Below are 248455 nucleotides of genomic sequence, written 5' to 3' on the forward strand. Positions count from 1 at the left end.
CTTTCACCCAGTTGTCCTCTGAATCATTCAGATGTTCACTGGCAAACTTCAGACGGGCATGTATATGTGCTTTCTTGAGCAGGGGGACCTTTTCAGTCCTTCACGGCGTAGTGTGTTACCAATTGTTTTCTTGGTGACTATGGTTCCAGCTGCCTTGAGATCATTGACAAGATCCTCCCGTGTAGTTCTGGGCTGATTCCTCACCGTTCTCATGATCATTGCAACTCCATGAGGTGAGATCTTGCATGGAACCCCAGGCCGAGGGAGATTGACAGTTCTTTTGTGTTTCTTCCATTTGCGAATAATCGCACCAACTGTTGTTACCTTCTCACCAAGCTGCTTGGCGATGGTCTTGTAGCCCATTCCAGCCTTGTGTAGGTCCACAATCTTGTCCCTGACATCCTTGGGAGCTCTTTGGTCTTGGCTATGGTGGAGAGTTTGTAATCTGATAGATTGATTGCTTCTGTGGACAGGTGTCTTTTATACAGGTGTCGTGTCTTTGGGGTACCATTAAACTGAAGACATGTTTATCAAATAACTCCCTGTAATTATTATCACGCGATTAAACTGATTAATCGTTTAATTGTAATTAACTAGGAGATCGGGGCACCAAGGAAAATATTCAGATTACAAAGTTATAATTTTCCTAATATAACTTTCCTATATTATATTATATTATATTATAGTATAGGCCAATTATCTTCTGGTTTAAATGGTGTATTTTACCTCGCGTCCAGTCTCATTCCAAACGTCGTAAATTGTTGTATCTGCACGAATCCAGCCTTTACTAAAGTCATCCATACATCAATTGTCTTAAAGTCATTTATTTACTAAACTAAGTAATTCACAGAAAGCATACAAACAGTAATTATCGTCACAAAGAATTGGTAGAGTAATGTGCCCTATTGGACTAAACAGGCATGGCTGGTGTCTTGTTAAACAAAGGGTCATAAAGGGCACTTGAGAAGGCACACAGAGTTCATTAATATTAACAATTGATATGCTAAGCCTTTGCACATGAACGCTCACTCATTCGGGAACAATTGCAATCAATATAAATTTACGCTCAGTGTGTCGTCGGGATCCTTGTTGGAGAGTCGTTCTGTTGGAGAGTTCTCTCTCTCTCTCTCTCTCTCTCTCTCTCTCTCTCTCTCTCTCTCGCTCTCTCTCTCGGTTAGAATGGATCTTTCAAAGCGACATTCATTAATGTCGTTTTAGAATGGATGTTTCGTTGGTCTTCGCGTTCAATGATATAATTTACTTAGCTGCAGACTAATAATTAATATCAAAGACTTGTTCTTATTCTGTCGGTCTCGATAGTCTAAAAGTTTAACCATGTGGTATAGTTAACTTTCAGTAGAGGAATTGGGGGTCAAACCTTGGCTCTCTCTTCTGAGGTAAGCTGGTCTCGCTCTCTCTTCTGAGGTAAGCTGGTCTAAAGAAAGTAAATCAGGGTGGGGTTTTATACTTGAACATAGAACAGGCTTGTCACATGACGCCTGGTCCTGTCTGTGTCCCTGGGGGCGTGCCGATGACTGATTTAATCTTTGAACATAAATACATTCTATCACATTAACATCAGTACATAGCATCTCAATGTATTACAAATAGCTTTATCCTTATTAATACATTGTATACAACCATTTGGATGCAAGTCCCATAGCTGAGGCTATTATATAAACAGTTTTATGGTAATATGGCTATATTGTCTCTTCTGAGTATCACAAAATTGTACCAAGCGGACCAGTTCGTAGCTGGATTCTTCACCAATCTTTTATACCTTCTCCAGAACATAAATGTTGTTCGGTTCACCAATTCTGTGAGTTGGAATAATTTCCTGTGTCTCTCTATGGGCCATGTGGCAGGAGATTCTCCTCTTAGAATTTTACTACCCCTTCACACAGGGCCTGGGTGGGGGGAGGTAGGTTGGGGGATGGTGCAAGGGGGAGGGGGTCAACTGTCCTCCCTGTACTCAAAGAGGGCAACGTCATGACACAGGTAACAAACTGAGATTAGGAGCACTCCCTTTAAGAGTGTGCTCCTAATCTCAGCTCGTTACCTGTATAAAAGACACCTGGGAGGCAGAAATCTTTCTGATTGAGAGGGGGTCAAATACTTATTTCCCTCATTAAAATGCAAATCAATTTATAACATTTTTGTCATGCGTATTTCTGGATTTTTTTTGTTGTTATTCTGTCTCTCACTGTTCAAATAAACCTATCCTTAAAATTATAGTCTGATCATTTCTTTGTCAGTGGGCAAACATACAAAATCAGCAGGGGATCAAATACTTGTATTCTTCACTGTAGCTCTACAAAGTACTGACTTTGGGGGGGGGGGGGGGGTTGAATAGTTAAGCAAACTCAAGTTTTCTGTTTTTTTTTGTGTTATTTCTTGTTTGTTTCACAAGAAAACTTATTTTGCATCTTCAAAGTGGTAGGCATGTTGTGTAAATGTAATGATACAACCCCCCCAAAAATCAATTTTAATTCCAGGTTGTAAGGCAACAAAATAGGAAAAATGCCAAGGGGGGTGAATAGTCGCAAGCCACTGTATCCATTGTTTAGCTGGAATGGAATGTTCGTATCCTGTATATTTAACATATGAATTCAACACATAATAAATAACCTCATGCTATAGTACTTGGTTAGAGTTAGGGCTCATCCCAAATGGTACCCTATTCCTTATATAGTGCACTAATTTTAACCAGAGCCTAGATCTCATATTACGGTATTGATAAATGTTTTAATATATATATATTTTAAATATTAATGTCCCAAATGTATCATTTCTACAGTTCTTTAATAAAAATGTAATTATATGTCACATTTGACTGTGTAAAACCTTGCAGTACTACTCTTTTTCTCAGAGAGGGAGGTGGATACAATGTGATCTGAAATTATTGAGAGCCTTGATAAAGTAAATAATGAATGTGTAAAATAAATAATTATAAATTATATTATTTTATACTAACACAATTGCTCAGAGAAAGAGATTGTGTTTAATAAGTATACCTTTTTTTCTCAAAAAGGTGGGGGTCAAAATGATTGAAATCCCTAAAGATTCTTATAAATAAAGTACCGTAAATTCCGGACTATAAGCCACAACTTTTTTCCCACGCTTTGAACATCGCGGCTTAAACAATGACGCGGCTAATATATGGATTTTTCCCACTTCAATTTTTTTTCTTCCAAAAAAACATTCTGTGACGTGCTCAGTTTTTTGGCGGCATGAAGCTTTCATTAGACCAATGAAATTGCCGAACGGGTTAAGGTCAAATAACTTTTTTGTTTACTGTTTAGATTAAATCGAGCGCTCTCAAACTTCCCATCATTCTGATTATGGTAGTCATTTTGTCACCCTCATCATGGCAAAGACACGGAGAAATGCATATGATGCAGCTTTCAAGTTGAAGGCGATTGATCTGGCTGTTGGAAAAGGAAATAGAGCTCCTGCACGGGAGCTTGGTCTTAATGAGTCGATGACAAGACGTTGGAAACAGCAGCATGAGGAATTGACTCAGTGCAAAAGACAACTAAAGCTTACTGCTAATTTTTTGTTACAAGCCGTGTTTCGTTAAAGCCTATTTATTTTTGTTACAAGCCGTGTTTCGTTAAAGCCTATTTCTTTTTGTTACAAGCCGTGTTTTACATTTATGTTTTAGTCATTTAGCAGACGCTCTTATCCAGAGCGACTTACAGTAGTAAATACATACATTTCATTTCATGCCTTTTTTTTTTTTTGTACACAGCAAATCGGCCAGTGTTGCCTAGTGTTGATTTTTTTGTTGTTGTGTGTAACATTTCTAGTATTTGAAGGAGTTAAGGCTAACCCACGAACCCACAACCCTGGCATTGCACACACCATGCTCTACCAACTGAGCCACAGGGAAGGCTGTTTCGTTAAAGCCTGTGTAAAGTTCATTTGTTTCAATGTACCGGTAGGCACCTGCGGCTTATAGACATGTGCGGCTTATTTATGTTCAAAATATATATATTTTTTTAATTCAGTGGGTGCGGCTTATATTCAGGTGTGCTTAATAGTCCGGAAATTATGGGTAGTCAAAAGTTTAGTATTTGTTCCCATATTCCTAGCATGCAATGGCTACATCAGGCTTGTGACTACAAACTTGTTGGATGCATTTGCAGTTAGTTTTGGTTGTGTTTTAGATTATTTTGTGCCCAATAGAAATGAATAGTAAATAATGTATTGTGTCATTTCAAGTCACTTTTATTGTAAATAAGAATAGAATATGTTTCTCAACACTTACTATGATTACGGATAATCCTTAATGAATCGTGATTAATGATGATTGAGAAAGTTACAGAGAGTCAAAGATCATACCTCCAAGACATGCTAACCTCTCACCTTTACCAATAACAGGGGAGGTTAGCATGTCTCATTGCTCATCTTTATCAAGGGTGTCAATTATTTCGGGCCCCACTGTATATCTCATTTCGCAACCAAAATGTATTATTTGTCTCTCTGAAATAAAACCATCTAGTGATAAATTTCAAACAAACACATTTCTGTAATTTAACAACCCCATTTCATGATAAGATGAGGAAGAAACACACCACTCTTTCATAAGTTCTTGAAAAGAAAAAAGCTAATTTACAAACATTTCTGAAAATGGATATACAGTGTTTTGGAATTAAACTGTTCAGTTGAATAGTATGGTTCCAGGGGATGCTGTCTGGGAGAGCTGAGGTTAGAATGTAAATGAGCACATAAACCTCAAACATCTGGAACCCAAGACAGAGTCTTCAAGCCTTACCAGGCAAGGCTTAACAGCAACGTCTCAAACACTGCATCCTAAGTTTGTCAGGTTGCTATTCAATCAGAGAGCACTGTGGGATGTTTTGTAGCATTGAAGTCTAGTTTTTTAAATTTTGTTTGGGACTCACTGATGATTACTGAGAGGATTACTTAGAGTAAAACCTCTAAAACAATTGAGCTCACCTGCAGGCAAGCATAATGAAGTATACCCAGCTCTAGGCAGTTCGCTGCCACTGATCAACTGTGCAGTCATCCCGTGTGTTTAATACAGTGTTTATGAACAGATAAACCACTTAACTTACATTCAACATCACTTCTTATTGTCTGTTGTCTAGCTCAAGTCTAGACTAACCTAGAATTATATTTAGTGTTTGTGTTGAAGAAATATGGATGAACATGTACATAATGTATTTTATTAATATTCATATTTATGTACATATCAAGCAGAGACCCTGGGGGAATAGGAACGGTATAGAAAAAAGATAGGTTTTACTCTAAAGGACTTTTGTATGATAATACTAAACACCATAAGGATAACCCCTGTTTGACTCCATGACATGAAAAATTAGCTGCGTTTAAAACCTAGTACTAATTGAATGTATGTCTGAGATAAACTACCATGTTGGAAATGTTACTGTACCTTTTAAAAAGTTCATGTTTTCTACTTGCTCTGCCCTACTCAACAGCTTTAGAGGTCAATTTGGATTTGCAGTGGATTTGCATTTTTTATTGGCAATTAATCTTGTTTGCTAATGCAGCAAAATTATGTGGGATGGTAAGGGAAACAGTAGTAAACTGGAGTGAGAACCTGAAGGAAATCTTTTTTCATCTGCATTGTAAAATATATCAAGTGTATTCAGTTGATCATTAACTAAATGTAAATATTTAAAGAATATTGTCTGGCTATAACATCAGCTAACACTGCAACATTTTAGGTTAGTGGATAACACATTTTAGGCTGTTGGAAAACTCTCTATTTCAAAATTGTGTGTTTGCGTGCGGGCGTGAAGAAGAAGCAGATGAAGCAGATGAGACGAAGGGTGCAAATTCAACAGATTATATATTCCTCCCTTTAAATACGTGATACTGTCATCTTAAAGGCGGCCCATCAAACGGAATGCTTATTTAGAGCCCCGGGGATGAATAAGCCTCTGAGGGACATTCATCTATGGGGTTTTTCCACTGTGGACAGACCACACACTGGACCTAGTTCAGAGATACTGGGCTTGGGAGAACAACATACCGATATATGTCATTCAGTTCAATAGTGTGTATTGATAATCTTCAGTAGAAGCTTATCTTTTGTACAGAAAGCCATGTATCTCCACAGGGTGTTCCGGTCTTATTGGACTGAGTTTTCAACATTGGTTCAAATTCTTTTCACTTTCACTATGTGTCTGTCTGTATGAAGTATGTTTTGCTACATTTATAAATAATCAATAAAATGGTGATGACTGATGCTGAATCTGCATTTACTTTCAGTGGGTTTTACATGTTCTACTCAGTGTACTTAAGCCAGCCAACTAATGACGGCTTCAAAGATGTCCTTTAGTTTTGATGAAATATCAAACGGAAATGTTGGTGTTGCGAGTTAGTTGATGGCTTTAGTACACTGAGTGTTGTCTTGTGTTCAGTGACTGAGATTTGGACAGATACGGTACCTTCCTGCACAACTACAGGACTTCAGATTGAGATTTGGTGTAAATATGGGAGGTATGCAAAACTTGCTCCTGGTTATTTGGAAGACTTTATATATTAATATTTCATGCCTCCCAGCTGCCTCAGTAAACAGAAAAACATATCCAGTTAAATGAATGGTGGAAACTTTGTCCCAGCACGCACCATATTCCTATACCATAGACTGACTGTAAGTACAGACAGATTATTAATTAATGATGTGACAAATGCTGACATGTACAGAATGTAAACATAGAGCACTGTAGTTCATGTGCAGATCATACTAGAAAAGGAGATGTTATGTTTGACACATAAAAAATGCAACATCCCCACATCCCTCCCTCAAGGTTCAAATGTATATCAGGCTTCAAATCTGGAACCTCTATCTCTCTGATCTGTTTATTGCAGTTATGGATCAAATTATGCTGTTAAGAAATGTAAGAGATCAACTCTGTAGATCAGTAGTTCTTTACACACCCTGCCCACCCACGGCCAGTGCTCCCCTGCAAAAACCACTGCATGCAGTAATCCTAACACAGACTGATTGATCGTGGACAACCAAGGGTGTTTGATCAAAACTCTGGCTCTTGCTACCCTCCTCTCTGTGGCTTTGCTGTTCTGATCTATCAGAAAACCCCACCCATCGACAAGAGGTTCAATTAAGGTTATGTTTTATGAAGCCACTGGCTGAAGATGAGAGTGATTCTGTTTTCAGCTAGGGGTATTTTGGAAACCTTGGCTTCAGCCTCAGTGAACAACATCAAGTGTGTAACTTGGGATTTGGGCTTTGGGAGCAAGCTGACCTACTGAATAATGAGAGTTTTATTCTCTTTAAGCCTGAAAGTTTGAAGTAGAATGGCCAACTCCGTCCACAAAATGAAACCATTTTAATACCCTGATCGGTTTCACCTGTCTTTGTGCTTGTCTCCACCCATCTCCAGGTGTTGCCCATCTTCCCCATTATCCCCTGAGCATTCATACCTGTGTTCTCTGTTTGTCTGTTGCCAGTTCGTCTTGTCTTGTCAGGTCTTACCAGCATGCTTTCCCGTTTTCCTGTTTCTCAAGTGTTTCTTTCCTAGTTTTCCCGGTTCTGACCATTTCTGCCTGCCCTGACCCCGAGCCTGCCTGCCGTCCTGTACCTGTCTGACTCTGACCGGATAACTAACCTCTGCCTGCCCTGACCCCGAGCCTGCCTGCCGTCCTGTACCTGTCTGACTCTGACCGGATAACTAACCTCTGCCTGCCCTGACCCCGAGCCTGCCTGCCATCCTGTACCTGCCTGCCGTCCTGTACCTGCCTGACTCTGACCTGATTACAAACCTCTGCCTGTCCACAACCTGCCCTTTGCCCTGTGTTATAATAAATTATTGAGAACTGTACTATCTGCCTCCTATGTCTGCATCTGGGACATATCCTGAGTAGTGATAGTACGAACTGGCCATGACTGACCCAGCAGACTCAGACTAGCTCCACTATGCTGTCTCCCAGTAAGGAACCACCATTGGAAGACACGAGGAGTTACTGCATTGCCTTATGGAGGGACTCCATACCCTGGAAGAACGCCATGACTATGCGTTCGATACATTGCTGGAGCAATTCCACGGATTCCCTACAAGGCAGCACCCACACCGGTAATTCCCCGGACTCTCAGCAACCCCGCCACCAGTGTCCCGAGAACCCCGCTTACCTCCTCGGGAGCGCTACGCTGGAGATTCTGGAAACTGCCGGGCCATTTCTCTCCCAGTGCTCCCTCTGTCACATGAATTGACGCTGGAGAGGCGAAGCAGGTACGGGGAGTCAAACATTTAATAAAGAACGGACATGGAGTGAGACAGGAACAGCGTCAGCACAAGGGTAACAAAGACAAAAAACAATTAATGCATCAGCAGGGAACAGAGCAGGGGAACTGACAAATATAGAGGAGATAATAAACAGGTGATGAGTGAGTCCATGTGAGTCCAATATCGCTGATGCGCTTGACGAGGGAAGGCAGGTGTGCATAATGGATGGAATGAGTGCATGATGCAGGGCAGCCTGGCGCCCTCAAGCGCCAGGGGGGGAAGAGCGGGAGCAGACGTGACACCGTCATCTTCGAGCTGCAGCCTTTGTCGTTCCCCTCGGACCCCTCGAGGATAGCATACCTCATAATGCTGATGTCCGGGAGGGCACCGGCCTTGGCTATGGCGGTGAGGGAGCAACAGTCCGCCGTCTGCCTCAGTCTGGAGGGGTTTGTGGTGGAAGAACGGAAGGTGTTCAATTCTCCGTTGTCCGGGAGAGAGGCTGCTCATAAACTGCTCCAGCTACATCAAGACTCCCATAGTGTGGCAGACTACACTGTGGATTTCCACACGTTGGTGGCTGAGAGTGCCTGGAACCCAGAAGCGTTGTTCGACATGTTCCTTCATGGATTATCGAAGGTGATCAAAGATGAGCTTGCAGACCGGGAGCTGCCTATGGACCTCGACTCCCTCATAGCCTTGACCATCCGGATCGATGGGCGGCTACGAGAACGTAGGATGGAGAGGAAATCTGTTCCCGACGTCGCTCGCCCTCGATTCCCACCTTGCCTCTGAGGATTCCCGGAAAACCCCAAAGTAATTTCAAAGAGAATCCAATGTCACCCAAGTGCTCATGGGAATCACGAGGGTGGTCAACTCGCCACCTCCAGAGCACAAGCTACTGGGAAGGGCTTGATTGTCTCCGGATGAACGTTTACCCAGACTGAACACCAGAAGCTTGTCTTTTCCCGTTCAGCTCAAGAACACGTCCTCCACGTCCGAGACCAGCTTTTCGTTAAAGCGGAGAAGTATGAATTCCATTGCTCCACCATCTCCTTCCTAGGATAAGTCATCGCTGCAGGACATATACAGATAGATCCAGACAAGGTGAGAGCAGTTGTGGATTGGCCTCAACCCACATCCAGAGTGCAGCTGCAACGTTTCCTGGGGTTTGCTCATTTCCGGGGTTACAGCATCCTGGCTTCCCCCCCTCTGCACTCACCTCTCCCAAGATTCCCTTCACGTGGTGAATAATAAATTATTGAGAACTGTACTATCCGCCTCCAGTGTCTACCATCTGGGTCATATCCTTAGTCCTGATAACCATACCCTAAAACAAATAATTGCTAATTTCTACTCTTTTACATAACAAGTGGTATTTTACAATTACATGCCTTCAGAAAGTATTATTTTCTTGTGTTACATCCTGAATTCAAAATGGATTACAAATATTTTCTTTGTCACCCATTTACACACAATACCCCATAATTCCAAAGTGATTTTTTGGTGAAAATTCATTGAAAATGAAATACAGAAATATCTAACTTACATACAGTTGAAGTCGGAAGTTTACATACACTTAGGTTGGAGTCATTAAAACTTGTTTTTCAACCACTCCACAAATTTCTTGTTAACAAACTATAGTTTTGGCAAGTCGGTTAGGACATCTACTTTGTGCATGACACAGGTAATTTTTAAAACAATTGTTTACAGACAGATTAGTGGGTCACAAGTTTACATTCATTAAGTTGACTGTGCCTCTAAACAGCTTGTAAAATTCCAGAAAATGATGTCATGACTTTAGAAGCTTCTGATAGGCTAATTGACATCATTTGAGTCAAATGGCGGTGTACCTGTGGATGTATTTCAAGGCCTACCTTCAAACTCAGTGCCTCTTTGCTTGACATCATGGGAAAATCAAAAGAAATCAGCCAAGAACTCAGAAAATAAATTGTAGACCTCCACAAGTCTGGTTCATCCTTGGGAGCAATTTCCAAACACCTGAAGGTACCACCTTCATCTGTACAAACAATAGTACGCAAGTATAAACATCATGGGACCACGCAGCCGTCCTACCGCTCAGAAAGGAGACGCGTTCTGTCTCCTAGAGATGAACGTACTTTGGTGCGAAAAGTGCAAATCATCCCAGGACAACAGCAAAGGACCTTGTGAAGATGCTGGAGGAAACAGGTACAAAGGTATCTATATCCACAGTAAAACGAGTCCTATATCGACATAACCTGAAAGGCCGCTCAGCAAGGAGGAAGCCACTGCTCCAAAAACGGCATAAAAAAGACAGACTATGGTTTGCAACTGCACACGGGGACAAAGATCGTACTTTTTGGAGAAATATCCTCTGGTCTGATGAAACAAAAATAGAACTGTTTGGCCATAATGACCATTGTTATGTTTGGAGGAAACAGGGGGATGCTTGCAAGCCGAAGAACACCATCCCATTCTTGAAGCACAGGGGTGGCAGCATCATGTTGTGGGGGTGCTTTGCTGCAGGAGGGACTGGTGCACTTCACAAAATAGATGGCATCATGAGCAGGGAAAATTATGTGGATATATTGAAGCAACATCTCAAGACATCAGTCAGGAAGTTAAAGCTTGCTCGCAAATGGGTCTTCGAAATGAACAATGACCCCAAGTATACTTCCAAAGTTGTGGCAAAATGGCTTAAGGACAACAAACTCAAGGTATTGGAGTGGCCATCACAAAGCCCTGACCTCAATCCTATAGAAAACGTGTGGGCAGAACTGAAAAAGCGTGTGCGAGCAAGGAGGCCTACAAACCTGACTCAGTTACACCAGCTCTGTCAGGAGGAATGGGCCAAAATTCACCCAACTTAATGTGGGAAGCTTGTGGAAGGCTACCCGAAACGTTTGACCCAAGTTAAACAATTTAAAGGCAATGCTACCAAATACTAATTGGGTGTATGTAAACATCTGACCCACTGGGAATGTGATGAAAGAAATAAAAGCTGAAATAAATAATTGTCTTCCCTAATATTCTGACATTTCACATTCTTAAAATAAAGTGGTGATCCTAACTGACCTAAGACAGGGGATTTTTCCTAGGATTAAATGTCAGGAATTGTGAAAAACTGAGTTTAAATGTATTTGGCTAAGGTGTATGTAAACTTCTGACTTCAACTGTAAGTATTCACACCACTGAGTCAAAACTTTGTAAAAGCACCACTGCCGACAATTACAGCTGTGAGTTTTTGGGGTAAGTTTCTAAGAGCTTTGCACACCTGGAATGTAAAATATTTGCCAATAATTTGTTGACTTCTCCAAGTTCTGTCAAGTTTATGCTGATCATTGCTAGACAGCCATTTTCAAGTCTTGCCATATATTTTCAAGCGGATTTAAGTCAAACTGTAACTATGCCACTCAGGAACATTCAATGTCATCTTGGTAAGCAACTCCAGTGTAGTTTTGGTCTTGTGTTTTTTGTTCTTATCCTGCTGAAAGGTGAATTTGTCTCTCAGTGTCTGTTGGAAGGCAGACTGAACCAAGGTTCCTCTAGGATTTTGCCTGTGCTTATAGCTGCATTACATTTTTTTTATTCTGAAAAACTCCCTAGTCCTTGCCGATGTCAAGCATACCCATAACATGATGCAGCCACAACCATGCTTGAAAATGTGAAGAGCGATACTCAGTGATGTGTTGTGTTGGATGTGCCCCAAAAATAACGCTTTGTATTCTGGAGAAAAATAACATTTCTTTGCCACATTTTTTGCAGTTTTGTCTGAGTGGCGCAGCGGTCTGAGTCACTGCATCTTAGTGCTAGAGTCACTACAGACCGTGGTTCGATTCCAGGCTGTATCACAACCGGACGTGATTGGGAGTCCCATAGGGCGGCGGAACAATTGGCTCAGCGTCGTCCGGTTTTGGGTTTGGCCGGGGTAGGCCGTCATTTTAAATAAGAATTTGTTCTTAACTGACTTGCCTAGTTAAATAAAGTTAAAAAATACAAAAAATTAAAAAGTGCCTTGTTGTAAACAGGATGCATGTTTTGGAATATGTTTTATTCTTTACAGGCTTCCTTCTTTTCACTCTGTAATTTAGGTTAGTATTGTGGAGTAACTACAATATTGTTGATCCATCTTCAGTTTTCTCATATCACAACCATTCAACTCTGTAACTGTTTTAAAATCACAATTGGCCTCATGTTTCCTTCCTTTCCGGCAACTGAGTTTGGAAGGACTACTCTATATTTGTACTGACTGGGTGTATTCATTTGTTTTGGGGCTCCCGAGTGGTGCAGTGGTTCTACGGCACTGCATCTCAGTGCTAGAGGCGTCACTACAGACACCCTGGTTCGTATCCAGGCTGTATCACAACCAGCCATGATTGGAAGTCCCATAGGGCGGCGCACAATTGGCCCAGCATCATCCGGGTTTGGTCGGTGTAGGCCGTCTGTGTAAATAAGAATTTGTTCTTAACTGACTTGCCTAGCTACATAAAGGTAAACAAATATATATATAAAAACATTTGATACATCATCCAAAGTGTAATTTATAACTTCACCATGCTGAAATGGATATTCAGTGTCTGCTTTTTATTATTTTACATTTTTTACACATCTACCAATAGGTGCCCTTCTTTGCGAGGCATTGAAATACCTCCCTGGTCCTTGTGGTTGAATCTGTGCTTGAAATTCAGTACTCATTTGAGGGACCTGACAGATAATTGTATGTGTGGGTTACAGAGATGGGGTAGTCATTCAAAAATCATGCTAACCACTATTATTGAACAAGGAATGAGTCCATGCAACTTATTATGAGATTTGATAACCACATGTTTACTCATTAACTTATTTAGTCTTGCCATAACAAAGAGGATGGATACTTATTGACTCAAGACATTTCAACTTGTATTTGTTATTATTTTCAAACATTTCTACAAAGAAAATTCCACTTTGACATTATGGGGTATTGTGTGTAGATCAGTGACACAAAATCTCAATTTAATCAATTTTAAATTAAGGATGTAACACAACAAAATGTGGAAAAAGTAAAGGGGCGTGAATACTTTCTCTTACTGTATGTCACTTATGTTAAAATTGCATTTGAATCCATAGCAACTGATTAGACCCACCATGTCATTACAAATGTATAACGTTTATCTGGAGAAGTAGCAACCCTGTCTAAATTAGCTAGCTGTGGTGCCACCAATATTCATTTAATGTGGTGTACAGTATAGCTCTTATGTGGGTGCTGTGTCTGCCTGAAATATACCCATTCTATGAAAATGGCATTGAAATAACTGTTGTTAAAGATGTGTTTGTTTTTCAAATCAATTCAGACAGAGTAACACGGACCCACCCAAACAGGAGAGATGTATGTTCTCTCGACAAAGCTCATTTTTGCACACATTGTCAAGGATTTGCTATACTGTAACTGTAGTTTTCACACCATGTAAAGCAGGTCTATTGCATTCTCCAAGAGGTAATCCCCCATGATGGATTACTGCTGCTTGAAAATCCCTCTCAATGTTCACTTAATAAATTCAGGAAGACAATAGGTGATTTATCACTCAGGAAATCCTGATATTGCCCCTACCAGCTCCAAAGAAAACAAGCACACACTTGCTTATTAAAACTGTGCCCAAGGGGCTGACTGGAGTTTACTTTTAGCATTTCCCTCATTTCAGCAGTCTGTAAGTCTGAGAGCAACACAGAGAGAATTTTGATTAATTTTTCCTTTCCTCTCCCCTTTGTATACAAGGTCTCAAGTCATTGTCTGAAAGGAGAGGGGACAGGAAAGGAGAGATCATGCAGATGGAGATTGAGAAGGGGAATGGAGAATGCAAAGCAGAGAGAGGTTGGGGGGCAGAAAGAGAGAGAACAGAAGGTACACTACATGACCAAAAGTGTGTGGACACCTGCTCATCTAACATTAAGTCCCCCCCTTTGCTACTCTAACAGCCTCCACTCTTCTGGGAATGCTTTCCACTAGATGTTGGAACGTTGCTGTGGGGACTTGCTTCCATTCAACCACAATAGCATTAGTGAAGTTGGTCACTGATGTTGGGCGATTAGGCCTGGCTCGCAGTCGGCGTTCCAATTCATCCAAAAGGTGTTCAATGGGGTTGAAGTCAGGGCTCTGTCATGACTTGTCTTTAACATTAATCTGAAGACTGTTATTTATCTAATCAACTAGATTAATCATGTAACAAGTAGCTCATTAGGATCTGGGGCACCATGAGAGCGGTTCTTTAAAGAGTTACCATCTCCCGAATTAAACTCTAAAAGGTCTTTACCTATCACATCTATAAACAGTCAATTTATTAATCATAACCTCATATCATATCACCATTCTGAACAGTTGTAACCTTGCATTTGCAAAAACCTGAGCCTTACTTATGAATCAGTACTTCACATATTGGTTTAATTATTTATTTACTAGCTAATTAAATGGGAACACAGGATACATACACACTCTGCACCAGTTATTGACTGGAGACTTAATATGTTAAAAACAGTCCCTAGCGAAATGACAACAACATGGCTGCTTGTTACAAAAGAGATGGAGAGGGAGGGAGAAAGGGACGGAGACACTTAACATGGGTACATTCAGGAACTACTCTCACTTGCAGTAACCATATACTTTGCACACGAACCGCCGCCCGTTTTGAGTAAGAAATCATGAATGTATTTACGTGAAATGACTGGGTTCGCCGGGGATCTCTCTCGGTGGACAGGGCAACCTAGGAAAGGGCTTTGGGCCTTTTCGCAGCACGCTTGTAGGGCTCTGATTGTCCGAAATGGTTCCGACAATTCTTCTACTGTTGTCCTTCTCTGTAGTTGTCCGGTATCCGGTGACTTGTCGTGTAGCCCTGAATTGAACTACAGAGTTGACTTTCCTTCTATTCACTCTTGAAGATGCTTCTTTGAAGATAGGCTTGCCAGCCGTGTCGATGGTTCCCAGTGGAGTGATGAGAGTAGTGTAATACGATGGTTTGAGCAGAGTAACAGAATGGTCCTATTTAAATGAGCTTTCGAAAATACTTTAATTTGGACAGCTAATCAACCGTACCAGTGATTGTCCGGGAGGTGAGTTTATCATCTCTACCTCGTGTTGAGATTCAAAGTTCAAACCACTTTAAACGTGCAGCTGCAGCTTCACGTCTTTCTGGTCTGGTATGTTAATTTCTTAACCCATCATTTATACAGTTTGTTCGAAAGGGGCGGTTCCGTCAGGCTGACCCGCTCTCTGACCTCACTCGGGGGTGTGACTTGTCACTGTGCAAAGCTATGTAAAACAACTATCTCTTTTTGCTTCTCAAATCACATCCCTCTCTTAACCAAAACACTTGTATCATTTGTCATATTACATGCACAACACATGGTGGGTATACTTTTCAAGTTACAATATTTCCTTTGTAACATTTTTTATGACTTCACAAAATAACAAACAAAATGACATTAGTGTTCTATAGATTACCTCTAACCATTCCCAACGTTCTATGATAGAAATCTTTTTGCAGTATTTGCTTTTGAACGTGTTAGAGTTTTGTGGGGAAAAGTATATTGCAACAAAGAACATTCCTTTGGTGAATCTTGGAGAGGGAGACGTGAATCTCCTTTTCCTTTCATTTACAACAGGACGTGAGTTGTTAATCCACACTAGTTCTTTCCTCAACCCCTCTGCGGGTGAGAGGGGGTTTGATTGAAGTTATTCATTACAAACCTGATCTGACCTATTTGGATTCTCGTGGACAGTCATGACAGCTCTGTGCAGGCCAGTCAAGTTCTTCCACACTGATCTCAACAAACCATTTCTGTATGGACCTGGCTTTGTGCACGGGGGGCATTGTCAGGCTGAAACAGGAAAGGGCCTTCCCCAAACTGTTGCCACAAAGTTGGAAGCACAGAATCGTCTCGAATGTCATTGTATGCTGTAGCGTTAAGATTTCCCTTCACTGGAACTAAGAGGCCTAGCCCAACCCATGAAAAACAGCCCCAGACCATTAGTTCTCCTCCACCAAACTTTACACTTGGCACTATGCATTCGGGCAGGTAGCGTCCTCCCGGCATCTGCCAAACAAATTTTCGTCCGTCAGACTGCCAGATGGTGAAGCGTGATTCATCACTCCAGAGATTGCATTTCTACTGCTCCAGAGTCCAATGGCGGTGAGCTTCACCCCACTCTAGCTGACGCTTGACATTGCGCATGGTGATCTTAAGCTTGTGTGCGGCTGCTCACCCATTTCATGAAGCTCCCGACAAACTTTGCTTCCAGAGGCAGTTTGGAACTTGGTAGTGAGTGTTGCAACCAAGGACAGATGATTTTTATGCACTACGCACTTCAGCACTTGGCGGTCCCTTTCTGTGAGCTTGTGTGGCCTAACACTTCGTGGCTGAGCTGTTGTTGTTCCTAGATGTTTCCACTTCACAATAACAACACTTACACTTCCTATGACGGTGCCATGTTGAAAGTCACTGAGCTCTTCAGTAAAGCCATTCTACTGCCAATGTTTGTCTATGGAGATTGCATGGCTGTGTGCTTTATTTTATACACCTGTCAGCAACTGGTGTGGCTGAAATAGCCGAATCCACTAATTTGAAGGGGTGTCCACATACTTTTGTATATATTGTGTACGTGTCAAGAGGACAGATGGCTAAGTAATAAAAGAGAAGGAGAAGGAGATGGGCTGCTCAGTGTATGGACTGACCTTGAAAAGACAGGAAAAGCATTGCTGATACAAGCGGCATAGCCTTGGAGTATTGAGATGAAATGATTCCTATTGTGTGCTCAATAGGGATGTATTTGAGATGATTACTGGGCCATTGTACAGTACTGCGCACAATGATACATAACACACAAACACTATTCAATCTTTGTCCTCTCTCCCATATTAGAATACATCCTGATCCGACACTAAAACACAGGGTTGGATGGGCTGGTAAACAGTCTGGATGCTATGCTTTCACATGTCCCAGTCACCTGTGGTGAATTGATCCAATGAACAAGTCAAGAGATTTTTGTTTTTGTTCTGCCAGTAATTGTGTTGAATATAAATTTGATAGAAAGGGTATTGGTCGAGTGATTGTTTGACCTTTAACTAATTGTTTCAAATCAATCAATCTCTCAAACTCTCCAATAACAACACCAGAGATTTACAGTCTACAAGAGGCAGTCTACACATTTATCTTGTCTGTTTGTACCTGCAAAGGGCAATGTGCAGCATAAATCCTTGTTGTGTCAGCCACAGAAAACATAATGTAGTTGGTTATTGAGCGTTTTGACCCTGCCCATATCTTTCCCCCAACAAAACACTGACTGCCCTTACATTGAATTGAAGCAGAAGAGTTGTTTGTTACGTTCTCCTTCCCTCTGGTCCGCATGTAGGGTGCCACTCTATTCAAATCAATATTCTCTAACCCTATGGCCTCACTTCCTCCCTAGGGACTTCTTTCTCTGTTGGATTCAGACACACAAAAAACAGGGGTATGTAGGGGCTGGAAGTCCCGTTCATCCTATTTTCTGCTCACCCTCCCCCTGTTTCTGCATGTTATGATATTGTCTCTTCAAAATGTCATAAGACCATTGCATGGCATGGTGCACTTGAAACATGACATTTCACCATGAGATTGGTTCCCTGGAGGAGCCAGTGACTGGATGAGCAGTTTGACTTTTCTTGTTTTTCCCATCTTACGTTCTCTCCATATATCTATCTTTAATGGAAGTTGAAATATAAAAAACAACATGACAGTAAAAGAGCATTTGAGTCTTAGTAATTATTTAAGGATTCTGAATTGTTCTTGATATCTGAGTATAGATTAGCATGAGTCAATGTATGTAACTTATTCCACTGCATAATGTCCAGAGGGATTTGTAGCGGTGTTTTTCTGATCGTCATAAAACACCAATCACAAGAGCCCATGAGGGGTTACACTGCCTGCCCTATAGGATGCTATGTGTGTGGGTGCCCCTGCATGCGTGCTTGTCTTTGTGTGTGCGTGTGTGTGTAGCAAGTATAAAGCTGTGATTAATTTCTCTCTGTAATCATATTCTAATTTCCAACTGAGATGGGAATGGTCCCTGAAAGAGTCCCAGTGGAAATCATGCTAGGCAGCAGTGTGCTTGCAATTGCTCTGCACTCGGAGAAACAGTGATTAATAATCGATCGAACAGAGAGGTGTGTGTGGAGGAGGGTGCTGAGGAGGGATGATAGGAATGCACAGAGTCATATACACAATGTCTATGACATGGAAAAACCATTGCCTGTACACACTCATTTCGCTACACCCGCAATAACATCTGCTAAATATGTGTATACGACCAATACAATTTGATTTGATTAGATTTCTTCCTCTGTGGCAATGTTTTTCTCCAAATCTGTACCTGACGACTATTGTGTTACTGTTATTGTGTTTGTTTATTTGGCTCACTGTATTATGATCTCTACATAAACAAAAATTGGTCAGCTCTTTAGCAACGATTACAAAGTTGTTCATCTGAAAACTTTAATATTGACAATTCTACAGAGAAAATGTATTTTTATACTCTGTAAAGCGTATACACTCAGTGGGACACAGAATAACAGTTACAGAGCATTATACCATACTTATATCTAGTATACATTTTTAACATGGTCACATAAGTGATAATGCCTGAGAAGCTAATGTTTGGAGGATATATTGTCATCAGTGTTGTTAGGCCTGAGATGAAACCATGCTAATATATCCTCCAAACACCGCCTTCGAAGGCATTATCACTTTTATACAACGGGTTACCAACATATTCAAATAATGATTGAAACATTTTACATTTATTCATACTAATTCATCCTTCCACGAGATATACAACGTTGAATGCATGTACTTGGACAAATTTGGATGATAGATTTTTTATGTTTAACAGCCTGTCTTCAGGGACATTTGTTCTGCTTTAATAGGTTTAATATTTGTATAAAGAGAACTTCTCAAAAGATAAGGTACTTACAGAGAATGGCTTAGAAAAGGATTGTTCACAATATTACATAACGGTTCAAGTAGCACTTTGCAAGCTAAGAACTATCTTTAAGTGTTTATGCTGGAACTCAAAATGAGCAGTGGGTAGTGGAGAAATAGCTCCTGAAGTGGTAATCAAAAAAATGCACAACAGGCATTCAATTCTTGACATTATTTCTTGAAATTATGTTAAAATATACTACTGTTTTTTTAGTGTTCTGCCTTGGATCCCTACTATTGCTGAGAGAGGGAAATGACAGGAATGAACTAAAACATTCAAAGAGAATGGTTTCCATTCAATCTCAGTTCTGTGTCCTTGATCGTTATGGAAGTTTAAATCAGGGCAGAAGAGCAATCAGCCAAATAATGTTCCTCTGTTCTTCAGCCTGCTTTGCTAGGGAAGTCCCCAGTGCCATTGGACGGGACAGGAAATGAGATTGTCGAGCAGGAATAGAACCACAGAAACCACAATGAGTTTAGGGGATCTGACAAAAGTCAGTGTACCAAATCTACCAACTCTGACTCATTATGTTTGTAGTGCTGTCCATCTGCCACGAGACAGATAGATACACAGAGTAAGAATGATCATCATGAGAATAATTGAGCGAGAGAGAAACAGTCAGTAGATCTTTTAATAGAGCCGCTTCTCTCCATGTTGATAAATAATTCACAGCAGTCAGCAAATTCGGATTTAACAGATGATATTTACCTTTTTGGAGTTTGAAGAGGGAGGGTATAGACAGACTAAGACAGGGGAGAATGTGGTGGACATTACTATGCAGGAGAGAGAACATGAGTGTCAATAATTTTGAAGGGATTGAGCAAAGAATCTTTATCAGGGGGACAGAAGAGCACTCGATCAGAAATGTTTAACTGTTAACCTCCCATCTATTATTCAGGTCTCTGACCACGTCTGCACTGCAGGACCAGGCCTAAAATACAGCTGTCAACCTGAGGAACAGCAGGGTAAAAACAGGGTAAACTATTAGGCACACGTGTGGTCTGGTAAATCTCCTCTCTCTCTTCTCTCTTCAATTCAAAGGGCTTTATTGGCATGGGAAACATATGTTTACAGTGCCAAAGCAAGTGAAATATATAATAAACAAAAGTGAAATAAACAAAAAATCAACAATAAACATTACACTCACAAATGTTCCAAAGGAATAGAGACATTTCAAATGCCATATTATGGCTATGTGCAGTGTTGTAATGATGTGCAAATAGTTAAAGTACAAAAGGGAAAATAAATAAACATAAATATGGGTTGTATTTACAATGGTGTTTGTTCTTCACTGGTTGCCTTTTCTTGTGGCAACAGGTCACAATTCTTGCTGCTGTGATGGCACACTGTGGCATTTCACCCAATAGATATGCGAGTTTGAGCAGAGGGATGGTCACGTGATCTTCCACCGCCTGGGACACGTATGAGTGTCCCATCTTCATCAGTTTCTGCCTTTTAGTGTCGATCACACTAGCTGGCTGTCCCTCGTCCTGTTTCTACAGTGCTAGTGGATTCAGGTGCTGCGGGGTACTTTATTGACCAGACCCTTGCCGCTTCTCTGAACATCCCCTCATACCTGCTCTCCTCTCCGTTTTCTGGTGCAAGCCCTTGACAATCGGCCACTAGGATCCGGAACCATCACACACATCACCATACCACTCACCCTCACCGTGGAATCCAGACATCAGGAAAACATCCCCTTCTTCATCACCAGTTCATAAGATCATCCTCGGCCTCCCATGGCTCCAACGCATAACCCCACCATCTCATGGTCGAGGATGAGGATCACGGTCTTGGTCACCCGAATGCCCGGAGGACATGTTTTCCTGTTCCCTCTCATGTTGTAGCCCCTGTGGTCTGGGATGTAGATGTGGACATTTGCCAGGCTCTGAAGAGGGAACCCGCTCCCACTACCTGTCCTTCTAAGCGCATCTACATTCCCATGGCGATAAGGGAGTGCCTGTTGACCTGGGCACACTCAGCTGTTGTTGCTGGACATCCTGGGATCACCCGTACTATACAATCACTCTCCAAGAAGTATTGGTGGCCCACCTTGGCGCAGGATGTTACTTGCTACGTCAACTCTTGTTCTGTGTGTGCCCAAACTAAGTCTCCCCATACACGCTCCAGCAGGGAAACTCCTTTCCCTTCCCATGCCTCAGTGTCCCTGGTCTCATCTATCCATTGACTTTGTCACTGATCTCCCCTCTGATGGTTCACCACCATTTTGGTGGTTGAGGATAGATTTTCTAAATCCCTGTCATTTTATTCCTCTCTCTTGTCTCCCTACTGCTCTCCAGGTCGCTGAGGCACTATTCCAGCAGGTCTTTTGGCATTATGGCCTTCCGGAGAACATCGTCTCCGACCGTGGGCCCCAATTCACATCACGGGTATGGAGAGCCTTTATGGAAAAGCTTGGGGTCACGTCAGCCTCACTTCCGGGTATAGGCCTCAGTCCAACGGGCAGGTGGAGAGGATGAACCAGGAGCTGGAGAGGTTCCTGAGGAGTCACTGCTAGGACTGGCAGGGAAAGTGGGCCTGATTCCTTCCATGGGCAGAGTACGCCCAGAATTTGTTATGTCACTCCTCCACCGGGCTGACTCCCTTCCAGTGTGTTCTGGGTTTTCAGCCGGCTCTGGCTCTGTGGACCCCGGGCCAGACCGATGCTCCTGCAGTTTATGAGTGGTTCAGGCACGCAGAAGTGTGGAGCGGGGCTCAGGTCAGACTCCAGCGCATTGTCCACCATCAGAAGGAGCAGGCAGACCACCACCGCAGTGAGACTCCAGTGTTCTATCCTGGGGATCGCATCTGGCTCTCTAACGGGAATCTCTCACTCCGTTTGTGGGGCCGTTCAAGGTTCTCCGGTGGGTCAATGAGGTGACTTATAGGTTACAGCTTCCCAGTGATTACCGCATCTCACCTTCTTTTCATGGCTCCCTTCTCAGGCCGGCGGTTCCTGTTCCCCTGGCTGATGCTGTCCCCCATGACACCCCTCTGCCCTCCCTTGAAGTAGATGGAACTCCCGCCTATGCCGTCAGAGCCCTACTGGACTCCTGACGTCGTGGGTGGACCTGGTGGACTGGGAGGGGTATGGCCCAGAGGAGCGGTGTTGTGTTCCGGTGGACAACATTCTAGCTCCCAACATCATCTCTGATTTCCATCTTCACAGCCCGGACCGACCTACTCCTCGTCCTCGGGGCCGTCCCTCCTCGTCCTCGGGGGGGGGGGGGGGGGGTGTACTGTCACATCTACTCCCGCTCCTCACCTCCGGCGTTCACAGTCGCCGGTTTCCTAACCACCGGTCCTGGGAATAGTCCTTACGCGCACCTGGCATTCATCATTATGCACACCTGCACTTCATCAAGCACATCTGTTCTCCATTACTTCCCCTTTATCTGGCACTTCCTTAGGTTCCTTCCCCAGGCAGTATTGTTTCTGTTTGTTCATGTCTAGACGCTACTCCTACGTTAAATCATTCCATGTTCGTTGTTATATTAAACTTACCACCTGCTTCTCGACTCCCAGCGTCTACGTTACATGGGTAGGTTTCTCAATTTCTTTCTTAGGTTTTTGCATTCTTTAAACCATTTGTCAATGTTGTTAATTTTCTTAGGTTGTTTAGATTTGATAGGGAAGCTGAGAGGTCAAATATACTGTTAAGGTTTTCTACTGACAAGTTTAAACCTTCACTATTACAGTGAAATGTTTTGTCCAGCAAGTTGTCTAAAGGGGATTGAATTTGTTTCCTAATTGTTTTTTTTTGTGTAGTTTTCTACACTACTTTCCTTCCATCTATAACATTGCATAATATTATGCATTTCCTTTGGCTTTGATGCCTGATTATTGCTCCATTCAAGTAGTCTGTGATCTGATAGGGCTGTCAGTGGGCTGACTGAACGCTCCGAGAGACTAAAGTGATCTATGGTACTACTGCCAAGGCATGAGCTGTAGGTGTACCTACCGTAAGAGTCCCCTTGAAGCCTACCATTGACTGTGTACAGCGCTGCAGGAGTTGTGACCCGTTTTTGTTGGTTGTTTTGTCATAGTTGTGTCTAGGGCGGCATATTTGGGATGGAATGCTGTCACCTCCAGGAGTTTGTCCCCCTGTGTGCTGAGAGTGTCAGGTTCTTGTCCAGTTCTGGCATTTATGCCGCCTCAGACAAGTACATGTCCCTGGGCCTGGAAATGGTTGATCTCTCCCTCTAGGATGGAGAAGCGGTCATAAAAGTAAAAAGTACGGGATTATATTGGGGGGATATACAATGCATTCAGAAAGTATTCAGACCCCTTGACTTTTTCACATTTTGTTACGTTACAGCCTTTATCTATAATTGATTAAATCGTTTTTCCCCATCACCAAACTACACACAATACCCAATAATGACAAAGCAAAAACAGGTTTTTAGAAATTGTTGCAAAATTATTACAAATAACAAGTATTACGTTTCCATAAGAATTCAGACCCTTCACTCAGTACTTTGTTGAAGCACCTTTGGCAGCGATTACAGCCTCGAGTTTCCTTAGGTTGACGCTACAAGCTTGGTGCTCCTGTATTTGGGGAGTTTCTCTGCAGATCCTCTCAAGCTCTGTCAGGTTGGATGGGGAGCGTCACTGCACAGCTATTTTCAGGTCGTTCCAGAGATGTTCGATCAGGTTCAAGTCCGGGCTCTAGCTGGGCCACTCAAGAACATTCAGAGACTTGTTCTGAAGCCATTCCTGCGTTGTCTTGGCTCTGTGCTTAGGGTTGTTGTCCCGTTGGAAGGATTCCGTCTGGCCACCCTACCATAAAGGCCTGATTGGTGAAGTGCTGCAGAGATGGTTGTCCTTCTGGAAGGTTTTCCCATCTCCACAGAGGAACCCTGTCAGAGTGACCATCGGGTTCTTGGTCAGCTCCCTGAACAAGGCCATTCTCCCCAGATTGCTCAGTTTGGCCGGGCGTCCAGCTCTAGAAGGGTCTTGGTGGTTCCAAACTTCTTCCATTTAAGAATGATGGAGACCAATATGTTCTTGGACCTTCAATGCTGCAGACAATTTTGGTACCCTTCCCCAGATCTGTGCCTCAACACAATCCTGTCTCGGAGCTCTACGGACAATTCCTTCGACCTCATGGCTTGGTTTTTGCTCTGACATGCACTGTCAACTGTGGGGCCTTATATAGACAGGTGTGTGCCTTTCCAAAGGATGTCCAATCAATTGAATTTACCACAGGTGGACTCCAATCAAGTTGTAGAAACATCTCAAGGATGATCAATAAAAACAGGATGCACCTGAGCTCAATTTCAAGTCTCACAGCAAAGGGCCTGAATACTTATGTAAACAAGGTATTTCTGTTTTAATTTTTTTTATAGATTAGCAAAACATTTTTTTTCGCTTTGTCATTATGGGGTATTGTGTGTAGATTGATGAGGGAAAACGTGTATTTAATCACTTTTAGAATAAGGCTGTAATGTAACAAATCAAGGGGTTTGAATACTTTCTGAATGCACTGTGGGTAGCACACGAGGACATTTTTCTCTATAATGTCCTTATTAATTTCTAAACAGATGTAAAATGTTCCTTTTTTGAATAATTTAATAGAGTGGGTTAGGTCTGCTCTATATCAAATTAGCATACCCCTGAGTCTCTTCCCTGTTTCACACCTGGTAGTTTCGTGGATGGGACTACCAGCACTCTGTAAACTAGACGGCAACCCGTGGATCTGTCTCCTCCATACCATATTTTTTGTAGGTTGACAATGTCTGTATTTCCAATTTATTTGATGAAGTCTAGGTTCCTGCTCTTTAGGCCAAAGGCAGATGACCTCAGACCTTGTATATTCCAGGGTGAGATAGGAAAAGATTTGTGTTCCATAGTGTTGTTTTCGTGTGGTTTAGGCTCAGACCATTATAGTAGGTGTGAGCAGAGCATGTTGAGCACCTGATACAGACGTCTTAGGTCGCAGGATGGGACTTGGGTGGGTGTATTAGCGGGGGTTGGGCCTGTTGCTCTGCTCATTGCCTGTGTATATGTGCAGCTGTCATGTTGAGGTCCCCGCTGCAGGGGCGGGAGGCATGTCAGTGGCAATCGTTTACAACTAATCCAACACATTTCATAACATTCATTGACCCTAAAAAACACAGGCTTTTCATTGCCTTCCCCTGTTTGGTGGAATTGTTTATCTGAACATTCTAAATCAAAAGTCACCCATGTAGCCAGCTGAGCACAAGCTCAGCAAGAAGCGTGAAGTATGAAAAATGTGAATTTCCGCCCAAAAATGTAATAGGAATACAACAGATAAAGGGGTAGCTGCCAAAATCATAAGGAAAATGGTGAGAGATAGTGGTCTTATCCAGGAGTTCCCAAACATTTTAACTTGGGGCCCCCTTCCAGTCTTGGGGAACATCTTGTGCACCCCTGAGCATACCCACGTCTATTTCTATGGGCTCAAGCGCTGTTCATGACACAAATTGTTCACACCCATCTTGTTTTGCAGGTATAAGCTTATTTCCTGGACTTGTAAACATTTTACACAACTTTTCAAAAGTATGTTTCAAGCCACCCTGAGTTCCTTCAACAAACAAAAAAATGCGCCCCCCCCCCCCGCCCCTTGCGCCCCACAGTTTGGCAACCACTGGTCTAACCTATATCACATGCATATAGCGCCATCCTGTGGATCTGTATGGTAAAATTAAAAAGCAGAGTAACGTTTATTAGTTTACAATTGCCATTTATATGCCAAATCAAAATGTAGCTAACCAAACGGGTTTTATTGAGCAACATTCGGAGGTTTAGGCTTTAGGTCTTTACACCAGATCACATTTCAAGTAGCCTACATTTGATATAGATCTTGCAGCATCAAGAGAAAACAAAATTCTGAAATACATAGAATTACCCACTTCGACACTTAATTTATTAGCCTAATAATGAAAAAATATTATGACAGAGTTAGTTAGCAGGATAATAACTTCAGGTAGGTCTGCCCTACACTGTAATTCAAGAGCGATTTCAACGTTTCATGTATTTTCCACACTTTTGGCAGTTATTCTTGTAATCTTTTAGTTAAACTAAATATATGCGTTGGTACGGTACTTTTCTTTGTATCCAGGAAGTGACCTCACGACGTACTCGTGAGGATTTTCTGGGGTAGAAAGAAGCCGACGAGGAGGTTGTTCCAACAAAGAAGTTTGCAGGAAAAAAGGTGGTCCCACTCAAGAACACCGTTTTATGAAGCGAACGACCGAGCGCTTCTATCTGCTTTTTTTGCCATGGCGTTGTTACTTTACGCGCAAAATGAAGCCATCAACTTGTTGCAATTTACTTGAAACGTTATCAGAGCCATAAGGGAGCAGTGTGCCGTTTTATCATCTGGATTCAACTTTGAAAAATCCGAACCAAAAAAATTGAGACAACAGCTGAGAGTGGGGTGAGGAGGTTGGCTTTGGCAAGTTGTGGACTTCTGCCTTATTACTCCCGCTGTCGTATGTTGCTAGCTAACTTGCTAATTAGCTAACTTTGATATAAAGTGAGATTTTATGTTTTGATGCTTCAGAGTATATAATACGATTAAATGTACTCATACAATGTTTACATGTATTTTTTGTAACATTCGATCAATATAAATGTACTATAATGGCTTGGAACTTCACTATCTTTATCTGGCAAATTGTTTCAAATCCCAACCATAAACATTCAAACAACTTTTAGGCCTATACTTTTAGTTCATGCTATAGAGGAATGCTAGGCTACTATCGGCATTTAGGTTTGTTACAATCATCATGGCCGACAAAGTCATTTTGCTGGTTACATCCACCAAATGATACATTCTGCAGTTTATGACAACATTGTATAATTTTCTCATTTGTGGATACATTATATATTTGATACATGGCAGCTGTTGCCAACACCGCTATTTTCCTCGTTTACAAGGTCAGTATACGATGTATCCAGGCCTAAAGCGTAAATGGATATGGATCTGGGGGGGTAGTTGGTGGGATGGGTGAACCGTTATTTAGCGGTATGTCAACACATGCCGATTTTATTTTTTATAGGCAATCTTGGTAGGCCAGATTCTAGAACGTTTACCAGACAGCCCAGTGTTGATTCTACTAACATAAATCAGGATTTTATTTTGTGTAGTCAACGGTTGTCAGTTTAGGTAGAACGTGATACATTGCCACAGCAAATAGGCCTAAATGCTACTGGGCAATGTTTGTCAAATCAGTCAATGGATCTAATCTTTCAGGATGCAATTTTTTTTGCTGTTGAACTTGGTATTGGACAATCATTTATTTCAAATGTATAATTGTTTGCTCTGTATTCTTTCTTTCAGAATTGCCCCATTTCATCAGTCTACTTCAGTGTAGTGAAGTCTGTTTTCTGAGTGGTCTGCCACAGTGATTGGTTCAGTGGGCCACTGCAGCATTTCTTCAAGAACATTGGCTGCCTCCTGTGGCTTGATGCTTTTCAGTGCTTGGATGTTGTGTGGGCGATGAGGATGTCCTGCTGGTCCCAGTGGGACAGGATTGTGATGTGATGGGGTGCAGGACGAGTAAGGTCCTCCCTGAGCCACCTGGAGATGTCCAGCTCGACTTGGTCAAAAAGGTGGATCCCCTCCAGACCGACATCTACAAACATTTCATCCGAGGCGACGGCAGTGGGAGTAAAATGAGAGGGGAGAAAACAGGCTCTCCCCCGCCCCAGGCAGCTTTCTCAGCCGCCCAGGCACCCACAAACACAGGCCAACCAGAAGCCTCTGACCCACGCAGAAACAAGGTAGCCAAGTACAGAGCTAAGTTTGACCCACGGGTCACAGCCAAATATGACATTAAGGCGCTGATAGGCCGAGGTAGCTTCAGCCGGGTGGTGCGAGTGGAGCATAAGAGCACACGGCAGCCCTACGCCATCAAGATGATAGAGACGCGCTACAGAGAGGGACGTGAGGTATGTGAGTCAGAGCTGTGTGTCCTGCGGCGTGTACGCCACACCAACATTATCCAGCTGATGGAGGTGTTTGAGACAGCTGAGAGAGTGTACATGGTGATGGAGCTGGCTACAGGGGGAGAGCTTTTTGACCGTATCATTGCCCGTGGCTCTTTCACAGAGCGTGATGCTACACGTGTCCTACAGATGGTACTGGACGGGGTCAAGTATCTACATACACTTGGCATCACCCACCGTGACCTCAAGCCTGAGAACCTGCTCTACTATCACCCCGGTGCGGACTCTAAGATTATGGTCACTGACTTTGGGCTGGCCAGCACTCGTAAGAAGGGTGATGAGTGCTTGATGAAGACCACTTGTGGGACACCAGAGTACATTGCCCCAGAGATCCTGGTACGAAAGCCATACACCAATGCTGTGGACATGTGGGCTCTAGGGGTCATCTCCTACATTCTGCTGAGTGGAACCATGCCCTTTGAGGATGACAACCGCATGCGCCTCTACCGTCAGATCCTCAAGGGGAAGTACAGCTTTTCTGGGGAGGTAAGCACCTATAACGTTACACCCTCCTCATCCATTTATTTTCTGTTTCTTACTAATTTGTTGTCTTCTCTACTTCTTAATAATTCTACAATCCCCTATTGAGCAGTCCTCATTTGACGTGTTGATAACGTTATATGATATACTCATGGGGAAATTTTACTTGGACAATTTTACTTGGACAGTACATACACTGACACACACCACATATTATTGAGTGATGAAGAGGGTACCAATACCAGTCTATGTACTGGTACATACATGGCCGTTAGAAGGTATTCACACCCCTTGACTTTTTCCATATTTTGTTGTGTTACAGACTGAATTTAAAATGGATTAAATTGAGATTTTGTGTCACTGGCCTACACACAGTACCCCATAATGTCAAAGTGGAATTATGTTTTTAGAAATGTTTACAAATTCATTCAAAATACAAAGGTTTTCCAATGCCTCGGAAAGGTCACCTATTGGTAGATGGGTAAAAAAAAAAGCAGACATTGAATATCCTTTTGAGCATGATGAAGTTATTAATTACACTTCGGACGGTGTATCATTACACCCATTCACCCCAAAGATACAGGGGTCCTTCCTAACTCCGTTGCCTAAGAGAAAGGAAAGCGCTCAGGGATTTCATCATGAGGCCAATGGTGACTTTAAAACTGTTGCAGAGTTTATTAATGGCTGTGATGGGAGAAAATTGAGGATGGATCAACAACATTGTAGTTACTCCCCAATACATACTTAATTGACCGAGTGAAAAGAAGGAAGCCTGTACAAAATAAAACATATTCCAAAACATGCATCCTGTTTGCAATAAGGCACTAAAGTAAAACTGCAAAAAATGTGGCAAAGAACTTAACTTTGTCCTGAATACAAAGCGTTATGTTTGGGGCAAACACAACTAGAGGTCGACCGATTTAATCGGAATGGCCGATTTTAATTAGGGCCGATTTCAAGTTTTCATAACAATCGGTATTTTTGGCCTCCGATTTTTTGTAAATTATTAATTTTTTATATATATATATTATATATAAATATTTTTTTTTTAATTTTTTTTTTTTTTACATCTTTATTTAACTAGGCAAGTCAGATTAAGAACACATTCTTATTTTCAATGATGGCCTAGAAACGGGGGTTAACTGCCTTGTTCAGGGGGTATTCGGGGATTCATTTTTGCAACCTTCTGGTTACTAGTCCAACGGTCTTACCACCTGCCTTACATTGCACTCCACGAGGAGCCTGCATGGCAGGCTGACTACCTGTTACGCGAGGGCAGCAAGAAGCCAAGGTAAGTTGCTAGCTAGCATTAAACTTATCTTATAAAAAAAACTATCAATCTTAACATAATCACTAGTTAACTACACATGGTTGATATTACTAGTTTATCTAACGTGTCCTGCGTTGCATATAATCGATGCGGTGCCTGTTAATTTCTCATTGAATCACAGCCTACTTCGACAAATGGGTGATGATTTAACAAGCACATTTGCGAAAAAAGCACTGAAAAAAGCATTGTCGTTGCACCAATGTACCTAACCATAAACATCAATACCTTTCTTTAAAATCAATACACAAGTATATATTTTTAAACCTGCATATTGAGTTAACCTCTCTGGGCTAGGTGGGACGTTTGCGTCCCACCCTAGTCAACAGCCAGTGGAATCCCGTGGCGCGATATTCAAATACCTTAGAAATGCTATTACTTCAATTTCTCAAACATATGACTATTTTACACCATTTTAAAGACAAGACTCTCGTTAATCTAACCACACTGTCCGATTTCAAAAAGGCTTTACAACGAAAGCAAAACATTAGATTATGTCAGCAGAGTACCCAGCCAGAAATAATCAGACACCCATTTTTCAAGCTAGCATATAATGTCACATAAACCCAAACCACAGCTAAATGTAGCACTAACCTTTGATGATCTTCATCAGATGACAATCCTAGGACATTATGTTATACAATACATGCATGTTTTGTTCAATCAAGTTCATATTTACACTGCTCAAAAAAATAAAGGGAACACTTAAACAACACAATGTAACTCCAAGTCAATCACACTTCTGTGAAATCAAACTGTCCACTTAGGAAGCAACACTGATTGACAATACATTTCACATGCTGTTGTGCAAATGGAATAGACAACAGGTGGAAATTATAGGCAATTAGCAAGACACCCCCAATAAAGGAGTGGTTCTGCAGGTGGGGACCACAGACCACTTCTCAGTTCCTAAGCTTCCTGGCTGATGTTTTGGTCACTTTTGAATGCTGGTGGTGCTTTCACTCTAGTGGTAGCATGAGACGGAGTCTACAACCCACACAAGTGGCTCAGGTAGTGCAGCTCATCCAGGATGGCACATCAATGCGAGCTGTGGCAAGAAGGTTTGCTGTGTCTGTCAGCGTAGTGTCCAGAGCATGGAGGCGCTACCAGGAAACAGGCCAGTACATCAGGAGACGTGGAGGAGGCCGTAGGAGGGCAACAACCCAGCAGCAGGACCGCTACCTCCGCCTTTGTGCAAGGAGGAGCAGGAGGGGCACTGCCAGAGCCCTGCAAAATGACCTCCAGCAGGCCACAAATGTGCATGTGTCTGCTCAAACGGTCAGAAACAGACTCCATGAGGGTGGTATGAGGGCCCGACGTCCACAGGTGGGGGTTGTGCTTACAGCCCAACACCGTGCAGGACATTTGGCATTTGCCAGAGAACACCAAGATTGGCAAATTCGCCACTGGTGCCCTGTGCTCTTCACAGATGAAAGCAGGTTCACGCTGAGCACATGTGACAGACGTGACAGAGTCTGGAGACGCTGTGGAGAACCTTCTGCTGCCTGCAACATCCTCCAGCATGACTGGTTTGGCGGTGGGTCAGTCATGGTGTGGGGTGGCATTTCTTTGGGGGGCCGCACAGCCCTCCATGTGCTCGCCAGAGGTAGCCTGACTGCCATTAGGTACCGAGATGAAATCCTCAGATCCCTTGTGAGACCATATGCTGGTGCGGTTGGCCCTGGGTTCCTCCTAATGCAAGACAATGCTAGACCTCATGTGGCTGGAGTGTGTCAGCAGTTCCTGCAACAGGAAGGCATTGATGCTATGGACTGGCCCGCCCGTTCCCCAGACCTGAATCCAATTGAGCACATCTGGGACATCATGTCTCGCTCCATCCACCAACGCCACGTTGCACCACAGACTGTCCAGGAGTTGGCGGATGCTTTAGTCCAGGTCTGGGAGGAGATCCCTCAGGAGACCATCCGCCACCTCATCAGGAGCATGCCCAGGCGTTGTAGGGAGGTCATACAGGCACGTGGAGGCCACACACACTACTGAGCCTCATTTTGACTTGTTTTAAGGACATTACATCAAAGTTGGATCAGCCTGTAGTGTGGTTTTTCACTTTAATTTTGAGTGTGACTCCAAATCCAGATCTCCATGGGTTGATAAATTGGATTTCCATTGATTATTTTTGTGTGATTTTGTTGTCAGCACATTCAACTATGTAAAGAAAAAAGTATTTAATAAGATTATTTCATTCATTCAGATCTAGGATGTGTTATTTTAGTGTTCCCTTTATTTTTTTGAGCAATATATATCAAAAACCAGCTTTTTACATTAGCATGTGACTAGCATGTGACTAGCATTCCCACCGAACACTTCCGGTGAATTTACTAAATTACTCACGATAAACTTTCACAAAAAACATAACAATTATTTTAAGAATTATAGATACAGAACTCCTTTATGCAATCGCGGTGTCCGATTTTAAAATAGCTTTTCGGTGAAAGCACATTTTGCAATATTCTGAGTAGATAGCCCGGCCATCACAGGCTAGCTATTTTGACACCCACCAAGTTTGGTACTCACCAAACTCAGATTTACTATAAGAAAAATTGGATTACCTTTGCTGTTCTTCGTCAGAATGCACTCCCAGGACTTCTACTTCAATAACAAATATTGGTTTGGTTCCAAATAATCCATAGTTATATCCAAATAGCGGCGTTTTGTTCGTGCGTTCAAGACACTATCCGAAGGGTAAAGAAGGGTGACGCACCCGGCGCGTTTCGTGACAAAAAAATTCAAAATATTGCATTACCGTACTTCAAAGCATGTCAAACGCTTTTTAAAATCAATTTTTATGCGATTTTTCTCGTAAAAAAGCGATAATATTCCGACCGGGAGTCGTTGTTTTCGTTCAAAGACTGAAAATGTAAACATGGAGTCGTCTCGTGCACGTGTGCGCCAGTCTCATTGTTCTCAGATCGACCACTTACCAAATGCGCTACTGTTTTTCAGCCATGGCCTGCAAAGTCATCATTCAACGTTCTGGCGCCTTCTGAGAGCCTATGGGAGCGTTAGAAAATGTCACGTTACAGCAGAGATCCTTTGTTTAGGATAGAGATGTCAAAGAAGGCCAAGAAATGGTCAGAGAGGGCGCTTCCTGTTTGGAATCTTCTCAGGTTTTGGCCTGCCAAATGAGTTCTGTTATACTCACAGACACCATTCAAACAGTTTTAGAAACTTTAGGGTGTTTTCTATCCAAATCAAACAATTATATGCATATTCTAGTTACTGGGCAGGAGTAGTAACCAGATTAAATCGGGTACGTTTTTTATCCGGCCGTGCAAATACTGCCCCCTATCCCCAACAGGTTAATATTGCCTGCTAACATGAAATTGTGTCACTGCTCTTGCATTCATTGCCTGGCTCGTTGCGAACTAATTTGCCAGAATTTTACGTAATTATGACATAACATTGAAGGTTGTGCAATGTAACAGGAATATTTAGACTTAGGGATGCCACCCGTTAGATAAAATACGGACTCAATAATCAATTTGCCCTCAAATAAATAATGAAACATGTTCAATTTGGCTTAAATAATGCAAAAACAAAGTGTTGGAGAAGAAAGTAAAAGTGCAATATGTGCCGTGTAAAAAAACTAAGGTTTATATTCCTTGCTCAGAACATGGGAACATATGAAAGCTGGTGGTTCCTTTTAACATGAGTCTTCAGTATTCCCAGGTAAAAAAAATTTAGGTTGTAGTTATTATAGGAATTATAGGACTATTTCTCTCTCTACGATTTGTATTTCATATACCTTTGACTATTGGATGTTCTTATAGGCACTTTAGTATTGCCAGTGTAACAGTATAGCTTCCGTCCCTCTCCTCGCTCGAACCAGGAACACATCGACAACAGCCACCCTCGAAGCAGTGTTACCCATGCAGAGCAAGGGGAACAACTACTCCAAGTCTCAGAGCGAGTGACGTTTGAAACGCTATTAGCGCGCACCCGGCTAACTAGCTAGCCATTTCACATCGGTTACACCAGCCTAATCTCGGGAGTTGATAGGCTTGAAGTCATAAACAGCACAATGCTTGAAGCATTGCGAAGAGCTGCTGGCAAACGCACGAAAGTGCTGTTTGAATGAATACTTACGAGCCTGCTGGTGCCTACCATCGCTCAGTCAGACTGCTCTATCAAATCATAGACTTAATTATAACATAACACACAGAAATACGAGCCTTTGGTCATTAAAATGGTCAACTATCATTTCGAAAACAAAACGTTTATTCTTTCAGTGAAATACGGAACCATTCCGTATTTTATCTAATGGATGGCATCCCTAAGTCTAAATATTGCTGTTACATTGCACAACCTTCAATGTTATGTCATAATTAATTACGGCCTTTGTTAGGAATAAATGGACTTCACACAGTTCACAATGAGCCAGGCGGCCCAAACTGCTGCATATACCCTGACTGCTTTCACGGAACGCAAGAGAAGTGACATAATTTCCCTAGTTATAAGAAATTCATGTTAGCAGGCAATATTAACTAAATATGCAGGTTTAAAAATATATACTTGTGTATTGATTTTAAAGAAAGGCATTGATGTTTATGGTTGGGTACATTGGTGCAACGACAGTGCTTTTTTCGCAAATGCGCTTGTTAAATCATCACCCATTTGTCGAAGTAGGCTGTGATTCAATGAGAAATGAACAGGCACCGCATCGATTATATGCAACGCAGGACACGCTAGATAAACTAGTAATATCATCAACCATGTGTAGTTAACTAGTGATTATGTTAAGATTGATAGTTTTTTTATAAGATAAGTTTAATACTAGCTAGCAACTTACCTTGGCTTCTTGCTGCCCTCGCGTAACAGGTAGTCAGCCTGCCACGTAGGCTCCTCGTGGAGTGCAATGTAAGGCAGGTGGTTAGAGCATTGGACTAGTAACCGGAAGGTTGCAAAAACGAGGTAAAAGGTAAAAAGCTGTCGTTCTGCCCCTGAACAAGGCAGTTAACCCACCGTTCCTAGGCCGTCATTGAAAATAACAATGTGTTCTTAACTGATTTGCCTAGTTAAATAAAGGTGTAAATAAATAAATAAATAAATAAATAAATATAGATAGATAGATAGTCACGGCTCCTCCTCTGCAGTGCAGGGGTAGTTCCCCCTGCAGGCAGAGGAGGGTCGTTAGTGATTGCAGCTGGTGTGATTGGAGCCACCTGGGCTCAGGGTATTTAACCAACTGCTCCACTAACCTCTCTCGGGTCTGCCTGGTCTGGCTCCTCGCTGAGCTTCTGGCTCGCTGGGCTTGCTCTCTTTCTCCCTGCTCCTCCAGGTATGATCCGGTTTTGTTTGTTCCTTTGTAGCTGTATTTAGTTTCCACTCAGTCATGTTTACACATACATATTCACGCATCCATGCACCTTACATTATGACATTTCCACACCTCATTCCTTTTTTTCTTTGTTTATAGTTAATAGTTTTGTTTTATAATAAAGAACATTTTGAATTGGCCTATACCAGTTGTCGATGTCCTCTCATTTTTGCCACAGGCTATGAGCCGGCCTGTGACATTTATTTATTTATTTATTTTTAAATCAGCAAATCGGTGTCCAAAAATGCCGATTACTGATTTGTTATCGGCCCTAATTAATCGGCCACTCCGATTAATCGGTCGACCTCTAGTATTGACTCAGGGGTGTGAATACTTACAGTACAAGTAAAAAGTTTGGACACACCTACTCATTCAAGGGTTTTTCTTTATTTTTACTATTTTCTGCATTGTAGAATAATAGTGAAGACATCAAAATTATGAAATAACACATATGGAATCATGTAGTAACCAAAGAAAGTGTTAAACAAATCAAAATATATTTGAAATTCTTGAAAGTAGCCACCCTTTGCCTTGATTACGGCTTTGCACACTCTTGGCATTCTCTCAACCAGTTTCATGAGGAATGCTTTTCCAACAGTCTTGAAGGAGTTCCCACATATGCTGAGCACTTGGCTGCTTTTCCTTCACTGCAGTTCAACTCATCCCAAACCATCTCAATTGGGTTGAGGTCGGGTGATTGGAGGCCAGGTCATCTGATGCAGCACTCCATCCCTCTCTTTATTGGTCAAATAGCCCTTACACGCCATAACACCACCTCCGTGCTTCACGGTGGGAACCACACATGCGGAGATCATCCGTTCACCTACTCTGCGTCTCACAAAGACACGGCGGTTGGAACCAAAAATCTCAAATTTGAACTCATCAGACCAAAGGACAGATTTCCACCGGTCTAATGTCCATTTCTCGTGTTTCTTGGCCCAAGCAAGTCTCTTCTTCTTGGTGTTCTTTAGTTGTGGTTTCTTTGCAGAAATTCGATCATGAAGGCCTGACTCACACAGTCTCCTCTGAACAGTTCATGTTGAAATGTGTTTGGTACTTGAACTCTGTGAAGCATTTATTTGGGCTGCAATCTGAGGTGCAGTTAACTCTAATGAACTTATCCTCTGCAGCAGAGTTAACTCTGGGTCTTCCTTTCCTGTCACGGTCCTCATGAGAGCCAGTTTCATCATAGTCCTTGATGATTTTTGCGACTGCACTTGAAGAAACTTTCAAAGTTCTTGATTTTCCGCATCGAATGACCTTCATGTTTTAAAGTAATGATGGACTGTTGTTTGTCTTTGCTTATTTGAGCTGTTCTTGCCATAATATGGACTTAACCCTATTTGATAAAAGACCATCTTCTGTATACCACCCCTACCTTGTCACAACACAACTGATTGGCTCAAACGCATTAAGAAGGAAAGAAATTCCCCAAATTAACTTTTAACAAGGCACACCTTGAAATGCATTCCAGGTGACTATCTGATGAAGCTGGTTGAGAGAATGCCAAGAGTGTGCAAAGCTGTCATCAAGGCAAAGGGTGGCTACTTTGAAGAATCTCAAATATAACATTTATTTTCATTTAACACTTTTTTGGTTACTAAATGATTCCAAATATGTTATTTCAGAGTTTTGATGTCTTCATTATTCTACAATGTAGAAAATAGTACAAATAAAGAAAAACGCTGATAATGAGTAGGCTTGTCAACTTTTGACTAGTACTGTATGTAAATGAGATTTCTCTATTTAATTTTCAGTAGATTTACAAACATTTCTAAAAACATGTTTTTAATTTGCCATTATGAGTATTGTTTGTAGATGGGCAAGAATAAAATATATTTAAACCATTTTATATTCAGGCTGTAACGCAACAAAATTTGGAATAAGTCAAGGAGTATGAATACTTTCTCAAGGCACTGTAGATTTTAAAAGAAATATTTGAGTAGATTGTTTTGGAGTAGTGGACATAGTGGTAATTATCAGAAATGCCTTCAGCCTCATGCCGGTTTGGGGATGTATATGTGTCATGCATATTAAGCTCATGAGATTTCTGTGGGTCTAAAAATATGTATATTGGGTGTCTGCTGGGTGACTTGGAAATGCAGCAGTTTACAGTTCAGGAGGTGTAACATCTAGGGCTGTGGCGGTCATGACATTGTCTTAGCTGGTTATTGTCATGCAAAAGACTGCCGGTCTTCTGGTAATTAACAAACACGTTTAGCATCTCCAGGCCCCCACGCATACAAGCTGCTGATGTGAGCCTTTGGAACATCTACGCTTAAAAAAAAAGTAGAATTAATCAATTGAATATACACCATCACAATAAATCCATTTATTTTAGAATCCATTCAAATCCATTTAAAGAAACATTACAAAATGTATTTCAGAAGAACATTTTGCCTAATGTATGTTATTTGGCTATGTGCCATGCTGTAGGCTACTTCATTTTGCAGACAATATATGCTTTAAGTCCCACACCATTATAATAAGAAGTATATAACTTAGCTAAATAAAATGGAAGGGATATTTTTCCCAATTCCGGAACGAGTGCGCTTATTAGGGGACTATGTTGACCGTAAAAGTGATCATTTGAAACAGGTCCTATATGTTAAGTCTAAATCTGTTTGGCAACTTTAGTTGTGAATGGTACAAAACTTAATGTCTTTTAAATCAAAATACACTGCTCAAAAAAATGAAGGGAACACTAAAATAACACATCCTAGGTCTGAATGAATGAAATAATCTTATTAAATACTTTTTTCTTTACATAGTTGAATGTGCTGACAACAAAATCACACAAAAATAATCAATGGAAATCCAATTTATCAACCCATGGAGGTCTGGATTTGGAGTCACACTCAAAATTAAAGTGGAAAACCACACTACAGGCTGATCCAACTTTGATGTAATGTCCTTAAAACAAGTCAAAATGAGGCTCAGTAGTGTGTGTGGCCTCCACGTGCCTGTATGACCTCCCTACAACGCCTGGGCATGCTCCTGATGAGGTGGCGGATGGTCTCCTGAGGGATCTCCTCCCAGACCTGGACTAAAGCATCCGCCAACTCCTGGACAGTCTGTGGAGCGAGACATGATGTCCCAGATGTGCTCAATTGGATTCAGGTCTGGGGAACGGGCGGGCCAGTCCATAGCATCAATGCCTTCCTGTTGCAGGAACTGCTGACACACTCCAGCCACATGAGGTCTAGCATTGTCTTGCATTAGGAGGAACCCAGGGCCAACCGCACCAGCATATGGTCTCACAAGGGATCTGAGGATCTCATCTCGGTACCTAATGGCAGTCAGGCTACCTCTGGCGAGCACATGGAGGGCTGTGCGGCCCCCCAAAGAAATGCCACCCCACACCATGACTGACCCACCGCCAAACCGGTCATGCTGGAGGATGTTGCAGGCAGCAGAAGGTTCTCCACAGCGTCTCCAGACTCTGTCACATGTGCTCAGCGTGAACCTGCTTTCATCTGTGAAGAGCACAGGGCACCAGTGGCGAATTTGCCAATCTTGGTGTTCTCTGGCAAATGCCAAATGTCCTGCACGGTGTTGGGCTGTAAGCACAACCCCCACCTGTGGACGTCGGGCCCTCATACCACCCTCATGGAGTCTGTTTCTGACCGTTTGAGCAGACACATGCACATTTGTGGCCTGCTGGAGGTCATTTTGCAGGGCTCTGGCAGTGCTCCTCCTGCTCCTCCTTGCACAAAGGCGGAGGTAGCGGTCCTGCTGCTGGGTTGTTGCCCTCCTACGGCCTCCTCCACGTCTCCTGATGTACTGGCCTGTCTCCTGGTAGCACCTCCATGCTCTGGACACTACGCTGACAGACACAGCAAACCTTCTTGCCACAGCTCTCCTGGATGTGCCATCCTGGATGAGCTGCACTACCTGAGCCACTTGTGTGGGTTGTAGACTCCGTCTCATGCTACCACTAGAGTGAAAGCACCGGCAGCATTCAAAAGTGACCAAAACATCAGCCAGGAAGCATAGGAACTGAGAAGTGGTCTGTGGTCCCCACCTGCAGAACCACTCCTTTATTGGTGGTGTCTTGCTAATTGCCTATAATTTCCACCTGTTGTCTATTCCATTTGCACAACAGCATGTGAAATGTATTGTCAATCAGTGTTGCTTCCTAAGTGGACAGTTTGATTTCACAGAAGTGTGATTGACTTGGAGTTACATTGTGTTTAAGTGTTCCCTTTATTTTTTTGAGCAGTGTATATGGGCTGCATGATGTGGCTATTGATTTGAGAAAGTAAAAACATTTTTTTTTTTTTTTACTGGTCCTTGCTTCAGGCTGCACACGCTAATCTCATCAAGTGATTGATCATATTTTCACCCATCAGACTATTCTCAATTTAATCTGTTTTTACTAATATGCACAATTTGTTTCGATTTATAATGGTCCTTTATCAAATGGGCATGGGAAAAAAGATGTCTGTATGCACTCGAATGGAGGCCACTTACCCGCAGGTTGGTTTTTCACTGATGTGCCGGGGTAGGCTACTCGGATTATTTCACTCCACACATTAACCACTATTTGAGGAGCATGCAGCCTCTCACTACGTGAAAGGTGACGTTCTTCCCAAACTCTATACCATGAGCTCAACAACCCTGTTCCTGCAGCTACCCGATGCTTAATTTGGGAAACCAAGTGAAGTCTGTTCGGGCACATCAATAGTAACATGTTTTCACAACGAAACATTTAATTAACTGTTGACAGCCCCTCTCACTGCGTGCTCGAGAAAGGAATGAAGGAGAGAGGGGAGGAGATGGAAACGCACCGTGGTGAGAGATTCTGTAGCTAAAGGTAACGTCAGCCTATTAATTATGAAAATGTAAAAACAATCCTCATTACTAGGCTATTCAAAACCAAGTAAAAATTCACTAATTGGACACTAATTGTAATTATGTACCAAAGACATCGTAAATTCGTTTTTTTTTTTGTGTGTGGTTTTTCTGCAATGTATAATATGCGCTAGGCTATGTATTGTATAGGCACGATCATTATTTTAAATTCCGTTTTTTGGGGGGGGGCTTGGGCTCATATATAGACTTATGCATATGCTCAAATATGCATAAGCTCTAATATGCATACGCTCTAATATGCATATGGATGTTTTTGAATTAATCCTCACCTTAGAAAGTGTTCTGTTGGGCTTTGAAACATCCACAAAGACCATGTTTTCTACTGTTTCAACCGATTTTGTTGAACTTTCTTCAAATTGATCAGTCACAGTTAGGTAAGTTTCAGAACCACATACTGTTTTGATGATAAGTGTTTGATGTGATTTTTGATTGAATTTGCATTGATGTCATAGTGGTTAAAGGGACAATAGAGTCCTGAGTACCAGGCCATTAGCGTCCTGATGATTGTTAGTGAGTTGAGTACTACCAACGCATGTCCAGAGTGCATAAAAGGAGATTACCGTGACTCAACAGTCACATGGACTGCTTTTGTGACTTGTGTAGGAGTAATTTGGTCACTGCAACAGCCCTAGTAACATCTGACTGAGGTAGGAACAAGAGTACAGTAGGGCACTTGAGTGTACTTAGTGACTCCGCTGTAGTAAAGACAGATTCCTCACAGTTAGAAAGCTACCCAATCATGCCAAAAGAGTTGAACACCTGAATCCCAGCAGAGAATCAAAACAAAAGTTAGACTTCTTTTTAGTTTTAAATTTTTTTTTTTTATGTTAAATTCATTCTGGATGCATTGCAGACAGTTGCTTATGTGTTAGGTTTCATTTTAATAAAAAACATGTGTCTGTGTTTCTCATCTGGGCGTAATGCTCATGTCATCTCTGAACTTTCAACACGACCCCCCCCCCTACGTGACTTTGTGACGTAGCTTAAGGCTGGAGTTCCTGGAAGCAACCGCAGTATGCTTAATGTGTGCGAGCGTTGGGGCCTTTCTTATACTCTGAATCAGACAGGCTCAGCTTCTCAGTTGGGGTAACATACATGGGTGAGGCTATTCTTCCTTTATAAAGGCCTAATGTTTATGCTGTAGTCTAAGGGCAAATCACCACCTGTCCTTTATCATTGGACAGCACTTTGAAGGAGCGAAAGACATGCTTGGCCTTGTCTTTTTCCTTGGATCCTAGGGTTCAGAAATTGTACTCAATATCTCGTTGCCGTATGTTACACTACAAAAAAAGAATTGGCGTTTAAGTTCACATTGTGAAGTTACTACTGTGCTATTAACATGTAGCCTGTAGGTTTACAGAGCCTTACAGTACAGCAATATTAAACTGTAGCTGCTCTACTCTGCTGCCCTCTTATGTGTATTGTTCAATATAGCCATGCCCCAAAATTGAACTGGTATCAACCAGTGTGCTAGAGAAATTGACTCTCTGCTAATTAATTACTTTGATTCGACCACCCCCCCAGTGCATAGAAATGTGCAGTTTCTCAACATTTAAACCTCTTTCTTTCTCCCTGCTCAGCCATGGCCCAGTGTGTCCAACCTGGCAAAGGACTTCATCGACCGTGTGCTGACTGTTGACCCCAGTGAGAGGTTAACAGCAGGCCAGGCTCTGAAGCACCCCTGGATCATCAGCATGGCCGCATCATCTTCCATGAAGAACCTGCAGCGCTCTATCTCCCAAAACCTCCTGAAGAGGGCCTCATCACGCTGTCACAGCACCAAGTCTGCCCAGTCCACACGCTCCAGCCGCTCCACCAAGTCCAACAAGGCCCGTCGTGCTCGGGAGAAAGAGCTGCGTGAGCTCAACCGCCGCTACCAACAACAATACAATGGCTGAGTAATAGTTACGTGGGTTGCAATGTTGAAACTCATAATGTTGTGTGTCTCATTGAGACCACAAGCAGGGACTTACCAGCAGCTGCCTGGAACAGAAATTCAGCTCCTAGGCCATAGTGCCACTGAGGCAGCAAGAAAAACATCCTCATATTTCACCCTTTTTTCCTAGATTCCTATTCCCTAATGTTTCTTTCCTGTCCTTGTGTGTCTTACATTTATTTATTGTTGTCATGATTATATTGTTTCTGTAGAAATGGTCACTTGAAGCTGCCCATCTAAACGGATCTGTTGAACACAATTCTAGGAATTAAGTTTTAGGAAGGGGTGTTAAAATGCTGTTCCTGCACCCGTTCTTGATTATTTGCTGTGAATTCATGTTACAAGAACAGTGGGTCACTTGCTTTGGTGGAGATGCACTACATGACCATTAGTATGTGGACACCTGCTCGTCGAACATCTCATTCCAAAATCATGGGCATTAATATGGAGTTGGTCCCCCTTTCCTGCTATAACTGCTCTTCTGTGTAGGCTTTCCATTAGATCCACTTGATCCATTCAGCCACAAGGGCATTAGTGAGGTCAGGTACTGTCGGCGTTCCAATTAATCTGAAAGGTGTTCGATGGGGTTGAGGTCAGGACTTTGTGCAGGCCAGTCAAGTTCTTCCACGCCTTTCTTGACAAACCATTTCTGTATGGACCTCGCTTTGTGCACTGGGGCATTGTCATGCTGAAACAGGAAAGGGCCTTCCCCAAACTGTTGCCACAAAGTTGGAAGCACCGAATTGTCTGGAATGGCATTGTATGCTGTAGCGTTAAGATTTCCCTTCACTGGAACTAAGAGGCCTAGCCCAAACCATGAAAAACATCCCAGACCATTATTCCTCCTCCACCAAACTTTACAGTTGGCACTATGCATTGGGGCAGCTAGTGTTCTCCTGGCATCCACCAAACCCAGATTTGTCTGTTAGACTGCGAGATGGTGAAGCATGATTCATCACTCCAGAGAATGTGGTTCCATTGCTCCAGAGTCCAATTGCGGCGAGCTTTACACCACTCCAGCCAACGCTTGGCATTGCGCATGGTGATCTTAGGCTTGTGTGGCTGCTCGGCCATGGAAACCCATTTCATGAAGCTCCTGACTAACAGTTCTTGTGCTAACGTTGCTTCCAGAGGCAGTTTGGAACTCTAGTGAGTGTTGCAACTGAGGACAGACGATTTTTACGCGCTATGCGGTCCCGTCCTGTAAGCTTGTGTGGCCTACCACTTCGCAGCTGAGCCGTTGTTGCATCTAGAAGTTTTCACTTCACAATAGCAGCACTTACAGTTGACCGGGGCAGCTCTAGCAGAGCAGAAATTTGATGTACTGACTTGTTGGAAAGGTGGCATCTTATGACAGTGCCACATTGAAAGTAATTTAGCGCTTCAGTACGGGCCATTCTACTCCCAATGTTTGTGTATGGAGATGAAATGTCTGTGTGCTTGATTTTATACACCTGTCAGCAATGGGTGTGGCTGAAATGGCCGAAATACACTAATTTGAAGGGGTGTCCACATACTTTTGGTCATGTGGTGAATATATCCTGAGATACGGAAGAAAAAATGTATACTTTGTGCTAAAACACAAGTATGTCAGAAGCTAGGTTTCCATCCAATTGACTACAGATTTTCTTGTGAATATTCAAAAAAAGTGAATAAAAACAATATGCACATTTTCCAACAGAGATGTGTTTCCGGGAAATTGACTTGTTGCGGATGAAAGGCTTTGCTTGATGACGTAGTGTACATAAAAATAACTTTTGCGGTTAAATTCCCATATAAAAGAATATAAGTTAAATGGGTTTCCATCGCATTTTCAACTCCGATTGTTTTGTCACAAAAACATTTTGCGTTATATAGCGGATGTGCCCACTCTGGTACTGACCCTTATGCTCTAGCCAACAGCTCGCAGATACAGTGCAGGTATAGCCTACATGATGAGATTATTATGGCCATCATGTCACCAGAATAAGACCCTCAATATTTATTGTAAAGGAGCATCAAGCTCATCACCTTGCACTTTCACCACCCTGTGAAGTTCATCATAATTTATTTCATCTGTAGCCTAATAAACTGCATGCTTTCCCGAGTTGTAGTGGGAGGACCATACATGTCATCACGTGACTCCAAGTTTACTTCGATATGATGGTTATTCTATCACTATTTGCGCATAAGCATTTCCACCTACATTTCTCAGATAATTAATTTTACTGACACAAAAAGATCCCACCTTGTGTAGCATATATTGTTTTGTCAACATTTGGAAAGTTTACTGAAAAATGTGCTGTTTCCATCGGGCCCGTCGTAACTTTTATAAATTGAAAAAATAGCAGGTTGGATGGAAACCTGGTTAATGAAGGCCAAAAAAAAACATTTATTCATTTAATTTTGGTTTAGAAGTCTAGTATATCCAATATTATTGTATTCTGACCAGTTGCTTTCATGATTTGAAAATTAAGTATTTTTCTTGCCAGGATTCAGTTTTTATAACCTGTTAATGTAGGAGTTGTTTCTATTCTTTTTGTGATTCTTTTTTAACTGTGATCTTGAAAGACTATGGGAGGTTGACTGGAAACTCTAAATAAGGAAAGATGAGCCAGCGCTTTTGCATAGTTGTCATTGTGGGGACTGGGGACTTACTCGGATTGAGCCCTGTCCTGTCTCTGCACTTTCCTGGTCCTGCTACACAGTCTGAGATGGACAGCCCTGTTGTAATGAAGGATACACGTCAAGGGATGTGTAATTTAACAAACTGATGGAGAATCGATCCAATAGATTGCTAACTGATGGAGAACACTGGTTGATGGCTCAGTATTAATTTAGTTTGTTCTATCAAATGTCTTTCCAATTTGTTCTGAGTAATTTAGGCATGTCATGTTTTTATTGTATTTTTCTTCCATAATTGTCATTGAACAAACCGTATAGTTAGTAGATTGACAACATTTGTGATATTGTGGATGCTTTGCCAGTCAGAGCTCACAGACCGCTATTGGGAGAGACCAATTTAAATCTGCCACTTGTTCTCGATTGTCAAGTCTTTTAAAAATCAAGAATAATTGCCATAAAATATGCTTAAAAACAAATCTGGAGTGTTGTGATGACATATTTTACATTGTTCTTTCAAATAATTATCTTCAATACTTCAAAGTTTTATTTTTAGTGTACCTTGTTATAGCCTGTGAATGCACTTATTTTAATTATATTCAAGGGATGGATCAAGAACCTGATCACATTTAACTGATTGTTTCTGGTTTCTAGCACTTCATTTGGAGGGGTCATTCAAGAGTTTTGAAGGGCTTCAAAAAGCAATTATGTGTTAAAAAAAGAAATAATTATACCTCTTTTTGGTTTTATGTTGACAGGCTGTAGGTTTTATGTCTTCATTAAAACTGCTCTTGTTAGATACTTTTGTGTTTACCTTTTTGTACTCCCCAACCAGAACAACCATTGTAAGCAATTGGTATGATGTGGTCATATGTACTTTTAAGTAATATGCAGTGAGAATTGCTGTTATTTTGAGGTATTTTTTTTTTTTTTTAAGATACTGGAAATTCAACAGAGCCGTATCAGCTGACCTCAGTCTTTCTTTTGGTATTTCTATGTTACATTATGCTCTGTCTGTCCTACTGCTGTTTATTTGTTTTGCAAATCGTTGCACACAGTCAAGTGCAGTGGTGCCCCCACCCCCACACATAGTTCACTTGGTCACCTGTTGACATAATGGTAACTCAATTTTAATAGCATCACTTCGTCACATGAAGTGCCTATTAATGACATTTGTATTGTTGTCATTTATGTGCATGTTTCTGTAAGTAGACACTTTTTTTGTTCAACTCTGTGTGTCATGCAGCATGCAGTGCATTTGGAAAGTTTGCAGACCCGTTGACTTTTTATGTTACGGCCTTATTCTAAAATGGATTAAAAAAAATAAAAGATCCCTCATCACTCTACACACAATACCCCATAATGACAGTGAAATGTTTTTTTTAGAAATGTTTGCAAATGTATGAAAAGTAAAAAACAGATTACTTATGAAAATAAGGTTTCAGAACTTTTGCTTTGAGACTTGAAATTGAGCTCAGGTGCATCCTGTTTCCATTAATCATCCTTGATGTTTCTACAACTTGATTAGAATCCATCTGTGGTAAATTCAATTGATTAGACATGATTTGCAAAGGCACACACCTGTCTACATAAGGTCCCACAATTGACAGTGCATGTCAGAGCAAAAACCAAGCCCTGAGATCGAAGGAATTGTCCCTAGAGCTCCGAGACAGGATTGTGTTGAGGCACAGATCTGGGGAAGGGTACCAAAAAATGTCTGCAGCATTGAAGGTCCCCAAGAACACAGTGGCCTCCATCATTCTTAAATGGAAGAAATTTGGAACCACCAAGACTTCCTAGAGCTGGCCGCCCGGCCAAACTGAGCAATCAGGGGAGAAAGGCCTTGGTCAGGGAGGTGACCAAGAACCTGATGGTTACTCTGACAGAGCTCCAGAGTTCCTCTGTGGAGATGGGAGAACCTTCCAAAAGGACAAACCATATCTGCAGCACTCCACCAATCAGGCCTTTATGGTAGAGTGTCCAGACTGAAGCCACTCCTCAGTAAAAGGCACATGACAGCCTGCTTGGAGTTTGCCAAAAGGCACCTAAAGGACTCTCAGACCATGAGAAACAAGATTCTCTGGTCTGATGAAACCAAGATGGAACTCTTTCGCCTGAATGCCAAGCGTCAAGTCTGGAGTAAACCTGGCACCACCCCTACAGTGAAGCATGGTGGCAGCATCATGCTGTGGGGATGTTTTTCAGCGGCAGGGACTGGGAGACTAGTCAGGATCGAGGGAAAGATGAACATCGCAAAGGACAGAGAGAGCCTTGATGAAAACCTGCTCCAGAGTGCTCAGGACCTCATACTGGGGCTAAGGTTAACCTTCCAACAGGACAACGCAAGAGTGGCTTCGGGACAAGTCTCTGAATGTCCTTGAGTGGCCCAGCCAGAGCCCAGACTTGAACCCGATTGAACACCTTTGTAGAGACCTGAAAATATCTGTGCAGCAACGTTCCCCATCCAACCTCACAGGGCTTGAGAGGCTCTGCAGATAAGAATGGGAGAATCTCTTCAAATACAGGTGTGCCAAGCGTGTAGCGTCATACTCAAGGCTGTAATTGCTGCCAAAAGTGCTTCAACAAAATAACGGGTCTGAATAGTTATGTAAATGTAATATTTCTGTTTTGCTAACATTTAAAAAAAAAAAAACGGTTTTTTCTTTGTCATTATGGGGTATTGTGTGTAAATGAAGAAAAAACCCCCGATTTAATCAATTTTAGAATAAGGCTGTAATGTAACAAAATGTGAAAAAAGTCAAGGGGTCTGAATACTTTCCGAATGCACTGTACATCTGTAACATGCATTTCCACCCCACATAACTAATAATGCAATGGTTTCAGTCACTTGTTGATTCGTTTTTTGGAACACCACTGTCTGCACATTTGAGATTCTAAATTCCCTGTACATCATAAAAACACAATTGCTGGAACAGAAGAGAATTTAAAAAACATGTTGAAATTAAGCAAAGGTTTAAAAATAAAACACTTAATTGTAAAGTGTGCAATGTGTGCCAGGTCAATGAATAACTAACTAGTATTTGCAAGCGATTTTGCAGAATGTGAACATTTTCCTAAAGCGTTTCCTTTCACCTTTTCTATATGTACTATACATGTATAAATGTTGTTGACCGTTTTCTGAAGTAGCCAATTCAACACTGTCTTCTGAGTACAATTGTTTTTATGATTTTGAATATTCTTGTTCATTTGTGTGTTTAAATGAGTGATAACATGTTGATTATTCTACATTAACTAATGGTGAACTGGTTCAATGAGTCATGTTTTATACAAATGTGCCAAATAAACTCGAACCTGACTACCCTTTTTTTATAGTAATTTAAATCAGTTTTCAGCAATGATCAGTCTTCGTGATAGTTCCTTGCAACAATCTAAGCAAGTATCAGCCACATGTTCATACCAAAGTGAAGAAACGCACCCTTATTCACATATACATACATACAGCACTTCTTACCACACTTATAGTGCAGTGTTTGTTCATTTAGCAAAGCAGGACGACGGGAAGCTGGCGCCCCTAATGGGGTATTCGCACATTATTCGCATGTGGAAAGCAATGCCGAGACAAACGGAGGAGGAATGAGGGAGAAGAGGTCTAAGAGAGTGAGGGAAAAGGAACGTGAGCTTGAATCGGATAAAAATTGTGGAAAAAATGGAGATGGTTTGTCAAAGAAGAATGGTAGAAAGTGTAAGCAGAGGGATCTGAAGTCAGGAGGAGAAATGGAAGTGAATGACGGTAAAGTATCGGAGGTGGTAGGTGCGGTAAACTCATCGGAGATCGAGGTATGCACAGAGGATCAGGATGAAGAAGAGTCTGTGACAGGGTTGAAGTTTATGGAGAAAGTGGATTCTTGCCTTTTGGCTGATTCATTTGTGGTTTCACTGTGGGTGAAAAAGGAGGTGGGTCATATGGAATCGGTGAGGGTATCTAGAAGTGGTCTAGGGATCATTGTTTGTGTTTCTGTTGGGCAGAGGAAGAATGCGCTTAAAGTAAAACAAATGGGGTTAAGTAAGAAAAAGGCACCAATGAAATGCGTGATAACTGGGGTAACAGCATTTATAGCAATGGTTATTAATTGTACTGCAGGGATGGATCGGAAGTCTCAGGAAATTGAGTTTGTGGTGGCAGATGCAGAGATGTATTTGGGTGTGCAGGACTTGACAGCAGCAGAGGTACAGGATGTGTTGAGTGGTGATGTCCAATCCCTTTAGGGTGATGGCATGAGGTTGGAATAAATACATTTAATTAGTGGATTAGGGGGGTGTTCATTTATTTTATATAATTTTGAAATTAGTGAGTATAGTGTTAGATGGTAGGGTATTTATTTAGTACATTTTTCTATTTCAAGTAAAGTATAAGGGAGTTGCAACACATCGGATGCCAACCGCCGTTAAACCCCATAAAGAAGAAGTGCAATCTCCATCCCATCCAGCAGGCATGGCTAGATAGCTAATGTCGTAGCCTGGCGTAGAGGCGTCTCTGTTGCTGCTGAATGATGATGGTTAAGCTATCTGAACGTCAGTGTTCTGCGGCTGTGAAGTTATTGTTTTTGATTGAGACCAAGCCAGCTACCAATCTCACTAGCCAATACCATACAATATGATATTAAATTATTCAGGCTGGCAAATTAAAGGTGAGTATATCTTTCAACCAGGTAAAATGATAACGTTAGCTATGATAGCAGAATACTTGCAAGCTAGCTTATGTGTGTTAGCTAGCTAGCTGCGTTTCACGCGACGAGAGAAACATTGATATGTTGACACTGTCGGCTACTATGGGCTAGATAACTAGTTATCTAATAGCGGGCTAGCTAGCCAATGGAATGTATTTTATCGAAATGCTTCATTTGTTAGTTAGTTGACTGGCAACCGTGAGCTGTGCAGCTTCGCAAACAGCGTATTGTTGGGAACTTCAGTGCGTTTTAGCAAACGCAGCTGTGGTAGCGGTATGCTATGTAGATAATATAATCACAACAATAATATCTAATTTAGCAGACCCTTTTATTAAAAACGACTTAAGTCATACGTGCATACATTTTCTGGATGGTCCCGAGAATCAAGCCCACTACCCTGTCCCCTTACGAAAAATATTGCTGCTGGAGTGAAGTATAATTAGTGATGGGGAGTCGACTCAAATCGATTCCTTACCCGTCGAATCACGGTGTCGACTCCTAAGATTCAGTATTTTTTTGCAACGGAGGAAACTATTTTCTGTAGCCTACTTCAAGAACACAAAGTATTGCGTATTTCACAGCAAAGAAAGACCGGGCTAGGGGGGAGAGAGATGGGAAGGTCACAGCCAGGCATAGGTAGGCATATCGGCCACCAGGCAGACAGTCAGAACCGTGCATCGGTAATCAAAAATATGTAGTCTATCGCAATGCTGTATTTCGCAATTTCTGGTATTTTAATGACTCGCGCAAATTCAGTAAAGTAGGGGCTATTAATGAGTATGCTGAGTTATTCTACACACAAGACCGAATAAAACAATTCGTTGAGTTAATAAAGCTGCATACAAACATGATCTCTTTTTTGCTTTCTTGAGTAACTCCAAAATGCAGGTGTTTCAGCCTAGCCAGCCAGCGGAAAATAAGGAGCGTAAGGGTGGTCATGTACTCTAGTTGCGCCGTGATTGGCTCAGTGTTCTCACTCATGGGGACAGTGCAAAATCTATGGGGAGAGCTAGAAAATTCAAGCCCCTTGGGTGCTGCCAAATAGTTACATTAGAAGTGCCCATCCAAGAAGGCTCAAGGTAATTGGCCACAGGTAAAGTGACGTCATCACGTTATCTACAGTAGCTTTGATTGTCAACATCACGCTTTCAAAATATTAGCTAGCAAGCTAGCAGTCATTATCATGAATCAAGTCGACAATCTACTGAAAAATCCTTTACAATCCTTGTCATATGAAGATAAATAATTAAGAGGAATTATAGATAAAACGTATCGGTGCTCATCGGCCATTGGACATAAACATTACACAAGTTGGAAATTGCAAATTCAACAATGAGTAGTTTGGAAGGAATCAGTGGCTAACTGCAAGCATAGCAAAGCAATCACTAGCCTGCTATTCAGTGGAGTGGGTGTGGTCCCAAGTCTCAGTTTAAGGGTCTCTTTTCCAAGATTAAAAGGATAAATATTCAACATTGACCATGCTGTCAATCCAGCATGCTGCGCTCAAAACAACTGGAAACCACGAACTGGGAAATCTGATTTTAGTGAGTTCAAAACAACTGGGAACCCAGAAAAAAAAAGAGCTCCGACTGGGAAAATAAGTTTTGAATGGTCATCCAACTAGGAATTGCAAGTCAGGAACTCTGGCCTCTTTCTAGAGCTCCATCATCATGATTCGACCTTGTTTTTTTCAGAGTTCCCAGTTGTTTTGAAAGCACAATAAATCTAGAGAATGCCGACTTTGACCAAGTTTGATGACAAAATTTGCCCACGGAGGACCTCCACGCCACCTTCCTGTTCAAGTGAGCACATCACAACAAGGTGAGTCCAAAAATGCCTTGTATGCTGCTGCATAAATTATGTAATATGCCCGGGAGATATGTATACTGTCTGTAGATAAGAAAGTAATACTAAGTGTATGTTGTGTAGTAAGCTGTTAGTAGCCCATGTGCATCACCTTAATCATTTTGTCACATAACCTGTTTTAGAGAAATGTAATCATTGAATATTGTAAGAGCTTTCATTGTCTGCTTATATGCCCCTTTATTTTTTCCTACGGTTCTGAGTTGGTGTACAGGGAGAATACTGTAAGAACGGCCCATGTTCTGAATTCTGTCGCTGTACATTTCAAAAGTGCTGAACAAATAGTTATATTGACTCCGTCCTAGCTCGCTCATTAATGTCTTAATCTAAATTACGTTTCGCCTCTTATCCGCTCGTCAACAGCCAGCCAGGGTTTTGTTAAATAAGTTATAGGCAATACTTTTTATTTCACATTTAGGCTTAATAAAAATGATGCTTTGGCTATGTTCAACTTCAATTTACTGGCACTATGAAGAATAGCAGCCACACTCATTGTTAGACTAATATATACTTTTGGTGAATTTACAAGGCATTGCTAGATACAGATTACAAAAATAAAGCCTATGCGCACGGGTTCTGACTGTCTCTCTACCTGCCCCGATCCTCTCTCCCTCGCCTGCTCCTCTTTCTCTTCGCTGTGAAAAAACGCTAGTGTGTTTTGGTCTTTGGTCTGTTGTGTAGAATAGCTCAGCCTACTAATTGATAGCCCCTACTTTAGTGACATTGCAAGCCAAGAAATGGCAAAATACAGCATTGCGATAGCCTACGTCTTTTGATTACCGATGCACAGTTCTGTCTGCCGACATGCCTACCTACAGTATGCTTGGCTGTGCCCCTCCCATCGCAATTTAAATTTAAGGGGCTTTATTGGCATAGGAAACATATGTTTATGTTGCCAAAGCAAGTGAAATGGATAATAAACAATATAAATGAACAGTTAACATTACACTCACAAACGTTCCAAAGGAATAGACATTTCAAATGTTACTTTGTCTGTATACAGTGTTGTAACGATGTGCAAATAAAGTAATTTTGGTTCAGTCAGTGGTCAGGTATTCTGCCACTGTGTACTCTCTGTTTAGGGCCAAATAGCATTCTAGTTTGTGCATTTTTTTATTATTTTTTTGTAGCTCGCTCGCTTGCTCTTTGCTGTGAAAGACGCAAGAGTTTGTTTTCTTCAAGTAGTCTACGGAGAATAGTTTCCGCCGTTGCAAAAATACAAATTCTTAAGAGTCGGATTCGATTCCGCTATCTTGACATCCAGAAATGGGAGTCGACGGGCAAGGAATAGAGGAATCTATTATTTTGGAGTCGACTCCCCACCACTACTCACAGGACCTGTGCGTTTGCAGAAAAACAGTAGGTTTTTAGGGATGGGATAAACAATTTAGTCCAAAACTAACAAAACACCACAAAATATTGTCACAGTTCCCTGTGGCTCAGTTGGTAGAGCATGGTGTTTGCGACGCCAGCATGGTGTGTGCAACGCCAGGGTTGTGGGCTCGATTCCCACGGGGGACCAGTACAACAATTATTTTTTATTTTTTAAATAATAAAAAAATGCATGAAATGAAATGTATGCATTCACTACTGTAAGTCGCTCTGGATAAGAGCGTCTGCTAAATGACTAAAATGTAAATGTCATATATTCACAAACTCTACCAAATGTTTTCGGCTGGGAAGCATGCGGACGCCTCAACTCTCCACCTGATCAAAGAACATGAAATCACGCTTCTGATTAAAAGCCTACTGAGGCATGGAATGCAATAGTTCGAACATGTCGACCATGTCCTTTTGTGTATAACATTACATTTGTAGGCTACACCAGACAAAGGCATTCATCACCGATCAAGGAGGGCAAAGCAGCAGCTGAGTACTGAGCACCAGCTACGTAGGCAGCGGATTGGGCAGCAGCTACGGGAAAAAAATATCCTGCACATGCACAGAGATCTTTCTCTTTAGCCAGGCAAATTGAGTTTCCAGAAAATACGGAACCGCAGCCACTCCATTTATAGTTTTGTTTATATATTAGTTTTTATTTCTATTAGTTTCAGTTTAGTTTTCAGATCCATTTTACTTGTTTTTATTTAATGTTTTAGAAAAACATTTCTATTTCGTTTTTATATTATTTAGTTTCAGTTTTCGTGTTAGGAACAGAAAGTAGCCTATGTGTGGGAGGCTAGGAGACATTTGTGTTGTATATGTTTTGGGATGTAACTTCTAACAACTTGAAAACATGACTCTTGTCCCAGTTCATTTGCAAAATAAAGTTTTGACCCACATGGTTCTGATTCATCTTTATTTTTGAGGAAAATTGTTCCAAGAGGGGATGACGTACCCAGAGGTTTGATGTTGTTTTCTCATGTCAGCTCATGTTAACACGTGGCTCTAGTCTAATCTGACTTAATGGACCACACACACACCACACCGACTGTTGATCTGCCGTTTGTTCGGCACGGTGTGTTTTAGGGACCACTCACTGGTGGATGTCTGACTAATTACGTTTGGCACTCAGTTCAGATGTGCTAAGTACTCTCGGGACGACTAATGCTACCAGTGTGTCCAAGCCTTTACAGCCCTATTTTTAACCCAGCAGACTGTTCCCAGCCGGAGCCTGAACTAGTTTGGGTCTCAGAAAGCCCCATCTGGTGTGCACAATGGGAGGGAGCGAGCTGTCCATATATTCCAGGAAAAGACTGCCTTAGTGGTATAATGTCTTTGGAAGGGTCTATACCTCAGGATGCCGAAGGGAAATTAAACCCCACCTGTCCAGGGTCTGTGATTTAGAGGGTGGGGTTTTAAGGCTCCTGACCTATGCCAATGATGAGGGATTTTTTTTCCCCCTTAGGGCCAAGCCTTTGTGGCTGAGTTTTGGCATTTCCCCGGATTTCCTTGCAAGAGTGGAAGTCAATTACGTCAAAAGAGCGTTACCAATGCTTAGAGGTCCGTTTAACCACCCCATTCCGATTTTATGTCGCCTTGTAACTACTGAAATTACATTGTACAATAGTTTACCCTTCCAAAACTAGGCTACATAGAATCTAAGTATACTGAATAAAAATGCAACATGCAACAATTTCAAAGATTTTACTGAGTTAGTTCATATAAGGAGATCAGTCATTTGAAATAAATAAAGCCCTAGTCTATGGATTTCACATGACTGGGCAGGAGTGCAGCCATGGTTGGGCCTGGGAGGGCATAGGACCACCCACTGGGGAGCCAGGCCCAGCCAATCAGAATGAGTTTTTTTTCTCCACAAAAGGGCTTTATTACAGACAGAAATTCTCCCTCCCCTCAGACGATCCCGCAGGTGAAGACGCCGGATGTGGAGGTTCTGGGCTGGCGTGGTTGCACGTGGTCTGTGGTTGCGAGGCAGGTTGGGTGTACTGCTAAAATGATGTTGGAGGCAGCTTATGGTAGAGAAATTAACATTCAATTTTCTGGGAACAGCTCTGGTGGACGTTCTTGCAGTTAGCAGAACAATTGCACGCTCCCTCAACTTGAGACATCTGTGGCATTGTGTGACAATTGTACATTTTAGAGTGGCCTTTTATTGTTCCCAGCACAAGGTGTACCTGTGTAATGACAATGCTGTTTAATCAGCTTCTTGACATGCCACACCTGTCAGGTGGATGGATTATTTTGGCAAAGGAAAAATGCTCACCAACAGGGATGTTAACAAATTTGTGCCCAAAATTTGAGAGAAATAAGTGTTTTTGTGAGTATGGACAATTTCTGGGATCTTTTATGTCAGCTCATGAAACATGAGACCAACACTTTACATGTTGTGTTTTATATTTTTGTTCAGTATTGATTGATTTGATTGGGGAATGGAAAGCATGAAGTTGCTGAAGCATATGTGTGCATTAGATTTTATTATGTCCTGTTAATATGACAATGTGTCTTCCATTTCATTCCAGGTATTTGAGGAAAAGATCTGCAGGGGAACTCTCTAGACTACACAACCACCGTCCTCATCTGCCTCTGTGGATCTCCTCTGTGTGTGAAAATGGATCCCTGATAGTTGCCTGGCTGAAGGATCAACACACTGGACTTTAAAGATGGAGAGGAAACGCAGAAAGAAATGAAAGATGCTCAGGCCGTGTGCAAGAAGGGCACCGATGAGCGCTGGACATGAACTATGTTGTTGATGATTGCCATAGCCATATTTTTGTCTTGTCATATGTTAAAAAAATCTCCCCTGGCTGCTAGGAGACCTGCTCTGGGCTTGGAGGGATACAGACTATTTCTAGTGAACAGAAAAGGAAAGCTTGGACCATGACCCTGGTGCCTATATGTTTCTCCATACTAGTGATTCTGCTATGTGGCAGGTTCATTCTAGCGGGGATAGAGGAAGGGGATGAGGCTGCATCCTCCATCTACCCTTCCAACCCTGATGAGACCCATAGTTCCAACTGCTCAAGTCTCACTGTGAAACTGAAGTTTTCCACCAAAGTAGTCGAACATGGTAAGCTATGTTACTGTAGTTTACATACTAGAACACCAATGCCAGGCAGCTAATACTGAGGGCTGCCTCTTGGCTACTACTATGGAACTTCTGAAAAATCTTGAGTGACATACAAGGTCCTTAGTCCATACTCGCCATTCCCTAACAACACCTTGTCTTGTCATTATTTGGGTCAAAGCCAGATCATGTTTGTGAGATATATTCAGGCCACATTCTCTTTACGGTGATTGCCATTTACGACATGTAAGTCAAGTTTATCTTTCTGTTTTATGGTGTTTGTTCAATGAATTGTCACTCATTGACCACAGACTGATATCACAACGTGCACATGGCAGGACTATCACTGTCAAGCTTCTCTACTCTCTGGCTGGAGGTTCCCACATGGCTTGGCAGACTTTATCCCAGGGTTATTCAACTCATAGCCTCAACGTCTGGAGCCTGCTGGTTTTCTGTTCTATCTGATAATTTATTGCGTCCACTAAATCAGTTCCTGATTAGAGGGGAATAAAAAAAAAAAAAGCAGTGGAACTGGCTTCGAGATCCGGAGGTCATGTTTACACTTGACACTTACATGCGACTTCTTCAATCAGAATCGAAGATCGCATTGAAAAGACTGGTCTAGACGCACAAGTCGATTTGTGGTCGGATTGTGTACAGATCTTGCGGATTTCTCCTTAGTCCGGATGCAATCAGGCTACCGAAAGCTCGTACAGTGGGCGACGTCATCAGCACTACTCCCACAAGTCTCAAAGGTGTGTTTTGGGACCAAGCGGCACCTTTTAATTATAACTTGGAGGAAATATTTTCCTAGTGTGTGATGAACGTGTTTGCTGGACTCATAAATGCTAGTCGTCTAGCTAATATTTAGAAAAATATTGTTTGGCTGGAGTTATGCTAACCTGTTTGCAATCCCTTTAGCCTTGCTTGCTGGCTTGCTTGCTGGCTTGCTTGCTAGCTGGCTGGCTGGCTGGCTGGCTGGCTTGCTGGCTGGCTTGCTAGCCGGCTGGCTTGCTAGCCGGCTGGCTTGCTAGCCGGCTAGCATGCTAGCTGGCTAGCATGCTTGCTGGCTAGCTACAGTAGTTAGCTACAGTAGTTAGCTACTGCCATCAGTTGTTGTGGTATTGTCATATTTCACCTATTCCACCGTTTGTAGAATGCATGCTGCTATTTGAATATGGCGCCGGTAGACTCATTTAAATGTAGGTGTAGATGCATGACATGTTCGGAATTCCATGGTCAGAATACTAAAGCTGCATGAACTGTCAAGTCTAGACACGGCCAGAGTTGAGTTTGAGGGCTTTAGCTAAACTGTTGTTGGATCCTTCATTGTTCGGTGGAGTATTCATTGGCTGTTGTCCCAGAGCGTACATACCACACTCCTTCCACTTAAATGTGCAGTGCTTGAGTCAGGGTAGTCTGTCTGGGGTGCATGTCTGTGCAGCCCTGCTGGCTGAGCACCATGCCTGAATATAACATGGTATTTATATTCCGCAGGCCTATTTTTCAATGAATTCCTACTGACCCAATGAGAGCAGTGCATTGTGAAGCAGGGCGAGGGGTCATCATGACAGAGTGGTTGGGCTAAGTGGTCAAGATCATGTGACGGGCCTTGTGCAGAGTTAATAAAGAATTGGCTTGTAGTTTTGTCTCTGCCAACACATTCGTACTAAATTCATGAAAGTTAAGCTGCATTGGTACCACGCCCCAGGGGTCTGTGCAATTGTACAATGGCACAATGTAGCTAACTGAAAGTTATTCAGTATGATTTCATTCTAGATCTCCTTTTGTCATCCATTGCTGTTCTTATGGGCTTTTATTTCACTGTTTTGGTTATTTTCGTTTGCTCAATGGTTAGTGTTAATTCTCAAGAACTGTGTAGTCGTCTAGTTAGATGTTATTGAAGTTGTTTGTCAGTCAAACGTAATGGGGCTTTATATTTCCCTATTGCAATTAAGTGACAGCAGAGGAACTGCTAGTATAACGCTGCACTATTGTGTCCTTTAATCCAAGGGAAGTGCAGACTTGAAGGGTATCACTGTACCAGCCCAGAGATGTAACCGGGCAATTTTCTTTCTAGAAACGAGAATATTACAGTGACTGTAATGGCAAACCCTGAGGTTTATGGACAACTTAAACCAATGGAGTAATTCGTTTTACCTATATCTCTCTCCCCAAATGGCAATGCCACATATAAATCCGTTGACATTGGAATGTCCCACAGCCGAAGCACAACTACCCTGGAGATGTTTAATGATTACCCTGTTCTCTCTTTTTCCAGAGTACATTGTGGCATTTAATGGCTACTTTACAGCCAAGGCACGCAGTCACTTCATCAGTAGTGCTCTGCGGAGCGCCGAGGCCCTGGACTGGGGCATCGTGCTCCGGGAGAACCCAGCCAGTGACTTCCCCAGTGACTTTGAAGTGGTGCAGATCCGCCAGGCCTCTCACAGCAGCCTGCTCACCCTGGAGGACCACCCCTACATAAAGAGGGTCACGCCCCAGCGCAAGGTGTTCCGCACACTCAAGTATATGCCTGACTGTGAGTCTCCATCTCCACTCAGCCCTGCTTTTCTTGTTTTAACTGATCCATATACTTTACGCTTTGTCATATGGACTGTCCCCATATCCCACATGTGTGTCAAGTTGTATAGCTGCCCTCCGGTCCTGTTTTTCTGTGTTTGATCACCCCCCCAAGTCTTTCCCCCTGGTAAACTCACCATGTTATTGTCCCTCACTTGAAACCGTGTCATGAAACTGTTCGATCTCACATGTCCACTCACCAAACTGCTTCCATACACACAGCCTCCTTTCAGTCAGTTGGTGCTTATTTTATCTCTTCTACACAGTAGCTTTAGTTTGGTCAGTGTGCTTTTGTTTCAGTGCTCCAGGCAGTTTCAGTGCTCTGTTCTGTCACTGTGTTTGGACATGTTAGACGTTTAGCAGGGATCATATATCATGCAGCACCTACCTCCTAACCAACAGTGGGGCAGCTCCAGAGCACTGTTTGTGCCCGGGGATTGGTAGAAACTCCTCTCAGGATCTGGGTTGGAATGAGAGTGCTGTGTCTGGGCACATTGGAGCCTCCTCCACCCCAGAGCCCTAAATAGTCCTCCTCCCACCACCTAGTCTGCATCTGTAGTGCATCTCCTGGATCCACTCACCACCACAATGACCATGCTGCACTACAAACCAACACCAGTACCACTAACTGCCACCAATTTAAACATGATTTAATTGAAAGGGGACATTTAAAATGAACTTGATGGAAGGGGAGTGCACTTAAAATCACAGTGCTCTCCTTTCGTGATGTGAGTTGATGAACCTTTTCATCGTTTTCAGTGATGTTTTATTCCATTGACATTAATCAGACTAAAGTTATCTCCACATGTTGACCTCCTGGATCCATTTAGAGGTGGTAATAATTATGAGTAGGCAGTGGCGGTATCATCATCTGTTGGAGTGACTGTAGGAGAATAGAGTGTAATATAATTACACTTCATAGTGGAGACATCAGCAGCTCTGTCAGTGTCACTGAAGACTGTTAGTGCAATAGGGCCATTTCACATGATTCGATCAGTTGTGCTTGTTAGTCACCCACCACCATCTCCTATATCTTGTCTCTGAATATTGTAATGGTCTGGTCACGGAGTGCTGTTTCATTTGGAACCCAATCAAGTTCAACGAGCTCATGTATTCTTCATGATTAACTAAATTCAGTAGCTCGTTAACATGCAGATTATTTTAAATGAGAACAAAAGAGGTTACTTCACTGTATGCAGAATAGAGAGATTTCCTATCACATTGGGGAGCTATCAATTTCTCTCAATATTGTGCAAACACTACCAATGTATGACTGAATGTTTGTTTTTCACTCTTGGCCTTTTTCAGCAACGATTGTTCTTGACGTTTTCCTCTTGTCATCCCTGCCCATCAGCGCCGGACTCCGGGGCACCCTGCAACAACAACACCCGCTGGACCCAGAAGTGGCAGTCGTCCCGGCCGCTGCGCCGGACTAGCCTGTCTCTGGCCTTGGGCTTCTGGCACGCCACGGGCCGCCACTCCAGCCGGAGGCTACTGAGAGCCATCCCTCGACACGTGGCCCAGATACTGCAGGCTGATGTCCTCTGGCAGTTGGGACACACCGGTGAGGACAGACAGCAGGGGACACTGTCTGTCTGGTTAATAACAGGTTGTGTGTAAACAGTTGAATGAGTGTGTTTGTGGTTGTTTACATTAACGTGTCTTGTGTACATCTTGCAGTTGTAGTTTGTGTACATTTATTTGCTGTTTGATTCTAACTGTCCGTATTCTCTGTGTAGGTTCCGGAGTGAAGGTGGCTGTTTTTGACACAGGACTCATCGAAAAACATCCACATTTTAAAAACGTGAAGGAGAGAACCAATTGGACCAATGAAAATACACTTGATGATGGTAAGATCATGGGTACTAAGTTAACCCTCTCCTCTCCTTGTGTTTTAGGAATGTGATCTGTTTCTGTGCTGTGGCCATTGACACTAAGGTTGGTCTCGTCCTTCTCTCTCCAGGGCTGGGACATGGTACTTTTGTGGCAGGGGTCATTGCCAGCATGCGAGAGTGCCAGGGCTTTGCCCCTGACTCTGAGCTTCACATCTTCAGAGTGTTCACCAACAATCAGGTCTCCTACACCTCTTGGTTCCTGGATGCCTTTAACTATGCCATTTTGAAGAAGATTGATGTCTTAAACCTCAGCATCGGCGGTCCAGACTTCATGGACCACCCCTTTGTTGATAAGGTGAATAATAAAGAATCCCAAAAGCATTTAAACTGATTTACTTTTCTAAAAGTTTTTTTTACTGAAAATGTGTGTTTGTGTGTGCCAGGTTTGGGAGCTGACTGCTAACAGAGTGATCATGGTCTCTGCCATTGGGAACGATGGACCACTATATGGGTGTGTTCTGACACCGAGAGGAGGTGTGGTGGCCAAAAGGGCGTAGCGTTGATTATTACAAGATACAGATTCGTTTAAAGGAAAGCCAAGATGAAAATATATGTAAAATAATAATTACAACTCCATATGTATCCTAGCACCCTGAACAATCCAGCGGATCAGATGGATGTGATTGGGGTCCGTGGGATAGATTTTGAGGACAACATTGCCAGGTTCTCCTCACGGGGGATGACTACATGGGTACGTCCCACTAACAGCATAACCTCTCAAATGTTTATCTCAGTGTACTCTTACCTTTCACAGTAATAGTAAACTGAACTCTGTTCCCCAGCTTACCTGTTATCAGTTCCACACTAGACATCTAACCCTGTGATCTGCAGCCCCCGTCTCTGACACTCAGCCATAGAAAACACTGAGATGGAGGAATTGGATGTTTTCGGACCGTATGGCAGCATATGGCACTTCATAGCCTTTTTTTTGTGGGACATATGACAATGTTTGCATTCCTCATTTATATCTCAGTTTACTTACTTACGGCACTGCCTACTCCTGATCATTTGTTTTTCAAATAATATGAGCAAAAGGTATTTTGCTTTGTCTGGGACGCTAAACCAGACAAGATAAAGAGAATATGAATTGGGTGGGTTGAGATTATTAAATATAAAAGCACTAAACCTTAATCTAAAAGTTTCACTTATACAAAAGTTTTGCATGAATCCTAAACGGTTCTCAAGTAGATTACTAAGAAAAGCTTATCCATTGTTTAAAAATGGCCTTTATGCCTTTGTGCAGATTGCCATGTCTCATTAATTGAAAATTAAACCTTTTTCAAACAAGCATTGCAGAGCTGGTTTCAATTTCATCTCCCTGAAAAGATAGAACAAATATTACAACAAATGTATGGTTGAACTCAAATGTGCTGGTTGATAAGAGCTGTATTTATGGAAAATATGTTTTAAAAGCTATTTAAAAAAAAAAAATGATATTGTAAGTTGGGATGGTGGAGTTATGTCTTTTATGGAGTTATCTGCTCAAGATTACAACAAATTGATGACAGCATTACCTGGTAGGGACCTGGTCTGTCCAATATAAAGGATCAACTGGCGGAGGAATACAAATAGGAAAGTGTACCAATTTCATTTGAGGACCAGGATGTTGACAGCTGTGCCATACAGATTGCAAAATAGTTGGGAAGAGATTTTTGATGTACCTATTCCATTGTACAGGGTGTATGAGTTGATATATAAAACAATGTAAGATTCAAGACTTTGTGCTTTTCAGCTAAAATGATTGTACAGAATTCTTGCTACCAACAAAATGTTGAACATTTGGGGCATATCATCGCAGTTCTGCAGATTTTGTTGTGCGGATACAGAATCAATAGATTTGTTTTGGTCTTGCCCTCAGGTAGAATGTTTCTGGTCTCAGGTTCAGGAATGACTGAAAAAGCATTCATCTAAAATTGACCGTAGAAATAGCTTTGTTGGGAGACCTGGTCAGTCATTTACCAATATACTAATACTCTATTTAATTTTAGTCATTTTTTCTCCCCAATTTTGTGATATCCAAATTGGTAGGTAGTCTTGTCCCATTGCTGCAACTCCCGTACGGACTCGGGAGAGGTGAAGGACGAAAGCCAGGCGTCCTCCGAAACACGACCCTGCCGAGCTGCACTGCTTCTTGACACACTGCTCACTTAACCCAGAAGCCAGCCGCACCAATGTGTCGGAGGAAACACCGTACAACTGGTGACCGAGTTCAGCGTGCATGCGCCTGGCCCGCCAAAAGGAGTTGCTAGAGCGTGATGGGACAAGGACATCCCGGTCGGCCTAACCCAGATGACGCTGGACCACTTGTGCACCGCCTCATGGGTCTCCCGGTCACGGCCAGCTGTGACACAGTCTGGGATCGAACACGGGTCTGCAGTACCTTAGACTGCTGCGGTCTAAGTAAAAGTATTTTTCTTCAACTCTCAATTTGTGGATACTATTCGATAGATTCAAATTGTATGCTAAACATCACAGCATAGTTGAAAGATGTATGAAAATCTGAAGAGGGTGGCCAGCAGAGATCGGTGGGATGGGCTGAGGGAAGCTGAGGGTTGGGATGTGGAGTTGCTGGGCGGGGAATAGAATGACGGTCAAAGATAAGTAAGAAAAGAAATAGTGATACGTTTGTTTGAATGACACTAATCTAATGCCTGTATGCCTGAGGCTGATGCCGCGCAAGTGTTTGTACGCGTGTACACATGCATTCACACGTGCACAGGAATTATTTGTATTTTATTATGGTTTTTTTTTCGGGGGGCAAGGTTTTTGATCTTGTGGGAGATTTGTTGACGTGCCCTTAAGCAGGGCGTTGCTTCTGTGGGTCGCTCTGGATGGGAGTCTGTTAGATGACTGAATGTAATGGAAATGTTGAGCGGCTTCGCTGCAAGTGTCTTTTTTTTTTTCTCCCATGTTCCCTCTTCCCCCTATACTCACTATTTATTCAACATGATTCTCTCTGCCTGCTGTTTTAGGAGCTGCCCGGGGGGTATGGCAGAGTGAAGCCTGACATTGTGACCTATGGCTCTGGGGTGAGGGGCTCAGGGATGAAGGAGGGCTGCCGCTCTCTCTCAGGAACCAGCGTAGCATCACCTGTGGTGGCAGGCGCTGTGACCCTACTGGTGAGGTGAGTTCTTAAATTCACCTGTTAAGGTACAGATTGTATGTTCATGTGTGTGTGTGTGTGTATGAAAAAGTCTGTGGCTTGTTCCTTGCCTGGCTGTCTACACCTTTTTCCCCTGGCCCCTCCCTCCCGCATGCTCTTAGCACTCCCCCACTTTCTCCACAACACGCATACACAATATATTATTCATGGTCAAACTTTGCTTTGTGAGAGAGACGTTGTTGCTTTTTGTCTGTGAGCAGAATAACTTCAGAACATACTCTAACAAGGAGTGGCTGCTGCATTCCCTACCAGAGGCATTATTCGTTTCTGCTGAAACATGGCTAATGGTGAACATTCTTCTATAGTCTGCCAGCAGTTCACTCTCAATTTATTTGGTTCAATAATTACCATTACAACACATCTCAATGGGTCGTCATACATCTTGTGTCTGTAAACATTATGCTACAGTCTGATGTATAGGCCTAGTAGCATTAAAGCATTTGATAAGTTAGTCTACTTGTCCTGCAGTTTCTGAAGGAGGCAGTTTCTGAAGGAGACACCTTACTCAGCAGTATTTCTTTAAGAGACCATGAACACCTCATTCGCAGTGTTAGTGACAGACTAAGTGTTATCGGCTGAATTGCAACAATTGTTTTCAGGTTCAAGATGCAGTTAAAATTTAACAGAAAGACTGTGTCAGTGGTCTGATGATGCTGTTTTTTCCTGTGGACCGTTTGGGATAAATGAAATCGATAGATATCCTTCGCTTCAAAACAACAAGGACACAGACATTTAGCAGTATCAATCTACTTTCCATCCAGGGAAGGAGCTGACACACTTTCACTTTTATCTCAACTTATGGTTGTCTCTTAAGATCCAGACTGAGTTTAATTCTCACGTCTCTTACAAATGGGTTTATTGCACCTCCATCTCTCCTTCTGTCTGTTTCTAAAACCTCATCCCTCTCTTTCTCATAGCAAGCTGTTGAGTCCGATGGAAGCTCTGCTTTTTATTCCTCATCTTTATTGATCATTGAAACATAATGCAAAGTTAATGTAATAGTTGTTAATAACCCAGCTGTGTCCCTCCTACAGCACGGTGTTGAACAGGGAGCTGGTGAACCCAGCCAGTATGAAGCAGGCTCTGATCTCCTCAGCACGGAGGCTTCCTGGAGTCAACATGTTTGAACAGGGCCATGGAAAACTGGACCTCATCAGAGCCTACCAGATCCTCAACAGCTACAAACCCCAGGCCAGGTACTGCACACACACTGCACACTCATCATACACTTTGTTTTACATAGTATTCACTTTGTTATATGTTCACTCTTTTAACTTCTTGAAAGGTTCTAGCAATGTCCAGCGGTCCACTTTCATAACTCTGACCTGATCATGTTGATTTTGTTTGTCTTTAGTCTCAGTCCCAGCTACATCGACCTGACTGAGTGTCCCTACATGTGGCCTTACTGCTCCCAGCCCATCTACTACGGTGGCATGCCCACCATCGTCAACGTCACCATCCTCAATGGCATGGGTGTGACTGGCAGGATTTTGGACAAGGTTTATTTTGTATTGAAGGCTTTAGGTCGCATGTCAAAACATAAATAATATAAATTGATCTGACATGCTGTGTTATTTTTGTGTCATCCTCCCATTTGTTGACATTCTCCTTTCTTGTGCTCTCCAGCCCATCTGGCAGCCTTACCTACCACAGAATGGTGACCACATTGATGTGGCAGTCTCCTATTCGCCAGTCCTCTGGCCCTGGGCTGGATACCTGGCAGTCTCCATCTCTGTCGCCAAGAAATCTGCATCATGGGAGCGGATTGCCCAGGGTCATGTGATGGTGACCGTGTCTTCGCCTGTTGGGAATAATGTGAGTAATAACCAGGATATGTTTTGCATAGTTACCATATCTCACCATTCACTTTTTTATTTTTATGTTATTTCTGTAATCTCACACTGCCATCCTCTAATGTAGATTTATAACCAGAGAGCACAATATTTAGATCCTAACTGTTAGGGTTAGTTAGCAAGCTACCTACTAGCAAAGTAGCTTGCTGTATCCTGGGTCAATGGTTCAATGTTCTGACCCTCATTGTTGTCTAATTCCTCAGTCTGAGGTGGATGGGGAGATGACCTCTACGGTTAAATTGCCAGTCAAGGTGAAGATAGTGGCCACTCCTCCTCGTAGTAAGAGGGTTCTGTGGGACCAGTACCACAACCTGCGCTATCCGCCTGGCTACTTCCCTCGAGATAACCTGCGCATGAAGAATGACCCACTGGACTGGTGAGTTCTTTGGACAGCTATTTAGCTCTGTATCACTGTTTAGTTTTAAGAGAGAAGATTAGGCTGTTTGGGGTCATTGCAGTGCAATTCTTAAAACGTGCCTATAGAGGGTGCCATTTCAGAGCAAGCCAGACCTTTTTCCCCTTTACAATCATTGCTTTTTTTTGTGATTGGTGTCTTGATATTGGCTTTGTCTGAATAATTTGTAGGAATGGAGATCACATTCACACCAACTTCAGGGACATGTACCAGCACCTGAGGACTATGGGTTATTTTGTGGAGGTTCTGGGTGCACCCATCACCTGCTTTGATGCTAGTCAATATGGTGAGAATGTTTGAAATCTTTGTCAGTTGATTGTGATCTAACATATTTTAGAGCGGGATATGGGGGAGCAGCAAATGAATGAATGGCTTATCATGCTGTCATTGCTTACAGCAATAGTTCCAGTGCCTCCGCATGCATAGCAGAGCTTGTTTTTCTGTATCTGGTCTCGGGCTGACATTTCCTGTGTGTGTTTAGGGACATTGATGATGGTGGACAGTGAAGAGGAGTACTTTCCAGAGGAGATAACCAAGCTGCGGCGAGACATTGATAAGGGACTGTCTCTCATCGTCTTCAGTGACTGGTACAACATTTCTGTCATGAGGAAAGTCAAGTTCTACGATGAAAACACCAGGTAGGTATTATAACCCCACTTTGTATCTTCTCTGAATCTCTCTCCTAAAGACCTCATTAAAACATCAAAGGACAGACAGGGCGTCAAGCCTCAGCATAGCCTGTGTCAATAGGGGATGGCGGTAGCTTCGAGATTAGAAGAGTGGGACATCAACCAGAGGGTTGCCGGTTCGAATGCCAGTGCTGATGGGGTGTAAAATCAGGCACGAGAAAGCCGTCAATCTCAGGAGTCACCTAATGCCGAGGAACTAAACCAGGCGTCCATTTCCTTAATGCACACAGTTTTTGCTTAATAAAAATGTTAGACTACCACACTATTGTGATTTAGTAGGACCAGTATAAAGATAAGAAATCCATCGCAGATCTGACTTGCAAAGACTAGGCTGCCTTATCATATACCCCAGATTTCTCGCTTCAGAGCTATGTCTATGGTAACCTCATAAACAATTAATTTAGACGCAGCGTTTATTTGAAACAGGTGTTTATTTGCTGAAATGTATGCCGATGCCCAGCATATTAGCATAGACATGACGTCAGTCAAAACAAGACATGGTATCAATAACGAGACGAGCTGAAATGAGCCATCTACGATTCCCCCATGGCAGCTTCTTGTCATTGTTGCTAGCTATCTGACCATCTAGAATTATAGCAACACACTGCCCCATCGATACGTGCACATCGTTTTCGTGACGTCAGCTAACCCATCTGTTTTAGAATTGGCCTTTCATTTGTATCCCTTCTCATGGGTTGAATATGTTCTCCTCAGGCAATGGTGGATGCCAGACACAGGGGGCGCCAACGTGCCAGCTCTGAATGATCTGATCTCTGTATGGGGGATGGCCTTCAGTGATGGGCTCTATGAGGGAGACTTCACCATGGCAGACCACGACAGTAAGAACACACGCGCTCACACACCCTCATTCACTCGCTGTGTCACTCATTTGTGGATAAATCTAGAAAATGAATCAAGGTGAGATGGATTAATAAATGTTATATTATTTAGTGTAATGTTTAAACTCATCTGTCTCCTCAGTGTACTATGCATCAGGCTGCAGTATTGCAAAGTTTCCAGAAGATGGGATTGTGATTGCCATGACCCTAAAGGATCAAGGTATTGCAAACACCCACTTCCACCTGACAGCTGTTACCATGGAAATGTTGCTGTATATTCTTGTTTCTCTCCTTTCTCTTGTCTTTCTCACATATCCCCCCCCCTTTCTTTTTCTTCCTAAGGGCTGGAAGTCTTGAAGCAGGAGACTGCGATTGTGGAGGGTGTTCCCATACTGGGAATGTACCAAACACCGTCTGAAGGGGGAGGTCGGATAGCCCTTTACGGAGACTCAAACTGTATAGATGACAGTCACAGGCAGAAAGGTAGAGACCCCACCTGCATTTTCAGATATCTAAAACCATATCTGAGAAACTGTCAGTTATTGAAAATGTAAAGATTTAAACTTATCTGAAATGATCAGTTGGTGTGGTTTTGACCGTTGTCTCCCTCCCCCATAGATTGTTTCTGGCTACTGGATGCTCTCCTGCAGTACACCTCCTACAGCTTGACACCTCCCAGTCTCACCCACTCCAAAAGCAGGGTGGCTCCTCCCCCTGGCTCCGACCGCCCCCAGCCAGAGAGACTGGAGGGTAAGACAAAGCCTTCAAACATATCCAGCTCAGCACTTGTTTCAGCTTTACACACTTAGTAGCTATCCACCTCCTCCTCCAGGTAATCATCTATATCGGTATTCAAAGGTATTGGAGGCTCACCTGGGAGACCCAAAGCCACGCCCACTCCCTGCCTGCCCTCACCTGTCATGGTCCAAGCCACAGCCACTTAACGAAACGGCACCCAGGTGTGTGCCGATTCTCTAAGCCATGTAACAATGTCCCTACCCCTGAAGTGTTTTTCCTTTGTTCATTTCCATCCATTTTCTATCAAACATATGGGGAGATTATTTTGAATACACTCAACTGTTAATCTCCTCCATATTGATAAGTAAGTGTCGTAACGTGCATCCATGCCTTTGTTACACAGTAACCTATGGAAGCACCAGAAGCTGCTATCTATTGACATGGACAAAGTGGTGCTGCCCAACATCAGAAACTACAGACCTCAGGTCCGGCCTCTGTCTCCTGGGGAGAGTGGAGCCTGGGACATCCCTGGAGGTGAGAATACATACCGAGTAGCATTATCACCTGCTCAACAGCACATGTTTCAGAGGTACTGTGTTCTGAGTCCGTTTGTAAAACTGTCTGGGCACTGTCCATTTTGACAATGCTAATATGTGTTGCTTCCTGCCTCCAGAGTTACTAAGTGACCGCTGACACCCATGTCATCTCCCCAGGTATAATGCCAGGATGCTACAACCAGGAAGTGGGCCAGACCATCCCCATGTTTGCCTTCCTGGGAGCCATGGTTGTGCTGTCCTTCTTTGTGGTGCAGCTCACCAAATCCAAAAGCAAGCCCAAACGACGGAAACCCAGAGTCAAACGTCCAATTTACTTTCAACAGCAGCAGCAGCAGCAACAACTGGCACCAACAGGCAAGAACCCCACAGTGTGAGGCTGCCTTTCCAACCACCAGATTATTAAGCCAAAGTACACAAGGCCCTGAACTCTGGAAGACTATTGCTGAGATGTTGAGACCGTGTGTGCTTCTGCCTTTGAGTTGGGGCTGTTGGATGAAGATTCATAGGCAGTTTGTTTGACTTTGAAATATGCAGCCTACAAACCCAGTCAATGTTTTCCACAGGATCCTGCCTCCACTCTTCAAAGGAGCTTTTCTTTCCATTGACCAAATGGAGTTTGATTGAAATGTCTGTCCACTTTTTGTATTTGAATTTGCATCGTCCCCGATTGGCCTCATCTTCCCTGTGTTCTTTTAAAGTCAGATTAACTGGACAATTGATGTACTGATATCCTTATTTAGTACTTTTTGTTCAGGCGATTATGAGTTGCTTAATTGCTTGTCTTGTTTGTTTTAATATTCTGTATAATGAGCTCTGGTGAGGCATTCTCATATCCATCATGATTTAACTGTTAATGGAGTAGCATTGGCAAACTTTTCAAATTAATTATAAAGTGAAAGCCTTGGGTCCCTTGTTTATTTTTGTAATGTTTGTCATTCAGAAAATTAACAGTTGGGAAATCTGTGTTAAACTATGTTGAGGAAAGCTACGACGTGCAAGACCTTAATCTAAACTTATCCGAAGTTTAAGCTTTCAAAGGTGTTCTAATGTCAAAGATGACCCACGCCTCTGTCATCTATATACTGCCCCATCCCAAATGGCATGGGAATGATAGGCAGCATCTGAATTGATTAAATTATATTGTGTTTATCTTTCCCATTCATTTGACATTGAGCCATGTAGCTGGGTGCCTCGATGGATCTACACAACAGATGGGCATGGACCCATCTTCACAATAAACCACTTGAGGTCTGAAAGTGGTTTAAGTGTGCTATCAACATATGTGGCAACTGAAGATCAGTTTCAACAACAGCATCTGAAATGTAATCTTCAGCTAAAACAAGATGAATGGCCTTGTCATGATCTGTCAGCGTGAGTGAGTGGTATACAATCCCTCTTGGTAAAATAGCTGTCTTCCTATGTGGCTACATTCTTGATCAATGATCAAATATTTTACCTCAAAGTCATGGTCAAATAGTTTTCAAAGGACAACTCTTGCATTCATGTACTTTGGTGTTTGAAACTCTAGTGTCCCACACAGCGTCATTGTTATATATGAAAAGTGTGAATGCACCGGTTGGGATTTTCTACAGAGCTGCATTTTGATAAGTGGTTCACATATCAGAATAACTGTGTACAAATGATCTCTGTAGTGTAATCCCATACCAGAGATGCTAAAACTCCCCATCCCACTATAGCCTGCCTCAACTTCCATCAGAGCTGTCTTGAGGATCAGTCGCCTTGTCGCCCATTCAGTCGCGTCCTTGGTTGTGAAGTAGACTAATTCCATTAAAGGTGATGGGGGCTGGGCGGTCCTGCTAAATCCCCAGCTTGATCCACTTTTAATGGGGGAGAATAGCCTGTGAAAATGTCACTGGTCCCTCTCGGATGACAGCCCACAATGGATGCTAATTACCTGGAGAACATGGGAACTGACCCTGTGATCTGTGGTGAATGGATTTTTAAAATCTTGTGGCGTGAAATCACATGCCCTCTTTTCCCTTGGAAGGTTCCCAGCAGCCAGGAAAAGTAGCCAACGATTTCCCCTGCTGACATCTCCGAATATGACAGTCAGCAAATTCATACCTACAGGCTTCACCACCACAGACCTGAAGGGTATTCTACGATTGAAGCTAGATATACTCCGGGTTTTCTAAAGCTAGTCAGCTTCAGTTATCTTCACATTCTAGCTCCGGCTTCATCTGTTCTATGACGGTGGATATTGCTCGTACGACTGCCGCTAACTCTAGCAAGCTTGTAACTGTGCGTGTATGTCGAACGCCGAACTCTTCATTGAGACAATGCTGAAACATCAACCCAGGGGCACTGAGGCAGTGCCGCATTTTCATTATTGCCAAAATGAAAAATTATCTTGCAAATTCAGCAGGCTATGGTGTGAAAAAGGCTATTAGAAGTGCTGCAGTTAACCTTGCTTGAGTTAGTGGCAGCTGCACGATCAATATTCACCTTCGTAGTATGGGTGAAGATCACTAAAGCTTGCTAAATTTATAAAAGCTTGAGTAGATCTAGCTTCAATCGAAGTATACCCCTCTGGATGGCAGGGACCTCGGCCCTAGTGATGTATTGGGCCTTCCGCTCTCCGTACCAACCTCTGGAATCGCTTTGCGGTCATGAGCAGTGCAGTTGCCATAACAAGCGGTGATGCAGCCAGTCAAGATGCTCTCAATGGTGCAGCTGTAGAACTTTGAGGTTCTGAGGGCCCATCCCAAATCTTTTCAGCCTCCTGAGGGGGAAAAGACACTGTCGTGCACTCTTCAAGGATGTGTGGATCATGTTAATTAAGTCCTTATGATATATATACCCACTTATAAATGCCTCATGTGTTACGTCAATGTTTTTAAACAACGTAAATGTATACTGTATAGCCTCAAGACATGGTTAAAATTATACATTTGATATCATGGATGGTCAGTGCTTGCATCCATAGCTCTATGAATTTGAGTGGTTACATTTCTCTAGCCCCAAGGGTGCTTTGTTATTGTTTCAATTAAGGATTCTAGTTTAGTAATTAATATTGGGCACTAACAGTTTGTACATGTGGTAATTCATAAAGGCAAAGATTATGTATTATATTGACAAGATAGTCGAGTGACCGCTCTAACAATGGAAATACAGTACATGTCCTCAAAGATGGAAGGCGGGTGGGAGAGGGCAGATACAGGTGATTACTGGCTACAGTCATGCTAGCTGGTAGTGAAGCTGCCTTACCAGAGCTACCTGCTGCAGAAAGGTCAGATTTCTCCATTACTTTATGTAGCTAACTTACAGTAGCTAGCTCTTCTGCCGGGTGATGGTGTTTATTGACTGAGTAATAATGAACAGCAGGTAACTATTTACAGAAACTATCTAGCACTTTGCATAGCTAACTTAGCTATTTCTTACACATACAACAATATCCAATTAAGCTAGTCAGTGCTGATGTGTGTGTGCTGAGTGTTCCTGCAGGAGAAAACCACAGTATGGCATCTCAGCTGATCATCATGAACTTCATGTAGTTACATCAGCCAAAACAGTAAGTTAATATCAGCCTTTTTATTGTTATGGGTATACTTAACCAAAATCCTTTCCTGTTCACTGAAAGACAGATGTAGGCTATACTTCTCTGAATGTATACAGTTGTAGGATCTGTAATTTGATCACCCTGTTGTTGCTGGACATTTCCTCCACTTTAAAATGTAAGACTTGATTTCCCCTAACAAAAAATGTATCAAACTTTACAAAAAAATATAATTATAATCCACACAGTAAACAGTTCCTGCAGGAATTGGGGGAGGGGGTGTTGATGATCAATGATATGAAACCAGTTTAATATTATTTGTACACTGATTTTTTGTTTGTCCACCTGCCTCTTGAAGAAGATTGACCACAAGTTCTCAATGGGATTAAGGTCTGGGGAGTTTCCTGTCCATGGACCCAAAATATTGATGTTTTGTTCCCCGAGCCACTTGGAGCACCTTGCCATAAGGCAAAAGTGATAACTATCATGCTGGAAAAGGCATTGTTCGTCACCAAACTGTTGCTGAATGGTTGGGAGAAGTTGCTCTCGGAGGATGTGTTGGTACCATTCTTTATTCATGGCTGTGTTCTTAGGCAAAATTGTGAGTGAACCTACTCCCTTGGCTGAGAAGCAACCCCACACATGAATGGTCTTAGCATGCTTTACTGTTGGCATGACACAGGACTGATGGTAGCGCTCACCTTGTCTTCTCTGGACAAGCTTTTTTCCGGATGCCCCAAACAATCGGAAAGAGGATTCATCAGAGAAAATGACTTTACCCCAGTCCTCAGCAGGCCAATCCCTGTACCTTTTGCAGAATATCAGTCTGTCCCTGATGTTTTTCCTGGAGAGAAGTGGCTTCTTTGCTGCCCTTCTTGACACCAGGCCATCCTCCAAAAGTCTTCGCCTCACCCTGCGTGCAGATGCACTCATACCTGCCTGCTGTCATTTCTGAGCAAGCTCTGTACTGGTGGTGTCCCGATCCCGCAGCTGAATCAACTTTAGAAGACAGTCCTGGCGCTTGCTGGACTTTCTTGGGCACCCTGAAGCCTTCTTCACAACAATTGAACCGCTCTTCTTGAAGTTCTTGATGATCCGATAAATGGTTGATTTAGGTGCAATCTTACTGGCAGCAATATCTTTGCCTGTGAAGCCCTTTTTTGTGCATAGAAATGAAGACGGCACGTGTTGCCTTGCAGGTAACCATGGTTGACAGAGGAAGAACAATGATTCAAAGCACCACCCTCCTTTTGAAGCTTCCAGTCTGTTATTCGAACCCAATCAGCATGACAGAGTGATCTCCAGCCTGGTCCTCGTCAACACTCACACCTGTGTTAACAAGAGAATCACTGACATGATGTCAGCTGGTCCCTTTGTGGCAGGGCTGAAATGCAGTGGAAATATTTTGGGGGGATTCAGTTCATTTGCATGGCAAAGAGGGACTTTGCAATTAATTGCAATTCATCTGATCACTCTTTGTAACATTCTGGAGTATATGCAAATTGCCATCATACAAACTGAGGCAGCAGACTTTGAAAATTAATGTGTCATTCTCAACTTTTGGCCACGACTGTATATGAGATGTACATACATGAGACGTAAACATTATTAAAGTAGCATTATTTAAAGTGACTAGTGATCCATTTATTAAAGTGGCCAATGATTCAAATCTGTATGTAGGCAGCAGCCTCTCTGTCTGATGGCCATGAGATATAAGCTGTTTTTCAGTCTCTCGGTCCCAGCTTTGATGCACCTGTACTGACCTCACCTTCTAGATGGTAGAGGGGTGAACAGGCAGTGGCTCAGGTGGTGGTTGCCCTTGATTATCTTTTTGGCCTTCCTGTGACATTGGGTCCTGTAGGTGTCCTGGAGGGCAGGTAGTTTGCCCCCGGTGATGCGTTGTGCAGACCACACCCCCTTCTGGAGAGCCTTGCGGTTGAGGGCGGTGTAGTTGCCGTACCAGGCGGTGATCCAGCCCGACAGGATGCTCTCAATTGTGTATCTGTAAAAGTTTGTGCACTGTTGCGCCTTGTTCACCACACTGTCTGTGTGGGTGGACCATTTCAGTTGGTCCGTGATATGTAAGCAGAGGAACTTAACTTTCAACCTGCACTACTGTCCCTTCGATATGGATAGAGTGGTGCTCCCTCTGCTGTTTCCTGAAGTCCAAGATCCTCACCATTGTTTTGTTGACGTTGAGTGAGGTTGTTCTCCTGACACCACACTCCAAGTGCCCACACCTCCTCCCTGTAGGCTGTCTCGTCATTGTTGGTAATCATGCCCACCACTGTTGTGTCGTCTGCAAACTTGATGATTGAGTTGGAGGCGTGCATGGCCACGCAGTCATGGTTGAACAGGGAGTACAGGAGGGGGCTGAGCACGCACCCTTGTGGGGCCCCAGTGTTGAGGATCAGCGAAGTGGAGTTGTTTTCTACCTTCACCACCTGGGGGCGGCCAGTCAAAGTTCAAGACCCAATTGCACAGGGCGTGGTTGAGACCCAGGGCCTCAAGCTTAATGATTAGGTTGGAGGGTGCTATGGTGTTTAATGCTGAGCTGTAGTCAATGAACAGCATTCTTATATAGGTATTCCTCTTGTCCAGATGGGATAAGGCAGTGTGATGGCGATTGCATCATCTGTGGACCTGTTGGGGTGGTATGCAAACTGAATTAGGTCTAGGGTGGCAGGTAAGGTGATATGATCGTTGACTAGTCTCTCAAAGCTCTTCATGATGACAGAAGTGAGTGCTACGGGGCGATAGTTATCTTTGCCTTCTTGCGTACAGGAACAATGTTGGCCATCTTGAAGCTTGTGGGGATAGTAGACTAGGATAGGGAGTGGTTGAATAGGTCCATAAACACACCAACCAGCTGAGTGGACCCGGTGTGGTTGTCTGCTGCAATAGCCCATCCGTGACAAGGACCGATGAGTTGTGCGATCCACCACGCTCAAAGTTGCTCAGGTCACTCATTTTGCCCATTCTAACGTTCAGTTGCCTTGATGACAGTCTGCCTGCTTTATATAGCAAGCCACTTGACTCGCTATCTGAGGAAGCAAACCATTTTCGTGAACAGAATAAACTGTCCACTGAGTATCTCTCGATCAAACGCACACATACAGTTCAGTCACTCAGCCCTATCCAGTGGACATGATGCTCTCAAGGTCCTGTACTACCACCTCTTACAACACCCTGATGCTGTACCCTACTGTGCTGAGACAATATGACTCTAGAACAGTTTTACAATATTTTAAATGGAATGCTCAACAGTGATTATTATTATATATTATTATTATTATTATTATTATATAGTTACTGCCTGCTGTATTTTATGGATATCTGTCATACAAAACTTGACCTTGTGACCCATTCTATGTATCTGTGGTTTGTCATGTACGTTGAAGGGTGGGATATTTGCTATAAAATATCTCAGTAGCCATTGTGTAATCACCTTATTCAATGGTTTAACTCGGACTGGTGTGTTTGTAACTCTCCTCATTTTGTAATGCAGAAATTAGCCACCACAACAGTTATAATCGTAATGGCTTAGCAGATAATAAGAAAAGACGATCAGTATTTAACTGGCTAAAAGAGAAGGAATGTATTGTTTATATTGTTTATTGTTAAAAAGCATCAATCAATATGTGCACAGTAAGCACCTACACTTATATGGTACCCTTGCACTGTGACTAACATGATACATTTCTCCATTCAAGTACTTACAGTCACGTTACATCTGTGTTATTATAAACAGTAAATAAACTAAATGGATCTCCTTCATACTACCATCGTAGTTTCCTTTAAACAACATGAAAACATAATTCAAAGACCATGGCCCTATATAACTCATATTGTTTACAGGAAACTCATTCAACAATTTTAGATGAAGTTTTGTGGAAAAAGGACTGGGGGGCAAAATATATTTCTCCCATGGGCAAAGAAATTCAAAAGGGGTGATGGTTTTAATTAACAGTAATTTTGATCCAAATGTGCAAATTGTCCGAACAGATCATCAAGGTAGATGGATTATTTTAAATATGTTATTGGACAATAAACAGATATGGCATATTAACCTATACGGTCAAAATAATGATGATCCAAGCTTCTTTGAAAATATATATAAGAATTGATCAACTCTACAAGCAACATTAGACTCTATTATTATGGTGGGAGATTTTAATACAGTCTTAAATACCTCTATGGACCGTAAAGGAAATCACACTACAATCAATCACCCTCAGGCACTTAAGGAAATCAGGAATGTCATGGAAATATTGGAATTAGTGGATATATGGAGACTTAAATACCCTGACCTAGTGAGATATACATGGCGGAGGTTTAATATCCTGATGTAGTGAGATATACATGGAGGAGGTTTAATACCCTGACCTAGTGAGATATACATGGAGGAGGTTTAATACCCTGACATAGTGAGATATACATGGAGGAGGTTTAATACCCTGACCTAGTGAGATATACATGGAGGAGGTTTAACACCCTGACCTAGTGAGATATACATGGAGGATTAATATCCTGATCTAGTGAGATATACATGGAGGAGGTTTATTATCCTGATCTAGTGAGATATACATGGAGGAGGTTTATTATCCTGACCTAGTGAGATATACATGGAGGAGGTTTAATACCCTGACCTAGTGACATATACATGGAGGAGGTTTAATATCCTGACCTAGTGAGATATACATAGAGGAGGTTTAATATCCTGACCTAGTGAGATATACATGGCAGAGGCTTAACCAAGCTAGTTGTCTTGATTACTTTCTTATGTCATTCTCTCTGGCACCAAAAGTTTAAAAAGTGTTGATAGTGGACAGAATCTGGTCGGATCATCACATAATTGGCATATACATTACTCTTACAGAATTTCCATGTGGTTATTGGAAATCTAATCAAACCCTACTGTATGATAAATTGTTTAGAACTAAGACAGAATCATTTATAACTGACTTTTTCAGACATAAGATAGGTACAGCAGATCCCCTTATTGTATGGGACACTTTTAAATGTGCCTTTAGAGGCCATGCAATTCAGTACTCATCTATAAAACAAAAGCAATTTAGATCAAAAGAGTCCATATTAACAAAGGAAATTGAAGGACTAACAGTACAGTTAGATAGCAATAAAAACTGTACCATAGAGGCACAGAATAAGTTAGAGGAAAAACAAAAAGAAATGGAGGAACTTATTCAAGAAAGATCCAGTGTAATATTGTCACGTCCTGACCAGTGAAAGAGGTCATTTGCCATAGTAGTATGGTCAGGGCGTGGCAGGGGGGTTTGTTTTGTATGTATTTTGGGTTTTCTGTTTCTATGTAGGTTTGTTCTAGTTATCTATTTCTATGTGTTGGTTTTCATGTTCGGCCGGGTATGGTTTTCAATCAGAGGCAGGTGTCTTTCGTTGTCTCTGATTGGAAGCCATACTTTGGCAGCCTGTTTTTCCTTTGGGGTTGTGGGTAGTTGTTTTCCGTTCTAGTCTAAGTGTACTTGACGGGACTGTGTTGATCGTTTGTTTTTTTTCCAAGTGTCTTCATTAAAGTATTGAAAATGAGCACTATCCACGCTGCGTCTTGGTCTCCATTTCACGACCCCTATGACAAATATATTATAAAAATAAAGCAAACTGGATGGAATATGAGGAAAAATTCAGATGACCATCCTACCCATGCTAGATTACGAAGACTTAATTTATAGATTGGCAGGTAAGGGTGCTAGATGTTCTTTACCATTCGACCATCAGATTTGCCACCAATGCTCCTTATAGGATACATCACTGCACTCTATACTCCTCTGTAAACTGGTCATCTCTGTATACCCATCGCAAGACCCAGTGGTTGATGCCTATTTATAAAACCCTCTTAGGCCTCACTCCTCCACATACAACACCTTTCTGCTAGTCACATGCTGTTAAAGTTACCCAAAGCGCACATATTCCTGGGTCGCTTTTCATTTCAGTTCGCTGCAGCTAGCGACTGGAACGGGCTGCAAAAACAGTCAAACTGGACAGTTTTATCGCCATCTCTTCATTCAAAGACTCAATCATGGACACTCTTACTGACAGTTGTTACTGCTTTGTGTGATGTATTGTTGTCTCTACCTTCTTGACCTTTGTGCTGTTGTCTGTGCCCAATAATGTTTGTACCATGTTTTATGCTGCTACCATGTTGTGTTGCTACCATGTTGTTGTTATGTGGTGTTGCTACCATGTTGTGTTGTGTTGTGTTGCTACCATGTTGTTGTCATGTTGTGTTGCTACCATGTTGTTGTTATGTTGTGTTGCTACCATGTTGTTGTCATGTTGTGTTGCTGCCATGTTGTTGCCATGTTGTGATGCTACCATGTTGTTGCCATGTTGTGATGCTACCATGTTGTTGTCATGTTGTGTTGCTACCATGTTGTTGTCATGTTGTGCTGCTACCATGTTGTTGTTATGTTGTGTTGCTACCATGTTGTTGTCATGTTGTGTTGCTACCATGTTGTTGTCATGTTGGTGTTGCTACCATGTTGTTGTTATGTGGTGTTGCTGCCATGTTGTTGTTATGTGGTGTTGCTGCCATGCTATGTTGTCTTTATTTTTAAACCCAGCCCCCATCCCCGCAGGAGGCATTTTGCCTTTTGGTAGGTCGTCATTGTAAATAAGAATTTGTTCTTAACTGAGTTGCCTAGTTAAATAAAGGTAAAAAAAAAAAAATACAAAAAAGTGACAGTGAGGAGAGTGAAGTCAGTGCAGGCATGAGCAGCAGCAGTGTTGATCTACAGGTGAGTGAGTGATTGTGATGACTTTTCCTCTAAAGTGAAAATAAACAGTCATGTCCATGATACTACAGAAAGCAGTAGTTCAACATCTTAGATACTACAAGTGTAACATTTTCAGACTGTTGTGACCAGGGGGGTGGGGAGTGGGGCTTCACACACTCAAACAGTTGTAGAAGTTGCACTTGTCATCTCCCGTCTGGATTACTGCAACTCGCTGTTGGCTGGGCTCCCTGCCTGTGCCATTAAACCCCTACAACTCATCCAGAACGCCGCAGCCCGTCTGGTGTTCAACCTTCCCAAGTTCTCTCACGTCACCCCGCTCCTCCGCTCTCTCCACTGGCTTCCAGTTGAAGCTCGCATCCGCTACAAGACCATGGTGCTTGCCTACGGAGCTGTGAGGGGAACGGCACCTCCGTACCTTCAGGCTCTGATCAGGCCCTACACCCAAACAAGGGCACTGCGTTCATCCACCTCTGGCCTTCTGGCCCCCCTACCTCTGAGGAAGCACAGTTCCCGCTCAGCCCAGTCAAAACTGTTCGCTGCTCTGGCACCCCAATGGTGGAACAAGCTCCTTCACGACGCCAGGACAGCAGAGTCAATCACCACCTTCCGGAGACACCTGAAACCCCACCTCTTCAAGGAATACCTAGGATAGCATAAAGTAATCCTCCCCCCCCCCACCCCTTAAAAGATTTAGATGCACTATTGTAAAGTGGTTGTTCCACTGGATATCATAAGGTGAATGTACCAATTTGTAAGTCGCTCTGGATAAGAGCGTCGGCTAAATGACTTAAATGTAAAATGTAAATGATTATCCATCTCAATTCAATGGGGCTTTATTGGTACGGGAAACATATGATAATATTGCCAAAGCAAGTGGAATAAATAAACTCAAATGAACAGTTAACTCTCCCTCTATCTATTTCTCTGTCTTGACAATCCTCACAGTTCACTCACAGATGGTATGTAGGCTGGTTGATTACACCTGCAGGTCTGTTTGAGGGACAATTGGACAGAACATATCAGAATTCTTGGACTTCAGCGGAGACCCTCTTCTCCTTCCCCATCCTTCAAGGAAAGTCCCTTATATACACTTCCTGTTAGGCATGATGCTCTCAAGATGTGTTTCTCAATTTCTCGCATGTTGTGTGGTATTACCGAGAGAACACCCCTAGACACTTTCAAATTGGTTGTCCACATCAGACTAATTATTGTTTAAATATTGCATCCATCTCACAGAATTCAAATGATTCCTCTACTGCCCCTTGCTTTCTCTCTTCTCTCCAGGATACATTGGGGTAAGTTGTTTTGCTGTTGGCACCAATGCCATGTTGTCAGGTTGCCAAATCAACTACTTAATCCCCCTCATACTAAACTTTGCTCACTCTTGTTCTACTGCCCTTTGATTAAATCGGTTTATTTCAATGTTTAAATTTGCTTCATGTGTGGTTTTTACTGAAAGCTGACAGATGGCACTTGTAAGGGGGATGCGGGTGTGGGGGGAGAGAGTGGATAGATGGGTGTCGATGGGTTTGGTTGAAGAAACCTGTCCTTCTACCTCCCCTCCTTCTCTTGATAAGTAATACAATTGAATGTAATTGCTGCATTTTACCTGTGATCCAAAATCAAATAATTGTATAAGTTACAAGCTAAGACTAAATGAGATATAATTTGTATTTATTTTGATGGACCCCAGCTACTCTTCCTGGGGTCCAGGAAAAATAATGCAGTTTATACAATTTTAAAAACATTACAATTAGGGATGCACGATCTATCGGTGAACATATCGGAATCAGCCGATATTAGCTAAAAATGCCAACATCGGCCTGATGTCTAGGTTAACGCCGATGTGCAAAACCGATGTCAAAGCTGACGTGCATACCTACGTAACGTAGGTACATGACGTAATGACGCCACGTAAAATTTAGCCCACAATGTCTGCTGTATGGATCAAGCAGTCATTTGAAAGAGTAAGAACATTTCAGCGAGACAACGCAAAGGTGAAATCCATTAACGGCAAGATAATGGAATTCATTGTCCTTGACAATCAATCGTTCTATGTCGTGGTGATGTTGGCTTTCGCGACTGGTCGAGCACCAGGACACAATACCGAGTGCACTATTTTTCAGATGTTGCCCTACCGGAGTTACACAGTAATAGCGTCACTGCTATTAGCTTCACAACATACTATGGAATGCCATTTGGGTTTTTGCGTGTCAAAAAAGATACGTCAAACAACACAGTTCTATTATAGAATGTTGTGTGTTCTGAATTTGCACATGCAAGCCAAGCGCCACCACTACTATCAGTAGCACTGTAGCACAGTAGCACTGTCAAAGCTGCACAAAAAAAAAATATCAAACAAAATGCAAACACCTTGTAAGTAAGTATTAGCTAGGTAGCCACTTGTTGTTTGCCTATTGAAATTGAACTTCAGTTCATGAAAATAAATAGCTAGCCAGCTACTTAACCCTGTTGCCCAAAGCTAACTTAATCTGGCTAGTGAGGCTCGACCGAAACGGGTTATGTGTGTTGAAGCTAGCCACAATAAGGATTGGGCACAATAGTGAAATTTGCTGTTTGCCTTCAAAATAAAAGTACCTCTTTGAAAGTGATGCAGAATGTTACAATTGGTGGAATCATGTCATATTTAGACTAGATAATGTTAAACAAGGTTGGAATGTGAAGCAATGAAATGGGGAATCAGTCTACTCGGTGACACCCACAGAACACACTGTATAGTGTTTATGCAAATATTAGTGTTGTAGCTCTTATCGCGGGACTGTGAGAAATCACCTCCCCAGTCAGCCTATTATATGTATTGACATTCATATTGCACTGTACAGCTTTACCTAAGGATTGGGGATCAATGAAATGGGGTATCAGTCTACTCAATACCCAAGATATTTTTTCCCAACGTCCTCCTCAGAATTATCAGACTACAAAACATCTAAGCAGTATTGTTTTTCCGCAGGAATAGTGTTCAACACACATAGGTTGACAATAAATGTGGCCCAATTCACAGTTGTTTCAGAGTCCCGCAATAAGAGCTATGACGCTAATGTATTCTGGGTGTCACTGAGTAGACTGATACCCCATGTCATGGATCCACAGGTAAGGTTGTACAGTGAAATAAGTATGCCACAAATGCAATTCTAAACTATAATACATCCAGTGTGATTTCCGATTTTTGTCAAATTAACAAATTCTTGAGGTTAGCTTCACATAGATGGGTCCAACCATTAATAAGAACTGTCTTATTAATTAGGGTTATTTTAGATGATGACACCGAGCTATATAGTTAGCTAGCTAACTATATCTACTGAAACAGATGTCATTTTGCTATGTTTCTGGGGAAGAACATTGTTTGCATCCATGAGCTAGCTCGCTTTTTTTTATGACTAGCACTGTAGGTGAGGGGTCAGAGAATTAAGAGGCAAAGCTCCTGAGGCTACAGCCCACTAACAAATGACCAGCCAGGCCACCACACACACCTGCAGTAGACTCCTCTCCCCGCCTCCACCTACTTACACACATTCAAGGAAGATCTAAGTCTGTATTCACTTATGGGCCAATTCCTAATTAGGAAATGTATGCCTTTCCTACACACTTCTCAGAAGTTGGTATTCAGACTTACCTTTTGCGTGGCTCCTTTGCACGCACTGAATACATTTAATTAAACTGCTGAAAACCCTCCCACTTGCTGGCCAACAGATTTTCTCATGGAGTTTTCATTCAATAGGGGTTTCAGCACAGGAGTTTGAGGCACCTTAACTGGGAAGGATTGGCTCATAGTAATGGCTGGAACAGTCTATTTGGAATGGTAATCAAACTCATTAAACACATGGTTTCCATGTCTTTGATACCATTTCATTTACTCCATTCCAGCCATTGTTATGAGTTGTCCTCCCTTCAGCAGCTTCCCGGGGTTTTCAGCACATTTAAATTAAGCCATCCCTTTAAATACAGTGGACCTTTAATTAGAATTTTGTCAACAGCTTTGGCCGGGCAGCTTCATCTTGTTGCAGGTTGAGGGACTAACTTACTTCCACTAGCTACTACAAGCTAGCATGACTATTGCCAGTAACCAGGCAGGGCTAGCTAGTCAGCTGAAATTTGTTGAGTTTGTTCTATTGGCATGCTAACTTCATAATAAGTTCTGCATCTTAGTTAACATGAGTATTTTTATCTTCATGGCACACACAGGCTAAGCCTTTCTTTGTGCTGCCACACCCCTAAGACTCATGAATATTCTATGAGGGGGAGTGTACTTCCAGGTATGGACAAAATGAAAAACTAAAATCCCAAAATGTCATAAATGTTATTTGTTTTACGTTATTCCATGTCCAACTTTGAAACAATCAATGAGAGAAATTAGAGAACAAGTTGAGTTACAATTTTCGTATCTCAAATTCAGAAACTAAAAACTAGCCGTTTTCTGTTTTTCCAGTCTACTTTTTGACTAGGAAATCAAAATAAGAAAAGTACACGGACCTTCCCAACCCAATCCTTGCTCCAGCCTCCTTTCTAGTTCACCTTTATTTCTTGAGCAGATTCCTGTGAACACATCGCCTGGCACGAGTCGCAGAGGTTTTTCGGAGAGTTTGGAGCAAGTCTGACAAAGCATGGAAGAGTTGGCGAGAGAAAGCATCAGCTTGCTGGCCAAGCCCACACTCGATACAGATGGCCCAAGACTTGGATCTTTGGGAGCAATTTTCATCATGCTCAAATCTGCGCTTGGTGCGGGACTTCTCAACTTCCCATGGGCTTTCGAGAAAGCCGGTGGAATTCACTCGGCGGTTGCAGTGGAGATGGTAAGTGACTTTACTGACCCCAGTAACACAATGTACTTTATTTGATGCATTCTTGTTATTAAACGTCATTTTAACCACCTGATTTAATACGTAATTTAAACGATCAATATAGGCCTTCTCCAAACCTATTGATTTAGTCTTGCCATTTACTGTGTAGGAGAACCATCTAGAATTGTTTGGTGATTCGTTTTGGGAATCAAATCAAGTAAAATTGTATTCGTCACGTGCTTCGTGAACAAATGTTGTGGAAGAACAGTGAAATGCCAAGTCTACTTATTGGCTTTCTCAACAATGCAGAGAGAAATAAAATATCGAACAGTAAAACACGTGATAACAGATACACAAGAGTAATGATCAAGGGGTACCAGCAATGTTCCCTCGTTTTTTGGGGCATTGAGTAAACTTCAGGTTGTGAAAATTCTGTGCAACTTCCAGCACACATTTACTGTGAATATTGGGCTTATACCCCCATTAATTTACTGTTTTAAGTGTCCAAGTAGGCTACTGTGACTATTTGATCATATTGTAGGCCTTCCATAAAAAACGATGGAGAAAATGCATCACAACATTTTAACATGGAAATGGGTATTATCATTCAGCCTACAGTAGCAGCCAACATGTGGTGTTCAATGTAGGCCTTGTTAATGTTGCGACAGTTCTTTTCTGGTATCAGAACAAAATAGTCAGTACATATTAACTTATAATTTATCTGTACTTTAATTAATGCAAACACGTGTATGGTAAATATGTCGTTCGTATACGGTCTCTCAGTGACACCTCGCAGGGCAAACAGGAAAGAGAACGACTCCTCCTTCGTTCTCTCTTTTATTCTCTGACAGAATTAGTTCCTGCTCAATGCTGGCCTGTCAGAGCGAGGAGGAGCGTGGTTTAAACTTGCTCCTCCTATCGTCGGCGTGCAGGCTGGTCCCAGCCTCGTGACGCACTTCCTGTTGGCGGTTGTAGTTCTTGTCTTCAACATTTAATTTACCCGTAGTTTATATACTTAATATTGTAGCATAGCTTCCCCGGTATATTATAAATGTTATGCATACAAATAGCCAGTTCAACCCTAACAGCCTACATTCCACAATACTTTTGTTTGATGCAAGAAACCACTTTACAAAATACAATTTATTATTATTCCATACCATTATTACAGAGAATTATGTTACCCTCTGCCTATTGGCTACTCGGTCCCGTGTGGCTCAGTTGGTAGAGCATGGTGTTTGCAACGCCAGGGTTGTGGGTTCGATTCCCACGGGGGACCAGTATGAAAAAAAAATGTATCAAATGTATGCATTCACTACTGTAAGTTGCTCTGGATGAGAGCTTCTGCTAAATGACTAAAATGTAAATGTACTTAGCTTATTCAAGCCTGTTTTAAAATACAACACTGTGCCTTTCAAGACATAAAAAAAAAGCTCTTTACCTGACTGCATTTTAAAGATGGCTAGAAATGTACAGGTTTTGCGCTCTTGTAGGAAGCAATCACTCCCTCATTGCTGACTACACATTAGCTATAACTGGGCTAATGACTCACTAGCAAAGAATATGAACAAATTTGCACACGTGGCTACATGAAGCTCTCGCTTTGATCTCAAAACAGGTGCATAATAATCGCAACCGCTCATGCTGTAAAATAGTCCAGTTCAAAGTGAATTTTACATATCCATATATGGCAATGGTCTATTTGCGTATAGGCCTACTGCAGCTCTGATTGGTTATGGCGCACCGGTCTGTGTAGAGTATGGGCCTGCGTCATGCCTGTCAATGCAAAAGAATCCTATTCCGATGCGTTCTACCTACAACAAAATCTCTTGCATAGTTTTGCATACTAAGTCTTGCATAGTTAGTTTTGTTTCAGTATGTTACATTGAAAGTGGCTAATATTGAATTGATTTGATCACAATTGCCACAGTAAAGGAAAACGTTGATAGTGTTAACTAACAGGGAAAACTCTAGAAGGTTGATTGAGGTTCAATCTTGTGATTCTCTGCACGGGCTGCGCTCCCAGACACATGCGTAGCTTAGAGGGAACATTGGGGACCAGAACCTAGTCGATGTGCAGGGGTACGAGGTAATTGAGGTAGATATGTACATATAACTAGGAATAAATTGACAAATAGTGTAGATGGTAAACAGTAGCAGCAGCGTATGTGATGAGTCAAAAAAGTTTGTGCAAAAAGGGTCAATGCAGATAGTCTGGGTAGCTATTTGCTTAACTATTTCACTAACTATTTAGCAGTCTTTTGGCTTGGGGGTAGAAGCTGTTCAGGGTCCTGTTGGTTCCAGACTTTGTGCATTGGTACCACTTGCCGTGCGGAAGCTGAGAGAATAGTCTATGACTTGGGTGGCTGGAGTCTTTGACAATTTTTAGGACTTTTCTCTGACACCACCTGGTATAGAGGTCCTGGATGGCAGGGAGCTCGGCCCCAGTGATGTACTGGGCCTTACGCACTACCCTTTGTAGCGTCTTGCGGTCGGATGCCAAGCGGTTGTCATACCAAGCGGTGATGCAGCCAGTCAAGATGCTCTCAATGATGCAGCTGCAGAAATGTTTGAAAATCTGAGGGCCCATCCAGCCAAATCTTTTCAGCCTCCTGAGGGGGAAGAGGCATTGTTGTGTCATCTTCACAGCTGTGTTGGTGTGTTTGGACCATAATATATCCTTAGTGATGTGGACACCGAGGAACTTGAAGGTCTCAACCCGCTCCACTACAGCCTCGTCAATGTGAATTAGGGGCGTGCTCGGCCCTTCGTTTCCTGTAGTCCACAATCAGCTACTTTGTCTTGCTGACGTTGAGGGAGAGGTTGTTGTCCTGGCACCACACTGCCAGTTCCCTGCCCTCCTCCCTATAGGCTGTCTCATCGTTGTCGGTGATCAGGCCTACCACCGTAGTGTCGCCGAGGAGGGGCTAACATGCCAAGAGCCGGATAGCTTGCGTAATTGATACATTTTGGGTAGCCTACATATTCTTAATCAAATAATAGCATCAATGTTGACAATTTCAATTTTTTTCCTTTTGTATATAATCAATATAAAGCACCGCAGTCAAGCACATCATTCTCAGCAGTTGTACACTCTGGTTATCCCTTCCCCTCATCCATGTTATCCTTTATTAGCCTGGCTGACATGAATCACGAAGACTTCGAGTTTGGTGTCAGCCAGACCAATCCGTTATAGACCTACTCTCTTATTATTTGCTCAATCACATCTCTCTTCTCCCACTCAGCAACCTCTTGATTGTTTCTTCATCTCTCCTCCGCCCCAGGTGTCCCTGGTGTTCCTCATCAGTGGCCTGGTAATTCTGGGCTACTCCTCCTCCATCAGTGGTCAGAACACATACCAGGCCGTGGTGAAGGATGTGTGTGGGCCTGCCATCGGGCAGCTCTGTGAGGTCGTCTTCGTCTTCAACCTCTTCATGATCTCTGTGGCCTTCCTGGTCATAGTGTCGGACCAGCTGGAGAAACGTGAGTATCTTCATGCTTCTCCCCGACTGCATGACTCCTGCATGACTCCCTAACTATCTCTTACTGGATTATGTTACCGTTTCATAATAAAATCATTCCTTCCTGAACTATTTCTTCTGGAGTCTTTGAAATCATCAGATTTTCCTGTTCCCACTTCTCATTATGTATTGATGATAATTGGAAATAGGTTAATGATATAGATTTTCAACTTCATATACAGTATCTGATACATGTTTCTTTATGTAATTTTTGTGTTGCAGTATGCATCTCCCTTTATGAGTTGATCACTGGATTGCCCGAGACAGACATGCCATACCACTGGTACACACACCCACATTTCGCCCTCATCCTCCTGTGTGTCTTTCTCATCCTCCCTCTCTCCATCCCTAAAGAGATCAGTATTCAGAAGTACATCAGGTGAGTGAGTCATTTATGGGCAGTGTACTACAGCATTGCAAAGATTTAAACCCAGGCTACTTGGTGCAGAACATTGCAACATTTGTGTGGCTGTTACTGCCATATTCAATCTCATGTTATTCTCAACCCTTTCCCTCTTTTTGAAGTGTTTTAGGTACTCTGGCGGCTACATACCTAACAGTGGCCATCATTGTGAAATATCACACACTAGAGGACAGTGAGGTGCACATACCCCCCTTGTACACAAGTGGGTGAGTGCTTGTAATCCCAATTCATATTAGTTTGACCTTTGAGCAATTTCTGTCCTTGTTACATAGTCTGAGTGACGTGAACAATATCGATATGATTTTAGGATAGGTCTAAGTGATGGCCTTCAGCATATGCCTATGTGATGGCCTTCAGCATATGCCTATGTGATGGCCTTCAGCATATGCCTATGTGATGGCCTTCAGCATAGGCCTACGCTGAATGCCATCATATAGGCCTATGCTGAATGCCATCATATAGGCCTATGCTGAATGCCATCATATAGGCCTATGCTAATGGCCACCAAATAGGCCTATGCTAAAGACCACCACATAGGCCTATCATAAAATCATATCGATATAGTTGGAAAATGCTGTCAAGTTAAATGTAACCTGTAAAGAAGTCTGTGAGATCAGGATGTAAGATGCCCTATAATATTAGGAGATTTTAGTCCTTGTTAAAGGTATTTTCATTTTGAGCTACATTTTGACTGTCTGGGAGTGGAGTCCGAGCCCTCAGCCCACACATTGTAATGTGTCGGTGTGATTGACAGAAACTGTAAAAGACTGAAATTGCCTCAGGTCAGATTAGGTCTTGTTGAAAAGGCCCTTTTAAGAGTCACTCTGAAGTTTTCTTGTCGTCTCTCTGTAGAATAAGCTCTTGGGCTTCGATGTTCAGCGTTATCCCGACCATCTGCTTTGGCTTTCAGGTGAGTACGGCTTCAAACATGTTTGTTTTTCAAAGTGGTCACTTGTGAGGTTAGATTCATTTTCTTTATGAAGCCAATGGTTAAAAGTCTGGCATTTACCCCAAATTCTGGTCAATTGAGGAGCTGTCTATTGAGGAGTGGTCAGTCATCACAGTCCAACAGAGCCTCAGGCTATCTGGCAGAGGAGAGCTGTTTCTCTGTTCAATATTTTAACTTGTGTAAGATTGGAGGAAAATTGGAAAATATTACTCATTTTCAGAGATATTGTTTGTAATCTGCTGAGTAACCAAGGAAACACAGGGGGATTGTCAGAAACGTAATAAAAGGGAAGTGGGGAGAGGCGCAGACAAAGCCCAGCTCCCTGAGCCCCTGCACCCCCGGGCTGATTGATTACTGAGCTGGTGAAAAAAAGAGGAAGGATGGGAATCCTGAAGGAAGGTGGATGGAGGAATGTTGAGTAAAATTTGATCGAGAAAACCTGGAAGAACCTTGCTAGTGTAATGTATATAGTTGAATTGTCAGCTTGTGACAAAGGATCTGATGTTCTATGATTGGGAGCATTAAGAGCTGTGGAGCCCCATGCTATACATAGTCTCAATGTAAGGGCCAGAGCTAACTGGCCACCAGAACGATTCAAAGAATTACACTAAGTGTTGGGACTCAAGCCTGTCACAGGTCTATGTAGTCATGTTTCTTTGAGCTTTGCATTCTGAGCCTGCCATGTTCTGTATCATTCTGTGCTCCAGTGTCACGAGGCCTGCATAGCCATCTACAGCAGCATGGAGAACAAAAGCCTGTCCCATTGGGTGTTCATCTCTGTGGTGTCCATGTTCTTCTGCCTGGTCATTTACTCCCTAACCGGTGAGACTCATCCCTTCAATACTCCGGCTCATAGCACCGAGTGATTGTAGTGAACACAGGGACTATACTATTGTAGACTCTTCGAAAAAAAAAGGTTCCAAAGGAGTTCTTCGGCTGTCCCCACAGGAGAACCCTTTTAAGTTTCAGGTAGAACCCTTTTAGGTTTCCTCTGTGGAAAGGGTTCTACATGGAACCATAAAGGGTTCTATCTGAAACCTAAAAGGGTTCTTCAAAGGGTTCTCCTATGGGGACAGCTGAAGAACCTTTTAGGTCAAGTTGGTGTTTGAATGTGTTTCCCCTCCCTTTCTGGTTCAGGTGTTTACGGATACCTGACATTTGGCAAGGATGTTGCAGCTGATATTCTGATGTCATACACAGGGGACGATGTCCTCATGATCATTGCAAGACTGCTCTTTGGGATCTCTATCATTACCATCTTCCCCATCATCCTCCTGCTAGGAAGGTAACATGATGGCTGGAGAGCATTTAATAATGGGCATTACATAGAAATAGCATTCATTGGCCATTTAAATCAGAACATTTTTAAGTCGAAATAAAGAACTTGTTAGTAAATTTGTCTGTTTGACCCAGTGAGTCTCATTGCAGTGTCTCTAACGTTCTGCACTCAGGTCCGTGATTCAGGACCCACTGCTGAGTTTCCGTCGGCGCTTCCACGTTGTGACCGAGTCGTATGAGAACTGTAGCCGTGTGGGGCTGACTGTAGCCTGGATCACCATCACCCTGCTCATTGCCATGTTCATCCCAGACATCAGCAAGGTTATCAGTATCATTGGGGGAATCAGCGCATTTTTCATTTTCATCTTCCCAGGTGGGAAAATTATCCCCCTTTCACACCTTCACTCTCTCCCACACAGTTGTATGTGAATCGAACTAGCAGAGATAATGTATGTTTGCTTTATCTGCTTGTGTGCAGGGCTATGTCTAGTATTTGCCATGCAGTCAGAGCAAGTATCTTTCAAAACACGGTGAGTTTGAACCAATCATGGTCACTCACTCAAACCATTCATCCATCCAAATCCTTCTTTTCATTGACACCATGTTTCTCCTTTATTTTCTCCCTCCCCCTCCCCCATTCCCTCTCAGAGTGGTCCTAACAACATGGGGGATGATCACTCTGATCTGTGGGGCCTTCATCTTTGGACAGAGCACCACCATCGCCATCATACAGCTCCTCAATAAGATCTAACCCTAACTGGTACATGTCTTCATTGTGTGAGATTTGTTGACTGGGTAGGAATAGGGGACTTTTCTATTCTTATTCTTCTTACTTTTGTATTATTTCATTTGCACAATGTGTTCTGCTCACTGTCTGATACACTGAAGGAAATCGGAATGGAAGTTTACATAATAGGTTAAAAAAAGTATTTACAGCCATAATGAAAGGATGGCCATAGAGTGAACATTTCATATGGGGGTGGGGGAGAAAGTGAGTTATTTTCACTTTTTGTAAATGTGTGTGTGTTGTGTTTGCTGTGATATTTTGAATGAACATAAACAGTGTATTCTCACGTAGGTTGCTGTCTCAAGTTACGATTCTTCCTTTTGTGTACAGTATGTCGATGTTTTTCATTGTATTGACATGTTTATCAGAAGTAAAATGTTTTATAGGAAATATGCACTGGCATTTGTTTTTCATTAGTCGTCATACTACATGTTGTGTGCATGCTTTCCCAGAAATGTAAAGCAATGAAGCAACAGATTCATGGTGTATTTCCATTTTATTGAGTTTTATCATTCTACATTATCTAGAATTTCTACAGTTTTAAGACTAAATATAGTACTTGCATCCCTGCAATAAGTCTACACTCAGAGAGAAAGCCATTTTACTGAAACATACATAAGTATAAGAATTAGTATTTCTTTAAACACTGCCATAAAAGTGAATGTTCATTCTCTATGCCATTTTCTATTCATATATATATATTTGTTTTGTCTGTCCTTTTTTATAGGAATACTATAAAAGAAAAATAAGAAATCCACAAAACCCAGTGAAAGTAGCATGGCTAAATACTAAAGCAAATAAGTTACTGGACATTCATTTTAACATGCACTCAAGAGATGGGGAGAAAAAATTTGGTTGCACAGTTTAGGGAACAGCCAGGAATGTTACAGAAATAGAATTGGCATTTTCTGACTGGCTCTGACCTGTTAATACAGAACCCAACGGAAGCTACGGATAGAAAACCATTCCAGTAGAATTTCCCCACATAAGTCTATGTCAACAAGGGAGCCATGCTCTTGCTCTGTAATACTGATGCTGAGGCTAATATGAAGCCCAAGGTGTGCTATTTATTAATATCACGGGTGTATTAACATGGAGAAGTCCAGGGTTCTCTCAAAGAAAAGTGCAATATGGCTTAGCACCAGAGATGGGACTGGACATGTGTTCATTTCAGTGGTCCTAGTTATGATCAAAGCCAAGTAAACAAAGTTTACATTTTTACAGTGAACAAGGACGGTCTTTGTTATTACTTACATTTAATTATCTGAGATGATAATCTTATCCTGGGGAGTGAGGGTTTGATATCCCCCAATTGGTTAAGGACAAGCTTGCCACCACCATGTGCTTACAGGACAAACTAAGAAATTCAATGGAGAAGTGGGTGAAAGATTCCACCCTCTAAATGTAGATCAAGATGAGTGATTCATACATTATTGTTTATAGATAAAACACTTTTATTGAGATCATTTGTAATACACTCATACTTTAAATATATGTAATTGCTATATTTCATTAATTTACATTGTGCTTTTCGACTGGGTCTGTTGGATCATGTTGATTTCAGGTTGTTGGAGTTGGACAAACTGGTCATGCGCCTAGATGTGCACAAGAGGTTCTTCAACTGGGTTGGTGGGTGAACATTCTGATATATTTTCTGTTACTACCATTTGCTTGATGGGCATGTGAAACATCTCCTTTTTGCTCTATTGCAATGAACATTGTGATTGTAATATGTGGCTGTGCGTTAGATGTTTAAAATCAAATTACTCTGTGTTTATGGGAGGGCCGTGGCTGCGGATCCGACTTATCCCAGATCTTTATTCCCTCGACGAAAGGTTCTAAAGATTCTGTGCATGTGTGTATTCTCTACTTTATGCACAGTCTCTGTAGGCTATGCTACAGTTAACACCATCTGCTCTAAAATTTGCTCACTGTATGTCATTCATAACAACACTATAACTCAAGATCACAAAAATGAGTGCGTGAACTAGAGGTAAAGAAACACGCCCAGAAGCTTCGGAACTAAAGGTCCTGAGAGAGAAAAAAGATCCTGTGAAAAGTCGGATCTGCAGCCACTACGTTATTGGAAATCCTACAACCTCAACCATATGCTGATGTTTAAGGCTTGAGATTAGTTGTTCAAAAGGGAAACTGTCTGCAGCAAACCATAAGTTTTGCTGCTTTTGTTGTAACCGCTTCTTCTGAAGAATTTTGCACTGTACCACTAAAGACGTCAATACAAATATAATTATAATAGAACATGTTTTCATATAATTTTACTAGACTTTAACAGCTAATATATCCATTGCTGATTCATACAAGTACTCTTAACACAAAAAAAACCTTCACAGCTTGATAGAGATGAATGTTGAGGGCTCTATTACTCTGTCATTAGCAGCAGCAGCAGGTTCATGTCTTTTAGTCAAAATTGATGACATGCACTAGAGCCTCAAAAGCAGGTTAACTGTTCACCTCATTTCTACAATGACTTGAGGGTGAACGATACAATGAACAAATGCATTGGATGGCGGTAATCTCGCTTTAATGCACTGTTTAATATTCACTGCAATTGATGCCTTCCATTTTGTCTCAATATCAAACAGACACTGTGTAAACATGTACTTACAAAAGAGAGAAAGAGGGATTGTGGGGGTGAGAGTGAGGTAAAGGGTGTATGTGGGAGCTAAGGATGGGGGTGTTGTGGACTTAGGCGATGCGTCCCCATCCCCATCAGTCTCTGCTCAGGCTGCACCAGGCGGCTGCAGGGAGAGAGAGCGAGGGGGAGTTCAGTTAGACAAGCAGCTCAGGAATAGATAAATCATTTACAACACTTTCACATTCAGGTCTAGTGTTTCTCTGCTCAATGTGATAATACAATGATGATACACTGCATAATATAATTCAAATTGAATGTCATACATTTTCAGGTTTGCCTGAGGTAAGTCTATGACATACATTTATACCAATAACAATAAGTAAATATAATAAATATCAGGGTATGTGTTTTCCCTGACTGCTCTACTTCAAACAGTTCTCTCCCCCAGTAGGTTCCATCGCCATCAGGGCTCCCCATCCCAGATACACGGCACTATGCCAGCATTACACAGGGGATTGTGCTCTATGCCAGCTCTCTCTCAGGAGACTAACCTGGCACAGCAACAGTGGACACAGCCTCAGGCTGGCACAGAGTGTCAACTTTAACATGTTGAAAGGCCTTGAAGGATGCAGCCTGGAGGTGCCTGAGGACAGAGGTGAAGGGCATGAGATCACATATAAATACAGACTCGCACACCCATGCATGCAGACGCACACACGCTCACTCCTTCAGTTCTCCTACGCCCCACAGATGATATTGTGATTGTGAACAGTAAAATATGAATCGAGAACTTGAAAGATAGAGACTCGTTACAGCCTCAGCACATCCCCCAAAACATCAATAAGTCATTATAGTATGTCAGCCTTATTCAGTGACTATAGCTTTAGATAGGTTCCTGCCGTGATAGAGCTCTGTACCTCTGGAGTCTGCTTAACCAAGTCTGGTTCCAGATGTTAGCTTTGTATGAACATTAAAAAAAAACACTAAGCAATGACAGCTCTTCTGTAATCATCTACCCAATTGTGTAAAGAAATACACATATCTCATATGAGACCTGTGCTTACAAAATAGTAGACACCAACATATCAAATTATTGTGCATTATTGATTCCATATTTGCTGGAAATTGTACCTATGGGGATTATAAGAAGACCAAGGGGTGAAGGGGGTGTGGGGGAGGGAGGGATCCGTAGGTGAGAAGTCAAATGAGGCACAATTCTAGAACTTACTTTTTCCACTCCTCCTCTCCATCCCAGAACTCATACACCACGAAGGAGAGCCCATCTGGCAGCCTCACTGCAGTCACACTGAAGAAGAAAGGAATACAAAAAGAGAGAGAGAGTAAGACACTGGCAAGTCAATAATGGCCAGTGGACATTGGAGAACTATAAAATATTTGAATAAAAACAGTGAATTGCCAATAAGCTTACTCAGACAGATGTCAGAGAGTGATGTGTGGCAGTTAAGCACAGAAACACTTTCACACCACATAAACCATAATAATAGAAGCCCATAGTCACTTGACTTCAGCTCCATTCACTCCCATGCGTAATCCTCCACTGGAGGGCAGTAGTGGTTCAGATGGCTGACCTGTGTCTCAGGGGTTTAGTGCAGTAGAAGAGTTCTACTGTATGAGCTGGGTTTTATGTTTCCTTCCATCACAGTGGAGCTCGCAACCGGAGAGACTCATGACACATCTTATTGACCTGCTGAATGCTTCCATTACAGCTGACAGCTCTCTGTCTGAGGTTACATCTAGATCAGACCACCACTGCGTTGTTTCATTTGACGGGCCGCTGCTGTGCGAGGCTCCACAATCACATTCTTCAAACCGAAAATAAACATGTCCAAGTCAATGTGTGTCCATCTAAAAGAAAGATGTGCACAAGGGGAGGGTGTTTGAGTGTGTGTCTGTGCATCCACACGTGTGCTTCCTTCCCATAAAAAGGAGGATGTATTCTTATGGCATAATTTGCAGGATGTGTTAGTACCATGTAGAAGCACTTAAAGGAACCAATAGTAGAGACATGAGGGAGGAACATAAAGTTTCAGACTTAAATAGTGGTAATGTGAGAAAGAAAGAGAGAAAGAAAACAGTCTATTCACAGTACAGAGTCAGAGCCCAATTCCTCAGTGATCAATTATTCACCATCCCTATGTCTATTATGATGAGACTACAAAATGTTGATGACAGCATCCAGCCTATTTTCTGGACTTGGCTCCAGGGAGTCGCTCTGAAACCGACTGTAGAGGAACTTGTCCTTTTGAACTGAATCTTAAACACCCTCGGCATGAGAATCTGCTGCTACATTGATAGGAAAGAAGATACATTAGTGCTACAGGCAGCAGCAGTAATAGTGGATATACATGTCATCTTCTCTACAAATCAGCTCTTTCCTTGCTATGACAGCAGTGCTCTAAAGCATGTTTGAAGGTTGTGCAGTAGGCTGCCGCACATTACCTCAGCTCAGAGCAAGAAGATCTGAGAGGCTCTGTCCACCTAAATCCAGGTTTCTCTAATCTGCTCAGCCCTATTTTCCATTTCATCATCCCTTGTCACATGGAGATTCCTCCTGGTTGATGATGGTTGTGGAGAGGCAGAGGACAACAGTGTGTTAAACAGGTTTATCCGGTCTGATTGCCTCTTCAGTCGCCAGCACATCCTTTCTCTGCCAGATGCTCCCTCAACCATCCATAACCTGTACACACCAGTACTCAGAGGCGCTCTGTCTCTCCCTATCTGTAATGTTGACTTATTCGTCCATTATTTTCTAATATCTATTCATGCTCTCTCTGAGTTTCCTCCCCAAGCCTTCCTGCCATTATACTTGAGATGAGATTAGTACCTTGCGGAGCAAAGGTACTAATAAGCATTACAGACAAAATAGTGACAAAATAAGCATTACAGATGTAGGATCTTAATTTGATCACCCTGTTGCAGGAGTACTTTACTTTTAAAACTTGTAGTGTATTTGAGTTTTAAAAAGGCTTCTGAAGTTTGTAATTTCCACTTTGAAATTACAGACTTTATTTTCCCTTTCGAAAAATGAATCAACCCCTACAAAAATGTATTATAATCCACATAATAATTCACATTTCTTGTTGCTTCAGGATTATTTTCCTGCTGTATCAAATTAAGATCCTCCATCTGTATGAAGGCATGGCCCATCATGCCAGAGACAAATGTGAGGATTTGTAAAGGCATGACACAATCACAACAGGGTTAACAAAGAAATGTGTCAGGGCATCTGTCTCACAATATTAAGTTGTATATTGTAGATAACATTGGCAATCAGTGCTGTTTATGATGAGGGAGGACCATTTGTTTTTCATGAGCATGACCTTATTTCTATTACAGCATATTGGATGACTGTCATTCATATTCCATTCACCCAGTTCAATGTAACATCGATAGGTTTAGGCTACGTCATGATACTACAATAGTCCCTGTACCCATCATGAGGTTGCTACAACCTAGCCTAAGAATGAAGTTTACAACGTAGGGTCGAGAGAAAAATGTGATGACAGTGACACATGGACAGACAGTGACACATTCAGTACCGCCTTGCACACTCTTGCCTGCATCTAACTTATCTAGGGTGTAATCATTCGTCAGTTGCAAACAAGAGTTTCTATTGGACAAATTCACCTTTTCCCTTTGTTTGTGGACTTCAATGAACAACACATCATCTGTTTGTGACCAGGCGAATAAAATGTTTCTAGCCAAACCATGTCATAACCGCTACACACAGCCTACATATTATCTAAAGTAACGTCCTAGTCAACATAGCTAATAGAACTAATGTGTTAGTAAACCCGCTACAATCATGCAATAACGTTACAGTGTATAGTCAGTAAGCAGTTACACCGGCAATAAATTAAAACATCCAAAAGCTTACCTTGACTTGGAAGAGTTCCAGTGTTGTGTTGGATAGTCACAGCCATCTAGCTAACATAGCATCCCTCTGTTTGAGCCGGGTGTTTGAGTAACTAAACTTGCCAGCTGCATTTGCTAGCTAAGTAAGTGAAACTGAAAGTGAAAAAAAAATGACAAAATCTCTCCCTCTTGCTTCTCCTTCATTTTTGAATAAACTAATTTATTCAACTATTGTCTTTGAGTCAACTACTCACCACATTGTATGCACAGCAGTGCTAGCTAGCTGTGCTTTCAGTACTAGATTCATTCTCTGATCCTTTGATTGGGTGGACAACATGTCAGTTCATGCTGCAAGAGCTCTGAAAGGTTGGAGGACGTCTTCCGGAAGTTGTCATAATTACTGTGTAAGTCTATGGAAGGGGGTGAGAACCAAGAGCCTCCTAGGTTTTGTATTGAAGTCAATGTACCAAGAAGAGGAAGGAAACTTGCTGTCCTCCGGCTACACCATGGTGCTACCCGACAGAGTGCTGTTGAGGCTACTGAAGACCTTCATTGCAAAACAGTGTGTTTTAATCAATTATTTGGTGCCGTGAATATATTTAGTATAGTTTAATCTAAAAAGGATAACTTTTTCAATGTTTTACTTTTTTTTAAATGAAATTCACTGAGGAGGTTGGTCCTCCCCTTCCTCCTCTGAAGAGCCTCCACTGGTAGATAACCAGTTAGGTTGTGAATACATCAGCCAGGTAGAAAAACACACACAGTGGACAAATGGTCACGAAAGGTATTGTGTGAGATGGACAATAAAAGATACACAGATAAAGTTAAATAGGTGGACTCACTGGAAGCAGTCTCTTTCAGCAGAGACATTCTTCAGGTACTGCTTCAGGGCCTCACAGAATTCTCCCAGCTGCTTCTGGGATACCGTCATCTCTTGGCGAATCAGGTACAGGGACTGGACAGAAAGAAATACAGAAGTAAAAAAAAAAAAGTGAGGGGTTGAGAAAAAGAGTGAGATAAAAGCAGAAAAATAGGTAATGAAATCCATTTGATCATGTAATGGGGGCTCCTGGTTTAGCATGTGAGTGGAGAAGAAGCTTGTGGACGAGGCTTGTACGCATTAGTTAAATTTTCCACATTTTTACTTTGCATTCCACTTTCTTACATATCAGATTTGATTGATAATTTCGTAAGTTACCTTTTTGATTCAAATGTCACACAATCTGAGGAGCAGAAGACCTGTAACTAACATTTCAACCGTGATGGCAAACGTGAATGGTAATGGCGCCAACTCCAGTCCAAACGTTACGGATTCTCATGTGGTCACACTCCACACAGATCGTCAGAACCTCCGTACGGTTCTGGTCTCGGATATTACAGCTACCATTGCCACCCAGCTCAAAACTGCCATTGATGCTGCTCTGGCCACCCTTCTCCGCCGTCCTGGATGGTGTCCGCGCCACTGCAGATGAACGACTTGGCGGCTTTGAACATGACCTGTGTGACTACAGTGACCGCATAGTAGCCCTTGAGAAAACGGTCACCCGTCTGAGCTCCGAAAACCAAAAGCTGATTGACAAGACCGATGACCTGGAATCCCTTTCTCGCCATTGCAATCTTTGGGTTGTTGGTATACCAGAGAAACTTGAAGGAGGGGACTCAGTTAAGTTCATGTCAGACTTCTTCGCGGAGGTGCTGGGTCCTGCCAGAGTTCCATCACCCCCGAAGCTGGACAGAGCCCATTGGCCCCTCCCCAGCGGGCGGAGACGACAAGCTACAGTTCGACTCCCACGAGGATGCCCAGCGTTGGTTCGACAGTCACTTCTGAGCCGTTTCTTGGATCTATGTCCTACTCTTTTCCAGTTAGCTTGCATAACCTAGCCTACCCTCCAAGTCGAAGGTATGTTTTGATTTTTATGGCAGGGACTTTTTCCCCCTGTTGCCATTCCTTTTCTACTCGCAGAAACACTATTGAACTCTGATAAAAATGACTAATACTGTCTTGTGTGGTTGTTATTTAAGCTACACGTTTGGGAGGTCCTTTTTATTTGTCTAGATGGCTAGCGTAGCAATGCATGGCTACAATTCCAGGCTTTTGCAGAGCTTTCCTAGATTTTTGATCTAGATACTTACTGAAGGACTTTTCACCACATTATTACACCGCATTGATCATTCGTACATGTACAGACATTCTGCCCCTTTTCTTTTTTTGTAACAGGGTAACATACTGCGGGACACTTATTTGGCCCTCCTTAAGACACATTGCACATGTTGCACTGATTGAAGACTCCCTCAGTCAGGACAGTTTCGTTTTACTGTTATGGGGTTTTCTGACTTTGTTTTGGTCATCTGTTGACCTACTTTACCATTTTGTGAATGCCTTTTCAAATGTATTTCACTACTCATGCTATGGAGCCTCTCCGCGTTAGGAAAGGAAGGGTTTCTGTTTATATGTACCGAAGCTGCGCAAACGTCAACCTGCTGTCTCCATTCGCTGGGGAAGGAGACTTTGGATTTGGGTGGGAGGGGGAGTGACCTTCTTTGGTCCTATTTAAAGAAATTGTTTTAAATATGAGCTTTTTTCATCAGTTTTCTCTGTTATTTTTGCAAATACTTGGTTTGTTTTCACACCTTTTTCCTTTCAATATTGTAGATGGTTAACAATGCTAATAATAGAACTATAGGTAGACCTAATCCGAGAACGTTTTCATCCTGGAATACTAAGAACAATCCTGTCAATCCTGTCAAGAGTCTTCTCCCATTTGAAAAAGCTAAAAGGTATTTTTTTACAAGAGACCCATTTATGCATTAAAGATCATTCAAGGCTACAAAACTCCAGGTTCAGTCAGGTTTTCCACTCAGACTTTAACTCCAAAGCCAGAGGTGTTGCAATTTTGGTTAGTAAAATAATAAATTTCTCTACTACTAATGTTATTTCAGACAGTAATGGGAGATCATAACTGGCACCATTTGGCACACACCTGTAGTATTGGTCAATATATATGCTCCCAGTTTTGATGATGTTGAATTTGCCAATGGGTTGCTGGGGAAAATCTCTTCTCTGACCACCCATCTTTTGATATTTGGCGGGGATCTGAATTGTGTTATTAGACTGGCTTTAGAGCGTGCAAACCCCAGAACTATGTCTCCTTCTGCCATGTCAAAGTCCTTCTCAGAGTTTATGGTTCAGAATGGGTGTACAGATCCCTGGAGATTTCAAAATCCCCAGGCAAGAGATTATTCTTTCTTTTCACATGTACACCATTCTTTTTGTCATATTGACTATTTCTTTATTGATCATAAGTTACTTCCAAATGTCACCCCTTCTGAATATTTATCCATTGTAATTTCTGACCATAGACCTTTAGCCCTCGACATAGTCCTCTCAGGACAAACTTCGATTCTCTTCTCAGGTCTGGTGCAGACTTCTGTAACGTTATCTCCACTTCCATTGATCATTTTCTCTTTTCCAATCAGACAAGCTCAACCTCTCATTCTCTCTTATGGGAATCACTTAAGGCCTATCTTAGAGGAGAAATAATTTCTTATTCTTCTCATTTAAACAAAACTTGGAAAGTTAAACTAGAACAACTCATTAAAGTCATCCTTGACTTAGACCATCAATATGATCTGACGCCATCCCAAGAGCTATATAAGCAACGCTTGAACCTACAATCTGAATTCAATCTCTTGTTCACTACAGATGCAGAACGGTTACTATTGCATTCACGTGGTATCTACTATGAACATGGCGACAGGGCAAGCCGTCTGCTCGCTACTACCCGTCTGATTCACCAAATGAATGATTCCTCTCATAACTTGATTTCTGACCTTACGGGGATAAATGACACCTTCAAATATTTCTACTCCTCCCTGTATACGTCTGAGTATACTCTGAATTTCCATCAGATACTGCCAATATGACTACATTTTTGGGTGAACTGGAGACTCCCACAGTTGAGGCTGAAACTGCAGATGACCTTGATTCTCCTCTCAGCCTTGAAGAAGTTATTTAGTCTATCAAGTCAATGCAGAGCAGCAAAACTTCAGGAACTGATGGGTTTCCAACCGAGTTCTTTAAGAAATTCCATACCAAGTTAGCCCCTTTACTTTTATCTATGTATAACGAGTCACTTGAACGTGGCTCACTGCCACCTACCCTAACACAGGCTTCAATAGCGCTTCTCCTTAAGAAGGGGAAAGACCCCACTTCCTGTTCTTCATTTAGGCTCATAAGCCTCCTTAATGTGGATGTAAAGGTGCTTGAGAAGGTGAAAGCGAGGCGTCTGGAAGTAGTCTTACCAGGACTCATATCACAGGAACAAACCAGTTTATAAAGGACAGATATTCATTTTTTTATATTCGGACGCTGTTTAACATAATTTATTCTAAACAATTTTTCAACTCCCCTGAGGTGGCAAACTCCCTAGACGCAGAGAAGGCATTCGACAGAATTTAATTATAGTACCTATTTGCTTTCTTAAAAAAATTGTATTTGGGGACAAAATTAGCTCATGGATCCATCTCTTGTCTGTACCAATGACACCTGTTCTGATTATTTTTCCCTGGAACATGGGACATGCCAAGGCTGCCCATCTTCCTCTTAGTTATTTGCTGTCGCCATTGAGCCCCTTTCAGTAGCTTTACGGGCATCCACCTCTTTCCAATATGTAACACAGGAAGGAGTTGAACATAGGTTAACATTATATGCAGATGATTTGTTTCTCTATGTAAATAACCCTGTAACCTGTTTACCTTCTATCCTTTCTATTCTGGAGAACTTTGTCTCTTTCTCCGGTTACAAGCTGAATCTCCAGAAAAGTGAGTGCTTTCAAATCAATCCAGCAGCGCTACAGCTCCAGCAGAAAGACTTGCTTTTCAGCTTAGCCACTCTGGTTTCAAGTACCTTAGAGTGAACGTAACTCATTCATTACATGCTCTTTTTTCTGCAAACCTTGCCCCCTTCCTTACGCAAATGAAATCTGATTTTCAGAGATGGGGTAGCTTACCACTATCACTTATAGGAAGGATGCTGTAAAAAGGAACCATTTACCCAAATTCCCAAATTCCTACACTGCTCCAAAAAATTAAGGGAACACTAAAATAACACATCCTAGATCTGAATGAATGAAATAATCTTATTAAATACTTTTTTCTTTACATAGTTGAATGTGCTGACAACAAAATCACACAAAAATAATCAATGGAAATCCAATTTATCAACCCATGGAGGTCTGGATTTGGAGTCACACTCAAAATTAAAGTGGAAAACAGGCTGATCCAACTTTGATGTAATGTCCTTAAAACAAGTCAAAATGAGGCTCAGTAGTGTGTGTGGCCTCCACGTGCCTGTATGACCTCCCTACAACGCCTGGGCACGCTCCTGTGTGTGGCCTCCACGTGCCTGTATGACCTCCCTACAACGCCTGGGCATGCGGATGGTCTCCTGAGGGATCTCCTCCCAGAACTGGACTAAAGCATCTGCCAACTCCTGGACAGTCTGTGGTGCAATGTGGCGTTGGTGGATGGAGCGAGACATGATGTCCCAGATGTGCTCAATTGGATTCAGGTCTGGGGAACGGGCGGGCCAGTCCATAGCATCAATGCCTTCCTGTTGCAGGAACTGCTGACACACTCCAGCCACATGAGGTCTAGCATTGTCTTGCATTAGGAGGAACCCAGGGCCAACCGCACCAGCATATGGTCTCACAAGGGGTCTGAGGATCTCATCTCGGTACCTAATGGCACATGGAGGGCTGTGCGGCCCCCCAAAGAAATGCCACCCCACACCATGACTGACCCACCGCCAAACCGGTCATGCTGGAGGATGTTGCAGGCAGCAGAACGTTCTCCACGGCGTCTCCAGACTCTGTCACGTCTGTCACATGTGCTCAGTGTGAACCTGCTTTCATCTGTGAAAAGCACAGGGCGCCAGTGGCGAATTTGCCAATCTTGGTGTTCTCTGGCAAATGCCAAACGTTCTGCACGGTGTTGGGCTGTAAGCACAACCCCCACCTGTGGACGTCGGGCCCTCATACCACCCTCATGGAGTCTGTTTCTGACCGTTTGAGCAGACACATGCACATTTGTGGCCTGCTGGAGGTCATTTTGCAGGGCTCTGGCAGTGCTCCTCCTGCTCCTCCTTGCACAAAGGCGGAGGTAGCGGTCCTGCTGCTGGGTTGATGCCCTCCTACGGCCTCCTCCACGTCTCCTGATGTACTGGCCTGTCTCCTGGTAGCGCCTCCATGCTCTGGACACTACGCTGACAGACACAGCAAACCTTCTTGCCACAGCTCGCATTGATGTGCCATCCTGGATGAGCTGCACTACCTGAGCCACTTGTGTGGGTTGTAGGCTCCGTCTCATGCTACCACTAGAGTGAAAGCACCGCCAGCATTCAAAAGTGACCAAAACATCAGCCAGGAAGCATAGGAACTGAGAAGTGGTCTGTGGTCACCACCTGCAGAACCACTCCTTTATTGGGGGTGTCTTGCTAATTGCCTATAATTTCCACCTGTTGTCTATTCCATTTGCACAACAGCATGTGAAATGTATTGTCAATCAGTGTTGCTTCCTAAGTGGATAGTTTGATTTCACAGAAGTGTGATTGACTTGGAGTTACATTGTGTTGTTTAAGTGTTCCCTTTATTTTTTTGAGCAGTGTATTTCAATCGATTCCATTGTTTTTATCAAAGTTTTTTTTAAAGTTTACCACATTTAGTTACCACATTTATCTGGGGAGGAAAGGTACCCAGAGTCAGGAGATCTTTGCTTCAGAGATGCAAGTTTAGTGGAGGGCTTGCACTACCCAACTTTTTATACTATTACTGGGTAGCCAACTTTCAGAAATGGCTATTCTGGTTACATGCTCCAGATACCCCATGGTGCCACCTAGAGGCACATTCTTGTATTTCTGCTTCTCTTCATGCTTTTCTCTGCTCTTCTCTCCCAGCATGCTCTTCTCTCCCAGCATCCCCTTCTCGCTATACTGGCAATACTGCAGTACTTTCCACAATTAAGATTTGGTACCAGTTTCGACGGCATTTTAAATTCTCCTCTGCGTCTACCATGGATCCTATTGATAAGAATCACTTATTCCCCGCTTCCCTAATAGATAATACCTTTACTTGTCCAGTGAGAGAAAGCATTAAGTCCTTCCAAGACTCATCGTAAATAGATTTTTCTAGTTTTCCCAACCTGGTCTCTAAATACTCTTTGCCTCCATCTCACTTTTTCCGTTACCTTCAAATTAGGCATTGTGTCTCCTCCCAATTTTCTGGCTTCCTTGCTCCAACCCCTTGCCAACCCTGGGATGAAATATTGACTCTATTACCTCGACAGAAAGCAGTAATTTCTCAGATCTATCTGTGTATTATGTCATTGGACAAACACTCCACCAACAAAACTAAAACTGCTTGGGAATGGGAAATGGGTGTTGGAATTACACAGGAGTGGTGGGATGAGACGATTGATAGAGTACGCTCCACTACATCTTGTGCTAATCTTGGTCTCAAACAATTTAAGGTTTTACATAGAGTGCATTTTTCAAAATCCAGATCGTCTGAAATATATCCAAATGTAAATGATGAGTGTGATAGATGTCATGTCTCACCATGACATCTATCACAGGGAATCGAGGTGGGTGGACTGAGGTAGCGTGGATAGGTAGGGAAGGGACTTGGGTGGTTGGGGGTGGATGTGTTGTGTGGAGGGAGGAAGAGAGGGTTGCTGGAATATGGTAAAATCTTTGGTGTACATTTTGTAAAACTTGAATAAAAAAATATATATAAAAAAAAATACAATGTGATGGGAATGCTCTATGTGTCACGTCCTGGCCAGTATAAGGGTTAATTGTCATTTTTGTTTGGTCAGGACGTGGCAGAGGGTATTTGTTTTATGTGGTTCAGGGTGGTGTGTTAGTTAGGAGGGCGTTTGATTTATTATTTCCGGGTTTTGAGTTATGGTCTATGTTGATGTATTTCTATGTGTAGTCTGGTTGATCTATTTCTATGTTGAGTTAATTGGGGTGGACTTCCAATTGAAGGCAGCTGTGTGGTGTTGCCTTTGATTGGAAGTCCTATATTAGTTGGGTGTGTTTGTCTGTGTATTTGTGGGAGATTGTTCTGTGTTTAGCCTTGTGCCTTGCCAGACTGTCTGTTAATCGTTCATTCTCTTGTTTGTTATTTTTGTATGTTCATTCTGAGTTAATAAATGTCAAGATGAGCTTACACACACCTGCTGCGTTTTGGTCCTCCATTACCAACGACACTATGTGTCACGCCCTGACCATAGAGAGCCTTTTTATTCTCTATTTTGGTTAGGTCGGGGTGTGACTGGGGGGGGGGGGGTGTTTCTATCTAGACGTTCTGTTTCTATGTTGGCCTGGTATGGTTCCCAATCAGAGGCAGCTGTTTACCGTTGTCTCTGATTGGGGATCATATTTAGGCAGCCATTTCCCCACTATGTTTTGTGGGATCTTGTTTGTGTATTGTGGCCTTGAGCACTGCATAGCGTCACGTTCGTTTTTGTTCTGTATTGTTTTTTGCAGGTTCACGTAATAAAGCTGATGAACCCAAACCATGCTGCATTTTGGTCCAATTCTTACAACAACAGCTGTGACACTATGGCAGGGATCATCAACTAGACTCAGCCGTGGCGACGATTTTTTCTTGAACGGGGGGCCGGAACATAATTACTAGTAATTTGTAGACTGCAATTTGACAGCAAGAAGCCCAAACATATTGTCACGTCCTGACCAGTATAATGGTTATTTGTTATTGTAGTTTAGTCAGGACATGGCAGAGGGTATTTTGTTTATGTGGTTCGGGGTGGTGTTTTATGTAGTAGGGTGTTTGATTTATTATTTCCGGGTTTTGGGGGTTATGTTCTAGGTTTGTATTTCTGTGTGGTCTGTAGTCTTTTGTATTTCTTTGTCTAGTTTATTGGGGTTGGACTCTCAATTGGAGGCAGGTGTTTTCTAGTTGCCTCTGATTGAGAGTCCTATAAATAGGAGTGTGTTTTGTTTGTCACTGGTGGGTAGTTGTTTGAGAGCACTGCTTTTGTTGAGCCTGCTTCTCTGTTCCTGTCGTTAGTTTGTTTTTTGTTTTTACGTGGTGTTCGCATTTTTTATAATAAATATGTTGAGCACGCAACCCACTGCGTTTTGGTCCCATTCTCTCTTCCACGACAAGACCAAGCAGCGGAAGAAGGAGAGGAGGAACCCTGAGAAAATGGACTTTGATATGGACGATCGTGAAAAGTGGATGTGGGAGGAGATTATGGCCGGAGAAGGTCCATGGAGGAAGTGGAGTGAAGACAGGGAACGCTACAGGGGAACACGACTGGCGTTTAAGCCCGAGAGGCAGCCCCAATAATGTTTTTTTGGGGGGCACATGGGTAGTTTGGCTGGGCGAGGATTGAGCCCCAGGCCAAATCCCCGTACCTTTTCTGGGCAACCAGTGACTGGACAGGTCCCGTGCTTCGGGGTAATGGGTACTGTGGCGAGGCCAAGTATTTTTAGGCCGGTACACGCAATACCAGCGCCCCGCATTTGCCAGGGGGAAGTGGGCATCCAGCCAGTAAGAGTGACGCCAGTTCTGCGCTCGAGACCGCCAGTACGCCTCTACGGTCCAGTGAGTCAGCCCTGTCCGACTCGTCCTGTTCCCGCTCCCCGCACTAGCCTTGAGGTGCGTGTTCCCAGGCTGATACCTCCAGTACCAGCACCACGCATCAGGCTTCCAGTGTGTCAGCCCAGTCCGACTCGTCCTGTTCCCGCTCCCCGCACTAGCCCTGAGGTGCGTGTTCCCAGGCTGATACCTCCAGTACCAGCACCACGCATCAGGCTTCCAGTGCGTCAACCCAGTCCAACTCGGCCTGTTCCCACTCCCCGCACTAGCCCTGAGGTGCGTGTCCCCAGACTGGCACATCCAGTACCAGTACCACGCATCAGGCTTCCAGTGCGTCAGCCCAGCCTCGAGAGTTTGGCAATAGTGTGCAGTCCAGAGTATCTGGCACCAGTGTGCAGTCCAGAGTATCCGGCACCAGTGTGCAGTCCAGAGTATCCGGCACCAGTGTGCAGTCCAGAGTATCCGGCACCAGTGTGCAGTACAGAGTATCCGGCAACAGTGTCTAGTCCGGAACCGAGGGAGACTGCCTGCGACCCGGAACCAAGGGAGACTGCCTGCGACCCGGGACCGAGGGAGTCTGCCTGCGACCCAGAACCAGGTGAGTCTGCCTATGACCCGGAACCAAGGGAGTCTATCAGCAACCCGGAACTGAGTAAGTCTGTGGACGATCCGGAACTAAATATGAGTAACTGTATCAAATGAGTCTGCCTACAGTGTGGAACGGAAGAGGTCTGCCTACGATCCGGAACGAGGGGAGTCTGCCTACGGCCCGAAACTGATCAAGTCTGTCTGCATTCTGGAGGACAGTAGGCCGGAGCCAGAACCACCTCCTGTATAGGTGGGTTGGGGACGGGGGGTGTAGCACAAGTGACGGCAGCCACCCTCCCTTCCCTCCCTTTAGTTTAGGGGGATATTTTGTTGTTTTTTAAAAATGTTTTATTTATGAGGTGCATCCGGGGTCTGCACCTTTAGGGGGGGTACTGTCACGTCCTGACCAGTATAAGGGTTATTTGTTATTGTAGTTTGGTCAGGACGTGGCAGAGGGTATTTTGTTTGTGGTTCGGGGTGGTGTTTTATGTAGTAGGGTGTTTGATTTATTATTTCCGGGTTTTGGGGGTTATGTTCTAGGTTTGTATTTCTATGTGGTCTCTAGTCTTTTGTATTTCTTTGTCTAGTTTATTGGGGTTGGATTCTCAATTGGAGGCAGGTGTTTTCTAGTTGCCTCTGATTGAGAGTCCTATATATGGGTATGTGTTTGGTTAAGTGTTTGTGGAAGATTGTTTCTTGTTTTGCCTGTGTGAGCCTGACAAGACTGTTTTGTTGTTCGTGCGTTTTTCGGTTTGTTATTTTGGTGTTCTTTATTTTTAAATAAATACAAGATGAGCATCCACATTCCTGCTGCGTTTTGGTCCTCTATTCCCAACGACAACCGTTACACATATAATATTTGACTAAAACATAGTAATTTCAAACCTTGCTTACATTTATATATTCACATCTCCCTATTATGTGTGGGAATACTTGGGAACAGATTTCCAAAATGTAAATCATTTGGAGCTCATTCTCTGGTGTTTTTACAGTATTTCCCATCTAACAATGAAAATACATTTTAAAAACAATATATTATTATTTTTTCACTCTGAAAACTTGGGGGGCCAAATAAAACCCCCCAGTGGGCCAAATTCCTTCCACGAGCCACCAGTTGGGGAACCCTGCTCTACGGAGTGCTTGCAGTGTCCTGTATAGCCATGGTATAGACCCTTTTTCAGTACGTGACACATTGACGTCACGCACAGATGCGTGCGACTCTTGGCGGCAGTAAGAAAGCCATCGCCATCTGTGAAAACCACTTTTTTGGGTTTTCATATGCATAAAAGGATATTTTGATTCTTGCTTGAACAGTCGCTAAGATAACATTTGGTTGTGATCTTTGCAAAATAATTATTTTGGATGCAGCAGTTGTTAGTTAGAACCAAGCCTTAACCCTAAATCCTAATTTTGCATAACCCTAATCCTAATCTTGGCATAACCCTAACTCTAGCTTCATGTCCACTTCCCTGTTCAACCCTAACCCTCAATCACAACCCTAACCTTAACTTCATGTCCACATCCTGGTTCAACACTAACCCTAGCCTCAACCACAACCCTAAGTCCTGCGCCAACTCCTGTCATTAAATCATGTTCTTTCTGTTTGAAAAATGTATAATTTATATAATATACTGTATGTATTTATGTCACTGATTCGGTGATTGCTATACAATACATGAATTTAAATGATGCCTAACATTATTCTGATATGTGACATAGAGACTGTGACAACACAATCAAACTGCTTAAATCTACAGTTGGTTGTTTTTCTTCATTATTTAGCTAGCAGCTGAGTCCAACATGTGGTGCTTCAGCAGGTGGGAAAGATAAAAACTAATTGAAGCCATTAGAAACTCCTGTCTGACAGGACCATTCCAAACCACAGTTATCATCCCCTCTGGGCCAAGGCAATAAATGGGCAAAAAACGGATAAACTCAAAACTCAATCAGAAACAGTAAATTACCCATCTTACCTCAAACCAGAGCAATATTATTACATTTCCTCTTCCATTCCACTTGGAGAATAAATCAACTATTACCAAGACACATGCAGCATTTACCAGGCTGCCTAAAATAAGGGCTAGGCCCATCATGCTAAATTAAAGTTGATTCAATTTTGTGCCTTTCATTTGTCATCTAGGCTGGTTTTAACAAGACGGCGTGTGGCACAGACAAAAACTCAAACAAAACTAGAAATCCTTGTAACTGTGTATCTCAGCATGAGTTTCCATAAAATAGTAATTGTCTGTGGGGAGATCTATAAAGTGTCATTACTGGATGTGAAAATGGGGACATTTCACAAATGGTTATTGACTCTATAAGCTAGTTTGATAGGAAATATTTTGACCACCACTGCAATAAAGATACAAGAGGCCTTATCAATGGCAGTATTAAAATCCATCCATTCATCCCCCTTCTCTCTCTTTATTACCTACATTATTGTGTCTGTCTGTCTGTCTGTGGGTTTGTGTGTGATTGTACAAGGGTTTGTGTGTGCGTATGGCTCAGGGCAATATCTATATGTAGGCATATGTGTGCACACGAACACATGCAGGCATACATGGAATAATGAAGGCAGTAAGGAATTGAATATATCATGAGATAATAGTGCATGGCTGTGTATATGAGGGTGTGTGTGAAAGAGAATTTGAATGTATGTACGGGAATGTTGGGGTATGGAAGAAGTTGGGGGAGAACTCAGAGGGGAATCACAGAATTGCACCGTTAACATGGAAACTGGAGAATACCCCCCCCCCCTTTATTTAACTAGGCAAGTCAGTTAAGAACAAATTCTTATTTACAATGACGGCCTACCCCGGCCAAACCCGGATGACGCTGGGCCAATTGTGCGCCGCCCTATGGGACTCCCAATCATGGCCGGATGTGATACAGCCTGGATTCAAATCAGGGACTGTAGTGACGCCTCTTGCACTGAGATGCTGTGCCTTAGACCGCTGCGCCACTCGGGATTCAGCCGTTGGCCGATTTTCCTTCTTTTCACTCTGTCAATTAGGTTAGTATTGTGGAGTAACAACAACGTTATTAATCCATCCTCAGTTTTCTCCTATCACAGCTATTAAACTCTGTAACTGTTTTTTCTAAAGTCACCATTGGCCTCATGGTAAAATCCCAGAGCGGTTTCTATCCTCTCCGGCAACTGAGTTAGGAAGGACACCTGTATCTTTGTATTGGAAAGGGGTGAATTGATAAACCATCCAAAGTATAATCAATAACTTAACTTTTTTTTTACCCATCTACCAATAGCTGCCCTTGTTTGCGAGGCGTTGGAAAACCTCCCTGGTCTTTGTGGTTGAATCTGTGTTTGAAATTCACTGCTCGACTGAGGAGTACAGAGGCAGTCATTCAGAAATCATGTAAAACACTATTATTGCAGTTTGACATTATGGGGTATTGTGTGTAGGTCAGTGACAAAAAAACAAAACAAAATGTAATCCATTTTAAATTCAGGCTGTAACTCAACAAAATGTTGGAAAAGTCAAGTGGTGTGAATACTTTCTAAATGCACTGTATGTCTATATCATGCATGGGAATAAATGGGAACAGATTTCCAAAGTTAAAATCACTTGGAGCTGATTTCCTGGTGTTTTTACAATATGTTATGTCCATTAATGAAATAAAAATAAATATAAAAAGAAAAACATATTGGAGAGCCAAATAAAACCATCCGTGGGCCAAATTCGGCCCATAAGCTGCCAGTTGGGGATCCCTGTCCTAGAGAGACAATTCTCTTTCTGCAGTGGTGCATCCCTTCGCACCATAACACCCTCCAAATGAGCAATGCTGCATATCTTTCTCCAATGATTCTCTCTCCTTGTGCCTTTCTCCCCATCCCTCATGGCACAGTGGTTGTTTCGACAAGGGCCAGTGATTTCAGGTCTGCCAATATAAAATAAAGCTGTGTGTGGTCTAGGAGACTATTAACAACTGTGAAGATGCATTTGAAACCCTTAAAGAAACTGCTGACACAATAGATACACTGTGGTGTGATGTACAAGAGCAATGATGCGTTCACACACTGACTCTCTCCCGATGGAGACAGTGCATGTTTGAGCACTGGTCACTCCCACAAGGCTACAGTGAGCAAAAACTACTGCTCAGTCCCTCTAACGCTCCGCTTCGTCACCACATAGCTGTTGAGTTTCACATTATGGAACAAACAATTGGAGAGTATATGTACTACCCAGGCTGCACCAAGGGAGAAAAAGGTCAGTCAGAAGTACCACTGTGGTCAGTGCTATACACAGTATCCGCTGTACTGGCTGAAGTTAGGTCAGATAACAGGTCTGCAGCACTGCTCTGTCCCAGGTACAGTATATCATTCTGAACTGGATAATGGAAGGAGAAATACAGTGTGGTCTTTCAGGTAAGGCAGACTGGCCTTTTGTTTTCCTCACAGTCAAACCAGATAAATCAGTGTCAATAATGGGGTTGCTGCATACCGAGTGCTTCTTGAGGGCATGCATCACACCCCCATTTTATGTAAATAAAAGTAAATAACAAATATTTTCCAACATTGCCACCCCCTCTAGGCAAACATGTACAAAACATTGCAATTTCTAAGCAGGCAATCAATATGTAAAATGGAAATGCTTGACTATTGAAAATCACAATACAGCAAGAAAACAGAAGCCTGAGCATCATTAGCTGTGGCACAATACATTGGAATCATGTCATTAAATAGAGACTAAGGGATATCAAAGAGCTAATAATCAGACCCTACTCACATCTACACTACCGTTCAAAAGTTTGGGGTCACTTATAAATGTCCTTGTTCTTTAAAGAAAAGCATTTGTTTTTGTCCACTAAAATGACATCAAATTGATCAGAAGGCCAGCATCCCGGAGTTGCCTTTTCACTGTTGATGTTGAGACTGGTGTTTTGCGGGTACTATTTAATGAAGCTGCCAGCTGCCACTAGACCCTCTAATGTACTTGTCCTCTTGTTCAGTTGTGCACCGGGGCCTCCCACTCCTCTTTCTATTCTGGTTAGAGACAGTTTGTGCTGTTCTGTGAAGGGGGTAGTACACAGCGCTGTGCCAGATCTTCAGTTTCTTGGCAATTTCTCACATGGAATAGCATTAATTTCTCAGAACAAGAATAGACTGACGAGTTTCAGAAGAAAGTTCTTTGTTTCTGGCCATTTTGAGCCTGTAATCGAGCCCACAAATTCTGATGCTCCAGATACTCAACTAGTCTAAAGAAGGCCAGTTTTATTGCTTCTTTAATCATAACAACAGTTTTCAGCTGTGCTAACATAATTGCAAAAGGGTTTTCTAATGATCAATTAGCCTTTTAAAATGATAAACCTGGATTAGCTAACACAACATGCCATTTGAACATAGGAGTGATGGCTGCTGATAATGGGCCTCTGTACGCCTATGTAGATATTCCATTAAAAGTCAGCCGTTTCCAGCTACAACAGTCATTTACAACATTAACAATGTCTACACTGTATTTCTGACCAATTTGATGTTATTTTAATGGACCAAAAATGTGCTTTTCTTTCAAAAACAAGGAAATGTCTAAGTGACCCCAAACTTTTGAACAGTAGTGTATGTGTGACCTGGGTGCTGGAGAGGACGGTGAAATTACTGGAACGAGTCAGGCATTTACATTAAGGAACACTGCATAATACACATACAGCAATGGTACCGCATTAATATCAAAATGCCATACAAAATGCTTTCTAAGAGCAATTGCAAGCAAGGATACTCAGTAAGCTATTTCAAGGCATTTCAAATGTGGATGGTGAACTCTGGCACCTCTACTGTGCGTGCTGTTGTAGAAAACATGACTTTAGATTCAATCTTTCTATTCTTGATTGTATGCTGAGTGAATCACTTGCAGTAGTGCTCACAGCACTAAGAAAACCCTGCTGAGAGTATGGTGGGTCAAAAGGTTCAATCTTCTCTCCCACTTTAAGAATACCCGTCGGGCCTACTAATGTGCCCCCATTGAGCGTTGGGCACACAAGCGCACATGCAGCTCCACACCAATCAGACTGGCCCAGCTGACAGGTGAAGCCTGCTCTAATCCTATTTGTGAGAGCAAATGATAGCTCTAGACGCTGACAATGATTCATGGGAGAAAAGGAATGATTCAATTTGCTTGGATCCCTCAAGCATCAATAAGGCAGAAGTCAATCAGAGGCAGGTTCCGGGCGGCTTGGTTCAGATTCAGAGCAGGTGCTGCCAGTGGACTGCTGCAGTAGGACCCTAGGAGTGAGCAGGGGAACTGCACTGATGCTCAGATAAAGACACCAGTCCCTATATTATTCCTCAGATCCATCAGACCTCTGATTGTCCCTGTGTGAACTGCCATCTCTCCGTCTTACTCATAGTGACAGTTCTACAGGCCACTGCATCCACATCTCATACAGGCATGCTGACGGAGGGATATATATTTCAAGAACCAGATGGAGAAACTTTTGTCTCTTCAGTAAAAAATAATAATGAAAGGGTCATAAGAGCATAATACCATTTTGGCATTTGGAGAGTATGCTTGTTGCAGACTACACAAACTGTATAGCGACATATGAGTATTTTGTTTTTTTGTTAAGCATGTTTCGGATTGAAAGATAAATAACTTAGCTATACTGTAGGAAACTGTTCAAACTGTTTAACAATTGTTAATATGGAAGCATGAGGCCATAACAACAATATGAACAGAATGTATGCTTGCCCAGAGGTTTCAGGGTCAAATAACCACCCATGGGAGGCACTTAAAATACTTAATTTGAACTCAAGCACTGAGTCTGACCACTTTGATAAGAAAAGATAAATAACATGCACTCATGCTTTTCATGCAGGGAGATAAGTCATCTTCTTGGCTGCTTTCTGCTTGAAAGGAGGTGGATATGAGATGCCAATGATTCTCTGTGCAAGCTGGGAGCTTCAGAATGGAGCTCCCAGCTTGGGGGTCGTGAGGGGTAGTGAGGGGTAGCTAGGGGTGGAGCAGCAAACCCCCCGCAGTGCCACAGCCAAACTGTGCCCCCCTACTAGGCTCTCAGGCATAAATATGCTACTTACTGCGCTGGCTGTGCCATCAGTGTCTGTTAGCCTCTGATGCAGGTCAAACCAAACTGTCTGCAACAAGAACCAAAACACAAGAACCACAAGTGGATTAGTGTTAAGCCTAAACTGCACTGGAACAGTGGAACAGAGGCACCCTACTCTGCACTGCACACACCCAGGTGGGCAGGTTTTTTTCCACCTCATATTTCTTATTTGCAATTGTACAGAAATAATGCATGTTTCTTTTAATCCGACTCAAGACTTGCCTTGATACTGTTCTGATGACAATTGATCACTAAGCTGAATGAATATCAGTGTTTGGGGAAGCTACTCTGAAAATGTAGTTTACCAAGCTACCAATGACTTCACACTGAAATAAGTTAAGCTACACTACAGCTACCCTTAATAAAAATACACTTTACTTAACTAAACTTACTTTGAAAAAGTTGTTAACTACATCCAAACTACTTAGTGAAAAATGATCATATTATCTAAAATGTCATAGACTACAAATTGCAAGAACAGTTCACTCTGGAGTCAGATGTTAACAGAATGTGTAATTTAGCCTATAAAACACAAAAAGTTAGAATTAGGCAGGTCTAATGCCGAAAAATAAAGGAAACTCTTGCTTACTTCATCTGTATTTAATTTTTTCTAAAAAAGTAGTGTGTAGTTCCAGTAGTTAGCTATTAGTTGAGAAGTTAATAAAAACTGCAGTAACTAAGGTGGTCATGAATTATACTTTTATTGCTGCTTTATTACCTCTTTATTACAGTTAACAATGGAGTTCCCTTCAAACTGTCAAACTATCCCCCTATTTGTTTCTAGAACAGATTTTTTATGTAATTTGTTAATCTTTTATTTCATCTTTATTTAACCAGGTAGGCTAGTTGAGAACAAGTTCTCATTTACAACTGCGACCTGGCCAAGATAAAGCAAAGCAGTGTGACACAGACAACAACAGAGTTACACATGGAGTAAACAATAAACAAGCCAATAACACAATAAACAAGTCAATGACACAGTAGAAAAAAAGAAAGTCTATATACAGTGTGTGCAAAAGGCATGAGGTAGGCAATAAATGAAGGAAATGTTTGCTTTCTATTTGAGCAGAAATCTGTCTTGGATACTGTGACACGCTATATCGCTTAGCTAGCTAATATACTCACAGATCTGTTGAGGAAAATGTTACACTGCAGAGAGGGTAGCTATCATATAGTATAATGTGGAACGGCCTTATAAACCATTTAATATAGAATCACAGAGATCTTAATCAGAGATGAGCATCTCCGACTGCAGGAAAATGTCAAGCCCAGAAAAACCCATCACTGTATTACAGAGCTATATTTCCAATCACATAATAAAGGAAAATAACACCCCAAAACAATATTTTGGTATTTGTTTCATTAGTCCATTGATAACATAGTCCCAAAAATGTGTTGAATGTCAGCAATCAAGTTTTCAAAATGTATAACTTTCAAAATACGGAAAGACAGCATCCTACCGGCTGTATTTCTGTACTTAGAAAGTTATATATCTTGAAAACTTGATGACATAGAAAACATTTTGGGACTATATCAACAACGGACTAATGAAACCAAAACCAAAATATCGTTTTTGGGTTCAGTTGCACACACTGAATGCCCTGATTTCTATAGTTATGTCTGATCTAGTCATTGTATGTCATCTGCAGGATGATTTTAACCAGAGGTGACCTCAAGCCCATTCCAGATGTGTGTAGGATCCTTGTCATCAGAGCTCTTGTTGTCTGTAGAATGCTGTGGAATTCTGTAGAGTGCTCGCCTGCTGGTGCAGGAAGCATCATTTCCTTTCCCCGTTGTGTCATTATAAGTGCCTCAATCACCGTGGCAACTGGAGCACCAGCATGCGTTCTTTCTCCAGCAGCCCTCAAATTGCTACAGATGAAGGATCTTAATTTGATCACTATTTTGTTGCTGAGAATTTAAAGCAGAATTTAAAGCAGTGATAGGAGAAAGTGGCCTGGATCAACTGAGTAAAGTTACAATGGCATTAGCAATGCAGGCATTCTGTGGCCTATTCATCTGAAATCTAGTTTACAGGAGGCCACATAAGACAGAACCAATACATTACATGAGACAAACTGTGATGAGTAAGTTATGGACTGCAACTATTGAAAACTCATGTAAAATTCACATTCTGTGGTGTTTCTGAAGCTACTCTCATCTATCCGATGGGAGTGGAGTGAAACACTGTATTGTAAAGCAGTTTCCTTCTGACAAATGTCTTACTGAGTGTACATTGGTGCATAATGATGAACAGACTTAACGCAGATGTGTCTGAATGTGGGTTGAGACCCTGGATTATCTTTCATACAGCACCAGATACTGTACAGATGTAGTGTCACGTCCTGGCCAGTATATAAAGTTAATTGTTTTGTAGTTTGGTCAGGGCGTGGCAGAGGGTATTTGTTTTATGTGGTTCGGGGTGGTGTGTTTGTTAAAAGGGTGTTTGGTTTAGTATTTCCGGGTTTTGGTTTATGTCTAGGTAGTTCTATGTGGAGTCTAGTGAGTGTATGTCTATGTTTGGTTAATTGAGGTTGGGACTCTCAGTTGAAGGCAGGTGTTGTCTATCTGCCTTTGATTGAGAGTCCCATATATTAGGGTGTGTTTGTGTTTGTGATTTGTGGGTGATTGTTCTGTGTTGAGCCTATGCTAGCCAGACTGTTTGTAGTTGTTCGTTCGTTCTTTTGTTTTGTGATTTTTGTACGTTCATTTTTTGAAGTAAATAAATTCTCAAGATGAGCATACACGTACCTGCTGCGTATTGGTCCACATTTTCCGATGACGATTTCGTTATATCATCAGAGGACGAAGACAACCGTGACATGTAGGATCTTAATTTGAGCCAGTCTGCTAAATTACAGCAGAAAAATAATCCTGCAGCAACAGGAAGTGTGAATTATGATGTGGATTATAATTAAGGCTGCAATATGTAATGACCCGACCAAATTCACATAGACATGTGAGTTATAGATCTTTCATTCTCGTTGAAAGCTAGTCTTAGAAGCGGCAGATCTGTTCTTTGTGCGCTATTTCTATGCTTCTCGATATTAAGTTTCTTCTTTGTATCTTTTACTTCCGGTTTTATACACCAGTTTCAAAAAGGTGAAAATACTATATTTTTGGTTATTGAAAATACACTACAAGTTTGTATTTTCCTGCTGTGCAGGAAAATTCTCAGCAACAAAATAGTGATCAAATTAGGATCCTTCATCTGTAGCAATATCACCTCTGGTTAAAATCATCCCGCTAAAAATATACAATGACTAGATCAGACTGTCACAACATCCACAGAAGGGGGCGCCTCTCCTCGGTCGAGCGGCGCTCGGCGGTCGTCGTCGCCGGCCTACTAGCTGCCACCGATCTGTGTTTCAGTGTCTATTAGTTATGTCTGGTTTTTGTTTGCACCTGTTTTGTGTTTTGTCATTAGTGGGGGGGTTATTTAGTCTGTCTGTGTTTAGCTAGGATTTTGTGCGGGATTGTTCGTTGTTACGTGTGGTGTTACTTTTATTATCTAGGCATTAGGGTTGCCGGGCTGCGCCCCGTCTGCCTTTTGAACGGAGCTTCTTTTTGTCCATTTTTCGGACTGTTATGCTCCCAGCGTGGTGAAGGTTACCCGTAGATTTATTAAATTAAAATTGTTCCAACGGACCTCAGTCTCCTGCGTTTGACTCACTCCTTAAACTGTTCATTCCGCTCGTGACACAGACATAACTATAGCAATCAGGGCATTCAGTGTGTGCAAATAAGTCACAATGTATGGGACTAACAAATTTAAAGCATATGCCTGGTTTGAAGGAGAAATCCAGAAAAGTACATTCATGACTACAATCACAGACGGAGATAGCATGGACATAGCTGAGGGGACTACTACTTTGATCTCGTGAGACAGAAGACAACTCAATTTGTGCAATGCATGTTAGTCATACCGGCATCCAGTAAACAAGATTCTCACTCTATTCGAAACACTTTTGTGATACATTTTTTCCACATCCATAAATGTGTACAGCCCCTCTCCCATAACATGGATAATAAGCACTTGTGGCAAACAGCGCAGCCCGCTGCGAATACATATTTTCTGTGAGGGAACGTTTGTCTGATTCCACCAAATCCATCCCGCCAGACGTGCAGTACAGTTGACTAGCCCTGTGACACAGAAGGTCTCCCTAGGAAGACCTAAAAATCCTCCTTTTAGGAATCTTCACTGGGATCTGACAGTACCTTCCTTGTTCTCTCAGGGGCGCTTCATCGAGCGTGGAATAAAACTGTTCAGCTATTCTTAGCTGCTGCAATAAGAACTTGCCTGCCTGCCAGATACAACAGAATTAACTGGAGACTCCATTAGTCTACCATGCTCACTGCATACAAGACATGGGCAACGGAGAGAGACAAAGAGCGGAGCGAGTGAGAGAGGAGAGAGAATGAAAGAGAGAGAGACACACAGATAAAGCCTGAGGGAATGAGTGAGGGAAGACAGCGTGGAGAAGGGGAGAGGGCATGAGGGAGAAGAAGAGTGCAAGGGAGAGAGGGAGGGATGAGTGAAAGAAATAGCAAGAATTGCAATAGTTTGGATGTCAGGGCTCTATAATTGCTTTCTTTGTCTCTTTCTTTTGCTCTCCCTCACTCTCTTCTCTCATCCCTTCCCTTTCCACCATCTTCCTATTGCGGATTGCGTTCTAAAAGGTCGTCACTAATTCCCACAGCCACAAAGTCATAAACTCCACTTATTTATACAATTAATCTTCTTAAAATCAGATTTTTTTAAACCTTAACCACACTGCAAACATTAAGCCTAAATCTAACCTTAAATTAAGAATTTTCATGAATTTTTACAATATAGACAATTTGGACTTTATGGCCCTTGACCTTTTTTTAAAAACCTTTTTTTTACATCTTATTCAGTCAAGTTAACTACCTCATTAGCTAGCCAGCTAGCAACCTGATAACTTTACCAGTAGTATATCCGAACATTTGGGGACACAGTAAGAATGGAAAAGGGATAGCTTCTTCAGGAGATCAATGGTCATAGCAATGAATAAATGAATGACTGATCACTTGCATGTTGTAGTCACAAACTTGACACTCTTAAAAAGGCAGTGTACAATGTTTAATGTAATGCATCTCAAATTTGTGCTTTTACATAATGTAGAAACCTAATTTTCCACAAATGTCTTTTTAATTTCAATGATAAGTATTTTTATGAAGATTTTTAAATTTTTTATAATAAACAAATGTATTTACAGAGTTACAAATGAGTTTCGAGGGCACAACATGTGCTTCAGAAGTAGCTAGAATTCATATAGGCCTGGGCTGTTCAATGTCAGTGCTGGTGGGTAATAGATGGTGCCGACAGACATAACAGCTCTGTTTCTAGCTCCTAAGCAACTTTGCAGTATTTCATTTTTTGTGTGTGTTATTTCTTACATTATTAGCCCAGAACGTTTTTTTTTTGTGTTATTACATACAGCCGGAAATAACATTTGGATATCAGAGTGGTGGTAACTCACCAGCATTACGACCATGAATAAGTTTTCCCGAATTGGATTCTTTGTTCGCACCCCCCAGAGCAATTTAACTTATTCCAGAGTCTGCTCCAAGACGCCGCCGGCGGAGAAGAGGTATTCGGAGTGGACTTCTAATCCGACTCAGGAGGCGGGCACACCATCCACCGCTTCCGAGTATATTACTCGCTAATGTTCAGTCCCTGGACAATAAAGTAGACAAGCTCAGGGCGAGGGTCTACATCCAGACAGACATCAGGGACTAACATACTCTGTTTCACAGAATCATGGCTCTCTCCAGATATACTGTCACCTGTCCAGACAGCCAGCTGGGTTCTCAGTACATCGTGCAGACAAGAATAAAGAACTCCCGGGGAAGAAGAAGGGCGGTGGTGTATGTTTCATGATTAACAACTCATGGTGTGATTCTGATAACGTACAGAAACTCAAGTCCTTTTGTTCACCCGACCTAGAATACCTTACAATCAAATGCCGACCGTATTACCTCCAAAGAGAATTCTCATTGGTTTTGTCACAGCTGTGTATATTCCCCCTCAAGCCGATACCATGACGGCCCTCAAGGAACTACACTGGAGATTATGCAAACCACATATCCTAAGGCCACATTTATTGTAGCTGAGAATTAAAGGATATGCACAAATTTGAGGAAAACGCTACCGAAGTTCTATCAACACATTGACTGTAGTACTAACGCTGGAAGAAACTCGACCAGTGCTATTCTCTCTTCCGGGATGCCTACAAGGCCCTCCACCGCCCTCCCTTTGGAAAATCAGATCATGACTCCATTTTTCAATCTTTCTCTATCCCAGTCTGCTGTCCCCACTTGGTTCAATATGTCCACCATTGTTCCTGTACCCAAGAAAGCAAAGGTAACTGAATGAAACTGGATCCTGGACTTCCTGACGGGCCGCCCCCAGGTGGTGAAGGTAGGAAACAACACCTCCACTTCACTGATTCTCAACACAGGGGCCCCACAAGGGTGCGTGCTCAGCCCCCTCTTGTACTCCCTGTTCACCCATGACTGGCCACACACGCATCCAACTCAATCATCAAGTTTGCAGATGACACAATCATAGTAGGCCTGATTACCAACAATGAAGAAAAGAAGGCCCTGGCAGAGAGGTGCCAGGAAAATAACCTCTTCCTCAACATCAACAAAACGAAGGAGCTGATCGTGGACTTCAGGAGACAGCATAGGGAGCACGCCCCCATCCACATTGACGGGACCACAGTGGAGAAAGTGAAAAGCTTCAAGTTCCTCAGCGTACACATCACTGACGATCTGAAATTGTCCCCATACACAGACAGTGTGGTATAGAAGGTGCAACAACCTCAGGAGGCTGAAGAAATTTGGCTTGGCTACTATGACCTTCACAAACTTTTACAGATGCACAATTGAGCACATCCTGTCGGCCTGGTACGGCAACTGCACCACCTGCAACCGCAGGGCTCTCCAGAGGGTGGTGTGTTCTGCTAAAGGCATCACCGGGGGTACACTGCCTGCCCTCCAGGACACCTACGGCCTCCGATGTCACAGGAAGGCCAAAAAGATCATCAAGGACATCAACCACCCGAGCCACGGCCTGTTCACCCCGCTATCATCCAGAAGGCGAGGTCAGTACAGGTGCATTAAAGCTGGGACCGAGAGAATGAAAAACAGATTTTATTTCAAGGCCATCAGACTGTTAAATAGCCATCACTAGCTGTCTACCACCCGGTTACTCAATCCTGCACCTTAGAGGCTGCTGCCCTATATACATAGACATGGAATCACTGGTCACTTTAATAATGGAACACTAGTCACTTTAACAATGTTTACAAACTGCTTTACTCATTTCATTGGTACATACTGTATTCTATTCTACTGTATTTATGTCAATGACACTCCGACATTGCTTGTCCTAATATTTACAGTTGAAGTCAGAACACCTTAGCCAAATACATTTCAATTCAGTTTTTCACAATTCCTGAGATTTAATCTCAGTAAAAATTCCCTGTTTTAGGTCAGTTAGGATCACCACTTTATTTTAAGAATGTGAAATGTCAGAATAATAGTAGAGAGAATGATTTATTTCAGCCTTTATGTCTTTCATCACATTCCCAGTGGGTCAGAAGTTTACATACACTCAATTAGTATTTGGTAGCATTGCCTTTAAATTGTTTAACTTGGGTCAAACGTTTTGGGTAGCCTTCCTCAAGCTTCCCACAATAAGTTGGGTGAATTGTGGCCCATTCCTCCTGACAGAGCTGATGTAACTGAGTCAGGTTTGTAGGCCTCCTTGCTCGCACACGCTTTTTCAGTTCTGCACACAAATGTTCTATAGGATTGAGGTCAAGGCTTTGTGATGGCCACTCCAATACCTTGACTTTGTTGTCTTTAAGCCATTTTGCCACAACTTTGGAAGTATGCTTGGGGTCATTGTCCATTTGGAAGACCCATTTGCGAGCAAGCTTTAACTTCTTGACTGATGTCTTGAGATGTTGCTTCAATATATCTACATAATTGTCCTACCTCATGATGCCATCTATTTTGTGAAGTGCACCAGTCCCTTCTGCAGCAAAGCACCCCAACAACATGAAGCTACCACCCCCGTGCTTCACAGTTGGGATGGTGTTCTTCAGCTTGCAAGCCTCACCCTTTTTCCTCCAAACATAACAATGGTCATTATTGTCAAACAGTTCTATTTTTGTTTCATCAGACCAGAGGATTTTTCTCCAAAAACTACAATCTTTGTCCTCATGTGCAGTTGCAAACCATAGTCTGGCTTTTTTATGGCTGTTTTGGAGCAGTGGAATCTTCCTTGCTGAGAGGCCTTTCAGGTGATGTCGATATATCTGTGGATATAGATACTTTTGTACCCGTTTCCTCCAGCATCTCTTTTGCTGTTCTTCTGGGATTGATTTGCACTTTTCGCACCAAAGTACATTCATCTCTAGGAGACAGAACGCGTCTCCTTCCTGAGCGGTATGACGGCTGTGTGGTCCCATGGTGTTTATACTTGTGTACTATTATTTGTACAGATGAATGTGGTACCTTCAGGCGTTTGGAAATTGCTCCCAAGGATGAACCAGACTTGTGGAGGTCTACAATTGTTTTTCTGAGTTCTTGGCTGATTTCTTTTGATTTTCACATGATGTCAAGCATAGAGGCACTGAGTTTTAAGGTAGGCCTTGAAATACATCCACAGGTACACCTCCACTTCACTCAAATGATGGAAATAAGCCTATCAGAAGCTTCTAAAGCCATGACATAATTTTCTGGAATTTTCCAACCTGTTTAAAGGCACAGTTAACTTACTGTATGTAAACTTCTGACCCACTGGAATTGCGATACAGTGAATTATAAGTGAAATAATCTGTCTGTAAACAATTGTTGGAAAAATTACTTGTGTCATGCACAAAGTAGATGTCCTCACCGACTTGCCAAAACTATAGTTTGTTAACAAGAAATTTGTGGAGTGGTTGACAAACGAGTTTTAATGACTCCAACCTAAGTGCATGTAAACTTCCGACTTATTTTGCTTTTATATTTGTGTGTATTGTTGAGAATAGTTACATATTTCTGCACTGTTGGGGCTTGGAACACAAGCATTTCGCTACACCCGCAATAACATCTGCTACAGGGTTGGGTAGGTTACTTTCTAAATGTAATCCGTCACAGTTACCTGTCCAAAATTGTAATCAGTAATGTAACTTTTGGATTATCCAAACTCAGTAATGTAATATGATTACATTCAGTTACTTTTAGATTACATTCCCCTCAAGAGAAGACAACAATGTATATTACCAATTGAACAACATCTATTGCAGGATAAATCAATGTTAAAGTTTACATAGCTTGCCATATATGGATGTTACATTTTACTTTATGGTTTGGTTATGTAGGCTTCTTTCAACCCATCACTTTCTACTACATATAGAGTACCAGTCAAAAGTTTGGACACACCTACTTATTCAAGGTTTTTCTTTATTTTTACTATTTTCTACATTGTAGAATAATTTCTATGAAATAACATATGGAATCATGTAGTAACCAAAAAAGTGTTAAACAAATCAAAATATATTTTAGATTTAAGATTCTTCAAAGTAGCCACCCTTTGCCTTGATGACAGCTTTGCACACGCTTGGTATTCTCTCAACCAGCTTCACCTGGAATGCTTTCCCAACAGTCTTGAAGTAGTTCCGACATATGCTGAGCACTTGTTGGATGCTTTTCCTTCTCTCTGTGGTGCAACTAATCCCAAACCATCAAATAGCTCTTACACAGCCTGGAGGAGTGTTGGGTCATTGTCCTGTTGAAAAACAAATGATAGTCCCACTAAGCGCAAACCAGATGGGATGGTGTATCGCTGCAGAATGCTGTGGTAGTCATGCTGGTTAAGTGTGCCTTGAATTCTAAATAAATCACAGACAGTGTCACCAGCAAAGCACCCCCACACCATCACACCTACTCCTCCATGCTTCACGGTGGGAACCACACATGCAGAGATCATCCATTAAACTACTCTGCATCTCACAAAGACACGGCGGTTGAAACCAAAAATCTCAAATTTGGACTCATCAGATCAAAGGACAGATTTCCACCGGTCTAATGTCCATTGCTCGTGTTTCTTGGCCCAAGCAAGTCTCTTCTTATTGGTGTCCTTTAGTAGTGGTTTCTTTGCAACAATTCGACCATGAAGGCCTGATTCAAGTAGTCACCCCTGAACAGTTGATGTTGAGATGTGTCTGTTACTTGAACTCTGTGAAGCATTTATTTCTGGCTGCAATTTCTGAGGCTGGTAATTCGAAATGAACTTATCCTCTGCTGCAGAGGTAACTCTGAGTCTTCCTTTCCTGTGGCAATCCTCATGAGAGCCAGTTTCATCATAGCTCTTGATGGTTTTTGCGACTGCACTTGAAGAAACTTTCAAAGTTCTTGAAATTTTTCGGATTGACTGACCTTCATGTCTTAAAGAAATGATTAGACTGTCGTTTCTCTTTGCTTATTTGAGCTGTTATTGCCATAATATGGACTTGATCTTTTACCAAATAGGGCTATCTTCTGTATACCACCGCTACCTTGTCACAACACAACTGATTGGCTCAAACTCATTAAGAAGGAAAGAAATTCCACAAATGAACTTTTAACAAGGGACAACTGTTAATTGAAATGCATTCCATGAAGCTGGTTGAGAGAATGCCAAGAGTGTGCAAATCTGTCATGAAGGCAAAGGGTGGCCACTTTGAAGAATTGTGTTGTGTTGTGACAATCACAAATATAAAATATATTTTGATTTGTTTAACACTTTTCTGGTTAAAAATGATTCCATATGTGTTATTTCATAGTTTTGATGCATTCACTATTATTCTACAATGTAATTGGAATGAGTAGGTGTGTCCAAACTTTTGACTGGTACTGTAATAATACGATTAAATTATATATTTACATTAAAAACCAAAGTCTATTAGAATTCCAGTCCTTCCAATAAATGTTATACCCCTTGAGCTTCAATAATATTGTTTTACCTGAGCATAACCCCAAATCTAAGGACTTATTAGCCAGAACAACTCTGTTGTTTATGATTTTGTTGTCTTGGAGGACTGATTGGGCTCATTGATTCGAGATGAAAAATAAATGCTTTGAGTGCTACTGAAAAGTGCTATTTCCATGTGAAAATGAACGTCATATTCTGCATTTGCTATTGGCCTCCTGTTCACCTTTTTGTTGATGACACTTTGATATCTTGGTAATATACAGCTGTTTAAAGGGCACATCCACAGATGAAACAATAACAAAATGGACGCCCCGCATCTGTTTTAGTAAAACGCTGAGAGATGGGCCTGGAGAAATGTAACCACGCTCAGATTGATAGACAGAGCTATGGATGCAAGGACGGACCATCCGTGATATCAAAATGATTGTTTTAACTATGCCATAAGCTATAAATGTACAATGTTTACAAACATTGGGGGAAAACAAGCTTATTTTTTGGTTCTCATGGAGTGTAACAGTTGAACTTAGCTCATGAGGCATTTCTAAGTTATATTCTTCAAGGATGTTGATAATATATATATACCCATTATATATCCATATATCCATTGATTCTTGAAGAATATATATATATAATTTATAAGTCCAAAAATGGATGTAGCAACTACAGATTGCCCCTTTAAGTCTGTCAAAACTGTGCGAGTTTGAGTATGTGTCTATAGGCCACATGCTCAAACTCGCACACTTTTGACAGCCTTAAAAAAGAAAATATTCATTATGAATTAGATTGAGCAATAAAAGCCCCACTTTTATTCCATAGGCTGGGATCTGCACTATGTAGCTTTTGCAAGAGCGCATTTTCACTGGCAGTCCACTGGTTTCAAAAACAATGATTGATAGTCAGCTTAAACTTCTTGAATTCAACCATTATTGGGTTCAAATACACATTTAGATTTGTGAACAGCCATCCACAACAACCACAATCCGTAAAGGCGTAAATAGCTAAATGAGAGAGCAGCAGTGTGATTCACATCAATGAGCTATGGAGATATCCATAATAAGTGATATCCGTATCGCCGTAGACTACACCACTGCTGTCATCCTTACCTCCAAGTGTTTATTCAAATTGGATAATCTTTGGATGCCGACAGCAGTTGCACCATTGGAAGACATAGTTTGGACTGTAGCCTATAAAAGCCTATTCCTGTTCTTTTCCCGCGATCCATCAAACACATTTGGTGTGTCATCATAGTGGTCTCTGACTTCTGGTCAGACTCGCTCCGGTGGAACAAACTTAAATTTGTGCCTTTTTCAATGCTGATTTGAATGTCATTGAGAAACAGAGAAGTGTCAAAGATTTTTTTTCACAAACATCCTTTCTGAATTTAAAAGTAATCCTCAAAGTAATCATCTAGTTTTTCAAAAGTATCTGTAATCTGATAAATTTGGAGAGGAAAGTGTCTAGAAACAGAAAGTTATTAGAGCAGATGTTTACACTATAAACAGTCTGTGTCCTAATTTCAGGTTATATAATTACCATCATTCTTACCCCAGCACTCACTGGCACCCTTTCTGCTTTTTCAAAACCTACCGTGCTATCTGACTACAGCCATAGATACCTCAGTCTGAGATTCAGAATATCAACAAGCGTCATTTTGACACCAAAACTTCCAGATCAGTAACATTCCATCCAGAATGCAATGTAGATTATGTTCCTGTGTGGCACAGTTGGTTAGCTCTATGACTAGACTCAAGGTTGTTGTTGTGATAGCTCTGTGACTAGACTCAAGGTTGTTGTTGTGATAGCTCTGTGACTAGGCTCAGGGTTGTTGTTGTGATAGCTCTGTGACTAGACTCAGGGTTGTTGTTGTGATAGCTCTGTGACTAGACTCAGGGTTGTTGTTGTGATAGCTCTATGACTAGGCTCAGGGTTGTTGTGATAGCTCTGTGACTAGGCTCAGGGTTGCTGTGATAGCTCTGTGACTAGGCTCAGGGTTGTTGTTGTGATAGCTCTGTGACTAGGCTCAGGGTTGTTGTTGTGATAGCTCTATGACTAGGCTCAGGGTTGTTGTGATAGCTCTGTGACTAGGCTCAGGATTGTTGTTGTGATAGCTCTGTGACTAGACTAAGGGTTGTTGCTGTGATAGCTCTGTGACTAGGCTCAGGGTTGTTGTGATAGCTCTGTGACTAGGCTCAGGATTGTTGTTGTGATAGCTCTATGACTAGGCTCAGGGTTGCTGTTGTGATAGCTCTGTGACTAGACTCAGGGTTGTTGTTGTGATAGCTCTGTGACTAGACTCAAGGTTGTTGTTGTGATAGCTCTGTGACTAGACTAAGGGTTGTTGCTGTGATAGCTCTGTGACTAGGCTCAGGGTTGTTGTGATAGCTCTGTGACTAGGCTCAGGATTGTTGTTGTGATAGCTCTATGACTAGGCTCAGGGTTGTTGTTGTGATAGCTCTGTGACTAGGCTCAGGGTTGTTGTGATAGCTCTGTGACTAGGCTCAGGATTGTTGTTGTGATAGCTCTGTGACTAGACTAAGGGTTGTTGTTGTGATAGCTCTATGACTAGGCTCAGGATTGTTGTTGTGATAGCTCTGTGACTAGGCTCAGGGTTGTTGTGATAGCTCTGTGACTAGGCTCAGGGTCGTGTCTGATTACAATATTTTTTTTGCTGGTAATGTAATGGATTACAGTTTTTTTAATCCCTTACATAATACGTTACTCTCCAACCCTGATCTCCTAAATATGTGTATGTGACCAATAAAATTGGATTTGATTTAATTTGACTTGAGGGCCGAAGAACTGGGACCTGGGAAACCAGGTGAGTGCAAAAACAACAGGTAGAATCAAAAAACAGAAGTGTTCAGTAAGGACCAAAATTTAACATGTACAATACATTTTTTCTGGCACTCCAAAATGTGATGTTGTGCTCCTAGCTTTTTAAAGTAGGGAGCACTGGGCCTCCCGAGTGGCGCAGCGTTCTAAGGCGTCACTACAGACCCGGGTTCCATCCCGGGCTGTGTCGCAGCTGGGTGCGACTGGGAGACCCATGAGGCAGCGCACAATTGTCCATCCATCGTCCGGGTTAGGGAAGGGTTTGGCCGACAAGGATGTCCTTGTCCCATCGCGCTCTAGCGACTCCTTGTGGCGGGCAGGGCACATGCACGCTGACACGGTCGCCAGCTGTACAATGTTTCCTCCGACACATTGGTGTGGCTGGCTTCCAGGTTAAGCGAGCAGTGTGTCATGTAGGGAGCACCAGTGCTAGAGATGCCTGGGAGGTGCAGCACAGATTGGATGTGTGGTTGGAGATGCGCTAACGAGCCACCATGGGATGTGCTAGAGATTGGTTCTATCAGGGACGGCCCGCCCATTAGGCATGATTAGGCAGCCTCTTAGGGCAGCAGATTGACGAGGGTGGCATTTAACAAGCTAAATTGACTAAGACGCACCTCCAACAACACATATCACCTCACATAATTCTGCCCAAAACAATGAAAACATTATTCACCCAGTGGCATATGGGCTATTAAGGTGAGTGGTGATGCTGCCCCATGATAAGCAGTGTCCACTTTGCCAAAGGCAGGGGCACGAAACATTTATCTTGTCCATGCCCAGTGCACCTCTCCATGGTACTGTTGGAGAGACGCAGAGCTGTGGCACTCCACCAACGCTCCGTCAAAGTCATCTAACATAAATCATGTAGCAGCCTATACAGTAGAAATACTATATAGCCTCTGTGGCCTTTTCTGTAGCCTGCAGGACGACCAAATTTATGATAATGTCATGAAACACTTTTTACATCATGAGTGTTTCTGATTAAATAGCCTAAATGGCGTCCTATCAAATAAAAATGTGCTTCAGTGTGAATATGAATGACCATGTTAACAAACACACCATATACTATAAACAGGACAGGTCAAAGTAAAATGGACAATAGCCAATGGAATGAAATCAGGCTACTCACGACTGCTGTCCAGGAGTTTCAGTCAAATCAAATCAAAGTTTATTTGTCACGTGCGCCGAATACTACAGACCTTACGGTGAAATGCTTACTTACAGGCTCTAACCAATAGTGCAAAAAAGGTATTAGGTGAACAATAGGTAGGTAAAGAAATAAAACAACAGTAAAAAGACAGGCTATATACAGTAGCGAGGCTATAAAAGTAGCGAGGCTACATACAGACACCAGGTTAGTCAGGCTGATTGAGGTAGCATGTACATGTAGATATGGTTAAAGTGACTATGCATATATGATGAACAGAGAGTAGCAGTAGCGTAAAAGAGGGGTTGGCGGGTGGTGGGTGGCGGGACACAATGCACATAGCCCGGTTAGCCAATGTGCGGGAGCACTGGTTGGTCGGCCCAATTGAGGTAGTATGTACATGAATGTATAGTTAAAGTGACTATGCATATATGATAAACAGAGAGTAGCAGCAGCGTAAAAAGAGGGGTTGGGGGGGGCACACAATGCAAATAGTCCGGGTAGCCATTTGATTACCTGTTCAGGAGTCTTAAAAACTGTTGAGAAGCCTTATTGTCCTAGACTTGGCACTCCGGTACCGCTTGCCATGCGGTAGTAGAGAGAACAGTCTATGACTGGGGTGGGCTAAATTGTCATGATAATCAGTGATTTCAAGTTTGTAGTCATCAATTTCTGAGCTGATCATGCCGAAATAGAAAATACAAACTGCATTTTCCAAGATAACACAACATGCAACAATTTCAAAGATTTTACTGAGGTACAGTTCATATAAGGAAATCAGTCAATTGAAATACATTCATTAGGCCTTAATCTATGGATTAAAAACAAAGGTAGGGGCATGGATCAGAAAACCAGCCGGTATCTGGTGTGACCACCATTTGCCTCATGCAGCGAGACACATCTTCTTCACATAGAGTTGATCAGGCTGTTGATTGTGGCCTGTGGAATGTTGTCCCACTCTTCTTCGATGGCTATGCAAAATTGCTGGATATTGGTGGGAACTGGAACACGCTGTTGTACATGTCGATGCAGAGCATCCCAAACATGCTCAATGGGTGACATGTCTGTTGAGTGTGCAGGCCATAGAAGATCTGGGACATTTTCAGCTTCCAGGAATTGTGTACAGATCCTTGCGACATGGGGCCGTGCATTACCATGCTGAAACATGAGGTGATGGCGGCAGATGAATGGCACGACAATGGGCCTCAGGATCTTGTCACAGTATCTCTGTGCATTCAAATTTCCATTGATAAAATGCAATTGTGTTAGCTGTCAGTAACTTATGCCTGCCCATACCATAACCCCACCACCACCATGGGGCACTCTGTTCACAACGTTGACATCAGCAAACCGCTCACCCACACGACGCCATACACGCTGTCTGCCATCTGCCCGGTACAGTTAAAACCGGGATTCATCGTGACAGTGGCCATTGAAGGTGAGCATTTACTCACTGAAGTCGGTTACGATGCCAAACTGCAGTCAGGTCAAGACCCTTGTGCGGATGATGAGCACACAGATGAGCTTCCCTGAGATGGTTTCTGACAGTTTGTGCAGAAATTCTTTGGTTGTGAAAACCCACAGTTTCATCAGCAGTCTGTGTGGCTGGTCTCAGACGATCCCGCAGGTGAAGAAGCAGGGTTGTGGAGGTCCTGGGCTGGCGTGGTTACACATGGTCTGTGGTTGTGAGGCCTGTTGGACGTACTGTCAAATTTTCTCAAACGATGTACGGTAGAGAAATGAACATTAAATTCTCTGGCAACAGCACTGGTGGACATTCCTGCAGTCAGTATTCCAATTGTACGCTCCCGCAAAACTTGCAATATTGGTGGCATTGTGTTGTGTGACAAAACTGCACATTTTAGAGTGGCCTGCTGTTGTTCCCAGCACAAGGTGGACCTGTGTAATGACCATGCTGTTTAATCAGCTTCTTGATAACCCACACCTGTCAGGTGGATGGATTATCTTGGCAAAGGAGAAATGCTCACTAACAGGGATGTAAACACAATTGTGCACACAATTTGATAGAAATAAGCTTTTTATGTGAATGGAACATTTCTGGGATATTTTATTTCAGCTCATGAAACATAGGACCAACACTTTATATGTTGCATTTGTATTTTTGTTTAGTGTAATTTTTGTATTTTATTACAATACTTTTTTTTGAGCAGGGTGGGTGTTCTTACCTTGTTCTCAAGGCGTCCAATCAGCTCAGCTAGTCGGTTGATCTGTGCCTCCAGCGTCTCTTTCCTCACCTCCACCACCCCTGATAGAACAGAGCCAACACACTCCCAGCATTCAACACCTGAAGCCAACACACTCTCAGCATCCAACACATTTTATGGTACAGATCTTTCCCCCAGAGTCTATGAATATTTGAGGCAATTAAAGAGTTACAACCAGGTCTGATAAATAGGGAATAAATGTGTTAATCAGGAAAAATCATGACTATTCAAGGTTTGACATTGAAATATATACCTAGTGCCTCAGCAGAGAAGAGGCTTTTATTGCTTTTCAGCTCTGTGTAGAAAGCAATAACACATTCTATCCTAACGTACTTGGCCCTTCTGATTAGCTTTGCCTTTGTGAGTCACCCTGGATAATAGTGTGTGCAGTAAAGGCCCAGCCAGGACCACAATGACAATAGAATGAAACACACTGAGAGGCCCTGTGATAAGAGGCCTCAGTGAGGCAGAAATGAATAGGAAGGCCAATAATATTAATCCTTCCATTCTTCTCCTCTCTATGTGATGCAACATAACCAATTAGTGGTGGAAAAGGGCTTTCTGCTCTTTAAAATCATCACCTCTCAAGGTGCCAAGCCAATTAGAGGATGACACTTCCCCCTGTGTTGATGAGCTTACCACAGAAGCACAGAGCCTAGAGGGGCTGTGGCATTTTGGAACCTACCATCCATAACCATAGAGACGTTTGAAGCATGCACATAGCAGGCACATTTGGTCAGTTGGGGCTGAATGGCTGTCCATACTGTTTGAGTATGCTCTCTGTCATACACAGGAGAGCAGTCATTATTCCTGACTGGCCATGCTAACAACAGACAGCCATCTCCATGTGCAGCTGGCTTAGCATACTGTCACACATATGGCAGTCGCAGATGTTCGCAGGAACATTTTCGCAGGAACGTTTTCATTCCACACACTGGTGCCTGCGTTTTAATTCCACACACAAGCACAAGTACACCCTTGTCAAAATGCATGGAGGAGTGTGGCTTGCCTCAGGTAACATTGAACAATGAACAATGGCTCATTTAAAAACAACATTTCTCCCATAGTGTCATATAGTCCTGCAAGGAGGCAGTTCCACAAATCTGATCAGCATGAATGTTAACATTTAGCACTTTCACTGGCAAGGTATTCCCTGTTCAGTGAAGAGAGAGCACAGACAGATTCTGCCATGGTTAAAAAAGAGGGATATTGCAAAATAGCAGGAACAACTGTCGGAAAAAAATATATATATTTATAAATATATTTGATAAAAGTGTGGGGGATAGTCAGGAAAGAACGAGTGAGTCTAAGAGTGAGAGACAGAGAGAGGGGGAGGGGGCACAGGGAAGTATAGATCAATATCTTCCTGATAAAATAAATGACAGGCCAGACCAAGCTGGCCCCAGTCAAGGCCCTATTTCCAGCCGCTGACAGCTGTAATACTGGCTTTTATTGCCCAAACTGTCAGGTTTATGAGTGTCTGTGGGAAATGTTTAACTGGTGTCAGGCTTTAGTAATGGACTCAAAATTGCCCCTTTCTATAGACAGTTTCTATGGTTTCCATGTCATTCTAATGTAATTCAATAAAGCCTGTTAATAAATGAGAGCAGTTTGGACTGGAATTAATTTGTGAGGCCATAGCCAGAAGCTCTAACTCTGCTTTTCAGTGGAGCCACTCTCTAATTGAAATTCAGGAATGGATTCAGGGGAAAAGGGATTATTTATCCCCATTGAAAAGTTAGTTTTCAAGCACTTGGTCTACTCCCAAACCATTGTACACCACAGTACATAATGCTTATCTACTGCATGCATGATGCATGCTGATTGTGCACTCTTTGTTTATTCTGTAATTGCTTTGAATGCTGTACGTTATGCAAGCTGCTTTAAATTGATACATTCCAGAATTATCTTTGAGACAGAAGCATGAAATAGCTGAAATGTCGTTGTGGTTCTGAATGAATTAAGAAATCTACAAATGAGGGTGTCTGGCATATGCACACTGGTTTCGGTAGACTGATATTGCTACTCAAACCCATAGGCCTACATGTGCTGTTTTACAGCGGCTCACTGCAGAACCAACTCCAACTGAAGTGATGGCTGCATGCAGAGTATAATGTATTTGACTTTTTGATCTGCATATCTGTGTCATTGTTACAGCCGCTCCTTCCTCCCTCCCTCCCTCATCCTCATCCTCTCTGTGGGAGAGCTGGAGCCACTAGTCACATCTCCATGTTCCTGTAGATGATTGATTGAGAATGTAGAAAATGGGAAATAAAACACTCTGCCTGAAGAGAACAGTGCTTTTGACTTCCATTCTGCTTGATTCATTCTACCAGGCTTGTCTCCAAGCTAATCACTAAGGTATGTCAGACTTCATTCAGATTATTGTTTATTACATTGCATTTGGTTCAGGTGACACACGTCTACATTCTGCTTAAACGTGATGTGTTTTAAGGGGAGAGAGAGGGTGTTTGGTGTTCTTAGGGGAGAGAGAGGGAGACAGAAGGTAAAGTACATCACTTAAATGAATCAGCGGATTGTAGAAGGGGCTGGATAATTGACTCCAATCCATCTTCAGTGAGAGACTCCATACTGTAGGCCTATGCCAGTGTACAGTATGCTGTGTGTGACACAGGCATAGAGGCCTCACCTGTAGCAGTGTTGATGTTCCTTGGGGAAGCATCCTTGGCAGCACTGACTCTGTTGTTAGGAGGGTTGTCAGGCACTGGGTTCTCATAACATTTCTCTGGAACCTGTTGACTGACCTTAGTAGGGTACCTATACAAAGGGAGTGAAAGACAGACAGACAAAGGGAGATACCTAGTCAGTTGTACAACTGAATGCATCTTCCACATTTAACCCAACCCCTCTGAATCAGAGAGGTGTGGGGGCTGCCATAATCAACATCCATGTCTTCGGCACCTGGGGAACAGTGGGTTAACTGCCTTGCTCAGGGGCAGAACAACAAATGTTTACCTTGTCAGCTCGGGGATTTAATCCAGCAACCTTTAGATTACTGGCCCAATGCTCTAACCACTAGGCTACCGGCTGCCCCAGAAAGGGATGAGAGATGAGAGAGAGAGAGGATGAGGGTGGATCACAGTAGCCAGAGAAGGCACATTACTAGGAACCTGAGTGATTTTCATTTGGGGGACTTCCAGGCTAAATTTCACACATATGTGATGGACAAGTGATGGACATGACACAGCAGTGGTGTCCTCCTCACTCCACAACTCACCCTGACTGACTACAGTGCTGCTCGTCAATAGCGCCCACAGCACTCTCCACCGAGTTGAGCAGAGAATGGATCTGATTGGCTGATTCCTTTAACAGGAAGCGAGTAACAAATTGCTCCACGTTGGTCCCTCGTTCGTACACCTGGCGAGAGGAGAGATAGAGAGAGGCGTAGGGGGGAGGAGATAGAGGATGAGAGAAGCCTTAGCACCCTTCTGCCCATCTGAACACATCAGATAAGTCCCTCTCTGCATGTCTTTCACTGCCTGTGAAAGCTTCCTTCCTGCAGTGCTTTTAGAACAACATTTTTCCCCCCAAGGTTGAAGACAGGCACTTTCTCTAAGCTTAATAAGAGAACAAATGAAATATAGGCAGTAGTCAGCTAGGATGCAGCCTTGGCCATACTCATCTATAGTCAGTTTAATTTCACTGGTTGAAATAGACAATATTCTTCCTGCTTTGCCATTGTGGGGAAATGGTTTGTGCTGTCAAACATGCTTTATGTTCTTTTGGATAAACTTAATTGTCAGCTCTTGTAAACAGACACACAATAAGATTTCTGAGATAATTACATTTACATTTTAGTCATTTAGCAGACGCTCTTATCCAGAGCGACTTACAGTAGTGAATGCATACATATCATTTCATACATTTTTTTTTTTTTCTCCGTACTGGCCCCCCGTGGGAATCAAACCCACAACCCTGGTGTTGCAAACACCATGCTCTACCAACTGAGCCACAGGGAACACTTTGTTACATCAGCCTTATAATTAATTATCACAGAAAAATGTAAACAGGCCAAGAAAGTAGAAAGTGAATATCGAATTCCATTATCTCAGCCAATGTCGGCTGTAGGTTCAGAAACAGTTTGCATACTGGTCTGATAAGAACAAATGAGATAATGTGCTGAATCTAAGACTTTGTATTGGCATTTCTGGTGATTGCATACCAAATAATAAACATTAATCTAAGTCTCATCATTGCTTGATAATATGAAATATAGCCTACTGTGTGACTTTAGAGAATCTATGAAGAGGCTGTCTGATACTTTAGAAGAGTTATAACTTTGTTCTCAAATTGCACACTATGGACATTGCTGAACTGGTATAGTAAAGATGCAGACAGAATGGAATGGAATGGAATCTGGGGTTGGTGCCATGGCCATGTTTCATCAGCATTAGATTTTTTTTCTCGAGGTTGTAGAGTTCAGGTTATAGTGTGACAGCAGGAAGGAGGAGGTTTAAGAGTCTCTTGACACTGGCTCTGACACTGGCTCTGGCTCTTGTCTCTGACTCTGGCTCTGGCTCTGACCCTGTCTCTGGCTCTGACCCTGTCTCTGCAGAGAGGAGATGATGGATTATGTAAAGGACTATACTGCAGTCTGCACCAAAGTAATACTGAGATAATTAATGTAGTAGACCATACAGCAATCAAGCATGGCAGTATTTTCATTTAAAAACATCAAAACAGTGATACAATGTTGTTTACAAGTACAGGGTGTAATTTAGAGACAGTAACAGCAAGAGATAATGGTTTATGCAATGGATTGAAAATATATTGCATGCACAGTTTTGTAGACACTGGTCATTGTGCTGGAGATAATGAAAATGAGTTTGAAAAGTGTTGTAATTGCCCTTTAAGATTGTTTGCACAAACAGAGACTATTTGATTGATCTTAGTATACAAATTTGCTTCAGATAATTTGATATTACGTCAGTCATGTTTTGTGAGCATATGACACACAAGTAGAGCAACATATGATACATGAAGCCTGTGGTTGGCCTTGTGTACTGCACTAATGGTCCGCCCGCTGAACGGTCCTAAAGGGGAGACCGACAGAGAGGTCTATTAGTAGTGTGATAGTAACACAGGCAGGGTGAATACTACAGTGTTGGCTCACAGGTCCATATTTTATTACGCTGAGGTCGCCAGGATAGGGTCTGTGCGCAGAGTGCAGCCCGTTAAAAGGTTGTGGGTTCAAAGCCCTGCATCATTGACAAGTTACAGGATTCCCAGCTCCAGATGAGGGGTTGAGGAAAATTACATGAATTTGGAAAACTGATTATCAAATGGCTGGCCCAGAGAAATAGCCACAACCTCGAAATGCATGTGAATAGAGCTCATTTCCCAAAATCTGTAATTCAATTCAGAGCCATCCATATTAAATGGCGGCTGAATAAGGTGTATCTTGTCTCAGATGTACCTGTAATATGAGTGACAATTCAGAGGTGGGAAAATCAGAAAAGGTGTTTTGTTAACTAATGGGCTTGTTAAATATCAAATATTAGTGTCCTGATGTCACGGCTGTCGTAAGAACGGGACCAAGGCGCAGTGTACGTAGCGTTCCACATCTTTATTATAAAGTGAAACTTCAGCACAAACAAAACAATAAAGAACAAACGAAACGTGACGTTATGTAGTGCTCACAGGCAACTACACATAAACAAAAACCCACAAAACACAGTGGGGAAATGGCTGCCTAAATATGATCCCAAATCAGAGACAACGATAAACAGCTGCCTCTGATTGGGAACCATACCAGGCCAACATAGAAATAGGACAACCTAGATTACCCACCCTGCCATATGAGTTCTGTTATACTCACAGACACCATTCAAACAGTTTTAGAAACTTTAGGCTGTTTTCTATCCATATATAATAAGTATATGCATGCCCTAGCTTCTGAGTTTGATTAGTAGGCCGTTGAAAATGGGAACGATTTTTTTTCAAAATGCGCTGTGGCGCCCCCTATCCTAGGGTATCCTCAAGAGGTTAATTGGGGAGGATGGGCTTGTGGTAATGGCTGGAGTGGAATAAGTGGAATCTTATCAAAAACATCAGACACATGGTTTCCATGTGTTTAACGCCATTCCATTTACTCCGTTTCAGCCATTATTATGAGCCGTCCTCCCCTCAGCAGCCTCCACTGGTCATTACATAGGGAGAGAGAAAGCATTAATAGATAACATTAAGCCTGGCTGCTGTGGGCTGATTACAGAAGACGAGCGATAGAGGTCTAATTGCTGCTCTGTGTGTGTGAGCTGAAGGGCCTGATGATAAAGAGGACTATGATCTCTTCATTAACAGGGTCTACCTCCAGGGACAGACACACACAGGAAGGGTCTCAAGAGAGAGGCATTGTGTGATAAAGGCTTTCAGCAGTCAGTCAGTCCGACAGTCAGTCAGAAAATGAGACATAATGAGGGTTGAATGCAGTGTGAGACAGAGAGATACCTGAATTGAGTTGAGTGATATCTGCCACTTGTATCCCTTTCAGAGTAGGCTCCGATAAGATTATGCAAAATCTAGACATACAGTAACCTCCTGGAAGCTCATATTTTTATGACTTCTAAGATGACGGTGCCTGATGATTCCTTATTGATAATGTGTGAGCCTTGGCTTCCTCAAATGCTTTATTCAAAGGCCCTGCTAAAGCAATTATACACAAGAGGGCGTGCTAAACTACTTTTTTAGCACGGATGTGCTGCAGTCATAGGTACGAGGCGGAGCCGACTACAGACTATTGCTTTTCGACAAGGGGTTACCAATTAAATAAAAAACATTCTTTTGATAAATGTATTCATAGGCAACTATTTCATCCCTTAACAAAAATATAGGCCTAGTCCCGACATCTATGGTTGCTTGCCAAGCCGGCTGGCCATTCATTCAATCGGTCAGGTTGCCATGCTGGCTGGCAACGCTCTTATCTTTTGCATGCCAGCTAGCCTACTAAGGCTAACAATCACTTCATTCATCTTGGGGCGGCAGGCAGCCTAGTGGTTAGAGCATTGGGCCAGTAACTGGAAGGTTGCTAGATTGAATCCCTGAGCTGACAAGGTAAAGATCTGTCATTCTGCCCCTGAACAAGGCAGTTAACCCACTGTTCCTAGGCTGTCAATGTAAATAATAATTTGTTCTTAACTGACTTACCTAATAAAGGTAAAAAAATAAAAATAACTGTTGCTGGTAAGACAGCAATCTAGCTGCATTTCATTTCGTTTGACCTGCTTTTTTATTCACATTTCTTTCTATTAGTATATCCATAAAAATGATGCTGATTCATGACTTCGACTGGTTGAGAAAATACGTCTGCCTCGTCCTGACACGTTAATCTTCAATAGGACAGTGGAGATCAAATTTCAATATTGAAACAATGTTGCAAACGTCGAGAGACAGACAGCAATATTTGTACAAACCCTGTTGTTGCATACCATATGTTAGACTAGAAGCAAGGATAAATAATGTCTCTATGCTTTTTTGCAATGGAGATGAAGTTAATGGATTGGCTGGCTGGGCTGATGGGACAGTGGATCCGCTGGCATTTCTCAGATGGATCTGAAAACAAGATGCCCAACATAGGCTTACCAATGCTAAACAGGTTTATTAGTATGGCTTAGAACGCTCTCAACCAATCACAAGGCAGTTAACCCACTGTTCCTAGGCCATCATTGTAAATAAGAATTTGTTCTTAACTAACTTGCCTAGTTAAAAAGGTTAAATAAAAGTTAAAAAAAAATAAAATGCTTGTTTAGACCAACCCGTTGTAACGGCCGTCGAAAGGAGTAGAGCAAGGCGCAGCGTGGTGAGTGCTGATCATTAACTTTTAATAGAACACTTTCAACAAAACAAGAAAACAAACGACAGCTAAACAGTTATGTCAGGAACATGAACTAAACAGAAAGTAACCACCCACAAAACCCAAAGGCTCCCAATCAGAGACAACGATATACAGCTGTCCCTGATTGAGAACCATACCCGGCCAAAACAAAGAAATACAAAACATAGAAAAAAAAACATAGAATGCCCACCCTAGTCACACCCTGGCCTAACCAAAATAGAGAACAAAAACCTCTCTATGGCCAGGGCGTGACAGCCGTTTTGAATTAAATATAATTTATGCATATCCAAATGGTGTTGCTAAGAAACATATTGACTGCTGTTGCTAGGATACTATAAATTGGTTCAAGTCAGCCAACAACCACTTTAGAATGTGTAGCTTTGAATGTTTATATTTTAATATAGATAAAAACATGAGTTATCTTGGCATATTTGTTTTCAAACAGATCACACCTTTGTTGGCAGGATTGCATTCCAGCTGGACAACAGAGACAGTGACACCGAGGAACGCTTTACTGTAGAATAGGCCCTGCGAAAGACTGAACATTCTAAGCAAAATCAATAATTCCACTTGAGCCTACTATAATGCCCATTTCCTGTCTATAAGGATAATGTTACACTGTCAATTCCATAAAAACCACAGTTCACATAGTTCACAAATATCAAATAATATTTCATGACAACCTGACATCTGTTGTGTATGTACTTAGTCATTGTAATACATCACTATCATACCCTGGAATTGACAGAGGTATGGGATATAGGAAGTTAGACAAACATGAAGTTTGACTTGTTACACAAGTTTGACTTGTATTACCTCAACTGTATTATAAGAGACAGTTCACAGTGTTACACTGTCACTAGCACATTAGAGTGGCTGAAGAAAGGTTTGGGATTTTTAAACTCATCCCCTGCATGATGGAGTCTGAACAGTGACAGACAGGTAAAGGCAATGTGCTGCCTGCATCAGTAGAACTCCTTTGGTCCTGCTCCTGACCCAGTTAGACAGAGCGTCAGAGAAAATGAAAGAAAAGATTGAATCTCATTCGCATTAGTGAGGCTTGAAAGCAGTCAGAACATGAGGCAGTTTTTCAGTCATGGATACAGCCATTCAGCGGCTGCTATGTTGCAGAGACTTTACAAGACTGGGATTAGATCTACTGCTGGAGAAAATTAATGGAGGAGACGAGGACCCTCCTCTCAAAGGAGCCAATGATTGAGCTGTATCTCTTCCATTGTGTGTGTGTGTGTGTGTGTGTGTGTGTGTGTGTGTGTGTAAGGTAAGTCAGGGGAATCCATACACTGTGAAATGAAGTCTCTGCTTTTCTTTGTCCTCTGTGCACATTCCATGGCTGTGTGAGTTTCTTGAGCCTCAGTGAGTTCAGAATGCTGAGAGGAACCTTACAGAAGCTTGTATCATCCCCTTCTAATCTACAGTAGAAGGGGATGATACTGCTCTGCAGCAGTTCTACCAGAAAGGACATTTCTTACAATGTCATTTCTCACCCCTTCAGCGAAGATAAAAACCTGTTAAGGTCCACCTTCATGTTCCATGGTTAGCGGATTAAATTATTTAAAATGGTTCTACAAATAAACTGAAAGGCTATTATCTGATTAATCTGCCAGAAATTATATAAATATTTTAAGCAATGTAGATATTGGTATTCCAAGATTGTCTCTCTAGGAGAGAGTCATATAGATTGAATGCAAAGTGTATTTTCCAAATGAAGTCTTCAATAAGAAAAGGTTCAACCTTTGACTGTCAATATGGGAAAATGACATACTGTAAAGGTGTGGATTAAAGTAGGAAGACCATCAATTCACCAGAGAGGTATTTCAATGATGTACAACCCAGGCCTAGAAAAACCCTTTAGGTACACCAGAGGCTCTCTTGACAATATCTCCACATCCATACCATGAGACTGGAGAGGTTGTGACGTGATAAGGTTGGACCCAGGTGCAGAGAAGAGACCAGATGAGGAATCAGTGGTTAAGGATAAAGAACCCAAACTAACACTCGAACTAAGGTAGTCCAGTGGACGAGTTCGGCAGTGTGTTGTGAGCATACTCCGCCCAGACGAGGAACTTGCTCCAGTTGCTGGCCTGGGTGGAGACGAAACAGCGGGGGAACATCTTCAACTCCTGGTTGGCCTGCTCCGTTTGCCCATTCTGCTGTGGGTGGAATCCCGAGGAGAGACTCACCGAGGCCCCCAACAGGGAGCTGAAGGCTTTCCAATACCGTGCGACGAAATGGGGCCCACAATCCAAGACAAAGTCCTGGGGAAGTCCGTGTAGTTGAAAGACATGGGTAATCATGAGATTAGCAGTCTCCTTCGCTGAGGGCAACTTGGGGAAGGTAATGAAATGGGCTGCCTTGGAGAACCGATCAACGACCACCAGGATACCACCAGGATAGTGGTAAGCCCTTGGAATGGTGGTAACACTGTGATAAAGTATACGGACAGGTGGGACCAGAGTCGGCTGGGGATGGGCGGGAGTACAAACGGCCCCGGGGAGGTGTAGAGCCTGGTAGGAGTTCTATGGCACAGTCGTATGGCCAATGGGGGGGGGGGTGGCTTGCCTCTTACTGAAGGCCTCCCGGAGGTCGAAGTATTCGGCAGGGAGAGCGGAGAAGTCTTGGTCTTCAATGGATGCAGGAGGACACGGCGAGGCTCTTGGTGGGGGTCTTAGACAGTTAGTCTGGCAGTCCTTACCCCAGTCTAGTAGGTGTCCCATAGAACAGGAGAATAGTGGGTTATGTAGTGCTAGCCAGAGGTACTCTAGGATAAGGGGGTTCTCGGGAGCAGTGATCAAAACAAAAAGTAAGAGTCTGAGTGGTTCACCCCAACCTGCAGTAGAATGGGTTTGGTCTGATATTCCACCTGACCAGAGCCAATGGGTCATCCATCAAGGGCTTGAATCTGCAGAGGGATGGGACACTTCACGCAGGGGATTTGTAATTCTCTGGTCAATGAAATTGTCTGCGGCCCGGAGTCCACGAAGGCTTGAATCTGGTGCTGACGGTTGTCCCAGTGGAAGGTTGCGGGGTAGTGACTGATGGTGACAGGGTAGCTGGGAGGTAACTGCACAGCCTGTCAGGGTCTCCCCTTGTTCTGGCAAGCCTTGGCATTTCCCGTCAGCTCTGGGCATGTAGCACGGAGATGGCCGAGACCTCCGCAGTAGAGGCAGCAGCCTTCGTGCATGAGCCTGTCATGCACCTGTCGGCTCAGACGTGTACGTCCCAGCTGCATGGGCTCCTCAGTGCTGTGTTCGGGGGGCTTGGGGTGCTCAGGAAACCGGGATACTGGGGTGGTGTCAAAAAGGCGCTGTCTCACGCGTTCTCAGAGGAGGTTGTCGATCCTGATTTCCTGCGTTATCAGGGACTCAAGGTCCTCTCCCAGTTCCCAAGGGGCCAGTTCATCATTGATGGAGTTAGACAAACCTTGGTGGAAAGCAGTGACCAGGGCCTCTGTATTCCACCCATTCTTAGCGGCGAGGCTGCGGAACTCAATGGCGAAGTCAGCCACAGGTCTGGCCCCTTGGAGGATGTTGAACAGTCGGCTGGCTGCTTCTCGTCCGCTGACTGGTTGGTCAAAGACTCATGACAGCTCGACAATGAAGGCTAATATGGAGCTGCAGGATAGTGGCTGCTGTTCTCACACCGCCGTTGCCCACGCCAGGGCCTTGTGCGAGAATAGAGAGGTGATGTAGCTCAATCATGGCTCGATCGGTGTGGAATGAGGTGGACTGTAGTTCAAACACCAGAGAACCCTGAGTGAGAAACCCCTTGCATCCTCCCGGGTGGCCGTCATACCGCTCAGGGGTTGGGATCTTGGGTTCCCGGTGCAGGTTCCCTGGAGGAACTACGGGGACGCCTGTAGCACTGGGCGAAAAGAGACTTGGACATTGGCTCCTCCTGGTTTGAGGTTGGACTGTGGTTCAACCCTACCTACACGTACAAATGACCAAATTATCAAATTACATTCTTGATCTGGGTGATCTCTGCTGGGTCCATGTTTGGGCAGAAGCTTGCTGTGACATGGTAAGGTTGGACCCAGGTGCAGAGAAGAGACCAGACGAGGAATCAGTGGTTAACTTCTTTGGGATAGGGGGCGGTATTTTGACGTCCGGATGAAAAGCGTGCCCAAAGTAAACTGCCTGCTACTCAGGCCCAGAAGCTTGGATATGCATATAATTGTTGATTTGGATAGAAAACACTCTAAAGTTTCGAAGACTGTTAAAATAATGTCTGTGAGTATAACAGAACTGAAATGGCAGGCGAAATCCCAAGGACAAACCATCAAAAAATAAAAACATTCAGCATACCACTGATTTCAATGCCTGGCACTTTTATAATAGGGGGCGAAATCGTCTCCGATTGCAGTTCCTAGGGGTTCCACTAGATGTCAACAGTCTTTAGAAAGAGTTTCAGGCTGGTTTTTGGAAAAATGAGGGAGAAGTTGTAGTTTTTCTAAGTGGCTCCCATTTTGGCTGTAGTGTTTCCAAGCGCATGGCCGAGAGAGCGCGTTCTTTTTGTTTATCTCCGGTAAAGACAATAACGATTCTCCGTCTTAAATTGTATTGTTTATTTGCCTATTAGGGTACCTAATGTTTGATTATAAATGTTGATTGACTTGTTTGGATAAGTTTATTGGTAACGTTTGGATTGTTGACTGAAGCGCGTCAACTAAACTGAGTTTTTATGGATATAAACAAGGACTTTATCGAACAAAAGGACCATTTGTAATGTAACTGGGGCCTTTTGGAGTGCCAACAGAAGAAGATCTTCAAAGGTAAGGCATATATTAGATCGCTATTTCTGACTTTCATGTCGCAACTCCCTTGTTGAAAATGATTTGTTATGCATTTGTGTGCTGGACGCTGTCCTCAGATAATCGCATGGTTTGCTTTTGCCGTAAAGCCTTTTTGAAATCTGACACCTTGGCTGGATTAACAACAAGTTAAGCTTTATTTTGATGTATTGCACTTGTAATTTCATTTGGCACTCTGCCATTTCACCGGATGTTGGCCAGTTGGGACGCTACCGTCCCACGTATACATAAGAAGTTTAAGGATGAACATAATAGTTTACTTAGAAACGGTAGCTACACAGTACACTTGAAAAAAGTATTGAAAACTCACTCAGGAAACAAGCGCACGCGCACACAGTAAACAATTCAAGCTTCTGCAAAGGACAACAGAAAACACACCTCTTTTAACAGGGAAATCAAAATGACTAAATTGGACAGACCTAAGTGTCCTTAATGTCTCTAGGACGGTCTCTGCCACCCTCTGGTGACAGGTGGAAGCCTGACAGAGGTAACTGGATTCTGATGAATACACACAATCAGTACAGAACTGCTCAAGCATGACTTAAATACATCAATATCCACCTGTCAGTCAAGCCACAGTAAAAACAGTGAAAGCAGTAGTAGTAAAAGTAGTACTAAAAACAGAAGAGAGACAGGAAATGGGAGTTCTGCAGTTATCTCTGTGTGAAGTTGGCAGTGATAGTTTAGCAGAAATGTCTAAACGGGATCCTTGGGATGTCCCACCTCTGACGTCACCCCATTAAAGTTGACATTTAAAATGGTTAAGGTAAGGGTTAATGTTAGGGTTATGTAAGAGTTATGGTTAGGGTAAGGGTAGGGGTTAATGTTAGAGTTAGAGTTTAGGGTAGAGACGTTCCAAGGATACAGGATAGCGCTAGCAATAGTTTAGCAGGTGCAGAGTGATCTCCAGCAGGGTGTACCTTGTGCTGTTGAGATGACCGTATTACCGCCAAACCGGCAGTCACGAGTCATGAAGGCAGTCAAATTACAAATGACCGTTTAGTGTCTCTCTAATCACTCTGACATCAATTCAAATGTATTCGAAAATCTAATCAAACACTTCATGGCAGCCCATGAGCTCATGTTGCGCAACATTTACATAGGCTATGCAATTGTGGGGGAAAATAGAGTGATGGCCGCTAATAAAAAGAGGAGGATCCCATGAGCTTTTTATAGGCTAGGCCTACTATATTTATTTCTCAACTTTCTTAATATTAACCACATTGCTTATATTTACAACAGGAGTATAACCTACCTGGCTGGCATGAAAATAAACCATAGGGAAAGTGTCCTCCTTTCGCTATTTAAGTGCATAGATCACATGTATTTTTTCCCACAGCCCCTGTTTCAATACAGGTGCAGGATAATGGTCAATTTTAAATCATAACAAATGTCACACATATATTATTTAGTAAATGTAAAGACAAGATTAAATTAAGAATAGTCTGATGGGTGACAATGTCAGCCTATCACTTATTTGACTTATTAGACTCCTGAACAGGTAATCAAATGGCTACCCGGATTGTTTGCATTGTGTGCCCCCCCAACCCCTCTTTTTAAGCTGCTGCTACTCTCTGTTTATCATATATGCATAGTCACTTTAACTATACATTCATGTACATACTACCTCAATTGGGCCGACCAACCAGTGCTCCCGCACATTGGCTAACCGGGCTATGTGCATTGTGTCCCACTCAACCCCTCTTTTACGCTACTGCCTTTCTCTGTTCATCATATATGCATAGTCACTTTAACCATATCTACATGTACATACTACCTCAATCAGCCTGACTAACCTGGTGTCTGTATGTAGCCTCGCTACTGTATATAGCCTGTCTTTTTACTGTTGTTTTATTTCTTTACCTATCTATTGTTCACCTAATACCTTTTTTTTTTGCACTATTGGTTAGAGCCTGTAAGTAAGCATTTCACTGTAAGGTACCTGTTGTATTCAGCGCACTGACAAATAAACTTTGATTTGATTTTATATATTATCACTTGTGAATGATGTCCAGCATAAGAAACAATGCCTTTTTTTGCGACTTGTTAGAATCATAGTCGCACACCTCATGTAGCCTAGCCCATAGGCCTATATATTTTAATAGGTTTTGGCCAAATAACTTCCTAAAATTAAGCACATTAATCCGCTTTACAAGGGATGTAGTCTAACTGGCATATATAAACAGTGTGTGAGTTTCAAGTTCAGGAATAATAATTTTCACCATAAAAATGCACCTTTATAATAAAAGCATTACATGCGGTCACTTTTGATAATGGTGTTTTCCACTAATGGAACATTCGAGCTTATAGCCTACTACCATGTGCGCATTGCTGCGCTTATAATGTGAAGAAATAGTCTAAGAGTTTATCAACATTTTAAGCTAAAGGTTCTGATCTGTTGCGTCAACCACATTGCATAAAAAAGTTATTTTGATGCTAGTGGTTGTATTAATTTGGGATCTATCGCATCCCACAACTGTCCCAGACTGGAAAATGTATTTCTCGCAAAGAATAGGTCGACTTTTGTACTATGGGGGATAGTGGATTGACATAGGCTAGTGCTTTTAGTGTTCTTTAGGCCTACTCATCTTGTTGGCTGACGAAAAGTAAATGTGGACAGTTCATCCAATATCTTCAATATGCACCTCGAAATTGGATAAGGACGCGTCCCTGATCTGTCTGTCCTAACTTGTAGCCTGTGAGAAAGACTCAATCACATGACTTAGAGCCGTGTGTGAGTGAGACACACTTCTGACTGCGCAGCACACTCAGGGAGAAGGGCACAACACAGCACTCCGGGCCGCAAAAGGCATGGATTTTTTAGGGTGCATTGCGGCCACAACGGGGATGCCGCCGTGAAATTCAAGGCATTATCAAGTGCTTGTCAAATTGTGAATGAGAGACTGACGAAGTGTGTACAGCCTGCGCAAAAAACAAAGCAGACCTCATACCTTTCAAGCGACTGTTTTCAAATCATCATTAGAGTCTCATCATGCAGCCTTACAATGTATTACAATTCTAAACATATAGCACAACGTTTGTCGAACAGCTAAAGTTACATTAATAACTCTAAATTAAGCATATGTGTACCTATTTTTTTTGTTAACTGCTTAACACAGAATAGTGCGCACTCCCTCAAATCGATTGGAGAAAATGTTTATATTTTATTCAGCTTTGTTCAATTGTATTCTTCATACTATAAAATAATATAAAATAATGCCACGGAATTATAAGCCAATCTTGTCTGCTAAATGAACTAGCGTAGCCCACAGTCATTTGGCACAGCTACATCAGGGCCTAACATCAGGACAACTCAGAGTATTCTTTTCTTCTGAAATAGACTACATTTTCTTCATATCATGCTTCTTTAGACCTGTCTAAAATAAATAATGGATTTATTGTGAAGGTGTAGGCTATATGTCATGGATTTATTTGACTTTTTAAAGTGGCTTGTAGGCTGTGTGTGGAAGCCAGGAGATGCTAAATGTGTTTATGTTAATTAACGGTCAATTACCGTGAGAATGACAGTTATTTGTTTGACAATCACCGGCTGACGAAATTTCGAGACCGCCACAGCCCTAGGTGTACTTCTCTCCCAGTGGACACCTCTCTCCACACCATCAGGTCAGCAGGAAGGTAACGACATACAATGCCCCCAAATACCACCAAATGAGTCCCATCTAGTGCCTAATTATAATTGCTGCTCACCGCCATTTTCCAGGCAATTGTAATCAGGAAGGGTGATTGGAGAAGGCCTGGCATTCTGAAATGATGATAAGGCTTTTGTTTGGACGGTGGAGAAGGCTGTACAATAAATACTTTTCAACGAGGGCTTTTTTCTATCGTCTTTGATTAAGACATGATGCAGCGCGGCTGTGTCTCGGGTTCCCTGTGCCTACTGTACTCCCTGCTACAGAGGAAGGTTACTGAGGAGTCATACTGTCCCCGCTCAGTGATTTAGTTTAATGATGCAGAAGAACTGCATTCAGTAAAACCACTGAACTGACAACCTGCCTCTTCAAAAGGGAGTAACGAGAAATATTATATTATTGCATGAAAGGAGTTCTCCACTGCAGTGCGGTAAGAAAAGAAAAGAAAGAAAGTCAATAGCCAAACTCCCCCGAAAGTCTGTTTCAATTCACATGGCGCTTATATTCCAGACAGGGATCACTTCTGGGATATAACTGCCACATTTCAGACAACTAACTACGAGTCTGCAGCACGGCAAACACGCTCCTGGAGCATCACTGAAGACAAAATGGGTGGAGAGAGAGAGGGAGGCTGTGGAGTCTGTCTCGCTGACTGGTGCCTTGAGCCACACAGAAAACCCCCAGAGAGGTTTACTGTAGAGCAGGAGGCTCCCAGGCTTAACGAAAGAGCACATTCCCTCTATTAGCCAGGGATGGGCCGGCCCACATAGTGCTGCTGCTCCACCATATATATCCTCCTCCTCCACACCCCAGACCCTGCTGCCGCCCAAACCATATCTCTCTCCCACACTCTCCCATGCTACCTACATCTCTCTGCTTCACATTCCCAACCTCCCTACACCCCTCACCCCCACTCTCCCAACCTCCCTATACCCCAGACCTCCACTCTCCCAACCCCCCTCTCTTCTAGCCTCCCTATGCCCCTAAATCACACTCTCCCATCCTCCCTACACACCTCTACCCCTCTCTGCCATCCTTCCCACACCCTCTACCTCTCTCTCCCATCCTTCCTACACCCCTCTACCCTATTGTCCCGTCCTCCACACCCCTCTACCCTATTGTCCCATCCACGTTGATACTTCAAAACAAGCTACTACAGCACTCTCTTAATGGATAAGGGAGACTCAAACTCAAAATAAACGTGAGAACAACGAGTTATGAAGAGACAGAGAGAGAATCCTTGAAAGCCTGACCTATTTCAAACTGATAAGATGTCATTTTAAACAGTGCTTGACTTGGGCAGGAGTTTACCGGAGCTGAGTACCAGCACCTCAAATGTTCTACTGTTTGAGTTCCTGTTCCTCTTAAAGAATATTAGCTCTAAAGTATAGTGGCACTCCTGCACCCAAATGTAAACAGTACCGCACCCAAAATGAGCACCGGCACCTATTTCAGTCCAAGTCAAGCACTGATTATAAACACACAAAGTGACAGCATGTCATATTCTCTCACTTCCCTCCACACTGGTGAAGAAAAGAGTTGAGACAAGAGCAAAGATTCTTCTAATCTCAACATTCAATTCACTGGTACTATTCATCAGGCACTAACAATTCAGTCATCATTATGTTGGGCTGTAATTGGACTGAATGAAAGTTAAAGATATTATCGGGGGGGAAATCTGATCATAAGTCAGTTTGTAAAGCAGTAGGATTGGCTGGCTGGTCTAGTACCTGATGGGCATTGCTGATACTGCATTGATGCATATGTATGGAAATTAGAATCAAGTAGATTCAAACTAAAAATGATAGCTTCTAGGGTGTCATGTGTTAGCAGCACCACAGCCCAACCACAACACAACCACAACAAAACCACAACAGAAGGTGAAGCGTAAGATGAAAACAAACCAAATCAACCTTCCAGATAGAGGGGGCAGTCTCTCTAGAGGTCCCTGACCTCAATGAATTATAGATTACAGGATTCAATCTTTTTTAGTTTCTATTCCCAAAAGTAAATGGGGTCTCTCTCTTGTGTAGGGGGATATGATAGAAACTGCTGCTGCAGTGAGCAAGAGAGAGAAGGAGATAGAATAACTGTGGTGCCCCTAACCAAATACATTACATCCCATTGATTTATGGCTAGGCTGGAGAGGGAATTCAAACAGAATTCTTTATTAAGGTTGCTGGTGTGATTCTGTGTTGTCGTGTATGGTTTTATTTTTACATTAACACTGGATACACTATATCAATAAGGTCAAAAAAACATATGCAGGACTGAAGAAAGCTAAGTTATAAAACCTGACCTCTGCATCCAACTTTAAAGCGAACTCTACTTGAAATCGGCACATAACTAATGAATGCTGTGCAGCTGTTGCTAAATTTGGTGTGACCCACTGTAGTAAGGTTTGTAAATAAAACATACTATACAATGAACTTGATAAATGATAAATAAATCAACCTTTGTCTTTGATTTCCTGTGTCCTATCTCCCCATGCTCTGTGATCAGACAGAACAAGATGGATGACTACATGCATCTTTAGGAAAGGTAGAATGTTCTCCATTTGGCTTTCATCAATTTTGTCATGGAAGTTTGGAGAAGGAGAAATTATATAAAGAAGGCAAATTGAGACACATACATCTGAGACACATACAGTGTGTCTGATCCATATCCATGTTCAGCCACGTTTCCAAGAAACATAGAATATTACAATTCTGGTCCCATTGATAGGATAGTCTCGAGCGATTGTACAATCGAGTGATTGTACGTACTCCAATAGAATGGAGTGCAGAGGCGGCTTATTTGCTTGCCAACGTAGTCTCATCAGGATACCAGCACGTTTGCCTCTCTTGCGCCGTCACTTCCTCTTTCGATTCCCAGGGATTAGGGCCTGGTCCGGAGTAAGCAGAACGTCCAGAGCTGCCGACTCATTGAAGTAGAAATTGTAATCCAAATCTAGGTTAGTGATAGATGTTCTGATGTCCAGAAGCTGTTTTCAGTCATAGGAAATGATGGCGGAGACGTTATGTACAAAAAAGTTAAGACCAGCGTAAAACAAAAATGCAAAATAGCAGAAATGGTCAGGAGCCTGTAAAACGGCTGCTATCCACTGCAGCGCCATCTGACCAGCATGAAATTCATATTGACTGTTGCCACTGACTACTACAGTATAGAAGCTATGTTTGGTTCGAATAAACCTGACATCATATCTAAAGGTGCTTTAGACTGCCATCGTATCATCACACCTTAAACAAATCTGTTTCTACAGACCTTATGGATAGATTCCATTCAATTTTGGATCAAAATATGGTCCATCTATACCCAGATTCAGAACTTAACCAATTAGCAACCATTGAATTGTAATATACATTCAGCATCTGATATGACTTTGAGCTCTTGGCATGGAGAATTACATGAAACCATATCTAGTATTCCTGGATCATCAGTGAACAACACATGAATGATTCTGCAAGGAGAACGTTGAGGGTCTGAGAGTGCCATCAAACATGCACTATAATGTACAGTACATCTCGCTGGTTTTTCAATACATTGCCTAGACCGGACAGCAGCAGCAGTAAGGCGAGGGATGGAGGGGTCTGGTGTGCAATCACTAATGTTAAGGAAGGCTCAAATTTTTGCTTTCGTGAGTTAGAATACCTCATGATAAGCTGCAGACCACACTATAGTATTTACCAAGAGAGTTTGCAAAGGCTGATATGGCGGACTGAAGATGGCGGTGCAGAATGCCTCGTGAATGCCTCATAAATGCCTATTGAAAAAGTTTAGAAATATATGTCCCTAAAAAAGACCAAATAATAGTACTTTTACGCTGATCTGCTCACTCGTGGGCAACAACATCCAAACTGGAAAATAACTCACACTAACTTGTAAGGCTAGAGAATTTTATAGACAAACACTACCAATGCAGTCAAAATAAAAACATGGCGGAGACTCTTCTACTGACACGAATTACCTTCTTTCACCACCCTGTACGATAAGCGTGGAAAAGAAATTGCTAAAATCTATAAATGATAAATTAGGCGACCTTGAGTTAGTCCGTAAAGATATACAAGAGACGAAGGCGAGCCTTGAAATGAATGATGAGAAAGCTGCGACACTGGAAAAAGAAACTAAAAAGCTGAAGGGTACAGTCAATGTCATCGAAGCTGACGTTAATGAACTTAAAAGAGAGAACAAGTTGTTAAGAGAATCCCTATATATATAGATATACAGACTAGATCAATGCGCAAAAATCGTAGAAAGACGCAAAGTACTGTATCCACTTTTCAAAAACAATAGACTAAAAGGGAGATGTGTAGCTCTTGTAGTTGATAAGCTATACATTGATAACCAACTGTTCCAAGACACCAAGACTACTCCATGGCTATTCTAGACAAAATCCAACACTATTAATGATAGGGATTGTAATAAAAACTTCTTTTTTTTAAAAAGGATCTATTATTGAAGTTAGGAAATGTTATACAATTATTTTGTATTCAATTTTTTATGTATAGTATTTATAAATAGATAAAAGATAGGACAATTCATGAAATAATAAATCCCCAATTACAAAGAACTAGAACACAAAAGTACCCAAAGCTCGAAATTAGGCATGAATCAACAAGCTACAAATAAAAACACGACATAAAATGCACAGTATGTGGGTATGTATGGGTGTATATGTGAGGGGAGTGCGGGTGTGTAGGAAGATGGAGTGCCTGTGTGTTTTGTGTGATTGAGATAAGTGAGTGAGTAAGGAAAATGGTTACAAATGTCGGACACCATGTGTGTTTGCGAGTAGGACTTGTGACAGAGTGTGAGTCTTTACTTTTGTGCAGATATGGGATTTACATTTTAAAATATAGCTTGTTCATTTTTTTTCCTATCATGATGGAACGGTGCCAACCCTATATCCTAGACACCCACCTGAGCGACCCACCCACTAAGGAGGAGTCCTTGTTTTATAGGTCTTCTGCAAGTAGCCTACGCAGCCATGACAGAAAGGTGAACGTGGTGTAGGTCGATCTATGGGTGGAAGGGGAGAGAAGGGCAGAGGTGTTAGTTTGGGAGTGGTGGCGTGAGCGAGTGTATGAATCTTTGAAGTTTTTGTCTAGAAAGTCCAAGCTGCTTGATAAGGACTCCATGAAAGTGCTAGCTACTGCCCTCATTCAATGCCATTTTGACTATGCTAGTACTTCCTGGTTTGGGGGCTTATCTAAACTTAGGGGAAGCTCCAGATAGCCCAGAATAAGTTGATCAGGGTAGTATTGAAGGTGAGTCCACGTACTCACATAGGCAGGAGCTGCTTTCAGGAACTAAACTGGCTGCCTGTTGAGGCTAGGGTGTCCCAGATTAGACTAGGTTTAGTTTACAGGAGTATTTATGGTCCTGTGCCCAGATATCTAAGTGATTACTTTCCTCGTGTTAGGGATGCACACAATCACAGCACCAGATCAGGTGTTGCTGATGTGTGCTTATACAGGTTCAGGAGTAATGCTGGGAAAGGTACTTTCTTGTATACTGGAGCCTCAGAATGGAATGAGTTGCCTCTGCCTATAAAAACAACGTCCTCTCTGGACAGCTTTAAAAATAAAGTAAAAATATGTTTGATGTCCTCTGTGCCCATATGAATAACCCCTATGATGTATCTGGAATGATGTTCTTCTTTTATGTTTTTGTTTTATGATTTCACTGCCATATTGTGTTCGATCTTGTCTAGCCATCTTGTCTCAAGAGGACCACAACGGAAATAAGTCTCAGACTTTATTGTGTGTTATCCTCGATGATTTTATTCATGTTCATGTATGGCTTTTAAGTTTTATGTGTGCTTGTTTTTTTTAAATGGTCGAATTAATAAACGAAACTAAATCCCACGTCTGTTGACAAAAATGTAGAATTCCTACTGCCAGCCCTATTCACATTAATGGATATATATAGGCTTAAGTATCCTGACCTAGTGAGATATAAATGGCGGAGGCTCAATCAAGCTAGTCATATTTACTACTTACGTATGTAATTGGGGGGAGGGGGGAGGGTTGTAGGTCGATCTATGGGTGGAAGGGTAGAGAGGGGCAGAGGTGTTTGTTTGGAAGGGATAGGGTGAGTGAGTGCATGCATCCCAAATCTGTTGACAAAAATGTAGAATTCCTTCTGCCAGCCCTTGTTATATGTAACAATCTTTCGTAGAAGTGCTTACATTAGTAAGCATATTATTTGTCAATTGTGGGAATAAATTAAGATATGCAAATGTTTCAATATATATCATTCACATTTTAGTCATTTAGCAGACGCTCTTATCCAGAGCGACTTACAGTAGTGAATGCATACATGTCATACATCTTTTTTTTCTCTTCTCCATACTGGTCCCCCATGGGAATTGAACCCACGACCCTGGTGTTGCAAACACCATGCTCTATCAACTGAGCCACACGGGACCTATCACTTAAAGGCCCTAGGAACCACGTGTACAGAGATGGTCAGCCAGTCACTGAGACGACTACCCAACCTGGGATGGGGGGAGGTTTTAGCGGGTGGAATATTGGAGGGCAATTAGAGGTTTACTAAGTCACAGCTACAGTATGCTTAACAGTGCAAATATCATGGTACAGCTATATAGACACTCAATTATCATGGTACAGCTATATAGACACTCAATTATCATGGTACAGCTATATAGACACTCAATTATCATGGTACAGCTATATAGACACTCAATTATCATGGTACAGCAATATAGACACTCAATTATCATGGTACAGCTATATAGACACTCAATTATCATGGTACAGCTATATAGACACTCAATTATCATGGTACAGCTATATAGACACTCAATTATCATGGTACTTTTTAATGGTAAGTTTACAAATATATATTATGGTAAGTATAATCGAAACATGTATCTCATTGTGGTAAATGGTGAAATAAGTATAGCTAGTTATAATTGTAATGGCTTAGCAGATAATAAGACAAGACAAATCAGTCTTTACCTGGCTAAAAGAGAAGGAATATAATATCTATTGTTTACAGGAAAGACAAAGTTGCATGGAAAAATGACTGGGGAGGGGCAAAATATATTTCTCCCATGGGCAAAGAAACTCTAAAGGGGTAATGATATTAATTAACAATCATTTTAATCCAAATGTGCAAACTGTTCAAACAGATATACAAGGAAAGTGGGCCCTTTTAAAAATGCTATTGGACCATAAACATATTTGGCTCATTAATCTATATTGTCCAAATAATGATGATCCACTCTTCTTTGAAAATATATATATAATAATTTATCGATCTTACAGGCAATACATGACTAAATTATTATGGTGGTAGATTAAAATACGGTTTTAAATACCTCAAAGGACCGTAAAGGAAATCAGACTACGAACGATCACCCTCATGTACTTAAGGAAAATATGAATATTATGGATATATTCAAATTAGTGGATATACGGAGGCTTAAATATCCTGACCTAGTGATATATACATGGCAGAAGCTCAATCAAGCTAGTTGTCTTGACTACATTCTTATGTAATTTTCGCTGCACCAAAAGTTAAAAGAGTGTTGATAGGGGACAGAATGTGGTCGGATCGTCCAATAATTGGTAAACACATTACACTTACAGAATTTCAGCGAGGGCGAGGATATTGGACATTTTATCAAAGCCTACTGGATGACAACTTGTTTTTAACCAAGACAGAAGAATTTATAACTGACCTACATAACATAGGTACAGCAGATCCTCTTATTGTATGGGACACATTTAAAATGTGCCTTTAGAGGCCATGCAATTCAATATTCATCTTTTAAACAAAAACAATTTAGGTCAAAATAGTTAGAGAAATAGGGACCTCCCGAGTGGCACAGCAGTCTAAAGCACTGCAGTGCTAGGGGCGTCACTACATACCCTGGTTCAATCCCAGGCTGTATCACCCCTGGCTGTGATTGGGAATCCCTTAGAGCAGTGCACAGTTGTCCTGTTGTGGTGGGCTGGGAGCCTGCAGGCTGACCCCGGTCGTCAGTTGAATGGTGTTTCTTCCAACACATTGGTGCTTCCGGGTTAAGCGGGCAGGTATTAAGAAGCGTGGTTTGGCGGGTCATGTTTTGGAGGACGTATGACTCGAGCCAGATGCAATATGGGGGAAAATGCACCAAATTATTTTTTTATCATCTTCACCATAGAAATGCTACCAAAAATAATTTACAGAAACTTGTTACAAATGATGGAGTCATCCATGAAAGAAGAAGCAAAGTACTGTAAGCATATGTTTTCATTTCAGTCTACTCCATCTCCACCAATTGAAGTTAATTGTCAGGATTTTTGGGAAAAATTGACAGCTATACAGAAAGACTCATGTGAAGGAACTTCTAGATGACATTAAAGCCTATGTGAAACTAGATCTGGTAATCATAGCTGACGGTGAAAAGCCTTTGATAAAGAACGACTGGAATTTATATATAAATGCCTGGACTATTTTATCTTTGGAGAATCTCTTATACAATGGGTTAGTTATGTTTAGTAACCGCATGTGTAAAATAGTAAATAATGTCTACTTCTCAGAAAGTATTAAATTGTCAAGAGGAGTAAAACAAGATTGTCCACTATCGGCATATCTATTTATAATGGCCATCAAAATGTTAGCCATTAAAATCAGATCCAACAATAATATCAAGGAGCTAGAAATCCAGGGCTTAAATATAAAAGAGTCGTTGTGCGCTGATGATTCATACCAATCAAAAGTTTGGACACACCTACTCATTCAAGGGTTTTTCTTTATTTTTACTATTTTCTACATTGTAGAATAATAGTGAAGACATCAAAACTATGAAATAACGCATATCACCCGACCTCAACCCAATTGAGATGGTTTGGGATCAGTTGGACTGCAGAGTGAAGGAAAAACAGCCAACAAGTGCTCAACATATGTGGGAACTCCTTCAAGACTGTTGGAAAAGCGTTCCAGGTGAAGCTGGTTGTGAGAATGCCAAGAGTGTATATTTTGATTTGTTTAACACTTTTTTTGGTTACTACATGATTTCATATGTGTTATTTCATAGTTTTGATGTCTTCACTATTATTCTACAAAGTAGAAAATAGTTTTAAAAAAAACAACAACCCTAGAATGTGTAGGCGTGTCCACACCCTTGACTGGTACTGTATATTTACAAAAACAAATACATATGCTAGAATCTATCTGCAATATTAATGTTGAGTTTTCATCTATATTTTTCGTAGCTGTCTATTTACCACCACAAACCGATGCTGGCTATAAGAGCGCATTCAATGAGCTGTGTAGGGCCATAAGCAAACAAGAAAATGCACATCCATTGGTGGCGCTTCTCGTGAACAGTGATTTTAATGCAGGGAAATGTAATTCCGTTTTACTTCATTTTTACCAGCATGTCACCCGTGCAACTAGAGGTGAAAAAACTCTTGATCACCTTTACTCCACACAAAGAAATGCATACAAGGCTCTCCTTCGCCCTCCCTTTGGCAAATCTGACCTCAAAAAGGAAGTACCAGTGATGCACTCAATACAGAAGTGGTCAATGAAGCGAATGCTATGCTACAGAACTGTTTCGCTAGCACAGATTGGAATATGTTCCGGGATTCATTCGATAACATTGAGGAGTTCACCACATCAGTCACCGGCTTCATTATTAAGTTCATCAACGATGTCGTCTTTTACAGTGACCGTACGTACATATCCCAACCAGAAGCCATGGATTACAAACAACATCCGCACTGAGCGAAAGTCTTGAGCTGCCACTTTCAAGCGGGACACTAACCCGGACACATAAGAAATCCCGCTACGACCTCTGACGAGCTATCAAACAGACAAAGCGTGAATACAGGACTAATATCGGATCCTACTACGCCGGCTCTGATGCTCATCGGATGTAGCAGGGCCTCCAAACTATCACAGACTACAAAGGGAAACCCATCCACAAGCTGCCCAGTGACGCAAGCCTGCCAGACGAGCTAAATGCCTTCTAAGCTCAGGTCTGTGGGATTGAACACCTTCCTATACAACTGGATCCTGAACTTCCTGACAGGCTGCCACCAGGTGGTGAGGGTAGGGAGCAACACATCTGCCAGGCTGACCCTCAACACGGGGGCACCTTAGGGGAGTGTGCTTGGTCCATTCCTGTACTCCCTATTCACCCACAACTGCATTGCCGCTCATGACTCCAACACCATCATTAAGTTTGCTGATGACACGACGGTGGTAGACCTGATCACCGACGACGATGAGTCAGCCTATAGGGAGGAGGTCAGTGACCTGTCAGTGTGGTGGCAGGACAACAACCTCTTCCTTCCTTAGCATCAGCAAGACAAAGGAGCTGACATCCCCATCAATACAATGTGAAAGCATGGAGTGGTGACCTGAACATGTCCTAGTTGGGAGTGAGATACATTACTCATGCATGCATTATTTGTCTCTCTGAGGTACATCTCATACCCTCTAACGAGACCAAAAACCTCCATTGAGTGGAGAAGAGAAAGGAGACTGTGGGGTAGGGAAAAGGGACATAGTGTGCCATGTGTTATCACAATGGAAGCAACAATGACCGCATACTATTGGCGGTAACACCTATCACAATAGTAAAGGGAACAACAAAAACAGATGTTATTGTGACAGTTGGTTGCATGACACACCCATCAAATTTCTTTACTGAAAAAATTATTTACACATTCTCATCAAATTATCAACACTGACTGTTGAAATATGTCCCTGAAACAGAACAAACAGAGGCACAGTAGGGATCAATCCCTTGGCTTTCCCCTCCAACACCTCTGGTTTACAGCAAAGCAGGTGAGGGCTTCTTGATAAGTGCCTCCTCTGTTACCGTGGTAACCCAGTAACCCTAGTCACCAGGTTTGATTAGGCGAGAGGTATAGATATTAAGTGCCACTAGAGTTCACACCGGGCCATGGTTAATATAACTTCACTGCTACACAGACAAAGATGCTGTGACTTCAGCAGTAAACAGAAAATAAGCAAGGAGCCATTGAGAATCTCATTTTCAGGAAACCTTATTCATGACCTCATCTAAGAAAAAGTAGTTGGATGAAACCTTGGTCCTGTACAAAACAACAGAAGCACTTAAGTGGACTTTGGGTTTGGACTGTGTGTCAGCATTGAAAACACGTTGAAGATACTCTGTCCCTCTGTCCCAACTGAAGAAAGGATGGAACATGATCCAACCGATACAGCATCAGCAACAGTGCCTTCAGAAAGGACTCACAGCCCTTTTTCACATTTTATTGTGTTACAACCTGAATTTAAAATGTATTATATTGAGATTTGTTTGTCACTGGCCTACACACTATATCCTATAATGTCAAAGTGGAATTATGTTTTCAACACTACAATAAGTATTCAACCTCTTTGTTATGGCAATCCTAAATAAGTCCAGGAATTTAAATGTTTAAATTTTACATTTTAGTCATTTAGCAGACGCTCTTATCCAGAGCGACTTGCATACATTTCATACATTTTTTTTCTTCGTACTTGTCCCCCGTGGGAATCAAAACCACAACCCTGGCGTTGCAAACACATTGCCAACACCATGCTCTACCAACTGAGCCACACCCTCTACCAACTGAGTCACATAATAGGTTGCATGGACTCACTATGTGTGTAATAATACCTCATTTCTGTATCCCACACCTTACAAATGGTCTCCCAGTTGACAGTGGCGGTTCTAGACCATTTCAACTGGGGGGACCAAGCTTGGGCCGGTTGTACTGTTAGATGGGCCAGTTACATTAGACGTTATTGTTGTCATATTGTTTTCTTCACTGCATTGCAGGCATTAGCAGGCAAAAGACCATGTTCCGCGTTCCCACTGTCTAATAACGGATGTAAAAAAATAACGATAGCAAAAATTAGTTATGTAAAAATGATTTCATACTCCACATTTAGGTGGGACACAAGGGGGTTCAAAATTGTTGTCACAGGGGCACTGCCCTTAACCAACAGCGCAGTTCAAGAAGAGTTAAGAAAATATTTACCAAGTAGACTAAAATAAAAAGTAATAATAAAAAGTAACACAATAAGAATAACAATAATCAGGCTATATACAGGAGGCACCGGTACAGAGTCAGTGTGTGGGGGTACAGGTTATTTGAGGTAATTTGTACATGTACAGTGAGGGGAAAAAGTATTTGATCCCCTGCTGATTTTGTACGTTTGCCCACTGACAAAGAAATGATCAGTCTATAATTTTAATGGTAGGTTTATTTGAACAGTGAGAGACAGAATAACAACAAAAAAATCCAGAAAAACGCGTGTCAAAAATGTTATAAATTGATTTGCATTTTAATGAGGGAAATAAGTATTTGACCCCCTCTCAATCAGAAAGATTTCTGGCTCCCAGGTGTCTTTTATACAGGTAAGGAGCTGAGATTAGGAGCACACTCTTAAAGGGAGTGCTCCTAATCTCAGTTTGTTACCTGTATAAAAGACACCTGTCCACAGAAGCAATCATCAATCAGATTCCAAACTCTCCACCATGGCCAAGACCAAAGAGCTCTCCAAGGATGTCAGGGACAAGATTGTAGACCTACACAAGGCTGGAATGGGCTACAAGACCATCGCCAAGCAGATTGGTGAGAAGGTGACAACAGTTGGTGCGATTATTCGCAAATGGAAGAAACACAAAAGAACTGTCAATCTCCCTCGGCCTGGGGACTGAAGGACTGAAATCCTTCACGGGGATCAATTACTTTTTTCCCTCACTGTATGTGGGGGGAAGTGACTATACATAGATAATAAACAAAGAGTAGCAGCAGTGTACAAAAGGGAGGGGGTCAATGTAAATTGTCCGGTGGCGATTTTATTAATTGTTCAGCAGTCTTATGGCCTGGGGGTAGAAGCTGTTGAGGAGCCTTTTTGGTCCTAGACTTGGCGCTCTGGTACCGCTTGCCGTGTGGTAGCAGAGAAAACAGTCTATAACTTGGGTGACTGGAGTCTCTGACAATTTTATGGGCTTTCCTGTGACACTGCCTAGTATATAGGTCCTGGATGGCAGGAAGCTTGGCCCCAGTGATGTACTGGGCCATTCGCACTACCTTCTGTAGCGCTTTACGGTCAGATGCCGAGCAGTTGCCATACCAGGCGGTGATGCAACCGGTCAGGATGCTCTCGATGGTGCAGCTGTAGAACCGTTTGAGGATCTGGGGACCCATGCCAAATCTTTTCAGTCTCCGGAGGGGGAAAAGGTTTTGTTGTGCCCTCTTCACGACTGTCTTGGTATGTTTGGACCATGATAGTTCATTGGTGATGTGCATTGTCCTGTTGGAATGTGAACCCTCACCCCAGTCTGAGGTCCTGAGCTCTCTGGAGCAGGTTTTCATCAAGGATCGCTTTGTACTGTGCTCCGTTCATCTTTGCCTCGATCCTGACTAGTCTCCCAGTCCCTGCGGCTGAAAAACATCCCCACAGCATGATGCTGTAACCACCATGCTTCACCGTAGGGATGGTGGCAGGTTTCCTCCAGACGTGACACTTGGCATTCAGGTCAATCTTGGTTTCATCTGACCAGAGAATCTTGTTTCTCATGGTCTGAGAGTCCTGTAGGTTCCTTTTGGAAAACTGTCATGTGTATTTTACTGAGGAGTGGCTTCTGCCTGGCCACTCTACCAAAAAGGCTTGATTGGTGGAGTGCTGCAGAGATGGTTGTCCTTCTGGAAGGTTCTTCCATCTCCACAGAGGAACTCTGGAGCTCTGTTAGAGTGACCACCAGGTTCTTGGTCACCTTCCTGACCAAGGCCCCTCTCCCACAATTGCTCAGTTTGGCCAGACAGCAAGCACTAGGAAGAGTCTTGGTGGTTTCGGTTTCAAACTTCCATTTAAGAATGATGGAGGCCACTGTGTTCTTGGGGACCTTCAATGCTGCAGAAATGTTTTGGTACCTTTCTCCAGATCTGTGCCTTGACACAATTCTGTCTCGGAGCTCTATGGACAATTCCTTCGACCTCATGGCTTGGTTTTTGCTCTGACATGCACTGTCATCTGTGGGACCTTATATAGACTGGTGTGTGCCTTTTCAAATCATGTCCAATCAATTGTATTTTCCACAGGTGGACTCCAATCAATTTGTAGGTGTTAAGGCTTGGTAATTGTGGAGGAGGAATGAGGCGCAGGAAGCAGCGAACACAGGGTAGTGGTGTTTTTAATATACACTCACAAAAAACAAATGTTCCCACACACAGGGGAGAAAATACATGCGGCGTACAACAACGTCGACATGAACACAAGCCGTCACACAAGAAACAATCATTAATCCCGCACGAACAGGAGCGGGCCAGCTAAACTAAATAGCCCCTCTAATGGCTAATTGACCACAGGTGTCACAAAATAAAAAAAGGGAAAAGCAAAAGGGAATCGGTGGCAGCTAATAGGCCGGTGACGACGACCGCCGAGCGCCACCCGAGCAGGAGGGGGCGCCACCGTCGGTGGGAATCGTGACAGTACCCCCCTCCTGACGCGCGGCTCCCGCAGCGCGCCGACACCGGCCTCGAGGTCGACCCGGAGGGCGAGGGGCAGGGCGATCCGGACGGAGGTGGTGGAACTCCCTCAACATAGATGGGTCCAGGACGTCCGCCGCCGGCACCCAGCACCTCTCCTCCAGGCCGTACCCCTCCCAGTCCACGAGGTACTGTAGGCCCCTCGCCCGGCGTCGCGAGTCCAGAATGGCCCGTACGCTGTACGCCGGGGACCCCCGATGTCCAGAGGGGGCGGAGGGACCTCCGGCACCTCATCTTCGTGAAGGGGACCAGCTACCACCGGCCTGAGGAGAGACACATGAAACGAGGGGTTAATACGGTAATAGGAAGGGAGTTGCAACCGATAACACACCTCGTTTATCCTCCTCAGGACTTTGAAGGGCCCCACACACTGCGGCCCCAGCTTCCGGCAGGGCACGCGGAGGGGCAGGTTCCGGGTCGAGAGCCAGACCCTGTCTCCCGGTGCGAACATGGGCGCCTCACTGCGGTGGCGGTCAGCACTCCTCTTCTGCCGCGCACTGGCCTCCTTTAGTGAGTCCTGGACGGCTCTCCAGGTCTCCTTGGAGTGCTGGACCCAGTCCTCCACCGCAGGAGCCTCGGTCTGACTCCGGTGCCATGGTGCCAGGACCGGCTGGTAACCTAACACACACTGAAAGGGTGATATGTTAGTAGAGGAGTGGCGAAGTGAGTTCTGGGCTAACTCAGCCCAGGGAATATACCTCGCCCACTCCCCTGGCCGGTCCTGGCAATACGACCTCAGGAACCTGCCCACCTCCTGGTTCACCCTCTCCGCCTGCCCATTGCTCTCGGGGTGATAACCGGAGGTCAAACTGACCGAGACCCCCAGCCGCTCCATAAACGCTCTCCAGACCCTGGATGTGAACTGGGAACCTCGATCAGAGACAATGTCCTCCGGCACCCCGTAGTGCCGGAAGACGTGGGTAAATAGGGCCTCCGCAGTCTGCAGGGCCGTAGGGAGACCGGGCAATGGGAGGAGACGGCAGGACTTAGAGAACCGATCCACAACCACCAGAATCGCCGTGTTCCCCTGAGAGGGGGGAAGATCTGTCAGGAAGTCAATGGACAGGTGCGACCATGGTCGTTGTGGAACGGGGAGGGGCTGTAACTTCCCTCTTGGTAGATGCCTAGGAGCCTTACTCTGGGCACACACCGAACAGGAAGAGACATAGGACCTCACGTCCTTAGCTAAGGTGGGCCACCAGTACTTCCCCCTTAGACTCCCCACTGTCCTCGCCTCACCAGGATGACCCGCAGTAGGTAGCGTGTGCGCCCACCGAATCAAACGATCACGAACACCGAGCGGCACATACATGCACCCCACGGGCACCTGCGCAGGCGCAGGTTCCAACACCAATGCCCGCTCGATGTCCGCGTCCACCTCCCATACCACAGGTGCCACCAGCCTAGACGCTGGAATGATGGGAGTTGGATCGATGGGCCGGTCCTCCGTGTCATAGAGACGGGACAGCGCGTCGGCCTTAGTATTTAGGGAACCCGGTCTATAGGAGATGGTAAACCTAAACCCGGGCGAAGAACATGGCCCACCTCGCCTGACGTGGATTCAGTCTCCTCGCTGCCCGGATGTACTCCAGGTTTCGGTGGTCGGTCCAGATGAGAAAGGGGTGTTTAGCCCCCTCAAGCCAGTGCCGCCACACCCTCAAAGCTTTAACCACTGCTAGCAACTCCCTGTCCCCCACATCGTAGTTACGCTCCGCCGAACTGAGCTTCTTCGAAAAGAAAGCGCAGGGGCGGAGTTTCAATGGCGCACCCGAGCGCTGTGATAGCACGGCACCCACCCCAGCCTCGGATGCGTCCACCTCCACTACGAACGCTAAAGACGGGTCCGGGTGCGCCAACACGGGTGCGTCGGTGAACAGCGTCTTCAATTCCTTGAAGGCTCCGTCCGCCTCCGTCGACCATCGCAAACGCACCGGCCCCCCCTTCAGCAGTGAGGTAATGGGAGCCGCTACCTGGCCAAAACCCCGGATAAACCTCCGGTAGTAATTGGCAAAGCCTAAAAACCGCTGCACCTCCTTCACCGTGGTTGGAGTCGGCCAATTACGCACGGCCTTAACGCGGTCACACTCTATCACCACCCCCGTGGTGGAAATGCGATAACCCAGAAAGGAGACGGCTCGTTTGGAAAACTCACACTTCTCAGCCTTAACGTATAGGTCATGCTTCAGCAGTCTACCAAGCACCTTGCGCACCAGGGACACATGCGCGGAGCGGGTGGCGGAATATATCAGAATGTCATCGATATATACAATCACGCCCTGCCCGTGCAGGTCCCTGAGAATCTCGTCAACAAAGGATTGAAAGACGGCTGGAGCATTTTTCAACCCATACGGCATGACCAGGTACTCATAATGGCCCGATGTGGTACTAAAGGCGGTTTTCCACTCATCTCCCTTCTTGATACGCACCAGGTTATACGCGCTCCTGAGATCCAGTTTTGTGAAGAACTGCGCTCCGTGAAATGATTCCACCGCCGTAGCGATGAGAGGTAGTGGGTAACTAAACCCCACCGTAATAGCGTTTAGACCTCGGTAATCAATGCACGGACGCAGACCTCCCTCCTTTTTCTTCACAAAAAAGAAACTCGAGGAAGCGGGTGAGATGGAGGGCCGAATGTACCCCTGTCCCAGAGATTCCATGACATATGTCTCCATAGCCGCCGTCTCCTCCTGTGACAAGGGGTACACGTGACTCCTGGGAAGCGCAGCGTTAACCTGGAGATCTATCGCACAATCCCCCTGTCGATGAGGTGGTAATTTAGTCGCCCTCTTTTTACAAAAAGCGATCGCCAAATCGGCGTATTCGGGGGGAATGCGCACGGTGGACACCTGGTCTGGACTCTCCACCGACGTGGCACCTATGGAAACTCCTAGACACCTACCTGAACACTCCTCTGTCGACCCCTGGAGAACCCCCTGTTTCCACGAAATACGGGGATTGTGACCAGCCAGCCAGGGGACCCCCAGCACCACCGGAAACGCAGGCGAGTCAATAAGGAAAAAACGAATGCGTTCCTTATGATTCCCCAGCGTTACCATGTCCAGTGGCACCGTAGACTCCCTGACTAGCCCTGACCCTAATGGTCGGCTATCTAGGGAGTGCACGGGGAAAGGAGAATCTATCGGCACCCGCAGAATGCCCAGCTTAATGGCAAGTCCACGGTCCATAAAATTCCCAGCTGCGCCTGAATCGACTAGCGCCCTATGCTGGGAAGAGGGAAAAAATTTAGTAAACAAAACAGGTAAAAACACATGACCAACAGGGGGTTCTGGGTGAATCTGGTGCTGACTCACCTGAGGTAACCGAGAAGTGTTCTGCCTACCATCTCGACTCCGAGACTGGCTCCTCCGGCACCGGTCGGCCGTGTGTCCTCTCCGACCACAGCTGGTGCAGGAGGAGCCACCTCCTCCGGTGCCCCTTGGCACGGCCCCCCCTACCTCCATAGGGGTAGGGGCGGGGGTGCACGAGGGTGGAACGGGCAGGACCCTCTCCGAACGCCCGCGGGCAGCCAGCAAGTTGACCAGTCGTATGGACATATCTATCAGTTCGTCCAGGGACAGAGCTGTGTCCCGACAGGCCAGCTCCCTGCGGACGTCCGCCCGGAGACTGCAGCGGTAGTGGTCTATGAGGGCCCTGTTGTTCCACCCCGCCCCAGCAGCCAAGGTCCTGAAGTCCAGCGCGAATTCCTGGGCACTCCTCGTCTCCTGCCTGAGGTGGAACAGCCGTTCACCCGCCGCTCTTCCTTCCGGAGGGTGGTCGAACACGGCCCGAAAGCGGCGGGTGAACTCCGGGTAGTGGTCCCTCGCCGAGTCTGGACCGTTCCAGACCGCATTAGCCCACTCCAGAGCTCTGCCCGTCAGGCAGGAAACGAGGGCACTCACGCTCTCCTCCCCCGTGGGAGCAGGTCTGACGGTGGCCAGGTACAGCTCAAGCTGGAGCAAAAACCCCTGGCACCCAGCCGCCTCCCCATCGTACTCCCTCGGGAGAGCCAGACGAAGCGCGCCAGAGCCAGACGTCATGGGAGGCGAAGATGGCTGTATCGGGGGAGGTGGAGGTGGAGAGAGGATACCACTTCTCTCCCATCTGTCCATCCTCTCCATCATCTGGTCCATTGCCGATCCGATGCGATGGAGGACTGTCGTGTGGTGGAGTACGCGTTCCTCAATCGAGGGCAGAGGACTGGCCGCTGCTCCCGCTGATTCCATGCCTTCTATCGGGGTGCGGGATTCTGTTAAGGCTTGGTAATTGTGGAGGAGGAATGAGGCGCAGGAAGCAGCGAACACAGGGTAGTGGTGTTTTTAATATACACTCACAAAAAACAAATGTTCCCACACACAGGGGAGAAAATACATGCGGCGTACAACAACGTCGACATGAACACAAGCCGTCACACAAGAAACAATCATTAATCCCGCACGAACAGGAGCGGGCCAGCTAAACTAAATAGCCCCTCTAATGGCTAATTGACCACAGGTGTCACAAAATAAAAAAAGGGAAAAGCAAAAGGGAATCGGTGGCAGCTAATAGGCCGGTGACGACGACCGCCGAGCGCCACCCGAGCAGGAGGGGGCGCCACCGTCGGTGGGAATCGTGACAGTAGGAACACCTCAAGGATGATCAATGGAAACAGGATGCACCTGAGCTCAATTTCACGTCTCATAGCAAAGGGAATACTTATGTAAATAAAGTATTTCTTTCTTTTGCTTATACATTTGCAAAAATGTCTAAAAACCTGTTTTCCCTTTGTCATTACAGGGTATTGTGTGTAGATTGATGAGGATTTTCTTTAATCCATTTTAGAATAAGGCTGTAACGTAACAAAATGTGGACAAAGTGAAGGAGTCTGAATACTTACTGTATACACTATATAGTTCCTTACTACATTTTCTTTGTAAAAAGAAAATATATATATTGTTTTGCTAACTCTTGGGCGCAGCAGGGATGAGGAGGTGTGGAGAGGAGAACAGAGAGAAAATGAAAGTGGTGCACACGAAAAAGAAAGAAAGGACAGAAAATCAAAAAAAGGAAAACAACAGGCCAGCGTAAGAAATGTCACATTGGAAAAGTTGCAAACTTGGAAGGTCACTTAGCAAAATAAATAACTTGTCCTGAGTGGATTCAGAAAAAATGTGTGTGTGTGTGTGTGTGCTGAGTCCAGGCTTGAATAAATAAGAGGATAATGAGAGTAGGTCATTAAACAGTGTGCGCAGGACGAAAAGCAGATGAGATGTGTTTAATGAATTCTCATGTTTTCTCTTACTCCTATCCTCCCCCCATGGGAGTGTCCATTAATCATTTCCACCTGCTAAAGAGCCAATTAAAAACGTTCTGGAAACATTTCAGATTTCCTTATTAGCATAACTGATTTTAAAGTACAGTAGTTGGAATATTCAACACACATGTCCTGTACACTTGTGTATTTATTTGGGTACATATTTATGTTTGTTTGGTTATTTTGATATAGTCTAACTGACTGTTATGTGGAAAGTCCTTTTCCCCCAAAGGACTTACTGGATCTATAGCTCACATCTCTTTCCATTAGCATCAAATCCAGTCCCTGCCATCCAGATAATCACAGTGAGTCCTGGTGGTCCAGTGCTGGGTCAGTATGTCAGCTGAAGGGTGAGAAATGACTGTTAGGGAGTCAGCTGCCAATCTTCTCTTAATGACAGCCCCTGACTGACACACAGCCTGCTCTTAGGGGGATACAGACAGACCCAGAACAAAATCACCGCATTGGTAGTTTGGCTGTACAGGTATGAGTGCAATCATTGTGACCAGCCTGTCATCAGAAACAATTCAGCCCAGCAGGTAGAATCCCATAGCGTGACAGTTTCACACAATGCTAATGACATGTTCGCAGGCAACTATGGAAGATCAAGAAGCAAGCAGGGACACAGGTATACCAGCTAGATTTAGGTATGGCACAAACTGCTTCACTGACATTTCCTTCTGTCTCTGTGGAGTGGATTACACCAACAACAATAAAGATTTGTATGCAATACCCAAGATATTCAGGAGTTTTACAAATGAATGCAGCTCTTAACCACCTGAGTAATCCTGCAGCTTAACAAAGACAAGGCTGTAGCGCTAGCACTACCAGAGGAAGGCAGAGATGTAAATCACTCACATAGACACCCAAATTATTGTTAATTACCAAAGCTTTGCGTGAAAGTTCAGGATGCATTATTTCAAGCTCCTTTTTATTAATTACTTAATGACTTTTGAGAATTGGTCTGCATATTTAATTTCCATCCTAAAAAGGGGTTACAACTGTCCCTCTAGTTGACACAGACTTATTAGTGGTGTGTCCCCTGAGACATGAAAGATAGACTCACAGTCTATCTCAAAAACAGAGAAGTTATCAGTAGCTTCTTCTGTAAACCAGTCAGGTCCTCAAGCAAACATCACATGGAGATTTATTAATTACTTAATGACTTTTGAGAATTGGTCTGCATATTTAATTTTCATCCTAAAAAGGGGTTACAACTGTCCCTCTAGTTGACACAGACTTTCACAGGATGAATATTTCATGAAGTGAATGGAAATATCCCATTTACATCACATGGAGTTGAGCCTGGGTTGTTAGATTATCCAAAATGAAATAGACATCAATCTCCTGGGCTTTATTTTCCAGCTACGCGAAAGAGAACCCCTGAGACACTCACCAGGGGAAACGCCATAATGGACATGATTGCAATCAAACTCAAGGGATGCGCAACTCAATACTGTGTCAAAGTTCAAAGGTGGAAAGCAGAACAGCAGGCAGGAGGATTGTGCTGCACACCATAAGGCAGGAATTTGAAGCATGAAAGCAGCATTCTTTAATGCTCCCTCTTTGCCTGGGAGAATTTCACAATCCGTACAGAGGGAAACTACATTTTACAGTTTAGTCATTTAGCAAATGCTTTTATCCAGAGCGATGTACAATTAGTGCATTCATCTTAATAAACAATACATCACAATCGTATCAAGTACATTTTCCTCAACAAAGATTTTTCAGCGATAGTAGGAAAATAACTCTCACAGGGGGCGCCGTGAGAGTTATTTAAGATACTCTTCAAGAGGTTTCAGACATACTGAGACCTTCCACCTGTAAAAGGTTTCAACAGCCGCCCTGTAAACACACTTCACGTTAAAGGAGACGTTTAATGTTTAAGTTTAAACATCAGAGCATAGCAGCAGAGTCGGTGCTGCAAGAGAAGAGAGAAGAACAGGAACAAATGCTGTGAGAGAAGGAGAAATAACAAAAGAAGAGAACGAGAAGAGATTTGTGATGGAGAAAAGAGTGGAGGAGGACATGACAGTGATGGAAAAAAATTGCTTTTCTAAATCATTGAAGGTGTTCTTGTTTGTAGTCATTCAGCTGTGTTTAAACAGAAATGGTTTTCATCCGAAGTGCCATCTCTCTCCTCCCCAAGGTCCTGAGGAAGCCATTGCAGCACAGCCAACCATGTGAACACAGCAGCACCAGTAGCTGCAGCACCGCCTAGCGCAGCACCGTAAAAAGGACCATCAATATTTAAAGAGTGAACTCCTAGACAGTGTACGCCTAGATAGTTTACAACAGCCATTCAGCCAACTCTTTAAGGACTCTAACCTGCAGTACTTATATATAGCTCGGTTCCGTCAAGTACCAGGACTGTAAACTGCACGGCATGCCGATATCCAGCCTGGAGAAAGAGAGCAATGGTGAGGGCTGAGATAGACTGATACATAAAACAGCAGTTGTTCAACACAGTCGTTCAACGCATTTCCGCTTTGTCTCCGTACTGTTGTACTGTTTCTTGCCACTTGGCTAGCTGCCAAACTTTTTCGCTTTTTACTCTTAATAACTATATAATCAAACTACGGATTTAATAAGTTTACTAAGGTCTTAGTTTTGTCCTCCAACAACTTTTTAAATTAAATTTACTCACCCCGTACGCTTTATCTGGACATAGATCTGCAGGAGCTCTGCAGGAGTGAAGATAGCAGAGTTGCAAGCTCAGCTTCAGACGCAATCGTTAGGCATGGGAAATTTAAGTGTAGGAAAGGAAGATAGAGCGTCTGTGCCACCAGTAAATACAGGGAGTATTGTTAATCCTCCTGTACAGCCCCTGCAGCTGGACAATTTTCTAATGGCTTCTGGAAAGAAATGCATTTGGCATGCTTAACCGGTATCGCTCATTCAGCCGATAGAAACTTTCAACTGGTTTCCCCCACTAAGCAACGAGCCTAAGTCAGAGCCCGAGCCTTCTCAGGTCTCTCCTCCACCCGTTATGGGATCTGAGCCGCCGGAGCCTCCCACCATTAGCTCTGACAAATTGAAAAACCCTAGTCATTGGCGACTCCATTACCCGCAGTATTAGACTTAAAAAGAATCATCCAACAATCATTGTTTACCAGGGGGCAGGGCTACCGATGTAAAGGCTAATCTTTAGATGGTGTAGGCTGAGACTAAAAGTGGCGAATGTAGATGGTATAGGGATATTGTTATCCACGTCAGCACCAGCGATGTTAGGATGAAACAGTCAGAGGTCACCAAGCACAACATAACTTCAGTGTGTAACCTAGCTAGAAAGATGTGTTGGCATCGAGGAATTGTCTCTGGCCCCCTCCCAGTTAGGGGGAGTGATGAGCTCTACAGCAGACTCGAACAACTCAATCGCTGGCTGAAAACTGTTCTCTGCCCCTCCCAAAAGATAGAATTTGTAGATGACTGGCCCTCTTTCTGGGACTCCCCAACAAACAGGACCAAGTGTTGCCTACTGAGGAGTGAAGGACTCCATCCAAGCTGGAGGGGTGCTGTCATCTTATCATCAACATAGACTGGGCTCTAACTCCTCTAGTTCCACAATGAGATAGAGTGCAGGCCAGGTAGCAGGCTGTTAAGCAGCCTGCCAGCTTAGTGGAGTCTGCCACTAGCACAGTCAGTATAGTCAGCTCAGCTTTCCCATTTAGACTGTGTCTGTGCCTCGATGTAGGTCAGGCAAAACTAAACATGGCGGCGTTCACCTTAGCAATCTCACTGGAATAAAGACCTCCTCCATTCCTCTCATTATTGAAAGAGATTATGATTATATCTCAAAATAGGACTACTTAATGTTAGATCCCTCACTTCCAAGGCAGTCATAGTCAATGAACTAATCACTGATCATAACCTTGATGTGATTGGCCTGCCTGAAACATGGCTCAAGCCTGATGAATTTACTGTGTTAAATGAGGCCTCTCCTCCTGGTTACAATAAAGACCATATCCCCTGCGCATCCCGCAAAGACGGAGGTTTTGCTAACATTTATGACAGCAAATTAAAAAAACAGTCTTGTCTTTTGAGCTTCTAGTCATGAAATCTATGCAGTTTACTTGATCACTTTTTATAGCTACTGTTTACAGGCTTCCTGGGCCGTATAACAGTGTTCCTCACTGAGTTCCCTGAATTCCTATCGAACCACGGTAGATAGTCATAGCATATAATATTCCATTTTTTGGTGACTTCAATTTTCACATGGAAAAGTCCACAGATCAACTCCAAAAGGTTTTCGGAATCATCATCGACTCAGGGGGTTTTGTCCAACATGTCTCCTGACCTACAGTACCAGTCAAAAGTTTGGACACACCTACTCATTTCAGGGGTTTTCTTTATTTTTACTATTTTCTACATTGTAGAATAATAGTGAAGGCATCAAAACTATGAAATAACACATATGGAATCATGTAGTAACCAAAAAATTGTTAAACAAATCAAAATATACACTGCTCAAAAAAATTAAGGGAACACTTAAACAACACATCCTAGATCTGAATGAAAGAAATAATCTTATTAAATACTTTTTTCTTTACATAGTTGAATGTGCTGACAACAAAATCACACAAAAATAATCAATGGAAATCCAATTTATCAACCCATGGAGGTCTGGATTTGGAGTCACACAAAATTAAAGTGGAAAACCACACTACAGGCTGATCCAACTTTGATGTAATGTCCTTAAAACAAGTCAAAATGACGCTCAGTAGTGTGTGTGGCCTTCACGTGCCTGTATGACCTCTCTACAACGCCTGGGCATGCTCCTGATGAGGTGGCGGATGGTCTCCTGAGGGATCTCCTCCCAGACCTGGACTAAAGCATTCGTCAACTCCTGGACAGTCTGTGGTGCAACGCGGCGTTGGTGGATGGAGCGAGACATGATGTCCCAGATGTGCTCAATTGGATTCAGGTCTGGGGAACGGGCGGGCCAGTCCATAGCATCAATGCCTTCCTCTTGCAGGAACTGCTGACACACTCCAGCCACATGAGGTCTAGCATTGTCTTGCATTAGGAGGAACCCAGGGCCAACCGCACCAGCATATGGTCTCACAAGGGGTCTGAGGATCTCATCTCGGTACCTAATGGCAGTCTTTAACATTGTGTTGTTAAAGTGTTCCCTTTATTTTTTTGAGCAGTATATTTTATATTTGAGATTCTTCAAAGTAGCAACCCTTTGCCTTGATGACAGCTTTGCACACTCTTGGCATTCTCTGAACCAGCTTCATTAGGTAGTCACATGGAATGCATTTCAATGAATGTGCCTTGTTAAAAGTTAATTTGTGGAATTGTTTTCCTTTTTTTCGAGCCAATCAGTTATGTTATGACAAGGTAGGGGTGGTATACAGAAGATAGCCCTGTTTGGTAAAAGTCCAAGTCCATATTATGGCAAGAACAGCTCAAATAAGCAAAGAGAAATGACAGTCCATCATTACTTTAAGACCTGAAGGTCAGTCAATCCGGACTTTGAAGTTTCTTCAAGTGCAGTGGCAAAAAACATCAAGAGCTATGATGAAACTGGCTCCCATGATGACCACCACAGGAAAGGAAGACCCAGAGTTACCTCTGCTGCAGAGGATGAGCTCATTAGAGTTATCAGCCTCAGAAATTGCAGCCCAAATAAATGCTTCACAGAGTTCAAGTAACAGACACATCACAACATCAACTGTTCAGAGGAGACTGTATGAATCAGGTCTTCATGGTCGAATTGCTGCAAAGAAACCACTACTAAAGGACACTGATAAGATGAAGAGACTTGCTTGGGCCAAGAAACACGAGCAATGGACATTAGACAGGTGGAAATCTTTCCTTTGGTCTGATGAGTCCAAATGTGCAATTTTTGTTTCCAACGTCCGTGTCTTTGTGAGACGCAGAGTAGGTGAACGGATGACCTCTACATATATGGTTCCCACCGTAAAGCATGGAGGAGGAGGTGTGATGGTGTGGAGGTGCTTTGCTGGTGACACTGTCTGTGATTTATTCAGAATTCAAGGCACACTTTACCAGCATGGCTACCACAGCATTCTGCAGTGATACGCCATCACATCTGGTTTGCGCTTAACGGGACATATAATTTGTTTTTCAACAGGACAATGAACCAACATACTTCCAGGCTGTGTAAGGGCTATTTGACCAATAAGGAGAGTGATGGAGTGCTGCATCAGATGACCTGGCCTCCACAATCACCTGACCTCAACTCAGTTGAGATGGTTTGGGATGAGTTGGACCACAGAGTGAAGGAAAAGCAGCCAACAAGTGCTCAGAATGTGTGGGAACTCCTTCAAGACTGTTGGAAAAGCATTCTAGGTGAAGCTGGTTGAGAGAATACCAAGAGTGTGCAAAGCTGTCATCAAGGCAAGGGTGGCTACTTTGAGGAATCTCAAATATAACATATATTTTGATTTGTTTAACACTTTTTTTGGTTACTATATGATTCCATATGTGTTATATCATAGTTTTGATGTCTTCACTATTATTCTACAATGTAGAAAATAATAAAGCCTTGAAGCAAGCTTCCAGAATGATGGAATGGAAATGGCGCTCCACCAAACTGGAAGTTTTCCGACTAGCTTGGAAAGACAGTACTGAATTTCGAAGAGCCCTCACTGCTGCACGATCAACCTACTTTTTCAACCAAATTGAGAATAAAAACAATACAAAATGTATTTTTGATACTGTCGCAAAGCTAACTATAAAGCAGCATTCTCAAGAGAAGATGGCCTTCACTTCAGCAGTGATGAATTCATGAACTTCTTTGACGAAAAGAGTCTGCACAGAACTGCCAGGACCTAAAATCAATGGAGACACTCAAGTTTTGCAATCCTGTATCTCTCGACACATTCACAAAAATAGTCATGGCCTTTAAACCTTCCAGCTGCCTACTGAACCCTATTCCAACTAAACTACTGAAATAGTTCAACTCCTATGTTGAACATAATAAACTGCTTCCTATCCTCCAGATGTGTACCAAACTCACTAAAAGTGGCAGCAATAAAGCCTCTCCTGAAAAAGCCAAACCTTGATCCCCCCCAAAAAAATTATCGGCCTATTTCGAATCTGCCATTCTTCTTCTAAAAAAAAAAAGCAACTCACTGCCTTCCTGAAGATAAATAATGAATACAAAACACTCCAATCTGGTTTTAGACAACATCATAGTACTGAGACTGCACTCGTGAAGGTGGTAAATTACCTTTTAATGGCGTCAGACCAAGGCTCTGTATCTGTCCTCTTGTTCCTAGACCAGGGGTACTCAACTACTATTTAAGAAGGTCCAGAGACACAAATTTCCTAGGTGGCAAAGGTCCGGATGGATATCATCCTTTATTGCTGCAGTGGTACAGCGTAGTAACAAACATAGTCGTCCACGACTTAGGAAACATGTTGTTATATAAAATGTACATTAAATACATTAAATGAGACTATGAATTAAATACAACTTCTTTCGAATGTAAACGTACAACATTGCATCAACATTGCTGAAGAACAAAAGTGGTTGCATAATTGTCTATGCAAAATGTGCACTGTGAACCATTGTACATTGGCCTTGAATTAATATATATATATTTAAATAAAATACAGTGCATGTTTTCTGGAGAACAAAGGAGAGTTTAACAAAAATAATCATCTGAATGGGCAGAATGTTGTTGTGGGCCATGCAATATTCATGTATAAGTCACTCTGGGCCTTACCTTGCATTAATGAGAGAAATTACACTTTCTGTCTCCTGCCAATGCTTTGAACTTTGGCACAAATGGTGTGAGAGCAACTCTGAGACAATGGTGCAGGTGTTCATTGGTGTGCCTGGTACAGTATTTGTTTTTAGTTCATTGTGGAGAAGGCTGATTCACAGCTGTATGTGGAGCCAACCATAGTCAGGATGTATAATGCTAGTTTCTTGAGAACAGTGACATCAGCTGCAGGCACCATCTTTCCCAGAAAGTATCAGGGTCACAATATCCAGCCTGCTCATTCAAAGCCACATTTTCTTGCAGCTCAATCAACTCCATTTGTTGTGATGCAACATCTATCTATCTGAAGATCTGTTTTGCTTCTTCTGACAACTTTGTCACATTTGTGACCAAGAATGGGGTTCTGGATGAGCAGCAGCAGTTATCTTCCAACAGTGAAGTCATCAAAGCAAGCCTTGAAGTTATCCTTCAGCTTCTGGGTGAAATCAACATGGTTGGGAACATCTTTGTCTCCCTGCATTTGCACCAAAAGATTGGGGAAGAGGACAAATTCTCCCTGGAGATCATTCTAGAAAAGCGCCAATTTCTTCTGAAAAGCCCGGTCTGCTGTTATCATGTCACACACTGTGTTGTCCCGTCCCTGCAGCTTAACATTCAGTTGATTAAGGTGCCATGTAATGTCTGTCAAAAATGAAACTTCTCCTCTTCTGAAAACTCAGAAAATTGAGTTGCCTTGTCACTATTTTGCTCTCATAAGAAAGCTTTGATTTCCTCCTGAATGGCCCCAAAATTTTCCAGAATCCTGCCTTTGCTCAGTCATCTGACATTGTTGTGCCGTAGTAAGTAATCAAAACTGGCATTGGCCTCTGTCAGAATGCCTTGTAGCAGGCGGTGTTGTAGGGATGATGTCGCTCTCAAAAAGTTGAGAAGTTTCATCATCGTTGTCATGACCTCAGAATACTATTTTCACAGACTGACACACAGGACAAATTGATGGATGATGCAGTGAGATGTCAGGTCAGGGTGGTCCTCTTTTATATGTGCAACCAGTCTCCTCCCTCTTCCTATCATGGCTGGAGCTTCATCTGTGGTGACTTCAGATCTATCTCCCTTTTGTCAGCATCCCTTTGATGGCCTCATGCATATCCTGTCCTCGCGTGTGTGCTTCTAGATTTGTTAAGCCCAACAGCTCCTCACAGAATTCCTTGTTTCGTTATAAAATCTGACAAACACCAGAAGCTGGGCATTATCAGTTTTATCTGTTGATTTATCCACAGCTAATGAAATACATGTTGCATTCTGAATAGCCTCAACATGTCACACCCTGATCTGTTTCACTTGACATGATTGTCTCCACCCCTTCCAGATGTCGCTTATTATCCCTGCTGTATATATCCCTGTGTTTCCTGTCTCTCTGTGCCAGTTCGTCTTGTATACTTTTCAAGTCAACCAGCGGTTTTCCTGTACTCCTGCTTCATTCTCTTTTGCTAGTCCTCCCGTTTTTTTGACCCTTGCCTATTTTCTGGACTCCGTACCCACCTGCCTGACCATTCTGCCTGCCCTGACCTCGAGCCTGCCTGCCACTCTGTACCTCCTGGACTTTGAACTGGTTTTGACCTTTTGCCTGTCCACAACCATTCTCTTGCCTACCCCTTTTGGATTGTTTAATAAATACTCAAACCATCTAACTCCCATGTCTGCATCTGGGTCTCGCCTTGTGCCCTTATACATCAAGTTGTGAAGTTAAATCTTCAGCTAATATTTCAGTTCTCCTCATTGCTGTGGAATCTGACAGTGGGATCTGTTTGATATTTTCCCTGAGCTCATCTTTTTTTAACCCTCAAGCAAGGTGTCAGCAACTTCACACATGCATTCTTCTAACATCTCAGCGTCTGAATTGTTTTGGGGTGTTTTCCCAAAACCCAAGCTATCCTCAGTGAACACTCCATTGCACGTTGTTAGGCTGTCAGAGAATTGACAAGGACCTTGGTAGACTTCTCATATTGGGATTTGAGTTGGTTAATCTTGTTTGTTCTCACCTCTGTGTTCAGGGGATACATCTGATCGAATTTACTGTGCCTGGTGTTATAATGACGCTTAACATTGCCTGCTTTCACGAGAGCTACAGACTCATTGCATATCAGGCACATTTGTTTTATGCTAGTTGCGGGGAGAATTAACAAATACAATCAACGGATCAGAGAATGAATCTAGTACTGAAAGTATAAGCTACAGTTAGCTAGCACTGCAGTGCATTAAATGTGGTGAGTAGTTGACTCAAAGTGAGAGAAAGACAATAGTTGAACAGTTTTGAACAAATACATTTATTCCAAAGTGAAGGAGAAGCAAGAGAGTGATAGAGAGAGCTAGCTATATTTCATTGTGTATATATATATAAATATATATAAATATAACATTTTTGTCCAATTGGTAGTTACAGACCTGTCCCATTGCTGCAACTCCCGTACGGACTCGGGAGAGAAAGGCAAAGAGCTGTGCTTCTTGACACAACACCCACTTAACCCGGAAGCCAGCCGCACCAATGTGTCGGAGGAAACACCATACACCTGGCGACCGTGTCAGCGTGCATTGCGCCCAGCCTGCCACAGGAGTCGCTAATGCACAATGGGACAGGAACATCCCTGCCAGCCAAACCCTCCCCTAACCCGGACGACGCTGGGCCAATTGTGCCCCGCGCCGTGGGTCTCTCGGTCGCGGCCGGCTGCAACAGAGCCTGGACTTAAACCAGGTTCTTTAGTGGCACAGCTAGCACGATGCAGTGCCTTAGACCACTGTGCTACTCGGGAGGCCCTATTTTTTTTACTTTCACTTACTTAGCTAATATCTAATGCAGCTAGCTAGTGTAGCCTACTCATACACCTGGCTCAAACAGAGAGGAAGGGGAAGGGGAGTTACCTGACTATGACTATCCAACACTGGAACTCTTCCAAGTCAAGGTAAACTTTTGGTTTGATTAATTTATTGCCACCAGGACCTGCTAAACTGCTTGCTGCTGAATGTACACTGTACTGCCTGATTGTTGCGGGTTTACTAACACGTTAGTTCTAGTAGCTATGTTGACTCTGACGTGACAGTGATGTAGGCTGTGTTTAGTGGTTAGCAGTCATGATATGTTTTCTTCACCTGGCCACAGACAGCTGATGTGTTGTGCACTGAAGTCTACAAGCGAAGGGAAAATGTGAGAGAAAGGAAGAGTGTAGATAGATGCGAGAAGGAATTATATGAATGTGTCACCACTGTCTGTCATCTTTATTACTCAAAATTCTCTGTCCACATATGTTGTAAACTTTCATTCATAGGCTAAGTTGTAGCAACCTCATGATGGATATAGGGAAAATGTGAGTATCATGTAGTAGCCTAAACCTATCGACGTTACATTCAGTTGGGTGAATGGAATATGAATGACAGTCATCCAATAGGCTGTAATATAAAATATGGCCATATTCCCCCCAAAATATATTGATCCTGTCACATCTTAAACGACACCCGAACGCCACTGGTTTCTACGATAACATGGATTCTTAACAACATGATGCAACTTTGTTGCAAACAAGTCTTCGGTTACCTGGGCTGCCATAGAAATCTATTTCTATGGCAACACATGCAGTCAGGAGCGGGGGAGAGGAGAACATGTGTGTCTTACATTTAATAAAAAAAATGTTTTTTTGCCGTTGCTATTCCAACGGTTATAACTGTGACCGCGGTCATTTGGCTGAGTAATAACCGTCATTCAAAATTCCATGACCAACACAGCCCTGAAAACACATGCAAATGATTAATACATACAGTAGTATAGACAGGACAAACTGGCAGACGGACATGCACACACACATCTAATAGCACCTATTAGTGTAGTGTACCGGGTTGAGACTCACCTTCTTGGTGAAGTCCATGGCTCTGAGGATGGACAGGTTGAGAGTCTCCAGGGAGGCCAGTACACCCTCATAGTCACCCATGTGTTTGGCAAAGTAGTCTGGAAGGACAGGGAAGAGGACAGTGGTAAGAGGGGCAAACACACACAGGCATGCACAAACACACACACACACACACACACACACACACACACACACACACACACACACACACACACACACACACACACACACACACACACACACACACAGGCACTTCATGTGATCTATGGGATAACGGACTAGCTACGTGATTAATCAATGCAGATATTCTACTGGGATGGTTGGGATGAAAAACTACTCATGGCATATTAACAATCTGGTTATACGTTCACATATCCAATACATCCAAAGACACAAACAAACGTCATGTAAAGCTCACAGATACACACACACAGATGAATCTGTTAAAACTTACCACAGAGTTCCTTAGTGTCAACATTACTAACACACCACAGGTTAGAGCAGCATAGGGAGAGAGAGAGCAGGAAGAGGCAGTGGGAGAATGGGGTAAGAAACAGAGGAAAGGCTGGCATGCGACACAACATGGATCTACAGTATAAACCCTCTATATCTATACTTATCCATCAGGGGGGACCAGCAGGTTACAAGACCCGAACTTGAATCAGAAGCATATCTGTGCCCATGAATTCAGCTTCAGGTCACTAAATCGTTATTAATTTTGAATCTTATTCTTTGGCATGAAACTGCTACATATCACTGATTACAAATTACAATCTGCCGGAACCAGATTGATGAGGAGCAGGAATAAGGAGAACAGTTCATCTTTGCTTGCTGTGGTCCAGTCAGCTGATAAATTAGATTGCCATTAAATAGCAAAAGCTTACATTGTAATTTAACATTCTAAACAGGCCAATCAATTACCCCCCAACAGTAACTGGTTATACTGTTGAGTAATGGGGGTGACAGGTAGCCTAGTGGTTAGAGAGTTGGGCCAGTAACCGAAAAGTTGCTAGATTGAATCCCCAAGCTGACAAGGTAAACATTTGTCGTTCTGCCCCTGAACAAGGCAGTTAACCCACTGTTCCTAGGCCATCATTGTAAATAAAATTTTGTTCTTAACTGACTTGCCTAGTTAAATAAATAAAACAAGTAATGGTGAAGGAAACTTTCTGATAATATCTAAAGATGTGTTTGATAAAAAATATAAAGTCCTGATTAAAGAGAAATTTAGGGGAACCATAAAGTTATTTAAATTGATATTCTAATGAGAGAAAGCATTTAGTGTCGGAAAATAACAAGGTTGATGTCATGGATAGCCACGGGTAAAAGGCAGAAAGAGTGGCAGGAGATAAGAGGAGAGACCACAGGTAACACAGGAACTGGACGACTGGCCTTAGTCTCTGCAATTCTTTCATCATTCTCCATCTCTTTTCCTGATGCTTCATCTTTCTCTTCATCATTCTCCTTTTCTCTTTTTTTAATCTAAAGGTGTCATCAACAAAGGCCTGTCAGCTGAAGGTTACACCAGTTCCACATCAAAAGACCTTCAAAAAGTGGATGTGATATTTATGAGTATAGATAAATTGTATACTTTTGCAAACACACACACACACACACACACACACACACACACACACACACACACACACACACACACACACACACACACACACACACACACACACACACACACACACACACACACACACACACACACACACAAACACACACACGCACATACACACGGCAGTTTTTTATTGTAGCTCAGACTTGTGAAATTTCCTCCTCAATGTAACACACTTTATTTGAACAGTCCAGATGATGAATTACATATTACAGATCTAGTTCACTAGATCAAAATACACACAGGCAGAGTTGGCCTACTGTATAGTGCGGGTTAGCGTTTCAGTCATTAATCTTGTTCTGGAGGCAGCTCTGCAGAGTGGTCACTAGATGGCACAGCCACAAAGTCATCAAATCTGATTTTAAACCTAACCCTAACCTTAAACCTAACCTTAACCACACTGCTAACCCTAATGCCTAACCCTAAACTTAAATTAAGACCAAAAAGCACATTTTAGTTTTCATGAATTCTTACAATATTGCCAATTTTGTCTTTGCAGCTGGCTCATCTAAGGGGAAATCGCTCAGTTCTGCCTCCAAGACAAGACTCATGACAATAAACATCAACTTGCCTGTATAGCACTTCACAGCACAAACACACATTCCTATAGGATACGCCCATTTACTCACATATGCAGACACGCACACAAGTCTTTTGCAGCCCTATATGTTAGTGAACAGGCTACTAGCATGAATAGAGGGGAATAGAGGTTCTGGGATAGCCCAGCAATGGATAAAAGTAGACTAGAGAACTAGAGGATAGTTTCATATAGCTTCAATGATATCTCCACACTGAGGTCCAGACCCATTGTGCCCATCAGTAGCTCTGCTCTGCTGTTGCAGTGAGATGTGATGCTCTGTCTCACCTGGTGTTATCAGAGTCAATTGTGTGAAACAGCTTCTCCAGTTCTTCTTCGTTCAGCGTCCCGTCGGAGAAGAACGCCTGGAACTCGTCCAGAGATAGCTTCCCATCATCTGCAGGCAGAAGAGGAGCAGATGAGAGGAAAGGAGGAGACATCCATCAGGTTAACAGCTGCCCTTAGCCACGCTACCATTAGCCATGCAACTACACACACCGTGATCACTGTCATTACACCCTGGGCTCATTGTGACAATCATATACACACAGTGATCAATAAACATCCTCTTTAGCGTTATATCATTATCGCCATTATCATCACGAACAATGTCAAAACCAGCATAATGATCGTCATAACAATAATCATCATCATCATCTTCATCATCCGCATCACGATCTATAAAAATCTCCCTGCAATCTTCGGGCTCAATGCTGAACCATTATTGATTATGATAAAGAATGTATACAATGCTTTGGGCATTTGCGAGCTGTAAGATCAATGAAGTGAAAACCACTTGCAGAGCTTTTGATATAGGCCTTATCTCAGAATGATTCTAGAGTGAAGTACAGTTGAAGTCGGAACTTTACATACACTTAGGTTGGAGTCATTAAAACTTTCACTTTTTTCAACCACTCCACAAATGTTTTGTTAACAAACTATAGTTTTGGCAAGTCGGTTCGGACATCTGCTTTGTGCTTGACACAAGTAATTTATCCAACAATTGTTTAGAGACAGATTATTTCACTTATAATTCACTGTATCACAAGTCCAGTGGGTCAGAAGTTTACATACACTAAGTTGACTGTGCTTTTAAAGAGCTTGGAAAATTCCAGAAAATTATGTCATGGCTTCAGAAGCTTCTGATAGGCTAATTTACATCATTTGAGTCAATTGGAGGTGTACCTGTGGATGTATTTCAAGGCCTACCTTCAAACTCAGTGCCTCTTTGCTTGATATCATGGGTAAATCAAAAGAAATCAGCCAAGACCTCAGAAATTTTTTTGTAGACCTCCACAAGTCTGGTTCATTCTTGAGAGAAATTTCCAAACGCCTGAAGGTACCACATTCATCTGTACAAACAATAGTACACAAGTACAAACGCCATGGGATCACACAGCCGTCATACCGCTCAGGAAGGAGATGTGTTCTGTCTCCTAGAGATGAACGTACTTTGGTGCGGAAAGTGCAAATCAATCCCAGAACAACAGCAATGGACCTTGTGAAGATGTTGGAGGAAATAGCTACAAAGTATCTATATCCACAGTAAAACGAGTCCCATATCGACATAACCTGAAAGGCCGCTCAGCAAGGAAGAAGCCACTGCTCCATAAAAAAGCCAGACTACGGTTTGCAACTGCACATGGTGACAAAGATTGTACTTTTTGGAGAAATGTCCTCTGGTCTGATGAAACAAAAATAGAACTGTTTGGCCATAATGACCATCGTTATGTTTGGAGAGGGGGAGGCTTGCAAGCCGAAGAACACCATCCCAACTGTGAAGCACGGGGGTGGCAGCATCATGTTGTGGGGGTGCTTTGCTGCAGGAGGACCTGGTGCACTTCACAAAATAGATGGCATCATAAGGAGGGAAAATGATGTGGCTATATTGAAGCAACATCTCAAGACATCAGTCAGGAAGTTAAAGTTTGGTCGCAAATGGGTCTTCCAAATGGACAATGACTCCAAGCATACTTCCAAAGTTGTGGCAAAATGGCTTAAGGACAACCAAGTCAAGGTATTGGAGTGGCCATCACAAAGCCCTGACCTCAATCCTATAGAAAATGTGTGGACAGAACTGAAAAAGCGTGTGCGAGCAAGGAGGCCTACAAACCTGACTCAGTTACACCAGCTCTGTCAGGAGGAATGGGCCAAAATTCACCCAACTTATTGTGGGAAGCTTGTGGAAGGTTACCCAAAATGTTTGACCCAAGTTAAACAATTTAAAGGCAATGCTACCAAATACTAATTGAGTGTATTTAAACTTCTGACCCACAGGGAATGTGATGAAAGAAATAAAAGCTGAAATAAATCATTCTCTCTGATATTATTCTGACATTTTACATTCTTAAAATAAAGTGGTGATCCTAACTGACCTACGACAGGGAATTATTACGAGGATTAAATGTCAGGAATTGTGAAAAACTGAGTTGATATGTATTTGGCTAAGGTGTATGTAAACTTCCGACTTCAACTGTACATGGCTGCTACAGGCAGCTGGAGGTGGGAGAGAGTCTGCTGCAGACTCCAACTGAAACAGGGCTAGAAACAGACCTAAGCCCGGTACCAAACTTAGTCCCCAGCCCCACCCTTAGCCCCAGACTCCAAGCCCAGTCCCAGCCAGGAGGACTCCAGCCAGCTTTTAAGGACTACAGGAGCCTGTGGAGCCGTGCTGTGCCCTGGCTCACCATGTGAATAGGAAGGAAATGAAATATTCATACCACTATGTTTGCCCTTGAAGCTGTTCAGCTGGACTTTTGGCTATTGGACAAAGTGTGGGCTCTAAACTCCAGTGTATGAAAATGACTGCAGCGCAAGCCTAAAAATAATGAGTGGTTTTAGTTATTGCCACCAACCAGAACTATTGAGACTTCTTTAGGATTAGTGGACTGTCCAATTTACAGTAGATATTACGGTGAAAGAATACCATGCTACTGTTTGAGGAGAGTGCACAGTTTTGAACATGAAAAGTTATTAATAAACAAATTAGGCACATTTGGGCAGTCTTGATACAACATTTTGAACAGAAATACAAATAAATACTAAAACTTTGCACATACACTGCTGCTGTCTACTGGCAAAAATCTAAATTGCACCTAGGCTGGAATAATACATTATGGTCTTTCTCTTGCATTTCAAAGATGGTACAAAATAAATATACAAAAAAAGGTTTGTAAAAAGGTTTTCTTTGCATTATATTTTACCAGATCTAATGTATTATATTCTACTACATTCATTTCACATTTACACAAACTTCAAAAGTGTTTCCTTTTAAATGGTACCAAGAGTATGCATATCCTTGCTTCAGGGCCTGAGCTACAGGCAGTTAGATTTGGGTATGTCATTTTAGGCGAAAATCCTTAAGAGGTTAAAGAGAACATCTTTTGAATCCAGTCCTTTGAATTGAAATGACAACTGGCTGCAGAAGCACATCCCCCTCCATCCTTCTCTCTCTATTTCAGTCCTCCTCTTTATCCTATTGATATCCCTCCCCTGTTTATTCTCTTCTCTCTACCTTTATCATTGCTCTTTCTATCACCCCTCCTTTCTCTCTTCTCTCCATTGTCACTGTCATTTGTCTCTTGTTTGCTTTTGAGAGACACGCATAGGCACATAAAAGCTGAGTGAACTGCTGGAATAGAGGAGGAAGGATAGAGAGCAGAGCCATCTCTCTACTGAACACAGGCTCATCTCCAAACTAAAAGGGTTCTTTGGCAGTCCCCATAGGAGAACCCTTTGAAGAACCTTTTCTGGTTCCAGGTAGAACACTTTTGGGTTCCATGTAAAACCCTTTCCACAGAGGGATGGAACCTGAAAGGGTTTACCTGAAACCAAAAAGGGTTCTACCAGGAACCAAAAAGGGTTCTCCTACGGGGACAGCTGAAGAACCCTTTGGATCCCTTTTTTTCTAAGAGGGTACCCCTCCTCTGTGTCCCCTTGTCTTACTCCATTTTCTGCGAGGGGTAGAGCCTCAGAACAACACAACTGTACCACTAGTTAATTAAACACTGACCCACTTTACCACATTACTCGCCACTAAGGAATACCATTGCATGAAAAAGCATGCCAGCCCAACCCAGCCATCCTCTACTCTAAATTAGAGTTTGCTGAAGCTCAGTGGGTACTGTGGGATAAGGGCTGGATAGGTTCTGATGTGGGCAGATCACAGGTTCCAGCACTGCCTCCATTCACCAACAGGGAAGAGAACGTTCTCTGTGTTCAAGGTTAATGGGTGGACTATCACTCATATCTTAGAATCAGGATCTGATAATAACAGACTGTAAATGCCAAGCTGCATGAAAAGCTCTGCTCAGATGGCCACGATTTTCAGATTACATTAAGAGCCCAGATAAGAGGGAACATTCAAAGTAATGAAAAGACCTCAAAGCCAGTGGTGTTATTTTATGATAACAATTTATAAGTGTGTGTATGTGGGGAGGGATCTGAAGTGAGGACATATAGGGGTACATCAGACAGATGGGAACAGTTCTGCTGATATGTCTGAGTGGGCAGACGGGAATGGGGACGACGCTATGCAGAATTTGCTGCTACGGACAAAAGGGATGCAATTAGCACTTTTAACTTCCAGCAGGGCTCTCACATCCTGCTCGCTTCTAAGAAGAAGAAGAGACATACACTATGTATTTCATGTCTATCCTTAATCATTGTTTTTTTGGGGCGCAGGGCTGCCTGGTTGTTATGGCAACCAGAAAAAGTGAGCTGACCCTCCTTGGGATGTCTCAATCTCACTCTGTGCACATCTCTCTCCTCTCTCCTCACCACTCGGGCTCCTGGGTGGCGCAGTGGTCTAAGGCACTGCATCTCAGTGCTAGAGGCATCACTGCAGACACCCTGGTTCGATTCCAGGCTGGATCACAACCGCCCGTTATTGGGAGTTCCACAGGCCGGCGCACAATTGGCCCAGCGTTGTCTGGATTTGGCCCTAGGCTGTCATTGTAAATAAGAATTTGTTCTTAACAAACTTGCCAGGTTAAATAAAAATTCCTCTATTCCCCATCCTCCTCATTTCAAATGACCTGATCCAGGTAAAGGGTATAGAGATATACTCATTCATTTCCAGTGACCCATCTTTTCTCTTTTTTATCTCCTGGATTAATAAAGGACCTTTTTACAGTTATTATCTCCTGTCTGATGTGGTCCATGTCAGGGATCCATCCATTCAGAACAGGAGAATAGCCCCCTACAAAGCAAGACTAGCACACACAGAGGAATATCTTCCCATGATGGATTGAGGGAAGATTCATTAGAGAACAAGTTGTGGTTGTGAGTGTCTGAAAGTGATAATGTGTCTGTGTGTGTGTGTGTGTGTGTTTGAGTGAGAAAGAGAGCGAGAGAGCGAGAGAGAAAGAGAGAGAGAGTGTGTGAGTGTCTGAAAATGATAACACACACCAGTGGAGGCTGCTGAGGGGAGGACAGCTCATAATAATGGCTGTAACGGAGCGAATGAAATAGCATCAAACACATGGAAACCACCAACCTCCTGTGACACACACACACACAGGATCGGCCCCACACACACAGGATCGGCCCCACACACACAGGATCGGCCCCCACACACACAGGATCGGCCCCACACACACAGGATCGGCCCCCACACACACAGGATCGGCCCCACACACACAGGATCGGCCCCCCACACACAGGATCGGCCACACATACGCAGGATCGGCCCCACACACACAAGATCGGCCCCACACACACAGGATCGGCCCCACACACACACAGGATCTGCTCCACACACACAGGATCGGCCCAACGCACACAGGATCGGCCCCACACACACATAATCGGCCCCACGCACACAGGATCGGCCCCACACACACAGGATCGGCCCCCCACACACAGGATCGGCCCCCCACACACAGGATCGGCCCACACACACAGGATCGGCCCCACACACACAGGATCGGCTACACACACAGGATCGGCCCCACACACACAGGATCGGCCACACACACAGGATCGGCCCCACACACACAGGATCGGCCCCACACACACAGGATCGGCCCCACACACAGCCAGGGCCTGTTCCAGAGACAGAGGCCTGTTTTGGCTGATAAATGAGGAACACAAGTGGCTCACACAAGGCTGTCAGCTATCCTTATCTCCCTCCATCCATCAGCACAGCCAGACCTGCCCTATCTGCCAGGATAAAGGAACACACCCAACTCCTCACACACCAGCTGCATACCAACAGATGTTACCACATAAATGAACAGACTTTAGCGTAGGTGTAAAGCATACAGCAACATACTGTATCATTAGTGATTACATTAAGTGCAGAGCTTGGTAGAGACAGAGATTGAGTAATCTATAAATCCCGTGTCTCCTCAATGAGTGGCTGTCATCTGTCATGATGAGAGTGGGGTTCAACCCTCATTAACGAAGTTCTACCCTCATTAAACATTATGATCCTCAGCCTCACTGACAGGATCAATTAATGAACAATAGCCCAACGTGATTAAGATTTAATCGACTCCTACTACTCATCCCTCAGAACATGGCCACAGAGACAGAGGCCTGGTGAGGCTTGATGTTCAGGACTGGAGAACACATAGAGATGTTTAGTTGTATCTATATTGGGGAACAGCCGTGACTTAAAATGATCATGAGCCCAGGCAATAGCAGCTCAGCACAGACTGTGAACACAGCACTACCAACCAATCTGCTCAAAATACACTCACTAAGAAGTCAAACTATTTTTATCGCAACATACAGTTGAAGTCGGAAGTTTACATACACTTAGGTTGGAGTCATTAAAACTAGTTTTTCAACCACTCCACAATATCTTGTTAACAAACTATAGTTTTGGCAAGTCGGTTAGGACATCTACTTTGTGCATGACACAAGTAATTTTTCCAACAATTGTTTACAGACAGATTAATTCACTTATAATTCACTGTATCACAAGTCCAGTGGGTCAGAAGTTTACATACACTAAGTTGACTGTGCCTTTAAACAGCTTGGAAAATTCCAGAAAATTATGTCATGGCTTCAGAAGCTTCTGATAGGCTAATTGACATAATTTGAGTCAATTGGAGGTGTACCTGTGGATGTATTTCAAGGCCTACCTTCAAACTCAGTGCCTCTTTGCTTGACATCATGGGAAAATCAAAAGAAATCAGCCAAGACCTTGGAAAAATAATTGTAGACCTCTACGAGTCTGGTTCATCCTTGGGAGCAATTTCGAAACGCCTGAAGGTACCATGTTCATCTGTACAAACAATAGTACGCAAGTATAAACACCATGGGACCACACAGCCATCATACCGCTCAGGAAGGAGACGCGTTCTGTCTCCTAGAGATGAATGTACTTTGGTGCGAAAAGTGCAAATCAATCCCAGAACAACAGCAAAGGACCTTGTGAAGATGCTGGAGGAAACAGGTACACAAGTATCTATATCCACAGTAAAACGAGTCCTATATCAACAAAACCTGAAAGGCCGCTCAGCAAGGAAGAAGCCACTGCTCCAAAACCACCATAAAAAAGGCCAGACTACAGTTTGCAACTGCACAATGGGACAAAGATCGTACTTTTTGGAGAAATGTCCTCTGGTCTAATGAAACAAAAATAGAACTGTTTGTCCATAATGACCATCGTTATGTTTGGAGGAAAAAGGGGGAGGCTTGCAAGCTGAAGAACACCATCCCAACTGTGAAGCATGGGGGTGGCAGCATCATGTTGTGGGGGTGCTTTGCTGCAGGAGGGACTGGTGCACTTCACAAAATAGATGGCATCATGAGAAGAAAGATTATGTGGATATATTGAAGCAACATCTCAAGACATCAGTCAGGAAGTTAAAGATTGGTCGCAAATGGGTCTTCCAAATGGACAATGACCCCAAGCATACTTCCACAGTTGTGGCAAAATGGCTTAAGGACAACAAAGTCAAGGTATTGGAGTGGCCATCACAAAGCCCTGACCTCAATCCTATAGTGGGCAGAACTGAAAAAGCATGTGCGAGCAAGGAGGCCTACAAACCTGACTCAGTTACACCAGCTCTATCAGGAGGAATGGGCCAAAATTCACCCAACTTATTGTGGGAAGCTTGTGGAAGGTTACCCGAAACGTTTGACCCAAGTTAAACAATTTAAATGCAATGCTACCAAATACTAATTGTGTGTATGTAAACTTCTGACCCACTGGGAATGTGATGAACGAAATAAAAGCTGAAATAAATCATTCTCTCTGCTATTATTCTGACATTTCACATTCTTAAAATAAAGTGGTGATCTTAACTGACCTAAGACAGGGAATTTTTACTAGGATTAAATGTCAGGAATTGTGAAAAACTGAGTTTAAATGTATTTGGCTAAGGTGTATGTAAACTTCCGACTTCAACTGTACAAAATCAGTTACCCCTAATCATTACAAAGGACTGTGCACAAAGTACTTGAGGGTTATTTAGCATAGTCAGAACCTAATACTGTAATCTAGTACATTAAGGCTTTTTATGGAGATATGATGGGTGAAGAAGATCCAATAAATGATCACCTTTTCCTCTTTGGCTAAGAGTTGATTCAAATGGTACAACGACAGACTGTCATGTAATCCTCATCCATCAAGTAGATTAACAAGAGTCAGTGCTCAGTACAGTGTGTGTGTGTGTGTGTGTGTGTGTGTGTGTGTGTGTGTGTGTGTGTGTGTGTGTGTGTGTGTGTGTGTGTGTGTGTGTGTGTGTGCACATGCATACGTGTGTGTGTATCTGTGTGCACATGCAAATATCCATAATGATATGCTGTTTAGGTAATTATGCTTTATAGTCAAAAATAGCAATGTGTCATGTTGATGAAGATTTATTCAGTGAGAAGGCCTCTGATGGTAACTAACACCATGGTCAAAGGGGATTTCATCACTAATGGGGTTTCATTGTCATTATGGTCAGTTGTAGTGTTTCATGGTCAATACTGCAGCTTTATGTTGAATAATGATGTTTTCTGCTTAATAATAGACAATAGAATAAGGGGCACAGAGGAGGTCGTATGGTTGTAGTTTTGCTGCCTTATAGTCCTTTGGCCATTAATCACCTTAATTCACAACCAGAAGTGTTTTTTCCAACGTAGGTCAAGTCTCTAAATGGCCTTTAAAATTGGTGTTATCCGGGTATCTAATAATGTACTAGAAATGTCACTTGGAACATTACATACCAAAGAGGGGTAAAAGAGAGGAAAATAAGAGAGAAAAAAGGAGGAGGGGGGTGTAAATGGAGAGAAAATGAAAGTCAGCTCAGAAGTACACTCTACAATAGACAATAATAACATCCCACATTCTACTCCCACTCACTCTTAAAGGACCACTAATCTAATAAGACTCTTTTATTTCCTCAGAGGATTAAACATTTTCAATATAAAAACATGTTCATGCTGTGTGGATTTAAAGGTGAAAAAGGTAGTGAAAGCATTTGAATACAACTGACTGGACATCCACTTTGAAACCAACAGACATGAAGGGATAACCATGGAAGGAACGATTCAATTAAATCCGGCTAGTGTTCAATGGCAGGTCTTCACCTTCCATTAGGGAAGGGCAAAGGAAAGGCTGGTTACATGGCTCATTTTCTGAATCAATGTACGATGTGCCACTCAATTACTCAATCAGTCAAACCTCTTTGGATATATGAAGCACATGCGATAAGATGAGGCCATGATCTGACCTGAGATTAGATTTCCATTTCATTAAAGCACTCAGCCATCTTGTTCTGTCGGATCTCTCCCAGAAAATGTTTGCAACTCTACACTGTTTGCAATTCTACACTGTTTGTTTTTTACAGGGGGAATTCAAATTCATGATCAGAAAGAAAAAAAAATTATTAGGTTTTGCCACAATACATTTTTATTGAAAATCTGTTTTAATCACTAGATTACTAATCTACCCCCTTCCCTGTAAATCCCACCCTCAATAATTCCTTCAGGTTTGAAACCCTCCCAAACCTGTGGCTCACAAACACCCCGCCCCATTCCCTAAAAATCCCACTGATATTGATTGAATGACAGATCTGAAACACTACCAACTCTGTGACTCTCACAAATATCCTGCTCCTCCCCTGACAATCCCACCCACAGTAATTGATAGACACGCCAAACCGTTAAGAATGTGGCCAGGACACCGCATGATAAATAAATGAAATGTAAAATGAGAGGAATAATATTGTTTTACCCAATAAGGATTTGAATTAGAATTTTGTAGTTGGTTGGTTAAGAAAAAATATTGTTAAATTGCATTTAGTTTTCATTTTCTTTTTGTCTAATAAAAAAAATAATAATACGCTAACAATAATGTTAGAACAATTACAAATGTGAACTTTAATTTATCTTTTAACCATTTTCTTTCTCAATATGGCAGTGTTATCTGGTAAGTCACTGAACAAGAACTGTCAACTTGAAAATGCAAACTAGAGTTTTGTATTTAAATTTGGTCATAGATTATGTTTACATTATATTGCAAACACATTATTAATTTATAATTATCATCATCAAATTTGCATCGAAGCCTAATCAGACATTCCCATGCTAATCTTGGTTATTGCAGGCGAAGTGAAATGATACAATGAATTTGCTCATGCTGTACGGCGCTCAAATTATACGTAACTGCATCCTGAGTGCACCGATACAAATGTAACAACAGCACAACAAAATAGATTGACAGAAATTGACCAGTACTTTCTAACTGCACTGAACCAAAACATTGGCATGAGGGATCAAAGCAAAATTATTGAATATTCTTAAGGCAGACATGTCTAAAACAAATCTTATGGACATACAGTTGAAGTTGGAAGTTTACATACACTAAGGTTGGAGTCATTAAAACTCGTTTTCAAACACTCCACAAATTTCTTGTTAACAAACTATAGTTTTGGCAAGTCGGTGAGGACATCTACTTTATGCATGACACAAGTAATTCTTACAAAAATTGTTTACAGACAGATTATTTAAGTTATAATTCACTGTATCACAATTCAGTGGGTCAGAAGTTTGCATACAGTAAGTTGACTGTGCCTTTAAACAGCTTGGAAAATTCCAGAAAATTATGTCATGGCTTTAGAAGCTTCTGATAGGCTAATTGACATAATTTGAGTCAATTGGAGGTGTACCTGTGGATGTATTTCAAGGCCTACCTTCAAACTCAGTGCCTCTTTGCTTGACATCATGAGAAAATCAAAAGAAATCAGCCAAGACCTCAGAATAAAAATTGTAGACCTCCACAAGTCTGGTTCATCCTTGGGAGCAATTTACAAATGCCTGAAGGTACCACGTTCATCTGTACAAACAATAGTACGCAAGTACAAACACCATGGGACCACACAGCCGTCATACCGCTCAGGAAGGAGACGCGTTCTGTCTCCTAGAGATGAACGTACTTTGGTGCGAAAAGTGCAAATCAATCCCAGAACAACAGCAAAGGACCTTGTGAAGATGCTGGAGGAAACAGGTACACAAGTATCTATATCCACAGTAAAACGAGTCCCATATCACCATAACCTGAAAGGCTTCTCAGCAAGGAAGAAGCCACTGCTCCCAAACCGCCATAAAAAAGCCAGACTACGGTTTGCAACTGCACATTGGGACAAAGATCGTACTTTTTGGAGAAATGTCCTCTGGTCTGATGAAACAAAAATAGAACTGTTTGGCCATAATGACCATCATTATGTTTGGAGGAAAAAGGGGGAGGCTTGCAAGCTGAAGAACACCATACCAACTGTGAAGCATGGGGGTGGCAACATCATGTTGTGGGGGTGCTTTGCAGCAGGAGGGACTGGTGCACTTCACAAAATAGATGGCATCATGAGAAGAAAGATTATGTGGATATATTGAAGCAACATCTCAAGACATCAGTCAGGAAGTTAAAGATTGGTCGCAAATGGGTCTTCCAAATGGACAATGACCCCAAGCATACTTCCACAGTTGTGGCAAAATGGCTTAAGGACAACCAAGACCAAGGTGTTGGAGTGGCCATCACAAAGCCCTGACCTCAATCCTATAGAAAATTTGTGGGCAGAACTGAAAAAGCATGTGCGAGCAAGGAGGCCTACAAACCTGACTCAGTTACACCAGCTCTGTCAGGAGGAATGGGCCAAAATTCACCCAATTTATTGTGGGAAGCTAGTGGAAGGTTACCTGAAACGTTTGACCCAAGTTAAACAATTTAAAGGCAATGCTACCAAATACTAATTGAGTGTATGTAAACTTCTGATCCACTGGGAATGTGATGAACGAAATAAAAGCTGAAATAAATCATTCTCTATACTATTATTCATACATTTCACATTCTTAAAATTAAGTGGTGATCCTAACTGACCTAAGACAGGGATTGGTTACTGGGATTAAATGTCAGGAATTGTGAAAAACTGAGTTTAAATGTATTTGGCTAAGGTGTACATAAACTTCCAACTTCAACTGTATCTATTTTAATACAGACCTATCTCAAAACATCACTAATCATTGAAAATTACAAATTACCCAATGGATCATGATCATTTTCTGGTAAAAAAGTTTTGAAAGTGAGGGTGCAGCTGCTCTGTTTGCTCCATTGCTCAGGCACTAATGCACACACACACACACACACACACACACACACACACACACACACACACACACACACACACACACACACACACACACACACACACACACACACACACACACACACACACACACATAGAATTATGTGATATCACACAGAGTTCTGAGACTCAAACACACACACACACACACAAACACACACACACACACACAAACACACACAATTCTGTGATTTCACACAGAGTTCTGAGACTCAAACACACACACACACACACACACACACACACACACACACACACACACACACACACACACACACACACACACACACACACACACACACACACACACACACACACACACACACACAGACACACATGCACACAGACAAACACACAGAAAGGCAGCCTGGTTAATTACCAGGCATCTAAATGTCATTTGGACAGGGACCCTACTGAGCCCTGGCTCAGAGAAGCACATTGCATCCAGCCATGTCATGTGATTGACACCTTCATGACCGCAGCTCATTAGTGAGAGCACAGAAAGGGCAGGCATTAACAGAAAGACAAAGATAGATTACCCTCAGGATAGATTCCCTACTATACGCCAACTCTTGTAGTAAGAGACAAAGATAGACTCACTCACATAAAATACACACACACACAAGGTGAGATGTTTTGGGATGAACTGGACCGCAGAGTGAAGGAAAAGCAGCCAACAAGTGCTCAGCATGTGTGGGAACTCCTTCAAGACTGTTGGAAAAGCATTTCTCATGAAGCTGGTTGAGCGAATGCCAAGAGTGTGCAAAGCTGTCATCAAGGCAAAGGGTGTTACTTTGAAGAATCTCAAATATAAAATATATTTAAATTTGTTTATACATTCTTTGGTTACTACATGATTTCATATGTGTTTTTCATAGTTTTGATGTCTTCACTATTATTCTACAATGTGAAAATAGTAAAAATAAAGAAAAACCCTGGAATTACTAGGTGTGTCGACATTTTTGACTGGTACTACACTATTGTTCAAAAGTTTGGGGTCATGAAAAATGTCCTTGTTTTAGAAATGTGCTTAGAAATGTGCTTACAAATGTCCTTGTTTTTGAAAGAAAAGCAAATTTTTTGACCATTAAAATAACATCAAATTGATCCGAAATACAGTGTAGAGATTGCTAATGTTGTAAATGACTGTTGTAGCTTGAAACGGCTGATTTTTAATAGAATATCTACATAGGCATACAGAGGCCCATTATCAGCAACCATCACTCCTGTGTTCCACTGGCTAATAGCTAATATATTAGCTAATAATAGCTAATCCAAGTTTATCATTTTAAAAGGCTAATTGATCATTAGAAAACCCTTTTGCAATGATGTTAGCACAGCTGAAAACTGCTGTGCTAATTAAAGAAGCAATAAAACTGGCCTTCTTTAGACTAGTTGAGTATCTGGAGCATCAGCATTTGTGGGTTCGATTACAGGCTCAAAATGGCCAGAAAGAACTTTCTTCCGAAACTAATCAGTCTATTCTTGTTCTGAGAAATAAAGGGTATTTCATGTGAGAAATTGCAAAGAAACTGAAGATCTGGTACAACGCTGTGAACTACTCCCCTCACAGAACAGTGCAAACTGTGTCTAACCAGAACAGAAAGAGGAGTGGGAGGCCCCGGTGCACAACTGAGGAAGAGGACAAGTACATTAACAACGGCTCAACCGTGAAGTGGTAGGCCACACAAGCTCACAGAACGGGACCGCTGAGTGTTGAAGCGTGTAGCACGTAGAAATAATCTGTCCTCAGTTCACTACTGAGTTCCAAACTGCCCCTGGGAGCAACTTCAGCAAAATAACTGTTCGTCGGGAGCTTCATGAAATTGGTTTCCATGGCCGAGCAGCCGAATACAAGCCTAAGATCACCATGCGCAATGCCAAGCGTCGTCTGGAGTGGTTTAAAGCTCGCCGTTCTCTGGAGTCATGAATCACGCTTCACCATCTGGCAGTTGACAAATCTGGGTTTGGTGGATGCCAGGAGAACGCTACATGCCCAATGGATTGAGCCAACTGTAAAGTTTGGTGGAGGAGGTATAATGGTCTGAGGCTGTTTTTCATGGTTCGGGCTAGGCCCCTTAGTTCCAGTGAAGGGAAATCTTAATGCTATAGCATACAATGACATTCTAGACGATTCTGTGCTTCCAACTTTGTGACAAGTTTGGGGAAGGCCCATTCCTGTTTCAGCATGACAATGCCCCAGTGCACAAAGCTAGGTCCATACAGAAATGGTTTGTCGAGATTGGTGTGGGAGAACTTGACTGGCCTGAACAGAGCTCTGACCTCAACCCCATCGAACACCTGTGGGATGAATTGGAACACTGACTGCGAGCCAGGCCTAATTGCCCAACATCTGTGCCCGACCTCACTAATGCTTTTGTGGCTGAATGGAAGCAAGTCCCCGTAGCAATGTTACAACATCTAGTGGAAAGCCTTCCCAGAAGAGTGGAGGCTGTTGTAGCAGCAAAGGGGGGACCAACTCCATATTAATGGCCATGATTTTGGAATGAGATGTTCGACGGGTAGGTGTCCACATACTGCTGTACATATCTTTCTTACTATATCTGTTGGTGTATATACAGTGCCTTCAGAAAGTATTCACACCCTTTGACTTTTTCATAATTTTGTTGCATTACAGCCTGAATTTAAAATGGATTACATTTTTTTATGTTGGTTACTGGCCTACACACAATACCCCATAATGTAAAAGTGGATTTTCTTTATGTATTACAAATTATTAACAAATAAAAATGTCTTGAGTCAATAACTATTCAACCCCTTTGTTATGGCAAGCCTAAACAAGTTCAGGAGTAAAAATGAGCTTAACAAGCCACATAATAAGTTGCATGGACTCACTCTGTGTGCAATAATAGTGTTTAACATGAATTTTTTTAACGACTACCTCAATACACCCAGTCACTACAAATATACAGGTGCCCTTCCTAACTCAGTTGCCAAAGAGGAAGGAAACTGCTCAGGAATTTCACCATGAGGCCAATGGTAACTTAAAAACAGTTACGGAGTTGAATGGTTTTGATAGGCGAAAACTGGGGATGGATCAACAACACTAAAGTAATACTGCAAAAAATGTGACAAAGCAATTAACTTTTTTTTTCCTGAATACAAAGTGTTATGTTTAGGGCAAATCCAATACAATACATTACTAAGTACCCCACTCCATTCTTTCAAGCATAGTGGTGGCTGCATCATGTTATGGGTATGCTAGAAATCGTTAAGGCCTGGGAGTTTTTCAGAATAAAAAAAGGAGCGGAATGGAGCTACGCACAGGCAAAATCCTACAGGAAGACCTGGTTGTCCACTTTCCACCAGACACTGGAAGATGAATTCACCTTTCAGCAGGACAATAACCTAAAACCCAATGCCAAATCTACACTGGAGTTCCTTACCAAGAAGACAGTGAATGTTCATGAGTGGCGAGTTACAGTTTTGACTTAAATCTACTGGAAAATCTATGGCAAGACCTAAAAATGGTTGTCTATAAATGATTAACAACCAATTTCACAGAGCTTGAAGAATGTTGAAAAGAGTAATGTGGAAACCTCTTTGAGACTTACCCAGAAAGACTCACAGCTTTAATCGCTGCCAAAGGTGCTTCTACAAAGTATTGACTCAGGGGTGTGAATACTTATGTAAATGAGATACAGTATTTCTGTATTTAATGTTCAATCAAAAATAAAATAGCAAAACATTCTAAAAACATGTTTTCACTTTGTCATTATGGGGTATTGTGTGTATACTTTCTGAAGGCACTGTACGCATAGATTGCATTTGGATTACTCATACAGTGTTATTTGGGTTTTTAAATGGATTCTTTCTGATATTCTTTATTATTTATTATTTGTTTACTTGTTCGACATTTTACCTCACTAGGAGCTAGTAACACAAGCATTTCGCTGTACCGCTATAACATCTACTAAACTGTGTACTCTATGCCGCCAATAAACGTTTACTTGATTTGATACCTCGCCAAGAATAAACAGAGATAATATCGTCACCCTGGCCACTTACCAGAACTGTCAATCATATTACTTCTAAAACAATCCTCCTTAATGTCATCCTCCTATGTTAACCCTTTGTGTCACCAACCCCGGTGCTCTAAAATGAATGTGAAGAATAGAGAGAAAGAGCTGATGATGATGACATTGTAGTGTAATACAGAAAATCCCCATCAATTGGATGAGTCACTATTATGTAGGTGGATGGAAATTATCCAAACATTATTTGAATATAATAATAATAAACTACATTAGTCAATCTGACTACATTATCATGTGAATGCTATAGGCCCAGAATGGTATCCAGAGGGAATATAGCCAAGGTTGCAAGCCTTGCGTCACCACTCGGAATACTATAAAATGCACGTGTCTAGGTTTACCGTTATGCAATTATTAAGAGGCTGAGGAACAAGGAGCTAATATTTTGCAATCGATGTCTAGCATTCAATTATTCAGTTAACCTCAGAGATGCACAGTTAGATACCAAGCATATATGCTATGTGCTTTTGGAAAGTATTCAGACCACTTGACATTTTCAAAATGTTCTTAAAATACATCCTTATTCTAAAATGGATTAAATAGAATAAAATCCTCTGCAATCTACACACAATACTCCATAATGACAAAGCAAAAATATCACACCCTGATCTGGTTCACCTGTCCTTGTGACTGTTTCCACCCCCTCCAGGTATCGCTTATTATCCCCGGTGTATACAGTTGAAGTAGGAAGTTTACATACACTTAGGTTGGAGTCATTAAAACTTGTTTTTCAACCACTCCACAAATTTCTTGTTAACAACCTATAGTTTTGGCAAGTCGGTTAGGACATCTACTTTGTGCATGACACAAGTTGTTTTTCCAAAAATTGTTTACAGACAGATCATTTCACTTATAATTCACTGTATCACAATTCCAGTGGGTCAGAGGTTTACATACACTAAGTTGACTCTGCCTTTAAACAGCTTGGAAAATTCCAGAAAATTATGTCATGGCTTTAGAAGCTTCTGATAGGCTAATTGACATAATTTGAGTCAATTGGAGGTGTACCTGTGGATGTATTTCAAGGCCTACCTTAAAACTCAGTGCCTCTATGCTTGACATCATGGGATAATCAAAAGAAGCCAAGAACTCAGAAAAAAAATTGTAGACCTCCACAAGTCTGGTTCATCCTTGGGAGCAATTTCCAAATACCTGAAGGTACCACGTTCATCTGTATAAACAATAGTACGCAAGTATAAACACCATGGGACCACGCAGCCGTCATACCGCTCAGTAAGGAGACGCGTTCTGTCTCCTAGAGATGAACGTACTTTGGTGCGAAAAGTGCAAGTAAATCCCAGAACAACAGCAAAGGACCTTGTGAAGATGCTGGAGGAAATGGGTACAAAAGTATCTATATCCACAGTGAAACGAGTCCTGTATAACTTGAAAGGCCGTTCAGCAAGGAAGAAGCAACTGCTCCAAAACTGCCATAAAAAAGGCCAGACTACGGTTTGCAACTGCACATGGGGACAAAGATCGTACTTTTTGGAGAAATGTCCTCTGATCTGATGAAACAAAAATAGAACTGTTTGGCCATAATGACCATCGTCATGTTTGGAGGAAAAAGGGGGAGGCTTGCAAGCTGAAGAACACCATCCCAACCTTGAAGCACGGGGGTGGCAGCATCATGTTGTGGGGGTGCTTTGCTGCAGGAGGGACTGGTGCACTTCACAAAATAGATGGCATTAATGAGAGAGGAAAATTATGTGGATATATAGAAGCAACATCTCAAGACATCAGTCAGGAAGTTAAAGATTGGTCGCAAATGGGTCTTCCAAATGGACAATGACCCCAAGCATACTTCCAACGTTGTTGCAAAATGGCTTAAGGACAACCACGTCAAGGTATTGGAGTGGCCATCACAAAGCCCAGACCTCAATCCTATGGAAAATTTGTGGGCAGAACTGAAAAAGAGGCCTACAAACCTGACTCAGTTACACCAGCTCTGTCAGGAGGAATGGGCCAAAATTCACCCAACTTATTGTGGGAAGCTTGTGAAAGGCTATCCGAAACGCTTGACCCAAGTTAAACAATGTAAAGGCAATGCTACCAAATACTAATTGAGTGTATGTAAACTTCTGACCCACTGGGAATGTGATGAACGAAATAAAAGCTGAAATAAATCATTCTCTCTGCTATTATTCTGACATTTCACATTCTTAAAATAAAGTGGTGATCCTAACTGACCTAAAACATGGAATTTTTACTAGGATTAAATGTCAGAAATTGTGAAAAACTGAGTTTAAATGTAGTTGGCTAAGGTGTATGTAAACTTCCGACTTCAACTGTATGTCCCTGTGTTTCCTGTCTCTCTGTGCCAGTTCGTCTTGTTTGCCAAGTCAACCAGCGTTTTTCCTTGCTCCTATTTTTCCCAGTCTCTGTTTGTTTCTAGTCCTCCTGGTTTCGACCCTTGCTTGTCCTGACTCCGAACCCGCCTGCCTGACCACTCTGCCTGTTCTGACTACAAGCCCGCCTATCCCCTTGTACTGTTTTTGGACTCAGATCTGGTTTCTGACCCTGCCTGCCCTGACCTCTGGTTTCTGACCCCTGCCTGCCCTGACCTCGAGACTGCCTATCGTCTTGTACTGTTGTACTGTTTGGACCCTGACCTGATATATGAACTCTAGCCCGCCTATCCCCTTGTACTGTTTTTGGACTCAGATCTGGTTTCTGACCCCTGCCTGCCCTGACCTCGAGACTGCTTATCGTCTTGTACTGTTTGGACTCTGACCTGGTTTATGAACTCTTGCCTGTCCCCGACCTACCTTTGCCTACTCCCTTTGTTATAATAAATGTCGAAGCTCTACCATCTGCCTCCTGTGTCTGCATTTGGGTCTCGCCTTGTGCCCTTATAGAAAAAGGTTTTTAGAAATATTTGCACATTTATAAAAAAAAATTATAATAATTGAAATACCTTATTTGCATACTGTAAGTATTCAAACCCTTTGCTATGAGACTCGAAATTGAGCTCAGGTGCATCCTATTTCCATTGATCAACCTTGACATGTTTCTACAACTTGATTGGAGTCCACCAGTGGTAAATTTAATTGATTGGACATGATTTGGAAAGGCACACAGTTGACAGTGCATGTCAGAGCAAAAACCAAGCCATGAGGTCAAAGGAATTGTCCGTAGAGCTCCGAGACAGGATTGAGTCGAGGCACAGATCTGGGGAAGGGTACCAAATAATGTCTGCAGCATTGAAGGTCCCCAAGAACACAGTGGACTCCATCACCTTTCCAAATGAAATCATGGATGAAGTTTGGAACCACCAAGACTCTTCCTAGAGCTTGCCGCCCGGCCAAACTGAGCAATCGGGGGAGAAGGGCCTGGGTCGGGGAGGTGACCTAGAACCCGATGGTCACTCTGACAGAGTTCTAGAGTTCTAGAGTTCCTCTATGGAGATGGGAGAACCTTCCAGAAGGACAACCATCTCTGGAGCTCTCCACCAATCAGGCCTTTATGGTAGTGGCCAGACGGAAGCCACTCCTCAGTAAAAGGCACATGACAGCCCACTTGGAGTTTGACAAAGGGCACCTAAAGACTCACAGACCGTGAGAAACAAGATTCTCTTGTCTGATGAAAGCAAGATTGAACTCTTTGATCTGAATGCTAAGCGTCACGCCTGGTGGAAACTTGGCACCATCCCTACAGTGAAGCATGGTGGTGGCAGCATCATGCTGTGGGGATGTTTTTCAGCGGCAGGGATTGGGAAACTAGTCAGGATCGAGGGAAAGATGAACGGAGCAAAGTACTGGGAGATCGTTGACGAAAACCTGCTCCAGAGCATTCAGGACCTCAGACTGGGGCGAAGGTTCACCTTCCAACAGGACAACAACCCTAAGCACACAGCTGAGACAACACAGGAGTGGCTTTGGGACAAGTCTCTGAATGTGCTTGAGTGGCCCAGCTAGAGCCCGGACTTGAACCCGATCGAACATCTCCGGAGAGACCTGAAAATAGCTGTGCAGCAACGCTCCCCATCCAACTTGACAGAGCTTGAGAGGATCTGCAGAGAAGAATGGGAGAAACTCCCCAAATACAGGTGTGCCAAGCTTGTAGTGTCATACCTGAGAAGACTCGATGCTGTAATCGCTGCCAAAGGTGCTTCAAAGTACTGAGTAAAGGGTACTTATGTAAATGTTATATTTAAGTTATATTTTTTATAAATTAGCAAAAATGTCTAAAAACCTGTTTTTGCTTTGTCATTATAGGTTGTTGTTAAGATTGATGAGGGGGAAAACTATTTAATACATTTTGGAATAAGGCTGTAATGTAACAAAATGTGGAAAAAGTCAAGGGGTCTGAATACTTTGTGAATAACATTTCCCAATAAACATTTCACCAAATAATAATTCAAGGAATATTACTCAGAAATGTGAGGAATATGGTTCGTGCTTGTGTGTTGGATTCTAGCTTGAAGTAATCCGATTTATTGCAGTTTCTCAATAAGAATACAATTACCAAATGGTACATACCAGAAATCTTCACAATAAAAATAATACAAAATATCCTAAGTCTTAACAGCAAAGAAAATTCACGTCTATGACATACAAACGTACATCAGGAGATCGGTTTACCAATGACTGCATGATTGACGTTTAAACGCAAACTCCCAGAATCTCCTATCGTCTAACTAACATAACTTTGCATGGCCCAAAAACACTAAAACAAAGGCATGAAAACAACACACATTCCCTAATCTAATCAAATCAAAAAATCTAATCAAATCACCACACCTTAACACTGTATGATAAGAGCACACCCCTGTGTTGCTCCTCTTTGAACTGTGCGCCGTCCGACAAACAGAATAACAGTTTCTCTGTAACAATACATCCATAGCACTTAGAGTACAATGAAACATATCAAAATTCATAGCTCTTCATGAACTCTTGTAACAATCCAAACATGACAATTAAATCAACCTAGTAACATTAATTTAGTTGATTCAAGTTTCATCAGTCATCACCTCTCCTGGCTTCAGTGACCCTAGGACTTCTGTGAGAACGCACTCTTCATCGAGATAACCACAGATAAGGTGTGTTTGATCCCTGTGGTAGCCCACAAATGGTCGGCCATCCAAACAATGTCATAAATCGTGATTGAGTTATCACGCTGTGCTCCCACTCCAGCCAGTTGCTAGTCACAACTATCACCTTCTCTCATTCTTCCACTACAACATTAACAAGAGGCTGATTCTAATCTCCACTTTCAGTCTAACTCAGCCACCATGTCGCCTGTCTCTGCCATCCTGCTACCTGACACAACCTTGGTCGATTTGGGTAGTGTAATCTATGCCAGGACACACAGTGCAGTGCTGTGATCCTGTCGTATTGAGTTGTTTGTTTGTTCTGGTTAGTAAGAAGGTCAGAGAGGCTGTCTGTCTGTTTATAAAAGGCTTTGAGCAGAAAGGTAAAAATGATTCATTCCCACACCTCACAGGATACTGGGTGGACAACTGGGATATATCACCTAATTTGAGTATGATGGTAAAATCATTCACAAGATAATAATACCACAGGCAAGCACTTCTTTTGTTGGTATGCATTGTTCTAATTAATAGACAGTGTGCATTCCCTGTATGTGTGTACTGCACAGGTATCTACAGTATGAATCTGAGACTGTGAATGCTGCATGAACCGGTGTTCAGCTCCTCAGTCCCCCTTCAGCAACAACCAAATGGTTTTAACAAAAGTTTTGCTAAATCTCCTTATTTCATAAGTTCTCCCCTGCTGGCAGTCCTCACTCTACTCTAGTTACATAAGCACAGAATTAAATGGATAATTGTGATCCTTGCTGTGGGCCATCGCTGGAGAGGAGTTTGGAGAGTGTGGTATCTGCCCACAGCCTCCCCCAGGCTTACACGGCTCCACTACTGCCACTGTTCCAATGACAGTACTGCCAGTAGGTTGGCATATGATAGTGGTGCCAGACAGGCAACGTAAATATATCCTGCCTGCACCTCTCACTGCAGGAGTCAGAGGAAGAAATTCTGAGATTCCTGGTGAGACACAGGCCTTCTACTGTGATAGGAAAATAACCTTTATAGCAGCTTGAGGACATCTTGAGTAAAACAAGCTTATATTTTGGGTTCTGATGGGGTACGACAGATGAACTAAGCTCATAAGGCATGTATAAGTTATATATTTCAAGATGGGTACCTATCATTCATTTATAGGTCAATTATTGCCCCTTTAATTTGATCGCTCTGTTGTCACAGACGATTTTCCTGTGCGGCAGGAAATGCAAATTGTAGTATATTCAAGGTTTAAAAAGGCTTATAAAGTATGTAATAACCACTTTAAAATGTCAGACTTGATTTATCCTAACAAAAAAATGTATCAACACCTACAAAAATGTCCAAAAATGTCCATGTCCATTATCCATATAATAATTCACATTTCCTGTTACTGCAGTATTATTTTCCTGCTGAGAAAAACTGGTCAAATTAAAATATTCCACCTGCATGTATGACAGGGCAGTTTGTATTGAAGTCATACAGCAGCTCACCATGGTATTCCAGGTGATACACTCTACCCCAGTCTCTAGTGTCTCCATAGTGTCTGTGTTAGTGTCATAGTGTTTCCAGCTGACACTATAGATCGCCTGACTAGACAGGTGTCAGTAACTTTTAGTGAATGCAGGAGACAACACAGCTGGAAAGAAGTGATACCTTTAAAGGCCCAGTGCAGTCCAAATAATTTGTTTCATATTGTGTTTTGTATCATATTTTGTAACAGCTGATGAAACTAACACTGTAAAAATTTGATCAGTGTTATTTCCTGATAGTTGCTGGTTGAAAATACAATATACACCAGACCTTCAGCTTGCTTGGTGACATCACCAGGTGGTAAATTAGTTAATAGACCAATAACAAAGAGAGTTCCAAACCTCACTGCCAATAACAGCTAGTTTTCAGTGTTCCCCTCCCCACTCAGACCACTCCCAGACAGTCATAGCAAAAATATTTTAAGATTTGAATGGCAAACTATACTTAGTGGTACTTACTTGTTACCCAGTAATGATTTGATATTGATATAAAAATGTCTGCATTGGGCCTTTAACATTAACATAATGTAACACTGCAATCAGAATAAGGCTTCAATTGTATTATAAGCATAGAGAGCTTACAAACATATGAAGACTAGCCAATGTTGAGTCATATTTGTGGATTGTTTTGTCTACATGCAGCATGAGTGCTCAGAGCATGGATGTTACAGCTCACAGGGGGGTGGATGGCAAAGCTTTTGTCAAGTATTTACTATCCTTAAATGTGAAGACTGTAATTTTATCAAATCAATTCTCTATGTGTAATTATTATTACGTGATTAAGCTAATCATGTAAACTTTAATTAACTAGGGGCACCACAGGAAAAATGTTTATTAGACAGTATTAGACTTAAAACGAATCATCCAGTGATCATACACTGCTTACCAGGGGGCAGGGCTACCGTCATTAAGGCTAATCTGAAGATGGTGCTGGCTAAAGCTAAAACTGGCAAGTGTAGAGAGTATAGAGATATTGTTATCCACGTTGGCACCAACGATGTTAGGATGAAACAGTCAGAGGTCACCAAGCGCAACATAGCTTCAGCGTGTAAATCAGCTAGAAAGATGTGTCGGCATCGAGTAATTGTCTCTGGCCCCCTCCCAGTTAGGGGGAGTGATGAGCTCTACAGCAGAGTCTCACAACTCAATCGTTGGTTGAAAATTGTTTTCTGCCCCTCCCAAAGATAGAATTTGTAGATAATTGGCCCTCTTTCTGGGACTCACCCACAAACAGGACCAAGCCTGGCCTGTTGAGGAGTGATGGACTCCATCCTAGCTGGAGGGGTGCTCTCATCTTATCTACGAACATAGACAGGGCTCTAACTCACCTAGCTCCACAATGAAATAGGGTGCAGGCCAGGCAGCAGGCTGTTAGCCAGCCTGCCAGCTTAGTGGAGTCTGCCACTAGCACAGTCAGTGTAGTCAGCTCAGCTATCCCCATTGAGACCGTGTCTGTACCTCGACCTAGGTTGGGCAAAACTAAACATGGCGGTGTTCGCCTTAGCAATCTCACTAGAATAAAGAACTCCATTCCTGCCATTATTGAAAGAGATCGTGATACCTCACATCTCAAAATAGGGCTACTTAATGTTAGATCCCTCACTTCAAAGGCAGTTATAGTCAATGAACTAATCACTGATCATAATCTTGATGTGATTGGCCTGACTGAAACATGGCTTAAGCCTGATGAATTTACTGTGTTTAATGAGGCCTCACCTCCTGGTTACACTAGTGACCATATCCCCCGCGTATCCCGCAAAGGCGTATGTGTTGCTAACATTTACGATAGCAAATTTCAATAAAAAAATTGAAAAACAACGTTTTCTTCTTTTGAGCTTCTAGTCATGAAATCTATGCAGCCTACTCAATCACTTTTTATAGCTACTGTTTAAAGGCCTCCTGGGCCATATACAGCGTTCCTCACTGAGTTCCCTGAATTCCCATCGGACCTTGTAGTCTTAGCAGATAATATTCAAATTTTTGGTGACTAATATTCACATGGAAAAGTCCATAGACCCACTCCAAAAGGCCTTCGGAGCCATCATCGACTCAGTGGGTTTTGTCCAACATGTCTCCGGACCTACTCACTGCCACAGTCATACTCTGGACCTAGATTTGTCCCATGGAATAAATGTTGTGGATCTTAATGTTTTTCCTCATAATCCTGGACTATCGGACCATTTATTACGTTTACAATCGCAACAAATAATCTGCTCAGACCCCAACCAAGGACCATCAAAAGTCGTGCTGTAAATTCTCAGACAACCCAAAGATTCCTTGATGCCCTTCCAGACTCCCTCTGCCTACCCAAGGACGTCAGAGGACAAAAATCAGTTAACCACCTAACTGAGGAACTCAATTTAACCTTGTGCAATACCCTAGATGCAGTTGCACCCCTAAAAACTAAAAACATTTGTCAAAAGAAACTAGCTCCCTGGTATACAGAAAATACCCGAGCTCTGAAGCAAGCTTCCAGAAAATTGGAACGGAAATGGCGCCACACCAAACTGGAAGTCTTCCGACTAGCTTGGAAAGACAGTACCATGCAGTATCGAAGAGCCCTCACTCGATCATCCTATTTTTCCAACTTAATTGGGGAAAATAAGAACAATCCGAAATGTATTTTTGATACTGTCGCAAAGCTAACTAAAAAGCAACATTTCCCAAGAGAGGATGGCTTTCACTTCAGCAGTAATAAATTCAGGAACTTTGTGGAAAAGATCATGATCATTAGAAAGCAAATTACGGACTCCTCTTTAAATCTGCGTATTCCTCCAAAGCTCAGTTGTCCTGAGTCTGCACAACTCTGCCAGAACCTAGGATCAAGGGAGACACCCAAGTGTTTTAGTACTATATCTCTTGACACAATTATGAAAATAATCATGGCCTCTAAACCTTCAAGCTGCATACTGGACCCTATTCCAACTAAACTACTGAAAGAGCTGCTTCCTGTGCTTGGCCCTCCTATGTTGAACATAATAAATGGCTCTCTATCCACTGGATGTGTACCAAACTCACAAAAAGTGGCAATAATAAAGCCTCTCTTGAAAAAGCCAAACCTGACCCAGAAAATATAAAAAAACTATCGGCCTATATCGAATCTTCCATTCCTCTCAAAAAAAATTGAAAAAGCTGTTGCGCAGCAACTCACTTCCTTCCTGAAGACAAACAATGTACGAAATGCTTCAGTCTGGTTTTAGACCCCATCATAGCACTGAGACTGCACTTGTGAAGGTGGTAAATGACCTTTTAATGGCATCAGACCGAGGCTCTGCATTTGTCCTCGTGCTCCTAGACCTTAGTGCTGCTATTGATACCATCAATCACCACATTCTTTTGGAGAGATTGGAAACCCAAATCGGTCTACACGGACAAGTTCTGGCCTGGTTTAGATCTTATCTGTCGGAAAGATATCAGTTTGTCTCTGTGAATGGTTTGTCCTCTGACAAATCAACTGTACATTTCGGTGTTCCTCAAGGTTCCGTTTTAGGACCACTATTGTTTTCACTATATATTTAACCTCTTGGGGATGTCATTCGAAAACATAATGTTACCTTTCACTGCTATGCGGATGACACATAGCTGTACATTTCAATGAAACATGGTGAAGCCCCAAAATTGCCCTCGCTAGAAGCCTGTGTTTCAGACTTATGGAAGTGGATGGCTGCAAACGTTCTACTTTTAAACTAGGACAAAACAGAGATGCTTGTTCTAGGTCCCAAGAAACAAAGAGATCTTCTGTTGAATCTGACAATTAATCTTAATGGTTGTACAGTCGTCTCAAATAAAACTGTGAAGGACCTCGGCGTTGCTCTGGACCCTGATCTCTCTTTTGACGAACATATCAAGACTGTTTCAAGGACAGCTTTTTTCCATCTACGTAACATTGCAGAAATCAGAAACTTTCTGTCCAAAAATGTATCCATGCTTTTGTTACTTCTAGGTTAGACTACTGCAATGCTCTACCTTCCGGCTACCTGGATAAAGCACTAAATAAACTTCAGTTAGTGCTAAATACGGCTGCTAGAATCCTGACTAGAACCAAAAAATGTGATCATATTACACTGGCTTCCTGTTAAGGCAAGGGCTGATTTCAAGGTTTTACTGCTAACCAACAAAGCGTTACATGGGCTTGCTCCTACCTATCTTTCCAAATTTGGTCCTGCCGTCCATACCTACACGTACGCTACGGTCACAAGATGCAGGCCTCCTAATTGTCCCTAGAATTTCTAAGCAAACAGCTGGAGGCAGGGCTTTCTCCTATAGAGCTCAATTTTTATGGAATGGTCTGCCTACCCATGTGAGAGATGCAGACTCGGTCTCAACCTTTAAGTCTTTATTGAAGACTCGTTTCTTCAGTAGGTCCTATGATTGAGTGTAGTCTGGAACAGAGGTGTGAAGGTGAACGGAAAGGCACTGGAGCAACGAACCGCCCTTGCTGTCTCTGCCTGGCCGGCTCCCCTCTCTCCACTGGGATTCTCTGCCTCTAACCCTATTACAGGGGCTGAGTCACTGGCTTACTGGTGCTCTTCCATGCCGTCCCTAGGAGGGGTGCGTCACTTGAGTGGGTTGAGTCACTGACGTGGTCTTCCTGTCTGGGTTGGCGCCCCCCCTTGGGTTGTGCCGTGGCGGAGATCTTTGTGGGCTATACTCGGCCTTGTCTCAGGATGTTAAGTTGGTGGTTGAAGATATCCCTCTAGTGGTGTGGGGGCTGTGCTTTGGCAAAGTGGGTGGGGTTATATCCTGCCTGTTTGGCCCTGTCCGGGGGTATCATCGGAGGGGGCCACAGTGTCTCCTGACCCCTCCTGTCTCAACCACCAGTATTTATGCTGCAGTAGTTTATGTGTCGGGGGGCTAGGGTAAGTCTGTTATATCTGGAGTATTTCTCCTGTCTTATCCGGTGTCCTGTGTGAATTTAAGTATGCTCTCTCTAATTCTCTCTTTCTTTCTTTCTTTCTTTCTTTCTTTCTTTCTTTCTTTCTTTCTTTCTTTCTCTCTCTCTCTCTCTCTCGGAGGACCTGAGCCCTAGGACCATGCCTCAGGACTACCTGGCATGATGACTCCTTGTTGTCCCCAGTCCACCTGGCCGTGCTGCTGCTCCAGTTTCAACTGTTCTGCCTGCGGCTATGGAACCCTGACCTGTTCACTGTGATTACTATTATTTGACCATGCTGGTCATTTATGAACATTTGAACATCTTGGCCATGTTCTGTTATAATCTCCACCCGGCACAGCCAGAAGAGGACTGGCCACCCCTCATAGCCTGGTTCCTTTCTAGGTTTCTTCCTAGGTTTTGGCCTTTCTAGGGGGTTTTTCCTAGCTACCGTGCTTCTACACCTGCATTGCTTGCTGTTTGGGGTTTTAGGCTGGGTTTCTGTACAGCACTTTGATATATCAGCTGATGTAAGAAGGGCTATATAAATACATTTGATTTGATTTTGATTTGATTTATAGAGTCTCTATTTCCCGAATCGACTCTTCAGATATTTTCATATCTTATCAATTACAGTCTTCCATTAATGATTATTAATTGCTACCTTCTATCAGTCTGATCTGAACGTTGTAAAATTGTTGGTTATCTGCACGAACCCTAGCATAAATTATGAATCAGCAATATACAAATTGCCTTAATTATTTATTTACTAACTAACAAAATAATCACAGAAATACATAACAAACAAACAGACGATATTGGTTAGTAACAAAGATAGAAAAGTCCCTAGTGGGCTAAGCCGATATTACAGCTTGGTAGACAAAAGGAAAGGGGTGGGACTGAGAAAGAGCAGGAAAGACAAATGGATTCATTACACACAGTCTATAATTATATTAATTGAAATGTTAATCCTAATCATTCAAGAATAATTGCAATGTATATATATATATTTATGCCTGTATGTCTTCTCTGTTGGAATCCTTGATCATACTGTAGGGTTCATCAGAGTCTCTGGTTAACTTTCATTGAAGTCACAAAGTACACTGCTCAAAAAAATAAAGGGAACACTAAAATAACACATACAAGATCTGAATGAATGAAATAATCTTATTAAATACTTTTATCTTTACATAGTTGAATGTGCTGACAACAAAATCACACAAAAATAATTAATGGAAATCCAATTTATCAACCCATGGAGGTCTGGATTTGGAGTCCCACTCAAAATTAAAGTGGAAAACCACACTACAGGCTGATCCAACTTTGATGTAATGTCCTTAAAACAAGTCAAAATGAGGCTCAGTAGTGTGTGTGGCCTCCACGTGCCTGTATGACCTCCCTACAACGCCTGGGCATGCTCCTGATGAGGTGGCGGATGGTCTCCTGAGGGATCTCCTCCCAGACCTGGACTAAAGCACCCGCCAACTCCTAGACAGTCTGTGGTGCAACATGGCGTTGGTGGATGGAGCGAGACATGATGTCCCAGATGTGCTCAATTGGTTTCAGGTCTGGGGAACGGGCGGGCCAGTCCATAGCATCAATGCTTCCTCTTGCAGGAACTGCTGACACACTCCAGCCACATGAGGTCTAGCATTGTCTTGCATTAGGAGGAACCCAGGGCCAACCGCACCAGCATATGGTCTCACAAGGGGTCTGAGAATCTCATCTCGGTACCTAATGGCAGTCAGGCTACCTCTGGCGAGCACATGGAGGGCTGTGCGGCCCCCCAAAGAAATGCCACCCCACACCATGACTGACCCACCGCCAAACCGGTCATGCTGGAGGATGTTGCAGGCAGCAGAATGTTCTCCACGGCGTCTCCAGACTCTGTCACATCTGTCACGTGCTCAGTGTGAACCTTCTTTCATCTGTGAAGAGCACAGGGCGCCAGTGGCGAATTTGCCAATCTTGGTGTTCTCTGGCAAATGCCAAACGTCCTGCATGGTGTTGGGCTGTAAGCACAACCCCCACCTGTGGACATCGGGCCCTCATACAACCCTCATGGAGTCTGTTTCTGACCGTTTGAGCAGACACATGCACATTTGTGGCCTGCTGGAGGTCATTTTGCAGGGCTCTGGCAGTGCTCCTCCTTGCACAAAGGCGGAGGTAGCGGTCCTGCTGCTGTGTTGTTGCCCTCCTACTGCCTCCTCCATGTCTCCTGATGTACTGGCCTGACTCCTGGTAGCGCCTCCATGCTCTGGACACTACGCTGACAGACACAGCAAACCTTCTTGCCACAGCTTGCATTGATGTGCCATCCTGGATGAGCTGCACTACCTGAGCCACTTGTGTGGGTTGTAGACTCCGTCTCATGCTACCACTAGAGTGAAAGCAACACCAGCATTCAAAAGTGACCAAAACATCAGCCAGGAAGCATAGGAACTGAGAAGTGGTCTGTGGTTAACACCTGCAGAACCACTCCTTTATTGGGGGTGTCTTGCTAATTGCCTATAATTTCCACCTGTTGTCTATTCCATTTGCACAACAGCATGTGAAATTTATTGTCAATCAGTGTTGCTTCCTAAGTGGACAGTTTGATTTCACAGAAGTGTGATTGACTTGGAGTTACAATGTGTTGTTTAAGTGTTCCCTTTATTTTTTTGAGCAGTATATTTTGTGGTTGTAGGTGGTTAGAATGGTTACTTCAGAGTACTATTCAGAAATGTTCTCATATAATAGGTACTTTGGTGGTTGTCTGTATTCTCATCCTAGGTTTACATAATTTCTAGCCCGACTAGTAATTTGTGTCTAAGATTTGCTCTTATTCTGTAAGGATCGATAGTCTCAGAGTTGAACCATTTCCAGCCGTGTAGCCAGTGCTCCACCTGGTATAGTCTTGTCCTTTGGTAGAGTTGTAGTTCAAACCACTTCACACACCAGCGTCACCCGGCATGTTTTGGTCTCAGAAATTCAACCATTTTCAACCTTATCTTACCACGGGGTTTGCGTGGTCTGGTGTGAATTTCATCAGGAGTGGGTTTTATACGTTTCAGTAGAAAAGGGCGGTTCCATGACGTGGACGTAATGTCTATGCTCATGTGTACGTGGTCACTGAGTAGTTCATCTTTATATGAAAAACCCATACTCTCATTTAGAAGGTTAACATCACTTTACATCTTTTCACAAATAGTTTCATGTTTAATCACATACTTTTCCCAATATTTAGATGTAAACCTGACAGCTGGGAAATGTACACTTTAAGAGATATCGTTATGTGTGTTTCCTGTCACACTCAACATCACTGTCCCTTATGTGTACACAGATCATTCCCACATTCTCAAAAGTGGAAAGAATGTTTAATTCTCCTATGTTGGGGATTTAGGAGTTTGGCCAAGTGAAGTCCTTTTGTCTCTCTTTGTGCTCTCTCCCTCTCTTTCTGCATGACCAGGGGGAGAGAGTCTCTGCCAGGAATTTATGACCTAAGATAACAAAACCTGGGTTTAGAAGAGAGAGTGAAGGGGAGGGGGGCTTTATCACAGTGCTAAGCTTTTCAGCCCCTTAAAGGTTCAGGTAAAGAAAAAATCTTCAAGGGGCATCTTAACTTTGAGCCTTTGATCTAAAATCCACAAGATCAAGACACTTACTGAAAAAAATCATACTCTCTTATAGTCTGTCTCCTAACTCCAATCAATGCCTACAGTGGCGTAAAACAGTTTCATGCGGCCCGCTTGCAAGGTTCGAGCATAGCCCCGACCTCAACCTCACCTCCAAAATGAGGGGTGGGGTGGGGGGGAGGGGGGTTGCCATGGTGTAGAGAGGAAAATGTACAGTAATCTCATGCTATTTTACACATTTTGCTATAAGGCTGAGTAAAAATGTTGCTGTTTTAGATCTCGGAGATTCTTGAAAGACAGAACAATCTAAAAAAAAAATCTGGAAAAATTGGTCTTAGCAAAAAATGTTATATACATTTTGATAGATCAAAGCAGAGGTGTGGACTCGAGTCACATGACTTGGACTCGAGTCACAAATATGATGACTTGCAACTCGACTTTGACTTTAACACCAATGACTCGTGACTTGACTTGGACTTGAGCCTTATGACTCAACCTGACGTGATACCGTCCCCAAGCCCAAATATTAAAAATGATACTATTAAAAAAGTGTGCAGCATCAACTCTTCATTTAACAGATTACAGTTTGAATCAGACAGCAGCCAATCAAATTGTGTCAGCTGAGAAAAAGTTGTGCGTGGCAGTGCAGAGGAACGTCGGAGGGTGAATTCAGATGTAGCCCTTGGAAAGATGATACCCAAAATTATTATTTACGGATATAAAGACGACGCTTTATCAACAAAAAATGGATTGCAACTTGCAAAACATGCGGGAAGAAAATTACAGACGGAGGCGCAACAATTTCCAACTTTGTTCGACATTTGAAGCTACACAAAGAACGGTAAGTCGTGGCTAATATAGCCGACAGCTATATATTTTATTACTTTACTAGTGTAGCATGTTGGCTAATGTAATGTTAAATCAATGAGCCTTCACACAGTCAGTCAGTGCGGGAACGTGATCATTGCACCCAAGATTGAGCTACAACTGGCTAGGCAGTTGGTAGCCTAAATCCTGCCTGATGTTACTGCTGTTCCTAAAACCACACAGAGAGAGAGTGTGTGTGTGTGTTAAGGTTGGGCGATTGTGTACAAGCCTACATTGCCGATTGCGCCCCATAGCGATCCTCGATAGTCGATCCCTATGGGGGGGGGGGGGGGTCTTTCTCGTGGCTACCCATGTATTTCCATGGAAATATAACGTTTATTTGGAAAGTAATAAATATACTGCTCAAAAAAATAAAGGGAACACTTAAAAAACACAATATAACTCCAAGTCAATCACACTTCTGTGAAATCAAACTGTCCACTTAGGAAGCAACACTGATTGACAATACATTTCACATGCTGCTGTACAAATGGAATAGACAACAAGTGGAAATTATAGGCAATTAGCAAGACACCCCCAATAAAGGAGTGGTTCGGCAGGTGGTGACCACAGAACACTTCTCAGTTCCTATGCTTCCTGGCTGATGTTTTGGTCACTTTTGAATGCTGAGACGGAGTCTACAACCCACACAAGTGGCTCAGGTAGTGCAGCTCATCCTGGATGGCACATCAATGCGAGCTGTGGCAAGAAGGTCTGTCAGCGTAGTGTCCAGAGCATGGAGGCGCTACCAGGAGACAGGCCAGTACATCAGGAGACGTGGAGGAGGCCGTAGGAGGGCAACAACCCAGCAGCAGGAACGCTAACTCCGCCTTTGTGCAAGGAGGAGCAGGAGGAGCACTGCCAGAGCCCTGCAAAATGACCTCCAGCAGGCCACAAATGTGCATGTGTCTGCTCAAACGGTCAGAAACAGACTCCATGAGGGTGGTATGAGGGCCCGACGTCCACAGGTGGGGGTTGTGCTTACAGCCCAACACCGTGCAGGAGGTTTGGCATTTGCCAGAGAACACCAAGATTGGCAAATTCGCCACTGGCGCCCTGTGCTCTTCAAGGATGAAAGCAGGTTCACACTGAGCACGTGACAGACGTGACAGAGTCTGGAGACGCTGTGGAGAACGTTCTGCTGCCTGCAACATCCTCCAGCATGACCGCATGGCGGTGGGTCAGTCATGGTGTGGGGTGGCATTTCTTTGGGGGGCCGCAGAGCCCTCCATGTGCTCGCCAGAGGTAGCCTGACTGCCATTAGGTACCGAGATGAGATCCTCAGACCCCTTGTGAGACCATATGCTGGTGCGGTTGGCCCTGGGTTCCTCCTAATGCAAGACAATGCTAGACCTCATGTGGCTGGAGTGTGTCAGCAGTTCCTGCAAGAGGAAGGCATTGATGCTATGGACTGGCCCGCCCGTTCCCCAGACCTGAATCCAATTGAGCACATCTGGGACATCATGTCTCGCTCCATCCACCAACGCCACGTTGCACCACAGACTGTCCAGGAGTTGGCGGATGCTTTAGTCCAGGTCTGGGAGGAGATCCCTCAGGAGACCATCCGCCACCTCATCTGGAGCATGCCCAGGCATTGTAGGGAGGTCATACAGGCACGTGGAGGCCACACACACTACTGAGCCTCATTTTGACTTGTTTTAAGGACATTACATCAAAGTTGGATCAGCCTGTAGTGTGGTTTTCCACTTTCATTTTGAGTGTGACCCCAAATCCAGACCTCCATGGGTTGATAAATTGGATTTCCATTGATTATTTTTGTGTGATTTTGTTGTCAGCACATTCAACTATGTAAAGAAAAAATAATTTAATACGATTATTTCATTCATTCAGATCTAGGATATGTTATTTTAGCGTTCCCTTTATTTTTTTGAGCAGTGTATATAGATATTTTTAAAAGCATCCATGATTTGCGTAAATGTAATATACTAACTATTACTCTTGTTAAAAATAGGAAATGGTATTACATTTGGTGAAGAGCACATTATGCTCAAAGTTTAGGACTTGAGACTTGACTTGATACTTGACGGTCTTGACTTGAGACTTGACTTGGTACTTGACTTGGTTCTTGAGTGCTAAGACTTGATACTTACTTGTGACTTGTAAAACAATGACTTGGTCCCACCTCTGGATCAAAGTATAAGCTATCACACCATTTAAAGCAATGTATTTTTTCTTCATAAAATGCAACTAACTGGACGCAATAAAAGGCATTTCATTTTTACAGTAATTGTCCAACAAGTGTTTAAAGGTCTTTATTGTTTAATTCTAACATTAGGTTATTCAAATATCCAAACGCCTTTTTGATTTGTTTTATAGCACTATTAAATGCTCCAGGGCTAATTTATTTAGCATTTTGGCATGTTTTTCAAATTTCTGAACATTTATAAAGCAAACATTATCACTTAGGTCTAGCACAGAAAATATTTTTTCTGAATATTGATTCTTTTGAAAATCCCCAATAAAGACAACCGTTCTATCAGATCTGTCAGCACTCTGATGGAGTTGACATGAGACACAAATCTGACGGAGATTATGTTTTACGGTGTTGACAACATTTTCTTTTCTTCATTCAAGTGGTATACACAGTAGCAATTTGGTTTTTTCTCAGTTGCCTTATGACTCTAAAACGTAATTCAATGTAACATATTTCAATCAAAATTCATATTCTATCGTAATCTATAAAGCAGATGGAGTTTATAGTTTATGGTGATTCCAATATTGTCTGTTTGAATCTATCAAAAGTGGAGAACTTTAAAGACCATGAGTGGTCTTGTTGCACTTCACGTAATGAGGACATGAATAAAGGGTCCTGATGGTATAGCTGACCCTGCTCATTCCTGATTAATTTAGCATTTTAGACAAATCTGACAGAGTTGACCAATCTCTGGAAACATCTTTTAAGAATCACAGTTTTCAGATAAATTGTCACACCCTAATCTGCTTCACCTGTCTTTGTGTTTGTCTCCAACTCACTCCAGGTGTCGCCCATATTCCCCATTATCCCCTGTGTATTTATACCTGTGTTCTCTGTTTGTCTGTTGCCAGTTCGTCTTGTCTCGTCAAGCCTACCAGGGTTTTTCCCGTACTCCTGTTTTTCTCTAGTCCCTATATTCTAGTTTTCAGGTTTTAACCATTCTGCCCGCCCTGACCCTGAGCCTGCCTGCCGTTCTGTACCTTTCGGACTCTGCTATGGATTACGGACCTCTGTCTGTCCTTGATCTGTCGTTTACCTGCCCCCTGTTTTTGTAATAAACTTTTGTTACTTCGAACTGTCTGCATCTGGGTCTTCTCCTGAGCCGTGATATAAATATTCTTTAAAGTCACATAGTGCTATTGCAATAAACTACATACAGTGCCTTCAGAAAGTATTCACACCCCTTGACTTTCTCCACATTTTGTGGTGTTACAAAGTTGGATTAAAATGGATTTAATTGTTATTTTTTGCGAAAGATCTACACAAAATACTCTGTAATGTCAAAGTGGAAGAAAAATTCAAACATTTGGAAAATAATAATTGAAAATAAAACACTAATATATCTTATACATGTTAGAATCACTTTTGGCAGCAATTACAGATGTGAGTCTTTCTGGGTAAGTATCTAAGAGCATTCTTAGATACATCAGTAGATGATGCCTGGCTATTCTTTAAAAGTGCCTTCCTCACCATCTTAAATAAGTATTCCCCACTCAAAAAATGTAAAACTAGGAATAGATATAGTCCTTGGTTCACTCCAGACCTGTCTGCCCTTGACCAGCACAAAAACATCCTGTGGCGTTCTGCATTAGCATCGAATAGCCCCCGTGATATGCAACTTTTCAGGGAAGTTAGGAACAAATATACACAGGCAGTTATGAAAGCTATGGCTAGCTTTTTCAAACAGAAATTTGCATCCTGTAGTACTAACTGAAAAAAGTTCTGGGACACTGTAAAGTCCATGGAGAATAAGAGCACCTCCTCCCAGCGGTCCACTGCTCTGAGGCTAGGAAACACTGTTACCACTGATAAATCCACTATAATTGAGAATTTCAATAAGCATTTCTCTACGTCTGGCCATGCTTTCCACCTGGCTACCCCTACCCCGGTCTACTGTCCGGCACCCTCCACAGCAACCCGCCAAAGCCCCCACCATTTCTCCTTCACCCAAATCCAGATAGCTGATGTTTTGAAAGAGCTGCAAAATCTGGACCCATACAAATCAGCCGGGCTAGACAATCTGGACCCTCTCTTTTTAAAATTATCTGCCGAAATTATTGCAACCCCTATTACTAGCCTGTTCAATCTCTCTTTCGTATAGTCTGAGATTCCCAAAGATTGGACAGCTGCCGCGGTCATCCCCCTCTTCAAAGGGGGTGACACTCTAGACCCAAACTGCTACAGACCTATATCTATCCTACCCTGTCTTTCTAAGGTCTTCAAAGGCAAGTTAAAACCTCTCTAGGCTAGGCGGGACGAATTCGTCCCACCTACGTAACAGCCACTGCTATCCTGTGGCGCGATTTTCAAAACCTTAAAAATCCTATTACTTCAATTTCTCAAACATATGACTATTTTACAGCCATTTAAAGATAAGACTCTCGTTAATCTAACCACACTGTCCGATTTCAAAAAGGCTTTACAACGAAAGCAAAACATTAGATTATGTCAGCAGAGTACCAAGCCAGAAATAATCAGACACCCATTTTTCAAGCCAGCATATAATGTCACCAAAACCCAGAAGACAGCTAAATGCAGCACTCACCTTTGATGATCTTCATCAGATGACAACCCTAGGACATTATGTTATACAATACATGCATGTTTTGTTCAATCAAGTTCATATTTATATCAAAAACCAGCTTTTTACATTAGCATGTGACGTTCAGAACTAGCATACCCCCGCAAACTTCCGGGGAATTCGCTAACATTTTACTAAATTACTCACGATAAACGTTCACAAAAAGCATAACAATTATTTTAAGAATTATAGATACAGACCTCCTCTATGCACTCGATATGTCCGATTTTAAAATAGCTTTTTGGTGAAAGCACATTTTGCAATATTCTAAGTACATAGCCCAGGCATCACGGGCTCGCTATTTAGACACCCGGCAAGTTTAGCACTCACCATAATCATATTTACTATTATAAAAATTTCATTACCTTTTGTTGTCTTCGTCAGAATACACACCCAGGACTGCTACTTCAATAACAAATGTTGGTTTGGTCCAAAATAATCCATCGTTATATCCGAATAGCGGCGTTTTGTTCGTGCGTTCCAGACACTATCAGAAATAGTAAAGAAGTGTCACGCGCATGGCGCAATTCGTGACAATAAAATTCTAAGTATTCCATTACCGTACTTCGAAGCATGTCAACCGCTGTTTAAAATCAATTTTTACGACATTTTTCTCGTAGAAAAGCGATAATATTCCGACAGGGAATCTCCTTTTCGGCAAACAGAGGAAAAAATCCCAAAGGCGGGGGCGGTCGGGGTCACGCGCATAAGCTAGTGTCTCTTGATCGGCCACTTGAGAAAGGCGATAATGTGTTTCAGCCTGGGGCTGGAATGACGACATTCTGTTTTTTCCCGGGCTCTGAGCGCCTATGGACGACGTGGGAAGTGTCACGTTAGAGCAGAGATCCTTAGTAAATGATAGAGATGGAAAAGAAGTTCAACAAATGGTCAGACAGGCCACTTCCTGTAAAGGAATCTCTCAGGTTTTGACCTGCCATTTGAGTTCTGTTATACTCACAGACACCATTCAAACAGTTTTAGAAAATTTAGGGTGTTTTCTATCCATATGTAATAAGTATATGCATATTCTAGTTACTGAGTAGGAGTGGTAACCAGATTAAATCGGGTATGTTTTTTATCCAGCCGTGTCAATGCTGCCCCCTAGCCCTAACAGGTTAACAAACAGATTACGGACCATTTTGCAATCTGGTTTCAGAGCTGGTCATGGGTGCACCTCACCCATGCTCAAGGTCCTAAACGTCATCATAACCGCCATGGATATGCCGTATTCATCGACCTGGCCAAGGCTTTCGACTCTGTCAATCACCACATTCTTATTGGCAGACTCGACAGCCTTGGTTTCTCAAATGATTGCCTCGCCTGGTTTACCAACTACTTCTCTGATAGAGTTCAGTGTGTCAAATCGGAGGGCCTGTTGTCCGGACCTCTGGCAGTCTCTATGGGTGTGCCACAGGGTTCAATTCTCGGGCCGACTCTCTTCTCTGTATACATCAATGATGTTGCTCTTGCTGCTGGTGATTCTCTGATCCACCTCTATGCAGACGACACCATTCTGTATACTTCTGGCCCCTCTTTGGACACTGTGTTAACTGACCTCCAGACAAGCTTCAATGCCATACAACTCTCCTTCCGTGGCCTCCAACTGCTCTTAAACGCAAGTAAAACTAAATGCATGCTATTCAATCGATCACTGCCCGCACCTGCTCGCCCGTCCAGCATCACTACTCTGGACGGCTCTGACTTAGAATACGTGGACAACTATAAATACCTGGGTGTCTGGTTAGACTGTAAACTGTCCTTCCAGACTCACATTAAGCATCTCCAATCCAAAATTAAATCAAGAATCAGCTTCCTATTTCACAACAAAGCATCCTTCACCCATGCTGCCAAACATACCCTCGTAAAACTGACCATCCTACCGATCCTCGACTTCGGTGATGTCATCTATAAAATAGCCTCCAACACTCTACTCAACAAACTGGATGCAGTCTATCACAGTGCCATCCGTTTTGTCACCAAAGCCCCATACACTACCCACCATTGCAACCTGTACGCTCTCGTTGGTTGGCCCTCGCTTCATACTCATCACCAAACCCACTGGCTACAGGTTATCTACAAGTCTCTGCTAGTTAAAAGCCCCGCCTTATCTCAGCTCACTGGTCACCATAGCAGCACCCACTCGTAGCACGCTCTCCAGCAGGTATATCACACTGGTCACCCCCAAAGCCAATTCCTCCTTTGGTCGCCTCTCCTTCCAGTTCTCTGCTGCCAATGACTGGAACGAACTGCGAAAATCTCTTAAGCTGGAGACTCATATCTCCCTCACTAGCTTTAAGTACCAGCTGTCAGAGCAGCTCATAGATCACTGCACCTGTACATAGCCCATCTGTAACCAGCCCATCTACCTACCTACCTACCTCATCCCCCATACTGTATTTATTTATTTATCTTGCTCCTTTGCACCCCAGTATCTCTACTTGCACATTCATCTTCTGCACATCTACCATTCCAGAGTTTAATTGCTATATTGTAATTACTTCGCCACCATGGCCTATTTATTGCCTTAACTTACCTCATTTGCACTCACTGTATATAGACTTTTTGTTTTCTTTTGTTGTACTGTATGATTGACTGTATGTTTTGTTTATTCCATGTGTAACTCTGTGTTGTTGTATGTGTCGAATTGCTATGCTTTATCTTGGCCAGGTTGCAGTTGCAAATGAGAATTTGTTCTCAACTAGCCTACCTGGTTAAATAAAGGTGAAATAAAATAATAAAAATAAATTCTTATTTGTTGATCAATGCTAGACAGCAATTTTCAAGTCCTGACATAGATTTTCTAGCTGATTTAAGTCAACACTGTAACTAGGCCACTCAGGAACATTCAATTTCATCTTGGTAAGCAACTTCAGTGTATATTTGGTCTTGTATTCAGGACAAAAAGTTAATTTCTTTGCTACATTTTTTGCAGTATTACTTTAGTGACTTGTTGCAAACAGGACGCATGTTTTAAGGAATTTTTATTATTTCTTCTTTTCACTCTGTCATTTATGTTAGTATTTTGGAGTAACTACAATGTTATTGATCCATTCTCAGTTATATCTATCACAGCCATTAAGCTCACAAAGAAATCCCTAAGCAGTTTCCTTCTGCTCTGGCAACTGAGTTAGATAGGGCACTTGTCTATTTGTAGTGACTGGGTATATTGCTACGCCATCCAACGTGTAATTAATAACTTCATGATGTTCAAAGGGATATTCAATGTCTTGTTCCTTTTTATACCCATCTACCAATAGGTGCCCTTCTTTGTGAACTATTAGAAAACCTCCCTGGTCTTTGTGGTTGAATCTGTGCTTGATATTCACTGCTTGACTCAGGGACCTTACAGATAATTATTAATGTATGTGTGGGGTACAGAGATGGGGTAGTCATTAAAAAATCATGTTAATCACTGTTATTGCACACAGAGTAAGTCCATGAAACTTATTATGTGACTTGTTAAGGACATTTTTACTCCTGAACTTGTTTAGGCTTGTCATAACAAAAGGGTTGAATACTTATTGACTCAAGACATTTCAGCTTTTCATTTTAAATGAATTTGTAAACATTTCTAAAAACATAATTCCAAATTGACATTATGGGGTATTGTGTGTAGATCAGTGACACACAATTACAATTTAATCAATTTTAAATTCAGGCTGTAACACAACAAAATGTGGAAAAAGTCAAGGGGTGTGAATATTTCTGAAGGCACTGTATAAGAATTATTATTACCCAATGATATATTCTACATTCTGAAAACGTGGTAGGCACTGGCATAGCACCGTATTTTCCGTGGTATTTCACGAAGGTTGTTTATTGTAACATTTGCTCATTTTGTTGGGACTGTTTCGCGCCTTGCACTTTATCCTTTGGCTGGAGGTTTTGACGCAGTGTCGTCTGTCTGTTTGGTTGCCTCTACCCAAATAAAGTGTGTGCCTGTTCACAGCTCTCTGCTCTCCTGCACCTGACTTTTCTACCAGAAGCACTCACTGTGACAAGTGCACTATTGTCATAGTGATCAAATCTCTGACAGCTGAACTGTGCGGTGGACAATTATTGTTTTAGGAAAGTAAAAACCGATAAACAATACACTCTGAAAATTATCTAGCTATCTAGAACCTAAAATGGTTTTTCGGCTGTCCCCATGTGAGAACCCTTTGAATAACCATTTTTGGTTCCAAGGAATACCCTTTACATAGAGGGTTCTACAAGAGTGTAGGCTATAATGTTTTGCATTTGCTACACACCGCTCATCACCAGGCCAATACCATCCCTACGGTGAAGCATGGCGGTGGCAACATCATGCTGCGGGAATGTTTTTCAGTGGCAGGGACTGGGAGACTAGTCAAGATCGAGGGAAAGATGAATGGAGCAAAGTACAGAAAGATCCTTGATGAAAACCTGCTCCAGTGCGCTCAGGACTTGTGACTGGGGCGAAAGTTCACCTTCCAACAGAACAATGACCCTAAGCACACAGCTAAGACAACTCAGGAGTGGCTTTGGAACAAGTCTCTGAATGTCCTTGAGTGGCCCAGCCAGAGCCCGGACTTGAACCTGATTGAACATCTTTGGAAAGACCTGAAAAAAATGTCTACCTGACAGAGCTTGAGAGTATCTGCAGAGAAGAATAGGAGAACCTCCCCAAATACAGGCGTGCCAAGCTTGTAGCGTCATACCCAAGGAGACTCATGGCTGTAATCACTGCCAAAGGTGCAAAGGAGTAAAGGGTCTAAATACTTATGTAAATGTGATAATTTTTTTTGCATTGTCATAATGAGGCAAATGTAACCAAATGTGGAAAAAGTGAAGGGGTCTGAATACTTTCTGAAGGCGCTGTATGTGTTACATCTGCTATCCAACGCATCAACAGATTACACATTTTATCTTAAAATGTATACTACCGTTCAAAAGTTTGGGGTCACTTAGACATTTCCTTGTTTTTGAAAGAAAAGCACATTTTTTGTCCATTAAAATAACATCAAATTGATCAGAAATACAGTGTAAACATTGTTAATGTTGTAAATGACTATTGTAGCTGGAAATGGCAGATTTTTTTTATGGAATACCTGGAATACAAGCGTATATAGGCGTACCTACAGAGGCCCATTATCAGCAACCATCACTCCTGTGTTCCAATGGCACGTTGTGTTAGCTAATTCAAGCTAATTGAAGTTTATCATTTTAAAAGGTTAATTGATCAATAGAAAACCATTTTGCAATTATGTTAGCACAGCTTAAAACTATTGTTCTGATTAAAGAAGCAATAAAACTGGTCTTCTTTAGACTAGTTGAGAACCTGGAGCATCAGAATTGATGCCATCTGTCAAGCATGGTGGAGGCAATGTGATGGTCTGGGGGTGCTTTGGTGGTGGTAAAGTGTAAGATTTGTACAGGGTAAAAGGGATCTTGAAGAAGGAAGGCTATGACTCCATTTGACGCCATGCCATACCCTGTGGACGGCGCTTAATTGGAGACAATTTCCTTCTACAACAGGACAATGACCCAAAGCACTAAACTATGCAAGAACTATTTAGGGAAGAAGCAGTCAGCTGGTATTCTGTCTATAATGTAGTTGCCAGCACAGTCACCGGATCTCAACCCTATTGAGCTGTTGTGGGAGCAGCTTGACTGTATGGTACATAAGAAGTGCCCATCAAGCTAATCCAACTTGTGGAAGGTGCTTCAGGAAGCATGGGGAGAAATCTCTTCAGATTACCTCAACAAATTGACAACTACAATTCCAAAGGTCTGCAAGGTCTGCAATTTCTGCAAATGGAGGATTCTTTGACGAAAGCAAAGTTTGAAGGACACAATTATTATTTCTATTAAAAATCATTATTTATAACCTTGTCAACGGCTTGACTATATTTCCTATTCATTTTGCAACTAATTTCATGTATGTTTTCATGGAAAACAAGGACATTTCTAAGTGACCCCAAACTTTTGAACGGTAGTGTACATTTTAAGATAAAACATTGCACATTAATTATACTAGAATAATGGCATATCTTAAACAATAAACTCTGATAATACTTTTATTTTACCACATTTTAATTGCATAGACAATCAGGGGAAATCCAGAATATCAAAAGCATTACTTAAACACAAGCCACATGCAGAGATGCTCGAGGACTGCCCACATGCAGTAACGCCTCGAACTGCAGTACACAATCACACACTATTGAGGCAGACACCTTTGGAGGAAAGTCAGAAACACACCCTCTATTTGCTCAGTACCATTGTCACCCAAACAATTCTGATTACATTATTTGATACCTCTACATTCAAAAACAGCATCACTCCGTTGTTAATTCTGGGAGAAGTGATAAAAAACCATTATTGGCATAATTCTTTATTAACTTTTGGCCAAACCTAATTAATCTGGATAGAGTACTGAGGAGAGAGAGGGTGGGGTGGGCGGGGGGGGACATAACAATTGAAAATGGGAACAAACCCAAAGCTCTTTGCTTGAGGCCAAAAATGTGTTTTAATTAGCCAATGACTCCTGGGATTAGGAAGTGCGACAGATCTGCGGGTGCCCAAACCATTTTCAAACACTTTTGTATTTGTATTTGTATGTATTAATGATCCCCATTAGCTGCTGCCAAAGCAGCAGCTCCTCTTCCTGAGGTCCAGCAAAATTAAGGCAGTTTATACAATTTAAAAAACATTAAAATACATTCACATATTTCACAACACACTGTGTGCCCTCAGGCCCCTACTTCACCACTTCCACATATCTACAGTACTAAATCCATGTGTATGTATAGTATGCATAAACCCTCCTGGAACGCTTGAAAATAAAAACAAGTGACCCTCCCCTATACCCCAAATAATAATTAAAACTAAGTGGATAGCAGAGAACATGTCTACCGTTTACCCTCACTTTTTGGGCAGACCAGAGCCTTAGATATGCCGTTTAAGAAACTGCTATTCCTCATGACAACGCAGGAATTTTGATAGCACACAGGGCTGCGGGCCAGAAGGTTGTGCATTTGCAGACCACCGTGGACAAGAGTAGGGGTGGAACGATCTCCTTTAAAGTAGAAGTATTGCATGAATCTATCATCGTATTTGCAGGTCGGAGAAAAATATTGCCTTTTAAAAACATTTCATGCAATTCTACGTCATTTTACATATTAGCAGAATCTTTTTTAGTACCACACAAATGACTGAAATTACAGGCTAAGAATGGACAGAGAGATAGGTGTTATGTGTTCATTTCATCATATTTCTCCAATGCCAAATAAATGTTTCTTGTTTGGAACAAAACTGTCCCTGTTTGCAAATAATTAGGAATCTGAGCATGGCACTTTCAAAAGTTAGGCCTACCTTTCTGATAAGGGAATTTATATGTTTAAAGTAATGACTAAAGAATTCCACCCTGAAATGTATAAGAATATATTCCAATAATACATGTGTGGGACAAGTTAAGAGGGAGAAATATGTGGAGAAAACAGAGGCTGGTAGACTACACATGATAACTCTGAAAAAGCTGACAACAGGAGGGCCCTTCCAAGGCCTCTCTTATCTGGGGAGGAAAGGAATGGCGAGAAATGGCCAAGGCTGGTAGAAAAGTGATAAGTGTGTGTGTGTGTGTGTGTGTGTGTGTGTGTGTGTGTGTGTGTGTGTGTGTGTGTGTGTGTGTGTGTGTGTGTGTGTGTGTGTGTGTGTGTGTGTGTGTGTGTGTGTGTGTGTGTGTGTGTGCGTGCGTAGAGGGGGTTATAAAGACTGTTCAAATTTTGGTTGATTTTAGAGCTCTCATGAATAAACTACAACAAACCTTTTGCAGAATCTGAGTCTTTGCCTAAGTCTTATTAACCCTAAGTTTACAACCTAGGGGGAATTGGTCAAAGCTATAGTGATTGTTATCATCATTGGGATTGAAAATTCTCGTGACACTTTCCACCCCAGACAGAGTACTGTAGGCCTACCGATGCAGAACAATGTAAGCTTAACTTCTGTCTACTCTTCTTCCATGGCTTAACCCTAAAAGCTGTCTGGGTTTAAACATCTTATATTGGACAGAAAGTGAATAGCTTAATCAATTGATAGTGACAGAATTAGATTACTTCACAAGCACATTTTTTTTTGTCTCCTCGGCTATAGAAGGTTGTAGCTCAGCCTTTGAATTTCAAAGAAACAAGTCACGTCTTTCCCGGGTATTTTAAAGCTTGTTTCTAAGCATAAAGCATCGTGGACCAAAGCTCTGTTATTGATCACTTTATATAATCAGATCTGTTTATTTTCTTCAAAATCTTAAGATAACAAGAGGTAGGCCTGTGCTTTTTGCCATTTGAGTTTTGGTTTTAACTTAACAGCCCTTCGATGACACGGAGGTCGGCAATTTAAAGAGTGCATGGTGGGTGGAGGAATTGACTGACACATCTATATATACCTATAGCAGCCCATAGCCTAATTTTTTTCTGTCAAACAGGTAGGCCTACCTCTTATTTCTTAACCATTTACTGCAGTGGGCTAAATCAGGGTCACATAGAGTGTTTCTTGGTAGTCTTAAACAAAGCTGCTTTGAAACCAAAGTATACACCTCACACACATGGTTATGAGCAAAAAAAAACAGAAAGAAATGTACCATTTCAGATATAGAGTTGAAATGTATTACATTTTGAGTTTGCATCCCAATATTACACTTTATATACATCACAGAAGACTGAAATGTAACAACACCGTTTGACATAAAAAAAATCATGTTTATTAATTATGAAATTATGAAAAATATGAATAACATTCCACCCATGAGGCCACTAGTCATTTGACTACAGAAAAGGCCTATGAGACTGTAGAGGACTGTAGAGGAAATTGATTAATTAGCGACTGTTGTAAAATTGATATTCTGATATTCTTTTTAGTTAATTTGGGAAATAGAAACTCAATAAAGCTAAAACTTTCCCATGGTGCCCCAGGTTAATGAGTTAATAATTACCTGATTCATTTAATCACGTAATTATAAACCGTTAATCATTCGATGAGCAGCAGTCGTCACATTAATCAATCCAATGTCACGACAATGTAAGTTACTCGATTCTGTCTTATTGTGAGGTCAATAATACATAATTGGCGAGAAACATATTGTTTAAAAAAAAATATATTACAGTAGTAGCAAGCTATCAAAGTTTACCTCCGGTCCACCTTCTCATCTTTGCACTCTCCTTCTCAAACTGAACAGAACATAGGCTATAGGCTAGTCCACGTGCATTTTTTGGACTTGGCCTAATCCAAAAATATTTTCGGAAGAAGCCTTTGACTCTCCTCCTGAACTGCCACCGTAGGCCTACACTTCACAGCCATTGGTTAGGCAGCACACAAAAAGGTTTTTGATCAGCAAGAGCATGGCAGGCCGGGGCTCAGGGTTGAAAATCCAATGCAGTGTGTAATGCAGCCTAGTTTTATTTACACCATCCCAGCAGCTATCTTAGAAATATAATTTTGCTAGATAAAAAAATGCTAAACCCTCCCCTTGAATGAAATTGAAAAAGCATGACCCTCCCCCATTTTATCCAGGTAACCATTCAGTAACTTTCGAATCCATCCCTTAACTTAGCATTTTAACCCTATCCCAAAACCTTAACCCTTACCTTAACTATTCAGAATGAGTGCTTAAACTTAACTATTAACTATTAAATTCGAAATTTGATGTTTGTAGAGTAGCAGGAGCAACAAAAACACTTTTGGAGCAACGTCGAAATTTGACATTTGGAAAACGTGGATGAACGTTTAATTTTGCAGTGAGACTGTGAGAGCTTGTTGGGACAGATGGTCTATTCTGTATCATTTGGATTCAGGTACTGTAATTGAGCACTTTTGGTTATTAAATACAGATGTCACAGTTTTGAGTGAGGATATCAGTAATTATGAGACTGCTGAAATACACAGCAAGGACTAGTGGTATAACTAAATGTATCTGTACTTAATAAAATAAGAAAATTGTTACGAGAGCAGCCAGCTCGGAGTTAATTAGACCTCCTATCCTACCCTCTCTGTACTCTCCTGCAGAGAATATGTACTGTACTAGCTAGCATGCCAGCCTGTAGGGAGTGACTAATGCACTTTTGTGTCGCTTCAGTAAAGCTTAACTTTTTAAAAAACATTTTCAAAGTAATGTGTTACAGGCTCCTGCTGGCAGGAGGGCACTGTAGTTTCCCAAAACTGTCTTTTTATATATATATATATTAAAGCTGTGTTTCTTGTTGGCCTGGTCTGGTCTGGGGAATAGAATAGCCTATCTGAGGCTTAAAGTTAGTGAGCAGGTTCTATCATGCTGGTGTTGATGCTGAATAAACCATGAGCACCTTTCTCTTCCAGTCTCCTCTTGCTCCTCTCCCCAGCCCTCTCCTCTCCCCAGCCCTCTCCTCTCCCCAGCCCTCTCCTCTCCCTGGCCTGGCTGCAGGTTAAAAAATAAATTAGCAAGGTTGGGACTGGCTGACAAACTCTGGGGGGCAGTTAGAGGAACACATGTTTACAAATGTTTGTGGCAGTAATGCTGCTCATTTAGGTCCACCAATCACCATTACCACGCCATTACCCTTTACCCTAGCCCAACACTAAAATCACTGTGTACGCATTTGTAGAGAATCTTGGATAAAGAAACATCCCTAAATGCCTGTTGTCTCCTTATCACCGTGAGTGACAATAATTACTTCAAGCTAAATGAGTCAGAAATCTATGGAGCATCAAAAACGATAATTAAACCCAAAAAGAAAGGAACAAGGGCACCAGGCATCAGACAGACAGGCACGATCCTGCCGGGAGGACACATGTCTGACAGGTATTCACACAGGGATGATGAAAAAACACAAGGGAAAGTCACTTGGAGAGAGAGAGCGACAGAGAGAGAGAGAGATAGTGTGTGTATATATATCTTCATGTATACAGTACACAATATGGTTACTCTGAGAGAGAGAAAAAAGTGAGAGAAACAGACAGAGTGAGTAAGGGAGCGAGAGAGAGTCAGATAGACAGAGAGAGAAAGAGGAAAATGGATGAGGTGGAAATGCATGGGTGTGTGTGTACGTACACTGTCCTTTCCTGACATTGGCGACTGCCCTGGTTCAAATGATGTTCCAACTTTGAGTAGAATGTCAGAAATGCCAAGGCAGAGGCCCCTGAATAATAGATGATGCTGAACAGAGGACAGGACAGGGCGGAGAGGAGAGTAGCACCAGCAGTTATATCTGTTCACGCCTCATCAGCTTCCAGCTGCCCTGTGAAGCTCCCCAGCCTCTGTCCTGACTCCTGTCCTATCTGTGGCCAGGGAAAGTCAGGGAAAACCAGGGAAATCCAGCGCTGTGATGGGGCAAGAGGGATCAGCCTACCCTGCAGTGAGGTGACACGTATGGAGCAGACTTCAAAGTCACCTCTGTTAGCACGCTGTGCAGGTTCCATTACAGCTGGGATAGACGATAGAGGACTTAGTCTATGGGCCCATTTCTATCAGTAGGCAGGAAATAGAACAACTGCCGTTATCTAAGCAACACGGTCAACACTCCTGAGAGCTCACCACAGGCATTAGACACAAAATACTGGAAAAAGAGGGGAACAAAAAGAGCATTATAGCAGAGAAGAAAATGTTGGATTAGGGGTCAGACTCATGTTTCCCTCTGTTGGGTTGTGAAAGGGACTTTCCCTGCAGTGTACCCACAGAGAGAAGGAGAAGAAAATAGGGCAAGCTGAAACCTTTATGCGAATCCTCCCCGCAAGGCTTCTCTCCCCTCTCCAATGTATTTTCCTTCTCACTCTCTCTCTTCCCTTCTTTCACCCATTCTCTTCTTTTTCCCCTCTCCATCTCTATCCTCTCTCTCACCATCGCTCTCTCATTACAATGTCAGTCGCCTGTCACTTTGAGGCAGACCACTTGCCTCCACTCCGTCAGCAAAGTGATCTGCCTCACTAGATCTGTCCAGGCAAGAGGAGACAGCTGAGAGGCAAAACACAACAACACACAGTTATACTAGCCAATGACTTAGCTCATTTTCACCCTGTTATAGTATGGTGCAAACATTCCACTCAAACTGAAACCTAAGGCTACACCAGGATTAAACCTCTCAGAAAGATAATTACTTCAACAATAAATCTAGTGACTCAAATCAAATTGTATTTGTAACATGCCCCGAATAAAACAAGTGTAGACTTTACGCTAGTCACTTAAATAATGTTAACATACTGCTTCACTCATCTCATACAGTTGAAGTCAGAAATGTACATACACTTAGGTTGGAGTCATTAAAACTATTTGTTTAACCACTCCACAAATTTCTTGTTAACAGACTATAGTTTTGGCAAGTCAGTTAGGACATCTACTTTGTGCATGACACAAGTCATTTTTCCAACTATTGTTTACAGACAGATCATTTCACTTATAATTCACTGTATCACAATTCCAGTGGGTCATAAGTTTACATACACAAATTTGACTGTGACTTTAAACAGCTTGGAAAATTACAGAAAATTGTTACGGCTTTAGAAACTTCTGATAGGCTAATTGACATAATTTGAGTCAATTGGAGGTGTACCTGTGGATGTATTTCAAGGCCTACCTTCAAACTCAGTGCCTCTTTGCTTGACATCATGGGAAAATCAAAAGAAATCATCTCAGACCTCAGAAAAAAATTGGAAACCTCCACAAGTCTGGTTCATCCTTGGGAACAATTTCCAAACGCCTGAAGGTACCACGTTCATCTGTACAAACAATAGTACGCAAGTATAAACACCATGGGACCACACAGCCGTCATATCGCTCAGGAAGGAGACGCGTTCTGTCTCCTAGAGATGAACATATATTGGTGCGAAAAGTGAAAATCAATCCCAGAACAACAGCAAAGGACCTTGTGAAGATGCTGGAGGAAACAGGAACAAAAGTATCTTTATCCACAGTAAAACGAGTCCTATATCGACATAACCTGAAGGGCCGCACAGCAAGGAAGAAGCAACTGCTCCAAAACTGGCATAAAAAAGCCAGACAATGGTTTGCAATTGCACATGGGGACAGAGATTGTATTTTTTGGAGAAATGTCCTCTGGTCTGATGAAACAAAAATATAACTGTTTGGCCATAATGACCATCGTTATGTTTGGAGGAAGAAGGTGGAGGCTTGCAAGCCGAAAAACACCATCCCAACCTTGAAGCACGGGGGTGGCAGCATCATGTTGTGAGGGTGCTTTGCTGCAGGAGGGACTGGTGCACTTCACAAAATAGATGGCATCATGAGAAGAAAAATTATGTGGATATATTGAAGCAACGTCTCAAGACATCAGTCATTAAGTTAAAGCTTGGTCGCAAATGGGTCTTCCAAATGGACAATGGCGCCAAGCATACTTCCAAAGTTGTGGCAACATGGCTTAATAAGGACAACAAAGTCAAGGTATTGGAGTGGCCATCACAAAGGCCTGACCTCAATCCTATAGAAAATTTGAAAAAGCGTGTGCGAACTGAAAAAGGGTTTGCGAGCAAGGAAACCTACAAACCTGACTCAGTTACACCAGCTCTGTCAGGAGGAATGGGCCAAAATTCACCCAACTTATTGTGGGAATATTGTGGAAGGTTACCCAAAACGTTTGACCCAAATTAAGCAATTTAAAGGCAATACTACCAAATACTATTTGTATGTAACCTTCTGACCCACTGGGAATGTGATGAAAGAAATAAAAGCTGAAATAAATCATTCTCTCTGCTATTATTCTGACATTTCACATTCTTAAAATAAAGTGGTGATCCTAACTGACCAAAGACAGGGAATTTTTACTAGGATTAAATGTCAGCAATTGTGAAAAACTGAGTTTAAATGTAAGGTGTATGTAAACTTACGACTTCAACTGTATGTACAGTATATACTGTATTTTATTCTACTGTATTTTAGTCATTGCCACTCCGACATTGCTCGTCCTATATTTCTTAATTAAATTATTTTACTTTTAGATTTGTGTGTATTCTTGTGAATTGTTAGATACTACTGCACTGTTGGAGCTAGGAACACAAGCATTTCGCTACACGTGCAATAACATCTGCTAAATATGTGTATGTGACCAATAAAAATGTGATTTTTTACCATGAAATGCTTATTTATGTGCCCTTTCCCATCAATGCAGTTAAAAAGTATGTAAATGAACAAATAGATAAAAATGAAATATTAAAACAATAAAATAACACAATAAATAACAATAACAAGGCTACATACAGGTTATATACAATGAGTACTTGTACTGAGTCAGTGTACTGAGGTACGAGGTAGTTGGGGTGATTGATTGAGGTAATATGTACATGTAGGCTTGGTTAGGTGATTGATTGAAGTATTGTACTATGCACATGTAGGTATAGTAAGGGGTGAAAAGAAAGTCCAGGTAGCCATTTAATTAACTGTTAAGAAGTCTTATGGCTTTTGGGGTAGAAGCTGTTCAGGAGCCTTTTGGTCCCAGACCTGGTGCTGTGGTACAGCTTGCCTTGCTGTAGCAGAGAGAACAGACTGTGACTTGGGTGGCCTTCCTCTGACACTGCCTGGTATAGAAGCCCTGAGGGGGAAGAGGCATTGTCGTGCCCTCTTTACAACCATGTTGGTGTGTTTGACCATGATAGGTCCTTAGTGAAATGGATACAGGAACTTGAAGCTCTCATCCGTCTCCACTACAGCCCTGTCGATGTGAATGGGGGCATGCTATGCCCTCCATTTTCTGTAGTCCACGATCAGCTCCTTTGTCTTGCTGACATTGAGGGAGAGGCTTTTTTGGCTTTCTTAGGCACAGGGACTATGGTTGTCTGCTTGAAACATATGGATATTACAGACTGGGTCAGGGAGAGGTTGAAAATGTCAGTGAAGAAACCTGCTAGCTGGTCAGTGCATGCTCTGAGAATGCGTCCTGGTAATCAGTCTAGCCCTACGGCGTTGTGAATGTTTACCTGTTTAAAGGTCATACTCACAAAGGCTGAAATCTGCAAATATTTCCTCATTGTGCTTCAATAAAATAACATTTCTGAAAACTTGTACCCTCAGCAGTCATGAAAATAGCATATCATACAATAGGTGGTGGATTACTCTCTGCAAGCCAGTTCCAAAAACGGAGTCATAGATCCACAACGACCAAGGCAAGGTAATCACTAATCAGGTACACAGGCTTACTCTCTCATACAAACTAGCGGTGCTCCAAAATGAAAAAAACTATAGTATACTATGGTATAAATACTATAGTATTCACTGTTGTGTTTTTGCAGACTTTAATGTAATATTCACTGTAGTGTTGCAGAAATGACTGTAGTATATAGTAGTATTTATAGTTTACTATAGTATATATATAATTTAAAAAAATGTAGTAATTACTGTAGTATTTTTGCGGACTGTATTATACTGTAGAATTTACTGTAGTGTTTTTTTGCAGATATTACTGTAGTATTTACTATAGCGTTTTGGCTTTATTATCTTTGACATAGCAGTGGGGGCTTTCTCCTTGAGGAAACCTACTGGAAAAACTACTCAAAGAGCAAATTTTCCATAATCTGTAGGTAGGTAGGTACTACAGTTTACAACAGAATTCTACAGTAAGTACTGTAGTAGTCTATAGCAAACTGTAGTATTTTTTTCATGTGTGCTGTTACAGCTACCTCCATTAATGCTGGATGGGAAACATCCCCCCACCTACCCCCCACCCCCTCCCTGAGCAGTTTCGGGAGTGGAGCATATCATGCCATTGGGAGTGGGAGAAAGAAGACAATTACATTTCCATTAGCACACACTTGTCTATAATTACTGATACCTCTCTTTCTCTCAGGAAAGAGTTTCATTACAGGACGTCCGTATTTAAAGGGCTGTGATGCGGTCCTCTCTATGACTGTGGGCCCAACAGCATAACACCGCAGGATCAGAACCTCTAATCAGGGCCTGTTAGGCAGCGCTCGCCTGGAGGCAGCAATGATAAAAGCTCCTGGGCCAAAGGAGCATGTTAGCTCAGCTATAAAACACACACTAATGATTACCCTTCTCACCGCTAATTGTGTTATCAACGCTAGGAGACATATAGGCTTATTTAGCAGGTGCCCTTTTGGAAGCGGGCAGAGAGGGAGAGGCAATAAACCTTGACCCTAGTCGATCCATACATGGATCCCATTGTGAAGACCAGAGCAAATTTAGGAGCGATGTTGGACCCCTGATCTTTTTCTCCCTTATCCCCTATCTATCTCAATCTCTTTCTGTCTCTCTTGCTACTCTCTCTCTTCTCTCTCTCTCAGCCTCCCCAGCCCTCTCGCACAGCGTGTTTAGCATCTCTCTTTCATTGAAACAGCCACAGAACATTTCCCAGGAGAGGAGGGTAAAAATAGCACAAACTGAGCATGTTCCAAACATCAAATGACAAGGATTCTCTTTAACTAGGAGCTAATAACATATTTGTAGTGTATCTACGGTATCTCCAAGAAACATCCACACAGAATAGATAACTAAAAAATATAGCAGTGAAATTACCATTGCTACTCCACAAGGTAGTTAGAGACACAGTGCAACCACACAGATCAGAAAATAAAATGGCCATCTGGTTGGCATAAAAATGCATCCTTCTAAGTTGTCTCCCTGTTAGTTTTCTTCTATACTGTCAAAGGCTCCAAGACACGACAGCAGAACAAACAAGTGCCAGAGGGAATGAGGGAATGAGGGAAGCTTTGGAACTGCACCACACTGTGCGTGCTAGCCTGGAAATTAAACAATGTACTAACAATTCCACACAAGACTGGCCAGAGTGGCTACCTCACTGAGAGGACACAGACAACATGACAACAAATACGTTTAACAAACCAAAACACACTTACCATCCTTATCAGCTCTACGGAAAATCTGTCAAGACAAAACATGAGCTCTGCATTAGTGAAGAGACTAGTCACGTGAACAGTGTAAAAACATGATAAAACATGCCGCAAAAGGTCAATGAGAGACAGTAAATAAGCCTGCCTGAATAGCTAGGTAAGACTAAGTGAAAATCCAGCATAATCTTGTTTAAAAAGCCTAACCACATTGTGCGCTTGTGTGTAATAGCACGGTTAAAACCTGTTGGGGCTCGGGGGCAGTATTGAGACATTTTGAAAAAAATATGTGCCCATTTTTAACTGCCTCCTACACCAACTCAGAAGCTAGGATATGCATATTATTAACACATTCGGATAGAAAACACTCTGAATTTTCTAAAACAGTTTGAATGGTGTCTGTAAGTATAACAAAACTCATATTGCAGGCAAAAACCTGTGAAAAATAGATCAAAAAAAATGTGGATTTTGTGACTGTACTATTTAGTGTCATTGTTTTATAGATACCATAGTGAGAAAGGATTCATTTCGCAACACCTACGGCTTCCACTAGATGTCAACGATCTTTATAAAGTTGTTTGAAGCGTCTATGATAAACAGAGAGCAAATTAGAATCCAAGGAAGTTGACATGTCATCACTTCATTTTTTTGGGCCTGCGCATAAATCTGAGAGACGTGAGTTTGTCATCATTTTTTATCTAGACATAGGATAGGTTGTGTGAAAATATTACTGATGTTTAACGTTAAAAATGGACCAAAAGATTAATGCTAAACAACATTTGACATGTTTGAACGAACATAAATAGATTATTTACTAGGTTTTTTTTTGCTTTTCGGCGTGATTTTACCAGCCCCACACCACGTTTTGTGGGAGCATAATGAACGCTAAGTACTTGGTGTTATTTGGACATAAATTATGAACTTTGTCAAAAGAAACCACATTTGTTCCGGACCTGGAATGCCTTCCGGACCTGGGATCCTGCCTTCTGATGGAGATAATCAAAGGTAAGGGGGTATTTACAATGTTATTATCGATTTTAGATGATGCTAACTGTATAGCATAGCCTGTTGTTCTTAGCATAGCACCCCGTTTATTGCAAAATGTGATTTCCCAGTAAAGTTATTTTGAGATCTGGCCATTCGGTAGCAATTACGAGATGATAATATATTATTCTTTGAATGACAATATTATAATTTACCAATGTTTTCGAATAGTAATTTTGTTATGTTCACCGGAAGCATTTCAGAGAAGAAAAAAATCTGAATTTCACGCTACTGTAAAATGCTGTTTTTGGATATAAATATGAACTTGATGGAACAAAAAATGCATGTATTGTATAACATAATGTCCTAGGAGTGTCATCTGATGGAGATTGACAAAAGTTAGTGCATAATTCAAGCTGGTTTCTGCTTTTGGTGATGCCTGACCTTGAATTGAAAATGGATGTTTGTACTTTTGTGGCTATGTACTGTCCTAACATAATCTAACTTTATGCCTTTGCCGTAAAGCCTCTTTGAAAATCGAACAATGTGGTTCGATTAAGGAGATGTTTATCATTTAAATTGTGTAAAATAGTTGATTGTTTGAGAAATTGAAATTATTAGATTTTTGATGTTTTGAATTTCCAGCCTTGTTAGCAATCCCGGCTCGGGGTTCATTGCTAACCTGTAGCCCCAACAGGTTTTAAGACACCTATCCTTGGTGTGTCACTGGGAAAGCAGTAATCACACCAGTTTAGAACACCAATAAATGATCTGTAAATCCTTGTTATATCTGGTGGGGGATATATATTAATGTCTTTCTTTCTATGCTTTTGAAAGTGGTAAGTGCATTTCATGCATGAACGAGGTTAAAGGGGAACTTCACTTTTCTTCTTGATAATCCAATATCTTGAAAACTTGACTGCTGATATGCAAACCATTTTGGGACTGTATCAACAGTGGACTAATTTTATAAAGTTTTTGAGTGGAGTTTCCATTTAACAGTATAAACAACTGTGTATAGGTGTTTGTATTTTGGGCCATTATTGATATCTATTTTCTTCACCAGACTGATGAGCACTTGAGAGTTTTAATAAAACATATCGGGGGTAAGAAATTGTCCATTGGACATTGGGAAAAGCTCATCAAAAGAGATATAAAACCATTGAGGGAAAGATAATGGACACTGACTCAGAGAGCATGCCATACATCACAATGGCTTTCATTATTATGTAGATGATTGACGGGACAGGTAAAGAAATACAGGTACATATCCTCCATAAAGACCCATTCTCACTTACATTATAAAACAAAGGGACCATTAAAATATTACATATCATACTAAATGTAAACCACAATTAAAACAACAGAAGTGGGGCATGACTAATGATAAAAGTGGCAGAGGTATGTGTGTATAACATTCGCCATTCTAGTGTTAAGGGACCTGTCTGATAATCCATTTGTCAGGCCTTACAGCATAGTGTCACATAATGTAGGTGAACCAATTTCACTGCTTTTCAGATGAAAAACATACAGTGAGCTCCAGAAGTACTAGGTCAGTGACAATATTTTGGTTGTTTTAGGTCTGTACTCCAGCCCATTGGATTTGAAATGATACAATGACTATGAGGTTAAATTGCAGACTGTCAGCTTTAATTTGAGGGTATGTTCATCCATATGGTGAACCGTTTAGAAATGACAGCACTTTTGTACATAGTCCCCCCATTTTAGGGCACCAAAAGTATTGGGACAAATTCACTTATATGTATATTTAAAGTAGTTAACCAGCATGGCTACCACAGCATTCTGCAGCGATACGCCATCCCATCTGGTTTGCGCTTAGTGGGACATATCCTTTGTTTTTCAACAGGACAATGACCCAAAACACACCTCCAGGCTGTGTAAGTGTCACGTCCTGACCATAGTAAGATGTTATATTCTATGGTAGAGTAGGTCAGGGCGTGACAGGGGGTGTTTTTCTATGTTTTGTAGTTCTATGTTCATGTTCTAGTTTTGTATTTCTATGTTGGTTTTGTTTGGGATGATCTCCAATTAGAGGCAGCTGGTCCTCATTGTCTCTAATTGGAGATCATACTTAAGTAGGGTTTTTTTCCACCTGGGTTTGTGGGAGATTAGTTTTGAGTAGTGTCTGTTTCACCTCTGCGTCACATTTGTTTTTGTTTTTTAGATGGTTTGGGATGAGTTGGACCGCAGAGTGACGGAAAAAAGCAGCCAACAAGTGCTCAGCATATGTGGGAACTCCTTCAAGACTGTTGGAAAAGCATTCCAGGTGAAGCTGGTTGAGATAATGTCAAGAGTGTGTAAAGCTGTCATCAAGACAAAGGGTGGCTACTTTGAAGAATCTCAAATATAAAATATATTTTGATTTGTTTAACACTTTTTTGGTTACTACATGATTCCATATGAGATATTTAATAGTTTTGATGTCTTCACTATTATTCTACAATGTAGAAAATAGTAAAAATAAAGAAAAACCTTTGAATAAGTAGGTGTGTCTGGTGGTATGTCTTGTAGAGTATGCATTGGTGTCCGAGCTGTGTGCTAGTAGTTTAAACAGACAGCTCGGTACACACTACTTACAAAAACAAGTAGTGATGAAGTCAATCTCTCTTCCACTTTGAGCCATGAGCGATTGACATGCATGTCATTAATGTTAGCTCCCCATGTACTTTTAAGGGCCGGTCGTGCTGCCCTGTTCTGAGCCAATTGTAATTTTCATAAGTCCCTCTTTGTGGCACCTGACCACACGAATGAACAGTAGACCAGGTGCGACAAAACTAGGATCGGACCTGTCTTGTTGATAGTGTTAAGAAGGTAGACCAGCGCTTTAATATGGACAGACTTCTCCCCATCTTAGCTACTGTTGTATCAATATGTTTTGACCATGACAGTTTACAATCCAGGATTACTCCAAGCAGTTTAGTCATCTCAACTTGCTCAATATCCACATGATCCTGAGAGAGGGAGTTTACAGAGGGCCTCATACAGTAGAAAACAATACAGATGGACTTGGTTTACAGTAAATGGAAGACAGTTCAGCAGGGCATTAGCCTAAACAAGTCATGTGAGAACACTACATGAGAACGAGAGCGGTGTCTTGCCAACGCCACTCACTGTGGCACAGAAAGATGGAACGGAGGTGTCATGGGGATGGATGGAGACTTGAATAGCATGCAAGGCAGAAGGAAGAATTAAGAAGCAGGTAATAATGAGAGGCTGAGAAACAAGAAGGAAAAAAATGTGTGAGAAAGAAAGAGGCACGGAGAGAGAAAAAAAGAGAGAGAAAAAGAGAGAGAAAAAAAGAAAGAGAGAAAAAAGAGAGAGGAGGCAGTGTTCTTCCTGCATCTTTTTGCCTCATTACAAATGGATGGATCTATGCCTCTGCTGTGTGGAGGAGGGGTGTTGAGGAGAGAAGAGAGGAGAAAAAACGAGGCTATAAAAATACAGTACAAAGAACAGCCACTGTGAAGTTTGTCTTCTAATTCTATGGGTTTTCAATACTCACACACCTTTAGACAATGGTCTTGGAATCCTATTTAATAGCAGATATATAATTGGACACACCAAGCAATAGATAATATTATTGAATACTATATTTCCACTGTAATCTCTCTCTCTCTGCCACACACACACACACACACACAGCATATGTTTTACTATACTTGTGGGGACCTACAATTTATTTCCATTCAAAATCCTATTTTTGTTAACCCCTAACCGTAACCCTAAACCAAACCCTTACCCTAACTTTAATCCTAACCTTTACCCCTAACATTAACCCCTAACTTTATACCTAACCCTAATTGTAACCCTAATTATAACCCTAACCTCTAAGCCTAAAATAGTCTGTCCTTGTGGGGACCTGGAAAATGTGCCTACAAGGGAGTATTTTTCTTGTTTTACTAATCTTGTGGGAGCTTTGGGGGATTTCCGGTATCCACAAGGATAGTAATACAAGCCCCCCCCCCCCACTAGGATACTTCTACCCCTCTGGTCTTCATTTCAGAATTCTAATGAGTTTCCATGCACCACTTCTTCATCACCTAGCTTATCTGGGTCTGGGTCTAAAAGTGAACTAGTTTCTCTGACTCTCAGATTAGTTTTACCCCTAAACGCAATATGTAGATCCCTAGAAGAAGGAGCATCAGACACACATAATTATGAAGCAATGATGAATAATCCTACGGCAACACTTTGACCTACTAAATGAATACTGCTGAGACCAGCTTCAGCCACCTACCCCTAGTGTAATTGCTGGATACTCTGCAAAAAATATATAAATTATTCAAAGTAAGGTATGCCTGTCAAAGATGCACTAGCGGTATAAAGACAAGATGTCTGGCTATCAGTCATATATTAATCTATAGCTCTGTATAAGATTATTTATTATGTCAACATTTAAAGGACTGTACTGTATATGCATGCTGTGGCATAAAATGACACCAGTAAGACTACAATGTAACAAACTGCACACATCTAGGAGCATTTACACCAATTGATACCAATTTGGAGCATGGAGAATATTATATCTAGGATGTATAGCCTATACGCACCACCCACATCCAATATGGGGTGCACTTAATTACAGGTAGACTCAGCGATATGGGGTAGATGCAGAAAGTAAATAGCATAATGGGTCAATTTCCGCAACAACTAAATGTTCCGCTGTTTATGTCCCGAACCCACGCTGTAACAGCATGAAGTGAACCCGCTGTGCGCAGATAATGTGTGTCAAAGTCTTGCATTTCATGGATTTCAATGTGCACATTCGAAATTGCAGCCGCCTTTAAAGGCAAGGCGGACTAATCTACGAATCACCTTGCATCATAAATAACAACTCAATATTATTTGTAGATCAATCAATCGGTCACTAGTTACCCATGATACATAACGGTTTTGATGCTCTCGAACATGGCCAATATGTGCGGTGATGCTCGTGGAAAAGTAATTTCGCTGAGTCTACCTTTACGGCCAACTCCATAAAAACTCTCAGTAGCCTATTTGATTTGGTTATGGTGCTTTGAATTCATCCACCGTTTAAGGAAAACACGATTCAGATAGCCTACAGATTACAGAAAAACTTTATTTTCAAGTAATATAAAGTGAATACGTGTATATTCAGAGAGGCTATGTAACGAATTGATGATGAGAACAGTATTGGCACAACATTGGGGATCTTTACGCGTAATTGTGCACTGAATTAAAATGAGACTTTCTTCCACCTCTGTCACAATACCAATGAATAATTTGCAGGTAAAATATCTGATAATCCTACAGGTAAGTAAGCGATACCTACATCCAATATTACAGAGATGCCTTTCCGTGGCTCTGGTGCGAAGAACTGCTCTTGGGCAACTGCTGCCTCCTCCTTCGCGTATTCCCGCGTAGAGATGCTTTTGTTGTCGCTCATCTTGGTGACTATCCAGCGGACGAGCCCGTCAATTCCACCGGGCTGGGCGCCGCTGTTTCCAGACTGTGCAGCCGTCGCTGACTCGCTTTCCTCGGCCACGGGTTTTGGTTGCTCTTTGCTGTCCTGAGCCCGGAGTTTCGGTTGTTCTTTTTGGAGCAGTTTGTGGACACCGTCCCTGCAGTAGCGCGCTGCTTGCTCACACATCCTTTTGCCGCGGAGCGTTCATGTTGAGCGTTATGGGGGCAATCCCTCCCTCTCCTCTTACATCATCATCGACCCTCCGAACGTCCCCGAAAACACACCTCTCTTCAACATGACTTTCAGAGGGTTACGGACTGTCTATTGGTGCCTTGGCACTTTTCGATTAGCACATTGTCTGATATACTTCCATAAATATATTATAAGTTATTGTATATGTAAAAGTTATTGTAAAGACATTAAAGTAACAAAGTGTTGAGAGACATTGTACAAGGTGGATTTAAGCACCTTGGAGTAGTATCCCACACTAGGCACACTGATTGAATCAACGTTGTTTCCATGTAATTTCAATTAAATTACGTTCAATCAACGTGGAATAGACATTGATTTGACGTTTGATTTGATGTCGTTTTAACACTCTAACTCTAACATACTTCAGCATTCCACTTAAATAAAGTAAGCACGCTTTTGCTTTCAGATGAGATGGGCCAAATGTTCACTTTCATTGAAAGATCAAGTCACTACTACTTTTCCATTAGAATAGAGGGATTGAGTGGCTTGGTTGAGTGGGGTGATGTCACCCTGTGTAGGTTCATTAAGGCACTGACTGTGCCCCCTGTTGCATTCATAATCTCTGCTAGATGAAACACTTCTATGATGATGATCAGAGACGTTGGGCTTCATCATAGAGCGCAGAACGCCCCATCTACATGTTTCATCTGAGCCTCTCACAATTTTGAGGAAAGTCCCTCATTACTACTGTGTGATGTGTGCTACTATAAAGGCCCATGCAGGATAACCTTTGTGAATTGAATGGCTCCCTGGTCCTGCCCTTTTCAGCGAGGTGAGTATAGTTTAGATGTCTCTCCCTTATATTAGCCCAACCTACCCAGAGTATTAGCATCATTTGGAGGAATTATCTGCCATTAGAAAGATGAAAATATAATTATTGAAATTTTTATCTAGCGAAAAACTCTGCATATGGTAATCGTCCACAGCAGTTATTGAGGAAGAACCCATTCTGAGAGGACAACTTGCCTAGGTGACTAGAAGTGCTTCCATCCACCTCCAGTCTTTGACAGAGGAAGGCCTGGAGCAGAGCACAGCCAGTTAGACCTGGTTGGGTTCAATAGGACTTCGGTTACTTGAGCCTCATCAGCCCCATGCTTCACCACATGGATCAGGAAAGCAAGCCCATTACAGACAGCCCAGCATAGACAGGCTTCTCGTGTGGTAAATCCCAGATGGATGTGATGCCCCTTAGCACAGGGCTATGAGCTTTCCATATAGAGGAGAAATGAGAGCTCTTTCACTAGAGAATCTATCTGTCTGCTCTGATTACAGTTCAACTACATCACAACTGCTACTCAGTTTCAAACTGACAATCACAAACACAACACATACCATTTCTTTCAGAACTGTTCATCCTCTTCTGGTCACTGTCTTCTCTTGAGACCATACCAGATAGGGGTATTAGGAACAATCTGACCATATAACAAGCCCCAGTGTTTCCCCTACAGATGTAGGATCTTAATTTGAGGCAGTTTTCTACAGCAGGAAAATAACCCTGCAGCAACAGGAAATGTGAATTATTATGTGGATTATAATTCATGTGGAAATTACAAACATTAGAAGCCTTTTTAAACCTCAAATACACTACTTTTGCATTTTGCAGGAAAACTAACAGCAATAAAAGAGTGATCAAATTAATAAATCTTCTTAAGGCTAGGGGGCAGTATTTTGATATCCGGATGAAAAGTGTGCCCAAAGTAAACTGCCTGTTACTCAGGCCCAGAAGCTAGGATATGCATATAATTGGTAGATTTGGATAGAAAACACTCTAACGTTTCTAAAACTGTTAAAAATAATGTCTGTGAGTATAACAGAACTGATTTGGCAGGTGAAATCCTGAGGACAAACCATCCAAGGAAAAATAAATTGAGGTCATAGGATTTTCCAATGGGTTTCTATGGGAAACCCTATTTATTAGGAACCTGGTTGCAGTTTCTATGGCTTCCACTAGATGTCAACAGTCTTTAGAAATTGGTTGATATTTTTCTTTTGAGAAATGAAGAAGTAGTGCTGTTCTTTGTACGTGTCACTCTGAAGGTCCCTAGTCTTTTGTTGCGCGTGAACAGGAGCATGCTCCGTGTTATTTTTCTTCGGTATTGGAAACAGATTATCCCGTCTTAAATTTGATCAATTATTTACATTTTAGGATACCTGAGGTTGGATTAGGAACGTTGTTTGAAATGTTTGGACCAAGTTTACAGGTAACTTATTAGATACTTTGTAGTCATGTTGGGCGAGTTGGAACCGGTGTATTTCTGAATCAAACGCGCCAAATAAATTGACATTTTGGGGATATAAAGAAGGAATTTATTGAACAAAACGACCATTCATTGTGTCACTGAGACATTTGGGATTGCAAAAAGAAGAAGATCTTCAAAGGTAAGGAATTTATTATATCGTTATTTCTGACTTTTGTGTCGCACCTGCCTGGTTGAAAAATGATTTTCATGTGTTTGTATGCGGTGCACTGTCCTCAGATAATCACATGATGTGCTTTCACCATAAAGCCTTTTTGAAATCTGACAAAGCGGCTGGATTAACAAGAAGTTAAGCTTTATTTTGATGTATTACACTTATATTTTCATGAATGTTGAATATTGACATTTCTGTAGTTTGAATTTGGCGCTCTGCAATTTCACCGGGTGTTGTCAAATCGATCCCGCTAAAGGGATTGGCGTTTTAAGGGATCCCTTTAAGATACTTTTTTTTACAACAGCGGTGGCAGAGGTAGCCCCCCCCCCCACCCAGGAGATTTTTGTTGTTGAACGACTGTGGGAAGGGGACTTCTGGTGAATTTTTAAAAGGACATTCTACTCCAAAATGCAAGAAAATTTAATTATGTTCTCTTCCTTTGAAACTCATCTGAAAATCGAGGACAGTTTCATTTTATCTCTTGATCTCAGTGACATCCCCAGCCAATTCTATATTAACCCCAAAAATGATTTAGGTAGCGTAACGTTACTGTATTTTAGCTGACTATTATTACATACATCTATTAATAGGGTTGGCTAAACATGATTAAAAGCTATCTAGTTAGCTTGGATTCTCAGACAATCATGTGAGAATCTGAGGAAGATATGTAACTGGTCACTTTGATCTGAAAAGGGTGTCTTGGCAGAAAATAATAATATACTGTATATAAAGGGGAAGCACTGACAAGCCCATCAAATAAACCCACAGCGTATGCAATGGCTGGGAGGGAAGGAGACATTGGGAAATGGCAATGCCATCCATCCCTATTGAGTTGATAGTACTGTGGGCTGTTCTGTGTATATAGGCTAGTCCTGGTTACACTGTAGCAAAGAAACAATGGATTCAACTGATCCTGTGAAAAAATATAAGAACAATTAGAATTCTGTGATTAGGAAAAAGTTCTAATGTAAGTATCATGAGTATTCATCCCCCTTGGATTTCTTCACATTTTATTGTGTTACAAAGTGGGATTACAATTGATTTAATTGTCAATGATCTACACAACCTTTTCTGTACTGTCAAAGTGGAAGAATAATTATATATTTTTTTAAAGATCACTGATATACCTTGATAAAATAAGTATTCCCCCCTGAGTGAATACATGTTAGAAACACCTTTGGCAGCAATTATAGCTGTGTCTTCTTGGGTAAATCTCTAAGAGCTTTGCACACCTGGATTATGCAATATTTGCCCATTATTAAAATTATTCTTCAAGCTCTGTCAAGGTGTTGGGGATCATGGCTAGACAGCCATTTCTAAGTTTTGCCATAGACTTTAAAGCAGATTTAAGTCAAAACTGTAACTTGGCCGCTCAGGAACATTCACTGTCTTCTTGGTAAGCAACTCCAGTGTAGATTTGGCCTTGTGTTTTAGGTTATTGTTCTGCTGAAAGGTGAATTCCTTTCTCAGTGTCTGGTGTGAAGCAGACTGAAGCAGGTTTTCCTCTAGGATTTTGCATGTGCTTAGCGCCATCCCGTTTCTTTTTATCCTGAAACTCAGTGGAGGCTCCTCAGAGGAGGAAGGGGAGGACCATCCTCCTCAGTGAATTTCAAAAAATAAAATGTTTAAAACATTTAAAAAGTTATCCTTTTTAGATAAAACTATACTACATATATTTACGTCACCAAATAATTGATTAAAACACACTGTTTTGCAATGAAGGTCTACAGTAGCCTCAACAGGGCTCTGAAGGGTAGCACCATGGTGTAGCCGGAGGACAGCTAGCGTCCGTCCTCCTCTGGGTACATTGACTTCAATACAAAACCTAGTAGGCTCATGGTTCTCACCCCTTCCATAGACTTACATAGTAATTATGACAACTTCCAGAGGACATCCTCCAATCTATAAGAGCTCTTGCAGCATGAACTGACATGTTGTCCACCCAATCAAAGGATCAGAGAATGAATCTAGTTCTGAAAGCATACGCTACAGCTAGCTAGCACTGCAGTGCATAAAATGTGGTGAGTAGTTGACTCAAAGAGAGAGAACGACAATAGTTGAACAGTTTTGAAGAAATTAATTTCTTCCAAAATGAAGGAGAAGCAAGAGAGAGATAGAGAGATTGTAATTTTTTTCCCTTTCAGTTTCACTTACTTAGCAAGCAAATGCAGCTAGCTAGTTTAGCCTACTCAAACACACTGCTTAAAGAGAGGGATGCTATGCTAGCTAGCTGGCCATGACTATCCAACACAACACTGTAACTCTTCCATGTCAAGGTAAGCTTTTGGTTTTGCTAAGTGCTTTTGGTTTTTGTAAGTGCTAAACTGCTTACTGACTGTGCACTGTAACTTTACTGCATGATTGTAGTGGTTTTACTAATGCGTTAGTTGTATTAGCTATGTTGACTATGACGTTACTTTAGCTAATATGGTGACAACGATGAAGGCTGTGTGTAGTAGTTATGATATGGTTTGGCTTGAAAAGGTTTTTTCACCTGGTCACATATAGCTGATGTGTTGTGCATTGAAGTCCACAAGTGAAGGGAAAGGGTGAGAGGATAGATGCGAGAAGGAATACAACGTGGCTGCTATGAAAGTGAACCGTGTTTCACTTTCATAGCAGAAAACATTTCTTAAACGGAAGCAAATGGAACAAAACTAGGATAAATATACCTACATTTGGCCAATAGAACCTACTCCTTTGCAGCTGTTGGACTAATGATTACACCCTAGATCAGCTTGATGCAGGCAAGAGTGTGTAAGGCGGTATTGAATGTGTCACTGTATGTCCATGTGTCACTGTCTGTCACCTCAAAATTTTCTCTCAACTTGTGTGCACCTACATTGTAAACTTTCAATAGGCTATGTTGTAGCAACCATGATGGGTATAGGGAAAATTTGAGAATCATGTAATCGCTGTTACATTGAAATGGGTGAATGGAATATGAATGACAGTCATCCAATATGCTGTAACAGAAATAAGGCCATGCTCATGAAAAGTAAAAATCATCCTCCCTCATCTTAAATGGCACGACCGCCACTGCTCAAACTTGTGTCTCAAACAGACCGTTTCAAAGATCCTTACTATTTCCTCATAGAACATTATGTCATGTTGGCTCATTGGCTGACCTGGCCAATCAGTGTTCTACTTGCGTGAATATTTTTAATGACCGGTATATGCCCACACCATTCTGTTGTTGGGGTATGCCCACACCTTAAAAAAAAACTTGCTTTTAACATACTTAATTCAAAAACTTTGGAAGGAAAACTATTTCACTTACAGTATATTGTAATTAAATTTAGGTCATACTTCATAGAAATCAGGAAATTCTGTACAGCTTCTATAAAGCTCTCCTACTCACCAAATTAAAAGCTCTGTCAGGAGACTTCAAACCCCTGCACAATATTTAAATATGAAAGAATTTAACAACTCATTGACTGTGAGAGAATGAAGGAACATTTTAATAGTTACCTTTCCCAAAACACAGGCACTCATCCTGCTCGCTCACTGCTTGCTAACTGCTCGCTCTCTGTCTCTCGCACGCACGCACACACGCACACACACACACTTCCACCAACTATTCAACAAACACACTATTGAATTGCTGTTTATGCTAATTGGAAACATATATTTCATGCATTCTGAACACCCATCCTGTTCCCACAAATGAGCCCAGGAGGTACAGTATCTGGTGCTGATGCCAAATGAGTGCTATTTGGAGAGGAGAAAGTGCTCTCCCTAGTGGCTCTGAGAAGAACACATGGATCTAGACGAGAGAAACGA

At 42.3% G+C, this 248455-nt stretch overlaps 4 protein-coding genes across 11 annotated transcripts; 3 read left to right on the plus strand and 1 right to left on the minus strand.

Annotated features, from left to right (window-relative positions):
* Positions 1-26300: 26300 nt before the first annotated feature.
* Positions 26301-42095, plus strand: LOC106560821 (serine/threonine-protein kinase H1 homolog). 3 transcript variants are annotated; one of them, XM_014124155.2, is made up of 3 exons: positions 26301-26701; positions 27509-28662; positions 41777-42095. In XM_014124155.2, exons 2-3 carry the CDS (start codon positions 27712-27714, stop codon positions 42092-42094), a joined length of 1269 nt encoding a protein of 422 aa, XP_013979630.1. In that variant the 5' UTR covers positions 26301-26701; positions 27509-27711; the 3' UTR covers position 42095. The 3 variants fall into 3 exon arrangements, with proteins under 3 accessions (XP_013979630.1, XP_013979629.1, XP_013979628.1); XM_014124154.2 differs by having other exon boundaries at positions 26301-26610; XM_014124153.2 differs by having other exon boundaries at positions 26301-26602.
* A 6719-nt stretch (positions 42096-48814) lies between these two features.
* Positions 48815-69648, plus strand: LOC106560820 (membrane-bound transcription factor site-1 protease). Of its 4 annotated transcripts, none has more exons than XR_006757021.1 (23): positions 48815-49382; positions 51116-51242; positions 55205-55752; positions 58031-58291; positions 59687-59941; positions 60072-60182; positions 60296-60522; positions 60611-60678; positions 60816-60918; positions 63200-63351; positions 64425-64586; positions 64745-64889; positions 65017-65205; positions 65447-65619; positions 65829-65944; positions 66140-66296; positions 67062-67186; positions 67329-67406; positions 67529-67669; positions 67805-67936; positions 68045-68145; positions 68328-68458; positions 68638-68749. XR_006757021.1 is itself a non-coding variant. In XM_014124150.2 (23 exons), exons 3-23 carry the CDS (start codon positions 55563-55565, stop codon positions 68853-68855), a joined length of 3261 nt encoding a protein of 1086 aa, XP_013979625.2. In that variant the 5' UTR covers positions 49056-49382; positions 51116-51242; positions 55205-55562; the 3' UTR covers positions 68856-69648. The 4 variants fall into 4 exon arrangements, 3 of the variants coding, with proteins under 3 accessions (XP_013979625.2, XP_013979624.2, XP_045544159.1); XM_014124150.2 differs by having other exon boundaries at positions 49056-49382; positions 68019-68145; positions 68638-69648; XM_045688203.1 differs by having other exon boundaries at positions 49062-49382; positions 59687-59896; positions 68019-68145; positions 68638-69648.
* Positions 69649-83089: 13441 nt separating this feature from the next.
* slc38a8a (solute carrier family 38 member 8a) lies at positions 83090-90921 on the plus strand. Of its 2 annotated transcripts, none has more exons than XM_014124146.2 (10): positions 83090-83582; positions 86855-87053; positions 87314-87470; positions 87617-87721; positions 88368-88425; positions 89172-89286; positions 89665-89749; positions 89916-90115; positions 90221-90272; positions 90391-90921. In XM_014124146.2, exons 1-10 carry the CDS (start codon positions 83394-83396, stop codon positions 90491-90493), a joined length of 1263 nt encoding a protein of 420 aa, XP_013979621.1. In that variant the 5' UTR covers positions 83090-83393; the 3' UTR covers positions 90494-90921. The 2 variants fall into 2 exon arrangements, with proteins under 2 accessions (XP_013979621.1, XP_013979620.1); XM_014124145.2 differs by having other exon boundaries at positions 83091-83582; positions 89602-89749.
* An 85-nt stretch (positions 90922-91006) lies between these two features.
* On the minus strand, positions 91007-242240 carry LOC106560819 (N-terminal EF-hand calcium-binding protein 2). 2 transcript variants are annotated; one of them, XM_014124147.2, is made up of 13 exons: positions 241877-242240; positions 235588-235612; positions 181732-181840; positions 179697-179722; positions 179243-179340; positions 134734-134873; positions 134146-134273; positions 131457-131536; positions 114264-114320; positions 97844-97956; positions 94354-94431; positions 93677-93768; positions 91007-93288 (listed from the first exon to the last, which is right to left on the minus strand). In XM_014124147.2, the coding sequence occupies exons 1-13, from the start codon at positions 242192-242194 to the stop codon at positions 93260-93262; spliced, it is 1293 nt and encodes a 430-aa protein (XP_013979622.1). In that variant the 5' UTR covers positions 242195-242240; the 3' UTR covers positions 91007-93259. The 2 variants fall into 2 exon arrangements, with proteins under 2 accessions (XP_013979622.1, XP_013979623.1); XM_014124148.2 differs by lacking the exon at positions 114264-114320.
* Between the last annotated feature and the right edge of the window lie 6215 nt (positions 242241-248455).

This window comes from Salmo salar, chromosome ssa10 (genome assembly GCF_905237065.1).
Source record: "Salmo salar chromosome ssa10, Ssal_v3.1, whole genome shotgun sequence".
Taxonomy (NCBI): domain Eukaryota; kingdom Metazoa; phylum Chordata; class Actinopteri; order Salmoniformes; family Salmonidae; genus Salmo; species Salmo salar.

Bases quoted from the DNA above. Each gene is read 5' to 3' on its own strand.
- LOC106560821 (XM_014124155.2), top strand. From the start codon at position 27,712: ATGGGGTGCAGGACGAGTAAGGTCCTCCCTGAGCCACCTGGAGATGTC. The intron at 28,663-41,776 runs GTAAGCACCTAT...CTCCCTGCTCAG, and splicing joins AGTACAGCTTTTCTGGGGAG to CCATGGCCCAGTGTGTCCAA.
- LOC106560820 (XM_014124150.2), top strand. From the start codon at position 55,563: ATGACCCTGGTGCCTATATGTTTCTCCATACTAGTGATTCTGCTATGT. The intron at 60,183-60,295 runs GTAAGATCATGG...TTCTCTCTCCAG, and splicing joins TGAAAATACACTTGATGATG to GGCTGGGACATGGTACTTTT. The intron at 68,146-68,327 runs GTGTGTGCCGAT...TTTGTTACACAG, and splicing joins CTTAACGAAACGGCACCCAG to TAACCTATGGAAGCACCAGA.
- slc38a8a (XM_014124145.2), top strand. From the start codon at position 83,394: ATGGAAGAGTTGGCGAGAGAAAGCATCAGCTTGCTGGCCAAGCCCACA. The intron at 83,583-86,854 runs GTAAGTGACTTT...CCTCCGCCCCAG, and splicing joins CGGCGGTTGCAGTGGAGATG to GTGTCCCTGGTGTTCCTCAT. The intron at 87,722-88,367 runs GTGAGTGCTTGT...GTCTCTCTGTAG, and splicing joins CCCCCCTTGTACACAAGTGG to AATAAGCTCTTGGGCTTCGA.
- LOC106560819 (XM_014124147.2), bottom strand. From the start codon at position 242,194: ATGTGTGAGCAAGCAGCGCGCTACTGCAGGGACGGTGTCCACAAACTG. The intron at 179,341-179,696 runs GTAAGTTTTAAC...CTGTCCTTCCAG, and splicing joins TGACACTAAGGAACTCTGTG to ACTACTTTGCCAAACACATG. The intron at 93,769-94,353 runs GTAAGTTCTAGA...CTCTGTCCTCAG, and splicing joins GGAGAGGAGGAGTGGAAAAA to GCACCTCCAGGCTGCATCCT.